Here is a 288,358-nt window from a genome sequence, read left to right on the forward strand (position 1 = left end):
TGCCACCACGCCCAGTTAATTTTGTGTTTTTAGTAGAGACAGGGTTTCTCCATGTTGGTTAGGCTGGTCTCAAACTCCCAACCTCAGGTGATCCACCTGCCTCGGCTTCCCAAAGTGCTGGGATTACAGGTGTGAGCCACTGAGCCCAGCCTAAATCTCCAGCTTTAAATACTTCATGCTAAATCCCCTCTCTGGCCCCTACATAACTCAGGGGGTGTTAAGCTTTCCCACCTTTTGGTATATGATTCTGCTGAAGTTTCCACGGTTTTACTTCTCTGTGGGCGACAGGTCACCCAGTGCCGCAGAGCAGAGGCAGCAGACTCCAATCTGTCTGAGCCCCTGGCTTATTTCCCACAGCCTGCTGGAGGTTTTCTGCAATTGTTAGTGCAGATCAGTATTAGTGTTTTACATATGTCAAGAAGGGAGTTTTCGACAAGTTGCAAATTTTGCAAGCTACGTAGGGGTACCTATGCCTTAACACTCAAGAGATGACCCTCAAGGAGACAGGGTCAGAATTATTGCCTTCCCAGCGACAGGCTGTGGAGTGGTCGTGGAGGGGAGCAAGCCTCTGTCAGAGTCGCAGCAATGGGTTCATTCAGAAAACATTTCTGGGGAGCAGGCAGGTGTGAGACCCCGCAGCCCCCTTGATGGAGCAGGACCACCGCACAGAGCGGTGCCTGTGGACCGCCACACCTCAGTGCCTCACCCGAGCATTTCCCACAGCAACCACCCCAAAGGTCCAGGATCAGGGAAGCCGAGGCTGAGAAATTCTCAATCTGCCATTGTCAAAATCAACAGGACTCACTTTGAAAAGAGCCCTCACTATAGCTTTCAGTTGAGATCAAGAAAATACTTGCAACGCTGTTCAAACCGAGTAAGATTTTTGCCATTTGATAGAAGAGACGCCAGGTATGAGCATTGCAACCAGCCTTTAGCTGGGCTTAAAAGGCAGCATGACCCTCTATATATTCAAACTACAGGGAGATTTAATGAAGAAGATCCATGAATTGGCGTTAAACTGACTTTAGCTGAGGAACTGTGGCAGTTTCATCACAGCTACTTGGGCTTACTTTTATTAGTTTCCTATTGCTATAAAAAGTTACCACAAATTTAGTGGCTTAAAACAAACTTACCTCAGCATTCTGGAGGTCAGAGGTTCAGAATTAGTCTCACCGGGCTAAAGTCAAGGTGTTGAAGGGCTGGTTCCTCACGGAGGCTCCAGGGGAGAATTCGTTTCCTTACCTTTTCCGACTCCCAAGGTCTGCAAGCCTTGGCCTGTGGCCAAGCCCTCCATCTTCAAAGCCAGCAGCGTGACCCCCTCAACCGTCTCTCTCCGTCCTCACAGCACCTTCTCACGCCCACTGTCCTGCCTCTTTTATAAGAACGCTGTGATTACATTGAGCCCAGCTGGCCAATCCAAGGTACTCTCCCCATCTGAAGACCCTTAACTTAATCACATCAGTTAAAGTCCTTTTTTTCCAGGGAAGGTGGCGTATCACAGGCTTTGAAAACTAGGATATGGACATCTTTGAGGACCATTATTCTATCACAGGTCTGAAGCCACAAGACATTTTAAAGACAAATAGTCTTTTTGAGAATACAGTCATGACCCTGTCCAGACATCATTGGTAGCCCTAGAGCAGTGGTCAGCAAACCCGTTCTTTAAAGGGCCAGATAGTAAATATTTTAGGCTTTGTGGGCCAATTCCTCAACTCTGTATTGCAACATGAAAGCAGGCATAGATGACAAAGAACCAAAGGAGCATGGCTGTGTTCCAATAAAACTTTATTTGCAAAAACAGGTAGCAGGCCAAATTTGGCCCTAGAGCCATACCCCTATTCTAGGTCCAACTAAAATAAAAGAATTCTGTTCAACCATTAACATTGGAGTCAAGTATGCAGAGAATTAGACTGTTAGGTAAAGGAGAATGAAAAGCTGGCCAGAGAGTAATTAGTTTACAGATTGGACCTAGTAATTGTGTCAACCAGGCAAATATTTATTAGACCACAAGGTGCCTTTATGATACCAGAATGCAGACCCTGACAAACCAGACCACAAGTTACCTGCAGATGAGCACTCAAAAAGAAGCCAGTCAGGCAAAGCTTTGTTTAGCACCAGGTATAATGAGCAATACCTGCGACCAGAGCTAATAGTACAACCGGTGAACAACTCCACAATCTCTTGACAACCAAGTTGTTTCCCAAAGAAGCATGAGTGTCTGTAGCAGGTTTGTCCAACTTATGGCCTGTGGGCTGCATGTGGCTCATGGCTTTGAATGTGGCTCAACACAAATTTGGAAAATTTCTTAAAACATTTTCAGATTTTTTTTGCAATTTTATTTATTTTTATTTTTATTTTTTAGCTCATCAGCTATCATTAGTGTTAGTGTGTTTTGTGTGGCCCAAGACAATTCTTCCAAGGGAAGAAGAATTTTGGCTTCTTCCCAGGGAAGCCCCCCTGGTCTACAGGCTTGAGCAGGAAGTAGTTGTCCCAAAGATGGCTGACTAGGAACAGGGCAGATGGATCTGAAATCCGTGATAGTGTTTGTCAGGCATAATTGCCAAATGGATATCATGAGAGAACCAAGAGGATTGATCAAGAGATTACCAATGTGGTGACCAAGGCCTTGATTGTTTGTTAGAATTGAAGAAGGAGCTCTATTCTAGTCCATTTTCAAAATTCAGTAAGAGTCAAACTAGCCTGGTTTTTCTTTTCTTCCTAAAACTCTATTTTTATGTTCATTTACGTTAAAGAAACACTGCCATACATATATTCCCAGTCTGCTCTCAAACTCCTGAGCTCAAACGATCCTCCTGCCTAGGCCTCCCAAAGTGTTGGGGTTACAGATGTGAGCCACTGCACCCAGCCATTTTCTTTTTTCTACGTTTTCCATGAATAGTTGCTTTTTATATTGTAACAGTTAAATTCTACAGCATAACCAACTACTTGCATATGAAATTAAAAGGAAGGCTATGACAATGGGTACTTTTTACAGCCAATTGCTTTATGCACTTTTACAATCTTTTACTTATGATATTTTCTTTTCTTTTTTGGAGACAGAGTCCCGCTCTGTCGCCCAGGCTGGAATGGAGTGGTGTGATCTCAGCTCACTGCAGCTTTGACCTCCTGGGCTGAAGCAATCCTTGCACCTCAGCCTCCTGAATAGCTGGGACTACAGGCACACACCACTACACCTGGCTAACTTTCTGTATATTTTTGGAGAGAGGGGTCTTGCCTTGTTGCTCAGGCTGGTCTTGAACTCTGGGGCTCAAGCGATCCCAGGCCTCCCAAAGTGCTGGGATTACAGGTGTGAGTCACTGTGCTTGGCCTACTTATGGTATTTTCAAACAATATGAAATAGGAAACCTTCTGAACAATATGAAACCTTTCAAAAAACCAGTCTAGTGTCCATGTGGAAGACTAAACTCAGAGTAGAATATAGTCTTTGCCAATTAAATCTAAGTTGCAGTTTAGAGATTTAAATATCAATGTTTGTACTGTTTGCTAATTCTAAAATAAATTCATGATCAGTATGCGCTTGTGGTTAAATGTATTCTCATTCTATTATATAAACAAAACAAATTAATTCTGAGGCTGTTTCCAAAATTTTTGGCAAAAATTATTCTGCCAAAAATGTAGGCCTGATGGTTTATTCTTATAGGTTTATTCTTTATATTCTTATAGACTTATTCTTCCTGTTGTGCCAGTGTATCGGTGTAAAATTAGTTTGTTTTCTTTCACTCTGTTTATTGCTTCTGCAAAAGGGGACGCTGCTCAGCTGGTGTTGGTGGTGGGTTTGATGACACTTGTTCTGTGACTGTTGAAAAACCGCAAACTGAAATAAATGTGGCTACTTGTGAGAACTGCTGCTGCAGAGAAACTGTCAGAGTGATGCCAATAGCAACAGAGCCAATAGAAAGCACGTTTTCTTCCTCATCCCGCCAGTGTCCAGTGTCCCTCCAGCGCCTCCTATTGTCAGAACTTAATAGGAATAGTTGGCAAAGCAGAAATGAGATGTTTAAGTCCCACCCCAGCATCACGGAGCAAAATCTAAAAGGGTAAATTTGAAACTGAGTGACAGTAGCTTAACAATGGGCATAGGCTCCTTTACTGCTGAAATGCTATGATTCCATGCACCCAGAAGAACTGGGAAGGGCACGGAAAGTGCCCAAAAGATTGGTGAAAACAGTGAAGCCGTGGTGGAATTTGGGAATGTATAGTTTTAGGTAGTTATCTAAAATTGTCTCTGATATTGGTTAAGTGAAATAAAGCTTATGAAAGGGATATTAATTAGGCCACAATGGAAAGCCATCTTTATTTAGTTTATATTAGCTTTTTTTTGAGATGGAGTCTTGCTCTGTCACTTAGGCAGGAGTGTGGTACTATCTCGGCTCACTGCAACTTCCGCCTCCCAGGTTCAAGTGATTCTCCTGCCCTCAGCCTCCTATCTGTGATTACAGGTGTGCATGCTTGGCTAATTTTTGTATTTTTAGTAGAGATGGGGTTTCACCATGTTGGCCAGGCTGGTCTTGAACTCCTGACCTCATGTGATCCCTCCACTTTGGCCTCCCAAAGTGCCAGGATTACAGGTGTGAGCCACCCCCCCGCCCCCGACCTAGATGGCTTTTCAAAAATTTTTGGCACAGTGTCAGACATTTACTGGAAGCTAAATAAATAAGTGATGGTTGTTTATCTTCAAAGTTCTCTGGTAATAAGTATACCAACATCAGCCTGGACCATTTTGTTTGAGAAACAAATTGAGAAAGTATTGTCCAGGTGTGGTGGCTCAGGCCTGTAATCCAAGCACTTTGGAGGCCAAGGTGGGCAGATCACCTGAGGTCGGGAGTTCAAGACCAGCCTGACCAACGTGGTGAAACCCCATCTTTAAAAAAAAAAAAAGAGAGAGAGAGAAAGTATCAGGCTTCTCCTTCAGTTTCACTTTTATCCTGGTGCTTTACCTAGCTTGCATTTCTCTGGCTTCTGCAGTCAAACAGTTCCTTTGTTTTCAAAGTTCCTCCTGCTCCTCCAAATGCTATATGTCTAAACACTCGTTTAAGAAGCAAACTGGAAAGTTTACATGTATGGAATATGTTTTCAAAGTAAACACCTTAAAGCCATTTAAAAAAGGAAAAAAAGCACTGTTTTTTGAAATTCTAATGATCAGAAAGAATAGATGGTGAAAACGTGGTTAGCTACCTGGCAGTGAAATAGCTGAGAAGAAGAGATAAGGGAAGTGATGATGATGATGATGATACTGGATTAAAAGAGCAACAGAGACTGGAAAATCAGGAAAAAAGAACAAAGATCAATAGCAGAGATAAAGGACATGACTTAGCTCTTACAGAGATTTACAGGTATTGTATTAATCTTAACATGCTATTTTTTTCCCACAAATAGGATGCATTTTACCAACAATGCATGCCAGAGTTTAACTGGCAGTATCCTTTCTTCGTGGTATAGAAAATAATAGGTATTTTACAATTGATGGCATCTTAGATTAATATACGCTAATCTGCAATTTACAGGAGCTGTATTTCATGTGCATAAGCAGGTATAGATCCGAAAATCTAGCTGTAAAAATTAGCCAACAATTATAGAATATTCACAATGTACTAGACCTAGTTTGCAGAATTAGGGAGGGGATTCTCCATGAATAGCAACCCCCCAACCAGCCAACACTTCAATATTTATACAACTTTGTTGACCACCATCCATGCTGTGATTCAAAATCTAATTCACAGGGCTATGTGTGGGAGGCACATAAGTTTATCATACAAATGAGCCAATTTGTGTGTGAAGGGGGAAACTATTATTATTTTGGGAAACAGATACAACCCATAACTATTCAGGGCAAGCCAGAGGTATGCGTGCAATAGCTATATGCCCTTCCTTTCGGAAGTTTAATGCTGAGCACCTCACTAAACAGAGAGGAAAATGCTGAATAAATAAAAACCTTTATCATTACATCACTGAAATGGAGGTAAAGTACATGAAGGACCCAAAATAACATGACACAAAAGGCCCTAGGAGGTAAGGAAGGCCCAAAGCTTAGGCTGGCTTCTGAAAGCTCCTGCCCAGGAGATCTTAAACTTTGACTTTGTTGATAATGTAGGATGCTAAGGCAAGAGATAAAGCCAAGGTCTGCCACAGTGCAGACTAAAACCCTCTGATGAACCTGTGTCATGAAAGGGTTATACCTGCAATGTACAAGTAAAGAGGACTAGATCCTGCCATGCAGAATGCAGAGGGAGTCCACAACAACAAGAGCCCCTCGCCTGTCTTCAACCTATCACTCTCCCTTGAGAATGTGTAAATCACAAGCTGGCTCTTGTACAGGATTGTGGCCTGAAGTTGCACTGTGTGGTTTAAAACCCCTTAGTGAAGAATTTCATTCAAAGAGGTTCTGGGTAATGCTCCAGGCAACAGGCTAAAGCTTTCTCAATTCCCTTAGGAGGAACTCATGGTCAATTTAGGCCTTAAAGAATATCCACAGATAAAGTTTTAAGGAGAATGAGCTTGTAATAAAAATGCACAAGACATACAAGGAAATAAAATACCATGAATAAAACCAACAGAAACAACAGATAATGAATCCAGACATTGGAATTATCAGACATAATATTTAAAAGACGATTGGAAATGCAAATACCCCAAAAACATGAAAATATATTCATCCTCAATAGATACCAGGGAAATACAAATGAAATTCTCTATGATACATCAATTCATATTCATCAGATTGACAGCAATGTTTTCAGTTGGCATTACCAGTTTGGCATCAGTTAGTTTTAGTGCATGTAAACATGTGCACACCCTCCATTCATAGATTATACTCTAGAGAAACTCTTACATATGTGCCAGGAGATGTAGACCAGAATGTCCATAGTAGTATTGTTTATAATTTTTAAAATCCTGAGAATGCTAATGAGCTCAAATACTAAAACTGATCAATTGTAGTGTATTTATACAATGCCAGACTGCAGAGCAGTGAAAAAAAAATAACACACCTATTTGCATCACTATGGATGAATCTCAAATATAATATTGAACAAAAGAATCAAGTCATAGAAGTTGTGGATGAGTCAGTCCATTTACATAAGTAAAAAAGGGTACATGTTGTTTAAAGATACCTCCAAAGGTGATAAAACAGAAATGAAAGGAAAGGAAACAATTACGAAATTCAGGACAGTGGTTGTCCCTGGGAAGGCGGGTAGCAAGGAAGTATGACTGAGGTAGATAATCGAGGGGATTCTCAGGCACCTGGTGATATTTATTAATCTAGGTAGTAGGTTCATGGGTGTTCACTTATCCTTCTTCTTTAAAATGTACATTTTATATATACTTTTGTATGTATTCTGTATTTCACAAAAAATAAAATAAGAAATTATTCTCATAGTCCTTTTCTAACCCATGGGGCCTTCTGCTAAAATTTTGTGCTGTTCACATTCTCAATGCCAGCTTCCTTAGCCATCAAATAAAAGGGTCCAGGGGTTTGCAGCAGTTCTTCCGGGCTGCCGTACTCTACAATCTTCCCATTGTCTAGGACCATTATCCTGAAACAAGGAAGAAAGAAAGGAAAGTCTTAGAAAGTAGCATCTCAAGTCTGGGCATTTATAAGAATAACTAGGACTAAGTTGTGGTATAGTCAGACAAGGCTACAAAGCAGTGAAAATCAATGAGCCACAGCTATGCACATCAACATGGATGAATCCTGCAAATATTGAACAAAAGAAGTGATAGAAGAATAAAGGCAGTATGAGTCCATTTACATGAGTTTTTAAAAGTAGTACACATTGTTTAAGGATAGATTGGTTTACAAAGGGTGCCTATCACCTCCAAACAGCTTTCTGAGATCACTGACTTTTGAATGTAATATGATACAGCTGGAAGGAATAGAAAGTGTCTAGCTATTTTACAGAGCAGCAGCTGAGGCTCAGGACAGTTGGGAAGGTCTACAGTCAACATCTGCCACTCACGGCTTGAGCTTCCACCTCCCTATACCCAGTTAATTGTTGCAACACCCAGTTTCCTATTTTACCCTCAAGATATGAATAGTTCCCTTAATCCTATTTGCTTTCATTAACTTGATATAAAATTTTGTCCAGATTGCCTGACATCTCTAAGTCTCAGTTTTTATTTATTTATTTTTGAGATGGAGTTTTGCTCTTGTTGCCCAGGCTGGAGTGCAATGGCATGATCTCAGCTCACTACAACCTCCGGCTCCTGGGTTCAAGCACGTCTCCTGCCTCAGCCTCCTGAGTAACTAGGATTACAGGCATGTGCCACCATGCCTCGCTAATTTTGTATTTTTAGTAGAGATGGGGTTTCTCCATATTGGACAGGCTGGTCTCGAACTCCTGACCTCAGGTGGTCCACCTGCCTCAGTCTCCCAAAGTGTTGAAATTACAGGCATGAGCCACCACGCCCAGCCTCAGTTTCTTCATCAGTAATATGGTGATGGTTAAATCTTCTGCTGCCAGGTGTTTCCCAGCCGACACTGTTACTGTTGAGCGAGGGTTAAGCCGTAAGTGTCAAGCTCTGTCCCCCTCTACTTACCTGTCGCTGTCCATGATGGTGTGCAGCCTGTGGGCAATGGTGATCACTGTGCAGTGGGCGAACTCGTTTTGGATGGTCGTCTGAATGAGGTTATCTGTCTCTAGATCCACCGCAGCAGTGGCCTCATCCAGGACCAGGATCTTGGATTTCCGAAGCAGAGCCCTGCCCAGGCACAGCAGCTGCCTCTGGCCTATGCTGCAGCCAATAGAAGAAGCCATGTGTTAGCTCCCAAGGACCAAGGAAAGATGCAGGGCAGGGGGACCATTTTCATGTTCCAGATCAGACTTTCAAAACCCCCACTCCAAAATTCCCCTGGAACGTTTGGGCCTCTTCAACTAGCTGTTCATTGCTATTGTGGGCATCGTTTTTCAAACTTTTCCAATTGAAAACCAACCCCAAGTACTTAATTAAAAAGTCATATGTCGGCCAGGCGCAGTGGCTCAAGCCTGTAATCCCAGCACTTTGGGAGGCCAACGTAGGCGGATCACGAGGTCAAGAGATTGAGACCATCCTGGCCAACCTGGTCTCTATTAAAAACCTGTCTCTATTAAAAATAGAAAAATTAGCTGGGCGTGGTGGCACGTGCCTGTAGTCCCAGCTACTCAGGAGGCTGAGGCAGGAGAATTGCTTGAACCCAGGAGGCGGAGGTTGCAGTGAGCTGAGCTCCACCACTGCACTCCAGCCTGGCAACAGAGCAAGACTCTGCCTCAAAAAAAAAAAAGGTCATATTTCTGGGCCCCTGCTTACTCCATCAGAGTCAGGAGGAGCCTAGAAATGGGCCTTTTTCTTAAGCACTTCAGGCCATTTTTACATTTAAACAAGTTTGGAAAACACTGGCCCAGGTACAATGCTTCTTTACGTTTGGTTTCAGTGATATCAACATTTCCAAAACAACATGAATGTCACCAAGTTTACTTTAGCAGTATTTGACCTGAAACCATTAATATAGGGTGACACTACACCAGAATGCCCCAATGGCATTTCTTTGCGGCCTTAGCAAATCCATTTATTATTTTAATGTGTAATTCTAGTCTCAAGGCTAATTATTTGTTCAAGCCCTTCTGCCTTGATTAGAGATGAAGCTATCTAATGAACATGATGTCTTGGTGTGAGATGCAATGTATGTGGAATTCAAATATGCTTGTAAAATGCAAATAGCTTTAATTTGCTAAAAGCCTGTAATGAAGGCTGGACCTCTTACTTACATAAAGAAGCTTTGGGAAATGATGTGAAGGAAATATTCAGGAATTTGCTAATTGCTCTTTCCTGCTGTGGCCATTAGGGAACATATTAAACAGGGGGTGGCTAAAGTTCTGCAATTCTCTGTAAGAAAATTTCTGCAGGAGATGAGAAGTCACCCAAGATGAACTTCTAGCTTTCCCCTGTAATGTAAGACCAGAGACACTGAAAAACGATTTGCTTAGCTTGCACCAAACTCATGCCTGGCCCAAAGTGTAACGTATACTTTGGACTTTAACAGACTGTTACTGAGGCCCCCCCTTTGGCTTTCAGCTGCTCCCTTCAAGCTGAACTTATCCATCATTCAACAGAGAAACGTACGTTTTAGTCCCCTAGTCCAGGTTTAAAACTCAGATCTGAAAGGAGCTTGGTGAGGAGAAAGATGGCATGAATTTTTTTTTTCAGATGGAGTTTTGTTCTTGTTGCCCAGGCTGGAGTGCAATGGCATAATCTCGGCTCACTGTAACCTCCGTCTCCTGGGTTCAAGTGATTCTCCTGCTCACCCTCCTGAGTAGCTGGGATTATAGGCATGTACCACCATGTCCAGCTAATTTTGTATTTTTAGTAGAGATGGGGTTTCTCCATGTTACCCAGGCTGGTCTCGAACTCTTAACCTCAGGTGATCCGCCCGCCTCGGCTTCCCAAAGTGCTGGGATTACAGGCATAAACCACAGTGCCCAGCCTATGATTTTTGTTTTTACAAACCAGAAGTGTGAAGGCCTGCCATTGCACCCTACCGTAGTGTCCCACGTGTCCCCTCTGTAGCACAGACTGTGCTAGCATTTACTCACACAGGTCTGTCTTCATTATGCTGTGAGTGCTGGAAGTCAGGGTTATGTCTCTGTTTGCCTCTGTATTTTCAGTGCCTGGCACATAGTAGGTGTTGTTATATTTTTGCTGACTGAGTGTTTGAATGATCTTTTACACTGGCCTAAAGACCTACTTAAGTCCTGCTAGCTCCTAGATCTGTTGTGGAGGGAAAGTAAACTGATGATGTTCTCCACCAGGGCTTGCAAGTGTTCCCTGGGACTATACACTGAAATTACCTGGGTCCCTGAATCAATCGGTCTGGGCTACAGTTTAGGTACTGGGAGCTTTAAAGCTTCCTGGGTGATTTTAGCTTGCAGCCTAGTTAAATCACAACACTCTAGGCAGTGCTTCTCAAGTGTGATGTGCACACAAATCACCTGGGAATCTTGCTAAAAGGCAGATTCTGTTGAGTAGGTCTACCCCTGGAGATTCTGCATGTATAACAAGCTCCCAGGTGAAGCCAGAGTGACTGGTCCACAGTTACTGAGCCCTCCCCTCCTTCCTGAGCTTCAGCTTGCAAATAGCCTATTTCTGCCTACCACCACTGAGGCACCTGGGGCAGGAGCAAGACCTGTCCATGAGCAGTGGGCTTTGGCTGAGGGCAGAACTTCAGTGTATAGGAAGAAAAACAAAAACGTTACAGGAAAAATGCCAGATCAACTTATTTGGGGACAGGCAAACTGTCCAGAATTGAACTGCCAACTATATAAAAATGTTTTAGAAAGGTAAAAAGAGCTGTGAAAACCAAGAGAGTCTTTTGTTGATTTCAGGTGTTTCAACAGTGTCTAAGGACTCATCCGCATGCTCTTTCTCATGGTTCTCAAACTGGGATGCCCTTAACAGCCTCGTGGGGATCCTTTAAAACTCCCCATGTCGGCTGTGCGCGGTGGCTCACGCCTGTAATCCCAGCACTTTGGGAGGCCGAGTCAGGCGGATCATGAGATCAGGCTTTCGAGACCACGCTGGCCATGATGAAACCCCATCTCTGCTAAAATATACAAAAAATTAGCTGGGCGTGGTGGCACACCCCTATAGTCCCAGCCACTCAGGAGGCTGAGGCAGGGGAATCGCTTGAATCCGGGAGACGGAGGTTGCAGTGAGCTGAGATTGTGCCACTGCACTCCAGCCTGGCGAAAGAGCAAGACTCCATCTCAAAAAAACCAACAAAACACAACCAGCTCCCCATGTCTAGTGTAGCCTCATACAATCAAATTAGACTCTAGGGTTGGACCAGGAGTGAGACTATTTTCATACTGATTGTGCACAGCTGGGAGCCTCTGCTTTCGGTGGTTCTCCACAATCGTGGGATGTGTAAGCTCACATTGTGTAATGTCATATGAGAAGTACATTTAATAACAAAGGTTTTTGAGAGTTTTGTTTTTTTTTTTAGATAGAGTCTTGCTCTGTCGCCAGGCTAGAGTGCAGTGGCACAATCGCAGCTCACTGCAACCTCCACTTCTCGAATTTAAGCAATTCTCCTGCCTCAGCCTCCCAAGTAGCTGGGATTACAGGCGCCCACCACCATGCCTGGCTACTTTTTGTATTTTTAGTAGAGACAGGATTTCACCGTGTTGACCAGGCTGGTCTCAAACTCCTGACCAAAGGTGATCCACCTGCCTTAGCCTCCCAGAGTGCTGGGATTATGGGCGTGAGTCACTGTGCCCAGCCAGTTTTTAAGAGTTTTGAACCTCCCTCCCTCCTTCCCTCCTTCCTTGCTCTCACTCTGTCACCCTAGCTGGAGTGGTACAGTGGCGTGATCTTGGTTCACTGCAACCTCTGCCTCCCAGGTTCAAGCAATTCTCTTGCCTCAGTCTCTCAAGTAGCTGGGACTACAGGCACATGCCACCATGCCCAGCTAATTTTTTGTATCTTTTTTTTTTAGAAGAGATGGGGTTTCACCATGTTCCCCAGGCTGGTTGCGAACTCCTGAGCTCAGGCAATCCACACGCCTTGGCCTCCCAAAGTGCTGGGATTACAGGCATGAGTCACTGTGCCCGGCAAAGCACTTTCACATCTATTTTATCTTGTGAATTCTACAACAGGTTCATTTTACACATTGGGAATTAGACCTGGATGACATTCTATGCCAGGCATCACCTAACACAGGAACAGGAGGAGTGGCCCCTCACATACCCTCACTGCATGCAGGGGCAGCAGGCTATGGAGCATTACCTCAGGTTGCCACCAGCCTCTGTTACTTCATGGGATAACCCAAGTTGCAGGCCGGCCACGAAAGACTTGAGGTGAGCCAGCTCCAGGGCCTTCCAAATCTCCTCATCTGAGTAGTTGTTGAAAGGGTCGAGATTCATCCTCAGGGTTCCAGAGAACAGGATGGGGTCCTGCAAGTGAAGGGATGAGGGGGCTGTTGGGGCTCATGCCAGAAAAGGACCTTGGAGTTCCTCGGGACTGGAAGAAGGCGGATAGGACTGGCCTGAGGTGGATTCCTGAGGCAGGAAGCTGGTTTGTGGTTGAACTTCCACAAGGTTTTCCCTCTGAAAGCTCGGAGTGGCCACCAGCCAGGGGCTAGGCACAACGTTAAGAGAAATCCTTGGTTTGTTTTTTGTTTTTGAGACCGAGTCTTACTCTGTTGCCCAGCTGGAGTGCAGTGGCAAGAACACCACTCACTGCAGCCTCGACCTCCTTGGCTCAACTGATCCTCCCACTTCAGCCTCCCGAGTAGCTGGGATCACAGGCACACACCACCACACCCAGCTGATTTTTTGTCTTTTCGTTTTTTTGAGATGGAGTCTCATGCTTGTTGCCCAGGCTGGAGTGCAATGGCATGATCTCGGCTCACTGCAACCTCCACCTCCCATGTTCAAGCGATTCTCCTGCCTCAGCCTCCTGAGTAGCTGGGATTATAGGAATGCACCATCACACCCAGCTGATTTTTTTTCATTTTTTGTAGAGAGGGGTTCTTGCCATGTTGCCTAAGCTGATCTTGAACTTCTGAGCTCCAGTGATTCACCTGCCTCAGCCTCCCAAACCAAAACTCGTGGTTTCAAGGTAGAGGTATCCGAGGAGGGTAGAGGCAAGAACAGCACAGCTGCGTGAGAAGAAGATAACACGCTTTGAAGAGGCTGAGAAAAGACTGTATTGAACTGAGCAAATACCAGACAGACCAAAACTACCCACAGAGAAACTGGGCTGCAGTGGGTGGAGGAGGAAGGGTTCTGGCTGCCGGGGAGTGGAGAGGCCCCATGGCAATCTTTATCTGGTAGGATCCAGAGGAAGCCGAGGGGAAGTCTTTCTTGCTGATGCACGAAGCGTTCCGCTTGCTGGCAGAAACCTGCAGCAAATTCCCTCCTCTGTCTTTTAACCATAGCAAATGGGGAGTATAAAGCTTAATGGCTTCAAGCTTCAGCGGCAAAACTGCTAATGCTGATTGCAAAAGTCTTGCAAACTGTGATGGGCTATAGAAATGCTAAATAATCATCTGCTCTACTTGACTTCTGTTGTGTTGCTGCCACCTAGTGATCACACTCAGGCAGCCACAAATGCGTATTTCCAAACATTTCAAAAACTTCAGTTCTGTAAACGACATGTCCATCCTAGGGAACTAGCTCAGGTATCCTGAGTGGACTGCAGAAATGACAGTGCTGACTGCACATCAAGAATAAGCTGCCCACCGTGGCATGTGCCCGAGCAAGTTCTAGAGCTCACCTGGGGGATAATGGTCAGCTTCCCTCGAAGGTCGTGGAGCCCAATGGAAGCAATATCTACTCCATCAATGATGATCTGACCACCGGCAGCCTCTAAGATTCTGAAGAGGCAGTTTGTAAGGGATGACTTTCCAGCTCCCGTCCTGCCCACCACACCAATCTGTGAATACAGTTCGCTTACGCATTAGTTCCACACAGAATTCTTGGGGAAAAGTTATTTAGCCTGGGTATTCACAGTCACAGGTGGTAAGAGGCAGTGATTGGCTATTCCATCTCTAAGACATTAAACTGATTTTGGTTTGGGTGAGGAAAAAAGTACCCAGCTGTCAGAAAAAGTTGTCAAAAATCAGTTTACTGAGAACCGTAGTCAGTATTTGAAATGGACCTTCTCAGCAGCTGTTGTTATAATTATTATTGGAAATTATAGATTTTTTAAAAATCCTTATTCATGGCAGGCATGGTGGCTCATGCCTGTAATCCCAGCACTTTGGGAGGCCAAGGTGGGCAGATCACCTGAGGCCAGAAGTTCAAGACCAGCCTGGTCAACATGGCGAAATCCCATCTCTACTAAAAATACAAAAAATTAGCAAGGTGTGGTGGCACACACCTGTAGTCTCAGCTACTTGGGAGGCTGAGTCAGGAGAATCTCTTGAACCTGGGAAGTAGAGGTTGCAGTGAGCCGAGATTGTGCCACTGCACTCCAGCCTGGGTGACAGAGGGAGACTCCATTTCAAAAAAAAGAAAAAAAATCCTTGTTTAGAAGTGAAGAGAAGGGAAGGATCAGGTCTGCCACCAGCTGAGAGCCAGATTCTGATCTGGACCTCAGTGTCCTTGCTCATCAGACCCCAAGTCCTTAGAGAACAAGAGCACCTAAGAAGGGTGCCTGACTTTGAAGACTAGGAGGAGAACTAGGCCATTCTTCCTTCAGGGACAACCCTCCACCCTGCTATTCTCAACAGTTCCTTTGCCAGGCCTGGCATTCCCTCGTTTCCTTCCTGACTTCCTCTCTGCATACTGTGGACCTTACAGGAAAGGGGCCCTGGTCAGCTGGCTGGGAGGAGCTGAGCAGAAGACCCGGCAGCTGCAGTAAGTCTGTGTGATCCCTGGCTGCTATCCTTCCCTCTGGTACTGTGTCCCCATACTTCCCCAGGGCAGAGGAAGTGCCCTGACCCTCTCCCTCCATCCAAATGATGAAGGCTCAGGGCCCAGCTGCTCTCCACTCTGCATACAATTGTTGTCTGATCACAAGGCCACACATCCAGGCCTTCCTTCACTCTACCCACCTTCTCCATGCTACTGATGTCACAGGTGATCCCTTTGAGGACCAGATCCAGCTCAGGTCGGTACCGCACTTGGTAGTTGCTAAACTGGATGTTGCCTTTGCTCGGCCAATCTGGCGGAGGCCTTTTATCAGTAACCCAGGGTGCCTGGCAAGGAGACAAGGTGAGAAGTAAGCTTTATAAGGTGGCAACTCAGCTGAACGGTTCTCTTAGGACCCGCATCACAGAACAGGAAAAGGGTAGCAGTGGCCCAGCTACCTAATGGCCTCTGCATTTCATAGACTGAACTGGACTTGTACCTTTGGAAGATTCCTTCCTTATTCAGTTAAAGAAAAATTATCCCATGAGCTTGTGTTGTAGATCTCCTTGGTATGTTCTAAGACCTGACTTCGCCTAAACCATTTCCTATTCTAAGTTTGAAGAAATTAGGTCCTTTGAGTTACGGGAAAGGAAACTTTAGGAGACCCATTACTAGCCCATGTGAAATATGGAGACATTCTAAAGATGCACTCTTGAAGGAGTTGCATGTTTTTTTTGCCTTGTCCCTGGATTTTTCTAATTCCTCCTTACCTCATTTTCCACTTTTGTGTACTCAGTTATTCGCTCAACAGCCACAATGTTGGTCTCTATTTCTGATGTCATCCTCACTAGCCAGTTCAGGGTTTGTGTGATCTAGAGAAAAACCAGAAGACTGCAAGTCATCTTAGACACAGAAACCAACTCCACTACTCAAACCACAAGGACGATCCAGTGCCTACTTTGTAGCCAGCACTGTGCTGGGCTCTACAAGGGAGTAAAGAAAAGTGTAAGAAAGACAATCCTTGCCTCCTTGGGAAAGGAATTAAGAGCAGGGCATTGAATGGCTGCAGAACAATTAGGTGCTCACACAAAGGGCAATGTGAGTGTCTAGTGGTTTGGGGCTAAAGCTAGAATCGGAGAGTCTGGCAACAGGCGCTCAGGCCTCCTGCCTGTATGCCTAGTGCTCTTTGTGAATCAGAGAAAGGCATGATCCAGGCCAGGGAATCTGTAGATTGCTCAGATGCAAGCTTCTCTCAGGAAAAGACTCAGGAGTTTGCATATATGCACAGGGAGTTTTTGTTGAGCAAATGGTGGTTAGAGTAAGGGAGCCATAGACAACAGAGGATAGAATCATGGGGACCCAGAGTAACCACTTTGTGTAGATTGAAGCATATGTAGTTGCTGGTATTTGAGTCATTTTGCTTTGGTTCAATCTAATAGATTCTTTTTTTTTTTTATGACGGAGTTTCGCTCTTGTTACCCAGGCTGGAGTGCAATGGCATGATCTTGGCTCACTGCAACCTCTGCCTCCTGGGTTCAAGTGATTCTCCTGCCTTAGCCTACCCAGTAGCTGGGATTACAGGTGCCTGCCACTACACCTGGATAATTTTTTGTATTTTTAGTAGAGACTGGATTTTACCATATTGGCCAGGCTAGTCTCAAACTCCTGACTTCAGTTGATCCACCCGCCTTAGCCTCCCAAAGTTCTGGGATTACAGGCGTGAGCCACTGCGCCCCACCAGCCTTATTAACTTCTAATGAAAACAGCACTATTCTATGAAGCCCACATATAACTATACAAATCTCCAAAAATTTGTTCAAAAAGATGGTCAAATGACTCATTTATTGAACAAATATTGATTGAATAGTTACTGTAGTGCCAGCCACTGTCTTAGGTGCTAGAAAATAACCGTGCCTGCCATGTCTTCCCTAGTCATGCTGGGGATGCTGCAGTGAGACTCATTCTATAGTTTTATCAGACTCTATGTTCTTTATTAGAATTACCTCCAACTATTCTGTGATCTAAGAAAAATAAATGCAGGAGGAGTTTTTTGTCCTAAAAGGCTTTCTGATTACTGCTACATTCTAGAGAAGAAAGTTATTTATTCTTTCTTTTAACTAGAACCAAGCAAAGAGGCAGTCAGGGAACGATTAGATTGAAACACATGAAATTGCCTTCTTAAGTCCTAAGGTCAACATCTATGTCCAGTTTTCTAGAGGGCACTCATGTCTACTTAGGAAGAGTAAGGAACATGTCCATGGGTGAAAGATGGAGCCAGGGTTTGAACCCCAGTCTCCGTTAGTCCTTCTGGGGTTAAGAGGGAATCAAGAGCACAGACTCCAGAGTATACTTCAGGTTTAATTTAAGAATAAGCCCACTAGCATAACCAAACTCCCAACCTTCAAACTCACATTGAGTGCATTGGAGAGAACAAAGCCAACAGTGTCCCCGGTTAGGGTATCTCTATAAATAACCATCATCAAGGCTGAAAAGAAGACAATCAGGTTCCCAACCAGCTCCAGGCGAATTGCAAGCCACCTGTGGGGCAACAGAACCAGAGAGTGGGTGTCACTGATCACTTCCTCATCTTAACCGGCATCCTTGGTGTTCACAGAACATTCTCAGAGGGTTCCACTCAATTGGGCTGCACTCTTAGGCAAAGCCTCAATTTGACTTAGAAACACCATGTATTCCTAAAAGCCTATTGACTTTTTTTTTAAGAAAACAAATTGCGTTTTAAAGATCCTAGAGGAGTTTGCTAAATTAAGGGAATTCTACCATGCAATGTCTCCCAAACTCACCAAATCATAGGAATCACCTAGCGCAAGGGCAACTGTTAAAATACAATGTTAAAAATTCATGTGGAAAATTCCTGGATCCTTTTCTGATTCAGGGGGCCTAGGATGGGATTCAAGAATTTGCATTTTGTTTTTGTTTTTGTTTTATGAGACAGGGTCTTGCTCTGTCACCAAGGCGAGAGTGCAGTGGCATGATTATGATTCACTGCAGCCTTGACCTCCCGGGCTCAAGCCATCCTCCCACCTCAACCTCCCAAGCAGCTGGAACTATAGGTGCATGCCACCGCACCCAGCTAATTTGTGTGTGTGTGTGTGTGTGTGTGTGCGTGTGTGTGTGTGTTTTGGAGAGCCAGGATTTCATCATGTTGCCTAGGCTGGTCTTGAACTCCTGGGCTCATGTGATCTGCTTGCCTCAGTCTCCCAAAGTGCTGGGATTACAGGTGTCAGCCACTGCTCCTGGCCAAGAATCTGCATTTTGAATGAATGCTCCAAGTGACTTCTTTTGATCAGGCCGGGGAAGCAATGCCATACTGAATCCATGTATAAAATTAAAAAGTAAGCACCACAGGAAAGGTCAATGTGCCCTGTTTTATTTCAGTATTTTTAAAAGGGGAAGAAAAAGCTGAGGGTGAAAGAAAGTTAGGTATGAGTTGCCCACAGGGAGATACACTGGGGTTTTGCAGAGAACTGAAGATTATATATGTATAGACACAGTTTGTAAAAATGGACTTTCCCAAAGAAAATGTATTTAAGCTGGGCACAGTGGCTCATGCCTGTAATCCCAGCACTTTGGGAGGCTGAGGTGGGCAGATCACCAGGTCAGGAGTTTGAGACCAGTCTGACCAATTTGGTGAAACCATATCTCTACTAAAAACACAAAAAAAATTAGCTGGGTGTGGTGGCACACGCCTGTAATCTCAGCTACTTGGGAGGCTGATGTAGGAGAATTGCTTGAACCTGGGAGGTGGAGGTTGCAGTGAGCCAAGATTGTACTAGTGCACTCCAGCCTAGGTGACAGGGCGAGACTCCATCTCAAAAAAAAAAAATGTATTTAAAGTGTATGAATAAATATGATACGTACTTCACAGTGAAGGTCTAATAAGATTTACTTATATGCCTTTTCCTTCTTGGAAAGTCTCTAAGCAATAAAATATCTTTACAATCAAACTCCTGACCTGTCCAGATTCCAAATAATACTGAGCATCATTAGCACCTCAAGACACTTTGGAAGCCACTCAAGAATTTTTCTTCCTGAAAAAGACCTTCCTTTTTCCAGGACATACTGCTTGCCAGGCCAGGGCATAAGGATGCTGGAGAATAATGCTCACCCTATTCACAGGACGGGAGCTTCCCTTTCTGTCATCAACGATCTTATCATGACTATGGAGACGCTCACATCCACTCTCAGAAAAGGAAAGAGAGGATCTTCAGTTCACCCAGCACTTGTTTGGTACTGAGTTACAAAATGTTCACAAATGTTATTTGACTTCCACCATGAGACAGGTGGAACCCTGTGAGATAGGGCATGTTCTGGCCATTACAAAAACAAAGAAATGGAGATTTTCCTTAGAGAGTTCAAGGCAATTCACCCAGCTTGGTAAACGGCAGAGCTGGCATGGGGACCCACTCTCTGACTCCAACGCTCATCATGCTTTCTTCTCTCCACTTACATAGCCCAACAGTGTGTGTGGCCAGAGTGAATTTCACACCACTAGCCATGCTTGCCCTCCCACAGCTAATGTCAAACAGGCAGAACCCCAAAGCACACACACGGGTAAATACCCAGGGAAGCCTCACCTGTTGGAGATGATCCAGGAAAAGACACATTTCTGGTTGGTGTCAATCCTCATCTCATTGTGTTTCAGAAATCGCTGCTGGTGCTCAAAGGCACGGATAACTGGCAAACCTGACACGGTCTCGCTGAAGTGAGAGTAGATTGGGGACCTAGTGACAGAGTCCAGACGCCTCAGCTGGCGGGAGGTAGACACATAAAACATCTGGACACAAAAAGGAAAGAGTCAGCCAGTCCTGCAGTCATGACGCATCCGACATCTTCCTCCTTTCTGGCCACAACCCGGCATTCTTCCCCCTGATGGCCACAGCTTACATCTGAACAAGACAAAAGACTGCAGTGCCATGTCTGGGAGCAGAATGATGAGAGAGACTCTGAGGAGAAGACCAATGGGAAGACTGGGGTTGGTGGGGAACAGAGAGGGTGAAAGTGAGGAGATCATACCTCAGTCTCAGAGCTTTGAGTCTCCAAACCTCCTGAGTTCTGTCAGCCTAACCCACATCCCCCAGATCTCTGTGTATTGTCCATGTGACAGTTCCTGTACTCATTAGATATAAGGTCCCCAAAAGGATTTTGTAAAGGCAGCAGGGCCCGTGGGGTGTGTAAAGTGGGGATGGGCAGGAAATGGCCAGAAAAAGGCATCCCGAGGTTTGGATAAAAATGGAAGAATCTGGTCAGTTAAGTGACCAAAACTGTGCCTCAGTGGTGTGTGAAGGTACAGAGGATTCTGGAGGTATGCAGAGTGCTGAGGTGGTTAGAACTGGAACGGGGTGGAATCTGATGCAGGAAGAACCCCTGTGGCCTGAGGGCAAGAGGGAGTGGAATGATTCCGTTGTGCTACTAGATTCCGTGAGGGCTTGTTGAAACCTGGGAAAAGTGGGACATTGGAGAGTCGGGATGCAAAATGTTATACATGGACGTACAGATGTTTCTTCCAACAGTCCTGCTTCTTGTTTGTTCATTTGTTATTAACAGTTAAAAGGCTGCTATGGCGACAGTGTGCCTGGGAACTGCACACGGACACCGGGGGAGTCACCAATCACAGGCCACAAGGCCATGAGCCCCTGACCACAGTGTCTTCAGAATTGTTTCCCCAAGGTGAACAGTTCGCCACAAAAGCAGCTGGTGGGACAAGGGTTCCCCCACAGCCTTCCCCTCTCCCATTCATTTTATTGTGGGAATAGGGTTCCTTCCACTAGTTCCAGTTTTCCTGTTTTGCTTTCAAGCCGCTCATTCCCTCGAATACACTGGAATTGAGCCTAAAGTACCCATGGACACCCCAATGAAACTAGAACTTCAACGAAGTAAAAAGATAGACCCAACTGCTGCTAAGAGACATCTCCAAGCAGCTATGATTGTCCAAAGTCCACCAAGGAAGCACCATAGCATGGCTCTTCTGGAACCGACCTCATCATCATGTGGGTTCTATGGAGCTGCAAGACTGTGTCCAGAGCCAATCTCAAAGTAGTCTTGGATCCAAACATAAATCTATCCCACTTAAGCTTCCAGGGAGTTGGAGGTAGGCAGCAGTTAGGATGACATTGTCATGAATGGTACAAACATTGATGCTCTCACTTCAGCTTCAGACAGTGGCCTGTGGGTTCCTGGGTATGCCAATGAATGACTAAATGGGCAAAGATGCTGGGGGAAGGAATGAGTGACTAGCAATGAACCAAAGAGAAGATTCTCAGGAAAGAGGCTGGGCCTTTATAAATAGAGAGGAAGGATGACTTAGCCATTTCCAAACCCACCTGAACAGCTAAATAAATAATGCCAAGAGGAATGATGATGATGGTGAAGACAGGGGTGGCCATGCAGATCATGACAAGGGTGCTGATTATCCCCAGGAAGCATATAATCCAGGTGCGCAAGGACATAGGCAAGGTGTCATCCACCGTGGAAATATCCTAGGAAAATGATTAGGAGAGACACACCATAATCAAAGTCTTCCTAAGATAGTTTACATCTTCCTAGTTCTAGCATGGAATCTGTTGGATTCTGTGTGTTCTCTGTACTCCTTCATGTAATCATTTCATTGTATTCATTTGCAATAGGCTGCACTGCTCACCTCAGTAACCAATTTCATTTCCATAACTTCCTCATTTAGGCCAGGTGCAGTGGCTCACACCTGTAATCTTAGCACTTTGGGAGGCAGAGGAGGGTGGATCACCTGAGGTCGGGAGTTTGAGACCAGGCTGGCTAACAAGGTGAAACCCTGTCTCTACTAAAAATACAAAAATTAGCTGGCCATGGTGGCACATGCCTGTAATCCCAGCTACTCAAGAATCTGAGGCAGGAGAATCGCTTGAACCTGGGAAGCAGAGGTTGCAGTAAGCCGAGATTGTGCCACTGAACTCTAGCCTGGGTGGCAGAGTAAGACTCCATCTCAAAAAAAAAAAAATTCTTCATTTATGAAAATCCCTACAAACAGATAATGGCAGTCATCCTTTACCTTTATCAACAGATTTGGTAAAGGTTTTCATGCTTCTCAGTGAAATTCCCATTTGTCAGATTTACTAAACCATTCATAATCATTGTAAGCTAATACAGCCTTACAGGTAAATTCTTCTCCCATAACTAAGCCAATTCAATTATTCTAACTTTACACATATCCTAATTCCATTGAGTACCTAGAACACAGCCTGGCACATAACAGGCATTTGATAAACATTTGCTTGGAGGCTTTAGTCAACAAGGCTCTGTCAACAAGGCCCACTCTTGACTGATACCCAGGAAGTTGTTTCCTCTGCCAGGCATAGAGCACTGATGGGAAGGAAGCTGGGATTGAATGTGAGCCCTGCCTGGACAGTGTTCTAACCAAGGAACCCAGCGGGGACAGATGTGTCTGTTGCCTTTGTGTCATGAGAAATAAATGAACAAATGAGAAAATGAATGAATGGATGGATGGTTTGGAGAACACTCAAGAAGCTTGGTTATATTTTGGGTTGCCCTTGGCTAGATTTCTGAGGATTATATTGATTCTATGATTAATAATATGTGAGTACCAAAGTGAGTTTAAATTATCTCTGGAATTTCTCAAACTGGATCAGGGATAACCGTCTTCCAAGAAAGCTCTGAATCATGGATGACTCCTGAGTCTAACCTGCCTTTCCCAAAGTCATATAAGTATGCAAATAACTATATCCACAGTTGGCAGAGAAAAGAAATCTTTACCAGTTATCAATTCAATGCAAATTACTTTTGACCCTTACCTGGCATAGAGTCTCCATCTTTCCTTCCTTTACTCTATCTCTGCTTAAAGACTCAGCCATTAATTCCAGAGGCCCCTTGTTCAAACTCCCCTTAATAGGCCTGAGTCACCTCCCCAACAAAACTTACTATCTAATTAATGACAGTTTCCTTTTTCATGCAAAAGCAGTCTTCAGACTATGACTGTTGCCTAAGTAACTCACAGAAAACCTCTGTGTTCTCTTCCCCAGAAGATCATATATATTACAACATGGGGAAAACTGCGATCTTTGCAAAATTACTCTGAGAAATTTCTTACCCAAAATTGAGAGATCTTTAGGTTCTAGTTAAGAGCAGAAAGGCCATTGAAGTTGTCGCTAGTGACATCATGCCCACTGGTTCTGCCCCAGCGGAAGGTGACACAGGGAGACCACCTTTTGAAGTGGTCTTACTGGCCCGCTTTTGAAGCAGTTACTGTGTCCCCAGAACCTGGCTGTGGACTGTGACCTCTACTTTCTACATCTGCCCCAAGACCAACAAACAAGAGTTCAGAGCTTCTCCACAAGCAGAGGGCTAAAAATTGTGCCGGGGAGAGTTACTTATCATTCAGAATTGCCTGATCTCTGCCTCTGTTCCTGAATTCCCATCTCAGATGCATTAAAAAATCAACGTGTCGGGTCTGGCCCATGGAAGAGAGACATCTATCATCTTCACATTCATTGAGTGCCCCAGTGCCTAGTACAGTACTTGGCTCATAGAAAGTGTTCAATAAACGTTGTTGAATGAATGAGTGAATGAATGCCAAGGGTTCCAGGATCTGTAGTAGATGGAAACAATATCTGAGAACTTCTTAAAATCACTGATGGCTCTATTCCATAGTCCAGACCAAATTTACTCATTCTTAAAGCATTCAAGATAGAAGTTTCAGAAATGGAGGCAGAGGCCAAGCAAAGGGTTATCCTGCTATCCCTTGGATTTCCTGTCACAGGCGGTGACAATGCTTTTATTTATGTTTCTTCCTCTGCAGAATAATCCTTCTCTCCCTGCTCTACTGCCATCCCTGCCCCCAACCCTTGCCATCTCCCTGGCTTGCTTCTATGACTTAAGTCCCACCTTTTCTGACTTTTCCCACCTTTATCACCCAGGCTGGGCTAGAGCCTTTTTTCCTTTGTACTCCTAGACCACCTCTCTCCACACTGTTGTTTCTGGCTTTACTACATTCTATTATAATCCTTCACTTCCTTGGCTGTCTTCTTTACTAAATGCTGGGCTACCTGAAGGGTCAGAGATGTACATCCCTGAATCTCCAGGATCCTTGTGAGCTCACAGCAGGTACTCAAGACACACTTGCATGTTGAGTGAACAAAAGAACTGGAACTGGACAGTGTTGTTAGGGGGACATGATAATTCCTCCCTGTCAGAAAGATCCTCAGTATATAAACATACCACCTGACAGTCCTTGAGATACTTACGCCGGCAAACCTGTTCACAATCCGGCCTGTGGGTGTTGTGTCAAAAAATCTCATGGGTGCTCGAAGGATATTGTTCAGCAGTTGCTTGTGCAAGATATTTGATGCATGGATAAAACCATAGGTACTCCAGAAATATGCTATGAAAATACATATACCTAAAAATGGAAGCAGTTTTGTCAGCACCATGCACAGAAATCCCTGAAGACTTGTGCCCAGGACATAATAGCAAATGCATTCCTCAGTCCAGGAAAAGTACAGGGTCTAGACAGATTCTATAAGATGACATAGCCATCAGACATACCTTGGCTTAATCCCAGAGCTCCATAGACTCCAACTCTCAAGTCCCTCTGAGATGCTGGATAGTTGGTGCTATTGAAGGTTTTAGAGTCACTGGTCCAAGCACTGAGCCAGATGTTGGATCCAATAAAAGCCACAGAATTCATCACAAACATAAGGATGGAGAAGGATATCGAAAACAATCCTATTGCTCGTAGGTACCTCAGGTAGATGGAAAACTTCACCTGCAAAGTCCCCATCTCAGTATTAGTAGAATTCCCTAATGGCTTTTGATAAGGAATCATCTAGAATGCCAAGTACAAGGAGAAGTGGAGTCCCCTGGAAATGTGGGTAGCAGGTAGTAAAATTTGGTAGTCTGTGGTCACCATTTCTGCACCGTGCCAGGAAGGATAATAGAACAATGTTGAAATACAATGCAGGGTAAATAACCATCAGAGCTAAAGGCATTTAAGAGAAGATATAAAAACAGGTTGGGACAAGCCAGGCATGGTAGCATGCCCTGGTAGTCCAGCTACTCAGAAGGCTCGGGTGGGAGGATCTCTTGAGCCCCGGGTTTTAGTCCAGCCTGGGCAACATAATGAGACCCTGTTTCTAAAATAAACACACAAAAAATCAGAGTGGAGCAGATGATGGTGTTCTACTGCCAACCTTAAAATTTGTGGTTAAGTTTCATTAATTTGAATTATGTACTCTGGGTCTGAGCTTTCCTGTTCCTCCACATATCAGAATGGAATCAAACACTCATGAAGTGTGGGATGGGGATATTCATGGGAAACATGCCATTCTTTATGGAAATATGATTTGGTAGAAAGCCCACAGCCTCTGCTAACATGTTAGTAATGAATCTGAAGATTTGCAAAGGACAGAGGATATATTGCTTCTGTAAGTATGCGTTCAATTTTCATTTAACATTAAACATTTTTGGATTCTAAGCCTTATAATGCCTCAAATGCTACTTTTTTGTGTGGTATTCACCTTTCCAGTTTCCATGAATTCCTTCTTAATTAGTTTTTGTCCTTTCACTAGTTCTTCATCTTCCTTCAGGCTCTTCACATTCCGAGTTTTCAACGAGTTTTTCAGGGACTTCGGATGCCTTCCACTGGACCTAGAACTGAGAGAGGAAAGCTTCCCTGAGCATGCAGGTAAATCCCGAGGGGTCTTCTTGCAAGCAGATGTCACAGTCACTCAGCTGGCATCAAAGCACATTTCAGGGCAGATGACCATGGGAAACTGACACAACCTCAGTCTTTACCCCCACCCCCTGCTCATACAAGAAACAAAGGAAGAGCTGGGAGTGTCTATGGTGTTAACCCTCACAGGAAAAGCCCAGGAAGAAAAGGAGAAAGATCAATTGGAAATATGGAGCTGATGAGGGCTGCCAGCTGAATAGATGGCCAACCTGCGGCTAAGTGTTCGATGAAAGCTGTTCTCTCTTCTTATTATTATGGAGGCTGCATCTTCAGGGATCTCTTCCACACTGGATATCAGCCCATAGTCATCATCTTCTTCTTCACTGCCATCATGGACTAGGGAGACACACTAGAGGTTAGAAAAATAGCTGCAAAGAGCCCTGTCAGTCCTATGAACAAGGAGAGAGAAGCTGTCTCTGATCTTGCTGGTTACAGCAAGGGATCGCAGATGTACATACAGGATGGAATACTTCATTCCATAAATACTAGTTATTAGTACATCTTGTTATTAAGAAATATCAGGATAGGCCAGGCGCGGTGGCCAAACCTGTAATCCCAGCACTTTGGGAGGCCGAGGTGGGTGGATCACGAGGTCAAGAGATCGAGACCATCCTGGTCAACATGGTGAAACCCCATCTCTACTAAAAATACAAAAAATTAGCTGAGCATGGTGGCGCGTGCCTGTAATCCCAGCTACTCAGGAGGCTGAGGCAGGAGAATTGCCTGAATCCAGGAGGCAGAGGTTGCGGTGAGCCGAGATCGCGCCATTGCACTCCAGTCTGGGTAACAAGAGCGAAACTCCGTCTCAAAAAAAAAAAAAAAAAAAAAGAAATACCAGGATAAAAGAGAGATGAATTAATATTTCACTGGAAGAGAAAATGGTCAAAAAAGAGAAGAAAATTCCTAGAAATGCTCAGGTTTCTTTGGAGGAGGAAAGAGCTTTTAAGGATTATGGTAGACAAATAGAAGAGTCACATTCTCAGAATTGACTAAAGAGGTGATTGTAAATTGAAAATGCTCATCCACACGTGTAGCTCAGGTGATGGAACTGCAAAAAAAAATAAAAAAAGAAGAAAATGCTCACCTTGGCTGGGTGTGCTGGCTCACATCTGTAATCCCAGCCCTTTGGGAGGCCAAGGCAGGAGGATCACTTTAGCCCAAGAGTTTGAAACCATCCTGGGCAGCATAGGGAAACCCTATCTCTACAAAAAAATTTAAAAATTAGCAGGGTGTGGTGATGCACACCTGTGGTCCCAGCTACTTGGGAGGCTGAGGTGGGAGGATCACTTGAACACAGGAGGTTAAGAATGAGCCATGATTGTACCAGTGTTCTCCAGCCTGGGCAACAGAGTGAGACTCTTTCTCAAAAAAGAAAAGAAAATGCTCATCTTGAAATTCAAATAATTTAACAAACTTGTATTAATTTAAAACACTTAAAAGACATACCCTGAAAATAAAATAAAATAAAATAAAATAAAATAAAATAAAAGACATAGTGTGGGCATCAGTGGGAATGGTAGAATAGGGACCTCCAGAGATCTACTCCTCCATAAAAGCAATCAGAATAATGACCAAAAATTGTCAAAGTCAACTTTTTCAGAGCTCTGAAATTAACCAAAGGCTTGCAACTATCCCAGGAGCATTTGTTGTTTTTTTGTTTTGTTTTTTTGTTTTTTTTTAAAAAGCTGAAACTTAGTAAGAACAGTAAGCTTTGTGACAGTTTAACTTACTCTGTTTCTGTCCCCCTCTTCTTGGCTGCTATAGTCTAGAAGACCAACAGCCATACAATCATAGTAGTCATGAAAACCAGCAGCCTAGCAGCCTGCCCTGTCTTAGATTTTTCTTTCAAACTCTTGGGCTTCCCAGGGTGGTTTTAAACCATCACATGTCCTCATCTCACAGTCAGAACATGCTGTTATTTGTAGGCTGTGTAGCTACTCCCTTATCTGACTGATTCCTGGAATGCCCCTGCACCCTCCTGCCCTTGCTTTCTCAGACCTGAACTCCTGCTGGTGACAACCACTTGAGGGTGATAACCAGATCTATGTACAGGACTGCTGTTGGCAGGTCCTTGGGAAGGGTCACAGTAAACAGGGTTCCACTGCTGAGTAGGGCTAACTGGTGAACCCAATGGTGGTGATATTTGAGGCTGTTTCTATGGTATACTCTGAGACTATGCAACTGCCATAATTTTTTTCTGGTTCAAACACCCAGTGGTTTTGGTATATTAATCAAAATCCCTTTGTTAGGATTTATCAAGAATTTAGCAGTACACTAATGGTGCCAACCCATGAAGCTGTCCAGGAACTGGTTTTAATGGATTTGGGGTAGATAGGGTGACATGTGTGACTAGAGTCAATAGGAGCATGGCACCCCACAAGAGGGACCTTTGTGCCACTGGCGTTCCTTCCACAAGTGTTGTTACTCAGACTTTCAGTTGTACCCTTCTAAAGAGAGTCCTTTGATTGCATGTCAGACATCAGATGAGCAGGATAAGCCACCAGTTTGGCCCAGGCATAGAGTTTCAGTTTCTATGTTTCCTCACAGATACTCAGAACCCAGAAAGTGGAGTTTGAATCTCTGGGTAGTTCGCGTCCAAATCTAGTTCATTGGATACTGAACAGTTCAGGAAGTAGATATTGGGTTACCATTCCCACCATGGCCCAAATTCTATCTTGTCCCAATCCTCCTTACGTACCCGTGGCTTCCTCTTCAGGGCCTGTATGTTTCAGAAATGTTTTCAGATTCTTAGCAAACTCTCCTTTTTTGGCCAAGAGATCACTGTAGGATCCTTTCTCTACAATTGTGCCATTCCCCAGGACTATAATCTCATCCATGTGAGGAAGAAAGTGCATACTATGTGTAACCAAGAGTCGAGTCTATAAAAATAACAAGAAGTTGTGTTGATTACCATATGTCCACCATCTTCCCTGTCTTACTTGCCAGACATGTCCTCCCCTCTCCCTCCCACCCTACCTTTGTATCTTCATCATGTTAAATGATTTCTCACCTTGCCTTTCAACAGGCCATTGGGGCCCAAGACCTTATTAAAAATATGCTTTCCTACATGGGCATCCACAGCAGACAGGGGGTCATCTAGAAGATAGATGTCTAAATTTTGGTAGGTAGCTCTGGCCAGGCTGATCCGCTGCTTCTGACCCCCACTGAGATTTATACCCTGAAGAAGAAAATAATTTCTATTAAGCACTACTCCCTAGACCCACCTTCACAAAATCTAATAGGGAGGGGTAAAAGGAAGAAATTTGTCTCAATAAGATGTCAAGGACTTAAAAATCTTACGAATTCCTTTATACAAATAAAGACCTGTTTCAAATAAATAACTTTAGGTCAATAATTAAAGATTATGTCCAATTTACCATTTTCTATCAGATAATTTGCTTATTTAATAGTTTTGTTGCTTGTTACCCCATGAGAAGGTAGACCTATATCAGGGCAGAGGTTTTCTCTGTTTTGTTCATGGATGTAACCCCAGCACTTAAAACAATGTTTGGCACATAGTAGGTGCTCAATAAGTGTATGCTAATTAATGAACAAAATTACTCTAGAGCTGTACCTTCATTAATCTTCTAACATCTCAAGATTTTTGTTCCCAAAGATTGCTACATTTATTTCCAGTAATGGGGAGGGAAGATGAAAATATTCTAAATATGCAGGGTCTTTATTTAGAAATTTCAAAATAGGCCGGGTACGGTGGGTCACACCTGTAATCCCAGCACTTTGGGAGGCTGAGGCTGGCAGATCATAAGGTCAGGAGTTTGAGACCAGCCTGACCAACATGGTAAAACCTTGTCTCTACTAAAAATATTTTAAAAATTAGCTGGGAGTGGTGGCAGACTATTAAATAAGCAAAACTATTAAATAAGGAAATTATCTGATAGAAAATGGTAAGTTGGACATAATCTTTAATTATTGGCCTAAAGTTATTTATTTGAAACAGCTATAATCCCTACTACTCAGGAGGCTGAGGCAGGAGAATCACTTGAACCTGGGAGGTGGAGGTTGCAGTGCGCAGAGATCATGCCACTGCACTCCAGCCTGGGCAACAGAGCAAGACTCCGTCTCAAAAAAAAAAAAGAGAGATTTCAAAATAAATTATGCTAGATCTGTATAATTAATACAATATAGTCATTAAAAATCTATTTTTAAGAAAGGCCGTTAATAATATCAGAAGATAATTCACAATAAACATCTAAGTGTTCAAAGCAGATGAGTAGAATCTTTCTTTGGCCTCGCTGATACAGAAGTAGAATCAGGACACCTAGACTTTAGTCCCACTTCTGCCCTGCCACCTGTGAGATCAACCTTGGGCCAGTCACTATAAACTTCTCATGACCTTTGCCTCATCATCTTTGATTTAAATTACATAATTTTTATAACTGCTTCCAAGCAGAAAGTTTTAAAATTCTGAGTTACTTACATAGAATATTGTGGCCACTTAGTACAAACACATGATTTGTGGTGTTTATTCCAAATATGACTACCTAAATTGATCAACCACATTACCCCCATGTAGTTAGTTCTTCACCACCATCCTCACTTTTTCTCTTCTATATGCATTCACCCTTGAAGATCCCTTGTTATCCCAAATACCTTCTCTCCAATCTCAGCCAAATCTCCTCCAGGCAGTATTTCCAAGTCTGGGAGGAGAGCACAGGCCTCCAGTACTTGCTGGTACCTCTTTTCATCCAACTCTGCTCCAAAAAGGATGTTGTCCTTTATGGTGCCGTTCTGAATCCAGGACTGCTGTGGGACATAGGCAGTGGTGCCCTAGATGAAAAAGGATCAGACCATGTTACAGCTGCACTTCCAGAAATGCAGAGTTGAAGGACGGGGTGACAGGAGAAGGAGAGAAACAAATGGAGCTTAAATTTGAAGAACTGCAGGAGAGGATGACTGAGGATCTGATATTTATTCATGTGCTTATAGTTATTCCATTGACAGGACTCAATATCCTCTTCAGCATTAAAAGTCCCCCCTTGGGGCTGGGCGCAGTGGCTCACACCTGTAATCTCAGCACTTTGGGGGGCTGAGGCAGGCTGATCATGACAGGCCATGGACTGGTACCGGTCTGAGACCCAGGGGGTTGGGGACCCCTGGTATAAATGACATCTTAGGAAGCAAGATTATACCCAAAAAAAGAAGAAGGCAGGGCACGGTGGCTCACGCTTGTAGTCCCAGCACTTTGGGAGGCCAAGGCAGGCGGATCGCCTGAGGTCAGGAGTTCGTGACCAGCCTGGCCAACATGGCGAAACCCCATCTCTACTAAAAACACAAAAAGTAGCTGGGTGTGGTGGCGCAAGTCTGTAATCCCAGCTACTCGGGAGGCTGAGGAAGGAGAATTGCTTGAACCCAGAAGGCGGAGGCTGCAGTGAGCTGAGATTGGGCCACTGCACTCCAGCCTGGGAGACAGCAAGATTCCAACTTAAACAAACAAACAAACTAAAAACAGAGATGGAGACCAACAAATGCCTGTGTTTGAGGAAGAACCCAGTTATGAATTAGCAAGAAAAAAGCTTCCCAAAAGGAGTTAGAAGACAGACTTAAATCTGTAGTCTGCTCTGCTATAGTGCACATTTTTAAAAGTGCAAAGTAGTTCAATAGTGATTGGTAAATCCGGAAATGATGTCTGTATATTGTGGAAGAATATACATGGTGGCACACACCTGTAATCCCAGCTATTTGGGAGGCTGAGGCAGGAGAATCACTTGAACCCAAGAGGTGGAGGTTGCAGTAAGCTGAGATTGTGCCATCGCACTCCAGCCTGGGTGACAGAGAGAGACTCCCTCTCAAAAAAAAAAAAAAAATTGTAATTGATGAAGAAGACAATGCCTTATGCCAGATTTTCATTTTGGAAGCACATGCCATCCAAGATTTAGCTCTCAAGGGAGGAAGAGTGAGGCCCAAGAGTAATTGTAATGTTGGGTGCAAATGCCAGTGCTGATTTTACGATGCTCCTGTTTTCATTGCTCTAGATGTTATTGTTATGGTTGGTATTGTTTTTGTTGGTACTTTGGTTACAAAGTTATATATATTTTTAGTGATCTATTACAACTCTTTTCCCCTAGATCCTGTTATTTTTATTCTACAGTTTTGCAGAATACATAATTTTTCAGAAACAAATACATAAATACAGCAGAAATACCTATTTTTTTTTTTTTTTTTTTTTGAGACAGAGTCTTGCTCTGTTGCTCAGGCTGGAGTGCAGTGGCACAATCTTGGCTCACTGGAGCCACTGCCTCTTGGGCTCAAGTGATTCTCCTGCCTCAGCCTCCCAAGTAGCTAGGATTACAGGCATGTGCCACCATGCCCAGCTAGTTTTGTATTTTTAGTAGAGATGGGGTTTTACCATGTTGACCAGGCTGGCCTCAAACTCCTGACCTCAGGTGATCCACCTGCCTCGGCCTCTCAAAGTGCTGTGATTACAAACATGAGCCACCGGGCCCACCCAGCCAGAAATGCTTATACTTTGAAGGAAGACCTCTCTAGTCAATAGTTTTCACACTGTAGTATGCATATGAGAATCACCTTTAGAGTTTATTAAAAATGCAGATTCCCAAATCTTACCCTCAGCAACTGATCATACAAAGCTGAAATGGGACAGAGGATCACAGTCCACAAATCTACCAGATGTCTCCAAGGCCTCATCTACTAGTCCTCAGTGCCTTCTCTCCAATAAGGCGAAAGCTCAAAGTGGCCCACATTTGGGAGTCAGAAGTCTTCTTCATTGGCATTGCCTCTCACCTTGATGGTGATGTGCCCGTGGACATTTTCCATTTCTCCCAGCATGGCTGATATCAAGGAGGATTTCCCAGAGCCTACAGTGCCCACCACAGCCACAAGTCGGCCTGGCATAATGTCCAGGTTCACACTGAAAGAGAAGAATGTCTTTGAAGGAGATAGCAGGGGTCTGGTATTGAAGAGCAGTTCAAGTCACTTCTCTGAGTCTCCATGAAGTCTGATATTAGGAGATTCCCCTTCAAGATTGGAAAATTTGCCTTGGATAAATAAGACCCCAACGTGCTTCTTTTATATATATATATATATATATATTTTTTTTTTAGCTCTAAAAGGCTAGAGAATGAGCCCAATTTATCCAACTCATTTATAAGCTGTTTGTATCAAATGTGAATTTCCAATGATAAAATTCTCCTAGAACTAACATGCCTACCCATTGAATAAGACCCTAGTGGGGGCCTGGAGACCTGGCCTGGTTCAAATCCCAACTCTGACACTGCTGGGCTATGTTATCTTGGAAGGTCACTTCCTTTGGACTAAGGACCCCTCCTTTCTTACTAATGGGATTAGAGTAGATTAACATTTCCCAAATTTAGCTACTAAATGTGTCACCTGGAACATTTGCTGAAAGTAGATTCCCTGGCCCTTCTCCTGAATATCTGATTGTATCTGGCTGGGTTGGGGCCCACACTGGGATAGGTTCCCAGAAACTCTGTGTGCCAGCCCTGTTATTTGAGTTTCTAGAACATCAGGAACATTCGGAACTTGTTCACAGTCTTTCTGAACCTGCCTATTGAGATGAACTTATTCCAGACCTATAGCAGTAAAGTGGAGGCCCTGCCCAGTTTCTTCTCTGCAAAGGAAACCTGTTGGGTTAGGAGGGTCCGGAGAAGATGCTCCTGCCCCAACTCATCCTGGGGCTAGCTCTGTAGTCCATGTTAAAGGCTATAGGAACAAGACAGAGGAGTGGGAAGTCAGGGGTATAGTAAGGAGACGATAAGATGTGCTCAGCTGTGAGGAAAGAAAGATATGGCCTACTCAGGCTCCTAGTGTACTCCGTGTGCTGTGTTCAGTGGATGAATTGGGTGTGCTACTACATATGGTGTTTAAGAGACACACTATGTGCAACATCAGGGCTAGAGGAAGTTGGCTTAGGGCAGCATACCTGCACAGCAGAGGAGGTAGCCTACATGGTAGGGTATGGGAGTGGGTTATTTTGATGTGAAAGTCTAGATCTGAAATGGAATCTTATAGAGGTAGCTCCCAATGTCCAGTCTGGGGAAAGAAGCCAGATTCCAATGTTCCTGATTGCTATTCTTGAATGAATGAACTTACACTGAATTCAGGTTCTTGTGTGTATCTTCTACCACACCCAGAGAAACCGGCCACCTGCCAACCTTGCACTACCTCTGTCCACAATCTGCACAACAAATGTCTTCATGGGATCTCAGCTGAACACTCAAGGTCCCATAGTAGGAAAGCAGGGTGGCGAATGCAGTTATTGGGGCAAGAGGCTGAGAATCTTTGCCTTCAGTTCATCTCTCCAGGTGTTTATCCTGCACTAGTATCTAACTGAACACATGCACATAGCTCATTTCCCCATGTATTCTATTACATGGAATTTTCTGAGAACAGTTCAGGCAAAGAGAATGCTAAAGAATATTAGGATGGAAAAAAGGCAACTCACTCTCGGATTGTGGCTTCCAAATCACGCTCCCAGGTAAAGGTGGCCTCTGAAAACTGCACGGCTTTGTCTGTTGAGAAAAAGCTTCCTCTTTTAGTCAAATGTAGGTCCCCACGTGACTATCTGCTCTTTCTCAGCCCTCACGTGTCTCTCTCCACTTTCTTCATCAGCTCTCAGGATTGTTTCTGCTCAGTGCTGGCTCCTACGCTAACGGGAGGCAAATAATATCTCCTGGAATGAGACCAGAAGTGACCTGCATATGAACTCCTTTTTTTTTTTCCTTTGAGTCAGGGTCTCACTTTGTCACCCAGGCTGGAGTGCAGTGGTGCAATCTTGGCTGACGGCCACCTCAACTTTCTGGGCTCAAGAGATTCTCCTGCCTCAGACCCCCAGGTGGATGGGACTACAGGCACCCACCACAATGGCCCACTAATTTTTGTATTTTTAGCAGAGATAGGGTTTCGCCATGTTACCCAGGCTGGTCTCAAACTCCTAGACTCAAGCGATCTGCCCACCTCAGCCTCCCAAAGGGCTGGGATTATAGGTGTGAGCCACTGCGTCCAGCCTAAAGTTGTTTTTGATTCAGAACTCCCAAGCCTGTTGGTAGTCCAGATTCCTGACCTACAGATACTCTGAGTATACTCTCCAGCCCTCTGTTGCCCAGTCCCCTTATATGAATTCCCTCTCCTTATATAAATCCCCCTGCATCATGGATTCCAGTCCTACTGCCCACTCTGGCCATGGCTGGCCCCCAGTCTTTAAACCTTCAGAATCTGAGTATTCTTTCACTCCAGGCTACCTTCCCAATCCCATACATCTGGCTCCATCCTGACTTCTGCTTTCTGGATTCTTTGCAGGATTCCCTGCTTATCCTCAGATGAGCTGGCCCAGATTTACTTAGCAATCTAGTTATGCAATCTGCTCTAAGTGTAAACATAATTCAAGTAAGAACAGTATGTATCTTATGCAAACATAGGCTCAAAACAAATCTCTGAGCTTTCCCTTTCAGTTTGCTGCTGCTAAGCTCTTGCATTATCAAAATTCTGGCGCCAGCACTGTGAATAAGTTTGGGAAGCAACTTCCAAATTTATTTACCAGAATTGCAGTCATGTCGAATGGCAGATGTGTCCAAGTCATCCCCACCCAAGTACTTCTCCAGCCGCTCTGTGGAAACACTGGCCTAGGGAAGGACACAAAGGATCTCAAGAATTAAAGTTAGTGACAAGCACAAGCAGGGAGAAGATTTTGACTTTGTCATTAGCCCATGATTTTCTATTTGGCATAGCTGGCATCTCCTAATCTCCCCCGAACTCAGCCCTGGGAGCCATTCCATCACAGATAGATGAAAGTGGGTGTGCTATTTCAGTCCTTGAGCAACTCATGGAGTTCAGTTCTTCTGCTGTGTCTCTCCGGTCTTTGGTCCTAGTTCCAGAAACTACCTCCTACCTTCTAAGACAAAACCTTAACTTCTATCTGGTTCTGGTAACTAGGTCCCTGGCTTTCTCTTATTTAACTGAGTCTATGCCTGATGCCCATCCAGCATCCTAGCTAAGTCACTCCTGGGAGCCTCTGTAGAGGAACTGGCTATGGCATCAGGGGGACCTTGCACACTTCCACATAGGCCAGATAGCTAAAGCTTAAACTGCAGGTGACCTGAGTGTTGGCAGAATACCCTGCGGGCTCCCTGGAACTTGAGAACTTGGGAAGATTTTGAGGCACTTCTACAAGGATGTTTCTCACCTACTTCCCTCTCTTCCAAGGAGGCTGTCATGAGATGGCTTTTCATTGCCACCCAGGCTCTGATGAAGTCTTAGGCTTTCTGTCTGTTCCCTCCTTAGGGTACAGAAGCAGTCTATAAAACCACTTAGCTGCTGCATGGATCAGCTCCTCAAAAACAGAGTACCCCACTGCTCACCTTGCATCACCATCTGACCCTTTTGTTTTGTTTTGTGTTGAGATGGAGTCTCGCTCTGTCACCCAGGCTGGAGTGCAAGGGCGTGATCTTGGCTCACTGCAACCTCCACCTCCCAGGTTCAAGTGATTCTCGTGCCTCAACCTCTCTAGAAGCTGGGACTACAGGTGCATGCCACCACACCTGGATAAGTTTTGCATTTTTAGTAGAGATGGGGTTTCACCATGTTGGCCAGGCTGGTCTCAAACTCCTGACCTCAGGTGATCTGTCTGCCTCGGCCTCCCAAAGTACTGGGATTGCAGGCATGAGCCACTGCCCTTCACCATCATCTGACCCTTTTTTGATTCAGTGTCATGCTGAGGACCAGGAATGCAGGGAGCTGATACCTTTGCTGATCTTGCTTTTGCTATTTATGCAATAAATTGTATCTAAAAAGATCCTGTTGCTTCTTTACCTGCCAAATATGTCACCCTTTCTTTACACCCTCCAGGACAGGGAGGCCTTCTCTTTCACATGGTCTGAGCTCTCTGAAGCCAGCCACTTCTGGGATAAATGCAAGTCACTACGCTCCATCCCTGTCATTCAGGCCTTTTTATCAGTCTGCTGCCTGTCCTGTGATATTCTTCTGCAGATCTGATATGTGTCGCATATCAGTGACTATGCTCAGTTTTCAGAACCCGTATATTCCCTCTGGTCCATCCAAGGTTTCCTAAACTGCAAACTCATTTTCTGACAGTTTGAGGCTCCCAATTTGCATTTGGTTTGACCACCACATGGGTTTATGCAAAAGGAGGGTGTCTCTTCTCCCTCTGTGCCATATTTGCCTAATGCTATCTTAACACCTTAAGAGCCTTGGAAAAATATAGGAGAAACTGGGCTGGGAAATGTTCCCAGTACCAGGACTAAACATCGTAATCTCACTAAATGCATTCACAAGATTGTCTCCTTGTGAGGTAGATGAAATTGGTATGATTATCCTCATTTTATAGTCAGATAAACTGGGGCTCAGAAAACTCATGATATTATTAAGATCAAACCATTCGTCTCCAGAGACCAAACAGATCTGTCTCCCTGAAAGTTTACCAGCAAAAGTTAGATATGGGATGTGACGGCCAGTCATTCTGGACTCCAAGGCTTTTAACCAGAGACAGGCAGTTAGCAGTGAGAGTGCCAACCTACCTGGAGCATGGAGGAGATCATCATGGGAAGTGTGCTCAGGGGAAAGCGCAGGATATTGAAGAGGGTAATGGAGGTGAAGGCCTTTTGTGCATCCAAAACATTGCTGCTATCCACCAGGACGTAAACAGAAAATGTGATCACAGATACCTGGAAAGGACAAGGTCATGAGCAATTTATTCCTAAAAGGGACCAAGCTGCATTGTGCTAAGTTACAGGAATACCGTATATCAGAGTTGAAAGTACCTTAAGGATGATCCAGCCTCCTCAGGTTACAGATGAGAAAACTGAGCCCAGAAGAGGAGAAAATATCTTCCCCAAGGTCACAGAGTCTTTAATGGATTACTAGGACCAGAGCTCAGATCTCCTGGCTCCTATATCAGTGTTCCTTTCACTATAGACCTACATCGCCTCCCCAGAGAAGACAAGAAGGCCTCCTAAGCCAATCCTTCCTGGATACCACATTCTTGCTGTGCATCCTGAAAAGTTGCTCTGGGCGGCCAGACCACCGTATAGTACACTAGAGCTGGAGGTGTGATACAAAGGAGGAAAAGTAGCATGGGGCAGTGAGAAGGAGGGCAAGTCCCCTGGATCCTGCGGTCAGGCCTAGAGGTGCCATTTAGTCTATCAAAAGTAGAACTTCCTCTTCAGGAAGCTGATGCAGATCCAGATGAATACCCAGCCCATGGACCCCTCTGCTACTCACCAGGACTGGAGTTAAGTGTAAGATGAATACCACCACACACTGTATTAGACTAAAGGCCAGCAGGTTCTTAAGCTCTTTCTTCCGAAGGTTGTGAATGTGGTCTCTGAATGAAGGTTCCCAGGCAAAATATTTCAGGATCTAATAATTCAAAAAAGAATACGGCTCACATGATTGCCCCCAAAAGGGAACTAGGTGTATCTGATCCACCCATGTTTTAGGATATAGTCCCCAAAATATGGGGAATAGAAATCCAGGTTATAAAACATGATTAGAGAAAGGTAGCTTGTATTTGTTGACAACCTACTTTGTACAAAGCCTTTTGTTTACCTATTATTTATTTTCATTTTTTGAGACAGAGTCTTGCTCTGTCACCCAGGCTGGAGTGCAGTGGCGTGATCTTGGCTCGCTGCAAACTCCACCTCCCAGGTTTAAGCAATTCTCCTGCCTCAGCTTCCTGAGTAGCTGGGACTACAGCCATGTGCCACCATGCCCAGCTAATTTTTTGTAATTTTAGTAGAGACGGGGTTTCACCGTGTTAGCCAGGATGGTCTTGATCTCCTAACCTCAGGATCCGCCCACCTCAGCCTCCCAGAGTAGTGGGATTACAGCCATGAGCCACCATGCCCGGCTAGTACAAAGCATTTAAAATATATTATCTCACTTAATCTTTATAACAACCTTAGTATGACTAACTGTTCCAGCTTGCCTAGGACTAAAGGACTTCCCAGGACACAGGTCTTTCAGTGCTAAAACTTGGAAAGTTCTGGGCAAATCGAGGTGAGTTAGATACCTTAAATTTTTATAGTTATTATCTTCATTTAAACGATAAGGAAATAGCTGAGAGAGGCAAGGGAACTCGCCCAAAGTTATCAAGCTACCCAGTAGTAGTGCTGACATTCAAAACCTGCTCCCTGTTTTAATTTTGCCACATTCACAGAAGGATATATCAGAGCTTTGTGAGGAGAATGAACGAGGAGTTAAAAGGGATCTCTGTTTCATTTTTAAGAAGTTTAGGGTAATGTTAAAATCCATGAATTTAATATTTACTTAAAAACACTTATTGGTCACCTCTGGAGGATGAAATGCATTATTGTGAAAGCTGGTAAATAGAGGGAAAGAAGCAAGCATTTGTTCTGACTATTCCATACAGACTTCATTTTAAGGTAACAAACAAGTTGATGAGACATAATTCTTCTTCATAAAATTCCAGCTGATCAATGTCAAGGGAATAACAGAATTAAAAAATTTTACTCTTTCACGATTCCTAATGAAATAACAGATCTAGGCAATGATCATAAAATTCTTACAACAGTGGTTTTCACCTTGGTGGCACATTAGAATCACCCAGGGAACTTTAAAAAAATATACATGTCTGGGCTTCTCCCCCAGAGAGTCCAATTTAAATGGTTTGAAGTAGGGCCCCAGCCTCAGTGGTTTTACAAACTTCACGCTTCTCAGGTGATTCTAACATACTGCCAGCGTCACAAACCACTGCTCTAGTGGAAGACTAGCAGGAAATCTTGCAAGGGATGCATCAGGCTGACGCCGCCTGGACCCACTGAAATTATTATCGCTGCAGTTTGGAAGCACACAGCACCATTTGAAAACAACCTTGCACTCCCACCCCCAAATCAAATCTAAATAAATCAAGCCTTCAGATCTAACTATCAATATACAGGAAATACAGGAAACAAGACAAATAATCTAGTTTTTTTTGGAATGACCAACACACACACACACACACACACATACACACACACACACACACAGACTGTTGTGGATTAAAAGCACTATCAATTAAATGCCATGCATTTTTTGGTTTGTTATTCAAACTAACCAACAGCAAAACAAACAAACCAAAGGCACATATGAGGCAACTGGAGAACTCTGATGGTATCAAAGAATGTTGATTTTTTTTTTTAAGGTATGGTAAGTATTGTGGCTATATTTTAAAAATAAGTCCTTCTTGGCTTGGCACGGTGGCTCACGCCTGTAATCCCAGCACTTTGGGAGGCTGAGGGGGGCAGATCACGAGGTCAACAGATCAAGACCATTCTGGCCAACAAGGTAAAACCTCGTCTCTACTAAAAATACAAAAATTATCTGGGTGTGGTGGCGTATGCCTGTAGTTCCAGCTACTCGAGAGGCTGAGGCAGGAGAATCACTTGAACCCAGGAGGCGGAGGTTGCAGTGAGCCAAGATCGCACCACTGCACTACAGCCTGGTGACAGCAAGACTTCATCTCAAAATAAATTAAAAAAATAAAAATAAGTCCTTCTTTTAGAGACACATACACAGTATTTATGAATGAAATGACAAGATCTCTGAGATTTGCTTCAAAATAATCTAATAAGTGTGAGGGGAGTGGGATTATAGATGAAACTAGTTAGGTCATGCTGATAATTTCTGGAGCTGGGTGTAAAGTCCATAGGGGTTCATGATAGTCTGTATTTTTCTACATGTTTAAAAACTTCTACAGTAAATTGTCAAAACAAAACAAGCCATTTAGGGTGAATAAATAGAAATCGAGGTTCAACAGAGGACTTGGGAGGGGCAGGAGGACACGATGAAACAAAAGTCATGTGACACAACTGGCCCAGAAGCAGGAATCCATCACCTCTACCAGGGTTTGCGAAGGCCAAGAGAGAGCCGCTGCTTCTGTCCTTACCCCCAGAGAGCCACCTACGCTCAGATTCTCACCTTTATTCCACTGAGAATCTCATTCATGATCCTTAAACGTTTGTCTTTATTCTTCATATTTTTGACCTGCCAGGAAAAAAGCAAAAGGAAAACAAAACATGCTTCCATGAGAGAGGACTCAGGTTTGCTGCAGGCATCAAGCCTCACTGCTACTTTGTGGCTGTCACTTAGTAAGAACTTGAGGTGCCAGTGATGGGATTCACCTCCCTCCACTCTCCTCTTTGCCCACTCCACTCCTGCCACACCCATCTTCTTTCTGATCCTTAAATGTGCCAAGCTTGTTTCTGCCCCACAGCCCTTGCCTGACTGTACCCTCCTCCCAGGCTGTTCTTCCCCTGCCCTTCTCAAGGCTTTCTCCTCTACAGTCAGGCTTGTGTCATTCAGAGTTCAGCTTAAACATCCTCTCCCCAAGAGGCCTTCCTTGAATTCATTGAAAATAACCACCCACTCACTCGCTATCTCATCACCATGTTTAATTCTCTGAATAATACTTATCATGATCTGATATTTTTCTTTGTGTATTGCCTATCTCTCTACCACCCCACCAGGGAGAGTGTAAGATCCATGAGAGCAGGAGCCCTAATTCATGGCTGTGTTCTCAGAGAAGTAAATATGCAAGAAATATTTTAAAAACAATTATTTGTAACTTGAATGCAAAAACAAATGCTGAATAAATCACATACACTGTCAATTTCACCCACCCAACCTGTGACTTCTGGCAGGACTGAGGACACTGTCTACATGGAGCCCTCCCATCTGGTGATGGTAGGGTGATTGCCAGGGCTCAGGTTGACAGTTTGGATCGCTCATGCGACTGCTCTCTGTGGTTGGTTTATGATGGAGAAGCAGGGCCCAAAATCACTATTCTTAGGGCAGCCCAGCAGAACAAGATGGAAGAATTATGTGCAGCATCTCTAGGGCAGCCCTTCCTTCCCCAGTCAGGCTCTTCCCTCTAACATGAATGCAGAGGAGTGTATATAAACCCTAAGAGTTGTCAGAAGATGAAAAGGGAAGACAGAGAAAGCCAAGTACATTTGAGATGGTAGAAAATCTTCCACCAGCTTTGCCTTGCCCAAACTCCCATTAAGAATTAGAGTAAGAAAAAGGGTTTAGACTTTAAAGAAGGCATGTACCTTCTGGGTGACTCTTTCTTTACCTGAATGGCCTTACTCTTGGTGGACAGTATCGCATTAATTGGGATTACGAGCACCATCACCCCAACACCTGCTAACACTGAGGGTCCCAACTCTCTCCATAAGAAGAAGATGGATAAGACAATCTGTAGAACACTTGACCACAGCTGGTGGATGAAGTTGGTCACATCCATGAGCTTCTGAGCATCCACAGACATCAGGTTCACTGTTTCTCCAATGGTGTAATTTTTCCTGGCCAAGTTGGATAGGGTCAATGCCTAAAGATAAAGATTGAAATTGGGACCCATGGACAAAGCCAAGGATACTAGAGAGTAGAAGAGGAAGCTCAGCAAGTGAGAATACAATGGAAGGATATGCTCCATATGGACACAGCTTCTCCAAGGCACTGTGACTTCTTGCTTTCAAATCTTACACATGGTGCTGTCTCATTCTTGACCACTCTTTCCTCCTATTCCCACCTTCTTCCAACTCTATGCATCCACACACTTCTTTGCCAGAAAACTCCTATTTTTCCTTTGATGTCAGCTGAGATATAACTTCTTGTAAGAAAATCATCCTGACTCCCAAGTTGGGGTTAGATACTTGTCCTGTGTACTCTCATAATATCCTGAGCTTACTTTTGTCATTACATTCATCACAATGAACCATAATTATTATTTTTTTTTCTGTTTCTGATGAGGGGAACATCTGTCTATTTCACTACTATATTATGTGGCACATGGTAGATAATCAAATACTGAAGGATGGAAGAAAGGGAGGAATGGATGGATGGAAGGAGAGAGGGAGGAAGAGAGGGAAGAAAGGAGGGAGGAAACCAGCTTTTATTGATTTTGACCTCGGAGGCTCTTGGTGTGACAATGTTATTTGGAATCATACTCTTATGAAGAGGTTGCAAGCACTCCCAAGGACAGAGAATTCAGAATGAAGAGGAAAACTTCAGAGTTCATACTTGGAAGTAAAATGACTTTTGTAGACAGGACACGGTGGCTCACACCTGTAATCTGAGCACTTTGGGAGGCCTAGGCAGGCAGATCACCTGAGGTCAGGACTTCAAGACCAGCCTGGCCAACATGGAGAAACCTGGTCTCTACTAAAAATACAAAAATTAGATGGGTAGATGGACCTGGTGGTGCACACCTGTAGTCCCAGCTACTTGGGAAGCTGAGTCAGGTGAATTGCTTGAACCTGGGAGGCAGAGGTTGCAGTGAGCCGAGATCATGCCACTGCATTCCAGCCTGGGCAATAGAGCAAGACTCCATCTCAATAATAAATAAATAAAATAAAATTACCTTTGTTGTCAGGATTTTTCAGGCACTATCTAGATCTTGTAGTATGGGCTTCCTATACTCATGTTAGAGAGATCAGGTGGCTGTTACCCACAGGTCTATCACTTACAACAATGCCTTGTACAAATGTACCAGAGCACTGAAAACAACTTGTACTATGCCGCCAAGGCACCATCTGGAGCAGCCCACATCTTTCTAGAAGAAGGAGAGCCACTGGCTAGGTGCGGCGGCTCACACGTGTAATCCCAGCATTTTGGGAGGCTGAGGAGGGGGAACATGAGATCAGATTGTCTTCAATCTGATGGTCTTGATTAAGACCATCCTGGCTAACATGGTGAAACCCCGTCTCTACAAAAAATACAAAACAATTAGCCGGGTGTGGTGGCACACACCTGTAGTCCCAGTTACTCAGGAGGCTGATGCAGAAGAATCGCTTGAATGTGGGAGGGGGAGGTTGCAGTGAGCTGAGATCATGCCACTACACTCCAGCCTAGGCAAAAGAGTGAGACACCCTCTCAAAAAAAAAAAAAAAAGAAGAAGAAGAGCCACCTTCTAATTCCTACAAAGACAATGTGTGGGCTACAAGTGGCCGTAGATATCTACTTCCATTTCCTCCTAGAAGCACTACTGTCCTCTTAGTCCACCAATACATTCTTTGGAACATATCAGGATTCTTGGCTGTTCAGTAAAAGAAGGAAAATTTTCTAAAATGTTAGACCGCAAGGTTCTAGAGGAACCAGCCCACTGCTATGCCTTCCCTTTGGTATGGAAGAGGGAGAAAAAAACAAAAGCAAAAACCTAACAACATCTAATTGCCCTTCAAGGTAATCACTATACATTTCTATTTTCAATAAATTTAGTCCCAGTAGCCCTCGTCTGGGGACAACTCCTGGCTATGTGATTGTACACACTGAAATTATCTAAGCCTTATTTTTCTCTGTAAAATAGGGATAATGTACTTATTTCACAGGGCTATTAACCGATAGTGAATATAAAAAATGTTTCATAAGTAGTGAAGCACTGTCATATAAATTAGTAATTTTCTTCTACTCTTTTAATAGTGATATTTATTTGAATAAAAGTATTATTGAGGGTTCTATTTTATAAATCTCCTTATTGATTGTAACAGTTGCAAAACCTGGACTATTAAGAATCAAAATAGTGTGAATGAATAATCACAATTACAAAAAAATTATAGAAATGTACTTTACTAGCATTGGCTGAGACAGCCTGGTTAGTGACCTCATAACCTGTAAACCAGCAGAAACTCAGTATCTCCAGAAGGAATAAGGAGATTTTAAAAGTCAGCTGGGGGGCCAGGCACAGTGGCTCACACCTGTAATCCCAGCACTTTGGGAGGCTGAGGCAGGCAGATCACCTGAGGTCAGGAGTTTGAAACTAGCCTGACCAACATGGCAAAACCCTGTCTCTACTAAAAATACAAACATGAGCCAGGTGTGGTGGCAGGTGCCTGTAATCCCAGCTTCTCTGGAGGCTGAGGCAGGAGAATTGCTTGAATCCGGGAGGCAGAGGTTGCAGTGGGCCGAGATCATGCCATTGCACTCCAGCCTGGGTGACCGAGCAAGACTCCTTCTCAAAAAAAAAAAAAAAAAAAAAAAATCAACTGGGGGAAGACAAATTCCAGTGTAGGGGTATCTGCGAGTTAAGGACTTGACCAGACTTTTGATCTAAAGACACTTGGATTATCTGCCACTGTCTCTCAATGAGCCAACATCTACTCAGGGAAGACAAAGACACTGGTATTTCTAGAGAGGAAAGCAAAGGAGAAAAGTAGGAATTGTTACAGAGAAGTCGCTATGATGGAACTTTCTAGTGACGGAAGAAAAATAAGATGAAAATCAACTGGTATTCCAACCTATAAAAAGGTTGGAACCTATCTCCTCATGTATTAATTTTTTCCTCAAATCTGTAGTCACTGATCATAACTACTGTATTTTCATTTCTTAAGGAGCAAAATGGGACTTCATCTTGGTATGGAGGACATGAGGAACATACAGTTGCCTTGGGAAAGTTAACCCTTACAAACAATGTGTCAGAGGGAAGATGAGCAAAATCATCTTAAGAAATTGAAAAAGCTCCTGAGTCTGCAGAACTCAGTAATCAGCATGAATGTATTTACAAAATGTGTGTACCTATGCAACAATCCTGCAAGATCTGCACATGTACTCCAGAACTTAAAGTATAATAAAAAGAAAAAAGAAGTCAGGCAGAGGAGAGTTGGGTTAGCTGCTAAAGTTTAGAAAAATAAGTTGCTAGGTGAAATTTGGTCTGGGGAGATGGAGCTCTGGCAAGACTGCAATTTCAGATAGATACACCATGTCTCTGGGCTGAGTTTCATTAAATATTTGAGTTAAATGTTGGTGGTTTGAAGAGTTTGACCCTTCACCAGCTTCTTTTCTGACCTTATATTCTTTTCCAAAGCATGTCACCTTGTCAAGAGAGGCAGGAAGAGACGCATGGGTAACTAAGCCTTCAGGGCTGCAAGGTGGATCCTGAACACCAGAACAGCTTGCAAGCTGCTCCCCCAGAATCTTTTTCCTCACAGCCTCTACATCCATTGTCTGTGAACTTACTTCTCATAATTTAATTTCCAGAGAAACATCTAAAGGAGGCTGTATGGCCAGTCAAAATTAAGCATTGAGATTAGTTATTATTTCCATCACATTTTTCTCAATCTTGCAATCAATGCTCATATTTACTAAGGGGATTTTCTTTGGTGATACCTGACATATTCTGCTTACCTTCTTATATACAGAAGCCATGACAGTTGTCCGTACAGTCACACCCAGCTTGAAGCACAGTTGGAAATAACTCTGAAGGCAGAATGACTGAATAAGAGCCACAGCAAATAAGAGGATTGCACAGAGATATCCAATCCACAAATATGTGTCACGGTCATTTGCAAAGGATATCAGCCATCTGCCAGAGAAAAGTGAAGTTAGTTATACCCATCAAGCCTCCAAGGACGCCTCTCTCCTCATACACAGCCAGCTAGACCACCCTATCCTTATACTGTAGCTAACAAAAGTGACCAGAATTGTCCAAAGCCTTTGAAAGACCTAAGTTCCACAGTTTTGCCAGTGTCCTTTTTGTTTTGTTTTGTTTGTTTGTTGGGTTTCTGAGACAGAGTCTTGCTCTGTTGCCCAGGCTGTAGTGCAGTGGCGCGATCTCGGCTCACTGCAACCTCTGCCTCCCAGGTTCAAGCAATTCTCCTGCCTCAGCCTCCCAAGTAGCTGGGATTACAGGCCTGTGCTACCCTGCCCGGCTAATTTTTTGTATTTTTAGTAGAGATGGGGTTTCACCATGTTAGCCAGGTTGGTCTCAATCTCCTGACCTCGTGATCCATTCCTTGGCCTCACAAAGTGCTTGGATTACAGGTGTGAGCTACTGTGCCTGGGCTTTTATTTCATTTTGTTTTGCTTTTGATACAGGGTCTCGCTCTGTTGCCCAAGATGGAGTGCAGTGGCAGGATCATAGTTCATTAAGCCTTGAACTCCTGGGCTCAGGTGATCCTCCTACCTCAGCCTCCCAAGTAGGTGGGTCTATAGGTATGTGCTATTACATCTGGCTAATTGTTTTCTTCTGTAGAGATGGGGTCTCACTATGTTGACCAGCCTGGTTTCAAACTCCTAGCCTCAAACGATCCTCCTGCCTCAGTCTCCCAAAGTGCTGAGATTACAGTCATGAGCCACCATGCCTAGTCTGGTGTTCTTGCTTTTACTTCCAGGTGAGCAGCAAGAGGTTAGGGTTGATAACCCATGGCTGTGAGAATGGATAATGAAAGGAATCCTCCACATGGCTGCCACTGCAATGCTTTGGCCCTTTCTTTCCCTGCAGGTGGTTCATTCCACAGATCTCGGCAAATTGCGAAGTCTTGTCAAGTTTATCCTAAACCTTCCATGGAAGGCTGTGATGGAGAGATGTAGTCAGTCACTCTCCATGGGTAGGCTGACCACCACTTGGACCTGGCTCAGCCCTTAGCAGTTTAACAAGAAAGAGCCCCCAATGAAGGGAAGAGAGAGGCTAAAATACATATCATCATATATCTTGAAAACTGCCTGCAGTCTTCATGAACACAATGTTGTAAGGTTAAAGTGAAAGAAAATTATGAGCATTTTTAAAAAACAGGAATTTAAGAAAAGCTTCTGCTTACATACATAGGGGCAAAAGGGAGGATGGCAGAGGAGGCCCTGAAAGGACCATTCAAGGCCTGGGGACTCACTTCAGCAGCTGAGGATTCACAAATACGAAGATGTCATGGATTAGCTTCAGCAGGAATGATTTCAAGAGCACCATGTAGAAAGTTTTGAACAGGGCTTTGATCAACCAGGATTTTGGAACATCTTCTTTGGTCTCAGATTTCTTTTTTTTCTTTTTAACTTCTTCCTAGGTACAAAACCAAACAACAGTGTCCACAGAGTTGTGTTTGTTCCTGGCCTGAGCAGCTCCAGGATGGTCAGCCTGTCAGCCCTGTGGCCTTCTCTGTATAGGTTTTGATCATCTCTTCTGGCTAAGTTGCTTCCACCCTTCTAGCTGCCTTCACTGTTCCACTCTCCTCCTCCTATGATACTTGTAATGTATTTTGGATTAGAAAACCAGGCAACTAAGCTGGTAAGAGTCCCATGTAAAAACAGGGACCTGTCTGCATGGGGGCCTGAGGGGCAGTTCTGAGAGTGAAGGGCCTGGGCATGATGCTGAGAGGCCCTTTCTGTTCTTTTCATGCTTGTGGTTGCTGTGGGATGTTATGGGTTGAATGGTATCCCCACCCCCAAAAGCTATGTTGAAGCCCTAACCCCTAGTACCTTAAAATTGTGCCCTTATTAGGAAATAGGGTCTTTGCAGATGTAACCAAATTAAGATGAGGTCACTAGGGTCCTAATGAGGTGTAATTAGTATCTTTACAAGAAGAGAAGACACAGACACAGGGAGAAGATAGCCCTGTGATGGTGGAGGCAGAGGTCAGAGTGATGCATCCAGAAGTTAAGGAATGTCAAGAATTGCTGGCAAACACTAGAAGGTGGAAGAGAGGATTCTCCCCTCCAGGCTTCAGCAGAGCAAGTCTGATATATTGATTTTACCCTTCTGGCCTCCTGAACTGGGGACAGTACATTTCTGTTTTAAGCTATCCAATTGTGGTACTCTATCATGGCGGCCCTGGAAAACTAATACATGGGGCATTATGACTCAGTCACCAGCCTGTTTGTCTATGCTTTGACCTCCTCATTACATTCTTCTGAGTCTCATCTTGCCCCAAATTCCAGCTTCTCAGCCTACCAGTGACACTGTCTCACAATGTCTTTCACTAAGGTCCCATCTGATGAGTCTCCCTTGCCGGGACAACTGCCCTGGCGTCTCTTCTAGCTTCTACTCTTGCCCTACGATCCATCCTCTGCGGAGCTGTCAAGTAAGCTTTTCACAACATGAATCCAATCTCGTTACTCCTCTGCTCAAAACCTTCCACTGGCAATCGGATTCCTTATTGTGGCCCACAAGGGTCCACACAGCTTAGACCCTATCCACTTCCCTGCACCCATCTCACCCCACGTGCACCCTCTCCTGGATCTTCTTGCCATTACCGGAGCAAGCCAAACGTGTCCTCCTCTCGGTATCGCATGTCTGCTCCTTCTGACTGGAACACCTTCCCTCTGACTGTCCCTCAGAGGGACTCATCTCATCATTTGGGTGTCTGTTCAGACACCATCTCCTCTGAGAAGCTTCCCCTGTTACCCTGTCTAAAGTCGCACTTCACTCCAAATACACTATTGTTTTATTTGCTTAATAGCTATTGTGTTACTCTCAAAGAGTAACCTATGTATAGGCTTACTATCTATTTTTGAGTACTCTTTTAGTGCCCAGAATGGTCACTGACACACAGTTGTGCTCAACAAATATTTTCAAGTGATGAATCAACAAATTGGCTGCTCATGTTAATTTGTACCAAGGTGCAAAATCTAGAAATGCTAAGGTATTATTTTTTTAAAAAACCATAGTTCATTATGAAAAATTTCAAAAATACCCCAAAGGAGAGAGAACAGTACATTACATCCCATATATCCATCACTAAGATAGTATTAGTATTGTGAATACCATCAGTAATATAAAGGGCACTGAGAAGTATGAAGTGCTGTAAAAATGTAAGGACAGAATCGCCATGATGCTGATGTACTCTTGCCTGAAACACGCAGCACGCTCACACAGACACTCAAGAGAACGTTACCAGGACAAGGACATCTTGGCTTTGACTCTGATTCTTGTCCAAGCCAGGCAGCCTGGCTCCAGAGTTCTGCTGGGAGCGCTTCTGCTGCCGTCTCTGGAGTGCCCGCCTGGCTTTCTGCAGCTCGCTCTTCATGTGCGTTTCAAACTTGCTCACTAGTGTCTTGGTTTTAATCTCTTCATTAACTTCCCACACATCTTCGAGCGTCAGAGGGTGCTTGTAGCCTTTCAGAACTATGCTGAAACAAGAGTGACCCACAGGCTGAGACCCTCCAGGCTGAGTCAGAGGCTGTCTCCACCACCTCTATCAGAACCTACCTCCAGGTTCTGGGATAGAGGGACATATGGATGGGACTATCCCCATCTCCTGGCCCTTTGAACTTGACAGAGGAATAGGGAGAGCAGAAAAAGGAACAAGCAGGGGCAACAGAATGTGTTAGAAGACAAGAGAAGGGGAAGGGGAGGGGCACTACTGAATTAAGGGCTAAAAGAGCATCACCTTGCCCTGCTCTTGCTCCTTCCTCCTCAAACACAGGCTGCCTCTCTGCCACTCTGGCATTTCCTTGGGGGCCTCCTTGATGCCTTCAGAAATAAGCAGCCCCTGTGGCATCTCTGGTTCTTTCTCTCTCTCTCTCTCTCTTTCTCTCTGTGTGTGTGTGTGTGTGTGTGTGTGTGTGTGTGTGTGTGTGTGTGTGTGTGTGTTTGAGGTGGAATCTCACTCTGTTGACCAGGCTGGAGTGCAGTAGCGCAATCTCAGTTCACTGTAACCTCTGCCTTCTGGGTTAAAAGTGATTCTCCTGCCTTAGCCTCTTGAGTAGCTGGGACTACAGGTGTGCACCACTCCACCCGGCTTTTTTTTTTCTGCTGAAACAGAGTTCGCTGTAGTCACCAAGCTGGAGTGCAAGGCGTGAACTCGGCTCATTGCAAGCTCTGCCTCCCAGGTTCAAGCAATTCTCCCACCTCAGCCTCCCAAGTAGCTGGAACTGCAGACATGCCCACCACACCTGGCTAATTTTGTATTTTTAGTTGAAACAGGTTTTCACCATTTCACCATGTTGGCCAGACTGGTCTCGAACTCCTGTCCTCAGATGATCCATCTGCCTCTGCCTCCCAAAGTGTTGGGATTACAGGTGTGAATCATCTGTAATTACAGATGTGAATCACCTGGCCCCTGGCTAAGTTTTGTATTTTTAGTAGAGACAGGGATTTCACCATGTTAGCCAGGCTGTTCTCAAACTCCTGACCTCAAGTGATCTGCCCATCTCAGCCTCCCAAGGTGCTGGGATTATAGGTATGAGCCACTATGCCCAACCACTGTGCCATCTCTCTTGATCAGGGCTCTTAACCAGGGGTTTGAGAACATAGATGAAAAATAAATTATATATATGTTTAGAGACACGGCTTTTCTCTGCCCAGGCTGGAGTGCACTGACACAATCATAGCTGATTACAGCCTCAAACTCCTGAGATCAAGAGATCTTCCTACCTTGGCTTCTCAAAGTGCTAGGATTACAGTTGTAAGTCACCACACCTGGCCTAATTTTTATTATTTATAATAGCATCTAACTGAAATCTAGCCTTTAGAAATCCCATATTTTCTTATTTGTGTGTGTTTTTTGTTTTTTGAGATGGAATTTCGCTATTGTCACCCAGACTGGAGTGCAATGGCACAATCTCAGCTCACAGCAACCTCCACTTCCCAGGTTCAAGTGATTCTCCTGCCTTAGCCTCCTGAGGAGCTGGGATTACAGATGTGTGCCATCACACCTGGCTAGTTTTTATATTTTTAGTAGAGATGGGTTTTCACCATGTTGGCCAGGCTGGTCTCAAACTCGTGACCTCAGGTGACCCACCACCTCAGCCTCCCAAAGTGCTGGGATTACAGGAGTGAGCCATGGTGCCCAGCTGAGAAATCCCACATGTTCTCATAGCTCACTATGCTCGTCACTACTTTGAAATTATGGTCATTATTAGACTCATCACTAGATTTTGTTATTTAATGCATTAATAAAGAAGTGCATGCATTACTAAATCACACATTTGTTTTTAAAATATTTTGGTAACTGTATTTCAATATATTTGGCTTTCTTTAGAATCCAGTGTCTTTCATTTTATTTTATGCATTTAAAACACTACCTGAGAAGGGATTCAGAGGGTTCACCAGCCTGCCAAATGGGTCCCTGCAACTATAAAGGCCAAGGGTGCCTGCTCCACATCCTCTGGTAGTCCAGGCCAGCTATTGCACCCCTTACCCTCCAAACCTGCCTCCAAATTTTGCCTTTCCAGTCCTATTGCATCTTTACTCTTCTCCTGTGGGACCCCCAAGCTGCTAAAAAAAAAATCCCCCTCCATCTTCTCCTCAGCATCCCAATCTGCCCAACAGAGGGCTTGGATTAAGTTGGCCTGTGAGTTTTAACACTGATTCTAAGTAGAAGAGAAATGGAGGTCACAGGAGGTATTTTTTAAAAAATTAATCTTTTGGCTGGGCACAGTGGCTCATGCCTGTAATCCCAGCACTTTGAGAGGCTGAGGCAGGTGGATCACAAGCTCAGGAGTTTGAGACCAGCCTGGCTAACATGGTGAAACCCCGTCTCTACTAAAAATACAAAAATTAGCTGGACATGGTGGTGCACACCTGTAATTCCAGCTACTCGGGAGGCTGAGGCAGGTTAATAGCTTGAACCCAGGATGTTGCAATGAGCCAAGATTGTACTACTGTACTCCAGCCTGGGTGATAAGAGCAAAACTTCGTCTCAAAAAAAAAAAAAAATCAATCTTTCTGTCACTTTCAGAGGAGTGAGAGAGTAAGGATATAGACAACCCATACTCCAGGCTTTCCTACCTGTCATACCAACTGTAGGTAATGCTACTCAGGAATGAAGCTGTGGATGATGGATTCTGAAAGACACAAAAAATCAGAAAATAAACCAATTGGAGACAGGAACTGCATGGAACTCTAAAATCAGAAACTGATTTTTTTTTTGAGATGGAGTTTTGCTCTTGTTGCCCAGGCTAGAGTGCAATGGCGCAATCTTGGCTCACCACAATCTCTGCCCCCTGGGTTCAAGCGATTCTCCTGCCTCAGCCTCCCAAGTTGCTGAGATTACAGGCATGTACCACCACGCCTGGCTAATTTTGTATTTTTAGTAGAGACAGAGTTTCTGCATGTTAGTCAGGCTGGTTTCGAACTCCCGACCTCAAGTGATCCACCCGCCTTGGCCTCCCAAAGTGCTGGGATTACAGGTGTGAGTCACCACGCCCAGCCAGAAACTGATTTTTTAATAATATAATGTTGTGCTAGAAACTAGATATGATGTTAAATTCAGTTTATCAACATGGTTTATTTCAAGACCCTAAAGCCACTAGTAAAATGATAATCAGATTTTCTGGCATAGATATATGAATTAATTAACTATGCTGACAATTGGTAGGTGAAAGTAAAAGTCAGCATTTTAATACTCTAATCACTGTTTCCTTGTCATAAAATGGTCTGTACTACCTTATTCTGGGCTTGTGAGACCTCCATGAGATCCAGACAAAGTTATATTCATTAAGGTAACATATTCAATTAAGGAACATATGAGATGGGCAAATTTAAAATCTCACATTTGATGACTCATTATTTTCTGAAAATGCTGAAAAGATCAGGATCAGGATCTGGAACCCATAGGAGATGAAGAACAGGCAGGAGTAGGCCAGATTAGAATTGTCACCCTATGGAGAAAAAAACAAAGAGGAAAAATGAGCCTTTTGTCCAAATTAAGTCTACATGACCCATACATATCAATGCTTGTGATTAAAGCCTATTATCAAATCCCTCCAATACAATTCTACCCTGGAGCTCAACTAACTTGATGCCATTTACTCTGACTTAGAAGTTGCCCTGCGGTAGCTCCTCATGTCACCCACTCTTTTGTCCTTACCTTTAAGAGTGTCCGGATTAGAGTCTGAAATTGGAAAGTACCACAGAGTATGGAGAGAATCCAGAATAGGGACAGGAACCAGGAGTTCTTCTGTACACACCATTGTCTGCTGTGTTGGATCAGCAAAACCAGGAGCTGGAGAGAAATTCACACGATGTTCTGCCACTGACCAAGGACTGAGGGGAGAAGGATGTCAGAGAACATGGGAAGAAAGGAGGGCTGAGGGAGGAGACTGCTGTGAGTGATATTGCCAGGCAGAGAGCACATGGATGCCAGATTGAACATTTCCTCCTTCTGCCACCCAGCTTTCTCTTTCAGCACATCATCTCCATGAACCACCCTTGAGTGGGAAGTCAGCCAAAAGTAGAAGGTCACTATCTGCATTTTAGTGGAGTTACTTTGGGAGCTAGAAAAACCTTGTCAAGACCGAGGAAAATTAATTTCAGACATTACAGAAGTAAGGTTGGAAGGCAGATTCTAATGAATGAGGTGCAAGGTGTCTGTATCTTGATTTTCTAATATAAGATTCAGCAATTGATTAAAAAAAACTTGCCTTATATCATCTCACTTAGATATAAATAAATTAAATGTTGATTTCCTAGACCTAGTGCTGTGGTCCTAAAACAGCATTCTGGTGGGGAAAGAGCCATGATTTGTAACATTTGCCCAGGGAGGATTGTGCCGAGCGCATCTACTGCCCAGGGAGGATTGTGCCCAGTCGCTGCTACTGAGGCCCAGCTGACATTGCCCTGCCTGAACATAGGTTTGCAATTGTCAGACATTCTGATTTTTCAATAAAGTTTGAAAGTTCAAATAATTATGTGTCATTAGTTCCCACTGAATTGACGGCAATTAATTCAATTGTTTTTTAAACACTGTCTAGGCCCCACCCCCCAAAAATGCCTGAGACATTAGTTTTTTTGACATCAAGTTTATATAAACTCTAAGCTCACTAATCCATTGTTTAGAGTCATCAATCAATTTAAAAATAATATTTACAGTATTTAAATTATTCTTTAAATCAAGAAACTTAGCTCTCCTCTGTGACCCTTAGATGGCAAGATATGTGGACATAAGATATACATCTTAGTCATGAAAGCTAATACTTAACCTAGGGAGAAGGCTCTATCCATTAATGCTCAAATGAAGATGAAAAGCTAAAATTTGTTTCATCCCATTCCCAAGCTTTGCCTAACTATGGATCCCATGAAAAAGACAGATGATCTTGGAATTAATTTTACCCTCAAAGAGTACATTTCAGCTAGATACCTACGGGTGATGAAAAGGGAAGAAGGGTAGAAGTGGTGGTAGGTCTTACCCATGTGCCTAGGTAGAGGCCTGGATTGGTATATCGAACAGCAGGGACTGTGGCTTGTCCAGAGTCTTCTGAGACTACAAGGGCCAGCTCTATAGCTGCTAGAATAAGAAGAAAACCAACGAATACCTGAGAAGGGAAAAAGACCACTGTTAGGAGAATATCATTCTTTACAAGGCTCTTAGAATGGGTTTCAGTGATGGATAAGAAGAATGGTATATAGTAATTCAGATAACACAATAAATATTTCTGGAATGAATGGATGCATGCTGGGAATACTCTGAACCCCTCTGTGGTGACTGAGCAACCCCAAGCTTCTGGAAGAATTGGCAAAACCCAAGCCATCTGAAATAACAAGAAGAAATTGTTGTTGATTTTAAACCTATAAATTCTCTTAGAATTTAGTTTCCCTGAAATGAGTTATTTGCTTTGTGATGTTTGTTACTTGCTGCATCAATTATGTTTAACTTGATAATCATCACTGAAACTTTGTGTAATCTTGCTCCCCCCCCCTTACGGAAAGAGCACAATAAAAAACTGAGGTTTTCAGGGGAATGTCAGACATCCACGGAGTGGCTTTATGTGGTGTCTCCCCTGGGCCCAGCTTTTTTTTTTTTTTGAGACAGAGTTTCGCTCGTTACCCAGGCTGGAGTGCAATGGCGCGATCTCGGCTCACCGCAACCTCCGCCTCCTGGGTTCAGGCAATTCTCCTGCCTCAGCCTCCTGAGTAGCTGGGATTACAGGCACGTGCCACCATGCCCAGCTAATTTTTTGTATTTTTAGTAGAGACGGGGTTTCACCATGTTGACCAGGATGGTCTCAATCTCTTGACCTCGTGATCCACCCGCCTCGGCCTCCCAAAGTGCTGGGATTACAGGCGTGAGCCACTGCGCCCGGCCCAAGTACTAGGTTTAAAAGGCACTATTCCCTTTCTTAGGCCATAGGTTTTTTGTTTCTGTTTTTGTTTTGAGACAGAGTCTTGTTCTGTCGCCCAGGCTGGAGTGCAGAGGCACGATCTCGACTCACTACAACCTCCACCTCCTGGGTTCAAGCAATTCTCCTGCCTCAGCCTCCCAAGTAGCTGGGATTACAAGAATGCGACACCATGCCTGGCTAATTTTTGGATTTTTAAGTAAAGATGGGATTGTACCACATTGGCCAGGCTGGTCTCAAACTCCTGACCTCAGGTGATCTGCTTGCCTCGGCCTCCCAAAGCACTGGGATTACAAGCATAAGCCACCACACCCAGCCCCAGTCTTGATCCCAGATAATGCCAATCAATATTTGTCCTATGAGCTCAGAAGACATGATACACATTACACTGATTTAAAGGCCCACATCTGCACCTATCAGGAGGGAAAATTACTGCCTCCACTAAAGAAATATACCAGCATCTTAGCCACCAAAATGAAGATATTTATGTGGCACCATCGCCCCTCCCCTCATCCTTTTATACTCCTATCCATTTACCCTTTCTCATTCTTTTAAGTCTCATTTATCCAGAATGGCTCAGGCAGAGATAATGGGCCCTTTGTAATGAAAACCAGCCAAAGAAGGAGATGAATTTACCTTTACTTTAACTAATAGGATCAGTGCCATTATTTAGTAAGGAGTAGAGTCAAAGACATGTTAGTAACTGGAATGTATTTTTTTTCAAGTATATAATACACTATAGGGTGTTTTCCTCATAAGAGACTATGAGGTTTTGGGTAAACAAATAGCTTTATAGGTAGTAAGTTCCGGTTGCCTTTAGCTCAATTAGCAGGTAAAACAGAGCAAGCTAAAGCTAAGGCACCTGGCCTTGGAGATGACTAGAGGACACTAACCAGCAGCCTACTACCCAGGCCAGGGAAAAGGAGGGGGCCTTGCCACAGGCTCATATATATTAAATACATACAATGGATTTGAAATACACTGAGAAATTCATATCAAAAAAGACCAGTTAACTTTATAAAGAACTTCTACAAAGTAATTTTTAAAAATACCCTAATAATGCAGAAAATGAGTATATAATATAAATGGATTTAAAAAAACACAAAAGGCTTTTACACATATAAGAATATGCTTAACCTCATTAATATGAGAATACAATTTGAAAGTATAATGACATACCATTTTTGCCTAACCAATTAGCAAACATCAAAAAATGTGATACAAAGTTGTTGAGACTGAGGAAAGCCTCTTTGGAGGGCAGTTTGCACTGTCTATAAAAATTCTGAATTCATATACCTTTAACTCAGTCATTTCATTTTTTGGAATTTATCCTATGGACACACTTGTATATACACATATATACAAAGCTGTGTATTGCAGCATTGCTCATGATGCAAAATACTAGAAACCAATGAAATTCATATCATATAGGGCACATAAATTATGGTACATTCAAATAACAGCTTCTCAAAGAATCATTACGAAGAAAAAAACAGACCTTTTGTGGGACTGAGATGGTTGTCTCTTGTTACTGTGGAGGGGACTGAGTTCATCCTGGCTTTTTGATACTTTTACATTTGAATAAATTTTACATATTTCTCTAAGATCTTCCACCTAGATACTTACATCTTTTTTTTTTCTTTTTTTTTTTGAGATGGAGTTTCGCTCTTGAGATACTTACATCTTAAAGCCTTAGCCATTTTTACAGTCCATCACTTTAATTTCCCCTCCACCTTTTCTTTCTTTCATTTTTTTTAAAATTGTACTTTAAGTTCTGGGGTACATGTATAGATCTTGCTGGATTGTTGCATAGGTACATACATGCCATGGTGGTTTGCTGTCTCCATCCCCCTGTCACCTACATCAGGTATTTCTCCCAATGTTATCCCTCCACAACCTTCCCACCCCCCGCTGTCCCTCCCCTAGTCCCCCACACCGCAACAGACCGCAGTGTGTGATGTTCCTCTCCCTGTGCCCATGTGTTCTCATGTTCAACACCCACCTATGAGTGAGAACATGCCATGTTTAGTTTTCTGTTCTTGTGTCAGTTTGCTGAGAATGATGGTTTCCAAACTCATTCATGTCCTTACAAAGGACATGAACTCATCCTTTTTTATGGCTACATAGTATTCCATGGTATATACGTGCCACATTTTCTTTGTCCAGTCTATCATTGACGGGCATTTGGGTTTGTTCCAGGTCTTTGCTATTGTAAACAGTGCTGCATTGAACATACGTGTGCATGTGTCTTTATAACAGAATGATTTATAATCCTTTGGGTATATACCCAGCAATGGGATCAGTGGGTCAAATGGAATTTCTATTTCTAGATCCTTGAGGAATCCTCACACTGTCTTCCACAATGATTGAACTAATTTACACTCCCACCAACAGTGTATAAGTGTTCCTATTTCTCCACATCCTCTGTAGTATCTGTTGTCTCCAGATTTTTTAATGATTGCCATTCTAACTGGCATAAGATGGTATCTCAATGTGGTTTTGATTTGCATTTCTCTAATGACCAGTGATGATGTGCATTTTTTCATATATTTGTTGGTCTCATAAATGTCCTCTTTTGAAAAGTTTCTGTTCACATCTTTCGCCCACTTTTGAATGGGTTTTTTTTTTCTTGTAAATCTCTTCCTACCAACAGGGATATCTAGGGAACACATCTGGAAGCCTTTCAACGTGGATCAACCATTCCCAGAAAAGTCAGACCTGGCACACAGAAGCCTAGAACAACCAGTCCCGAATGACCAGTTTCATCAGTGTGGTATAGAATCTTGGTAGTCCTGCATGCAGCTCCAGCAAAATTCTCCTGTCAGTTTTTGGAGGCTGTCTTAGAAACTGCTGGGATAAGCTATGATATAATACAGTAAACCACTAAGTATTTTAGTGCTTCACAAATCATAGATTTATTCCTAAATTACTCCATGAACATGTAGCCTGAAAATGTGTGGAGATGAATATATTACTCAAGTTCAGTCTGGGTAGTGGCTGAATCCTTCTTTTTTCCTTCCTTCCCTCCTAGGATTTTTCTTGTTTTACAGCTACGTATTCTGCCTTGATATCCTGGTTCTCGTTGCACCTATTGGGTCAGTTTGCGGGGTGGGATATGACTGAAGTCTAATCAAAGAGGTTTCAGTAAACTTGGCTTCTTTAGACAACATAATGGATGTCTCTGGCTATAGATAAGTAGATATAATCTAGTTTGTGTATCTTTAGGATTTAGAATCTAACCTCGAGAAGAGGAAGTAAAAAAGTATAAAGATGTGTGATGAACACTGGTCATTAGAGAAATGCAAATCAAAACTACATTGAGATACCATCTCACGCCAGTTAGAATGGCAATCATTAAAAAATCGGGAGACAACAGATGCTGGAGAGGATGTGGAGAAATAGGAACGCTTTTACACTGTTGGTGGGAGTGTAAATTAGTTCGACCATTGTGGAAGACAGTGTGGCGATTCCTCAAGGACCTAGAAATAGAAATTCCATTTGACCCAGCAATCCCATTACTGGGTATATATACAAAGGATTATAAATTGTTCTACTATAAGGACACATGCACATGAATGTTCATTGCAGCACAGTTTACAATAGCCAAGACCTGGAACCAACCCAAATGCCCATTGATGATAGACTGGACAGGGAAAATGTGGCACATATACACCATGAAATACTATGCAGCCATAAAAAAACATGAGTTCATGTCCTTTGTAGGGACATGGATGAACCTGGAAACCATCATTCTCAGCAAACTGATGCAAGAACAGAAAATCAAACACCGCATGTTCTCACTCATAGGTGGGAGTTGAACAATGAGAACACATGGACACAGGGAGGGGAGCATCACACACTGGGGTCTGTTGGGGGGGAAATAGGGGAGGGACAGCGGGGGGTGGGGAGTTGGGGAGAGAGAGCATGGGGAGAAATGCCAGATATAGGTGATGGGGAGGAAGGCAGCAAATCACACTGCCATGTGTGTACCTATGCAACAATATTGCATGCTCTTCACATGTACCCCAAAACCTAAAATGCAATTAAAAAAAAAAGATATGTGATGAAGGATTATCCCTATTTTCTAAGATTGGGGGGGCTTTACTTATTTTAAAAACTCAATTGTTCAGGTGAAGGGTTGCACTGTAATGCACTCCACTGATTTCCTCAGCCCCTTTTGGCTGTGTTTTACCATGACCCCCTAATTTGTTCATTACTCCAACATTAATGGAATGATGTTTTATATTTTGTTGCATCGTGGTGGTATCAGTACGAGTTTGGCTGCTTAGGTACAAATGAATAAAATATCCATAAAAAAGAGAGACATGTAGATTTTTATGTGCTAAAATGGAAGGAGCTGTAAGAAACAGAAGAGCACATATGGGACACTAGCATTTATGTGAAAAAATATATGTACATAGCTGTTTGTAAAAGCACAGGTTATTTCTAAAAAGAGATACAGGGAACTGGTATCAATGGTTGCCAACTAACACAGGAAAGAGTGACTAGAGTACTGTGTACCCTTTTGTACTTGTTTTTTTTTTGAGACAGGATCTAGCTCTGTTGCCCAGGCTGAAGTGCAGTGGTGTGAACATGGCTCACTGCAGTCTTGACATCCTTGAACTTCCCACCTCAGCCTCCCGAGTAGCTGGGACCACAGGCAAATGCCACCATGCCTGGCTAATTTTATTTTTTGTAGAGATGGGTCTCATCATGTTGGCCAGGCAGGTCTCAAACTCCTGGGCTCAAGCAATTCTCCCACTTCAGCTTCCCGAAGTCTTGGGATTACAGGCATGAGCTACTACACCCAGCCCCTTTTGTAGTTTTTGAATTTTGTAACCCTCTGAGAATTATCTGTTCAAAAAATAAGTTAAATACATTCATATCCCCATTAAAAAAATAAGGACATGATACGAACAGACAATTCACAAGTGAAATATACTTAACAAATTTTAAAAATCAATTGCGTTAGTATTCATAAAAATGCAAAGTAACTCAATGAGATGTCATGTTTGCACATACAAGTTGAAAATAACTCAAGTTGTCAATGGTGCAGGGACATGTAACTTTAACACACTGTAGGTGAGAATCTAAGTTGGCAGCCTGCCTGGGCTACAGAGCAAGAATCCATCTCAAAAAAAAGGATTCAAATATCGATATCAATATATGGTGCAGCAATGGTACAGAACAGATAAACCTCGAAAACACTGTGCTAAGTGAAAAAAGCCAATCAAAAAAAGAGCACATATTGTATAATTCCATTCATATGAAATGTCTAGAACAGGGAAATCTTTCAGGAAAGAGATTTAGCAGTTAGTTAGGGATAAGGGGAATGAGGAGACAGGGGTTAAAGAGGATGAAATGTTCTAAAATTGTGGTGATGATAGCACTTATGTGTTAATATACTGAAAACTGAATTGTATTTTTTTTTTTGAGACAGAGTCTGAAGCCAGAGTGCAGTGGCGTGATCTCGGCTCACTGCGACCTCTGCCTCCTGGGTTCAAGTGATCCTCACGTCTCAGCCATCTGAGTAGCTGGGGTTTCAGGCATGCACCACCACACCCAGCTATTTTTTTTTTGTATTTTTAGTAGAGATAGATTTCACCATGTTGGCCAGACTGATCTCAAACTTCTGACCTCAAGTAATCCACCACCTCGGTTTCCCACAGTGTTGGGATTACAGGTGTGAGTCACTGTGTCCGACCTGAATTGTATTTAAATGGGAGAACTGTATGGTATGTAAATTATATCTCAATAAAGTATTTTGTAAAAGTTAACTAATAGCTTTTATTAGGATGGGATATTGGTTTGCTCATTAACCAGCTTCTTCTTGGAAGCTCCAGAAAGTGGAGAAAGCTTCCCAACTTGATTGCTTCTAACTTCAAACAATGCCTCAATTGTCAAAAGTACTGAGAATGCTAGTAAATGTCCATTAAATGTTCAGGGTTGTTTAATGTTCAGAATGTTCTAAGTCTAACATACTACTTTCCTTTTTTTTTAAGAGATGGGGACTCGCTATGTTGCCAGGCTGGCCTCAACTGACCCTACCACTTCCAGCCTCCAGAGGAGCTGGGATTACAGGTGTGCACCACTGCGTCCAGCTCTAACATACTCTTGAATCAACCACTATTCCTAGGATGCATTCAACACCAACATTAAACAAATGTTGAATTCCACCTGAGTGTCTGAAAACATGCTAGGTTCTGCACTGGGCACTCAGGTCAACAAGGGAGACAGTGACCCTGCCCCAAGCTCTGAGACTGTTCTTTTTCTAATCAGAATCTAACAAAACTCACTACCCACCCCGACCTCAAAGTGTCAAGGTGAATTCCACTTCCTTTGGCCAAGCTCTTTCCTCCTTTTTAAGGTTCCAGGTAACCCAAGTCATTGTTAGGTATGCTTGTAGAGCAACAGAAGCTAGTTTGCCTTTCTAAAAACCTGTTTAAAGATAAGGACAGATAGAGGCTGGGTGCGGTGTCTCATGCTTGTAATTCCAGCACTTTTGGAGGCTGAGGCATGTGGTATCACTTGAGGTCAGGAGTTTGAGACCAACCTGGCTAACATGGTGAAACTCTGTCCCTACTAAAAATACAAAAATTAGCTGGGCATGGTGGCATGCACCTATAATCCCAGCTACTTGGGAGGGGCTGAGGCATGAGAATCACTTGAACGCAGGAGGCAGAAGTTGCAGTGAGCCGAGATCAGGCCACTGCACTCCAGCCTGGGCAACAGAGTGAGACTCCATTTAAAATAGTAGTAATAATAATAATGATGATGATGACAGAAAAAAAACTAGTGAAAAGAAGCAGATGGAAAATTTTATGAAGTAACTTTATAACCTTAAATGAGGGTCTTGGGTTCCCACAAGACCCCTCCCTGAGTGAGTTGGCACAGCTGGCTGAGGGCTCCTCCCTCCTGGCCCCTCCTGGGCCTCTCCTGCAGACCTGTCCTTTCCATGATTTCCCTACTCATGCTTGTCACTGTGCACACTCACCCTTCCTCCCTCTACTGTGAGTGATCATCCTGACTCATGGAATACACAGGCAAAATGGAAACCCTATTTTGGATCCAAGTTTTTGAAGATGAGTGATAGTTGGATTATCTCGGTGGGGCAGGAGATCCATTATCTAGCTCATTTTCATGAGGTAGATACCAACTGAATTGCAGTCCACCAATTTATTAGAATTGTTTAAAGATAGGTGATCCAGTGTTCATTTCTCAAATGATGAAAAGATAATTTGATTGATATATATCCTTTGTGTTTAGGGATTACAATATCCACAAGAATTAAGAGTCACCATTCTTATGCAAAAATCAGAGCTACTTTGATTTAAAAAATGTGGCAAAGGACCGGAGAGAATTAGAGTAGATGGAGAGAGGGAAACCTAGAGCCAGGCTCTACCTGAGACAATGGCACCTGTGACCACTGGTTAAAGACAAGGAAGAGGACACTAACCACCAATAAAATGTCTCTGTTATGCACCAAGGAATTAGAGTTCAAAAACGGTGGTGTTTTACCTGCTTAGCAAGGTAGAGTTTGGTGGTAGAAGATCTCTTGGTCCTGGATTTATACACATGGAGAAGCTGCCAGGGGGCCAGGAGCCATAGGAAGCCCAAGGGAATCCACACCAGAACAGTTTGCTCAAAACAAAGTGGCAGGTCTGCCTCCGGACTGTCCAGGAATGAGGAATTCTGGAGACCAAAGGGGAAGGATTGTTGCATACATGCATTGTGAAGACAGAAAACCATCCTGCAGCACATCCCATTGCTTCCAGACAATTTTAACTCAACTTCATATCCATATCCAGCCTTACCCTTTAACTATCTGTATTATTCTATATATCCCCATTGATACAAATTCACCACTTAATGACAAATTTAGTTACTTTCTGGCCAATCTATTCTCTAAAAACCTATCTTCCTCTGATTCTAAGTGAATTTCTGTACCAGCTATTCTGAGTAAACCTCATCACTGCATTTGTCAAATTACAGGATGAAGAAGGACTGTTCCCAAGTCCAAAGGAGAGAATATGTCCCTGGGATATAGAAAATTATTCAAGTTTCTAACACTAGCTGAACTCACTGACAGATGTTCAAACATTCAGGCACCATTCAGGAAGAATGCTTAGTCATACTGTCTCATTTAGCCTCTGATGGCCCAGAGCGCTTATATTAAAAACCTGGCCAGTGTTAACACAGCAGTGATAACAGCATTGCTGAACAGAAGGCTTACTACAAGCAAGTTTTGTGCAGTCTTTGCATTCTGCAATAAATGGAAGTGTTTTATTAAGTGGAAGTTGGTGGAGGTGGGCGGGCACCAAATTCTTGTATCTGAGTCACATGAGTACAAATTTTTCTCTTCCTATAAATAGTTAAAAATTGTTTTATATGGTTATCTTTAAAGAAATGGTTGAAATGCCCTCACCAAGAAAATTTGTCAGATAGTTCTCAGAATTCTCAAGAGATGGCCTGTCTAGATACTGCAGCCCATGAAGCCCCACCTTGCCATGGTATACAATCCTGGCCTTGAGAGCCTTGGGGCCCAGGTTCTTTCTAACACACAAGGTGCTGCCCAGGTGCTCTGCTATCTCATCCCTGCCCCTGTCACCTCTGCATAAGGTTATCAAATGTTAGAATTCAGAGGAATCACTTAAGATACTTAAACCATGTTAATTGCCCCAGGTGATTCTGATGCTGAGGCTAGGCGTTTGCAGATGACACGCTCACTAAACACTTACTGAAATCACTAAATCCTAGGTCCTTTTTTGTTTTCTATTCCACTAAACCTTTGATACTGTTGATTGTCCTCTGTCATGAAATTCTTTGCTATCTATTACTCCTTGATGTTACACTATTCTTGTTCACCCTCTCAGTGGTGTCTCTTCTTTTCCTTAAAAACAGTATTACTCAACTCTAGTTGTTCAAAAATTATTTCAGTGCTCATGATGCCCAAAGTGGCATTGCTAGACTCAACTTCTAGTTCATATCATTAGTTGCCAGTTCTAGAACTTATCATTTCAACATCAGCGTATCTTAGCAAGACTCAATCACAGATCTTCTCTTCCTTCTACCAGCAAAGTATGCAACAATTCTCCTTCCTCACACTGATAAAATTGGAAGGTTTTTACCTATTTCTCCTTAGAGAAGACAATTTTGCAACTAGCTAGTACAAGAAAAAAAGAGTCTGAGATAAAATAAAAATATGATAGAGAATAAATTGCATTACCTTTCCCAGATCATATATCCCTTATGTCCCCTGGAGATATTATGAATTACCCTTTCTAAAAAAGCCTGAGCTTTAGACCAATTGCACATCTAACATTTATGGTTCTTGTTGGTGGCCGCCCGTTAACTAACTGCCACTTGTTTTGAGTCTGAGAAGGGTCAATACGAAGATAAATGTAATTTCTCACCCAAAAAGTAGAGTTGCAGAACTTCTCCAGCATGATTCCTGGAGTGTGTCTGGAATGAAGACTCTTCTATTAATATGACTGTGTTGTTTCTTCTTTACTTGTTTCCGCAAAGAAGGTGGAAAACAAATTATCTACCATTCTGATATTCTGAGTAAAGGATGACCTTTCATCCCAACAATTTAATTGTTAACTTGCCTAGATGCGTGTGTTATATTGCAACAGTGGATGGACATGTGACTAAAAAGCGCTAGGGACACGGAGACTCACCAGTTGCCAAAGTACAAGAAGCCTCATAGGAGTGACCATACATTAAAGGGACCACTGAAAGAGGTCAACAGAGCTGGCCAACAAATCAGGAGTGCATAGTCTTTCATTTTCCTAAGGACATTTGAGTCACAAAGGCCAGCATCAGTGGAGGGGCAGGAACCCCTAAATGTGCAGTTTCACTTCTGTTGTAAGATCTTAGAGTTTACAGAAATTGAGTTTAAAGAAATGTGAAATATCCTTCTCCCTTATATTTTTAATTAAAAATAGAACCTAAAACATGGTTTAAACATGATGTAAACTTTGTTTGAAGAAGTCAGGTTATAAAATAGCTTATCCAGGCAGAGCCCACCACAGCTCAGCAAAGCCACTATAGCCAGACTGCCTCTCTAGATTCCTCCTCTCTGGGCAGGGCATCTCTGAAAGAAAGGCAGCAGCCCCAGTCAGGGGCTTATAGATAAAACTCCCATCTCCCATGGACAGAGCACCTGGGGGAAGGGGTGGCTGTGGGTGCAGCTTCAACAGACTTAAACAGTCCTTCCTGCTGACTCTGAAGACAGCAGCAGATCTCCCATCACAGCAATTGAGTTCTGCTAAGGGACAGACTGCCTCCTCAAGTGGGTCCCTGACCCCCATGCCTCCTGACTGGGAGACATCTCCCAGCCAGGGTCGACAGACACCTCATATAGGAGAGTTCCAGCTGGCATCTTGCGGGTGCCCCTCCAGGATGAAGCTTCCAGAGGAAGGAACAGGTAGCGATCTTTAATGTTCTGCACCTCTGCTGGTGATATCCAGGCAAACAGGGTCTGGAGTAGACCTCCAGCAAACTCCAACAGACCTGCAGCAGAGGGTCCTGACAGTTAGAAGGAAAATTAACAAACAGAAAGTAAAAGTATCACCATCAACAAAAAGGATGTCCATATAGAAACTGCATCTGAAGGTCACCAACATCAAAGACCAAAGATAGGTAAATCAACAAAGATGAGGAAAAACCAGCACAAAAAGGCTGAAAATTCCAAAAACCAGAATGCCTTTTCTCCTCCAAAGGATTACAACTCACCAGCAAGGGAACAAAGCTGGATGGAGAAAAAGTGTGATGAATTGATAGAAGTAGGCTTCAGAAGGTAGGTAATAACTAACTCCTCCAGCTAAGGGAGCATGTTCTAACCCAATGCAAGGAAGCTAAGAACCTTGAAAAAAAGTTAAAGGAAGTGATAACTAGAATAACCAGTTTAGAGAAAAACATAAATGACCTGATGGAGGTGAAAAATACAGCAAGAGAACTTTGTGAAGTACACACGAGTATCAATAGTTGAATCGATCAAGTGGAAGAAAGGATATCAGAGATTGAAGATCAGCTTAATGAAATAAAGCATGAAGACAAAATTAGAGAAAAAAGAATGAAAAGAAATGAACAAAGCCTCCAAAAAATATGGCACTATGTGAAAAGACCAAACCTATTGATTGATTGGTGTACCTGAAAATGATGCGGAGAATGGAACCAAGTTGTGAAACACACTTCAGCATATTATCCAGGAGAACTTCCCCAACCTACCTACAAAGGGAAGCCCATCAGACTAACAGTGGAGCTCTCTGTAGAAACCCTATAAGCCAGAAGAGAGTGAGGGCCAATATTCCACATTCTTTTTTTTTTTTCTTGAGATGAAGTTTCACTCTTCTTGCCCAGGCTGGAGTGCAATGGCGTGATCTTGGCTAACTGCAACCTTCGTTTCCCAGGCTTAAGTGATTCTCCTGCCTCAGCCTCCCAAGTAGCTGGGATTATAGGCATGTGACACCACACCTGGCTAATTTTGTATTTTTAGTGGAGACGGGGTTCCTCCATGTTGGTCAAAAACTCCTGACCTCAGGTGATCCGCCCACCTCAGCCTCCCAAAGTGCTGGTATTACAGGTATGAGCCACCATGCCTGGCCTCAACATTCTTAAAGAAAAGGATTTTCAACCCAGAATTTCATATCCAGCCAAACTAAGCTTCATAATGAAGGAGAAATAAAACCCTTTACAGACAAGCAAATGCTGAGAGATTTTGTCACCACCAGGCTTGCCTTACAAAAGCTCCTGAAGGAAGCACTGAACATGGAAAGGAAAAACCAGTACCAGCCACTGCAAAAACATACCAAATTGTAAAGACCATCAGCACTATGAAGAAACTTCATCAACTAACAGGCAAAATAACCAGCTAACATCATAATGACAGGATCGAATTCACACATAACAATATTAACCTTAAATGTAAATGGGCTAAATGCCCCAATTAAAAGACACAGACTGGCAAATTGGATAAAGAGTCAATACCCACCAGTGTGCTGCATTCAGGAGACCCATCTCATGTGCAAAGACATACATAGGCTCAAAATAAAGAGATGGAGAAATATTTACCAAGCTACTGGAAAGCAAAAATAAATAAATAAATAAATAAAGTAGGGGTTGCAATCCAAGTCTCTGATAAAACAGACTTTAAACCAGAAAAAAGACAAAGAAGGGCATTACATAATGGTACAGGGATCAATGGAACAAGAAGAGTTTCTTGTTAATATGTAAATAACTATTTCTAATATAACCATATTTCATATTGGTTATAAGCACTTGGAATTGTACTAGGTTTTCTGTAAATTTTAGAAATGAGCTACGTAAGTACTTTGATATTGCTCATGCTGACTTAAAACTCTAGCAATAAAATGCTGTAAACTGTGTCTAACATTAATTTAAATTGAGTGATCATTACTTTTATTAATGATCTTTCTTAAATATTCTCTATTTTAATGGATCTACCAAAATTAGCACTTCGTACAGTACAAAATAAAGTCTACATTTGTTTATATTTTAAAACATTGAAACTTTAGCTGACGTGTTTATCAAATGATAACTGGAAGCTGAGGAGAATATAGGTCAAAAAGAGTACCTCCTTAGATACTTCAGACTCTGGTTACAGCTTGTCTTGATCTCTTGGATCTCCTCACATCGTTGGTTTTTGCTTTAATTTAGTAAATGTATTTTCCATACTGAGATTTTTAAAAATGTATTAATTTGTACCTTAAGCATTTCCCCCCATTTGTGTAAAAACAATAAAACTCAAATAGGATGATATAGAATAAAGAACACGTTGAGTACCAGAAAAAAAAAGAATTTCTTATAGTGCAGTCTACTGGAGATACATTCTTTTACGTTTTGTCTGCATGAGAATATCTTTTTTTTTTTTTTAACAGTGAAACCCCATCTTAAAAAAAAAACAAGATAGACCACCCTTTAATAGATGGTCTTGGGAAAAGTGAATCTTCAAGTTGAAAAATATGAAATTGAACTCTATCTTACACCATACACAAAAAAACTTACTCTAAATTGATCCTAAGACTTAAATGTAAGACCTGAAACTATGAAACCCCTGGAAGAAAACATGGGGAAAAAACTCTTTGATATTGGTCTTGGTAATGAAATTTTGTATATGACCACCAAAACACAGGTAACAAAAGCAAAAATAAACATGTGGGACTATATCATACAAAAAAGATGCACATCAAAGGAAACAATCAACATAGTGAAAAGGAAACTTGTAGAATGGGAAAAATATCTGCAAGCTCTATATCTGATAAGGAGTAGATACCCAAAATATATAAGGAACTCATAAATTCCAATACCAAAAAACAACAAATAACACAATCAAAAAATTGGCAAATAACCTACATAGACATTCTTGCAAAGAAGACATATGAATGGAGAACAGTTATATGAAAAGTTACTCAGTATCACTAGTCATTAAGGAAATGCAAATCAAAACCACAATAGTATCACCTCACTTCTGTTAGGATGATATTCAAGAGAATATCTTTATTTCATTCTTATTTTTGAAGGGTATTTTCACTGGATATAAAATTATAGTTTGAGAGTTTTTTTTATTGTTATTTACTTTAACACTTTTTTCATTTTGTGAATATGTAATGTTTTCTGAGCATCTACCTCAGAAGGAAATTAATAAATTAAAATCTTTATTAGAAATTTAAATCATTTACTATAACCCTTAAACATATACAAATAAGAAATTAAAATCATTTTAAAACAAGCAAGATTTTTATTTTTTGTGCTTAAAACATTCTTTTTATTTTTCTGTATATGTATTTATTTATTTTGAGACAGAATCTCTCTCTCTGTTGCCCAGGCAGGATGGAATGCAGTGGCGTGATCACAGCTCACTATAGCCTCATACTCCTGGGCTCAAGGGAATCCTCCCATTTCAGCCTCCTGAGTATCTGGGACTACAGGCACACACCACCATGCCCACCTAATTTTCTTTTTTTAATTTTTTGGAGCCTGGGCTGGTCTGAAACTCCTAGGCTCAAGCGATCCATTCACCTTGGCCTCCCAAAGTGCTGGGATTACAGGCGTAAGCCACCTTGCCCGGCCACTAATGCTGGTAATTTATAGGAGCCTAAAGGATGCAGGAGAAGGGAATTAACTCCAGTCTCCTCTAGCCTTCCACGTGAAAACGGAAAATCCCAACTGCAGCCCACTGTAGCCATCATGTCCAGCCTAATGGGGATCGGGGGCAGATAGAAGGAATTGAGAAGCACTTGTGAAATTCAGTCTAGAGACACAGGTTTACTAAAAGACTGAGACTTCTTCATAGAACTATTGAACTCTTCCTCGCCCCCCTCCCCCACTGTATACCACGTTACTAAAGGTCTAGTTACAGCACTTCCTTTTACCCCATATATCCTGTCCAGCTATAAAGAAAACATTGCCAGGCATACTAAATGGCAAATAAAAAGAAAAAAAAAGAAAAGCTCTGAAGAGACAGTTATCAGATCAGAAATTTAAAACAACTATGATCAAAATGCCAAGGGCTCTAATGGATAAAGTAGACAGCATACAAGAACAGATGGGTCAATGTAAGCAAAGAGGTAAAACTCTAAGAATGAACTAAAAAGAAATAAATGCTAGAGATTAAAAACACTGTAATAGAAATAAAGAATGCCTTTCATGGGCTTTTTGGTAGATGGAACAAGCCTGAAGACAGAGTCTCTGAGCTTGGAAATAACTGCCAAAACTGCAAAAATAAGTAAGACTATCTAAACAGAATCTCCAAGAACTTCGGGACAGCTACAAAGGGTACATGCAACATATGTGTAATGGAAATAGCATGAAGATAATAACCGGAGAAAGGAACAGAATAAATATTTGAAGTAGCAATGAAAGAAAATTTCCATCATATTAATGTCAAACACCAAATCACAGATCCAGGAAGTTGAGAGAACACCAAGTATAACAAATGCCAAACAAACAAAAGCCCTACAACCAGGCGTACATATATAAGTTGTAGAAAATCAAAGATAAAAAATTCTGAATGAAGACAGGGGGAAAAAGACCTTACTTATAGAGGAGAAAAGATGAAAATTATATCCAGCTTCTCCTCAGAAAGCATGCAAGCAAGAAGAGAATAGAGTGAAATATTTACAGTAGTGAGAGAAAAAAAGCTACCAGTAGAATTCTGCACCCTGCAAAATTATACTTCAAAAGTAAAGAGAAGTAAGGCACAGTGGTGTGTGCCCATAGTCCCAGCTAATCAGGAGGCTGAGGTGGAGGAATTGAGCCCAGGAGTTTGAGTCCAGCCTGGGCAGCACAGTGAGACACTCTCTCTACATATGTATAGGATTTCTTCACATGGACATTCAAAACGGTAGGCACTCAGTCTATCTCCAGGAGTATAATTTTTTTCCAATTATAAATTTGGACAGTGATATACAAATATTCTCCCCTATACAAATATTCTCCCCTATTTGTATTGCTATTGCTCTAGATTCTTGGGGGGATTGCTCCACCAATTAGTATACTCATTAAAACTTTTGTAACTATTTCCAGTTGTCCTCCAGAAAAGCTGAACTAATTGGCACTCACAGTGTGGGTCTTCCCCTCCTCCTCCCATCTAAACCAACCCTTGATCAGTGGAGAATTTACAGATTCAAATTCTTATAGGGATTTCTCTAAGGTGGAAGTCAGTTCATTATGAGAGTTGTTATCCTTACATAATATATTTAAAATGGAGAAATAAAGACTTACTCAGACAAATAAAGATTGAGGGAATTTGTTGCCAGTAGACCTGCCTTGCAAGAAATGTTAAAAGAATTTCTGGCCGGTTCAGTGGCTCATACCTGTAATCCCAGCACTTTGGGAGGCCAAGGTGGGTGGATCACGAGGTCAAGAGATTGAGACCATCCTGGCTAACAGGATGAAACCCTCTCTCTACTAAAAATACAAAAAATTAGCCGGGCATGGTGGCACACACCCGTAGTACCAGCTACTCAGGTGGCTGAGGCAGGAGAATTGCTTCAACCCAGAAGGCAGAGGTTGTAATGAGGCAAGACTGCGTCACTGCACTGCAGCCTGGGCTGGAGTGAGACTCTGTCTCAAAAAAAAAAAAAAAAAAAAAAAAAAAAAAAAATTCCTTTAGAGTAACAGTTCCCAACCTTTTTGACACCAGAGACTAATTTTGTGGGGAATGATTTCAGGATGAAACTGTTCCACCTCAGATCATCAGGCATTAGATCTCATAAGGAGTACCAACCTAGATCCCTCACATGCACACTTCACAATAGGGCTCATATTCCTGTGAGAATCAAATGCCTCTGCTGATCTGACAGGAGGCGAAACTCAGAAGCTGGCTGCTCACCACCTGCCGTGCAGCCCTAACAGGCCATGTACCAGTACCGGTTTGCGGTCTCGGGGCTGGGGACCCCTGCATAAGAGAGAAGGAAAATGATACAGGTCAGAAATTTGGATTTACACGAAGAAAAGAAGAGCACTGGAGAAGAAATAAGTAAGGTAAAATACATTTTTTTTTTGATACTGAGTTTTGCTCTTGTTGCCCAGGCTGAAGTGCAATGGCACAATCTCGGCTCACCACAACCTCTGCCTCCTCAGTTCAAGCAATTCTCCAGTCTCAGCCTCCCGAGTAGCTGGGATTACAGGCATGCGCCACCACAACCAGCTAATTTTATATTTTTAATAGAGACGGGGTTTCTCTATGTTGCTCAGACTGGTCTCAAACTCCTGACCTCAGGTGATCCGCCTGCCTTGACCTCCCAAAGTGCTGGGATTGCAGGCATGAGTCACTGTGCCTGGCCTACATTTTTAAATTCTTAATTGACCTAAAAAATAGCAGTTCACTTAAAATAATAGCAACAATGTATTCAATCATGCATACTTCTGTGTATATTTTAAATGCTTATGTATAACAGAAATGAATGACAGCAAAGACACAAAGGATGGGAGGGAGAATTAGAATTCTTTTGTTATTAAAAGGTACTCTCACTACCTGTAAAGCAGTATAGTGTTCTTTGAAAGTGGACTTGGATACATTGTAAATGTATATTAAAAACTCTAAGGCAGTCACTAAAAATGTAAAAAAGAAAAAAAAAGAAGTATAACTGATATGCTAAGAAAGAAGAGAAAATATAATCATATAAAATAGTCAACTAAACCACAAAAGGGAAAAATGAGTGGAAGAAAAAACAGTAATAGAGAACAAAGACAACAAAGAGAAATAGTTATCACAAACGTGGTAGATACTAATCCAACTGTATCAATCGTCGTATTAAACTTCAGTGGTCGTAACATACCAGAAAATGGAATATTATTCAGTGCTAAAAAGAAATGAACTATTGAGCCCTGAAAAGATATGTAGGAAACTTACATGCATATTACTAAGTGGAAGAAGTCAACCTGAAAAGGCTACATACTACATGATTCCAACTAGATGACATTCTGGAAAAGTCAAAACTAGGGAGAAAGTAAAAAGATCAGCGGTTGCCAGGGGTTAGCAGGGAGGGAAGAATGAACAGGTAGAGCACAGAGCATTTTTAGGCAGTGAAATTGTTCTGTATGATACTATAATGGTGAAGAGATATCATTATAAATTTGTCCAAACTCAGAGAATATATAAAATCAATAGTGAACCCTAGTGTAAACTATAGGCTTTGGGTGATAGTGTTATGTCAATGTAGGTTCATCAATTGACACAAATGTACCACTCTTGTGGGGGCTGCTGATAAACTGATGATGAGGGAGGCTAGATATAATGGGGGTAGGGCATTATGTGAAGTCTCTATACTTTCTGTTCAATTTTGCTGTGAACCTAAAACTGCTCTAAAAAATAGAATCTATTTTTAAAAAGCAAGTGGTAGAATAGTGATTCCATTTTGATAAAAAAATTATATATTTACACTTAACAGATTCAAACAATATAAATGTTGATTCAAATGAACTGTTAATAGTGGTTATTCTTGGGGTGGGGGAAAGTAGGGGCTTCTGAACGTTTCATTTTTTACATTAATGAATGTGAGAAAATGAAATGAATGAATATGAAAGTTCCTACAGGCCAAAATGGGTTCTAGAAGAACTTACAGAAGCATTGCAGAACCATGATCTGTAATCTTCTGGAATCACTGAGAATAATAAAACTACCAAAAGACTGGATCGGACAAATGCCTTGATATTTTTAATAGACATAGGAAGGCTGCAAAATGAAACACTGCAAAACATAAATAAAGGAGTCAAGAAACCTGAATTCTAACCTTAGCTCTGCTGGTCCTATGTAAAATGATGTATCCCAAATCTCCTCTTAGTGGTCTCAAAACATCTTTTCTTAATGACTCAATGTGGGTGTGCCTCAAGGTAAATCATTCATTACACAGAGATAATTTAACAGAAAAGAATGTCTCATCAATTGACTCTGGAGAAAATATGCTGTATCATTTCTACTCAGCAAACAAATACTAAGTGTTGCACTTAAATAACTTTGAAAAATCTACAAAAGTTCAATGTTCAAGATAAGCACAGAGCTGTACACTTGGTTAATCATTAGAGTTCAATTTAATGAGTGTTTTCATTCTTGTGTAATATCTTATAATACATATCCAAATTTAAGTGGGAACAGTAAAAACATTGTTTTCCCTTCAAATTTTTTAAATTGAGCCCAGTAATTCATGTTCCTATAAAAAAATTAAAAACTGTAACTATGAAATAAAATAATTACTCCCAAATTTTCCCCCCAAGAATAATATTAATATTTTTATACTTCTAAAACAAACAAAAATCTTTTTAGGATATTCAGGGACCAAAAAAGACATACAGATAATTAAATTAACATGAGTTCTAAACACCATTTTCTTTTATTGTAAAACTATTATTCCTGTAATTATTAAAATTTGAAATACAGTGAAATTCTTCTGAATAAATTGCAAAGAATATATTAAATAATGAACACATTGAATTAGACTTAAATTCTATAAAAAAGAGTTAACTACTAAAAGTTTTAGATAATTTTAAAAAAGAGTACATACTTTTAAAAATAATGAAAGTTATCAATGGTACAGAATAATGTTTCTTGTATATTCAAAGGATAAACTTTTAACTTGTGACAAACTACAGCAAATGGGCTGAATTGTTCAATATTTTTTGGGCAGCAGGAGGATATCAACATAGAAAATAAATGATTGGCCGAGCTCAGTGGCTCACGCCTATAAACCCAGCACTTTGGGAGGTCAAGGTGGGTGGATCACTTGAGGTCAGGCATTCCAGACCAGCCTGGACAACATGGCAAAACCCATCTCTACTAAAAAATACAAATATTAGCTGGACATGGTGGCGTGCTCCTGTAATCCCAGCTACTCAGGACGCTGAGGCAGGCGAATAGCTTGAACCTGGGAGGCAGAGGTTATAGTGAGCTGAGATTGTGCCACTGCACTCCAGCCTGAGTGACAGAGAAAAACTCTGCCTCAAAAAAAAAAAAAAAGAAAGAAAGAAAGAAAGAAAAAAGGAAAATAAATGATTATTTTAGGTCTTTACTTCACATCATCCCATAAAGTATATCCTTGATAGTTCATAAAACACCAGAAAAAAATGAACTAACACAAAAAGATGCACTAAATGAAAAAATGCTCTTCTGGGTCCTGGAAAAAAAAGAAGGATGGTATTATAAAAGAGAAATATGTATATATAATTATTAAAGAGAATGTTATAAAACAAATATTAATATTGAAAGCAGCCAAACGGAAAATATATCTGATATAAATAACATGAGGGACGATATAAACAGTAAATTATCACATGGAAAAACATATAGCTTTACAAGCAATTAGATACAAGTAAATTATCAAACATTTCTGAAAGCAACTGTTAATAGTGGTTAATTGCAGGAGAGCTAGAAGACTGAAGAAAATAAGCTAAAAAACACACATATAAGAGCTGGATGCAGTGTCTCACGCTTACGTAGAAGCCAAAGCAGGAGGATCACTTGAGACTAGCCTTGGCAATATAGCTAGACCCCAACTCTACAAAAAAAAAAAAAAAAAAAAAATTAGCCAGGTGTGCTGATGTATTCCTGTAGTTTCAGCTACTCGGTAGGCTGAAGCAGGAGGATTGCTTGAGCCCAGGTGTTTGAAGCTGTAGTGAGCTGATTGTGCCACTGCACTGCAGCCTGGGTGACAGAGCAAGATCCTGTCTTTTTTTTTTTCTTTTCAGAAAGCCCAAACCTTACAAGACACCTTCTTTCTCTCTCTCAAAAAGAAAGACAGAAAGACAGACAGAGAGAAAGAAAAAAAGAGAAAAAAAGAAAGAAAGAAGGAAAGAAAGAAAGAAAGAAAGAAAGAGAAAGAAAGGATGCTGAATGTTGTAGGATATTTGCATATTAGTTCCCTGAAAGCATCACCAAGACAACCTGTTGATCAAAACAATCTGTTGATAACACAAAGCTGTGTTTATTTTTATCATGGTAAGGAAAAACACTAACTTGACATAAATTGGTCTTTTTACTGTGAACTTGTTTAAATGCACAATAACAAATTCATTCTTATAATTTACAGTTGGACCATTACTATAGACAGTTTTGTGAATTGAGAACATGAGAATGGTCAAATTAGTGGGCCCAAGAAAATTTGCTGAACTAATATCTTTAAGCCTACTGCCAAGACTGTAAAATATGTATTTCTCTGTGTGTTTATATATGTTCAGACATATAAGTAGAAATTTTGAGAGTGCTTTTATTAGCACGTAGCTTTTTAGATAGTTTTTTTTTTTTTTTTTGAATCAGAGTTTCACTCTTGATGCCCAGGCTGGAGTGCAATGGCTTGATCTCGGCTCACTGCAACCTCCACCTCCCAGGTTCAAGTGATTCTCCTGCCTCAGCCTTCCAAGTAGCCGGGATTACAGGCATGTGCCACCAGATCTGGCTAATTTTGTATTTTTAGTAGAGATGGGATTTCTCCATGTTGATCAGGCTGGTCTTGAACTCCTGACCTCAGGTGGTCCACCCGCCTTGGCCTCCCAAACTGCTGAGATTACAGGTGTGAGCCACCCTGCCCGGCCTTAGCTAGTTTTTTCTTAACTTGTTGTTTTGGAACATATTTGCGAGAGATTACCTAGTGGTAATCTGCAAAAGGAGTTTGCAGTAAGAGGCCTATATCTTATTTAAAGGATATCTTAATTTGAGTTAAAATTATTTTACCATCTAGGTTGCATCCACAGAGCATCAAGTACAGTGCTGGCTAAATAAAGTGTGCCAGTCTCATAATCGTGACTTCCGACATAAGAGACAACTGTGTTGTATCATTTATCCAGGAGAAGGAGATTCTATTCCTTTTGACCTATAAAGAAGGGAAGGGCCATTACTTCGGTATCTTATAAGTGGACCTTTGTGAAGGTGCTGAAAGAGCTCCAAATAGGATCACTTATTTATGGGTGCCTTATCTTCATAGGAACTATAACTGACTTCTGAACAATTTCAAGGTACAAAGTACTTTATGAAGTTGCCAAGTGACTTAACTAGTAAGATAGTTATTCTAATAAGATAGTTTTTCTAAAGATAGGATATCTCTTGCAAATGACTGTCATACTGTAACAGAGCTTTGGAAGGTTCTTAACCCTACTAACAAAGGCTGCTAGTAACTGCCAGAAGAAAAATGAACTCATTCTCAAATTATATTAAAATTCTTCTAAAGGGTATACTCAACTCTGGCCGGGCACGGTGGCTCACACCTGTAATCCTAGCCCTTTGGGAGGCCGAGATGGGCAGATCACTTGAGGTAAGGAGTTTGAGACCAGCCTGGCCAACATGGTGAAACTCCAACTCTACTAAAAAAAAAAAAAAAAAAAAAAAATTAGCTGAGCATGGTGGCATGTGCCTGTAATCCCAGCTACCCGAGGCAGGCAGAAGAACCACTTGAACCCAGGAGATGGAGGCTGCAGTGAGCTGAGGTCATGCCACTGTACTCCAGCCTGGGTGACAGAGGCTTTGTCTCGAAAAATAAAAAATAAAAAAAGGGTATACTCAACTCAAAGTGGCTTGAATGAAAATACTTATTGGTTCAAATAGCCAGAAGCCACAGATAGAGCAGTTCTCAGGCTTGACCTACTCCAGTGGCTCTGTTCCATCTACTTCTCATTCTTTGTTATGTTCTTGTTCACCATCAGCTCAAATAGGTGGATGAAATGGCTGCAACAGTTTCAGGACTCACGTCCACGCACTGTAACATATAGTAAAAGAGGGAAAGGGTCATTTTCAGAAGGTCTTCCAGAAGTAGAATCCACCAGCAAACTTCTCCTGGCATCTCAGTAAATTCCTGAATCAATTCCTTACAAGGATGAAGTTACTCTTGGATCTCTAGGACTATCAGGCCCATCCTGAAGCTGTGGGTGAGGTCAGCCTTCCCTAAAGAACATGGGCTACATGAAAGAAGAGTGATTTCTAGGACAAAATCAGGGTTGGAGAAGAAGGGAGAGATGAAGTTTGGATAGGGAACCTTAGTTTTATTCTAGTCCAGACTCAGGACAATATGGGAAACAATCTCTACTATTTACTGTCATATCGTAAAAAGGATTTGTAGTGGCTTACAAAAATATGTAAACTATAACAAGATAAAATGTGAGTGAAGAAAAACAGAATAGAAAAAAAGAAGATAAAATGAGGGACAAGCCCATTTTACAAAATTCATTCAATATGATCCTGTCCACTTGCTACATGTGGGCTGCAAATTTGACTTTGCGCTTCCTTCCTATCTATCAATAAAAGGAAGGAAACTTAATCAGAAACTGTATCAGTCAGTCTTCTTTTGGTTGGAAGGGGCAGAGATCCAAATCAAACTGGTACAAACAAAAGATGAAAAAGAAAATGTATTGGCTAATTTAATAGAAAAGTCTATGAATGGATCCAGCTTTAGGCGCAGATGGGTACAGAGTCTCAAATAACATCCTTAGGACATTTGCAACTGTGTTGGTTTCGTTCTTAAGTAGGCTTTTCCCACTTGGTGGTAAAAATGGCCACAAAAGCTCTAGACTTACATGGTCCTTATGACCAGTAATCTAGCCAAAAGAGTGTTTCTTTTCTGACAGTTTCAAGAAAAGTCTTTGGTAGGATTCTGAACAGCCCTGTTAGTTGTGTTCCCAGCTCTGGACCACTGAATAGAGACAAAGGAATTAGGCATTCTGATTGGCTAACCTGGGTCTTGTGCCCTTTTCCATGGGCAGGAGAATTAAAGCTATGTGATTATCAATCGCACCAGGAAAGCACCATTATTCAGGGGGCAGCTTCAGAAAGGAAAAGAGCTACGCAGACAAAATAATAATAATAATGTCTTTATAATGATATAATTCTGTATACAAATCAATTGTTCAGAAGCCCAGCTACTCCTCAGACTAACACTTAAGAAAAACATTCTCCTCTAGGGCTCCAATGACACACCTATATAAATATTTTTTACAGCTCTTTTCTAATTTTTTTTTTTGACACAGTCTTGTTTTGTTGTCCAGGCTGGAGTACAGTGGTGTGATCTCGGCTCACTGCAACCTTCACCTCCTGGGCTTAAGGGATTCTCCCCTTAGCCTCCCCAGTAGCTAGGACTACAAGTGTGCACCATCACGCCCACCTAATTTTTGTATTTTTTGTAGAGATGGGGTTTTACCATGTTGCCCAGGCTTGTCGCAAACTCCTGAGCTCAAGTGATCTGCCTACCTCAGCTGTACTAAGTTTTTGTGAGGACATATGTTTTCAATTATCTCGGAGTATATACCTAGGAGTGGAATTGGGGAGTCATATGGCAACTCTGTGTTTAACATTTTGAGTAATTCCCAGATTGTTTTACCAAGCAGTGGCACCATTTTACATTCCCATCAGTGCCATATGAAGGTTGTGGTTCTTTCGTGTTCTATCCAACACTTGATATGGTCAGACTTTTGGATTACAGTAATCCTAGTGGATATGAAGTAGTATCTCACTGTGGTTTTGATTTGCATTTCCCTAATGACTAATGATGTGCATTTTTTTCATGTGCTTGTTGGTCAATTGTATACCTTCTTTGGAGAAATGGTTATCTTTTATTGTTGAGTTGTAAGTGTTCTTTATATATATGCTAGATACAAGACTCCTATTGTATATACAATTAGCAGATTTTCTTCTATTCTGAGGGTTGTCTTTTCACTTTATCATGCCACTTTGAAGCATAAGTTTCCAACTTTGATAAAGTCCAATTTTTTCTTTTGTCAGTCATGCTTTTGATGTTATGTTTAAGAAGGCTTTGCTTAACCCAAAGGTCACAAAGATTTATTTCTGTATTCTTCTAAAAGGTTTTCTAGTTCTTAAATTTAGGTTATGATCCTTTAATTTTTGCCTTTGGTGTAAGGGTCCAACTTTGTTCTTTTGAATGTGGCTATCCAGTTGTCCTAGTACCATTAAAAAGACCATTCTTTCCCCACTGAATTGTCTTGGAATCCTAGTCAAAAATCAATGGAGTATAATGTAAGTGCTTACTTCTGGACTCTCAATTGTATTCCATTGAGCTAAATAACTTATCTTTATGCCAGTACTGCATTGCCTTGATTTCCATAGCTTTGGAGTAAGTTTTGAAATCAGGAAGTTTGTCTTCCAACTTTGTTCTTCTTTTTCAAGATTGTGTAGCTATCCTGGGGCATTTGCATTTCCAGATGGATTTTATGATCAATTTGTCACCTTTTACACAAAAAGGCAGTTGGAATTATGCTAGCAATTACATTGACTCTGTACATTAATTGAAGAGTGTTGGAATCTTAAAAGTAGTAAGTTTTCCAATCTATGAACATGGGATGTTTGTTTTTCCATTTATTTCTTCATTGCTAAGTCTTTTAAAATTTCTTTCAACAATGCTTTGTAGTTTTCAGTATACAGTACACTCTCTTACATCTTTTTTTTTTTTTTGAGACTGAGCCTTGCTCCATTGCCCAGGCTGGAGTGCAATGGAGTGCAGTGGTGTGATTTTGGCTAACTCCAACCTCTGCCTCCCAGGTTCAAGTGATTCTCCTGTCTTAGCCTCCTGAGTAGCTGGGATTACAGGTGTCCACAACCACACCTGGCTAATTTTTGTTTTTTTTTAATAGACAGGGTTTCACCATGTTGGCCAGGCTGGTCTCAAACTCCTGACCTCAGATGATCCACTGCCTTGGCCTCCCAAAGTACTGGGGTTACAGGTTTGAGTCACTACATCTGGGCTGTCTTACACTTCTTTGATTAAATTTATTCCTAAGCATTTTATCCTTTTTGATGCTATTATAAATTGAATTTTTATTAATTGCATTTTAAGATTGTTTGTTGCTAGTATAAAGCAATACAATTGATTTTATATACTGATCTTTCCATGAGTTGGAGAACTCAAACTCAAAGTGTTTTTTCTATTCTCACAACAATCAACACAGAAGACTTTTATGACCAAATGTGGGGAGTGAGGAGTCTCCCACACACACACCAAGCAAGCAATCACTTCTGCAGCAGACACCAGATTGGTGTACTATAATTCAATCTCAACATTATCTACCTGAAGATAGCATCAGATCCCACAGGTTGACAGTTCAGTCCCCAAGACTATCCCCCCACTTCCCACTCCCCCCACCAGCCAGCTTCTAACATATATTGCAAGCCCCAGATTATTTTGCCTGTACTCCTCACCGACCAACTATAAATCTGGGTTCCTACAACCCCCTCCTCGGGTTTGATCGATTTGTTGGAGTGGCTCACAGAACTCAGGGAAACATGTTTACCAGTTTAACACAGGGGTTTTTTCTTTTCTTTTCTTTTCTTTTTGAGACAGAGTCACTCCATCACCCAGGCTGAGTGCAGTGGTGCAATCTTGGCTCACTGCAACCTCCACCTCCCAGGTTCAAGCATTTCTCCTGCCTCAGCCTCCTGAATGGCTGGGATTACAGGCATGTGCCACACCACACTTGGCTAATTTTTGTGGATTTTTTTTGTTTGTTTTACTAGAGATGGGCTTTTGCCATGTTGGCCAGGCTGATCTTGAACTCCTGACCTCAAGTGATCCACCCACCTTGGCCTCCCAAAGTGCTGAGATTGCAGGCATGAGCCACCATGTCAAGCCTACAAGAGCTTTTTTTTTTTTCAACTTTTATTTTAGAATCGGGATACATGTGCAGGTTTGTTACAAAGATATATTGCAAGATGCTGAGGTCTGGGTTATGACTACACCCATTACGCAGGTAGTTAGCACAGTACCCAACAGGTAGTTTTTCAGCCCTTCCCTCCTTCCTTCTCTCCCACTCTAGTATCCCTCATTGTCTATTGTCTATCTTTATGTTCATGTGTACCCAATGTTTTGCTCCCACTTACAAGAACATGTAGTATTTGGTTTTCTGTCTGCATCAGTTTGTACCCCCCCAAAAAAAAGCCACAAAACACATTTCTCAGTAAAGAAGAAATGCCACAAAACACATTTACTAGTAAGGAAGAGAACTGAGCATCAAGATTTAAGGCAGAAAGGGAGAAGCTAACTCTACTGTTTTGTGCAAGTCAGGTTTATTATCAGGATAGATCTTATCTATATAGCAGCTACCCCTGAGCCTTGAAGGGAAAAGATAAACACCAGCTGCCAGTCTTTTGACTGCACAAGAGGGCCTGGACAGTCAGAACCCTTTTTCTGGATTGGTGCAATCAATGATGTTGTGATTAAGATATACTGGCACCAGCTTTCTTGCACAGCCTGCAGAAATGTGAGCCAAATAAAATTTTGGGTTACCCAGCCTCAGGCATTCCTAGCAACACGAATGAACTAAGAAAGACAATTGGTACCAAGGAGAGGGTGGTTGCTATAAAGATACTTGAAAATGTGGAAGTGGCTTTGGAACTGGATAATGGGCAAAAGTTGGAAGAGTTTAGAAGGCTCAGAAGAAAACAGGAAAATAAGGGAAAGTTTGGGATTTATTACAGACTGTGTGAGTGGTTGTGGCCAAAGTGCTGACAGAAATATAGACAGTAAAGGCCTTTCTAAGCAGCAAAATGTTCAATAAGTGGCAAGACCAGGCATGGTGGCTCATGCCTGTAATCCCAGCACTTTGGGAGGCTGAGGCAGGAGGATCACTTGAGTCCAGGAGTTTGAGACCAGCTTAGGCAACACAGTGAGACCTCCAACTCTACATTTTTAAAAAAAATTAGCTGGGTGTGGTGGTATGTGACTGTAGTCCCAGCTATTGGGAGGCTGAGGTGGGAGAATCACTTGAGTCCAGGAGATCAAGGCTGCAGTGAGTCATAATCCTGCCACTGCACTCCAGCCTGGGTGACAGAGCAAGACCCTGTCTCAAAAAAAAAAAAGGTGTGGCTGCTTCAGCTGCTTCTAACAACCTGCAATCAAATATGGGAACAAAGGAATGACCTAAAGTTGGAACTTAAAAGGAAAACAGAGAATAAAAACTTAGATAATTTAAAGCTTGGAGAGGAATCCAAGAATATGGTCAAGAAGAACAATAACTTGCTAGAGAGATTAGCAACAATAAAAAGGAGCCTGGTGTTGGAACAATTGGGGAAAAGGTTGCGAAGGCATTTCAGAAATCTTCAAGGCTACTCCTCTTATCCCAGAGGCCTAGGAGGATGGAATAGTTTGAAGGGACAAGCCTAGGCTCTGCTGTTGTGTGTTGCTCTTGCCTCAGGATGCTGCTCCCAGCAACCCAGCTGCTCTGGCTCCAGCCTCTCTGGAAGATGTTAAGTTGTAAGCCTTGGTGAATTCCGTATTAAGTCTGCAGGCACACAGAATGCAAGAGTCATGGCTTGCCAGCTTCCCCTTAGATTTCAGGAGTACTAGAAAGCTGGAGTGCCCAGGCAAAAGCCTGCCACAGGGGTAGTCCCCAGAGAGACTCTACTAAGGCATTGCAAAGCAGAAATGTGGGGTTGGAACCCCTCCAGAGTCCCCACTGGGGAACTTCCTAATGGAGTTGTGGGAACATGGCCACTGCCCTCCAGACCTTGAATGGTAGAACCATCAGCAGCATGCATCCTCAGCCTGGAAAAGTCACAGGCATTCAACTCCAACCCATGAGGGCAGCTCACTTGAGCCGTGTCCAGAAAAGCTGTGGGGACAGAACTGCGCAAGGCTTTGGAAGCCCACTCCTTACACCAGCGCACTCAGGTTGTAGGATGTGGAGTCAATGGAGATTTTAGAACTTTAAGGTTTAATGTCTGTCCTGCTGGGGTTCAGATTTACATGGGGCCTATTACCCATTTTCTTTGATTTCCCCCTTTTGGAATGGGAATGTTTACTCAGCACCTGTACCATCACTGTGTCTTGGAAGTAAATAATATGTTTGATTCCATAGGCTCACAGCTCTAAGAAACTTACCTGGAATCTCAGATGAGGCTCTGGACTTTTGAATTGATGCTAGAACAAGTGAAGACTTTGGGGATGGGATGATTATATTTTGCAATGTGAGAAGGACATGAGACTGGGGGTCCTGGTGCAGAATACTATAGTTTGGATATGGTTTGTTTGACCCCCACCAAGCCTCATGTTGAAATCTGATCCCCAGTGTTAGTGCTGGGAGCCTAAGATGTTTGGGTCAAAGCAGCAGATTCTTCATGAATATCTTGGTGCTTTCCTTGCTACTAAGTTCTCACCCTATTAGTTTCCCTAGAACTGATTGCTAAAGAGCCTAGCACCTCCTCCCCCTTCTCTTGCTTTTGTTCATGCCATGCAATCTATATACTCTGGCTCCTCTTTGCTTTCTGCCATGAATGGAAGCTTCCTGAGGCCATCATCAGCAGATGCTGGTGCCATGCTCCTTGTAAAGTGTGGGGACAGAAGTGACTTTATTTTAAATGCTAATCCACCTGGCTAACCCTGAGTCCAAGAATACCTCCAAAATGTTTAGTTGATTTATTATTCTTTATGTAGGAAGACCTATTCATTGCAAGTTTCCTCCAAAACAATCCTTGTGTTGCAGAAATCATATGCTATGATTCCTATAGGCACCTATACATTCTTACCAGAGCACCCATGCTTTTTCCAAAGATATAATCCCTGGGTCTGGGAGGTTATGGGGCAGAGATCTACCTATCTTGTAGCCACCCAAAACCATGCTTCTGTCTGTAAGTTCCCTCAATAAATCACACAATACTGACAAATTGGATTTGTCTGCCTTGTTTTCTTGACTCCTTCAGCATTTGGGGGTGGGTTTGAATATATGGCCCTTTCATGGAACATGTAGCTTGCAGAATCGAGAGCCAAATAAAACCTCTTTTCTTTATAAATTACCACAGGTATTCCATTATAGCAACACAAATGGACTAAGACACTTTGTCCCTTAAGTCAGAAGGACCTTGCCAATAAAAGACTGTCTTTTAAAGTTCTTCTGATATTGAACAATGCCCTGGCCATGTAGAACTCCAAGAGTTCAACATTGAAGGCATCAAAGTGGTCTACATGCTCCCAAACACAATGTCTCTAATTTAGCCTCAAGATCAAGAGGTCTTAAGAACCTTTAAGGATCATTACACATGGTCCTCTCAGCACTATGGAAGAGAACCCTGATAGAACATCATGAAAATCTGAAGGTATTACATCACTGAAGATGTCACTATTGTTAACAAAAAAACTCATGAAAGCCATCAAGCTCAAAACAAATTCCTGCTAAAGAAAACTGTCCAGATGTTGTGCATGACTTCACAGGATTTAACAAGTTTTGGGGGAGTCAAGGTTGTACATAAGTTTTAGACTGGATAATGGGGGTCAACACTCCTAATGCCTTCATTGTTCAGAGATTAGCTGTACTTACCAGTGCTAAGTTGTAATCTTAACTGGTATTTCTCCAAAAACAGAAGAGTATATTTCCTGTTAGTTGTTGTAATAGATATAATTATCCAGGGACAGATTAATTGATTTTTGATTTACCAAGATTAAACAAAAAAGATGGTGAATGCATGCAAATTAGGATTTAAGGCTGATAAATGAGGATACTTTGTAGTTTCCTGGAAGAAGAATGGAATGACAAATAGTAGAGGAGAACAGTTGGCTAGCAAAATATAAGATCAAGAATAATGTTCTGCTTAAACTGTCAGCAGGGGTATTTAGAAAAAATAATTTGCAAAGTAACAAGCCCATGTTACATGGGCTTTTTCTACTATTTGGGGGAAAAACAGCTGATCTAAGAAATAGAAAATGAAAACATTAATTTAGAAAAAAATCTTTAGCTCTGTTTAGAGATCTCTGCAATGTTCTTTTAATTTCTATCTTATTGCTCTTATATAATGGTATATTCATGTTTACTTTTCAACAGTCACACTCCAAAATTTTTGCAAATATTATAAATTTTTTATTTAAGTATTTTTAAGAGATGGCAAATAGGTAATTATAACATCTGATAATGTCAACCAAAACCAAACCTTCCTTAAAACTTCCTTGCCATTCTCTCCAAAGTTCTCATATCATTGAATCTCCTTTCTTTTTCCTAAAAGATCTCAGCCCATTTGAGCTCATGTGTGATTACTTCCCCACCCCTATTGCTCCTAGGTCTCTTCTCTTCTTCCCAAGGTAGCTCTATGCCCTTTTCAAATAAATCAAGTAGCCTCTCTAGACTTCTTACAATTTTCCACTCTCCAGCCACTGTCCTCATTATACCAAAAAACACCCAAAGATATATATTTAATATAAATAATTCTTTATAAGGCAGGAAAAGATGTGAATACCATCCTATTTCAATATTTGGATTTCTTAAAACACCTGTATTATGTTTGTACTTCTGGATAATGTTCATACAATGATGTATTCCTTAATACTACACATTTTAAGCAAAATAAGTGCACATTAAATCCATTTTATATCACATGTTTACTTCTTTAGCTTTAACTATGACTGTTCCTTTAACCATGACTTTCTCTGGTCTCAGTACCTTATCCTAGGTGCAGTGTTTCTTGACCATTATGTCTCAGGAGATCTTTTCCACCACTGCTTTCCCCTAAACCCTCTTCCCTACTGAAATTTTAATACCCTGGATATACTGTGTATTTGTTACGGACTGCATATCTATCTGTGCTTTAGAGGGGTTTGGATCATAATCCCCAAAGACACAATCCTGAATGCCATAATCCTGAATGTTGAAATCCTGAAAGATCCAAGTCCCTAAAATCTAGGCTAGGCATGGTGGTTCAAGCCTGTAATCTCAGCACATTGGGAGGCCGAGACAAGTAGATCACATGATACCGGATTTCCAGACCAGCGTGGCCAACATGGCAAAACCCTGTCTCCAGTAAAAATACAAAAAATTAGCAGGGTGTGGCGGCACACGCCTATAATCCCAGCTACTCAGGAGGCTAAGGCAGGAGAATCACTTGAACCCAGGAGGCGGAGGGTGCAGTGAGCCAAGACTGCACCACTGCACTCCAGCTGGGATGACAGAGTGAGACGCTGTCTCAAAATAAATAAATAAATAAATAAATGAAGGCAAGACTCTTCATATAAACATTCAGAAATAAATAAATAAATAAATAAATAAAGGCAAGACTCTTCATATAAACATTCATTAGTACACAATCTGTGCATGTTATTCAGAGGCTTCCTGACCAAGGGAAAGCTCTTTATGCTTCAGTTACTCTCCTAGGATAGAAACAACAGTTCTATTACCAGTGTGTTCTTTGTGTAAAATGAGATTATAAATATGAAAGTGACAGGTACAGGTAGTGATGAATTTTAACATTTGGGACCTGCTCATGGGAAAAAAAATCCATCTTTCCCATCTGTGACTTCAGTTGAAAAAAAAACTGCTACTTTGATAACTTTCCTAACCCCCTCCATTTTTACTATAGGTCTTTGTAAATTGTCAGATGGATCTTAAGAGTTAAGCCATTTCTTTCCGATTACAGAAGAAGTAACCTAAGGAATGCCAGAGATCACTTCTGTCTTTATAAGTCTAGGAACTTTGATATCCTGCTTCCCAAGTCTGGGAATTTTCACACTGCACCATTTTACTCTTGCCCTTATTATCTTGCCCAAAGCAGCATATCCAACGAACACATAATAAAAAGAGAAAGTGAAGAAAAAACTAAGACAGCATTTTTCCTTTCATACTTATAGGCTACAGACTGTATTCAGTGCAAGAATAAGAGACTATACTATAAGAGTGGAAATTTTTATTTTACAAATGAAAAAGCAAAATACTGATACTGAATTGACCCTTAAGTCACACTCTGAGTTCATACCATGCAGTTGAATTTTCCCAGTTCATCAATTAATTCCACTGAAAGCAGACAGAGCTTCTATCTGTAGAAGTACAGACCAGCTTTAACCATGATGACAATTGCTGGTAAGACTAAATTAAGGAAGTGACTCTATCTCTGTTTCAAATTCTTTTTCTTCTTGGGCACATTCTCCATGGCCATGTGAAACTTAAAACAAAGATTGTGACTGTCCTGGCCAGAGAAGAAGGTTAAAGCTGTGTCATAGAGAATTGCAGATTATACTTCTACCTTCATCCTGTGATATCCATGTCTCTCAGAGACGTCTGGCTAAACCAGGATATTCTTCGCAATAGCATTCAAAGTCCTTACTTTGGTCACATCTGTTACCTTTAGGGAATATTCCGAGCAAGAAAGTGAGACTCCCATGGCAACAGATAAATTTCTGTAATAGAAATAATAAAGAAATAATCAATCATATGTTATTAAATGAGTCCTCCTACTGCCACTTCATTTTATAGACTATTCCATTATACAAGGGTAGGTCAATTATGCTAGACTACTATATTCTGTAATTTTCATTAATTAATTAATTACTTGAAATATCTAGTAGCTGAATCTACCAAACAGTATACTTGATTTTATATCTGGAATTGTAAATTCCAAGGCTCTTGCTTTTTTTTTTTTTAATTTAAATTACAGGTGTGCATCACCACACACAGCTAATTTTTTTGTTTTTTTAGTAGAGATGGCATTTTGCCATATTGGCCAGGCTGCTCTCAAATTCCTGACCTCAAGTGATCCACCAGCCTTGGCCTCCCAAAGTGCTGGGATTATAGGCTTGAGCCACCTCACTCAGCCATCTTGCTTCTTTTACATTGTATTTTTCCCAATTTACAAACAGAAACATTCAACTACTATTAAATTATAAGAATCCTCTTAAGTATTTAAAAAATCCCAATAATAGTTACAATTTCTTAAGGTAATATAAAAATAACTAAAAACAGAGAACAAATATGAGGGAAGACTAAGTATTAAAGGTAGGAGGGAGAAAAATAACTATGTCTCTTCCATCCTTACACCATAGTTATTAACGTTGCTACAGGAAATCATACGCAAATGGGCACATGTGCATAGCTGACTCATTTGAAGCTAAACTGTGGAATTTGTTTATTATAACTGGTCTAAGTTCAGCAATGCCTTTACAATGCAAGGTTCAACTATGTTCAAAAGAGCCTGTTTCTTTAAGACAGGACAAGAATCATATCAGAAATGTTTTTCAACTACAAAAACAACTACAGTACTTATGTAGTAGTCACAACATTCCGTTAATAATGTCACCATCTTTTCCTATTTCGGAGAAGGTAAAAATTAATCTCATTCTTCTTATTGGAATCATAGAATACATTTTTACCGAAACTTCATTCCTGAGTCTCTAGCAGACCGAGCAGAACAGTGGAATTCTGTAGCACCTGAACCCTCAAGGATCCTTTGCAGATTCTTATCTGTTATACCACCTCCTGTTGGAAAGAATAAGTAACACATTAAGTAAAACAGAATTTTGCGTAACATTTAATGAATAATGATTGCTTGCTTTACTTGGAATCCCCAAACTGAATTTCTCATTGATTCGAAAATTAGTCTCTCCCTATCAAGCTAGAATGAGATTAGAAAAGTGATAAAAGAGATATAGACTCTGGGGAAGTACCATTAAGGTTATAGAACATGTATGATAGAATCTTGCCTGGATATTGGCTAACATAACAATGCTATCCCTGCTCGCCCCTGAATTAAAGCAAAATCAAATTAAAATGAAAGGTAAGTACAGGTTTGAGGAAAAAAATCTACAAAAGCACAACCTCAGAGATGTGCCTGAAAGAGAACCTCTAAGGTTCTGTCTCTAGCCCAGGATTTAAAGAGTACACTGACTTCATTGGAAACGGAAAAATGCAAGGTATTATACAGGTTATGAGTTATAATATCAGCTTCATATTTTATTTCACACAAGAATCTGATTCTACTTTATTAAAACTGTACCACCAAATATTTTATGATGACATTTGTTTTGATGAACAATCTTTTAAATATTTATATATAAAGAATCATATTCTGAATTGGTGCCAGATTATAAATACGAAATTAGTTTACTCATCTTTATAACCTTATCTCACTATAGGATGTATTCAATATTTTAAATATATGTACTTTGCATCTCAAGCTTTAAAGGTGCTGAAATAACCTATCTTTACACACTCTTTGAGACTCATTAACTTGTCTTTTTTTCCTTAGTGGTACAGTAATATCACTCAGTCTTAAGAAATAGAAAAAAGGCTGGGTGTAGTGGCTCACACCTGTAATCCCAACACTTTGGGAGGTGAAGTGGGAGGATCACTTGAGCTCAAGAGTTCGACACCAGCCTGGGCAACATGGTGAAACCCCATCTCTATAAAAACATACAAAAATTAGCTGAATGTGGTGGTGGGCGCTTGTAGACCCAGCAACTCAAGAGGCTAAGGCAGGAAGATCACTTGAGCCTGGGAGACAGAGGTTGTAGTAAGCTGAGATGGCACCACTGCACTGTAGCCTGAGTGACAGAATGAGATCCTGTCTCCAAAAATAGAAAAAAAAAAAAGAAAGAAAGAAATAGAAAACACAAAAGCTGAGTAGATTTAGACTGAAATCCTGACTTTATCAATGTAGCTCTTCACAGCTATGTGATCTCAGATAAACTACTTAAATCCATTGACCTCAACATTTCCGCCAATAAAAGAGGGGTAATACTGCCTACCTCATAAGCTTATTGTAAGGATTAAGAGATAAATATATTATTTCCTTCTATTCCTTCTAACAAATAACAAAACATCTGGCCACTGAAACACATGTTGCTCAGTAGCAACTTAAGTACATAGGTAATACATTTTTCCAGACACAGACTAACACAGCTTTATGATTAAAAAGAACCCCACAGAACTAGTTTAATATTCTTCTCTTTATAGATGAAGAAACCAGAGCTTAAGTATGTTGTAGGCTTCATTACGGAAGTTCCTAGAGGGTAACTACCTCTTTATATTTCCCAGTGATTAATACTTATTAGGCATTCAGAATGACTTACCTAGGAGTTTTTACTTGCTGGTACTTATTCACATGAAATTCTAATAAATTTGTTTATAAGTCTATTCTGTGAGGTCCCCAGGTAGGACTGATTATTTAATTTCTGTTTTCATATCTGTTACACAATTAGTATATAATATACATAACTGTCATATAATTAACATTTGATTGGTAAGGTTTGTTAAAGAAATTAATCACAAATATTTTTGTATGTAACATCTTCTGACCTGAGTCAGCTTCTTGAGAAAGTAGTTTCTTGTGTAGCTTTGCATCCCAGGTAATGCCTTGCACACAGCACGTAACAATTGCATATTAAACAAAGGTACTCTTAATGTCAACAATTGTCTAAGTATTATTTGCCAAGACTATATATATTTCGTACTAAATGGAAAAGTATCAACACTCAGAAAGTCTCTTTAACACTCCTTGATAAACCAAAAAGGACCTCAATTTGACAAATAATATATACTTTCTATCTGTTCCTGTTTTAAGGACTTGCTACAGGTCAAAGGCTTCCTCAATATCTGACAATACTCCTTTACATGGCCTTTTTTTTTTTTCTGACACAGGCGCTTGCTCTGTCGCCCAGGCTGGAGTATAGTGGTATGATCATAGCTCACTACAGCCTTGACTTCAGGGCTCAAGCTATCCTCCCACCTCAGCCAACACAGTAGCTGGGACTACAGGAGCACACTACCATGCGCAACTTATTTTTTTACTTTTTGATAAAGATGGTGTCTCACTATATTGCCCAGGTTCATGGCCTCTTTTTAAAAGTTACTCTTTATCTAGGTATCACTATTTTGAACCCTGGTCAGTCTTGGCATCATTAGTAGTGAGATGATTAGAGACTGAATACTTTCTGATGTGATGTCATGTAAGTATGCAGAATCACCCATAAGGTATTCTTATCAAAAATGTTTAAGCTATGATTTAACTTATTCAAACCTTATGATTTAACTATTAGTTTATAGGATACACAGAGGCACGAGGAACAAGTTAAACAATATCAAGAGGAAACAATCTGACAAACCCAGAAAGTAGGACATTTTACAGGGTAAGTAGTCCAAACTTTTCATTTTATTTTATTCTGAGATGGAGTCTTGCTCTATCGCCCAGGCTAGAGTGTAACGGTGCAATCTCGGCTTACTGCAACATCCACCTCCATGGTTCAAGCAATCCTCATGCCTCAGCCTCCCAAGTAGTTGGGATTACAGGCACACGTCACCATGCCTGGCTAATTTTTGTATTTTTAGTAGAGACAGGGTTTCACCATGTTGGCCAGGCTGGTCTTGAACTCTTGACCTCAGGTGATCTGCCTGCCTTGGGCTCCCAAATTGCTGGTGTGAGCCACCAGGCCCAGCCCAAACTTTGTATATGCAACTTTTTTAAAAGCAAGAAAAATAAAAGGAAAAACATCTATATTAAAGATATTTTAAAATACAATAGAGCTGGGCATGGCAGTGTGCAACTAGTCCTAGCTATTTGGGAGGCTGAGGTGGAAGGATCGCTTGAGGCTAAGAGTTCAAGTTCGGCCTGGCCAACATAGTAAGACCTCATCTCTAAAAACAAACAAACAAAAGATAACCAAAAATGTAATGCTTGTTCCTTGACTGGATCCTAGTTTGAACATATCAGCTATAAAAACCATTGTGGGGATAACTGGAGAAAGTTGAGTATTAAATGTTTATTTTGATAGGTGTGACAATGGACTTGTGGTTATTGCAAAATCCCACCCTTTTTAGAGATGTATAAAGATAAAATGTCATGATGCTTTCAATTTAAATTTCATAAAATACCTCAGGATAGAAAAAGATGGGACAAATTTGGCAAAATGTTAAATCTAGGGAACAAGCATATGAGTATTCATAATGCTATTTTCTACTTTTTTATATGTTTGAGAAACTTAATAAAAAAGAAAAATTAAGATCGTCTTTATATTTGCCTCACTCTTCTAGGTTGTATTGTTTAATTCTAATTCTTTAGAAACTGCTCCAACTGTTCATTTCTAGTTAGCCATTATGAACTTAACTAATCTTACGGTTATCATCAGGATCATATTCAATTCTGGTTACAAGAAATAATTTGGCAATCAGAGATTTTCAGGAACTGAGAGAGTATCATATTTTACCTAAGAATGTTGCCTAAACTTTTGCTTAAACCTGTTCATTAGGACATTTGTCTCAAACACAGTATAGCAGCATCAAATTTGATGTGCCTCACCAGAGACAAACATCTAAATTCATAAAATTCTATGTAATGGGAGAGCAAATATGGAGAAACCTCAATCTCTATCTACTTCCTTATTTGCTCCTCTTTGAGCTAATCCCTATTAGAACATTTTCCTTCTTATCTAAATTTTTAAATTCAAGCACAGACCTCCCAGTCTTGGGTATTTTAATCAGACTACATATTCTCTCTGAAGATCATGTACTAATATGTAATGTAATACTCTCTCTCACATTTTCCTGCCTCGTTTGCTCTTCTTCCACTACAGTTCAGTGTTATGCTAGTGAATTGATAGATAAATAAATACCTGGCATTACCACAATCCTGCCTTTTGCCTGAAAAAAGAAAAAAAAAGTAAATTTTAATATCTTTCTCTTGAATGGGATAATAAGGCAGTGAGAATAGAAACATGAGTCAGAATATATTAAATTTTAAAAATTACTATAAATGCTTAATTTTCACTAGATCTTCTCTATTCCTTTGGGATCTTGGACAAGTAAAATGTCCAGCATAATAAATTTGTCTCTAGAAAGTTATCTTTTCAAAAAGTCATTTCCCCCCCGTAAGTGCCATTTTCTCCCTTCCCTTCTTCACCTATTAAAATTGTATATAAGCCCCCAATTCTAAATCATATTTCTTTGTGAACTTCTGTATGTACTGATACATATATGTACTTATGTATGTGATAAAATCTGTTTTTGCTCCTGCTAATCTGTCTTCAATCAGTTTAATTTGCAGACCCCAAATAACAAACCCTGAGGATAGAAGAAAAGTTTTTCCTCCCTAACATGGTGAATAAGAGAAAGTTCCTACTCACATGGAGCTTACACATTCAAGGTAGACGAGACAATACACAGGTATACTTATACAATAAAATTCCAGGTAGCAATAAGTATAACAAAGAAAAAAATAAAGCAAGGTAATGAAAGTGAGTGAAAGAGGGGAGTGGCGATTTCATAGAATTTAATAATTGTTAGAGAAATAAATGGAACAAGGATGCTTCATATTCTCAAATGGTATGAACAAAGCATCCATAAAACAAAACACTGACTACCTAAAAAGCTGAAATCACTTCAGAATGAAAAAAAGTCACATTTGCCTGTTTCTTCCAAATCAAGGCTTTCCAAAACATAGAGAAATAATATTTTTAAAGAAATAACTTCTGGCCAGGCGCAGTGGCTCACACCTGTAATCCCAGCACTTTGGGAGGCCGAGGTGGGTGGATCACGAGGTCAAGAGATCGAGACCATCCTGGCCAACATGGTGAAACCCGTCTCTACTAAAAAAAAAAAAAATACAAAAAATAGCCGGGCGTGGTGGCACGTGCCTGTGGTCCCAGCTACTCAGGAGGCTGAGGCGGAAGAATTGCTTGAACCCAGGAGGCGGAGGTTGCAGTGAGTCCAGATTGTGCCACTGCACTCCATCCAGCCTGGCGACAGAGCAAGACTCTGTACAAAAAAAAAAAAAAAAAAAAAGAAAGAAATTCTATCACTTCTTTTTGCCTTCCACACAAGATTATTTAGAAGTATATGCTTACCTAAGACTATCAAAGTGATTTAATAACATACAGCAATTACTATCAGATTTAATAATATAGAACAATTACTAAGTGCTATAACCTGAAGAAATTCCTCCTAGTTATTCCAGGAGGTAGGTGCCATTATTATCCTAACTTTGCAGAAGAGTAAGTTGAACTTTAAGATGGTCAGGTAATATATCCATGGTCACTACTACTAAATGTCAAAGCCAGGGCTTAAACAGACTGTCTAATCACAAAACCTATGTTTTAACTAGTATGTTACACTGCCAGGTAGTTACTTCAGTAAAGTTAATGTATGAGAATATTTGAGTAGCTCTTCCTACTAACCAATGATTAACATACAAAAACACTCACACACACACACACACAGTGAACTATGGCAATTATATCTTATTCTTTACTCCTTAGTGAGTAACCTAATAAAACTGGAAAACTAATTCATCAACTCTTCTAAAACACTTTAGGCCTGCCAGCTGCACCAGGAAAATAAATACTTTAATAAGGTTTTCAAGGCTCTGGATATCATTATCTCCACATTCAATATTCCGTCCATTCCTCAGTATTTTAAGTTATGCTTGTTTTGTTTATAGCCTTTGCTTATACTATTTCTTCTGTATGAAACAATTCCACCAACACTTCACCCTCACTCCCCACTGCCCCAACTTTTACACAGATAACTCTCAATCATCCTTCAAATGAGTATAACACTGCAGTCTGAATATCTTTTCTTCTGGGAAGCTTCCTCTAATTATTGCCAACCTTCATTTCCCTAAATTTGGGGTTAATTCCTCTCCAATGTACTCCTATAGTACCTTTTAAAAATAGAGCTCTCTTAAAATTGCCTGCTCCATTAGAAGTTCCTGTTCTGCACTAAATGGTAAGGGCGGTGACTATACACAGAAACGTGCCCCTTGGTTACTACCACAGTACAAATGTCCTGCATCTAATATATATTTAATAAATGTTTGTCAAGCCATTATAACCCAGAATAGCAAAGTCACATTGGCTCTTCAGGAGAAATTTCTTAAAATTATTTTCGTGGCTATAGAAAAGTGAAAATAACAAGAAGTCTTCACAGGAACATTAATACTATTATTAATAATAGCAGCAATACAATGAAATAGTATACAGCAATGAAGATGAATGAAATATAGTCACATTCAACAGCATGGATAATTCCCACTGGTTTGCTATTAAGCCAAGGAAGCTAGACATAAATACTACATATGATTTTATTTAAATTAAATAAAATTCAAAAACTGGTAAGTCTAATCTATGATAGTATTAATCAGGAAAGTGGTTATTTTGGGGGACTAGGGAGGCATAGTTTTGCAAGATGGAAGAGGCAGGCCTTCAGACGTGCCAGTAATGTTTTCTTTCTTGACCTTCATGGGAAAGAATAATTAAAAGGTATACTTGCTTCCTGATAATCCAAAAAAAAAAAAAAAAAAGCAGCAATAATAGAACCTAACATTATTAAGACCTACTATATACCAACCACTGTGCTAAGCCTCTTACATATCTCATCTCTAGCAATCTTCTGAGAAACTCTACAAAAGAAGTATTAAACTCATCTCAGTTTCACACAGGGGAAACAGAGGCTTAAAGATTAACCTACTCAATATCACATAGCAAGTATCAAACCTGAGTCTCAAACACATGACTCTCTTATCTCAAAGTCTATATTCACTAATTTATAATGCCTCTGGACTGATGTCAGAAAAACACAGATATACTATAATTACAAAGTCACCCTCTGAGTGCTCTACAAATGATGCCAGCTCACCAGGAGAACTCATAAAAGAGAAACATATATTTCCTTCTATATTGAGAGATAGAAAGAAATAAGATTATAATTTTAGTTTTGGAATTTATCTCCAGATGATAATTTCATATGGGATCCCCTGAATATACATGGGCTGTATAATGAAATATTGAAATCCCCTAATATACATGGGCTGTGCAATGAAAAGATGTGGCTTAAAACTGCAATGCTGGCTGGGTGCAGTGGCTCATGCCTGTAATCTCAGCACTTTGGGAGGCTGAGATTGGCAGATGGCTTGAGCCCAAGAGTTCAAGACCAGCCTGGGCAACATAGCAAGACTTTGTATCTAAACTAAGAAATGAAACTGTAATGCCAATGGGAGAGGAAAGGTAAAATCTGCTCTGCTTATCCAAGTTAGATCAGATCTCTAGGCACTATTGATGTGTAATTTGATATTAAAAGCCTTGATTATTAAAAAGGCTCATGTGAAAAAAGTAAGAATGATATACATTATTGCCTGCTTGCTCTTTCCTACAGAGTAACCACAAAGTCAGTAATATATAGTTTCACAAATTAGTTAAACAGAATGTCAGGAGTAACCACAATAGAGTCTTAGGGGAAAAAAAAGAGAAATTCCATGTACCTGCTCTATGAGTCGCTTTATTAGGGGTAGCCCTTCTAATGCTGAACTGTCACATCCACTGGTCAACACTCGTTCAAATCCCAAGGTTAAGAGGGTCTCCAGAGCTGCCATTGGATCATGAACCATGTCAAAGGCTGAAATAAAGAAAATTGATGTGAATTCTGAACAGATATCCTTTAATGCACTGCTTCCCAAAATGTAGCATACATGCAGTGGCAGGCTGGACCTAGCTTGTGTGGCTTACAAAGGCCAATTATTAAACACTCAATAATTCTGTAAGTCAGACTGTTAATCCACTGGCAGCCTGAAATTAGTGAAGGTAGGGCCAGGTGTGGTGGCTCATGCCTATAATCCTGGCACTTTGGGAGGTGGGCAAATCACTTGAGCCCAGGAGTTTGAGACCAGCCTGGGCAACATGGCAAGACCCCATATCTACAACAGAAAAATCAGCCAGGCATGGTGGTGTGCACCTATAGTCCCAGCTACTTGAGAGGCTGAGATGGGAGGATCACTCAAGCCTAGGGATTTGAGGTTGCAGTGAGCTGAGATTGCACCATCGCACCCAAGCCTGGATGACAGAGCAAGACCCTGTCTCAAAATAAAAATAAAAATTTAATTAATTTTAAAAAATTAGTGAAGGTAGAGTATTTAAATCACAGAAATTTAAAAATGCTACAAATCAGGGCTCTTTTTTCTAAGAGCTGGTTTATCAGCACACCACAGTCTGCATACCACCACTGTGCATGATCATTTTAATAATGGTACACATTTAAAGAGGCATATTTACTTAAATGCAGATAAGAAATGAAAAGTTTTCAATTTACAGTAGTTATAAAAGTTTCTATTGAAAATAACTTTACTTAAGTTTCTTTTCACATTTTTTTAAGCTCAGGGGTACAAGTGCAGATTTGTTATACAGGTAAACCCATGTCTTGAGAGTTTGTTGTACAGATTATTTCATCACCCAGGTATTAAGCCTAGTACCCATTAGTTATTTTTCCTGATCCTCTCTGTCCACCCACCCTCCACCCTCCGAAAGGCCCTAGTGTGTGTTGTCCCCTTCTATGTGTCCATGTGTTCTCACCATTTAGCTCCCACTTATAAGTCAGAACATGTGGTATTTGGTTTTCTGTTCTTCTGTTCGTTTACTAAGAATAATGGTCTCCAGCTCCATCTATGCCTCTGCAAAGGACATGATCTTGTTCTTTTTTATGGGTGCATACTTAAGATTTTATTTAAAGAAAATCATTAAATAAATGTGCACAGGTAGCACTCATATATGGTAAAATTTTAAATGTGATAGGCAGGTGAGTCAAATTTAAGAAATTGTTCTAAGGCTTCAGAAAAACTGGACTAGGTAGAATGAAACACTGTACTCAGCAGTTCTAGAAAAAGCCTTGGCTCACATTCTCATTACTGACTAATACTTTGGACTAATCTATTAACCCCACATACTCAAGGTTCACAGCATAAGGATAGTTGTTTTCAACAAACTATATGAAGTTTCAATTCCATCCTACTTTCTAAGAGACTTCTACCCTCCTCAGAGCCCTCAAAGAGTAAAGTGGTACCAGGAAACTGAAAACAGAAAACCTACTTCTGCTTTGGTTCTCACACTGCTACATAATATAGAAGTTCTAACCTGTGGTGGATTAGGTGGTAGTGGTCCTCTGGGATAGACCCCTTCATTTCACCCTTTAGTGTATGTAGGCAACTAAATCTACCACAGGGGATCTACCTGTTTTGGTGGCAGCACCTTCTCACCACTATAACACTATTGTGCTATCTCATTAAATACATTAATGAAAAAAATGTGGAACCCAAAAATTGTACAAATTTTGAAAATAGGAAAATATTTTTGCTAAACCTATTGGAATAAAGAAAAGAATAGAAATTTGAAGCAAAAAAATTTTTTTTGACTGTAGATTTCTTTTCATGTGCAATGGCAATGCTCTCTGAAGGCAAAATAGACACTTGTTCTTCCATTTAACCAAGATGTAGCCAAAGAGCATAGAAATTATAACTACCTGATTTTTTGGCTGGGTGCGATGGCTCACACTTGTAATCCCAGCACTTTGGGAGGCCAAAGCAGGTGGATCATGAGGTTAGGAGTTCAAGACCAGCCTGGCCAAGGTGGTGAAACTCTGTGTCTACTAAAAATACAAAAATTAGCCAGGCATAGTGGCAGGCACCTGTAATTTCAGTTATTAGGGAGGCTGAGGCAGAGAACTGCTTGAACCCAGGAGGCGGAGATTGCAGTAAGCCAAGATTGTGCCACTGCACTACAGCCTGGGCAAGAGATCAAGATTGCATCTCAAAAAAAAAAAAAAAAAAAAGAAAGAAAAGAAATTATAACTAACTGATTTTTTATAGGAATTATTTCTTTGTAAGAAACTGTCACATTAAAAAATCATTGTGATGCAGATAAGCTATAATGAAAAACAATTTGTATACCACAGTGGACATCTGTTCATTGACTAGATAGTCAATATTAGATAGCGTCTGTTTCTCCTTTCTCCCTTCCTAATAATATCCAATTTTTCTCCAGATCCCCAACTTTCTCTTCCCTTAGGAAGTTTATATCTATGAAACTTCACCTCACTGCTAACCCCAGGGATAGTTTTGCCTGGCTTAAGATAGGCAGTACATTTCATTTCACCAGCGACAACGATTTATTCTTCTGGGGTTGCACATGACCTAATACAATCTTAGTTAAAATGAATCTCAGGATTCTTGCTTGGAATGTTGTGATAGGTACATGCACTTGAAGGCAATACTTATTCCATCCCTCTCTCTATTACATCCCACCACCGCCAACATCCACTTTTAACAACTTTTCATAACCAAGGCTTCAAATTTTCTAGAAATTGCACATCTCTACTTTTATAACTTCTAGTCCCAGAATCTAAAAAACCAGTTGGTAACCTTGGAACACTACAGAATTGTGTTCCATAAAAAGGCTGTGGCAGTTGTTGAAATTAGAAAACTAACACTGTTCAAGAACTTCTAAAATGAAAATGACTCACCTCGGTGGAAAGTGACTGGCAGAGGACGGCCAATAGCTATAAAAAGAAAGTCACATAACAACATGAATGAAGATGTCATCGCTGATTACTACATACAGAATTCTCCATGTTAGCTGAAACTTTTTAATACCTTCTCCTAATGAGACAGTAAACTAACAATAATAAAATGGCAGCCTTAAAAATTCAAATGTCTTATCTTTCCACAAATCTCTGATTTTTACATAAAAAATGGTTAGGCCTTAGCACCAAATGAAAATCATTTAAACTGACAACCATAAGGACAGCACTACATCTATTACTTGCCCCTCTGAGGACATTTAAGAAATACTTTGGCCTAGTAATATAGATAGTTTGCTCTGTCCTCTTCACATCTTCCAACTTGGTGGTCCATCCTCATCAGCTATAACAGCTTTTGAAGTTCTTGGTGCAGTAATTAAAAGAACCATGGTAAATTTCCCTTAAATTTCTACTCTATGAGAACAGTAGCAGAACCTAATCAATAGCAATTAATGTGAGTTAAGAAGGCTTTGCCATACATACACCCCACCCCAAACCTCTAAATAACTACTATTTGAAATACTTAGGTTAGTATAAGTGCCTGTAGCTGTGACTGCAAAGTCAGTTTTGTGATGATGTTTTTCTATATTGGGAGCATAAATACAATTATCATTAGAGGCTTTTAGGTCGTAGATACAAATTCTTACCCATAAGGGACATACACAGCTCTTTGTCAATGTGTCCATCTTCAGTTAATGCCCCAAATACCAAACCATCAGCACCATAAAGCTTGGCAAGACGAATGTCAGCCTTCATCACCTCAATTTCACGATCTGAATACAAAAAATCACCTCCACGTGGCCGAATCATCACAAAAACTGGGATCTGAACACTCTGCTTCACTACTTGAAGGACACCTACAAGAAAAGAAAGCAGACTAAAATTATGTGAGCTAAAAGCTCAAGAAAGCCAAAGATATATTATTGGTTATTATTGGTAATTTATATTTGCTCTTGTATAGTACCTCCAAAAGAAAAAGGTGGAGTTGACTAAGGAAACCAGAGAAAGAGGGCTCTAAAAGGAAGGAGGACACTGAGAAGAAAAATGTATATATGGTAGAAGGTAAGTAATAGCAAAGGGTTAAACAGAACAATTTCGAATACAGAAGATACTACAGTTTAAAAGCACTTGTCAGTTGACTCAACAAAAATCCTTATGACTCAGAACCCTTTTATTGGTATGTGACATTTGAAAGTGCAATAACTACCAGGCTCAATGTTCTGCCAGTACATTATTCCCCAAGATTCAATTTCTTCTTTCTAATTCATTACAGCTCTATTAAAAACCTACTAGAGAGATGGTTAAATAGCTTCAAAGTTCATATTCCTTTAATGGACAAAGAGATTTAGCAAAACCTTTTTTTTTTTTTTTGAACAAGACACGTGAAAAGAAGCAAAGTTCTACTTGTGATTTTATGCAGAGATCTATGCATAAAAGCACCTAACCATGCCATAATATGTTACTAGCTCATAAACCATCAATAGTATAGGGCTGTGACAAGCTCCATCAGTTGTTTACCCAGTATGAATTTCCTTTTTTCTTGCTAAAAGAACCCCAATTTTGCATAGAATAGCAGTTGTCCAATACCAAGCAATGAATTATAGTTGGTGTTACAAAAACAGACTGTACTCAAATTTACAGACATGCTCTAGGGATTTTAGAATGGCCAGGAATGCCCTCTTTTAGTGGGAAGATTCCAAAGGGCTGTTGCAGACACAAACCTTTTACATTAAATTATGCTATTATCTACCTCAGAATAGCATAACTTAGGAGACCAAAATTCATATAGGGACTTCTGCTTTTGGCCAAGACAGATTAACAGTGACTGATTTACCTTCCCACCTATAATAATAATAATTAAAATTTTAAAAAGACAAAATATATGAAACAGTGGTTTGCAACACTGGACAGTGAAGGGCAATGATCCTTGGAAGTGGTAAACAATGAAGTCAATAGGTCAATTCTGACTGACCCAATTTACTGCCTTGAGAATTTCTAAGCCAAAGCACAGGGATGGGGGACCTACATGGAACCAAAAGAATTCCCTGAGTTAAGGAGACAAAGCTGAGAGTTCAGGAAGACTGAAGTAGCAAGAGTTTGTAGGAGAGGGTACAGGGATGACAGAAAGACAACACTGGAGTAGCAAAGACTATCTAAATGGTTTAAAAAAGGGATTTTTAAAAAAAAAGCTAGGCTTGGTATGGTGGCTTATGCCTGTAATCCCAGTGCTTTGGAAGGCTGAGACAGGTGGATTGCCCGAGCCAAGGAGTTCAAAATCAGTCTGGGTAACACGGTGGGACCCCATCTCTACCAAAACAAACAAATCAAAAGATTTAGCTGGACATGGTGGCACATGCCTATAATCCTACCTACTTGGGAGGTTAAGGGAGGATAACTGCTTGAGCTCAGGAGTTTAAGAACTGTACACATAGCTGTAGTGAGCTATGGTCACGCCACTTCAGTCAAACCTGGACAACAGGGTGAGACCCTGTCAAAAGAAAAGAGAAGAAAAGAGAAGAGAGGAAGAAAGGAAGGAAAAAGAAAGAAATAAAGAAAAGAGAGAGAGGGAAAGGAGAAAAAGGAAAAGAAGTAAGAAATAGAAGAAAGGAAGGAAGATAACTCTGGAGGTCTGCAGAGAACCTCCTTTAATATTCAGCTGAGTACTGACTGGTGCATGCATGCAAAGAAACTATGCAAGACCTGAGACAGAACCACTAAAAAGGATTAGCAATAATGTGCCTGTCATTCATACCAAGCTGGGAATAATGCCTGTTTCACCAGCCAGACAGGAAAATTTCAAGATTCTTGGGCACCGGGTAGAGTACACAGAAGAATCCTGAGTCAGTAATAAGGAATAATTAGTTCTGTATTAACCACTGCCCCAGACTTGCCCAACAAATCTTAAAAGCAAGACCCAAAAAGATGAAATTGTTTTGGAACATTTGTAGGAATTCAAGAATGTCTAGTAACCAATAAAGTAAAATTTATAATGTCTTGCATCCAATAAAAAATTACCAGGCAGGAAAATAAGATATATTATTAGGTGATAAATCAAATGAAACAAACCCAGAACTGATGCAGATGTTAGAATTAGCAGACAAGGTCATTAAAACAGCTATTGTAACTTTATTCCATATGTTCAAAAAAGTTAAGAGACATCAGAGATATAAAAAAACTCAAATTTCTAGAGATGAAAACTACAAGGTATGAGATGAAAAAATACTAGGTGAGACTAACAGCAGATTAGATAGTGCAGAAGAAATAGTCAGTAACCTCAAGAATGAAACAATAGGAACTATGCAAAATGAAATACAGAAAGGAGATTTTTTAAAATAGAGAAGTTCACCAGTGACTTTTGGGACAATTTCAAGCAGTCTAATTTTAAATATAACTGAAGTCTCTGAAGGAGGGAGTAGAGAACACTGCATGCTAAAAATTGTCCAAATGTGATGCAAAGTATAAATGCACAGGTCCAAGAAACAAGAAAAAAACTATACTCAGGTACAGCATTAGAAAATTGTTTAAAACCAGCAGTAAAGATAAAATCTTAAAAGTAGGCAGAAAAATGAGACATATTACATAGAGAAAAATAAAGATATGGATGATAGTAGATCTTTTTGTCAGAAAGAAAACAAGCAAGAAGACAATGGAAAAACATTTTCAAAGAAAAAAAAACCTGTCAACCTAGAATTCTATACCCAGCAAAAATACCTTTCAAAAATAAAGGAGAAAGCTACTTTAGACATACACAAGCTGAAAGAATACATCACTAGTATACTTGTTAACAACAAAAAGTTAAAGGAACTACTTCAGGCAGAATGAAAATGAAACCACATAGAAATAAGGGATCTACACAAGGAATGAAGAACACCAGAAACATGGGTGCATATGGGTAAATACATGATTGTTTTCTTATTATTTAAATCTTATTTAATAAAAGATAACTGACACTTCAAACAAAAATAACAATATAGCATGGGGTTTTTGATATATGTATAAGTAAAATGTATGACAACAATAGCACAAAGACCAGGAGGGGATTTCAATATACTGAGGATGCCAGCACGGAGACATTTTTTAAAAGCCTAATCCTTGATGTTACTGCAGAGCAGCTGAACCAGTATTAACAATTACCTACCTACCTTTCAATTTTTTGATGTGAGAAAGAAATATGTTTGATCACATCTTTGATTTTGTTTTTTACAACCATAAACATTTCTGATACAACATCCATAACATAGTTAACATGGCATTAGTAAAGGACCCCAATGAAACTGATTATCAGTTGCTTCCAGGCTCTATGAACTCGAATCAGAAAATCTGTGAAAAATGGACACTTACCCATGCTGGGTGTAGTTCCTCCCTCTGATAAACCAGAACATAATTCAATCCGATCAGCACCTGTAATATAAAAGCATTGCTCAACACATTTTTTAAAAATAAGCTCTTATTAAACAGCAACCTGTTTATACATATATTTTCCAAATATAGAACAGTCTTAGAAATAATCTCAGAGAAATCAAATTATAAAACTAGAGTAAAACTGTTTTTAACTCAGTTATACTCTGCAGCCCACATTGTGTTACTGATACTCAAATTTAAGAGTTAATTAAAGTTAAGCTAGTTCTCTTAAAATTTTATATTATAGGGTTGCCTCTTTATGTACAGGAAAATAACAAAAAATAAAAACATTTCTTAAAACTGACTACAACAGTGAAATACTGAGTCTTTGGTGATAAGAAAATAACATAATCTTTTCCAAAATGGTCTTTAGTATTCTAAGCTTTAAAAAACACAATGCTACTTTTGAGTAGCTAAACCAAGATAATTTCAAGAATAAGAAAATGCTGAAAGCAAAAGAATTATTGGGCTACCAAGGTCACATCAAAAGATCTCAGGAACCAGTCTGAAGAAGTTCTCACTAGCCAAAGATACAACATTTTTCCCATCAATAAGCAGAATAACTATAATGGATTAAAATACATTATTCTAAAAATGATTATAACAAATAAGAGAAAAGAAGCAAGCATTTATTCTGCCTTTCTTGTACAAACTGAACTTCTCCATAACTAAACGGATGATGAGGGAAAGTTCTTTACAGAAGTATTCTAGTTCTTAAGTGAAAAATAAATGTCACCATTTTGCAACTCCTATTAAAATATGGATTGCTAAATTTATTAGGTGAAAAGCTGACAGAAAATCTTAAGGACAGATTAGGCTGGCAATACCTGAACAACTCCCTCATCAATCTTAATATCACAAAAACAGAAAAAACCCAAAATGTTATGGCCTGATGTGATGCAACAGGAAGTACATAATGTTACCTATAAAGAAATTTTGTCAAAACTGAAATCTGAATCTGATTAGGCCTCTGGGCTAACTATCTTTACAGGAAATACAGTGGTCAGAGGACTATGTTAAATGATACCACACATATAATTAGCAAAATTGAGACTATGGGATACTCTAAAAGATGAATATCACAGTTGGTTTAACAAATCATAAGAAAGTAAACAAAGAAAACAGCAGGAGAAACAAAGATTTAAAGAGACTTAAGAGGCATATAAAACAAATGAAATATTTGGGTCTTGATTCAAAGAACTGTACACATACACACACACACACACACAAAAACACACGCACACACGCACGCACACATTCACCCCTGTATGAGTCAACTGGAAAAATCTGAAAACTGACTGGGTTATTTGATGATATTAAGAAATGATTTTTTTTAAAGGTGTGTTAGTGATAACTGTGGTGCTTTTATTTAAAAGGGACCTTATCTTAAACAATATACATTCATAGGTTGAGCACGGTGGCTCACACCTGTAATCCCAGCACTTCAGGAGGCCAAGGCAGGCGGATCACAAGGTCAGGAGTTCAAGATCAGCCTGGGCAACAAGGTGAAACCCTGTCTCTACTATAATACAAAAAAAATTAGCTGGACGTGGTGGCAGGTGGCTGTAATCCCAGCTACTCGGGAGGCTGAGGTGGGAGAATCACTTGAACCCAGAAGGCAGAGGTTGCAGAGATTATGCTACTGCGCTCCAGTTTGGGCAACAAAGCGAGACTCTGTCTCCAAAATATATATATATATGTGTGTGTGTGTGTGTGTATACACATATATATGTACACACACATTAATAATTCCATATTATTTATGGATTTCTTATATATGTATACATACTAGGCCTCTGAAAACAATAAAGAACTGAAACAATGAAAAAAGACTCCTTATTTTTAGAGATACACATTGAAATATTTAAAATGGAATAACGTGAAGTCTGGGATTTGCTTCAAAGTAATCTGAGGATAGAAGAGGAAGATAGAGGATAGATAGATCGGGGGTCAGCAAACTATGAACTGCAGGCCACAGGCACATACCTTGTTTTTGCTATGGCCTGTAAACTAAGAATGTTTTTGTATTCTTTTTGAAAAACAACAGATTTATTGACATAAAATTCACATCATGCAACTCATTCATTTAAAGTGTACAATTTAGTACCCTTTAGTATTTAGTATATATACAGTTTTGCAACCATCTCCACAAGTAATTTTAGAATATTTTCATCACCCCCAAAACAATCCTACACCCTTTATCAGTTACCTACCCTTCTCATGCCTCTCAGCCCTAAGAAACTATTAAACTACTTTCTGTCTACATAAACTTGCCTATTTTAGATACTTCACATAAACAGAAACATGTTTTATTTTCTTTCACTGGATTTTTGGTAAAGGAAGGATTTTTACTTTTTTTTTTTTTTTTTTAGACAAGATCTGGCTCTGTCGCCTACATTAGAATGCAGTGGCGTGACTGGCTCACCTCAACCTCTGCCTCCTGGGCTCAAGTGATCCTCCCACCTTAGCCTCCCGAGTAGCTGGGACTACAGGTGCTCACCATGCCTGGCTAATGTTTGTATTTTTTTTTTGGAGAAGCAGGGTTTGACCCTGTTGCCCAGGCTGGTCTCAAACTGCTGGGCTCAAGCAATTCACCCACCCCAGCCTTCCCAAGTGCTGGGATTATAGGCGTAAGCCATAGGACCGAGCCAAGTTTTACATTTTCAAAAGATTTAAAAATAAAGTGACAAAGACCAAATGTGTCCAGCAGAGCTGAAAATATGTATACTATGTGGCTCTTCACAGAAAAAGTTTGTTGCCCCCTGAAATAAATGAAAAATTGGCCATGTGATGAAAATGGGTGAAGATGAGAGATGCATACATGGGGTTTACCTTATTTGCTCTACTTTTGTATATGTTTATAATAAAATTTTAAAAAAAATTTTCTGAACCTGAGATGATGGAAATGTCTGTGCTTCCTATTAAAACGAGTTCAGAGTACAACAGAAACTTTGAGGTAAAAATAAATAATGTTCAAAAGTAAAAAAGATAATAAAATTCCTCATGATGAAGTCTCTGAAGTCATCTTTAAGTCAATGGTTTAAAAAAATTAAAATTTTGCCAAGTTCAATTAAAAAATGAAGTCAATGAGTAAGCACTATTGTCCACACTTGACTTAAAATGTGACCCACTTCGGAAGAGGAAGGGAGGGACATAATTTTCCAGTAGGATTTCTAATTGGTTGTTTCTGAAAGCATTATGAGGATCCTTAGAGATCACAAGGTCTTCTGAGATAAGTTCCCAGGATTAATTTTCAGACTTTTAAAAATGTAGCCAACTGTCATTCATTCTCTAATTTCTCTTACCTCCTCTTTCTGCATTCACAGCTGACTCCACTGAATCAACACAGACTTCCATTAGAAATCCATTTGCAGCTCCTAAAATACATGGAGAACAAAGAGAGTTCATAAAGGTTCTATCCATCCAGATCAATTTACCACAAATAGTTTACATTTTGCTGCCAAAATGCAAGTGTTCAGTAATAGGTAAATAGATAAGTACACTAGCGCCCATGAATGCAATAAAATACCACATTAATTATTGAATTGATGCCTCTAGACTCAAATAGGTACACACACATATATGTAAGAAATTACACTGGGAAAACGGACATCGAATGCCAAATTAATCTTCCTAAAACATAAACCTCATCATCACATTCCAGCTAAGATTCTTACAATGCATCTCAATGCCTGCAGAATATATTTAAACTTCTTTATAAGGAATATATGTTTAAAAGTAGGACAGACTTCAACTCCATGTCTCACCAACTATTTATTGTGTGATCCTAGATTAGTTTTCTATAAAACAAGGTAGATTTTAGTATCTACCTCAGAGTAGTGAGGATTAAATGGGATAATTCATGTAAAGTGTATAGTCTCAAGAAACAAAAAATATTAGCTATCTGGCTGGGCATGGTGGCTCATGGCTGTAATCCCAGCACTTTGGGAGGCTGAGGCAAGTGGATCACATGAGGCAGGAACTGGAGACCAGCCTGGCCAACATGGTAAAACCCCATCTCTACTAAAAATACAAAAATTAACAAGGCATGGTGGTGTGTGGCTGTAATCCCAGTTACTCCAGAGGCTGAGGCAGGACAATCACTTGAACCTGGGAGGCAGAGGTTGCAATCAGCTGAAATTGGGTCACTGCACTCCAGCCTGGGTGACAGAGCAAGACTTGGTGTCATTCCTTCTTACGCCTCCAGATCTCCCCAGTCCCTCCTCAATGCCTTCTCCTCCACCCAGAGTTCCTTGTGGCTTCATCTTTGAATAAAATTTCCCAAGGAACATTTCCATGATTTTTATTCTCTCCCAAAGTAGAATATTTTATGTCCTTCTTTTGAACTCATTTAACTCTTCATGAGTTATAAAACCCCAATTGTTCCTCCTTAAAACATGAATTACTTTCTACCTTTTATTATTTATGCAGATAAATGTCTGATCACTTTTACTTGACTTAGAGTGCCTTAGTTTCTGTTTTGTTTTGTTTTTTAATAGAGTCTTGCTCTGTCACCCAGGCTGGAGTGCAGTGGCATGATCTCAGCTCACTGCAACCTCCACCTCCTGAGCTCAAGCAATTCTTGTGCTTCAGCTTCCTCAGTAGGTGGGACTACAGGTATATGCCACAAGACCTGATTAATTTTTATATTTTATGTAGAGATGGGGTTTTGCCATGTTGCCCAGGCTGGTCTCAAACTCTTGGACTCAAGCAATCCACCAGCCTCAGCCTCCCAAAGTGCTGGGATGACAGGTGTGAGCCACCACGCCTGGTCTCCTAAGTAAGGTATTCATGTGAGAAATCTTTATCATCACCCACACCAAACACAGTATTTACCATGGTACACAATAATCAAATATTTACTAAAGTCTGAATAATTACAACTTCATAAATATTAATGTATTTCTATTACAAAATGTGATGTAAACAGAGTTTGAGTTTTTTCTGTAAGCACAAAATTTAAAAAAAAATTAACAAAACAATGCACACTTCATGCAATGAGACCTAATAGAATGTTTCTCAAATACTGCTAATGGTCAATCCCGGTAGGGTGTGATTTGAAATTATTTTCATTTTCTTCTTTTTACTTTTCTTTATTGCTTTTTTTCTACCTAATATTGCTTTTATAATTTAAAAAAGCAATTTTTACTTTGAAAAACAAACAAAACAAAAACCTATCATCTGCTAACATCAAACTGCAACTGCCCATTTAAGACTATCAGTCCCAAACTGTGAAAGAGTTAAGCGTCAATCTATGCTCTTAACCAACAGCACTGCATTGTTACATGAGTTTCCTGATAGCTACCAGACCAGCTGTCAGATCAGTGGCACTGGCCCATGCTGCAGGTGAACTATTTGCTTCACACAAGAAAGAACCCCAGCCAGAAGATGGAGAGATGTACAAAAACGGCTATGACAGAAGGCAGAATAGGCAGTTGTCCCAAGGAGCAAAGTCATAGAGACCAAAGGAGAAGCAGCAGCAGTTCTCAAAGTGTAGCAGTCCAGGTAGCTTTGGGGGCCTCTGAAACTCTTTCAGAATCTGTAGGGTAACAACCATTTTCATAATAATACTAAGACTTTATTTGCCTTTTTCACTCCGATCTCTCACAAGAGGCGTTTTTTTATTTTATTTTTTATTTCTTTTGAGACAGTCTCACTCTGCGTTTTCAAGAGGCTACTTGACACGTCAGACTGAATGAAGCAACGGGTATGAGAATCCAGCTGTCTTTCATTAAAACATATTGAAGAAACTTGCAAAAATATAAAATTTGCCATTCTTTTGCTATTTTATTGTTTAGGAACATTTCTTTTTCATAAAAAATGTTATGTCAACATGTAATGTGTTTACTATAGTTATTTTCTAATCAATCAATATTTTAAAATTTTATTTAGTTTTTTGAGACGGAGTCTCGCTCTGTCATCCAGTCTGGAGTGCAGTGGTGCGATCTCGGCTCACTGCAATCTCTGCCGCCTGGGTTCAAGTGATTGTCCTGCCTCAGCCTCCCGAGTAGCTGGGATTACAGGCATGCGCTACCACGCCCCGTTAATTTTTACACGTTTAGTAGAGACAGGGTTTCACCATGTTGGCCAGGCTGGTCTCGAACTCCTGAGTTCAGGTGATATGCCCACCTTAGCCTCCCAAAGAAAAATTTGTTTTAATTTATAATACAGTTAAAATCGATACATGTAATCCATATAAAGAAAAGATCTGTGAGGATCTCGATAACTTTTAGGAAGGTAAAGGAGTCCTGAGATTAAAGTTTGGAGGAACCAAGAGTTCACGGAGGAAGAGGAGGGACTTGCCAAATTCTCTGGCACCTGCCATGCCATCCTACTCCGGCACGCAGGAAGAATTTGGGACTTGGAGCAGCCACAAGCTCGGCCACTTGGTAGCTGCGTGGCTTTGGGGATAAGCCCCGTCTCCGCCGTGGCAACTACAGGCAACTGTAGGTTAGGAACTAGGCTCCGCGCTCGACAATTAACTATCCCAGCGGGGTTCCGGCTGCTGGTGCCAGGTGATGGGGCGGATACTGGCATCCTCGAGTGGTGACAGAAAAAACGTGAAGCTGAAGCTAACCAACTCGCACAAGGTTGCACGGCCGAAGTGGGAACCCTGGGACTCGAAACTTGGCTTCACAGCCGAACCATTCTCGCTACCTGCACCTCGTCACGCCCTCGGTTTCCACACCTTTAAAGCCTCAAAGATAGAAGATGCTGCCCATGGGGCTGGAAGGAGCTGCGGAAACGACTCCAGGACAAATCACCACTGACCACCACTCCCTCCAGCCCGTCCCGGGGAGCCGAGTCGGCCGACCGTCCCCTCCCCCGCCACCATCCGCACCGGCCTTCCCGGACGGTATCCGCGCCCGTTTCCGCTCAGAGGAGGCTCCCTGCCTCTTCATACTCCACGCGTTTCTCCCTCGTGCGCCCGCAGTTTGCACTAGGAGTTTGGGCTCCGGAGCGCAGGAGTAAAGCAGAGCGTCAACGGCTGCGCGCGGCCCCGACGCCTACGCCCCAGCAGCCCCCGCGAAAGCCGAGTCGCAGAGCGCAGGCGCAGTTACTGATTGCTCCAGTCCCCAGAGAAGGCAGGGCTCCCGCTGTCCGACCCGGAAGTGCTTCTCTTCTCCGTGGTGGAGAAAGGAGACCGCGGATCCCTGGGTTGCGGAAGAGGTGGCCGTGCACTGTCGTCAGTATGCAACGATTGCTCTTTCCGCCCTTGAAAGCCTTGATGGGGAGGCAGTATCTGCGGCTCCTGGCTCGTAGGGCGGCGCCTAGAGCACAGGTATCGCACTACAGCAGACTCCGAGTCGCGGGAGCGGGGATGGAGTGAAAGGGCCAGGATAAAGATAATGGAAAGCCCCCAAATCACGTTTCCGGAGCTCTTTACAGTGCACTCACAACGCATTTCCTTGTGTTCAGAGCCCCTAGGTTCAGATCTGAACCATTGACCTGCTGTGTGGTATTGGCCAAGTGATTTAAACTTTGTTCTTCAATTTCCTTATCTGTAAAATGGGGATAACAATACTACTTTAAGGTTTGTTATGGGGATTACATTCTTTGCCTTTAGCACATGGTAAAAGCTGAGTAATTTTCACCCGTATAGTTGATTTTTGCTTAAAAAGTTCCAAGTAGTCAGGTGAGGAAGTATAACTGCATTCTATAGAGAAGGAAATTGAGGCTTAAAGTTAACTTCTCTAAAGGTGACTCATTTAATCAGAACTAGGGAACTGAGCATGGATCTTTGGACTTGCAGGGGTATAGATAGAAGAGGGCATGTATCTTGCTTAACAAGTAATTATTGAGTGGTTATTATATATTAGGAACTGGAAAAAGAAAGATAAATATTACAAGACTCCTGCCCTGGAGGAAGTCACAGTTTATTCAGTTATGAAATCCTTATCATGGTCTCTTTATATAAAGAAACGATGTAAGAAACAAAGGTAGCAGGAGAGAGAGAGCAAGACTGACAAGACACTGCCATCCCAAAGCTCATAGTTTAGTGGGAGATACAAACAGATGTGCTGCAAAGTCATGTGCTGCATAATAACATTTTGATCAACAACAGCCACAGATATAGTGGTTGTCCCATAAGATTATAATGGAGCTGCCCTTCCAAGTGTACCTTTTTTAAAAAAAAAATCTTTTTCTCTAAATTTCTTTTTTAGAGACATGGTTTTACTTTGTCACCCAGGCTGGAGTGCAGTGGCATGATCATAACTCACTGCAGCCTCCAACTTGAAACTCCTGGGCTCAAGCCATCCTCTTGCCTCAGTCTCTTAAATAGCTAAGACTACAAGTGTGTGCCACTGTGCGTAATTTTTTTTTTTTTTTTTTGAGACAGAGTCTCACTGTGTCACCCAGGTTGGAGTGCAGTGGCACAATCTTGGCTCACTGCAACTTCCGCCTCCCTGGTTCAAGCAGTTCTCTGCCTCAGCCTCCCAAGTAGCTGGGATTACCCAGAGCTATATGGTATGGCTTATTGCTTTTAGGCTACAAATCTGTATGGTGTGTTATTGTGCTGAATACTGTAACATAATGGTAAGTATTTATCTAAACATAGAAAAGTTGACAGTAAAAATATGGTATAAAAGATTTTTAAATGTGGCCAGGTGCGATGGCTCATGCCTGTAATCCCAAGGCTTTGGGAGGCCAAGGTGAGAGGATCACTTGAGGCCAGGAGTCTGAGACCAGCCTGGGTAACATAGCGAGACTCCATCTCTATTTTTAAAAAAATTAGGCACTGGGCCAGGCATGGTGGCTCACACCTGTAATCCTAGAACTTTGGGAGGCTGACACGGGCGGTCAGAAGGTCAGGAGTTCAAGACCAGACTGGTCAAGATGGTGAAACCCCATCTCTGCTAAAAATATAAAAATTAGCTAGGCTTGGTGGCAGGTGCCTGTAATCCCAGCTACTTGGGAGGCTGAGGCAGAGAATAGATAAACAAATACTTACCATTGTGTTACAGTATTCAGCACAATAACACACCATACAGATTTGTAGCCTAAAAGCAATAAGCCATACCATATAGCTCTGGGGTATAGTAGGCTATACAATCTAGATTTCTATAAGTACTCTTTTTTCAAGCGATAGAGTTACGCTTTGTCATCTAGGCTGGAGTGCAATGGTGCGATGGCTCACTGCAACCTCTGCCTCCCAGGTTCAAGTGATCATCCCACCTCAGCCTCTCAAGTAGCTGGGATTACAAATGTACACCACCATGTCCAGCTAATTTTTGTATTTTTAGTAGAGATAGGGTTTCACCATGTTGGCCAGCCTGGTCTTGAACTCCTGACCCAAGTGATCTGCCCACCTCGGCCTCCCAAAGTGCTGGGATTACAGGTGTGAGCCACCACACCCAGCCTTTAGATTTGTGTAAGTCTCTGAGGTTCACACAGTGATGCAAGTGCTTAAGAATGCATTTCACAGAACACATGTCCCTGTTGTTAAGCGATGCTTGACTGTACGTTACAGTGTATTAAGGGCCATCCAGTGTACTGTGGGAATGACCTATTGCAGACCTTGAAAAGCCTGGGAACACATTCCAGAGGAGGTGACATGTAAGCAGAGATCTGCAGTAGGTATTATCAATCAGGGGACAGGAAGTGTATCAGTCAGAGAGAAATGTTTAATGACCTAGATGTGAAAGAAAATAATTCATATCTGTAAGCAGAGTGAAGTCTGAGGGAAGTATGCAGAGATGAGAAGATTGATGTAGTTTGGGATAGGCTTGAGTGAGGCAAGACTTGAAAACCGATTGGAAAACCAGTTGAAAGGTTGATGCAGTAATAAGGGATCATGACTTACCAAGGCGTAGCCGTGGGGATGCAGCTGTACAGGGTACTTCACCATAATCAGAATGGGGTTGAGTTGGGTAGCAGCCATTCCATTTCTCCAGTTGTAATTTGTCTATCTTGATCCTTAGTGTGATTGCATCAGACGCCCTTTGAGGCCAGGGCAATACAGCACCATCTCTGAAGTAGCTTTGCAATCTGGAAGGGGTACAGTGTCCCTTCCCTCAAAGGCTGCTGAGCGGGTGGTGGGCCGATGGCTCCTGGTCTGCAGTGGAACAGTGGCTGGAGCAGTTATTCTTGGTGGAGTAACTAGGTGAGTAATTTGCTCATAGTGAGTTAGGTATTTGGATCATTAGTAGAAACACAGGATGACTGAGGAGAAAGCCTTTTTTTTTTTTTTTTTTTTGAGACAGAGTCTTGCTCTCTCATCCAGGCTGGAATACAGTGATGCTATCTTGGTTTACTGTGACCTCCGCCCTAGTTCAAGTGATTCTTCTGCCTCAGCCTCCCGAGTAGCTGGGACTACAAGTGCCCGCCATCATGCGCAGCTAATTTTTGTATTTTTAGTAGAGACGGGTTTTCACCATGTTGACCAGGCTGGTCTCAAACTCCTGAACCCAGGTGATCTGCCCACTTCAGCCTCCCAAAGTGCTGGGATTACAGGCATGAGCCACCGCGCCCAGCTAGCTAAAGGAATTTTACAGAGCATCTAGTCTAGCTCCCTCATCGTACAGATGGAGAAACCGAGGCCTTAAAGAAGGAACATATCTGATGGCTTGCCCTGCCATAGAAAAGTTGAGTGTTTTATTAGTAGGAGCCTTCTAGAAACACTGGTTTACATCTTAACTAGTACCTGTGCATTGTTTATGTATCTTTTCTCTTATAATCAGGGTTCAAGTTTGTCTCAAAACTTTTTTTTACAGTTTGTTTGAATTAAACCCAAAGAAGTTCCATCTTTGGGTTTAATTCACATTTAACATCACAATTGGTTCATGTTTCTTAGGTTTATTTAAATGTATGAGGAGACTATAGATTTAGATACTCCTCCCTTCCCCCTCTTTTAGTTGCTGAGGAAACGCAAGTCATTTGTTCTATGATTTTGCACAGTCTAGATTTTGCTGATTGCATAACTGTTGATGTTTAACATGTCCCTTTGTCCCCTCTCTTTCCTGTGACTGGATGGTTGCTTGATCAGATTCAAATTGGGGATGAGGGAGCAAAATACTTCAATAGGTGAATAGAACATTCGTGAATATCTAGTGTCTATTATAGATGTTAACAGCCATTGATTACTATTGCCTAGATCCATTATTTCATTAGCGTAGCAAAATTATGTTTTATTAGCTCAACTCTAAAAAGCTTTCCCTCATCAACAATTTGGATGTCCCAAGGTATAGTTTATATAGGAAAGGCAGGATAAATACTTGATTCTTCTTTCCCTTTATTTACCATTTTTCAAAATAATAATTTGGTCCCCCAAATCCTCCAAAGGCAACAAATAAAGCATTTGAGTTTTTAAGACTCATTATGAGCTCATAGGTTCAAACACATTTGATATGTTTCAGTCCATTGTGATGATGGTGTTAATGATTTGCTCAAATTGTCCCATCTTTAGTCAGTGGGCATCTCCTGAAATTGGCTCTAGTGACTTTTTGGCAGGGCCCTAATTACCTTTGAGAGCTTCCTTACTTTCTAATATGACAAGATGTTCCAAGCTCACCTTGTACATTTCTTGCCTCAGGCCTAAAATCAGCCTTTTACTTTAGGAATCCTAACTCCTTTTGGTGAAAAATTTTCTGATTTTAATCAAATGTATCTTCCTCAGATTCTCTTCACATTCCACGTCCCTTATTTCAAAATACCTTATGTGTTATATAAGTTATGAGCAAGTGCAGCAAATTTGAATTTTATTGTCTATAAATTTACCCAAGAATCTAAACCTGTGTACATATAAACAGATCTCTTTTCCCTGGGTAAAGAATGTTGGTTATGCACTTAGAACACATTTCTTTGGCTGTAGGGATTGATTTTGCCTGTCAGGGAATGCTAGTGAAAGAATTGGGTTAAAAAAAAAAAAGAATTGGGGAGACTTGAATAAAAGGATTGAGTGAATGTAAGGGTAAATAAATTTTCACCTGATGGTAGCTGTTTCTAACAAACTCTAAGCAGTGAGAAAGAAATGTCTCAAAAGAGGAAACAAGGAAACAATGTGTTTACCTTGAACGACGTTAAGTTCAGATCCACTTATTGCTGTAAACCTTTTGTGAGTAATCCAGCTTCACGCACACACCCCCAAATTTTTTTCTATCCTAAGGTTGACAGAGTCTGGCCTCTCAATGGTAGATTGGCATTTAATAAAGGAGATGAAGCCACCTACAAGCCAAGAGGAATGGGAAGCAGAATTCCAAAGATACCAGCAATTTCCAGAATTTAAAATGTAAGTGTTAGAGAAAATTAAGTAAACATCCCAGTAGGCCTATTTGATCTTTTTGCACTTAAACCCTTCAGAATGGTTAGGTTATTTCATGATCTTCGGTTCAGTTATGTTTAGTGAGCTCCTATTCTAAGCCTCTAAATCCAAAGTCATTCTGAGGCCGTCGATGAGGAAGAGGGCAGACCTACCAAGTTGCAGGACTGAGAAAGTTTTTGCATTCCATAAAAAAATAAAAATCAGAAGGATGTTTCCTTTCTTCTTTTTTGACTTCCCATTTCACCCAGCTTGAATCATGATATGACACTGGCAGAATTCAAGTTCATCTGGTACATGGAGTATTCACACCGAATGTGGGGTCGCCTTGTAGGCCTTGCATACATCCTGCCTGCTGCCTACTTTTGGAGAAAGGGCTGGCTCAGCCGTGGCATGAAAGGACGTGTTCTTGCCCTCTGTGGCCTAGTCTGCTTCCAGGTAAGATTTATTCAAGGCTGAGAAACCAGAAATGCTCCCAGGAGCTTCCTAGTTGACATTGTTTTTAAGGAAATAATCTCTGAGGCACTTTAATAGAGTAGGTAAGAGAATGCATTTTAGTGTCACAGGCCTTGCTTCAAGGCCCAGCTCTGCCACTTAGTAGGAATTACCTAATCTCTGAAAGCTATGATTTCTTTGCCTGTAAATGGGGATAATAGCGCTCAGCATGTACAGTTGTGTAAATATTAAATGAGATAATCCATATTTGAAGTACTTAGTTTAGTGCCTGGAATCAGTAAGCACTCAGTAGTATATTTTCATGTGCTGCAAGAAGTAGAGTTTGTTTCCCATCATGGGTGTCTCCCTAAGTTCTTGTCTCTTCCCTTTTTCTAACTTGCCTGCTGTAGGAAAGTGGGATCCCTGTGCTAGAATGCTACAGAAGCATACAGGAAGATTCCAAAAGAGAAACATTTTGTGGGATGAAGGACTGTAGAATACAGATGTAGCTGAGAGATAGTCAGATATAAATGGCAATTAAAATCACGTAAGTTGAGCTCCTCTTAAGGAAATACTCCCACAGTTAACAGGTTAGTACTGCTAGGATGATGCAAAAAAAAAAAAAAAAGAAAAGAAAAAGTTGGGTGAAACTGAGAGCCAGGAATTAAGGGAGAAGACACATAGGAGTATTTGGGTCAAGGTATAGAGATCCTGAAGGAGATTATCAAAGCATCAAAGAAACATCATCAAAATTTGACTAGGAAGAAGCTAATTGGTTAATTTAAGTCAGAAGTGGTAAGAAAATGAGCTAATTAGAAGGGATTAAGGCCAGGCAAGGTGGCTTATGCCTGTAATCCCAGCACTTTGGGAGGCAAAGGTGGGCATATCACTTGAGGTCAGGAGTTCCAGATCAGCCTGGCCAGCATGGTGAAACCCCGTCTCTACTAAAAATACAAATATTAGCCAGGCATGCTGGCATGGGCCTGTAGTCCCAGCTACTTGGGAGGCTGAGGCAGGAGAATTGCTTGAACCTGGGAGGCGGAGGTTGCAGTAAGCTGAGATCATGCTACTGCACTCTGGCCTGAGTGACAGAGCAAGACTCCATCTCAAAAAAAAAAAAAAAAAAAAGAGTGAAGGAATTAAGGAGGGAGATGAGAGAGAAGAAATAGAGGCAGCAGAAACAGGTAATCATTAGACATTAATCAAAGTCTAATAGTAACCAACCAGAGAAAGGCAGGTAGAACAAAATGAAAGTTAACATTTTCGAATTAGAAAAACTAACACTGAAAACAGACTATTTGGAGGCAGAAATTGAAGATGTCAGATAAGGTATGGGAGAAGAAAGTGGGCTAGTGAATCACACTGTGTACGTCTTCATCTTTCAGCGTCTCACACAGATGAAATCAAGGTAATTAGAATATGCAGGGTAATCTTGAAAAGGGAGAGAAATGCCCAAAAAGATTTCCTGAAGAGTATATATTGAGAAGTGGCAGAATCCACCTCTTTGGCCTGATTCTACTGAGTTGGGCAGGTGGGGGTGAAAGGGCTATGTCTTATCTCAGATGATTGGAACTGATAATTGTTTGGTTAATTGAAAAAACCAGTTAAAGCAGAGAATCATAGAATATGATACATACCATAAACTTTTAAACTTAAATCTGTACTTTCATTACCAACTTTAAAAAAATCAAGGGCTAAGGCCTTTTCTTTGACTATGCATCCCCAGATTAGCATTCAACTGCAGGTTTCTTATATCCCCATAAACTATGATTTTGCTTAAAGAGGAGTGGGAAGAGATATTTGCAAAGCGATCTGCATGCAAAACCTTACTGATTTTTATGATTTCCCCCTGAAACTTTTATAATTGTCTTACTCCAACCTAACTTGATGGTAGTTATTTTTAAGCATTTACCTTTATTAAGTTTCTCCAAAGTATTCAGTCTAGTTTTATGAGATATATGCATGGCCTTTTTTTTTTTTAAGCTCATCAGCTATCATTAATGTATTTTATGTGTGACCCAAGACAATTCTTCTTTCAGTTTGGCCCAGGGAAGCCAAAAGATTGGATACTTCTTATCTAAATAGTAGTTAAGTATTAATGGTGATATGTGAAGAATTGTGAATAAGTCATGAATCTTGGGACAGTGCATATTGGGGAGGGTATGAAAAGAGAAGGAGTGGGATAGAGAGTACTCCTGATAGCGCACTTCCTCAGTAAAGTTGAACAGATCATTTTAACTTGTTTTGTTTGCTTTGTCACTTGGGGGTTCTAGGGTCTGTTGGGATGGTATATGGTGAAAAGCGGACTAGAAGAAAAACCAGACGCCCATGACATCCCTCGGGTCAGTCAGTACCGCCTCGCTGCTCACCTGGGATCAGCCCTGGTTCTTTATTGTGCCAGCTTATGGACCTCGCTCTCACTGCTGCTCCCTCCACACAAGGTGAGTTGTGTGGAAATATCTCTTCAAGACCCTGCTTTCAAATTCTTTTGGATATGTATCTAGAAGTAGAATTACTGGATCATATGGGAGCTGAATATTTTGCCAACATTTTCTATTGGGAAAGGTGAAACACAAATTGAAAAATAGAGTGGGAGGGAATACCAACAACAAGAGATATCCCTGTCACTTTACCTTTGACTCCCAGAAGGGATGGTGGATGGCAAGGTGAGGAAGATCAGAACAGAGGTGTTTCTGAACTTCTGGTGTGTATAAGAGCCATATTGTATTGTTCATTAAACAGGGACCTACCAGCTAAGTCTAATAATATAGGAAACCTTAGTGATTTTGTCTGAAGTATTTTTCTGTATGCTGATTAAAGGAAAATGCTAGTTTTTCATTTTATGCTTTGATTTAAAAGCAAGGTATAACATTTTTTTGAGGCCTTCATTAATAATAGAGGTCTCAAGACACTGCACCCTTATAGGACATTTTTTTTCCCCGAGAATTGTTTTTAACAATGAGTCTTGGCTGGGTACAATGGCCCATGCCTGTAATCCCAGCACTTTGGGAGGCCGAGGCAGGCAGATCACCTGAGGTCGGGAGTTCAAGACCAGTCTAACCAACATGGAGAAACCTCATCTCTACTAAAAATACAAAACTAGTTGGTCATGCTGGCGCATACCTGTAATCCCAGCTACTTGGGAGGCTGAGGCAAGAGAATCACTTGAACCCGGGAGGTGGAGGTTGTGAGCTGGATTGCACCATTGCACCCCAGCCTGGGGAACAAGAGTGAAATTCTGTCTCAAAAAAAAAAAAGAGTCTTATATTAGGTATTGAAATTATGGGTTGACCTGAGTAAGCTGTTCCTGGAGAAAAGTTTGAGATGACAGCAGGACTTTTGAGTTGAATCATCTGTTAGGTACTTGGAACTAGCAGCTCAATCCCAATAAGGACTGAAAATGTCTGGGCAGTCATTCCCACAGAGAAGCCAATTGGGTTGAAATATTGTTGTACTAGACAACCACATCTGAATAATTCCTGTTCTCCTGACTTTCAAAGCCAGACTTCTTTTGTTTTTGTTGTTTGTTTGTTTTGAGATGGAGTCTCACTCTGTTGTCCGGGCTGGAATGCAGTGATGCAATCTCGGCTCACTGCTACCTCCGCCTCCCGGGTTCAAGCACTTCTCCTGCCTCAGCCTCCCAAGTAGCTGGGACTACAGGCATGAGCCATCATGCCCAGATAATTTTTTTGTATTTTTAGTAGAGACGGGGTTTCGCCATGTTGGCCAGGCTGCTCCTGACCTCGGGTGATCCACCTGCCTCTGCCTCCCCAAAGTGCTGGGATTACAGGTGTGAGCCACCACACCAGTCAAAGCCAAACTTCTAAAATGAATTGCCTGCATATATAGCTGCTACCTCCTGACAACCTATTCCTTCTTTTCAATCCCTGTTATTATCTTCCCCACCCAGCCCAGTACATACACACTCACACATTTACCCACACTCACACATAAACCCACATACTCTCACTGCTGAAATTGTACTCTTAAAGGTTACTGATAACTTTATCAATTGTTTTTCTCTGTATATTTAGATTCACCTAATTACAAAAAGGATTTGAGATGCTAGCCAATGAGCCATATAGTGCAATGCTGTCCAACACATTAGCTACTAGCTACATACGGCTATTTAAATTTTAATTAATTAAGGCTGGGCACGGTGGCTCATGCCTGTAATCCCAGCATTTTAGGAGGCTGAGGTGGATGGATCATTTGAGGTCAGGAGTTTGAGATCAGCCTGGCCAACATGGTGAAACCCTATCTCTACTAAAAATTAAATAATTAGCCAGGCAATAGTGGCACACACCTGTAAACCTAGCCACTTGGGAGACTGAGGCAGGAGAATCACTTGAGCCTGGGAGTTGGAGGTTGCAGTGAGCCAAGATCACACCACTGCATTTCAGTCTGGGTGACAGAGTGAGGAAGAAAAAATAATTTTTTAATTAATTAAATAAAATTAACTTTATTTAAATAAGCTTTTGGTTTACTTAAACTTTAAATTAAATTAATTTTTAATTTAATTTTCATTCATACTAGCCAGGTTTCAAGCTCTCCTCAGGTAGATGATAGTACTTTTCCATCATCACAGAAAGTTCTATTGGACAGTGCCGATATACTGTCCTATGATATGTTAGTAATGATACCTAACTTTTCATATAGTAGATTGTAAGCTATTTGAGGATAGCATTCTGACATAACTCCTTTGTATCTTTATAGTCACCTTTTTATAACGTTCTTAATCAATATTTGACGATTCATTGATTAGTATTAGAAGTTGGCTGTAGTAAGAATAAGAACAAATTTTGATTTTATCAAAAACACTAAACACAGAAATCTCTAAGCATTTTATGCAATTTTGATTCTGACTATATTTGCTAAACACTAATATCACACACATGAAAATCCAGTCCTGATCTTAAGCTATATCCTTTTAGCTGGATGAAACATTTTTTCCTGAATAATGTAAATCATTCAGTTTTTGAACAGATACGTAATGAGTACCTATGCGCCAATCACTAGGCTAAGATTGCTGTCGTAAGAAAGATGGCAGTTCCTGCCTTCACAAAACTTAAGGGGGTATCAGGGAAAACAGATAGTAACATATAATTATAATAAAATACAGCGCACGTTGGAACAGAATATCTGCTGGGAGTACTTAACCTAGTCTAGGGGTCAGAGAAGATCTGATCCTAATTTGTCACTTGGGTTTGGCATTGGAGATCTTTGCTGCCTCTCATTGTTCCTGCAACACAGTTTAACTGAATGATTTTTTTTCCTATTTAGTTGCCTGAAACCCGTCAACTCCTACGGTTGAGACGATTTGCTCATGGAACAGCAGGTCTGGTGTTCCTTACAGCTCTCTCAGGTAGGACTCAGCTCATCAGAGATGACCTGTTAGCATTGCATTCTAAGGTGGGACCTCTTGCCTAATGCTTTGCCCCTTTCTTCTGCATCTTTATATTTCCTTTTCACATCTGCTTCTCTCATTTCCACTATCTTCACCCTCTGCTTCCTGTTCCTTTCTCTCTTCCAAAAATTCTACTTTCCTGTCAATTGAACAAAAATATTGAATATGTACCTAGATCCAGACTGCCTAGCTTCAAATCCTAGCTTCACCACCTATGAACTGTATGACCTTTGCAAGCTCTGTAACCTCTCTTGGGACTTAGAGACCTTATCTGTAAAATGGAGATTATGACAACAGTATGAGTAGTAAATGTGAAATGTGTAGAACGGTACTTGGTATGTAGCAAAGGCTATATAAGTGTTAGCTGTTACTATTATATAAACATTATTGTTATTATCACATTACATCAAGATGGTTCAGACAAAAGACTTGCCCTCAGAGATGGTTACAGGTGGAGAGTTCATTGGCATAGAGAGACCAACATAGGATTTTTTTCATTCATTCTTTTTTTTTTTTTTGGAGACCAAGTCTCACTCTGTTGCTCAGACTGTAGTGCAGTGGCATGATCTCAGCTCACTGCAACCTCTGCCTCCTGGGTCCAAGCGATTCTCATGCCTCAGCCTCCCAAGTAGCTGGGACTACAGATGCATGACACCACGCTCAGCTAATTTTTGTATTTTTAGTAGAGACGGGGTTTCACCACGTTGGCCAGGCTGTTCTGAAACTCCTGACCTCAAGTGATCCTCCCACCTCGGCCTCCCAAAGTGCTGGGATTGTAGGCATGAGCCACAAACCCAGCCTTTTTCATTCTTTAAACCACAGCACCTCTGCTGCTCTCATTCTAGAACTGCACTATCTAGTGGAGGAATCTGTAGCCTTGTATGGATATTTAAACTTATTAATTTAAGGTTAAATAAAATTTAAAATTTAGTTCTTCAGTCACACTGGCCACATTTCAGATGCTCCATAGGCACATGTGGCTAGTAGCTAGTATATTGGATGACACAAATACAGAATACTTCCACTCTCACAGAAAGTTCTATTGACAGCACTGCTCTGGAATAAAAAATAATGTTGATTCAAACCAATGAGCTACTCAACACTTTTATTTTTGGCATAAGAGCATGAATTTTTACTTCATAAGAGGTATTTAAAAAAAATAAATATGGAGTGCATTGGGTATGGTGACTTACATCTGTAATTCCAGCACTTTGGGATGCTGAGGCAGGTGGATTGCTTGAGCCAGGGAGTTCAAGACCAGCCTGAGCAAAATGGTGAAACCTCATCTCTACAAAAAATACAAAAATTAGCCAGGTGTGATGTTGTGCACCTGTAGTCCTGGCGACTCAGGGGGCTCAGGCGGGAAGATTGCTTGAGCCCAGGAGGTCAAGGCTGCAGTGAGCTAAGATTATGCCGCTGCACTCCAGCCTGGGTGACAGAGCAAGACTCTGACTCAAAAACAGGAAAAAAAAAAAGGGAGGGTGACCCAAACATTTCTGGATTTTCTTTGATAATAAATAATGGATCAGTCATCCATTCATTCATGAATACCCTCTTTATTTGTTTATCCAGGATTTCATTTATAAGTTTTGGGATTTTTCTCACTTCTGTGTTCAGTCAAAAAACATTTATTGAGCATTTGGGGAAGACAGATAATGCACAATAGAAACATAATGTGTTAGATGGTATTTAACGCCACGAAGAAAAATAAATTAGGGTCAGGAGACAGAAAATGGGCTAGGGGAGTGCTGTTTTACATGGGATCATCAAGTGAAATCTCTTTGATAAGGACATCTGAGTGGAAGCTGAGGAAGTAAGGGAGTCACTCATGCAGACATCTGTGGGAGAGCATTTCTAAAATAAATCAGTAGCACTCAGTAGGGGGTGAGGAGGGCATCAAAATCACTAAGGGAATTTTTCTAAGCTAATAAGCCTCTCCTCCTCCCCCTACACCAGAGCCTCTACTCCACTTCTCTAGAGGAAGCAGAATCTTGGGGTGGGAGCAGGTAAGGATGCAGAGATTTGAAGTTTCCATGGTGATTGTTATGGATCTTCCCTCTTGGAGAACTCCTGTTGTAGATCTTTCTATTATTCTCTGACTATTCCCTTAGTTTAACTCTGGGATAACAGACTTTTTCTATGTCAGAACTAATATCTGGTCTCTTCTTCCTCTCATTTTAATAAATACCACTTACCTTGGAATACAGGGGCTTTTGTGGCAGGGCTAGATGCTGGACTTGTTTACAACTCCTTTCCCAAAATGGGAGACTCCTGGATCCCGGAGGACCTCTTTACCTTCTCCCCCATCCTGAGGAATGTTTTTGAGAATCCCACCATGGTGCAGTTTGATCACCGGATTCTGGTAAGTGTAGCTGGTGGTTACCTGCCAGAGAGCACAGGAGCCTATCATAGGCTTTGGAGTGTCATCGGTGAAGCACTGATGGCAACAGGGTAGAGCAGGAACTATATTTCTTGCTCTCTTTGGAAGAAATTTTAGGACTAGTTCTCTCATCTAATGTCTTTGTCCTCATTACTCACCCCTGTCCCTCACCACCCATCCCAGCCAAATTCTAGCTTTCAGGGCATTACCAGCTTCTTAAAGTTCAAATATGCCTTTTACTACTTGGCAAGTGATAACCTCCTTCAATCCTGCACATACCTAGAAAGTCATTTCAGCAGAAATGAGGTTGAGTAGAGAGGAGAATGCAGAGACCATAGTTGCTGAGCACATAGCTATTGCAGCTAAACCAGAACCTCAAGGAGCCAGGAGCCAGGAGCTTCACCAGTACTTTTTATTCTATTTAAGCTAATATGTAGTGAGGGTCTGCTATGGGCCATGTAAAGATTGGCGTGGAGGCCTGGGTGTGATGAATTGGAGTGGGGAAAGATCAGCAGTAAGGAGACTGTGAGAAGCATAGTGCCACTGCAGTGCTGGGGAGGGTGAGGGGGATGGGGGCTACATGGTAGGAATGGAACTTGAGAAGAATGATGCATCTGAGAGAGAATTTAAAGGAACACAGAGGCTGGGCACAGTGGCTCACACCTGTAATACCAGCACTTTTGGAGGCTGAAGTGAAAAGATTGCTTGAGTCCAGGAGCTTGAGGCTGCAGTGAGCTGTGATCACATTACTGTACTGTAAGCCTGGGAGACAGAGTGAGAGCCTGTCTCTTAAAAAGTTAAATTTAGCCGAGGCGGGTGGATCACGAGGTCAAGAGATCGAGACCATCCTGGTCAACATGGTGAAACCCCGTCTCTACTAATACAAAAAATTAGCTGGGCACGGTGGCGCGTGCCTGTAATCCCAGCTACTCGGGAGGCTGAGGCAGGAGAATTGCCTGAACCCAGGAGGCGGAGATTGCGGTGAGCCGAGATCGCGCCATTGCACTCCAGCCTGGGTATCAAGAGCGAAACTCCGTCTCAAAAAAAAAAAAAAAAAAAAAAAAAAAAAAAAAAGTTAAATTTAAAAATAAGAAGACTGGACACAGTGGCTCATGCCTGTAATCCCAGCACTTTGGAAGGGTAAGACAAGAGGATCGCTTGAGCCCAAGAGTTCAAGATTAGCCTGGGCAACACAGGGAGACCTGATCTCTGCAAGAAAGAGAGAGAGAGAGAGAGAGAGAGAGAGAGAGAGAGAGGAGGGAGGGAGGGAGTGAGTTAATAGATTGGCTGTCAGGAATAAAGGTGAAGACAGATCAAGTGAAATCCCAAAGTTTCTTCTGCAGCATGCTTAAAACATGACCAACAGGAATGGGACCATCGAAATGAGTGTGAAGCTAGAGGTGGGAGGGTGTCATCAGATGGAGGCATGTTGAGTGTGAGATGAAAGACAGCACATACAGAGAGAGAGGGCCAGAGGATTCAGCTGTCCAACGGGGAGTGGGCGGAGGTACCATTACCTGCTGTGGACTGAGTCCCCACCTGCACACAGTATTTTGGCATAAGTAAAGCCTGATTGAAATTGTCATTGTGGAAAGCTCTGAAAAGGAAACAAAGTGAAATAAATGTGGAAATATGATAGAAAACATTCTCCCTGATATCGTGGGAGAGGAAGGGGACCTTATTGCCAGCCCTGGACCTTGGTTCTGAAGGGATAGGAATGAAAATGAGATATTAGGTCTTTTTTAGCACCAGCAGGTGGCACCACCACTTTCTCCACTCATACCCCAGGAAGATAACCCTCATCTGCTGGGGTCAGCCCTGCTTTAAGAATATAGGATTAGAGATACAGTTAGGGATAAGGATGCAAAGAATGACTTAAAAATGAGGGGAACACCCACATTGGAAGGTGGATGAGATCACTGGGAGTGAGGGTATATAAAGTGGTACATACAGAAACTTAGGTGGAGCCCTGGGTCACACCAACGTTTAAGTGGCAAGCAGAAGAGGACGGTGGAAGAGACAGTCTGCAGAGGAGGAATCAGGGTGGAACTGCGGGGATCTTCTCTGTGACTGGTACAGGAGGGTACTTGGTTGCTGAGTGGTTTCTACAGGAGATACATGTAAGGTGAGTAGAAACCTGGCACTTCTTTCTAATGTGTTAGAATCTTTCTTTCCTGCAGGGAATCACTTCAGTCACTGCCATTACAGTGCTATACTTCTTTTCCCGGAGAATTACCCTTCCTAGAAGGACCAAGATGGCAGCAATGACTCTGCTGGCTTTGGCATATACACAGGTATAAACCACTTCTTTTTGGTCTGACAGTATCCCCAGTACAAAGTTAAAAAGAGGCTGGGCACAATGGCTCATACCTGTAATCCCAGCACTTTGGGAGGCTTAGGTGGGCAGATCACTTGAGCCAGGAATTTGAGACCAGCCTGGGCAATATGACAAAACCCCGTCTCTACCAAAAATACAAAAATTAGATGGGCATGTGGGTGTGTGCCTGTAGTCCAAACTACTTGGGAGGCTGAGGTGGGAAGATCACCTAGGCCAGGGAGGTTGAGGCTACAGTGAGCCAAGATCACACCACTGCACCCCAGCCTGGGCAACAGAGTGAGATCCTGTCTGTTGGAAAAAAAAAAAAAAAGGAAAGGTGACAGACTAGGAGAAAATATTTTCCATACTTAACAATAAATTAAAAGATTAGGCCAGGTGCGGTGGCTCACATCTATAATCCCACCACTTTGGGAGGCCCAGGTGGGTAGATCACAAGGCCAGGAATTCGAGACCAGCCTGTCCAATATGGTGAAACCCCGTCTCTACTAAAAATACAAAAATTAGCTGGGCATGGTGGTGTGCGCCTGTAGTCCTGCTACTCAGGAGGCTGAGGCAGAAGAATTGCTTGAACCCGAGAGGCGGAGGTTGCAGTGAGTCAAGATTGTGCCACTGCACTCCAGCCTGGGCAACAGACTGAGACTCTGTCTAAAAAAACAAAAAAGATTAATAACCAGAAAATAAGTAAAGGACATCAGTACACAATTACCACAAAAAGAATGATGAGTTTCACTGATAATCAGAGAGGAGCACATTTTAAAAATGAGTACCATTTTGTTCCTATCAAATTGGAAAAAAAATGAAAAAATGAGAATTAGGTATTGCCATGGGCATTGGAAAATGGATACCTTCAAATATTCTTGGTGACAGCATGTGTTGGTACAGTTTTTTTCAGAGAGGAATTTGGCAATATCTTTTAAAAGTTAAATGGATAATCCTTTGGCCTAGCAAAAGGACTTATTAGTGTCTGTCCTAGAAACAGTCTAATTCACAAAGATCTTTTATATGAGGAAATTCATCATAGAATTGTGATAGTGAAAAATTGGAAACAACTTAAATAGTTAAACAACTATGGTATATCCATACTGTGGAATATACTGTACAGCAGTTTAAATAATAAGATCTCTAGTTCTTGGAACAAAAAAACCAAAGAACAAAAAAAGGAAAAGAAAAGATCTCAAAACATACTGTATATTGTTAAGTGGGAAAAAAGCAAGTGACACAGAACAATGTGTTTTTTCAAAAGCACAAAACTATTTCTCTATAAACATACTAAAGTATAAGTACAAAACTCGTAACTGACTATTTTGGGGAATTGGGATGGAATGAAGGATAATTAAGGGGAATTTTAGGTTTATCAATTTTGTTCAAATTTGTTTCGTAGCATATTTGCTTGTGAAATGAAAAATGTGTGTATTTTCACTGCCCTGATGGGAGGATGTGGAGATTGATGTGTGGTTATCGGTGCCTGGTGATTTTCAGTGTGAACTTTTGGCTACTGCCTTTCCTATTGCCTTCTTTCCTTTGTGACAGGTGGGCTTGGGCATTAGCACACTGCTGATGTACGTCCCAACTCCTCTGGCTGCCACTCACCAGTCAGGATCCTTGGCTTTGCTCACTGCTGCTCTTTGGCTGATGAATGAACTCCGAAGAGTCCCAAAATGATTCTCAGAGGACCAGCTTCCTGGGACTGTAACCGTGCTTTTGAGAGCTCATCAGAGAGCATAAGAACTGGGGCTTTTGTATGAGATGACCTTGACATACCAAGTGGTTTCCAAATGGTCAACTTATTTAAAAATCTTTTCCTGTTTTGAGATAGTCACTGGATCAAGAATGCATTAAGTATGGTTACCCTAAAGGTTCCTTTTTAAATCTGTTTTTCATGTTGAAAATCAGTTTTAATGTAGAGAGAGAAATGTACTGCCATTTGCTGCTTAACAGGTTTTGTGTCAGGTTTTTCAGTGTTGGCAAGCTCTTGGTTCTACATGTATGATTTCTATCTCCTTGTTCTCCTGAGTCCTTAATTCTGCCTAAATAGAATTTCTTTATGATCTTAACTTCACTTAGGTGAAGTTTGAAAGGATAGGATTAGCATACCCCAAAGTAGCCGGCTGATCTTCAGCAAAAAAAATAGGTAATGTCTTCTAATATCCTGATTTTCAGAAATGGAGAAGTTACAGACTTTGACAAGCTTAATGTATATATGTAGCAAAATGGTTTGTAAGTACTTGGAAAAGGAGGTAATCACCAAAACCCACTTGGATTTCTCAAGCACTAACCTAGTTCCTCTTTTTTTTTTGAGATGGAGTGTTGCACTGTTGCCTGGGCTGGAGTGCAGTGGCGCAATCTTGGCTCACTGCAACCTCTGCCTCCAGGGTTCAAGCAATTCTCCAGCATTAGCCTCCCAAGTAGCTGGGATTACAGGCACCCACCACCAAGCCCAGCTAGTTTTTTGTATTTTTAGTAGAGACAGGGTTTCACTATATTGGCCAGGCTAGTCTCAAACTCCTGACCTCGTGATCTGCCCTCGGCCTCCCAAAGTGCTGGCTGGGATTACAGGTATGAGCCTCCACGCCCAGCCTAGGTCCTCTTTTTTTTTTTTTTGAGACAGAGTTTTGTTCTTGTTGCCCAGCCTGGAGTGTGGTGACTTGATCTCAGCTCACTGCAACTTCTGCCTCCCAGGTTCAAGTGATTCTCATGCCTCAGCCTCCCAAGTAGTTGGGACCACAGGCACAAACCAAGCCTAGCTAATTTTATATTTTTAGTAGAGAAGGGGTTTCACCATGTTGGCCAGGCTGGTCTCGAACTCCTGACCTCAAGTGATCCACCTGCCTCAGCCACCTCAGCCTGCTAAAGTGCTGAGATTACAGGTGTGAGCCACTGCGCCTGGCTAGTTCCTCTTTTGATAAGGCTGTTAACATTACTAAGTCAGGCCGGGCGTGGTGGCTCACGCCTGTAATCCAAGCACTTTGGAGGCCAAGGCAGGCGGATCACCTGAGGTCGGGAGTTCAAGACCAACCTGACCAACATGGTGAAACCCCATCTTATAAAAGAAAAAGACAAAAAAACAACAACAAACAAACAGTGTAAGTCAGAGGAACGGAATCAGTATAAATTGGTTCCTGAGAGGGTTTCCTAACAGCCTTGTAATAAGAAAGAGATGGCCTTGATGGTGTAGTACGTGGACATCTATCCAGATATTTAAACAAATTGTTGACCACTGAATTAGTGTGATTTTGGTCTCTATTGATATTTTATAAGGCTCTGTCTTATTCAACTTTATTTTTTAAATCAGTGATTTGGATGAAGGCATTGGAAACATGTGATTTGAGGGTGGAGCAACCCAATGTTGCTAATATAATAGATGACAGTGGCAACTGAAAACAGTCCCAGAGTGACCCCATCAAAATGAAATTAAACAGATTAGAAATGTAACATATTCATTTAAATTAAATAAGTTGTATAAGTTTGGGCTGAAGAAACCTGGCTTTATATCATTTCGTATAAGAAAGACTTGGGGATTTCAGTTGGTTTCAGATTCAAAATGAACCAACTAGTATTCGTGTTATTATTATATGGTAACAGAAAAATTAGTGGTACTTCAGGTTTTCTCAGTAGACGTGTCACAGCCATAGCCAGAATACCCCTAACATGTTGCATTTCACTGTGATGGTCACTAAGTGTGTATCCAGAAGAAGACACCAGGATGGTGAGGAGTCCAGAACCCCTATCACACAGGGAATAGTTGAAGGAACTAGGGATATTTAACTGGAGAAGAGAACATTTGGGGAGAGAGCAAGATTCCTTTCCTTAGAAGTTGAAGCCCTCTCATGCAGAAGAGGGAATGAGCTTCCATTGTGCTGCAGAGCTGGGAGCAATGGGTGAAAGTTGCAGGAAGTTAGTTTTAGTTCTGTAGAAGGCAAGAGTAGGGTAGACCAAATCAAATGACCTCTGGGGTCAGGCTGGTGGAGACCGTAACACTGGCGAGCAGGTGTGTCAGCTCGGGCTAACCTACTGCTGAGTTCTGGTCTGTTGCTGCTGCTCTACAGGTCCAGAGTTGTTAGATCTTCTGGGTTTTTGTTTCGCTTTTTGAAATAAGGAAAATAAGTTTATCTTTAGTTTTCCTTGGATATACTTAGATTTCATACAGTAACAATACAAATACAAAGGGAAAACAAACATCTGGATTTCATCCTTGACCTCATTTACAAAGCAAAAAGAGATGCTGGATTCAGATATAAATGTTTAATTTTACAGTGTTTAAGTCACCAAATCTTCTGGCTTTTTAAAAGAAGCCACAAGTCTAGATTTTTATGTGAAACCTCTCAATTAAGTATTGGAAACTAATTTCAAGATTTTTTAAAATGTTATGCAGGTTCAACATGTCTGGGAGCCATAAATGATCTATGACCTAACGTTTCCCATTTTTAATCTCCGAACAAGGTGATCTCAGTTTTTTCAACTCCAGTACTCCATAAGTTTGTGTGACCTGTAGTGTGCCATTCTCAGGTGGTGATATGGTTTGGATGTTTTCTCCCCTCCAAATCTCATGTTCAAAATGTGACATTCAGTGTTAGAGGTGGACCTAGTGGGAGGTATTTGAGTCCTGGGGGTGGATCCCTTTTGCATGACTTTGTGCCATCCCCATAGTAATGAGTGAGTTCTCACTCTGGTAGTTTATGCAAGAGCTGGTTGTTTAAAAGAACTTGGAACTGGGCCAGGCGCAGTGGCTCACGCCTGTAATCCCAGCACTTTGGGAGGCTAAGGCAGGCAGATCATGAGATCAGGAGATTGAGACCATCCTGGCTAACATGGTGAAACCCTATCTCTACTAAAAATACAAAAAATTAGCTGGGCATGGTGGTGCATGCCTGTAGTCCCAGCTACTTGGGAGGCTGAAGCAGGAGAATCACTTGAACCCAGGAGGTGGAGGTTGCAGGGAGCCAAGATCGCATCACTGCACTCCAGCCTGGGCAATAGAGCAAGACTTTGTCTCAAAACAAAAAAAGCCTAGAACTTCCTCCTCTCTCTTGCTCTCTCACCATGTGACACACTGGCTCCCCTTCACCTTCCACCATGATTGTAAACTTCCTGAGGCCCTCACCAGAAGCAGATGGCAGTGCCATGCCACCTGTACAGTTCTATGCAGAACTGTGAGCCAAATAAACCTCTTTACTTTATAAAAATTCTCAGGTATTTCTTTATAGCAATGCAAGCAGACTAACACAGGTGATTCTTAGCAAAACAGTTTGTCAATTTTTCATAAATCCTAGACCCTGATGGGTTTATGCTATTGCCTAGAAGAGATTCCCGACTTCTCTCTTATTTGAATGTCAGAAAAATCCCAAAACCCAAGCCTCATCTAAGACCAATGAACTCACAATCTCTGGACATAATAAAAGGCATATTTTAAAAGTTCCCCCAGGTATCCAATGTGCAGACAAGTCTAGGGACCACTGGCTTAGGTCCTAATAGACTAGTTACCTTAGAAAGTTCTGACTAGCTTATTCCCATTCCCTCTAATTTCCACCCCACCCTATCATTTGATCTGCTATATTGATCCTGTTAGTATGTTAGTAGGATATGATCTCTTCTGGATAGAATCCTTCAAAGAAAGGGGACTTTAGTTCCTGAGGCAGGTTCCCACACCATCCTCTCCTGATCCTCAAACCCAGGTTGTCCTTAGTTAATAAGTGAGTCAGCAGAGGGCAGTGTGACCCAACCCAAAGAACCATATATTAATGCTTCTACAGTTCCCTCCAAGGAAGTAGCAACTGGTGAATAAAGTTTCAGATGTTTTACTTCGTTTTTCTTTATTACAGATGATGAATACATTTGGAAAAACAACTGGTTGCATTTAGTTATATAACTGTATTATGCCACCTATGAGCTCCCAGTGAATGATTATCTTATTTTTTATATTTGTTATTCCCAGCACTGCCAGACACATATCAAATATTGAATGAGTTAATGCATGAATGGAAAATGGACAATTACAGTTTGATGTCCCAAATATCTTTTTCCCAAAAAGTCATCGTATACCTATAGGATTAAATAAATTTCCCTTAGTATTTTCAAAAGTTTCTCTGCACTTCTGTCCGTTGTTTTTAAAACATGAAGGAAATTAAAACACATGGCTTTCTTAATCTGTCAACTTAGAATATTTTGTCTGTAACTTAGACTGACAAATACTATCTATTGTAGCAGGGGTAATGGTTAGCAACTCCCTAAAGCAATGTCGGTTGCAGAGATCAACACTGATGATCATAATTTTAGGATAACCAGTTTATCTATAGCTACACTTGTGGTCCTGGGATAAATAGTGGGTTATATATCAGCATATGTAACACATATACCCATGTCCCTGCATAAGGGAGAATGCATCACCTCTCTAACATGCATTGCACATTTTCCTCAACACTGACTTAAAATGTTTGTCAGTGAGAATGTTAAGAATTCAAAATCCAGCAAAAGTATTGTTTAATGTGAAGCAGTAAAAAAACATCGTCTTAACAGCTCTCCAAAGCAATGTAATAAAGGCAGCCTTTGGTTTTTTAAAGTGTGGTGTGTCTAGTTGTGGATCATAATCAAAAGATGTCTTTCACCACACTCCACAGAGGCCTTCGATCAAGGTAGAAATAATGGGGGAGACATGGCATGTACTTCAGGGCTTCAAATAAAAGGGAATTGTAGAATGAGAACTTCAAATAAAACACAGTAACAGAACTACTAGAAACCAAAGTCTGTGTCTGGGATTCCTGCTTGTAGAAAGACACTTATGAAGCTAATAAGGGGCAGTCTTCACCAGCAGCAGCCAAATGCTGGCAAGTCCTCTGTAGGAGGGGCCACTTAGGAAAGTACCAGAGCTTCCTTGGAGTGGAGGAGGAGGAGTGGGCCACCAGAGGATATACAAGTGGCTGCCCTACTTTAGAAGGAGAGGCTCAGGAGCAGACATATCTTTATGCTAACCTGAAGTCATGTATGTGTGGCTATACATAGCCTGTGATTCAGAAAATTTTTCAACTTTGGTTTTCATAAAAATGGCAAGCAATGATGGATTACATCTCAAAAGTGAAAGCCCTTGTAGTATTAGTAATGATTTGGTTTTATTAAAAGGATCTCCTATTGCTCAGATTTCCAGAGAAAATGGTCAACTAGTGTGTTATTCCTTTCCTGTCCCTCTAATAACGGTACCGACAAACTGGGAAATAATGAAATATTAGAGCAAAAGAGAAATGTATAATAACACAAGAGAAGTCTATTAGGATATAAGTAAGTAGACGGAGCAGGCTTAAAATGAAGCTTGAACAAGCCATCTGCAGAAACAGAAAACAGGATAGATGGGACACCCAAACAAGGTGCCACAGCTTTTCAACTTAGATCCATGTTATGAGAGAGAGCGGGCCAAGAACACAACCTAATAAGTGTTCGATTTGAGGTATAGTCACTGTTTGCTATTTTATAGTATTAAATCAAAATATTATTGACTAACAATCCTATTATTATTAAAACTTTTGGTCTTGAGTCTTATTTTTTAACAGTAGTATTTTTTGTAACACCAAAAAAATCCTCACAAGTTTGACAGAGCATATTGCCTCAGGGGCTGGACTCTGGAGCTAGCATTCCTAAGAGACTAAAATGGAAGAATTTGAAACATCTGCTGTTTCTACCATAATTCCTATTCCCAGTCAACATTTATACCACATACCACAGCAAAAAGGACAACTAGATACTAGTTTTGAATTAATTTGAAAAGTTTAAAGACAACAAAAAGAAACAGCTCTCTGTTTCTGTAACAGAGTCTGGAAACTGTCCAAGAATTAACCACGAAGTTCTTTAATGAGGTAGATGTAATAGGCATTTATACCTTCATCTAGGCTGTAGTCATCTAATGAATTGCTTGGATGCTGTGGTAAAGGAAATTGTGTAAAATTAATTGTTTCAAAAAGATGTATAAAATTTAAAAGTACTAAAAGAAATACAGAAACTAGAATAGATGTAGTGAAAACTTGGCACTATTTCAAACAAAGTATTTTTTTCAAAGTTTATTCCTAAATGTGAGCAAAGCAGTCATAAATGAATGTCAGAAGCAGTTATAAAGATTGGGCATGGTTAGTTGTGGCCAGCTGTCTTATAAAGAATAGATTCTGTTTATACTTGCAGAAAGATTCTGTCAATGAGCATTCACTGTAGCTGACAAAGTAGTTGGGGTGTCTGTGTTACAGAGAAACCTGGGGCCTAGGAGGCCAGTCACTGTGACTTTACACATATTACTACTGCTCTGGGCCTCAGTTTCATCACCCATACAAATCAAGGGGGTTGGCCAGAAGACCTTTAAAATCCCAGCTTTAAAACTCTTCTGAAATTTATCATGATTGGTATTAGAAACTCCATTTCTACCAACCTTATCATCAGGGGTTATGGATAAAATAGGAGGCTCTTTTGGGCAGCCTGGTCTTCTAAACCAAAAGACAAAATGCTCTTCCCAAAGCCTTATGACTTTTCTACCTTGTCTTCTGCTTTTAGTTTCTAATCTTGTCTAGCCACCTTGTTGTATAGATGAGAACCAAACCAGAGATGGTAAGTGACTTGCATGGGGTACCAGAGCTAGTAAATGACAAAGCCAGAACTAGAATCCAGGTCTGCCGTTCGTTAAGCCTACTTACTGTTCTTTCTCTTAAGTGATACCACTCACTTGTCTTCCATCCCTGACAAAAAGCAAAACACAAAACTGTGAGAAGCATCTGTGTAGATGATACCAGTGAGAAGTGTACATTATTTTATTTCAAAAATGTAAATATGGATGTGATAATAAATGTTAATGCCTAAAAAGACTAGTTTAGCAAGTGCATGGCAGGCATTCAGTCAGCCACATTTCAGCAATCACTGGCCAAGGTCTTGAAGTTAAAGGAATCTCTTAGGATGAGGAGGGGGTGGGGCAGGATACTTTGGAAGATATTTGGAGAATAAATAGAAGATGGGTGGAAAGTGATGAAAATTTCCCAGACCAGAAGAGACACTGGACTACTAGAGCAGGGAGGGGGAGAGGAGAGCACGGGTTGAAAAACTATCTATTAGGTACTATGCTCACCACCTGGTGATGGGATCTGTACCCCAAACCTCAGCATCACTCAATATACTCATGTAACAAACCTGCACTTATACCCCCTGAATCTAAAATAAGTTGAAATTATTTATAAAAAACAAAAAGAAAAATCTCAGCAAAAATTTCCCACACCAAGGAAATTCAAGGAACTAAAGTACTGAGAAGAAAAAATGGTATAATTTGGCTTAGAGTTAACTGCAACTTAAGTGAATGAAATGCCACATAAATGGATATTTTACATATTTTCATTATGTTCTAGTAACAAGAATTTGGGGAAAGTGATGGATTGTGCTATCACAAGACTAAAAAGCATCACTACAAGCCACTGACTCCTGCTTTGACATCTGTGACCTGTCTCAGTAATAACAAGCCTACTAAAATAGTTCAGGTTCACTGCTTCTGTTAACAAGAGTGGTTGGTAAGATTCAAAGGACCAGTGGAATGTGAATTTTATGACACCATAATTATCTTCACGGGAGAATCACCAAAGTGCAAAAATGCAAATAGAAAAGAAATCTTTAAAAACCAAAGGGTAAGGCAAGATAGATTTCTGCTCCTATAAGCTATTTTATTATAAGGAAGCAATTATATTTAAGTAATTGGCCTTTAGCAAGGAATAAGTGGCTTTTGTTTCTAGCTAATGAGATTTCATTTAAAATCTATTAATAGGGAGAACAGAAGCAGCACAGGAGCCAATACCAACAGTAAATATTCAGTTCTTCTGAGGGATGATAAAATTTTCCTTCAGTATTGTGGAACTCCTGGAAGCCTTGCTCACGGTAATAAAGAAAAGCCTAGATCCCATAATATTAAAGTAATGAACAGGATATAACACATTAAACACTGCAAAACAAAAGAAGAAATACATATATATTGAAAAAGTGATAAATGTAGATATCCTGAGATTCTCAACTATAAAAAGAACAGAGTAATATCAATTTGAAAGGTTGTTGTAATGACTAAATAATACACATAAAATCCTTAACAGTGTCTGGTACATAACAAAGTCTTAACAAAGAATGGTTATTACTATAGCCAGGATGAAGAATACTAATACGAGCTTTCAAATTGGGCCAGTCCCTTACTTCCCTGTTTCAACTTCATTTTTAGCACATGCATATGATCACTGTTAGCCAGTCAAGTAGTTTCCGACTAGATCATTGATTAGCTCTAACAAGAAAACCAAAGATAGTATTTGGAAACCAAGATGAGGGCAAAAGGAAATGTTAACTGGATAGGCAATAGCTAGCTAAAACATATTTTGACCTTATTTTTTGTTGTTGTTGTGGAGTCTCACTCTGTCACCCAGGCTGGAGTGCAGTGGCATGATCTCAGCTCACTGCAACCTCCGCCTCCTGGGTTCAGGCGATTCTTCTGCCTCAGCCTCCTAAGTAGCTGGGATTACAGGCGCGTGCTACCTCGCCCAGCTAATTTTTAAATATTTTTAGTAGAGACGGGGTTTCACCATCTTGGCCAGGCTGGTCTCGAACCCCTGACCTCGTGATCCACCTGCCTTGGCCTCCCAAAGTGCTGAGATTACAGGCACAAGCCACCATGGCTGGCCTTGACATTATTTTTAAGCAGCATTCATAAGGTTCATGGAGCACTGGTACTAAAAGAAAAAGCAGTGTAGAAGTCCTAAAAACCAAAGGAAATTGCTATGAAAGAAGCCCTAATAAAAGGTAATATATTTCCAAAGAAACAGAGGCCAGGTGCAGTAGCTCATTCCTATAATCCCAGCACTTTGGGGGCCAAGGTGGGAGGATGGCTTGAGCCCAGGTGTTTGAGACCAGCCTGGACAACATAGTGAGGCTCCATCTCTAAAAAAATAAAAGATTACCTGAGTGTGGTGGTGCATACCTGTAGTCCAAGCTACTTTGGAGTCTGAGGTGGGAGGATTGCTTGAGCCCAGGAGGTTGAGGCTACAGTGAGCCATGATATTGCTCCACTGCACTCCAGCCTGGGCGACAGCATGAGGCCCTGCCTCCAAGAAAAAAAAAAAAAAAGGAACAGAGTCTGCATGTTTAGTCCATGCTTATCTCATTTTAAAACAATACAATACAAGACTGGTCATCTTTTTATCTACCAACCAAGGGTCAGTATACTTATTTTTATCTTAGTTTATTTCTAGGAAGATCTTCTTTTTCTGTTTTATAAAGCATTTGATTCCTTTCTGTTCCCAGTATAAAATTTATGTTTGAAGAGTCTACTTTTTTTTTTCTTTAAAGCCAGGGACTTTTCCCCCTATTAATCTAATCTCAGAAATCAAAGGTGACGAAAAGAAAATGCTCCTAGCCCTGGGAGCAAATTCGTGGACAGGACATTCAAGGCTGCATGTAGGAAAGGGTAAAATATAAGACAAGACACCACACAGAGCTGATGAAGAGAAATCCTTATGCAATATAATGGCTAAATGTAGAGGAGAAGCAAAGCTCCTGAAGGGTAGCGGGTGAAAATGTAATTATTATGGCTTTTCCTCTCACTTCATTAATGGAAGTGCTGCTTATGACTGAGCAGTCTCTTAATAGAGGTTCTGAAACTTGCCAGGTGGCTTATGAACAGATTGATCTATTCCAAAGTTTAGAATTTGCTCCCTTTCCGACATTCCGAGAGTCAGAAATTGAGAAAACTTCCATTTCTTAAAACAATAAGAACTTTGATTTTATTGCCTTTGCCCACTCTCCTGATTCTGTTCTCCTTCTCTTTTAAAAACAACCCAAACACATTCCCCAAACTACATATTAATCTTGCAGTGAAATGAAAAAACTGTCTTTGAATCTTCCTGTCTCAAGGCTCATAAAAACAGGCCTAGGGGGCAGTAACCTAAAATCAGACAAATCCAGGTTCCCAGTCCCCATCACAGCTTCTCCATCCTACTAACACACTTAAGGCTCAAAAAGCAAAATTAATGCCCAGACAGCCTGTGAGGCACATAGACATGGAAAAATGTTCTATCCTGGTCATACCAGGCATCAGATAAGATACTAAAATCTTCCACAGATCATTCATTTAGAAGGGGTTCTAACCTTTAAAATCATGTACTAACATCAACACTATGACAGGGATCTTGGATCACACCCATGATGGCTTCTTTGTCAAGTAAGCAAGGAAGTTATATCATTTTGGTGCCTGGAAATTCCTATGTGGTCCATTGAACTGCAAAGATCTTGGATCCTTATTAAAGGCTGTGGATCTCCACATAAATGATATCTCTGTTACAGAGAAGGAAGGTGCTGCTGCACTTTCTAGAATGTCTCTGGCTTTGTATCAGTCAGATGCTACAAGTTTTATTTCAACCAGGCTTCCAGTGTGCCCAGTGCCAAACTTCATGCTTCAGCAAGGGAAGAAAAGATGAGATCCCAGGAATATACCAGACCTCTCAGAAGGAGAAGTTGAAGCCTGCTTCAATTGGACAAAGCTTGGTCCCCCATATTAGCACCAATCTCCTGTCATTTAGTTCCTCACAGATTAAATTATAGCTTCTCTCAGAGAAGACCTGGGTACTTAGAAGGAATCATGGTAGAAAGTAAAGTAGAAATTCCAAGGGCAGATATCCACAAGGTCAGGCATCACAGCATCTGAGGCCAAAGAAGAAAGTGGAGGAATTGAATGAGCAGCAACTTGGGGGTGCTCAAGCTTCTCTAGTCCTGGCCCGGCCTCACGGCCCCACCTGTACTCCCATCATGGGCACCACCTCTTCAAGCCACAGCAAGTCCAATGGAGCTGAGGTTCGCGTTTGTCGGTGGTGAATTCGGCGTAGCCGTAGAAGGTATAGGATGATAGCCAGTAGCACCACCAGGATACAGGCAAAGAAGAGATAGTGGTTGTATACAAATGAGAGACGGAACCAGCTACCATGAGCTTGTCGGACACCTTCCTGCCGAAGATCCCTAGGGAAGAATTAAGAATTTGTAGGTGGAAAAAAACTGTAGTTTCAGAGGGAGACATTTACTCTGATTTTGAAAGGCCCTGTAGTTTTATTCCATCCACATAAACATTTTATGACACCAGCTCCACAGAGCAGGCAAAGTGGAAGAAGATCCCCAGCCCCAGAGCTGCCACAAGATCCCTCCTGTGTCTTCCTTCCCACGGCCTCCAGAAGGGACCTCCAGGCTTATATCCTCCAGAATCTAAGGCAAAATGGGAAGGCCTTTGAAACTGAAGCTCAAAAAATGAACAAAGGCTAGATTGGCCCTCTGTAACATATATCTTAAAATATGGTTTATAAATATAGTACGAATGAGAATATGGTATCCCCTAAATCCAATAGAGAAATCAGAGTGTGTCTAAATCCTTTTGTTAAAGTTGCTATGCATCCGAGCACAGTGGCACATGCCTGTAATCGAAGCACTTGGGGAGGCCAAGCCAGGAGGCTTACTTGATGCCAGGAGTTCAAAACCAGCCTGGTCAACATAATAAAACCCCATCTCTCCAGAAGAAAAAGTTAAAAATTAGCTGGGCATGGTGGTAAGCACCTGTATTTCCAGCTACTCAGAAGGCTGAGGCAGGAGAGTCACTTGAGCCCAGGAGTTCAAGGTTGCAGTGAGCTATGAACACGGCACTGCACCACACTCAGCCTGGGCAACAGAGCAAGACCCTGTCTCAAAAAAATAATAATAAAGTTACTATGTTTTCTTAGGATCTAGGATATATCTAAATAAAGCTGTTACCTGATCAACTATATTATAGTCTGAAAAAAATAAAGATAAGATATAAAAACCAAGTGCAATGGTCCACCTAGCTAGAACAGAAGCCACTCTTCAGTGGTCCGGATCCCAGATCTAGTTTTGTCTTGTTTGACCTGCAGTGTTCTTTTATAATGTGAATCTCTAAACTGAAAGACTTGATAAAAAAATATGGATCTCTGACTTTTCTGGACTGTTAAGAACTGGCAATGCTGGGACAGCACTTGTGCGTAACAGTAACCAGCCCATTAATTGGGGTATACTCTCCAGTTGTGGGCAACCCTCACCTAGCCCACTTCCCTCACTTCTATCACCTGCTTGGCTCCTGACAGCATTGAGTTTAGAGGAACAGACATCAAAGATGAAAAATTCATCTGAGTTTATCTGAAACAGTCCAGGGTACAGAGTACCTAAAAATTGTCCCAAATATCTCACAGTACATAAAAGTAAGGCATCAGGCTACCAGAGTTTGATGAAAGTAGCCCTACTAAAAACATCTCACATCCTTTATTCTAATTCTGACCCACCAAAAAAGCCTTCAAAGTCAATGACACAATTTCTGGAGTGCCTCTCTCCATTACAAAAGATTGCTCTAGACATCCTACCCCTGTTCTTTAGTCAGATATGTTTTCCAGGGTTACCCAAGAATGACATTTTAGCTTGTCAGCATCTTGGAAGTGATTAGTAAGAGCTCAGTCCGAAAGCTGGGTAAACAAATAAAGCTGGATTTCTGAGGTAGCAAAGCTGAGTAACAAACTCCAAACCAGTAACGCTCAACCTTCTTTGAGTATGCCTGACAATAATAGTGGCTCACATGGAAGTAATAGGAGTTTGTTTTTGTGAGGGGGTAGGGAGGAAGGTCACTTAAGACCTATTCTAAGCCAGTTTTTAAAAAAAACAAAACCTGTTCTGAGACATCAACTGATACCCTGAGCTCAAGATTCCAGATTGGTCAGTCTTACTTTACCTGAGTGGTAAGAATCGTGTTTTATATAGAATGGCTCCCAGCGTCCACTGAACCTCTCGGTCATACACCAGCTGGGCTGTCCGCAGGTTTGGGTAGTCATAGGGAAAGTGGAATCCTTCATGTAAGACTTGATACATCCAAGCTGATTTAAAACACTGATATCTGTGTAACAAAAATAATTGAATTTTTAAGAAAGAAAAAAGAATTATAATACTTTCCTTTGCAATAAGCCATTCCGTATTCCTGCCAGTTATTAAAAAACCTACCTCCTGCTTCACCTTCCTCACCTCTAAGTGGGTTACTTCTAAGTGAGCCTACTTATCTTGTGTTTACCACAAAGGCAATAATGATACTGAGGCTGTGTTTTTCTTTTTCTTTTTTTAAGAGTTGTTATCTTCAGAGATCATATTGAAATATCTACAAATGTAATTATATGATGTTTGGGATTTACTTCAAAATAACCTAGTTGTAGCAAGAAGGGGATTGTGGGTGGGAAAACAGATAAAAACAAGATGGGCCAGGATCCGATAACTGATAGTAGGAAAGCAGGGTGACAGGTACACTGGAGTTCATTACACTATTCTAGTTTTGTTTATGTTAAACAGTTTTTAACTAAAACATTTAAAAAAATGAAAGGACCAATGAACCAAACTGGCAAAATGTTATTTGTTGAAGCTGTGTGATAGTTACATGAGGGTTTATGTTGCTATTCTCTCTACTTTTCTGTTATGTTTGATATTTTCTATAATACAAAGTTTAAAAATAATCATCACTTTTGGCCAGGCACAGTGGCTCGTGCCTGTAATCCTAGCACTCTGGGAGAGTAAGGCAGGCAGACCACTTGAGCTCAGAAGTTCAAGACCAGCCTGGCAACATGGTGAAACCCCATCTCTACAAAAAAAATACAAAAATTAGCCAGGCGTAGTAGCACGTGCCTGTAGTCCCAGCTACTTGGGGGGTTAAGGCAGGAGAATCACTTGAACCTGGGAGGTGGAGGTTGCAGTGAGCTAAGATTGTGCCACTGCATTCCAACCTGGGCAACAAAATGAGACCCTGCCTCAAAAAATAAAAAAATTTAAAAATTTAAAAATCACTTTTGTTGTCAAATCACTTGATGAGAACTCTCTTTGGTAACCACTGATTTCCTCTGGCTTTGCTAAAATAGGGTTACTACTTTGGCCCCTACTCCTCAGAAAACCAAATCTGAAATGATCAAATGCCTCCTCCTCAACATGAAACCTAATCTGCACTATTGCTCACTCTCCCTCCTGCATAATAATATAATCTGCCATCTAGATTTTAAGGCCACATCTAAGGAGGAAAGGAAAGTGACTTACTTGAGTCGATGCTCATCTGCATGTGATGAAAAGAGGCCATTCTTGAATCTCTGAGTTAGTACCGACCAAGCCATGCCACAGTAATCCTGGATCAACCACAGAGAAAATAGTGCAACATGAATTTGGAGGCAAACTCTCTACCTTCCCCACAGTCACAGCTGTTCCATTTCTAAAGTTACTTGTGGGCTACCAGCTGACAAAGGAAAACAGAAACGGCATATTCATAAACACTGCGCCATACCCCGGTTTATTCTTGTCACCTCGGGCCGGTCTAGTACCAAGCAAGCCTGATGTGGCTTCTGAGCCTCTTAGGCTTCAGAGGGGCTGAGGTTAGGACTAAGGAATAGCAATGCCAAAAGCCAAAGAGACAGCTTCATTCTACTCCACATAGGACTGACATGAGCAGGGAGAGCAGATAAAGAGGATGGTTGTAAACCTGTCATTGGCCTCCCTCGGTGTTGTAATTCTCACAAAAAGAATCATTCCTTTTGGTTTGTTCAATGAGCTAACATTTACTGAATGTCTGCTATGTGCCAGGTGCTGTTCTAGATGCCAGGGAATCATGCAGTCAATAAAACAGACAAAAATTCCTGTCTTCAAGGAAGCTTACATTCTAGTGGTAGGAGACAGACAACCCCCCACCCCTGCACCACACACACACTATGCTGAATGACATAAATGCTCGGGGAAAAATAAAGCAGGAAAGGGCAACAGGTAATATGGAGAGTGTTGTCATTTTGGAGAGAGTGGTCCCAGAAGGTGGCTCTGGGAAGATAATGTTTGAGTCAAAGTTAAAAAGGTAAAAGAACAAAATCATCTCTTTTACCTGGAAAAGATAACACATTAAGCCACTAGCAATGCTGGCAAGCAATAACTTGAGCCTTTTGGTATTCAAGGGAATAGAATTTGAAGAAGTTCTGAGATAATAGAAAGACTCAGACCATGGACAGTTAGGGAGCTCTGGCTCCAGAAAAAAGGGAGCGTGAAGGTCTTCCTGGAGGCTGGAGAGAAAGGAGTAAATACAAACCAGGTGTTCCACAATATTTCTTAAGGACTGCTTTTTGGGAACAGAATAGTACAGATACTGCAGATATTATTCAATTGGAAGTCTTACACCAAGAGAACTCTAGAAAATTTTAAGAAAGAAAGAATAAGAAATATGAGGATAGGCCAGGCATGGTGACTCACACCTGTAATCTCAGCACTTTGGGAGGCTAAAGCGGGTGGATCACCTGAGGTCAGGAGTTCAAGACCAGCCTGGCCAACATGGCGAAACCCTGTCTCTACTAAAAATACAAATATTAGTCAGGCATCGTGGCGGGCATCTGTAATCCCAGCTACTCGGGAAGCTGAGGCAGGAGAATCGCTTGAACCCAGGAGGTGGAGGTTGCAGTGAGCCGAGATCTTGCCACTGCACTCCAGCCTGGGCTACAGAGCAAGACTCTCTCAAAAAAAAAAAAGAAAAAAGAAAAATGAGGACAGATTCTTCCATTAATTTCTCTAGGAAAAAGACAGATTAGAGAGATACACAACAATTCAAAGAGATGGCCCTAAATTAAGCAGAGAATGATAGAAAGCTGGCTAAACTTTTACCTGTCCAAGTAACCAATGATTTAAGCCTACATGATGCTTAAGTCTATATGCTCACAGTGAAATTTTACTCTTCCAAAAGCCCATTACAAAAGAGAATAGCCAGCAAGGGGAAAAATACTGGAGGTGACATTTCTTGGCCATAAGCATTAAACAAGACTATCGGAAAGCTGGAAGAAAAACCATTAGCCAATTCAAAAATTTTACACCTGGGTAACAATTTGGGTGATATGACATCCATGGAAACTAAACTTAGATAATTAGAAGGCAGTACAGCATAGCTAGATCCTTAAGTTCTGTGAGTCCACTTCCTCATCTGTAAAATGAGGGTTCAAAGAAGGCTCCTGCAAAGAACAAGTGGGATTCTGTATGCAAAGCCCTTTGTACAGCGCCTGGCACAGAGTGAGGCATTCAATAAATGGCTGCTGCCAGCATAAGCCATGTTTATCATTAATAATTTACCTGCGCAGCCTTGGCAAATGTTGGCCCATGGTAGCGGCCACCAATGCGCAACACATCCTCTGTACAGTAAAAAAACTCAGAGAAGCCGTAGAACTCGCTGTTGTTGAAGTCAATTGGTGATTGATAGATGCCATTGAGTGAGGCCTGGCTGGTGTTGGAGCGAGCCAGCAGGGGGCTCAGCATTGCCCCACAAGACACCCAGTCTCCTCTTCCTCGGACATGCAACACTTGGCTGTTCCTCTCCACCACATCTGTGAGTCCCACAGGCAGGCAGGGATCCAGAAATGGATTGTCGGGACTCAGACCTGTCTTCTGACCCAGCAATCTGCCACAATGACAAAAACAAAGAAAATATTCATGCCTGTACTCAACCTAGTCTAAGAAACACAATGTGCTTCATAAATATCTTGCTACTGGTTTTCATGATATTCCTAGAAACGAGGATGGAGTGGAGTATTACCATGGAAATTCACCACATACACATTTAACTTAAGCAAATTAAATTTAGGGAAAAAAAGAGGAATATGGTGATCAGTTCTGTTCTACCTTTTAGTCAACATGTGTATTTCATTTCCTAGGGTGTAGTGAAATTGGAGATGTGAATCTGCTGTTCTCCATCTGGTCTTCATTCCCACATACCTCTTAAAAATGCAAGGACCTTATCATGCAGAGAGTGGTTCTAATGTTTAAAAATACAGCTTTCACAACAATGTTCTTCAAACATCATAGCAGGAGACATCTGAGCACTTCAACCCAAGCAATATTTGTATAGACTTAGGAGTACTTTCAGAGTACAAACACACCACTTGATTTTAATGCATTTGTCAATCATCCAGGGCACCAGGATTCTCCCAAAGCACCTTGAACTCCTAGAGACTAAGACTTACAAAAACAAAAAAGACTTTTGGGACAATATTTTCTTCAACATGCTGTAAATATAAGACAATTGATTGCTGTGGATAAATTATTAGAAATGGGATATACCAATACCTCTTCAAGCTAGTATTTCTAGCTAAATGTTTAAGTGTACATAGGTAAGTCTGATGTTTGCTTTATGGTAGGGGGTGAGGTGGGAAGGGCTGTGGGGAGAGATTCCTGAAGAGTGGACCATGGCAGTGGCGCATATGCAATGGCTGGCAATGGTGATGGAGCCCATGCCTGCCTCTGAATGAGCAGTGCTGGAACAGAACAGGCAAGCACCAGCTCCAGGAAGCCACCTGGAGCCTCTACGCAGGGAGAAGAGCAGAAAGCTTTAATTCCCACCATGGCCATAACACAGTTCTAGTTATTTCGAGTTTATACTTGCCTAGCAACCATATTCTCATTTCTCAAAAAGATTACTATGAAGATCTGGCCAAGGACAGAAATTAAGTTGGGCTCCAAATAACTTTGCCAATTGCAGTTAATTATCAGTTCCTAAACAGATATTGAAGAGTGGACTTCTCCGAATGAGGATGCACCCACAACTGTAAAGACTGAAGGCGAGTACAGTAGAACACCTTAGAACAAATGGAACCAAGTATTTGAAGGATGCGACACCAACTGCAAGGAAAACTCAGAAAACAGTTATTGAGAAGAGAGAATCATCGTTTTACCATCCCAGGAAACAGGTTTCTTTAGTAGACTGGCAACTACACAAGATATGCCTTTTATTTATCAATCACGTGAAGTAGGTAACTTTGCTACTTGGCAAGAAAATACCAATGCATGGGAAGAAGAAGATGCAGTCTGGCAAGAAGTAGTTCGGGGGCAGAAGAAAACACAGAAAAAAGAGCAGCAGAACAACAAAAGAAGAAAATAGAAAAGAAGCACAGCAGCTAATGAAGAAGGAAAACCAAAACTGGTGTGAAACTTTCACAACAAATGTTCTTCAAACATCACAGTGGCTGCAGGAGACATCTGAGCACCTCAACCCAAGCAATGTTTGTATAGATTAAGGAGTACTTTCAGAGTACAAACACTTCACTTGATTTTAATGCATATGTCAATCATCCAGGGCACCAGGATTCTCCCAAAGCACCTTGAACTCCTAGAGACTAAGACTTACAAAAACAAAAAAGACTTATGGGACAATATTTTCTTCAACATGCTGTAAATATAAGATAACTGATTGCTGTGGATAAATTATTACAAATGGGATATACCAGTATCTCTTCAAGCTAGTGTTTCTAGCTAAATGGTTAAGTGTACATAGGTAAATTGGTGTTTGCTTAATATCAGCCCTGCCCTTTCCCCTGTGGTCCTTCTCTCAGTGATTGGGTTCCTCACCCTTCTGGTTATCTAGGCTAGACTCTCAGCACTGCTGGCCATCCTCCCTTCCCTACCTATACTACCACAATCTATCACCCAATTACACTGTTTTTTCACTCCAAAATTCTGTGTAAATTTTGTGGTGGAAAAGAACTCTGCTTTCTCTTATGCTTTCCTTTAATGTGCATAATGATAAAATAAATAATTTTATATACTTCAAAAAAAAAAAAAAGAAAGAAGAAACCCTACAACTGTTTGTATATTATGGTCTTAACTACTTTACTTCATCTGGTACTCAAATAAAGAATCTGTGATCTGTCCAATCCTAAAGGAAAAACGGACTGTTCTGAATTTGACAAGAGACCATTTTAAAAGTTAATTTTAACTACAGATGCTTTTTATCTTTTAGACATACTACAGAACTGAACTCCCACAAAAGATGCAACTGCACTGTAATTCAACAAACACGTCATGAACACTTCCATGCAGAAGGAACTGTTAGCAGCTACACTATATATTGTACATTTTAAATTGGCAATTTAATTCATCTCCCTTATCCTGTGATGCCAGGTCTGACTATGGGAAACAGCAAGAGATCACAATAAGCTGCCGTTCTTTATGAGTCCTAATAAAGCTCAGAATGTACCCTCACCCAGACCAGGTGAGGTCTTTAAGAGATGCTACCCCATTGGCAGGGGTGGTCAGAAAGGAGGAGGAAGCAAGGACTTATCTTAGGAGGATGTGAATATTTCTTTCTAATATCTGCAGGTGGACACTGTATTTCAGAAACTCAGATTCCATGTCAAATGTACCTGTTTTTGTTAAGAGTTTCATTCAGCACAAGGTCTTCATAGCGCTGCCGGGCAAAGTTGCCTCCGAAACCCAAAAAAGTTGTGACGTAAACCCTGTACACGTGTTCAGTGTGCTGCACATCACAGCCCAGGTTGAACTCAGCCAGCAGGATCTTGGCAGCTTCTTCCTGTAATACGACACCAAGAGAAAAAAGAGAATTTTAGTTTTGGTTGCTTTCTAGAAAGCTATGACATTGCTAATATACCAGGCTTCATTTCTATGACTGCTCTTTAAAATACCTTAAGCATTCATTCATCCTTATGGCATTATTTTAAACAAAGACACAAAATGACAAGACTGCACCAAAAGGTACAAATTATACACTAAATTAAAAACTAAATATAAAATTAGAGACCAAAACACTATCTGTAGTTATATAGGAGGTAGAATTACTACAGATATCATTTCCTCACATGTATTCTTCTGTATTTTCCAATTCCCCACAATGGGGATTTATTTTAATAAATAGGAAAAAAAATCCTTCAATAAAAATAAATAAGGAATTCTGTGGATCATTATCAGATCTATTCTATGGCCTTTTCTTTTCTTTTTGAGACAGTGTTTCACTCTGTTGCCAGTCTGGAGTGCAGTGGTGTGATCTTAGGTCACTGCAACCTCTGCCTCCTGGATTCAAGCAATTCTCTTGCCTCAGCCTCCTGAATAGCTAGGACTACAGGCACATACCACCACACTCAGCTAATTTTTGTATTTTTAGTAGAGATGGGGTTTCATCATGTTGGTTAGGATGGTCTGAATCTCTCAACTTTGTGATCCGCCCACCTCGGCCTCCCAAAGTGCCAGGATTACAGATGTGAAGCATCACACCCAGTTCTGTGGTCTTTTCTAAAATTATCCAAGAAGCCCTAAGGTTCCTTGTGACAGGTTTGGGGATTGGGAAAGTTCCACTTTATTGTACCTCCAATGAAAATGTGTTATATCTTTTTCTTGAACCCCAAGGGCAGAGGCTGAATTAATTATATTCCTCAGCTTATGCTACATTTATCATGGCAAAGGCTCTCTTTTGCTTTATTTATTCCCTTTTATCATCATACTTATTCTCATTCCCACTCTCTGCCATAGGCAATCATTGTAATGTGTTTATGTATAATTATTGTATATATGTATCGTTATAAAATGAAGATTCTTTTGAATTTATTTTTAATTTGTGAAAATGTCATTGTGCCCTGCAATTTCACTCCAAAGTATATAACAAGAGATCCAAAAACTGGGCCAGGCATGGTGGCTTACACCTGTAATCCCAGCACTTTGGGAGGCCAAGGCGGGAGGATCACTTGAGGTCAGGAGTTTGGGAACAGCCTGGCCAACATGACAAAACCCCATCTCTACTAAAAATACAAAAATTAGCTAGGCATGGTGGTGGGTGCCTGTAATCCCAGATGCTCAGGAGGCTGAGGCAGGAGAATCGCTTGAACCTAGGAGGCAGAGGTTGCGGTGAGCCAAAATCACCCCACGGCACTCCAGACTGGGTGACAAGAGGGAAACTCCATCTCAAAAAAAAAAAAAACCTTATGTGCACACAAAAATGTGTACATGAATGTTCACAGCAGTATTGTGCATTATAGCCAAAAAGGGAAACCACTCAAATGTTCATCAGCTGATAAATGGATAAACAAAATATGGCATGGTTGGTCATACAATGGAAGGTTATTCAGCCATAAAAAGGAATGAAATACTCATACCACGAGATGGATGAACCTTGAAAACATTTTGCTAAATAAAACAAGCCAGATGTAAAACACCACATATTGTATGATTTCATTTATACACAATGTCCGGAATAGGCAAATCCACTGGAGAGAGAAAGTAGATTAATAGTTGTCAGGGGTTGGGAGAAGAGAGAATGATGAGTGACTGCTAATGGTAAGTGAGTGGGGAGTGAATATAGGGTTTCTTTTGGGGGTGATGAAAATGTTCTGGAATTCAATAGTGATAGTTGCACAACTTTGTGAATGTAAATAACTTTGTGAGTTGTACAAAAAAAGATATTAGGCATTTAGGATTATTTAAAATTTTAAAAATGCTACCACATTATCTCACAGTTTCATTCACTTTTACCAAGCACTAAGATTCATCCTGAAGAGCCATTATATTGCTACATGTAATTTTTTTTTTTGAGACGGGGTCTTACTCTGTCACCCAGGCTGGAATGCAGCGATGTGATCTCGGTTCACTGCAACCTCTACCTCTCAGATTCAAGCAATTCTCCTGCCTCAGCCTCCTGAATAGCTGGGATTATAGGCACATGACACCACACCTGGCTAATTTTTGTATTTTTAGTAGAGACGGGGTTTCGCCATGTTGGCCAGCCTGGTCTTAACTCCCGACCTCGAGTGATCCACCTGCCTCGGCCTCCCAAAGTGCTGGGATTATAGGCGTGAGCCACCATGCCCGGCCTGCTCTATGTAAATCTAATTTGTTGCTGGCAAGTATGCATCCTATACCAGTGTTGCTTTCCATAACAAAGTCGCTTTCTAAATCTGCACACATGAAGAAGTCATTTAAGACTTGAACCCCCAGTGCCACTTGTCACCTATTTCTTAGTATCAGAACCACGCCTTTGTTTTACCTGTTGAATACATACTAACATATATAGACTAAAAAGTCTCACAACCTAGTTAGTCCCCCAAATTTCCAACCCCAGAATGAAATTCTCTGCTGATTGCTAAACTCACATTTCCAATAGTCCTGTGGATATTCTGACACATATGTTCCTTGGATATCTACATACCCAAAACTGAAGTCATTAGTTTTACAACTTCTGAACTAGAAGACCAGATAAACGCTCTCATCCAGATCTCTCAGGACAATACTGCTTGCTTAATACCACCACTGCCCTTTCCTCCCCTTGTGGTTCTTCTCTCAGTGACTGGATTCTTCACTCTTCTGGTTATCTAGGATAGATCCTCAGCACTGCTGGCCATCCTCCCACCCTACTCACACTACCACAATCAATCGCTCAATTATATTGGTTTTTCACTCCAAACTATCCCCTGAAATTTGTCTCCTCCCTTTCATTTCCACTTACTTTGTCTAATTTAGCCCTTTATTACTTCTCACTCAAGGTTCCCTGACTTATTATATTCTTTCTCCTACTGACACAAAAATTCTTTCCCTACTAAAAACAGATCAGATAAGTCACACAATTAACATCATCATGAAATTCAGAGCTGGGGAGGACCTTCACAGTTTAATTATTTTATAAATGATGAAACTGAGGCCCATGTGACTGCCTTACTCAAGAACCTTTGCTAGTTCTCCACTATCTATGGAAATAAAAGCCAGTCCCCCTATGATAGCACACAATACTGCTCATGATTTAGCTCCATCTTATCTTCCCAGCCTTATCTAGCATACCTGAAAATCCTGGACTGCAACAGGCTATTTGTCATTCCCTGGGCATTCTGGCCTCTCTGCTGCTTTTTCTGTGCCTTTGTGTTCCCTCCATACAGGTGGCATTCCCTCAGCCTCCACTGTGCAAAAGCCTACTCTTATCCAAGGCCCAGGTAAATACTTTACCTTCCATGAAGCCACAATGGCTCCCATTCAACTTTGCAAACTGAGTTGGCTCTGCCAGTCCCCACACTGCCCAAGCACTATTTAAAACAGATGGTCTCAATTATGGGCAATTTCCACCCTGCCTCACACATCTGGCAATGTCTGGAGACACTTTTTATTGTCACAACTGGAAGGGGGAGGGTTGTTACTGACATCTGGTAGAGACAAGAGATATCATATGATACATGGAATAACCCCTGACAACAAAGAATTATCTGACCCAAAATGTCAATAGTGCCAAGGATGAGAAGCCCTGGTTTAGATCAAGTTGAGCACCGCTACGGTCTGCCTGATATCACAAGCTGTCTCCACTGACACATAAATTATAACTTTTTAGGGACAGTGTAACTAACATGTTTATTCCTTTACATAATATTCTCTATTCCTTGCACATAATAGGTGTACATAATAGGTGTACATAGTAGGTGTACAAAAAGTGTCTATCTAGGATGAAACTTCTTCCTCAAAATACATTCTTTACATTCTAGTGAGGTAAAGATTATTAGAAGCCCTAGAATGGAATCATCAGTAAGGGGAAAGAATCACATTTATTGAACAATAAATATGTATCAAATATTGTGCTCCAGAATTTAAATGCATTATTATGTTTATCCTTAGGCAATGGCAGGAGATACCTAGTATAATTGTAACTGTTAAAATGTATCAAACACTTATTGTATGCTGGGCAGTTTGCTAAATGCTTTACAAACATGGTATTATTTCATCCTCACAACTTTATGAAGTAGATACTATTATCTCTTTTTCATGCAAGGAAGCTGAGACTCAGAGAGGTAACCTACTCAAGATAACTAGCAAGTATCTGAACAAATATTTAGAGCCAGGCAAGTTGCTCTAAGTCCAAAGACAGTGTCCTTCCTTCTCAAATACTAGCATTCCTAGCTATTATTTCCCTAAAAGGTAAAATACCTGATTTGCAGGAAGGGCAGAGGTTGAGGTAGGAACTTCATAAGCAATTTGGAGAGAGGCTCCTCCCATATCCAATATCCCTACTGTCCTTCTCCGTCCTGCTGCCAATTCCTGGGTAGCCTCCGCATCTGATTCTGAAATAAATAAGGGAACAAAAAGGCTCTAGTAATTAAAAAAAAAAAAAATTAAGTCAAACCCCCAAAACAGCAATCCCTTAAAAAATTGAAAGCAGGCAGGATTACAGCTCACACCTGTAATCCCAGCACTTTGGGAGGCCAAGGTGGGAGGACTGCATGAGAACAGGAGTTCAAGACCAGCCTGGGCAACATAGTGAGACACTCCCATACATTTTTTTCAAAAAATTAGCTGGGCATGGTGGTGCACACCTGTGGTCCCAGCTACTTAGGAGGCTGAGGCCAGAGGATCATTTGAACCCAGGAGTTTGAGGCTGCAATGAGCTATTATTATGCCACTAAACTCTAGCCTTGGTGACAGAGAACCTGTCTCAAGATTAAAAAAAAGAAAGCAAACAAATATACTAACTGAATCAACTGTATATTGCACAAAGAATAATTCTTGCAAATTACTTAAACATGACATTTTTTACTACATATTCCTAGTGGGATACAGCCTAAGGACAAAAGAAACAAATATCTTAAGCTACATTCCAGTAGTCTTATTTGTTAACAATATTGTTGGTTTTATTATCATTATTATTACTACTACTATATTTTGAGACAAAGTCTTGCTGTCTCCAGGCTGGAGTGCAGTGGCGTGATCTCCGCTCAGTGCAACCACCGCTTCCTGGGTTCAAGCGATTCTCCTGCCTCAGCCTCTCAAATAGCTGGGATTACAGGCACGTGCCACCACACCCAGCTAAGTTTTATATTTTTAGTAGGGACGGGGTTTCACCATGTTGGCCAAGACGGTCTCAAACTACTGACCTCGCGATCAAACTGCTTTGGCCTCCCAAAGTGCTGGGATTACAGGTATAAGCCACTACACCTGGCCTAGTTTTATTATTTTAAAATTATGAAATATATTGTGGAATCAAACAAATAAATGTTTCTGTCAATATTTTTAGGAATAAAGATTCAGCATAACAGAAAAAAAAGGATATAGGTATAAAAATCAAATAAATTAAGTAACAACCCTATAATCTTAAACGTAAGTCGGAAATACGACTATGAACTCATGATTTATTTTTCTCTTGCTAAAAAATACGTATTTCCGAGCTCTGTTCACTGAAAGGCCTAGAAGCAATGATATCCCAGGAGTAATGAGCACCAGTGGTATCTGGACCAATGATCTTTAAATACCATCTTCTACTAAAAGAAACCAAGTCCGGGCGAGGTGGCTCACACATGTAATCCCAGCACTTTGGGAGGCTTAGGTGGGTGGATCATCTGAGGTCACGAGTTCAAGACCAGCCTGGCCAACATGGTGAAACCCCATCTCTACTAAAAATACCAAAAATTAGCTGGGCATAGTGGCAGGTGCCCGTAATCCCAGCTACTCAGGAGGCTGAGACAGAAGAATCGCTTGAACATGGGAGACAGAGGTTGCAGTGAGCTGAGACTGTGCCATTGCACTCCAGCCTGGGTGACAGGGTGAGACTCTGTCTCAAAAAAAAAAAAACAAAAAAAAAAAACAGGATACAGGAGCCAACCTAAAGATGCTCCTAGTAATGATGTGATGGGCCTTTAATCCATCTAATATGTTAAAATCCATGAGTTCATAGAAATAATTAAAACTTTTTTTCCTGGGTACAGTGTCTCACAACTGTAATCCTAGCACTTTGGGAGGCTAAGGTGGGCGGATCACGAGGTCAGAAGTTTGAGACCAGCTTGACCAACATGGTGAAACCTTGTCTCTACTAAAAAATACAAAAATTAGCCAGGGGGGTAGAGGGCACCTGTAATCCCAGCTACTCAGGAGGTTGAGGCAGGAGAATCACTTGAACCCAGGAGTCGGAGGTTGCAGTGAGCCGAGATCGCACAGTTGAGATTGTGCCACTGCACTCCAGTCTGGGCAACAGAGCAAGACTCTGTCTAAAAAAAAACAAAACAAAACAACAACAACAACAACAAAAAACCACACACACAAACACATACACAAAACAAAAAACATTTTTCCCACTGGTTACCTTTGGAAGTTACTCAGTCACCAACTCATTATTCAGAAATGTGATACATAAAGAAAAAGAATCAAGGATTTATTCTGTCTTTCCCATAAGAACTACACGTCAATATATCCAAAGAGTTGATCAAGAAAAGTTCATTATATAAAAAGTCTAGCTGTTAAATGCATAAGGAATGACAGAATTAGAAATATCACCATTTTGCAATCTCTAATGAAAAAATATATCTAAGCAATGATCACAGTTGGTTATTACAACCATTCTGTGAAAGGCAGATAAGGAATTTTAATACTAAATTAGATCAGGCTGATAATACCTGAACCCTCAATACCTGATCAGTCTGAGCATAACAAAAAGTGAGTCAACCAGCCATTACAAAACTCCTGATGTGAGTAGCGGGAAACACACAGCACTTTCTATAATTTAGTCTTGCAGATGGAATTGAATCTGAGTCTAATATCTGACCTCCAGTTTAAAGGATATATGAGGGGATAAGAAACATGTTTAAAAAAACATGTGAACACACAAAGATGCAGTCAATCAAATCCAGCATGTGGCAAATTCTTTCTACCATGTGATCCAATTTTTTCTTGCTTCAAAAGGCAAGGGAGTAAGGTGGTAAGATTAACCATCATATATTAAAAGAGACTAAAGAGACATATTAACCAATGCAATGCATGACCCTTGTTCCAATTCTGATTTGAACAAGCCCACCACAAATAAACATTCTTCAGAAAATCAAGAAAATCTCTACCTGGGTTGGGTATTAGGATGGGTATTGTATAATATTAGAAATGGTTAATTCTGTTAAGTTTAAAAATGGCATTATGGATGTATTTTTTGTTTTGAAACTGCTCATCTGTTGTAGATATATGACATGCATGAAAATAAAAATTACATGTCTGGGGTTTGCTTTTTAAAATATCCAATGAGAAAAAAAGAAAAAATCAACCCTCTTGAACCCATTACCCAGACTCAATATTTACTAACATTTTGTCATTTCTCCCCCATCTCCCTCGATGTATCAAAGGTTTTTTAAAATTATTTATTCTACTTTTAAGAATGTTTAAACTTTCCATATAAAAAGAAATAAAAGAAAGCAAATTTGGATGGAAAATGAAGCATCTTATGTTTGAAAAAAGAAAAACAAGTCAAAAATTGCATTTACATGCTACTGATAAGTTATGACTTAAACCTTCAGCCGGTAAATTGTCATAAGAAGACAATATCACTCACCATCCTCATGGTCGAATCTTCCCAAAACAAAGTTGATTCCAATCCATGCATAAACCCCTAAGTAAGAAATATAAAAGTTCTCACTTAGTTCTCTACTGCTATGCCATGTATACACCTCTCCCTAGGGCTTCTCTTTCCCTTTTTTTTTGGGAAAAAAGTAATCATAGTATTTTATTCTATACTTTCAATGTATGAATTTCAAATCTTTCATCTTGTGATTTTTTCCCTTTTAAAATTATTTGCATCTAAATTTCCTCAATGAATAGAAATTAATTATATAACAAATGTTTTAAAAAATGCAAATCATCTGAATGTCATGAAGATCAAAAAAAAAAAAAAGAAAGAAAAAAATGTCAATCTTGGAGTTCTAGTTCTGGGCAATCTTGTCTCCCCACTGCATACAAATATAGACTCTAGATAGAATGCATGGAGCAGCTTCCTAGAAACTTTGAAAGTAAATGATAATGAGCACACCAGGAGAGACCAGGATTTAAACTACCACAGGCCAGTAGTGAGTGTCCCATTTTTCCCCCTCAGAGATTACCTGGTCTAGACTCAAGAGCAGCTTGAAACATGAAAGTACACACCAGGTGTGAACAGAAGAACTTCAACTCACTTTCTGGTCCAAAGAACAGAAAAAGGAAAGTCAAACATTCAGAGAAAATAGGAGGAATCTAACCTCTAACCTCCGGCAACAGAGGTAGAAGTTGGGCAGGTACCTAAAACTCTGAGGGCTGTGAATTCTTTTCTCTGACCAGAGAAGCTGTAGTTTCAAGAGTGTGAGGCAAATCTCTACTGCTTATTTTGTCTCTCTGTGTCCTCCCAACACTTGGCCCTAAAAACAGATGCAATCATGAGAAGTGCATGGCAGAGAGTAGGCAAATTAAAGCCCTGGTATTCTGACAGAGAACCATGAAAGGGAGCTCCAAGGAACCAGAAAGTGTCAGGGGGATCACAGACAGTAGGGAACAAAGTTGTGTATGAAGCCCTGGGCTCACTTCCATGCTACACATACATAGATCTGACCCTAAACAATATATAAACAGCTCTGAGAACTGAACTACAGGCTAGGCCACTGCCCAGGTTCCAGATTAGCCACTGGCTGACACACAAGACAAATCCAAATAGCAGTGGCCAAGGCTTTGAAAAATGAGCTAATAGAATAACGGGCTGGGTGCAGTGGCTCATGCCTATAATCCCAGCATTTTGGGAGGCTGAGGTGGGTGAATCCCCCAAGTTCGAGACCAGGCTGACCAACATGGTGAAATCCCATCTCTACTAAAAACACAAAATTAGCTGGGCGTGGTGGCGCATCCCTGTAATCCCAGCTACTTGGGAGACTGACACAGGGGAATTGCTTGAACCCAGGAGGCAGAGGTTGCAGTGAGCCAAGATCGTGTCATAGCACTCCAGCCTGGGCAACAAGAGTGAAACTCTGTCTCAAAAAAAAAAAAGAATCACAGTCCACAGAAGGTAGGTCAGAATTTGAGATCAGGTGCCTCCTAAAACACAAATATCAATGTTCTCTTTGATTAAAACAGGACCCAGAGTCTCATAATATAATATTCAAAATGTCCAAGATAGAATACAAAAATACTTAGCATGCAAAGAACCAGAAGAATCTCAACTCATAAGAGAAAAGACAATCAAAAGATGCCAACTCTGAGATGACACACATAATTAGAATTATCAAAGATATTAGAGCAGCCATATAACCAAGAAATTTGAGCAGTCTTACAATGAATGGAAAGACAGAAGGTCTCAGCAAAGAAACACAAAAGAAAAGAAACAGAAAATTAAGATTGAAATAGAAATTTTAAGACTGAAAATGCAATACTGAAATTTTAAAAGGTAAATCTTTTCTCAGGTATATGTCTGCAACTAGAAGACATATAAGATCTTCTCTTTTTAAGAAATGGAAATATAATTTATCAAACTGGCCACATTTGGCACATGAGAACACATAGTCACTCTAAAACTACAAACCCAATAGTGTGAGATTTCAGGGAATTATCAGTACTGCATAGTAATTGTAATAAAGGCAGAGACCATAACAAAAGAAAAGTAACTCATTCTGATCATCTCCTGAAATTAAAGTTTCTCCTTACTTTAATAATTTACCTTACATGTGACTTTGACAAAAACTCAATACAACTTCTAGAACTGTATATGTTTTCAAAAGTGTAGTTAACCAAATATCCAACTGAAATCATTAAATGCTAATACATTCTTACAAACATAGTGCTTAGCACTAAGTTCAAAAGAGATATACATTTTTGACTTCCAGAAGCAAATTTCTAAAACAGATACTCGTGCAAAATATGCAAATAATCAAAACAACTATGTGGCAGAATCAAGAAAATTATTGGCAGAAAAATTAAAATCAGATATATAGAGTAATTCTAAACACCCGTTAGAGAGGCTATGCCATGGTTGGCTTAGGGGTGAACCAACTGCACCCGTCAAGGCCCAGTACCTTCCTGCTTCCCAGAGATCACTTCTGCCTGAGACTGTGAAAAGAGGAAGTCAAACTCCAGTGGTAAATCTTTCACAAGATCAGCCAAGATAGCCAACTGCTTTCTGCAAGAAAGAACAGAAAATTCCAAAGTTAGTCACTAACCTCTCTTTTCATAAACTGCCTCAACTTGCCCTTCTCCTTAGCCTTGTCATGACCTCACTCTTCACCTACCTCATCTACTTGTCCAGCCCTGCTTCTTTTTGGTACTGCCTTTGATTTTAAGTTTAAACTGCCTGCAGGTATAGCCTCCTACCTAAAAGGCAAGATGGTAATAGTAATGCTTTCTCCTTATATGATGTTATTATTCAAAGAGTGTTAAAAGATGAGACTATGGTTTATGACTCTCACTGGCTTAGTACAAATAAGCCACAGGAAACTGCAGCAAAGTTTCATAACTAGAAAATTGATGTAATTACATTATTCCTCACTATTGTAAAACAAAGATGTTAAATTAAGGAACACAATTTGATCCTCAAATCTTACACAACACAGAAACAATGCTTCACATTACCACACAAGATGCACTGTTGGTTCCACAAGTTTTAATATAATCCTTACATAAGCTAACAATTAACTTATTTTTTTTTTTGAGATGGAGTTTGGTTCTTGTTGCACAGGCTGGAGTGCAATGACATGATCTCAGCTCAATGCAACCTCTGCCTCCAGGGTTCAAGCGATTCTTCTGCTTCAGCCTCCCAAGTAGTTGGAATTACAGGTGTGCACCACCACGCATGCCCGGCTAATTTTGTATTTTTAGTAGAGACAGGATTTCACCATGTTGGTCAGGCTGGTCTCGAATGCCTGACCTCAGGTGATCCACCCGCCTCAGCCTCCCAAAGTGCTGGGATTACAGACGTGAGCCACTGCACCCAGCCACAATTAACTTTTTAATCTCCTTTTCCATATTTCAAGGGTTGATTTTTTTCATTGTAAAAATCTTACCATTTGAAAAACTCAGGTCAGGATCAAAATCCAGAGGACATAACATTTCTCATTTGGGGAAAACATATGAAACTTCACATCTATAGGGTTATCCTTCCTCTAACATTTTAAGTATGTAATCAATATTATGAAGCAAAGGAAAGCAAAGAAACACAGCTAGAAGTAATAATATGAATCTAGAGAAAATGTTAGTTAAAATAAAACAAACTATCTTGGATTTAAAAAATTATTCATTACAAAAATATTCTACTGGCTCACACAGTTGTCAGTATGACTTGGTAAAGAATGTTGTTAGCAATTCAAAGTGAAGATCTATATTTGAAGTAATAATCTTCCAACATAATGTCAAGAATAGTTTCTTAAAAAGTTCACTGTTACATATATTAAATTCTTGCAATAAGAATTTCACATGGGGACCAAGAGGGGGTATTCTTCTCTCCCTATTGGATATGCTTCTAAACTCCTCAAAGAGAGGGCTTGCTGGTTTTGGCAATGATATGGAAGAATGGGCACCAACATACGTTGATGTTATTTATGTAAATTACTAGTACAGGCCGGGTGCAGTGGCTCACGCCTGTAATCCCAGCACTTTGGGAGGCCAAGGCAGGTGGATCACCTGAGGTCAGGAGTTTGAGACTAGCCTGGTCAACATGGTGAAACCCCGTCTCTACCAAAAATAAAAAAATTAGACAGGCGTGGTGGTGGGTGCCTGTAATCCCAGTTACTTAGAAGGCTGAGGCAGAATCGCTTGAACCCAGAAAGCGGAGGTTGCAGTAAGTCGAGATCATGCCACTGCACTCCAGCCTGGGTGATAGAGGGAGACTCCATCTCCAACAAACAAATAAATAAACTGCTAGTACAACATTTCTAAAGAACAATCCAGGACTGTGTTTCAAAATATTTCAATGTATTGACCTTTGATCCAGCTGTTATACTTTTAGAAATTAATTCCAAGAAAATCAGACAAGAAAATAAAGAAGAGAAATACTGCAGCATTATTTGTAACAATAAAAATTATTTATAACAATAAAAAACTGGAAATACCATACCATAGGGATTGATTGAATAACTTAAGGCACAGCCATGCAATGTAATACTATACAGATGTTAAAGGAAACGAAGTTAATTTATATCTACATATATAGACATGAAAAGATAAAAGATGTCTAATATATTTTACAAAACAGTGTAATGTGATTCCATTTATGTTAAAAAAAAAACAACCTCAAATCATTCACGTATACATAGGGACAGGATACAACTTTCATTTTCTAAAATTCAATATAGTTTCTTTATTTAAAATGCTTTTATAATGGCAAAATGTTGATAATTGTTAAAGCTGGGTGGTGGGTAAATGGGGATTCACTGCACTGTTCTCTTTACTTTTATACACGTGCAATTTCCTAAAATAAAAATTATTATTTTATTAAACACCACCTTCTATTATGCTGTAATTTTTCAAGGGATTTTTTTTTAACTACAAAATAAAAGGGAAGTAGAAAAAAGTCTGTTAGTCCAGGCCTTTGGCAAAGAAATAAAACCAAATGCTAATAAATTCAAAATATAGTCTAAGTGATTCAACCCTATTTTGAATCTGCTTACAAATGCTAATAAATTAGCAATGCATTAATCATACAAAACAGGTTCTTGTACTGATAGTCACATTTATGCCAACAACTAGCTTGGACTTGAGGCAGCAATGATTTTATAAGCCCAGAACAGATATATGCATTATTTAGAGAGATGACCAGAAAACAAGTTGAAAGAGAGAGAGAAAAAAAGGCAAATTTCTTTAAAAATTCTTAAAATGCAATAAATACTAATATTCAGAGTTTCCACAATGACAACATCTTAGACAAATAAGGTGGAGCTTCACAGTGGGTTTTGTTTGGATGGAAACTTCTTTTTTTTTTTTTTTTTTTTTTTTTTTAGAGAATGGGGAGGAGGAAAAAGGAAGAGAAAGAAAGAGAGCGAATGGGGAGGAGGAAAAAGGAAAAGAAAGAGGGAGAGAGAATGGGAGTATTGCTTTCTTGCCCAGGCTGGAATGCAATTTAGTAATGGGTATTGAAAATCTCTTTTATACTGATAATTATACTTAATGATGTAGTCAGGAAGGAATAAGGGAAGAAGATAACAAACAAACAGCCAACCAATATTTCATTTAAACCTATGAAATGCTATGCGATTACTGAGGAGTGATTTACTTCCAATTATATAGTCACTTTTGGAATAGGTGTGAGGTGGTAATGTATGTTTTGTGTATTTGAAGTGGAGAGTTCTATAAATGTTTATTAAGTTTACTTGTTCCGGGTCTGAGTTCAAATCCTGAATATCCTTGTTAATTTTCTATCTCGTTGATCTATAGAATCTTTAGCTATTCTTGTTACATTGATCCTTTTACCATTATGCAATGTTGGATGGAAACTTCTTTGACAGGGGTAATGCTGAACAGTGCCAGGAGGTGAGGCAACAGTCTCTTTTGCTCAAAACACACTAACGGTAGCCAAACTACCAAGCAGGTCCCTCTGCCCAGCTCAGTTGGTCAATTCTGCCTTTTTAACCTCCAAGTCAGCTTTTTTCTCTGGCCTCCCTCCCCTTTCCTTGGCCTTTCATAGGCTTTATGATGTGGCACCTGCTCTTGTGCCATCTATACTCTTCCCACGGTTTCTAAAATTTTTGAACAATATCACCTATGTCAAATAAAAATTCTTAATTGCATGCCCAGTATGATTTCAACTTTGTGAACATTACATATATGTGAACAGAGAGAAGGAAATACAACAACATGAAACAGTTTTGATGGGGTGGCAGGGTTGTAAGTCATATTGTTTGGTTTTGTTCATTTTTAAAATTTCCTTTAATGAGGTAAGGTTGCAGTTACAATATTTAAAGTTTGGTTTTAAAAATAAGTAAAAACAAAATGAAAATTTTTTTAAAGACCAAAATATACGGGGTAATAAGGAACTAAAAAACCTCTCATGTTAGCTGGGTGCAGTGGCTCACACTTGTAATCCCTGCACTTTGAGAGACCGAGGCAGGTGGATCACTTGAGGTCAGAAGTTCTGAACCAGCCTGGCCAACATGATGAAACTCCATCTCTAGTAATACAAAAAATTAGCCAGGCACTGTGGCAGGCACCTGTAATCCCAGCTACTTGGGAGGCTGAGGCAGGAGAACTGCTTGAGTCCAAGAGGTGGAGGTTGCAGTGAGCTGAGATCACACCACTGCACTTCAGCCTGGGTGACAGAGTGACACTCTGGCTCAAAAAAAAAAAAAAAAGCCTCTTGTGTTGATAAATGGCTATAAAAATAGTCTTATTCTTGACAGTAAACCAGTAACTAAAAAAAAAGTCCACTGAAAGAAGCATTGCTGTTACATGTTATGTTGTCTGCATGTCTGATGTAAGCAGTGAAGCCCTACATATATGCTGTTTTAAGGAAAGAAAGCCAACTATAAAATTTAAACCTTGTAGAAAAAGAACTGCTATTGACCAAGGGAAAGCATTTAAGCTAATAAGGAAATACCTGATGCCTATGAGACTATGAACATTCCAGGAGGATGAATTCTAAAGTTAAGGTTGGCAGTGGTCTCATTGATATGAAACCAAAAGCACAGGCAACAAAAAATAAACAAGACTGTATCAAACCAAAAAGTTCTGTACAGTAAAGGAAACAACAGAGTGAAAAGGCAAGCTACAGAATGGGATAAAATATTTGTGAACTATATATTGGTAAGGGGTTCATCTGCAAAACATTTAAGAAACTCCTACAACTCAACAGTAAAAACATTAATAACCAGGCAGGCACGGTGGCTGATGCCTGTAATCCCAGCACTTTGGGAGGCCGACGTGGGCGGATCATGAGGTCAAGAGATCGAGACCATCCTGGCGAACATGGTGAAACCTCGTCTCTACTAAAAATACAAAAGTTAGTTGGGCGTGGTGGCATGCGCCTGTTGTCCCAGCTACTCGGGAGGCTGAGGCAGGAGAATTGCTTGTACTCGGGAGGCAGAGGTTGCAGTGAGCTGAGATCGCACCATTGCACTCCAGCCTGGCACCTGGTGACAGAGTGAGACTGTCTCAAAAACAAACAAACAAAAAAACACTAATAACAATGTAAAAATGTCTAAAGACTTGAATAGACATTTCTCTATTCATAGAAATGGCCAACGGAGTATGAAAAGTTGCTTAACATCTCTAGTCATCAGGAAAATACAAATCAAAACCACAATGACATATCACCTCACACCTGTTGGGATGGCTGTTATCCAAAAGACAAAAGACAACAGGTGTTGGCAGGGCTGTGGAGAAATGGGAAGGAGTGTAAAATGGCACAGCAGCTCTGCAAAACAGTATGGGGGTTCCTCAAAAAATTAAAAATAGAGGCCAGGTGCAGTGACTCATACCTGTAATTCAGCATTTTCGGAGGCTAAGATGCGCAGACTGCTTGAGCCCAGGACTTCGAAAAGAGCTTGGGCAACATGGCAAGACCCCTCTCTCTACAAAAAATACAAAAAATTAGCCAGGCATGGTGGCACATGCCTGTGGTTCCAGCTACTTAGGAGGCTGAGGTGGGAGAATCATTTGAGCCTGGGAGGTGGAAGTTGCAGTGAGCCTAGATTATGCCACTGCACTCCAGCCTGGGCAACAGAGTAAGACCCTGTCTCAAAAAAATTAATAAAAATTAAACTATCATATGTCCTAGCAATCCTATTTCTGGCTATTATCCCAAAGATTTGAAATCAAGATCTCAAAAAGATGTGAGCACTCCCATGTTCACTGAAGCATTATTTACAATAGCCAAGATGTGGAAACAACCTAAATGTTCACTGACAGATGAATATGTAAAGAAAACATGGTATATACACACAGTGGAACACTATTTATACTTTAAATAAAAAAGAGCATTTTACAATATGTGACAATGTGGATGAACACTAAGGACAATATGCTAAGGGAAATAAATGGGCACAAAATTTTATTTGAGCAAGATGAATAAGCACTGAAGATCCACTGTACAATACTGTACACACAGTCAACAATAATGTGTTGTAGACTTAAAAATTTGTTGGGCTGAGCGTGGTGGCTGATGTTTCTAATTCCAGCATATTGGGAGGCTGAGGCAAGCGGATCACTTAAGCCCAGGAGTTCGAGACCAGCCTGGGCAACATGGTGAAACCCTGGCTCCTCAAAAATTAGCTGGGTGTGATGGTGCACACCTGTAGTCCCAGCTACTTAGGAAGCTGGGCTGGGAGGACTTCTTGAGCCTGGGAGGCAGAAGTTGCAGTGAGCCGTGATTGCACCACTGCCCTCCAGCCTGGGCAACAGAGCAGACCCTGTCTCCAAAAAAAAAAAAAAAAAAAATCTAGTTAAAGGGCAAATCTCATGTCAAATGTTCTTACCACAAAAAAATAAAAATCATTTTTAAAAAAGTTCAGAGAGCTCACTTTAAAAAAAAATTTAGTTAAAGGGTAGATCTCATGTCAAATGTTCTTACCACAATAAAATAAAAATCATTTTAAAAAAAAGTTCAGGAAGCTCACTTTTTACCCCAGGCCTATATAAGTATTGATGGATCAAGGTGGTACCAAGGGAGAGAAATCACTAACAAGAAGGGGTCTGGCCTAAATACAGCTTTCTGTTCCTCTTCCTTTAATGCAGGAAGAGGGATCAGGTGGCAAGATGTCAAGCTGAATTGCCAAGGTCAAGTGGAAAATGTGACTCACTGGGGCTGAGAAAACTGGCCTAAGGCAATGGAGACTGAGCTTTGCAGCAGCAGCAAGAAGAGGAACTCCCTAGTTATTGCCAGGGTTCCAGGCAGAGGTACAGAGAAGGTAGTGTTCCTACCAGAGCTCTCCAACTAGTCCCTAGGTATCCAGGTCATCAGGTGACCCTCATCCTAATTCATTCTGTAATTATGTTCTCTATGTGCCTGATGATCCAAATCTATTACCATCACCACTACTCCCAACCCTTAATCCAAACTAAGAATCACTATAGTCACCCCAGATAGATACTGATCCCAAAGCAGCAAAAGACATGAAGTTGGGAATGACTGATTGTGTCATAATTGGGTATAGGGGTATAGACCAGGGAACCACAGAGGACAGTGCAGGAAACTGGCCTTTCATCTCTTGTGCCACCGTTTTCCTGTGTTCCCTGCACCCTGCATCTCACCTCTCAGGAAGAAGCCTCATGCCTGCTGTGCAGAGGATGTAAAGGGGGGTCTCCTTGTGCTTCTTCACAGGCACATGAGCAGCAGCAAAGCTCAGCAGAGGACGAAGGTAATCACTGGCATGTTCTGGAGTGTCTGCCATTGCAGAGATTCCTTGAGTTTAAGCAAAAACAAAAACAAAAAGACAACTTTCTTTAAAAAGCAGATCACATAAGACTCAGGAAACTGATACCCTATTAGGGTCTCCTTAAGGTCCTAAACATTTATTTATTTGAGAGGTAGGGGGTGACAATGAATGAAATATCCCTCCCATTACCTAGACTCTCAAGAAAAAAAGGGTAGCTTGCTTTCTCCTTTTTCTCTTTCATGTCTTAAAAGAGATTGACAACAAAATATATTCTAATTAGTACCTGGCTTGATTTTTTTAACCACTGGTTGGCTGTTGCGGTCTCTCATCTGTTTGATGTCCAGCAAGTCATGGGGGTTCCCGTTATGTCTTGGCCAGAAATAAACAAAAATCCGGGAACCACTGCTGCCACAGTCAACAACAAGTCCATAATTCAGATTTGGGTCTTCGGTGTCAGTAGCTTCAAGCTCCCCTACTCGAGCCAAATACCTAAATCAGGCAAAAAGAGAAATCAGTGCTAAGCAGTCAGGTCCACGAAAGGCACCCTCACTTACTTCATCTGTTCATGAATCTTCATTAAGTGCCTACATGTGCCAAGCACATGAGACTACCAGTCCTAACTAATGAATGAAGTAATCCTGACATATTTACTGATGTGCCTGAAACAGCCGGTTTGCTTGCCTAGAGGCCACTGAAATTAGATGACTGAAAGATGTCCCCAAGTGTGGGGGCAGCTCTGAAACTGGCTGAGGTAGCAATCTTTTTTCAAGCATTAGAGCTTGTAGGCCTGAATAAATAACTGGTTTTTGTTATATGCCACAAAGTTTTGGGGTAGCTTCTTATGCCCACTAGATAACTAAGACAATCTTATCACTTCTTTTCTATCTTTCCTTTCTGTATAGCTGCATCAAGAATATTGTGGAATGATAGAATGATTTCTCACTGAATGTGTTTTCTGGGTGGTGATTTTTTTTTTTTTTTTTTTTTTTTTGAGACAGAGTCTTACTCTGTTACCCAGGCTGGAACACAGTGGTGCGATCTCAGCTCACTGCAACCTCTGCCACCCAAATTCAAGTGATTCTCCTGCCTCAGTCTCCCAAAGTGCTGGGATTACAGGCGTGAGCCACTGCTCCTGGCCTGGGTGGTGATATTTTTGATTGGGCTTTTTGGTTTTGCTTTTCTGCTTTTTATTTTGTATCTATATTGCCAGAATTACATTAACTAAAAATGTACTTCATAAAAACAATAATTATTCTTTTCTATAATCTTTTAAAATATTTTATAAATATAAAAAGAATGTTCATAAAATATGTATAGGGTATAAAGAATAACAATAAAACAAATGCCTGTGTACCTACCATCAAGTTTAAAAAATAAACTACACTTTAAAAAAAAATGCTTCTTGGTCCTAGGACATTAGTATTTCATGTTGGGATTTTTTCAGATTCTCATTTCCAAGATATCTGGCTGGCTGACATCAGGAAGATAAAACAAGTAAAGGTGTTCCATCAAACACACATCAAGGTTTGAATCTCAGCTCTATTGCTTTCTATGCTGTGTGACCTTAGGCAAGTTAATAAACTTCTCTCAGACTGTTTCCTCATTTGTAAAATAAGGAGGGTGAAGGGTATCTACCTTCACAGAGATCATACATGTAGCAGAACTGTGCTGCTGCTGCTGCTGCTGTTAACAGAATAATTATTGGGAAAGCAAATAATAGAAGATTCTCTGAGGAAAAAGGCTTAAAAGTTCAGAAAATGAAAAAGACTAAGAGCTGATTAAAATACTTCTGAGCACTTGACTATGTGCAGTGGCTCATGCCCGTAATCCCAGCACTTTGGGAGGCCAAGGCAGGCAGATTATCTGAGGTCAAGAGTTTGAGACCAGCCTGGGTAACATGGTGAAACACCATCTCTACTAAAAATACAAAAATTAGCCTGGCATGGTGGCGGGCACCTGTAATCCCAGCTCCTTGGGAGTAAGAAGCAGGAGAATCACTTGAACCTAGGAGGTGGAGGCTGCAGTGAGCTAAGATCGTGCCATAGCACTCTAGCCTGGGTGACAGAGCAAGACTCCATCCCTCCATCTCAAAAAAAAAAAAAACCTTCTGAGCACTGAGGCTTTAATATTAAAATTCCCTCATAATCAAGGGTCTGAAAAATAAAAACATTACTGTATTCTCTTCACAGGCTTCACTTGAAGCAGAGCCCGATAAGAAGGACTTTTAGTTTATTATCCAGAAAAGAAAAGCTCTTTATTGGGGCTAAGAATACATACTGCACGGGAGGCATTAACATCTTGTCTACTAAATTCTTTAAAATTTTGTGGTTACTATAGACTGAGTTAATCATTATCTAAATAAATCCCCTGAGAGTAAAGCTGTGATCTTTTCAAGCACTATAGCTGAATTCCCTTCTTCAAAAGATATCTGCCCCACACATCCAACATTGTTTTTAAAGCCAACTCCTAGATCTCCAAGGCTCTTACTCAGAACCCCTCAGAACCAGTTTTTGTGATGTCTGAAGCTAAGAGAATTTGGAAAGCCTTCTTTTAAAAACAAGATTCAGCATTACAAATAGAAAAAAAAAAAGCCCATTTAAGTGAGGGGCTTTAAGGTATAGGTATCATTAGCTTCACAGTAAACCCACCTCCAATCAGAACAATAAACCACACATTACACTCCTGAAACCAATTTAGCCAGTGTTTACTGGTGATTTCACATTTTTATACAGACAACACAGTTCCTTATCTGGGCAAAAAAGCAAACTTGATGAAAAGAACATGTAGAAATAATTCTGAAATCAAAAAGTAGAGTACCTTTCCTATACTACAATGCAAAATGCATTTTTTTTTTAAAAAAAGAGGAGAACATGGAATTGAGCTTCAATATAATGTTGTAAATTATTACTGAGAGTAAGGGTAGGTAGAACTTTTTTTTCTGGATCTGAAATGGTAGTCAGTTGAGGGAAATGAAGCAGATGGTAAAAATCTGTTACACAACAGAAAGTTTCTGACGCTAAAGATTCCATTTCATCACATACCTTCCCATTCTAATCAAATCACTGGGCTGAACTGGGCTAGACTCCACCAATCAACTAGTAACAGCTCATTTATATCACCTGAGAGCTGGGCAAAAGTCTGGGTTCAAGTCAGAGAACTCTTGCAAATACTGACCTCACAAGAGGCCACAGATAAAAAAGAAACAGGCAGGATAATCCACCCCCATTCCAAAGTGACTTTTCATTTCCTATCATAGCAATCTTTCTATTTCATATGCTTCACAAAATCTTCCTGCTTTCCTTCTCTGAAAACCACCCACTCTGCTTGTCTCTTAAAAGATTCTGGATCCCATCCCCTTCTGCATAATAAATAACTTTTCTCTAGTGCACTTGTTGTCAAATTTGGGGACCTTAAGACTCCTTTATAAACTTAAAACTTATTGAGCCCCAGAGAGCTTTCGTAGACATAGGTTATATCTATCTATATTTACTATATTAGAAAATAAAACATAAAAATGTTAAATATTTATCATTGCATTTAAAGAAAATAAATTCATTACATATTAATATATTTTTATGAAAATACACATATCTTGTAAAACAAAAAAATAGAAGAGTGGCATTGTTTTATAATTTTGCAAATATCTTCAGTAGCCAAACTAAAAGAAGACCCTAGATTCTTGCATTTACTTCTGTATCCAATCTGTTACAATATGTTGTTTTGGTTGAAGCATTTGTATGAAAATTCAGCCTCACACAGACATACTATTGGAAACAGGATTATTAAACAGCCCTTTCAGATTATGAATATTCTTCTTTGATAGTATACTAAAACTCAACAAGTAGGGTTTCTTAAAAATTAGTTGCAATTGGAATCTAAAACCCTATCTAAACACCTTTCATACTCTGTTATATTAAAATCCATAGGTTTACCATGCACTTTGAATGGCTTTTATCCAAGCATGATTTCATAACATCATATATTGGAAAATATTGGTTCACTAAGTTATGCAAATATTCCTAACATTGACACATTTCATTCTACAATACTTAAAAAAAAACCACACACACATTCATTAATATCACCGCCAATCTTACTCAAAAAGTCTTTTAAGTATTGGGAAGCTATCCAATTCACAGTGGCAGATACAGTTTTCCAAAATACTAATTTTCACTTGGAAGTTCAAATTTTAACATTGGCAATAAATATTGAAAACTATTTTTCATGAAGTAACAGATTTACTTCATTCATATTCAAGGAAATGTCTATAAAATACCCAAGTCTGAAACCATAGCTTTTCTGGCAGTCATTCTTTTAAGTAAAATAGTGTTCCATGATAAAAGCAGCTGGGTTTACCTCATAATTCAAAAAACTGCCCAAGTGCTTTTACTCTAGACAACTTCAGTATACAGCAGACGTGCTTAATGCCTATTTCCCCTTTCATCACTTAGAATATTAAAAAAGATATTGGTAAGTAGAACTGAATATTTTCTTCCAATGCAATTGTGTGGCAATGAAGAATATAGTAACTACTAGTACAATGTGATGTCTCTATCTTGATTTGTGCTGAAGCATTATTAGCAGTTTTACCTGCCATTGCTTTTGCACCATCAAAGCAAATATCAATCAACTCAGTGAAAAAGGCAAATAACATGACAACAGTCAAGAGATGGAAGCAACCCAAATGTCCATCAACAGATGAATGGATCCACAATGTGGTATATACATACAATGAAATATTATTCCACCTTAAAAAGGAGGAAATCCTGTCACATGTTACAACACAGATGAATCTTCAGGATATGATGCTAAGTAAATAAGCCAGGCACAAAAAGACAAGTACTGTATATGATTCCATCTATATGAGGTATCTCAAGTAGAAAGAGAAAATTTAATAGTAGTTACCAGCAGCAGGCTCGAAAGAGAGAAAAGGAGAGTTGGTTAATGGGTAGAGTTATGATCTGCAAGACAAAAAAATTCTGGAGATTTATTTTCCAACAATGTAAATATACTTAATACTAATGACCGTACACTTAAAAATGGTAAATTTTATATGTTTTGAACCATAGTTTTAAAAGTCAAAATAACATCTTAATATTTTAAAAATAGTTTCACCCTCCCAGACTCCTGAAAGGATCTCAGAGACCCTCCAAGGGTTACTAAACACTCTGAGAGCCGCTGCTCTAATACAACCTTCCTTTCCTCTTTAACATCCACCTGCTTCTCTGCCTACTCCTTCCCCTCTCCCGTCTCCTTGGACATGGCTTCTCAGTTCTTCAGAAGACTCTACTCAACATTGCTGACTCCGGTAGTATCCACAATGATTTGAAAAGGCCTCTTCCTTCTGTTCTAAAACGTGGATGTCAATATTCCCTTTAAGCAGTTTGTTTATATTTCAGTATGAGCCCCTAAGATTTCTTTCATATTTCCTTGCTCTACCTCTCCGTTGAGACTATAAGTTTCTTAAGAACAGGTATCTTTTCTGTAGTACCTTGATACTGTCACAGTGCTTCTCATATTTCTCTGCCCAAAACATGTATCAAACAATATTGACTGATTTGATCCTAGAGCTCACAAAATGGAGCTGTTGGTCTGTTAACTCCTCCATGTCTTTGTACAGCTGTACTCAAAATCACCTGGTCTCTTTCTTACAAAGTTTTAATTGCTTTCCAAACAAAATATCTTGTTGTCCTCTCTGATTCCTGCCAAAATAAGCAACTTTACAGCTCCAGTTTTGGTACAACTCATCTTTGGAAGTCTTCATGCTTTGAAAGATGGCTAAAATGTCAGCTGATGTTAGATCACTAGAGAGGAAGATAAGCCTAAATAGCATTTGTGCAGTGTAAAGTCTCCATATTTCTTATTTTGCATACAAACAAATAATTGAAGAACAGTTTTCCCCTCTGGGCAGTAACCATATTACCTTTTTCTGGAACTCTGACCTCTTATGACCTAATCAGGCTTCTTACACTTTCAACCACCTAGAGCCTTCCTCTATCTAGGCTCCTAACATGAATGGATCATCAGACCTTCTCTGCATTTTTTTCACATATAGTTTCTTTTTTGTCATATATAATTTGTAGTCCTGACTTTAGCCATCATAGTCAATTACTTGCATTGCTGGACCATCCTGTTTTGCTGATGCCACACTAGCCAATCTCTAAAGAGGACCAAAAGCCCAAGAGAAAAGTCTCAAAAGCTTTGGGAAAGAGGTTTGATTCACTATCACACATACTCACCCCAATATCATACCCACACACACACCCCCTCTGTTTGAGAAACATGATTTCCTTCTAGTCACTGCTGAGTCAATGAAAAGAAAGTTACCCACAAATACATCACCCAAGGTAGAACTGGAAGACAATGGCTTTTCACTGCCATTATCCTAAAAGCATTAACACCATTAGAGCTGTAACTGAGAAAACCATTACCTAGCTTACAAAATCAAAACTAATTATACCACTTTAGAGTTCAAACAGAGCTCAGCGATGGGACAAAAGTCAATCAAAGTAGCCCCCATAAGTATGGGGCTATTAATTCTTGTTGAGTGTCATCATACTCTTCAACTCTGTTCAAAGCTTAGAACCAAATATAATGACATTACAGTTAAAGTAGCTGTGCATGACTGATGATAGTAGAACATTCCTAGAAAAGCATTTTGTAAGGTTACTGCTTATCTCCTAACAAGATTAGTCAGAGCAGTCAGGAACATCTATAATTTAAAGTCCTGCTCAAAACACTTCAAATACCATTAAGACCAAATAAATGGGCTGCGTGTGGTGGCTCACACCTGTGAGCCAGCACTTTGGGAGGCCAAGGTGGGTGGCTTGCTTGAACTCAGGAATTCAAGACCTGCCTGAGCAACATGGCAAAACCTCATCTTTACAAAGAATATAAAAATTAATTGGGTGTGGTGGCGTGTGCCTTTGATTTTAGCTGCTTGGGGGACTGAGGTGAGAGGATTGCTTAAGCCTGGGAGGTTGAGGCTATAGTGAGCTATGATCACACCACTGCACTCCAACTGGATTACAAAGTGAGACCCCGTTTCCAAAAAAAAAAAAGATCAAGTAACTGAATAAATGTGGGACAGACACAGTGGCTCACGCCTGTAATCCCAGCACTTTGGTAGACCAAGGTGGAAGGACTGCTTGAGGTCAGGTATTCAAGGCCAGCCTGGGCAACCTAGTGAGACCCCTGTCTCTAAAACTAATAATAAGAAAAAATTTAGCCAGGCACAGTGGCATGCACCTGTAATCCCTGATACTAGGAAGGCTGAGGCAGGAGGTTGGCTTGAGCCCAGGAGTCCAAGGCTGCAGTGACATGATCACACCACTATGCTCCAGCCTGGAAAATAGAGTGAGACCCTGTCTAAAAAATAAAAATAAAATAAATGTGAATAAATGCTTTCAATTTCACCATCAAAAATCTCTGTTCTATTACACATAAGAACCAAATAACTTCATCTGTATATGCTAAAGAGCATTCTAACTAAAAGTAATGCCTCTCTTTGACTTGCTTTATTTAAACAGAATTGAAACACCTATGGAAGGCCAGTACCAAGCCAATTGCCGACATAGAAACTCTCATTCAATTATTTCCAGATGGTAGAGGAACATGAAGGCACCACCTTTCAATAGCTACAAAAGACATTCTTCAGACAATAGTTCAACCAAACAAAATTTTACCCACTAATGAAGATAATAGTGAGGTTACCAAAAAGTGAACAATATTAAACATGAATGTGAAAAAGGAAAGGTATTAAATAGAACATTAAAGAACAGTTTACCGTAGTATCTTGCACAATACATATACATGCCAGAAGTTCCTCTTACACAGTCATGCACTACATAATAATGTTTCAGTCAGCAGCAAACCACATGCACAACAGTGGTCACATAAGATTATAAGATAATATTCCTATACAAACAGATGGAGAAACATTCCATGCTCATAGTTAGGAAAAATCAGAATCGTGAAAATGGCCATACTGCCCAAAGAAATTTATAGATTCAACGCTATTCCCATCAAGCTACCAATGACCTTCTTCACAGATCTGGAAAAAACCACCTTAAACTTCATATGGAACAAAAAGAGAGTCCGCATAGTCAAGTCAATTATAACCAAAAAGAACAAAGCTGGAAGCATCACGCTACCTGACTTCAAACAATACTACAAGGCTACAGTAATCAAAACAGCATGTTATTGGTACCAAAACAGAGATATAGACCAATGGAACAGAACAGAGACCTCGGAGGCAACGCCACACATCTACAGACATCTGATCTTTGACAAACCTCAGAAAAACAAGCAGTGGGGAAAGGATTCCCTGTTTAATAAATGGTGTTGGGAAAACTGGCTAGCCATGTGCAGAAAGCAGAAACCGGACCCCTTCCTGACACCTTACACTAAAATTAACCCCAGATGGGTTAAAGACTTAAACATAAGACCTAACACTATAAAAACCCTAGAAGAAAACCTAGGCAAAACCATTCAGGACACAGGCATAGGCAAAGACTTCATGACTAAAACACCAAAAGCATTGGCAACAAAAACCAAAATAGACAAATGGGATCTAATCAAACTCCACAGCTTCTGCACGGCAAAAGAAACAATCATTGGTGTGAACTGGCAACCAACAGAATGGGAAAAAATTTTTGCAATCTACCCATCTGACAAAGGGCTAATATCCAGAATCTAGAAAGTACTAAAACATATTTACAAGAAAAAAAACTCATTCAAAAGTGGGTGAAGGACATGAACAGACACTTTTCAAAAGAAGACATATAAGAGGCCAAACATGAAAAAAGGCTCATCATCACTGGTCATTAGAGAAATGCAAATTAAAACTACATTGAGATACCATCTCATGCCAGTTAGAATGGTGATCATTAAAAAATCCAGAGACAACAGATGCTAGAGAGGATGTGGAGAAATAGGAACACTTTTACACCGTTGGTGGGAGTGTAAATTAGTTCAGCCATTGTAGAAAACAGTGTGGCAATTCCTCAAGGACCTAGAAATAGAATTCCATTTAACCCAGCAATCCCATTACTGGGTATATATCCAAAGGATTATAAATCGTTCTATTATAAGGACACATGCACACAAATGTTCATTGCAGCACTGTTTACAATAGCAAAGACTTGGAACCAACCCAAATGCTCATCAATGATAGACTGGACATGGAAAATGTGGCACATATACACCATGGAATACTGTGCAGCCATAAAAAACAATGGGTTTGTGTCCTTTGTAGGGACATGGATGAACCTGGAAACCATCATTCTCAGCAAACTAACACAAGAACAGAAAATCAAACACCACATGTTCTCAATCACAGGCAGGTGTTGAACAATGAGAACACAAGGACACAGGGAGGGGAGCATCACACTGGGGTCTGTTGGGGGAAATAGGGGAGGGACAGCGGCGGGTAGGGAGGTTGGGAAGGGATAACATGGGGAGAAATGCCAGATGTAGGTGATGAGGGGATGGAGGCAGCAAACCACATTGCCTTGTGTGTACCTATGCAACAATCCTTCATGTTTTGCACATGTACCCCAGAACCTAAAGTGCAATAAAAAAAAAAAAATATATATATATATATATGGAAAAAAGCATATAGAATAAGAATACAACGGAAATATTTTCCTACAGCTGTACAATTTGTTTGTATTTTAAGTTGTGTAGTCCAAAACAGTCAAAAAGCTTTTAAAAACTTAAAAGCTTAGAAAGTGGAAAAGTTACAGTAAGTTAAGGTTAATTTTTATTGAAGAAAAAAAAATTTTAATAATTTTTTAATAAATTTAGTGTAGCCTAAACGTACAGTGTTTATAAAGTCTACGGTAACGGCCTAGGCCTTCACACTCACCACTCACTCTGAAAAACTTCCAGTTCTATGAGCTCCATTCATGGTAAGTGCCGTATACAGGTGTACAATTTTTCTTTTTTTTTTGAGACAGAGTCTTGCTCTGTTGCCCAGGCTGGAGTACAACAGAGCAATCATGGCTCACTGTAGCCTTGACCTCCTGGGCTCAAGTGATCCTCCCGACTCCACCACCCAAGTAGCTGGGGCTATAGGCATGCACCACCACACCCAGCTCATTTTAAAATTTTCTGTAGCCATGAGGTTTCACCATGTTACCTAGGCTGGTCTGGAACTACTGGGCTCAAGAGATCTGCCCACTCTGGCCTCCCAAAATACTGGGATTGTAGGCTTGAGCCACCATACCAGGCCCAATTTATCTTTTATACCATATTTATTGTACCTTTTCTATGTTCAGATATACAAACACTTACCATTGTGTTACAGCCGCCTACAGTATTCAGTACAGCAACATGTGTACAGGTTTGTAGGCTAGAAACATATACATCATACAACCTAGGTGTGTAATAGGTGGACCATCTAGGTTTGTGTAAGTACTCTACGATGTTTACACAATGATGAAATCACCTAATGATGCATTTATCAGAACATATCTCCATCGTTATATAACACATGACTGTACGAAAAATTAATAAATTTTAACAATTACCCAGTATCCACAGCAGAACCTCAAACATGATACACTTAGCACTGTCAATAGAACTTTGTGAAATGATAAAAATACTTTATCTGCACTGTCCCATATATCCACATGTGGCCACTGAGCATTTGAAACGTGCCCAGTGCAAGTGAGGAACTTAATTTTGGTTCATTTAATCTTAACTAATTTAAATTTAATTAACCACTTGTGGGTAGTGACTACCCTATTTGACACTATAGTGTAGACATTCAGTATTTGTTAAGTAAGTGAACAGATGAATGAATAAATGGATGTAAGATATATATTAAATCTGAAGAAAATATTGGAGCATGTCTTATGTGACACATGCCAGAAAAATAGTGGATAAAAACACACATCTAACACAAGAATTATTCTCAAAAACAGCTCTGCTGTGTGTGTGTAGAGATATGTGGAAAATCTCTGCACCTACAGCTGAAATGAACTGTAAAACTAAAATGCCTCTAAAAAAAGTTTATTAAAATAAAAAACCACAGCTTTGGATTCTATCCTTACTGACACCCCATCTCTCTAAATTTACCTTTTTTGTATCAAATAAATTCTAGTTCTGATGCAAACCTCCTACTTTCTCTTTCCAGAAACAATATGGATACGTGTTGAAAATAAAAAAAATGTAAGTCTTTAGTTCTGGAACTGAGAGAAAACCCCCTGACAGACTTCTAAAGTCCTGTTTAAAATCCCCTGAGAAGTGATATGTTAAATTCTACCAATGACTAGAAAAAAATTCAAATTGAAATATCTGTTTTCAATGCAAAAGTAATTAAAATATTTTTAAACATTAACTGCCTTCATACATACTAAAATACAAAGATGCAATGTACAAGAGAGACTATCATTTCTAACTAAAGCAATGCCTTATTTATCAAGACCATAAAAAAATGAATGGAGCTGGGTGCAGTGGCTCACACCTATAATCCCAATACTTTGGGAGGCCCAGGCAGGTAGATCATGAGGTCAGGAGTTCAAGACTAGCCTAGCCAATATGGTGAAACCCCGTCTCTATTAAAAATACAAAATATTAGCTGGGTGTGGTGCTGCACGCCTGTAGTCCCAGCTAGTTGGGAGGCTACAGCAGAAGAATTGCTTGAACCTGGGAGGCAGGGGTTGCAGTGAGCCAAGATCACACCACTGCCAAGCCTGGGCAACAGAGCAAGACTTAATCTCAAAAAATAAATAAATAAATAAATAAATAAAAAGAATGAATGGGCCTGGCACAGTGGCTTACACCTGTAATCCCAGCATTTTGAGAGGCCGAGGTGGGTTGATTGCTTGAGCCCAGGAGTTCACGATCAGCCTGGGCAACAGAGGGAGACCGTGTCTCTATCAAAAAAAAAAAAAAAAAAGTTATATAAAATAAAATAAAGAATAAATGTAGTGTTCCTCTAGTGTTCCTCTAGGCACATTTTCCTGATCAAAGGTTTCCAAATTTGTTCCCATGAAGACACATGTAAGTGGGTTCCTGGAAGCCAGCACACTCTCAGGGGGACACCACAAAACACTGATATAATTTCACTGTGTGAATTGGGAACATTTTAATAGAAAAAATATGTCTATATATGAATATAATAGAATAAATCACAACTACAAATACTTGTCTTAAAATTTTTTAAGCTGTTAAACTAAGTGGTAATTGTTTCTACCGATTCCTAGTTACTTGTTTAATCATTAGGTAGTGCTCATCAGCACTTAAGCAGTAGCAGCTGCTACAAAAACAAAATGAAAGCAAAATTTCAAATAGAGATTATAATGTGAATTATCTTCAGTGTGTATTTTCAGGGCAGAGAAGAGAATTGGAAAACAGAAAAATCAAGATTATTTCAAATAATAATAAACTGACATTTGATTAGTCAATCAATGTACCTGACATTCCTAGATGCTCTACTCTTCTTACATCACTACAAGACAGCTATTTTTACTCACTTTATATATAAATAAAATGAAATTCCAGGATATTAAAAAACCTGCCCAAGATTACCCAATTAGCAAATAATGGGCTGATTAACTCTAAAATTAATACTCTCTTACAACACAATATCTTAAGTAAATGTAACTGAATCTTAGAGCAGTTTTTCTTAAGCCAGGTGGCCTATCAGATTCACCTGAAGAAGAGTTCCAATTATTTGCATTTTTTTAAAGGTCCCCAAGTGATTGAGATACACAAAGGTTGAAAACCTCTGATTTAAAATTATCATTAATGGCCAGGCGTGGTGGCTCACACCTGCAATCCCAGCACTTTGGGAGGCTGAGGTGGGTGGATCACATGAGGCCAGGAGTTCGAGACCAGCTTGGCAAACATGGTGAAATCCTGTTTCTACTAAAAATACAAAAATTAGCCAGGCATGGTGGTGCGCATCTATAATCCCAGCTACTCAGGAGGCTAAGGCTTGATAATCGCTTGAACCTGAAGGTGGAGGTTGAAGTGAGCTGAGATCATGCCACTGCACTCCAACCTGGGCAACAGAGTGAGACTCTGTCTCAAAAAAAAAAAAAAAATCTTTAACATAAATTTTTAAACTATATAATAAAACAGTTTTAACAACATATGTAGAACTGTTTACTACTATAAAAATGTAGAAATTTTGACTTGAGTCTATTTTTATTAAATTTCCTCTCTCCTGCTTCACTGTCAAGATGCCAGATATAACTGATTATTGTCATAATATGCCCATATCTCACAACACACCCCACCCATCATTCCAATTTGCTGTTATCTACTGTGTTCTGAGACAAGAGAGAACCATGCAAATTGGAACAGTGTGTAAAATAAAAGCTAACAGGCTTTATGTGAGAGTCTATCTTATCAGTAAAGTACAGGCACTTTTAGCACATGAACTTAGTGATACCAAATTTGGTTGCTCAAGAACTTCTTTCTAATTTCTGATTTTTAACTTTGTTCCTAATTCTTAACCTTGTACATAATTCCTTATCCTTCACTCCTGATTCTATACAACTGTACATAAACTATTATCTCACTGGGAGATAATTTTTCCTTTATGTCTGCCTCTCTACCTAGATCATGAACTCCTTGAGTTCAGGGCCTATGTTTAGTCATCTTTGTACTCCAGTGCTATCATGTCATGGACACAGCAAATCCTCAACAAATGTTTGCCTCCTAAATGACTCACGGAGGCTGCCCTGAGTGAAGTTTAATGACAAATGGTCATTTGTGACAATATATACAGAACCTTTCATGGAGTAACAGTGAGCTCTGAGCCATTACATTACAAAGCCATAGATCCAATAGTCAACAAATCACAAGCACAAGAATCATGCAAGCTGGGCTCGGTGTCTCATGCCTGTAATCCCAACACTTTGGGAGGCCAAGGCGGGAGGACAGGTTGAGCCCAGCAGTTTAAGATCAGCCTGAGCAACACAGTGAGACCTCACCTCTACTAAAAATAAAAAAAATTAGCCAGGTATGATGGCATACGCCTGTAGTCTCATTTACTCAGGAGGCTGAGGCAGGACGATAGCTTGAGCCCAGGAGATTGAGGCTGCAGTGGGCTATGATTGCACTCCAGCCTGGGAGATGAGAGAGACAGTATGGGGGAAAAAAAAAATCATGTAGAAAACATCAAAGTACATCACAGTCAAATTGCTTAAAACCAGTGATAAACAGAAAATTCTAAAAGTATTCAGAGGAGAGGGCTGGGCGTGGTGGCTCACACCTGTAACTCCAGCACTTTGGGAGGCTGAGGCAGGTGGATCATGAGGTCAGGAGGTCGAGACCAGCCTGGCCAATATGGTGAAACCTCGTCTTCACTAAAAATACAAAAATTAGCCGGGTGTGGAGTTACTTGGGAGGCTGAGGCAGGAGAATCACTTGAACCTGGGAGGCGGAGGTTGCAGTGAGCCAAGATTGTGCCATTGTACTCCAGCCAGGGCAACAAGAGTGGAACTCCATCTCAAAAAAAAAGAAGTATTCAGAGGGAAAAGATACAACATTCTTTTTTTTTTTTTTTTGAGATGGAGTTCCACTCTTGTTGCCCTGGCTGGAGTACAATGGCACGATCTTGGCTCACTGCAACCTCCGCCTCCCAGGTTCAAGTGATTCTCCTGCCTCCGCCTCCCAAGTAGCTGGGATTACAAGCATACGCCACCACACCTGGCTAATTTTGTATTTTTAGTATAGACAGGGTTTCTCCATATTGGTCAGACTAGTCTTGAACTCCCAACCTCAGGTGATCCGCCCACATCGGCCTCCCAAAGTGCTGGGATTACAGGCGTGAGCCACTGCACCCAGCTGAAAAAGATACATTCTAAACAAAAAGAACAAAGATTAAAAAGACAGGAGACATCTCAAAGAATACAAGCCAAAAGACAGTGAAGCATCATCTTTAAAGTAATAAAAGGAAAAAATGATCAACCTAGAGTTCTATACCCAATGAACATTTCTTTCAAAAGGAAAGCAAAATAAGGACTTTTTCAGTCATACAAAAGTTGAAAGAATTCATCACCCACATACTTGCTCTACTAGAAATGCTAAAGAATGTTCTTGAAGTAAAAAAAAATATGGAAATATGGACCCAGATGGAGATATGTATCTACAAAAAGGAATGAAGCAGCCCAGAAATGGTAAATATAGACAAAAGTGACTCCATCTTGGATGCTAACCCACCACGTTGACTTCTGACTAGCCCCAGTCTCATGAATGCCTCGATTCTTGCTTTATTTACTACTGTAAGAACATGTCAAACTTGGTGTTGGCACACAAATGATAGAGTATGGCACATGCAGCATTCTTGCCTGTTCTGGAGAGCTGTCTTTAATTGTCTTGCACAGGGCACATACCCCATCTCCCTGGGGTATATAAGTAGTATATAAGCCCTGGGTCTAGGGAGTAACAGTGTGGACTAACGCCTGTCTCCACAGGTGTTGGGAATAACAGTGTGAAGTAACACCTGTTTTGCAGCTACCCACCTGTCTGCTAACACCTGTCTGCAAGTTCCCTCAATAAATCAATCAATACCAATGAACAATTTGCCTGCCGCCTCTGGTTTCTCGGTCCCTTCAGCATTGAAGGGTCACTTTACTTATATCACCCTTTCATGCAACAATATGGTTAAATATATAAGCTTTTTTCCTTATTTTGAAAACCTCTTCAAAAGATAATTGACTATCTAATGCAAAAATAACAATATATTGTGGAACTTAAAACATGTAGAAATAAAATATATGACAATAGCACAAAGACCCAGGGGAAGGGAGGAATGAAAGTATACTGTTTTTAGGTTCTTGTTCTAGATATGAAGAGGAGTAATATTACTTGAGGGAAGAGTGTGACAATTAAAGACGATACTATAAACCCTAAAGTAACCACTAAAAAAAGAGAAAAAGTTGTATCTAATAACCCAGCGTGAAAGATAAAATGGAACCATAAAAATTGTACTCAATTGAAAAGAGGGGAAAAGAGGAAAAAGAAGAACAAATGTGACAAACAAAAAACAAACAGCAAGATTAAAACTAAACATACTCAATAATTAGATTAAATGTAAATGGCCTGAACACTCCAATTAACCACAGAGATAGTCAGATTGGATAAAAAACAAGACTCGACCAAACATTGCCTATAAGAAGCCCACTTATATAAAGACACAAATAGGCTAAAACTAAAAGTATAGAAAAAATCTCTATCATGCTAATGTTAATCAAAAGAAAGCTGGAGTATCTATATTAATACCAGACTAGATTTCAGAGCAAAGTATATAATCAAGGATAAAAAGAATCGTTTAATAATGATAAAGGGGTCAATTCATAAAGGTATAGTACAGTCCTAAACATTTATATACACATCAAGTCTCAGCACACCAAAACAACAGAAAGATGCCTTTCATGGTTAAAATGCAGTATCAGTATTCCTGTACCAAAACTGAACATTGCCAAAATGGGGCTTAAGATCTTCTTTATGTAATCAATGGCATGTAATTTTACTAATAAAAGTACAATATTCCCCAAAAGGGTCAAAGTTAGTAGTATGTTAAACAGTTTATGAAAATATTTATGACTTCAGTACCAAAGCTGATCAAAGTGATCTAAAGCTGACTCACCTTTCATATTGCCTATCTCGTGGTAATGAAGCACTCCAATGTCGAAAGTCTATGATTAACAGAAGTAAAAGGAGACAGGATATGAAGAAGAGTCCCAGGAATGCCACCCGCTGACGGAGAAATGGACTCACTGTGGGCACAGTGAAGTACCAGGAGGCTGGGCAGAGGTAGGAAAAACTGATCCTGAAATTAGACAAACATTAGCAAGTCTGAAACACGTCTACAATTGAGTGCTTAAAAATCATTTTTAAATTGGACAAAAGGCCCCCTAATAAAGGCAAAAATCCATGCCAACAAAAGTCTAAATGTTCTTTTAGTCTTTAATTTTAGAAGAAGTTCATGGTGCTTCTACTATGTAAATCAGAAAAGCCTTATCTGCCCTTTTTCCAAACTGCAGTTTTGAGTGCAATTTAAAGACTTAATCTCATGTTAATGAAAAGATCACAGTTTCCCTGGGCAACCTCATAACACTGAAGAATCAGAGCAACTACAATATTCCCAAGAAAGAATGCTGTAAGAAATGGAATGGTTAAAAAATTTATTTAACTGATTTTTAAAATGTTTTACCAGATTATACATGTGCATAGTAAAAGACAATCAAACAGTTTAATAGGATATATTGTACAGTGAAAAGTGACTCTTGCCCTGACCCTATAATCTCTCTCAGAGGCAACCACTGCTACCCAGTTGCTGTGTGTTTTTGGTTTGGTTTTGTGTTTTGTTTTTTTGAGACGGAGTCTTGCTCTGTTGCCCAGGCTGGAGTGCAGTGGTGTGATCTTGGCTCACTGCAACCTCTGCCTCCTGCATTCAAGTGATTCTCTTCCCTCAGCCTTCCGAGTAGCTGGGATTATAGGTGCCTGCCACCACGCCCGGCTAATTTTTGTTATTTTTAGTAGAGACGGGGTTTCACCATGTTGGCCAGGCTGGTCTCGAACTCCTGACCTCAGGTGATCCACTCGCCTCAGCCTCCTAAAGTGCTGGGACTACAGGCGTGAGCCACAGCGCCGGGCCGTTGCTGTGTATTTTTCCCAAGATATTCTACGGATACACAAGCATACATATACGCCAATAAATTTACAGTTATCTCTCTCTCTCTCTCTCTTCTGTGTGTGTGTGTGTGTGTGTGTGTGTGTGTGTCCATTCCCTTGGTTTTACACAAATGGTAGTCCACCATACCTACTGTTCTGCATCTTTCCCCCACTTTATTTGATAATTGTCCCTTATTGGTACATGTAGATCCACATTAATCTTTTTTAAAAGCTTCAGGGTATTCTAATATATGCATAAGTGTATTCATCTGTGAAGTTCACTTTCTATATTGATTCAAAAGGACCTCGGTCTGTCTGCTTTTAAAGTTCATTGCAAACAAAAAACAAAAAACCTCTTTGTTTAACCTTCTCAAGTGGCACCTCGCCTCGCTCAGATGCAAATCTTAAAGAAAGTTACAACCTTGCACTTCACAGAGCTGAGCAAGCGGACTCACTCCACCACCCCTGGACTATGGGCTGGAAACTATTATTTTATCAGCCCTCACAAGAATACAACTTTGATCGTCTCTGCATCCAACTAACCAGGGTACAAAGTCCAAGTACAGCTCCAGGGCAAACCTCACTTGTGAAAGCCTCCCAGGGTCCCCCAACCTGCCTGCCATCCCTCGCTGTGCTACCAACCAGAGAGAAAGTGTGCAGTCTTACCTAGCCATGGGTTCCCTTCAGTGGTCTCAACGCCTGTCACCTTCTTTTTCTTTTGCCCTGAGAAGGTGGCCTCCTTGTTCCACGCATCTCCTACGTCTGCAGCCTAGAAAGATTTGACTTCAGGCTTCCGTCCGACTGAGCCCACGAGACGAGACCACCACGGGAATTCCACGGCTCCCACCTCCTCCCCAGGCTCCCACTCGGTCTGCTCTGGTTCCTCAGGCCCAGGGGACCCTACCCGGGCATCCTGGGAGCGGGGCGTTCTCGTGGGCCAGCTCTGTCCTCTAGGAACCAGTCGTCCCCAGATGGCGGGGTGTGGGTCCCGCTTGCTCTCCCCGTCCCTCGGGGTCCCACAGCCCTCTCGCGCCCACACTCACGGGATCAAGCGGCTCGCCGGTTCCTTCGATACCGCTCGGCTCAATCCCGAGCTACTCCCCGCGGCCCCTAGCCCAGCCGGAAGGAGAGCCCAGGCCGGCGGCGGCGCCACGTCCCCAAGGAAACCGCAGGGAGCCAATGACTGACAGAGTACCCACGAAGAGGGGCCGGCCCGCCACGAGCCGAGCCGGGGGCGAACCAGCTCCGTCAGCAGCACGTCCGTCCGCCAGGGTGGCCAATCCCTCAGAGCGCTCGGCCTCTAATGCCCGCCCCGGGATTTCATGCCGCGCCCAATCGGAAAGGCGTCGTACGGAGGCTCCGCCTGCAGGGCCCGCGGTGAGCGCACAGGTGAGTGGCGCTGGGCGGTCCTGCGCCCGCTACTCTCTCGGGAGCGCGAACTCTCGGCTGGTTACTTTCTCTGCGGCCGTTCCCGGGACAGAGTAGCTCCGGTGGGCTGGTCTCCGGGTGTTCGCGACCAAAGCGCATCCCTTGCCCATAACCTATTGGAGGTTTCGTGCCCAATAACCCTCCCCACCAGAATGGCAGTTCTCCCACCTTAAACCTTTCCTATCACCTCCCAACCGATGCCCAGAACTCCTTGTCTTGCCCCGTTTGAAAAACATAAATTGAAGACAATAACGTTTACACCAAAGTGCTTATGTTCATTCATTCATTCACTGAATGTCTACTTATGCCAATCATGAGTTTCTGTGTGGCTGCCCTCCTGGACCCTACAGTAATACAAAGGCAACGGCGCGCGCGTGTGTGTGTGTTTCTTGCTTAAACCAGCCGTTATCTCATTTCCAGGAGGACGGCATAAAGTCCAAGGTCTTTCCAACGTGGCACATCCATTTCAGTCCACGATCCGCCCTGCTGCATCTTCTCCCGCTACTCGACTTCCTTACCACGATCCAGCAACGCACCCTGTGGTTTCTGGCCTCAGGCTTTTCTCATTCTGCCCCTCCACCTGCCCTGAATAACCGACCCCGCCTCTTAGCCAAATCACCTGCTACTCATCCTTAGCACACATCTTTAAGGGTCACCTTCCCCTAAAAGCCCTACTTGATCTATTACACCTTCCTTATAAATGCCTATTGTTTCACTTAGCACATGGAATTACAATTATACGTATGTATTTGTCTGTCCCACGAGACAGAATACCATTGAAGGCAGGGACAATCTGCTTCCAATATTCCCAATACTGGCCACTGTCTGGCAGATAAAACACAACTAATATATAATTAATAAATAAATGAATGTAGGGGGAAGAAGACCACCCAAATGCTTTTATTCAAAGCTTGCTATGACAAGGGAGTCAGTCACCATCACTTACATTTGGCCGACTCGAAGCCTGTCAGGACAGCAGGAAAACTATTTACTTACTTACTTACTTATGTACAGGGTCTCACTCTGTTGTCATCCAGGCTGGAGTGCAGTAGTGTGATCATGGCTCACTGCGGCCTCGACCTCCTGGGAAAGTGATCCTCCCACCTGGGCTCTACAGCCACATGCCACCATGCCCGGCTAATTTTTAAAAAAATTTTTTTTATTCTTTGTAGAGATGGAGTCCCACTATGTTATCCAGGCTGGTCTTGAACTCCTGGGCTCAAGCAGTCCTCCCATCTCAGCCTCCCAAAGGGCTAGGATTATGGACATGAGCAGCTGGCCAGGAAAGCTTAGTAGTGAACAAAAAGGGAAGGTTTCATGTATGCTCTGACTTAGGGTATTAGCATGGGAAAGCTGGAGGTGGACTAACAAAAGCAGAGTCCCTTATGTGATTGATTTGGGGTAGCATATCTGGCTGTCTTTAGTGGGTCCTGAGTTGAAGAAAGGAGGGTGCAAAAAAAAACCAGGGAAACTGACAGTCATTGACCAAGTCCTGATTATTCTGGGCTGGTTGCTGTAGAGGTTGTGGGTCAGAGTTCTAGTTGTCATATAAGATCTGGCCATTGTCCAGTTTCTATATTCAGTTCTCATGACTACTGTTTTTTGTTTTTGTTTTTTTGCTCCACTACTCTCCTAACCTCGTTGAATTTCCTAATTCACCTTTCTTCTTTAATTATCAGTTCTGTTTTTTTTTTCTCTGTCCCTCAATCCCCACTCTGCTTCAAGTGTTATATTTTATCTGGACCCCCAGAAACCACATTGAGTAGAATAGTTGCATAAAGTTGGGATTAACCACAAAATTATACAGATGCCAGTTATTTTTATTATTTCAGAACCCAGTTCAGTTCCTAGAACAAAATAGACATGGAAAGAACTAGAAAAATGTTTTGGAGTAATTTATTTAAATTTCTTGCAGTTGCTTTCTGTGAGTTCTAAGTCTAATCTAATTTCCAACTTTAGTGTTCCATAAAATAGGTGTTTTTGAGTGGAAGTATAATTCCTATTTTTTTAAGTAGTAATTAATTCATGGTTTATGAACTATATTAACTTATAATTCAAAAGTTCTTTGAAACATCCTCTAATTTACATTTTATAACTACATCATAAAACAGAAAAGACCTACATTTTAATCTCAACATTTTTTCATGGTATTTTCTTTGTAAAACTTTCTTTGTCAGTCTGGTTTGGATGATACTTCCTTCAATAAATCCATATGCTCTCAAGCATTTGTCAAACATGATTCTTTACAAAAACCAGCAATGCTTATCTGGTTAACAGCTCATAGGGCTGAGTTCTGCGGTTTCCAGTCAGCAGGGCAAATTAAAAAGCACTGAGACTGTTTCTCTATTTCATTTGCTATAACTCAACGTGTTGAAACAAATTATATAAACCTATGTTTCAAAACAGGGTTTTAACTGCTCTTTAAAGGCTTGCCTTACAATTACATTTGCAATTTTCTCCAGGTGTGCTTGATACCCAGCCCAGAGCAAAATCAGCCCAACAGGTCCCATATTAAGTGCCAGTTGTTAGCTTTGCTTCATTTCCCATTGTGGATTTTCTTCCCTCCACACTCCATCCTACCCTATCCTCTAAAGGAATCTGGAGGAGTGTCATGTGGTCTATACTCTCCCTTCCAAGTTTACCCATCTCTCTTCACCTCCCTTTCAGGCACCCCATTGTCCCAAGTAAACTCATTACCTCTCTACTCTCATCGTATCAACCCAAACCTCCTCCGTCCATATATTCTCCATTTTGACAAAATACCCTGTGATTCACCAGAGCAGGAACCTGTATGGGAGTCATTCTATAATATCTTTCTTCTAATTTTCTTTCTCCTTTTCCTTCCAATGAGTCACTGGAGGTGCTTAATTCAAGTGCCTAAAATCCTCTCCAAGATCTTCTGATGAATATTTCCAACTGGGGCCCCTGCCTCCAGACCTATAACCCTCCTGAGTGCCCCTTGATTCTGTTACCATTGGGAAATCTCATCATCCTACTTCCTGGTTTAAAATACTTCAGTAGTTCCTTTTTTTTTTTTTTTTTTTTTTTTGCCCATCCTATGGTCCCATAGTAGTGTCTTATTCCAACAAGGTAGAGTCCAAATTCCTTAGCATGATGTGGCAGATCCCACTGATAGCCTACTCCAGAAGCCAGTACTGTCTCTTTTACCTTGTTAACTTGACAAGTAACCACACTGCTTGTCCATGTGCTTGAAGGGTGCTAGGCTCCAACCTCAGTCCCAGGAGGTAAACTGTGATAAGTTTACCTTATCGACTTAAATAAGTCGATCATGGTGGGTCAATACCTTCACAAAATATTGGTTTAAATGGGCATATGATATAATTTTAGCTAACAATATAGAAGGGAAGTCAGCTGTTGAGAGGAATGGTCAGGGAGGAGGAAAGACATTTCTAGGCAAAGTTTTCTTCATCTTAAAAAATGATACATTCAGCCGGGTGTGGTGGCTTATGCCTGTAATCCCAGCACTTTGGGAGGCCGAGGCAGGTGGATCATGAGGTCAAGAGATCAAGACCATCCTTGCCAACATGGTGAAGCCCTGTCTCTACTAAAAATACAAAAATTAGCCGGCCATAGTGGCAGGTGCCTGTAATCTCAGCTACTCAGGAGGTTGAGGCAGGAGAATCACTTGAACCTGGGAGGCAGAGGTTGCAGTGAGCAGAGATTGTGCCACTGCACTCTAGCCTGGGTGACAGAGCGAGACTCCATCTCAAAAAAAAAAAAAAAAGATACATTCATATCAAAGTTATTGAAAGAAAAAAATCATACAGGTATAAGTCAATGAAAACTTTACATAATGGGGCTGGGTGTGGTGGCATGCAGATGTTATCCCAGCTACTTAGAAAGCTGAGGTAGGAAGATCTCTTGAAGCCAGGAGTTCAAGGTGTTTTTGAGTTGAAGTATAATTCCTATTTTTTCAATAGTACTTAATTTATATGATTTATAAAATATATTAACTTATAATTCAAAAGTTTATTGAAATATCCTCTAATTTGCATTTTATAACTACATCTAAAAACAGAAAAAAAAATCTACATTTTTTGGTTTTTTTTTTTTTGAGAAGGGGTCTCGCTCTGTTCCTAAGGCTGGAGTGCAGTGGTGTAATCTCGGTTCACTGCAACCTCCACCTCTCAGGTTCAAGTAATTCTCCTGCCTCCACCTCCCGAGTAGCTGGGATTACAGGCATCTCAACATTTTAAAATTATATTTTCTTTGTAAAATTTTGTCAGACTTGTTTTGACAATACTTCCTACAATAAATTCATATGCCCTCAAGCATTTGTCAAGCATGAATCTTTGCAAAAACCTACAGTGCTTATCTGATTATCAGCTCATAAGGCCAAGTTCTGAGGTTTCCAGTCAGCAGGGCAAATTAAAAAGTATTGAGACTATTTCCCTATTTCATTTGCTGTAACTCAACATGTTGAAACAAATTATAGAAACCTGTATTTCAAAACAAGTTTTTAACTGCTCTTTAAAGGCTTGCCTTATAATTACATTTGTAGTTTTCTCCAGATGTGTACTATGATCGTGCCTATGAATAGCCACTGGACTCCAGCCTGTGCAATATAGCAAGATCCCATTGCCTTTTAAAAAAGTTACATAATGAGAGAGAAAGAAGAAAAGACCCCCTTTCCACTTCTGGGTGTGATCTTTTTGTTGTTGTTGTTATTGAGATGATGGGGTCTCACTCTGTTACCTAGGCTGGAGTACAGTGGTGCAATCTTGGCTCACTGCAATATCTGCCTCCTGGGCTCAAGTGATCCTCTCGCCTCCCAAGTAACTGGGACTACAGGCACACGCCACCACACCTGGCTAATTTTTTGTGTTTTTGGTAGAGATGGGGTTTTACCATGTTGCTCAGGCTAGCCAGTTGTAATCTTAAAGACGTGATCCCTGGAGCTGCTGTAATCATCTTATAATCATGAGGAGACAAGCCTGGGGATAACAGAATAGAAATACAGAAGAAAACTGGGTTCTTAATAACATCATTAAGCTGCTAAATTAAGACATTGGAGCCATCTTACCTTGGGCTTATTATTTGAAATACTGAATTCCTTATTATTCTTATTTTTAAGTCAGTCGAATCAGGGATTTCTGTTACCTGTAGTCTCCTGATACATGTGGCTTTCAATGCCTGATATAATCTAGCCCCCAACAGCTTCCAAGCTCACCAATAGATATTGTCATCTAACACCCTGACATATTTAAAGTTCTCAGGATTGATTCTACCTTTTCTCATCTCTGAGCCTTTTTATTTGCTGTTACCTCTGCATAACTAACTTTCATTCACTTCTCTACCAAATGAACTCCTACATATCCTTAAAAACTCAGCTCAAATATTACCTCCTCCATGAGCCCCCCCCGTCAACTTACATGCTTCTTATTCTTTGCACTTCTAGTATTTTGCCCATATATACTTCTATTAGGGCAAGCTGGCAGCTGTCTGATTAGACCTGATATCAGTGGGCCTGGTAGGAAGACAGAATATCTCTTTTGGACCTTAACAGGTATGTTTGGTCGGAAAAGATGGGATTCCTTGGGCTTAATCTAGATGGGAGAAGTTTAGACCAAGAAGACTTAAATTACTCTGCAAAGTAAAATACAGTAATTTTGAGCATTCCCTCTAGAGACTGGGTTTGGGGAGCCCTGGGAAGGAAAAAAAAAGGAGATGAAAGAGGAAGGATCAAGGCAAGATGGCAGACAAGACTGAAGAGAACAGCCCATGAGAAGCTCTCTGTATTACTTATCTTTTGCTGCATAGCAAATTACTCCAAAACTTCGTGGCTTAAAATAATAACAATAGGCATTGTTATCTCTCACGGTTTCTGTGGGTCGGGAGTTTAGTTGCCCCTCAACTCAAGATCTTCTCATCAGGTTGCAATCAAAATGTCAGCTGGGGTTATAGTCTGCTAAAGTCTTAGCTGGAACTAGAGGATATCTTTCCAAGATGGCATGCATGGCTGGAAAGTTGATGCTGACTATTGGTGGGAGGCCCCAGTTCCTTATCACATGGTTCTCTCCCAGGGCTGCTTGAGTATCTTCAAGACATGGTAGCTGGCTTCTCCCAGGGTAGTCCCAAAGAGAGTGAGCAAGGTGGAAGCTTTATCCTTTGTATGACCTAGCCTCAGAAGTCAAATATCTTCACTTTTGCCACAGATTATTTGTTAAAAGTGAGTCACTAATTCCTAGCACACATTCAAGGGGAGGGGAATTAGGCTCCACCTTTTGAAGAAAGAAGTATCAACTAATTTGTAGACATACTTTTTTTTTTTTTTTAAACGGAGCTTCGCTCTTGTTACGCAGGCTGGAGTACAATGGCGTGATCTCGGCTCACCGCAACCTCCGCCTCCTGGGTTCAAGCAATTCTCCTGCCTCAGCCTCCCGAGTAGCTGGGACTACAGGCGCGCGCCACCATGCCCAGCTAATTTTTGTATTTTTAGTAGAGACGGGGTTTCACCTTGTTGACCAGGATGGTCTCGATCTGTTGATCTCGTGATCCACCCGCCTCGGCCTCCCAAAGTGCTGGGATTATAGGCGTGAGCCACCGCGCCCGGCCTGTAGACATACTTTTAAATTACTATAGTCCTTAAAGTGAGTTTGGTCAGGGAACTTTTGGATAATGATAATGACCTCATCAATATTCAATTTTAAGTTCTGTACTATGTTATAATCCTCTTCATGACCCCAAACCTTCAGTAAAAGTATGATAACACCACAGCTTTGTGTTGGGGTGCTGTGAGAAATGAAGACATAGCAGTGCAGGAGATGACAGCATCTACAGAAAGTAAATTAACAAGTATGATGATGGAAAATTTGAAAAAATGCATAAAATCAATACCACAGGTCATTCAGAGAAGTAAAAGGCCCCTCCTCAGAGAGACTAGGGTGAAGGAGGCTGGGGTTGGGGTATAGTATGGCAAACTGTAAAAGCCCATAGTGCTTGAACAGAGGCATTGTGAGAAGAAAACATAACCCCTTCTCTTGGTATCCATCCCAATTTTACTTGAGTGTGGATACCCTCCTCATGTGTAGCATGTCATTTGAGGATTCTGACTACACTCCTGGCCCTAAGAATGGCACATGCAAGCCAGGCCTAAGGTAATGGGCAAAATCTTATCCCTTGGTCATAGCTACTGTTTCAGGAGTGGGCACACGGCCCAATTCTAGATAAAGAGACATGTTTTCTGGGACAACATGCTTTTCTTAAAGAGCTTATGAGAGAACATTTCTCAACCACCTTCTGTGTTCTCAGGCCCCCCTGCTTTGTCTCACCAGGACCCCTACCTTGTTCCCTTCTACCTCTCTAGTCAGTCCCTGAAGACCTCTTATCTGGGTAAGAGGTCTTCCCTTGAGCTCCAGCAGGTGGAACCCAATGTTTACATTCTCTTCTGTCTCTGCCCCAACCCCATGCAGCACTTTGAGGAATCAAAAAAGAACCTGCTGTTGTACCTGGGGGGGAAAAAAAAGGGAAGCTGTTGATGTACACATACAATAAGATTGCAGAGAAATATTCATAAGTAAAAACTGACAGTGACAAAAATTCTAACATCACATATAAAAACTAACTTGAAATAGATCATAGTTCTGGTTGTAAGAGCTAAAATGATAAAACTTGTAAAAGAAAATATAGGAGAAAATCTTGGTAGCCTTGGGTTTAGCAATGATTTCATAGATTCAACAGCAAAAGCAAGATACATACACACATGAAAAATAACTTAATAAATTGTTCTTCATTAAAACTAAGATCTAGACTGGGGTTAGTGGTTCATGCCTGTAATCTCAGGTCTTTGGGAGGCTGAAGTGAGAGGACTGCTTGAGGCCAGGAGCTCAAGACCAGCCTGAGCAACACAGTCAGACTCCATCTCTAAAAACAATTTAAAAATAAAAATATATGCCATGCATGGTGGCATGCACCTCTCATCCTAGCACTCAGGAGGCTGAGGTGAGAGGATCATGTGAGCTGAGGAGTTTGAGGCTGCAGTGAGCTATGACTGTGCCACTGCACTCCAGCCTGGGTGACAGAGTGAGACTCTATCTAAAAAAAAAAAAAAAAAAAAAAAAAAGTCAACTAAGATTTACTCCTTTTCAAAACACACTACTAAGAGAATAAAAAGATAAGCCACACAGTGGCTTATCTTATCCACTTAGAGTTTCCTCTAACCAGAATAATACAAGGATGCCCATTTTCACCACTCTTATTCAACACAGTACTGGAAGTCTTCACCAGACCAATCAGGCAAGAAAAAAAACAAAATAAAAGGCATCCAAATTGGAGAAGAGGAAGTCAAATTATTCCTGTTTGCTGATGATATGATATGATCCCACACAGTGGGTTATCCTTCTGTGGGAGAAAATATTTGCAAATCACATATCTGATAAAGGACTTGTATCTAGAATATGAAAAGAATTTTCAAAATTAAATAATAAGAATGCAAACAACCCAGGTGTGGATAGACAAAATATTTAGGTACTTCACCAAAAAATATATACAGATGGCAAATAGGCCATCTGTTCAAAAGATGTTCAAAATCATTAGTCACTAGAGAAATGCAAATTAAAATTACAGTGAAAAGATGGCTGACTAGACACAGGTAGTGTGTGTCTCTTTCATGGAGAGGAACCAGAAGAGTAAGTAGATATATTTTAAAGAGATTGTATAGTAGAGAATACTAGGACTCACCAGGGAAGTGATGGGAAGCACCAGAAGTAAGTAAGGAGAGGGTTTGGGGACCAACTGAGAGCCTGGAGAAGCTCCTGGATGCAGGGAAAAAATAAGAGAGAAATCCCTAGGGCTCCACACTCCAAAAAGAGCTTTTATGATCTTGGCTATGTGAGAAAACCCCAACCAACTTAGGACCTCAGGCCTGACATATGGAGCATAGAGATGTTGCTCCAGGAAAGAAATCCACGTGGAATTCTACAGGCATTTGAGACTAGAGCTGCCTCAGTCAGGCATCATTTTGCTAGTCTAGATACCAGGGATCTACAGACATGGCTACGGCTATTGCACTGCTCCAAAATGGGAGAGGGGAGACCAAGGGCTCTCATGCATCCCTGGGAAAGTCCCTACTACCCTTCTTTGGGCTACTGTTGAGACTGAGACAGGAACCCAGCCAAGGAGGGTCAGGAAAACCAGGCTCTCCTGTGTATATCTAAGACAGTACCACTGTCCTGCAATGGGCTGCTGTGTGACTGATATGTGAACAGATTGCATTTCCCCACAGCTTCTTGCCCACACTGCTTTCCTGGAACGTGCCCCACCCTCTGTGGTCCCAGGCCCAAGGCACCATTTTGAGAGTTTAATGTTGGGCTACATCCTGCCCTCAGGCTGAGTTCAGACTGATGCAGCTGCAGCTGCTGCCCAGCCAAAAACAGACAAGAAAACCAGGCTCTCCTACACATACCTAGGACAGTACCCACTGCCCTGTGGGAGTTCAAAACCAGCCTGGACAACATAGTAAGACCCCATTTCTACAGAAAAATTTTAAAAATTTGATGGGCATCGTGATGTGCACCTATAATCTCCGTTACCCGGGAGGCTGAGGCAGAAGGATTGCTTGAGCCCAGGAGGTTGAGGCTGTGGTGATCTGTGATTACACCACTGTACTCCAGCCTGGGTGACAGAGTGAAACCCTGTCTGAAAAGAAAGAAATTAAGATGGAAATATTTTTTAAAAATTTGAAATGAATGAAAATGAAAGCACAACATACCAAAACCTGTGGGTTACAACAAAAGCAATCCTAAGTGGGAAGTTTATTGCATTAAATATCTATATCAAAGAAGTAGAAAGATTACAAATTAACAACATAATGTCCCATCTCAAGGAACTAGAACAAGAACAAACCAAACCCAAATTTAGCAGAAGAAAATATATTATAAAGATTAGATCATAACTAAATTAGAGACCCCCCAAAAAAATCAATGAATGAAAAGTTGCTTCTTTGAATATGTAAACAAGATTGATAAACCACTAGCTAGACCAAGAAAGAATAGAGGAGATCCAAATAAACAATTAGATATGAAAAATGAAAAATTACAAATGATACCACAGGACTACAAAACATCATCAGAGACTATTATGAACAACTATACGCTCACAAACTAGAATACCTACAGGAAATGGGCAAATGTTTGGAAATACACAATCTCCTGAGACTCAACCAGGAAGAAACAGAACTGAACAGAAGAACAATACCGAGTAGTGAGATTGAATCAGTAATAAAAAAAATGTCAACAATAACAAAAAAGTCCAGAACCATATGGATTCCCAGCGAAATTCTACCAAACAAACAAAGAAAAACTATTACCAATTCTGAAGCTATTTTAAAAAACACAGGAAGAGGGAAGTCTCCCTAACTCATTCTACAAGGCCAGTATCATTCTGATACCAAAACAAGACAAGGACATGACAAAAATAGAAAACTATAGACCAATATCCCTGATGAATATTGATGCAAAAATCCTTAACAAAATATTAGCAAATCAAATCCAACAGCACATCAAAAAGATAATACACCATGACTAGGTAGGATTTATCCCAGGAATGCAAGGATGGTTCAATGTATGAAAATCAATAAATGTGATACATCATATAAACAGTATTAAGGACAATAACCTATATGATCATTTTATGAGATACAGAAAAAAAATTTGATAAAATTCAACATCTCTTCATGATAAAAATCCTCAACAAACTAGGCATAGAAGAAACATACCTTAACATAAATAAAGGTCATATATGGCAAACCCACAGCCAACATCACAGTTAGTGAAGAAAAACTGAAAACATTTTCTCCACATCACAGTTAGTGGAGAAAAACTGAAAACATTCCTTCTAACTGGAACAAATACAAGGATGCCCACTTTCACCACTCTTATTCAATATAGTACTGGAAGTCTTCACCAGGCCAATCAGGCAAGAGAAAAAAATAAAAGGCATTCAAATTGGAAAAGAGGAAGCAAATTATTCCTGTTTGCTGATGATATGATCTTATATCTAGAAAACCCCAGTCTTCTCCAAAAAAAACTTTTAGATTTGATAAATGAATGTAGTAGTTTCAGGATACAAAATTAATGTACAGAAATCAGTAGTGTTTCTATACAACGACAGTCTATCTGAGGACCAAATCAAGAAGGCAATCCCATTTACAATAGCTACCAAAAAAAAATCTACGAATATATTTAACCAAGGAAGTGAAAGATCTTTATAAGGAGAACTACAAAACATTGATGAAAGAAATTGTAGATAACACAAACAAATGGAAAAACATCCCATAGTCATGGATTGGAAGAATCAATATCGTTAAAATGACCACAGTGCCCAAAGTAATCTATAGATTAAATGCAATCCCTATCAAATTACTAATGTGATTCTTCACAGAATTATAAAAAACAATTCTAAAATTCATATGTAACCAAAAAAGGGACTGAATAGACAGAGCAATCCTAGGCAAACGTAACAAAGCTGGAGGCATCATATTACTGACTTTGAATTATACTATAAGGCTATATCCACCAAAGTAGTGTGGTACTGGTATAAATATATACACATAAATCAATGGAATATGCTGGGCACAGTGGCACACACCTGTAATCCCAGCACTTTGGGAGGCAGAGGGTGGATCACTTGAGACCAGGAGTTGGAGACCAGCCTGGCCAACATGGTGAAAATTCATCTCTACTATAAATGAAAAAAAAAAAAAAAATCAGCTGGGCATGGTGGTGCACACTTGTAATCTCAGCTATTTGGGAGGCTGAGGCATGAGAATTGCTTGAGCCTGGGATGCCAGGGCTACAGTGAGCTGACATCACTCCACTGCACTCCAGGCTGGGTGACAAAGCAAGACTCTGCCTCACAAAAAAAAAAAAAAAAAAAAAAAAAAAAATCAATGGAATGGAATAAAAAACTCAGAAATAAAGCCACATACCTATAACAGACTGCACTTTGACAAGCTCAACAAAAATAAACACTGGGAAAAGGACACCCTATTCAACAAATGGTGCTGGGAAAATTGGATAGCCATATGCAAAAGAATGAAACTAGACCCATACCTCTCACCATAAACAAAAATTAAATCAAGATGGATTAAAGACCTAAATGTAATGCCTGAAACTATAAAGATCCTCAAAGAAAATCTGGGAAAAATTCTTCTGGACATTGGCCTAGGCAAATAATTTATAACCAAGTCCTCAAAAGCAAACATAGCAAAAACAAAATGGGACTTGATTAAACAAAAAAGCTTCTGCAAAGCAAAAGAAACAATCAACAGAGTAAACAGACAACTTACAGAATGGGAGAAATTATGCATACAACAAAGGACTTATAGCCATAATCTGCAAGGAACTCAAACAACTCAACAAGAAAATAACAAATAATCCCATTAAAAAGTAGGCAAAGGACACAAACAGTCATTTTTCAAAAGAAGACGAACAAGTGGCCAAAGAATATATGAAAAAATGTTCAACATCACTAATCTTCAGAGAAATGCAACTGAAAACCACAATGAGATACCATCTTACACCAGTTAGAATGGCTATTATTAAAAAGTCAGAAACAACAATGTTGGCAACGACGTAGAAAAAAGGGAACAAGTATACGTTGTTGGTAGGAATGTAAATTAGTACAACCTTTATGGAAAACAGTATGGAGATTTCTCAAATAACTAAAGATAGAAGTACCATTCAATCCAATAATCCCCCCACTGGGTATATATCTAAATGGAAAGAAATTATTATATCAAAAAGATATCTGCACTATGTCTTTATTGCATACTACTATTCACAATAACAAAGATAGGAAATCATCTGTGTCCATCAACAGAAGGTTGGATAAAGAAAATGTATTTTATATATACCATGGAATACTACTCAGCCATAAAAAGAATAAAATCATGTATTTTCCAGCGACATTGGTGGAACTTGAAGCCGCTATCCTAAGTGAAATAACTCAGAAAGTCAAATACTGCAAGTTCTCACTTATAAGTGGGAGCTAAACAAAGGTTACCTATGGATATACAGAGTGGACTATTAGACACTGGAGACTACAGAAGGTGGGAGGGTAGGAAGGGGGTGAAGGCTGAAAAATTACCTGTTGGGTACAATGTTCACTATTTGGGTGATGGGTACACTAAAAGCCCAGCCTTTACCACTATGCAATATATGCATGTAAGAAAGTTGCACTTGTATCCCCTAAATATATAAACATTAAAACAAATTTTTAAGAGTAAAAAATAAAACCACAATTAGATATGACTACGTATTCTCTAGAATGGATATAATCAAAAGACATAAAATAATTTGGGAGCTCTAGTGTTAGGTGCATGTATGTTTAGGATTGTGATATTTTCCTGATGGACAAGGCCTTTTACCATTATATAATGTTCCTCTTTGTCTCTTTTAACTGCTGTTGTTTTAAAGTTTCTTTTGTCTGATATGAGAATAGCTACCCCTGCTTGTTTTGGGTGTTCATTTGTATGAAATGCCTTTTTCTACCCCTTTACTTTAAGTATATGTGAGTCCTTATGTGTTAGGTGAGTCTCCTGAAGGCAGCAGACGGTTGGTGAGTTCTTATACATTCTGCAGTTCTGTATCTTTTCAGTGGATACATTCGATGTCAGTATGGACATGTGAGATACTTCATTGTGCTATTTGTGGCCTGTGTACCTTGGTTTTTTTGTTTTTTCTTTTTAACTTGTATTTTTGTTTCATAGGTCCCATGTGATTTATGCTTTAAAGAGGTTCTGTTTTGATGTGTTTCCAGGATTTGCTTCAGGATTTACAGCTCCTCTTAGCAGTTCTTATAATGGTGGCTTCGTAGTGGCAAACTCTCTTAGCATTTGTCTGTCTGAAAAAGGTTGTATCTTTCCTTCATATATGATGTTTAGTTTTGCTGGATACAAAATTCTTGGCTGATAATTGTTTTATTTGAGGAGGTTGATGATAGGGCCCCAAACCCTTCTGACTTGTAGGGTTTCTGCTGAGACATCTGCTGTTAATCTGATGAGTTTTCGTTTATAGGTTCCTCTGTCTTAACTTTAGATAACCTGATGACAGTGTTGCCTAGGAAATGCTCTTTTTGTGAGGAATCTCCCAGGTGTTCTTTGTGCTTCTTGTATTTGGATGTCTAGATCTCTAGCAAATCCAGGAAAGTTTTCATCAATTATTTCCCCAAATGTGTTTTCCAAACTTTTAGATTTCTCATCTTCCTCAGGAATACCGATTATTCTTAGGTTTTGTCATTTAACATAATCTCAGACTTCCTGAAGGCTTTGTTCATATTTTCTTACTCTTTTTTCTCTGTCTGTGTTTGATTGGGTTCATTCAAAGACCTTGTCTTTGAGTTCTGAATTTCTTTCTTCTACTTGTTCAATTCTATTGCTGAGATTTTCTAGAGCATTTTACGTTTCTATAAGTGTGTTCAATATTTCCTGAAGTTTTGATTGTTTTTCTTTATGCTATCTATTTCCTTGACTAGTTCTCCTTTCACTTCTTGTATCATTTTTTGGATTTCCTTGCATTGGGCATCACTTTTCTCTGGTGCCTCCCTGATTAGCTTAATAACTAATCTCCTGAATTCTTTTCCAGGTAAATCAGGAATTTCTTCTTGGTTTGGATCCACTGCTGGTGAGCTAGTGTGATTTTTTTGAGGGTATAAAAGAGCCTCGTTTTGTCATACTACCAGGCTTGGCTTTCTGGTTCCTTCTCATTTGGTTAGGCCCTGTCAGAGGGAAGGTCTAGGGCTGAAGGCTGTTGTTCATCTTTTGTCATGCAGGGGACATTCCCTTGATGTAGTACTCTCCCTCTTTTCCTATGGATGTGGCTTCCTGTGAGCCAAGCTGCAGTGATTGTTATCGCTCTTCTGAGTCTAGCCACACAGCAAGTCTACCTGGCTCCAGGCTGGTAGTAGGAGTTTGTGATCATAGAGTCCTAAGATGTGAACTGTCTATTGGTTTCTCAGCCGTGGATACCAGCACCTGTTCCAGTGGAGGTGGCAGGGGGGTGAAATGGACTCTGTGACAGTTCTTAGCTTTGGTGGTTTAGTGCTCTATTTTTGTGCTGGTTGGCCTCCTGCCAGGTAGTGGTACCTTCCAGAAAGCATCAGCTATGGCAGTATGGAGAGGAACTTGCAGAGAGCAGGGCCCTAGAACTCCCAGGCCCTAGAAGCTACCAAGGTGGATAGGGAAGGCCCATAGATCTGCCTAGGCTTTTCTTTTCTTTTCTTTTCTTTTTCTTTCTTTTCTTTCTTTTTTTTTTTTAAGAGAGGGTCTCGCTATGTTGCCCAGGCTGGAGTGCAGTGGCTATTGACAGGCGCAGTCCCACTACTGATCAGCACGGGAGTTTTGACCTGCTCCGTGTCTGACCTGGGCCGGTTCACCCCTCCTTAGGCAATCTGGTGGTCCCCCACTCCCAGGAGGTCACCATATTGATGCCGAACTTAGTGCGGACATCCGATCGGCATAGCACACTATAGCCCAGAACTCCTGGGCTCAAGTGATCCTCCCACCTCAGCCTCCCGAGTAGCTGGGACTACAGGCATGTGCCACCACACCTGTTTTTTTTTTTTTTTTTTTTTTTTTTCTGAAGAAGGGACGGAGTCTCCCTGTCACCCAGACTGGAGTGCAATGACATGCGGTCTCAGTTCACTGCAACGTCCTGGGTCTCCTGGGTTCAAGCCATTCTCCTGCCTCAGCTTCCCAAGTGACTGGCATTACAGGTGCGTACCACTACACCTGGCTAATTTTTTTGTATTTTTAATAGAGATGGGGTTTCCCCATGTTGGCCAGGCTGGTCTTGAACCCCTGACCTCAGGTGATCCATCTGCCTCAGTCTCCTAAAATGCTGGAATGTGAGCCGTCTAGGCTTTTATATGCTATTTTGTAATAAGTTGTGAAGGCAAGAAAGGCTAAGTAATAAAGAGAAAAGAGTTGATTGATTAAAAGGAGGCAATGAAGAAATTAGCATTGGATAAGGCAGAAGACCAGGTATGAGTGTTGAGGATGTGCCTGTAATAAAAATATAGTAAAAATTTGGAATAGGACCTGGAGAATATCCAGGAAAATCACGCACACAGATAACTTGGGGATTCAAGGTTTATGGGTTTGAGGCCAAGTTTCTCTTTTTTTTTTTTTTTTTTTTTTTTTTTTTTTAGTAAAAATGTTTTTTCAATGTTTGCTGCCTCCATAACTGGCTAGTTGCTTTGATAATGCATTCCATATGTATAAAGGATTCAATACCACAGAGCACTAAAAATATATCACATCTACTTCCATAAACAACTCCAAATTTATCCCATGCTGATAGCATATCGTTTTTGTATGTCAAGGATGACAGACCATTATGTTATTTGATAACAATTCAAGGAAAGCTTTGTAATTCTAGCCATTTCACTTAAGAATTTAGTCTACTGTTTATGATATGAAGTTCATGCAATAACTAAGGTCACATATGACATAGGCCAGAAGTAAGGATGCTATTGTTAGAAGAAAAGGAGGCTAATTTGTGAGAAACCCAAAATTTGGTGCTGTAGTTTAGCAACAAGCTGATTGTCTAAACAAGCAAAACTTCCTTGCTCACAGTTGGTTTGAAAAAAAGAAGAAAAAAAAAAAGCAAAAGACAGTAACTGTGATAGTTTTGGTTTCTTGCTTGAGAGTTAGGTGATGTGATGCCATTGATTTCTGTGATGGTGGATGGACAGATATAAAGGAAAAAATCAGTAATCTTTTCTTTTTTTTTTGAGACGAAGTTTTGCTCGCCTCCTAGGTTCAAGCAATTCTCCTGCCTCAGCCTCCCAAGTAGCTGGGATTATAGGCATGCACCACCGTGCCCGGCTAATGTTTTTGTATTTTTTAGTAGAGACGGGGTTTCGCCATGTTGGCCAAGCTGGTCTTGAACTCCTGACCTCAGGTGATCCACCCGCCTCGGCCTCTCAAAGTGCTGGGATTATAGGTATGAGCCACTGCGCCCAGCCATAATCATTATAATAATAGTAGTAATCCACATTTGTTGAGTTCTAACTATAGTATATAGTGTGCCTAATAGTATACTAAGCATTTAGCATTCTTTTTCTAATTTAATCCTCAAACAATCCAGTGAAGTACAGTTGTCCCTCAGTATCCATGGGGGACTGGTTCCAGGACACACACCCCCACCTCTACAGATACCAAAATCTGCAGATGCTCAAATCTATAATGTAATGTGGCACAGTATTTGCAAATAACCTACACACATCCTCTCATCTACTTTAAATAATCTCTAGATTACTTATAATACCTAACACAGTGTAAATGCTATGTAAATAGTCATTATACTGTATTGTTTAAAAAATAACATACTGAGCATGTTAGGTGCAGATGCACTTTTTCCCATTATTTTCTGTCCCAGTTGGTTGAATTCATGAATGCAGAACCCATGGATACAGAGGGCATTCTATGCTTGCTATTAGAGTATTATTACTGCTTGATAGATGAAGAAAGTGAAGCTTAGGTCAAATAAGGGAACTTCAGCTACCCTAGGATACCCTTTCCATTCTCACTTTCTGATGGGGATTCATGGCCAAAGCAAAGATGGGATGAGTCAGAGATGAGGTTTTCTGTTTATAATTTTTAAAAAATCATTTTTACTAACTCTGTTTTGTTAGTTTGTTACCTTGATCTGGAGAGGCAGCAGACTGTGTATTTAAGAGTTTACACTCTGAAGTCAGGCAGATCAGAACAAGGATTTCTGAGAAAGAAAAATAAATAAAATATAAAAATAAGATACAATATAAAATAAAATAAATGAAGTCAGGAGACCAGTGTTTGAAATCTGGCTTCACCGTTTACCATCTGCGTTACCTTGAGGAAGTTATGTTTCTTACAGCTCATTTCCTTATCTAAGAAATATGAATTAGTAGCCCAGCTTTTAGGGTTGCTACCCTCAATCTTTTTTTCACAGAAACTAGTGACCTTTTCAAAATGCAAAATTGACCATGTTATCCAACTTCAACTTAAAATTCCACAATGGAATCCCATTGTTCTTAAAATATAAAACAATCCCTTTAACATGACTTGCAAAGCCTCTCAAGAACTGCTCCTACTTACTTGCCAGGACTCAGACATGCTTCACCTGGCTCCACAAACACTCTCCTTGTCCTATCACCACAGGACTTCTGCTATTATGTTCTCTTTGTCCAGAAGGTTCTGCCTCCCTTACTCCTTCCACCACCCCTCCCTCTGTTGCAACCTAATTAACTCTTCTCATCTTTAAAATCTTACTTCAAATGTCATTTTCCTTCTGTGACATAACCCCTAGACTAAGTCAAGTCCCTTTAACATATGCTGTTAGTATATCATGTGCCTTTCCTTTATCCCACACATCCCAGTTGTAATTTTACATTTGTGAATCTTTGGTCTATGCCTGTCTTCCCCAGAAGACTTTAAGCTCCACTAGAGAAGATACCATGTGTGGATTTATTCATCTTGTATCCCTGGCACTTTGTTTAAGCACTGGCACATATTATTTGAGAGAATAAATGAATTGGCTACCACTATTAAGCTTTGCTGCCCCCTGCTGAGTCATGGCCTTCAGCCTATTAAACTAGCACCAATTGGACGTTCGCAACTAGTATGATGATATCATAGCAGTATTTTTCAAAGTGTGGTCCTGGGACCATCTGTGTCAGAATGATCTTCTTATAAAATGCATATTCTCATACCTCACTCTAAAAGATGATTTTTAGGCCTATGTTAGGGTTGAAAAGTTTGCATGGGTTGGGCGTGGTGGCTCACACCTGTAATTCCAGCACTTTGGAAGGCTGAGACAGGTGGATCACTTGAGGTCAGGAATTTGAGACCAGCCTGGCCAACATAGTGAATCCCTGTGTCTACCACAAATATGTTTTAAAAATTTGCCAGGCATGGTGGTACGTGCCTGTGATCCCAGCTACTTAGGAAGCTGAGGCAGGAGAATCGCTTGAACCCAGGAGGCGGAAGTTGCAGTGAGCCAAGATCCAGCCAGGGTGACAGACAAAAAAAGAAAAAATTTGCGTATCTAACAAGCTCCCCTGGATGATTTGAGAGCCACTGGTACAAACGGAAGGAAAGAAAGGAAAGAAAAGGAAGAAACCGATTTACAATCTCACTACCCTTTTCTTCCCTTTTCTTTTTTGAGATGAGGGTCTTCCTATGGTGCCCAGGTTGGTCTTGAACTCCTGGGCTCAAGAAATCCATCCACCTCAGTCTTCCAAAGGGCTGGGATTACAGGTGTAAACCACTGTACCTGGCCAAATTAACCATTTTAAAGTGGACAATTTGGTGGCATTTAGCACATTCACAATGTTGTACAACCACTACTTCTACCTAGTTCTGACTCATTTCCTACCTAGGAAACCCCATCCTCATTAAGAAGTTACTGTTATTCTCCTCTGCCTGGTGCATCTGGTAACCACCAATCTGTGTTCTGTCTCTATACAGCTATCTATTCTGGATATTTCATATAAATGGAATAGTATGTGACCTTTTGCATTTGGCTTCTTTCAAGATTCATTCACATTATAGCATGTATCAGTTCTTTGTTTCTTTCTATGCTTCAATTATACTCATTGTATGTATACACAATTTGTTTATCCATTATTTGGCGGATGGACATTTAGACTGTTTCTACCTATTGCCTTGTGTGAAAAGTGCTGCTATGACCATGCATGTACTTGCTTGAGAACCTATTTTCAATTCTTTTGGATATTGTCTTAGTCTATTTTGTGTTGCTATAAAGGAATACCTGAGGTGGGTAATTCATAAAGAAAAGAAGTTTATTTGGCTCACGGTTGTGAGGGTTGTACAAGAAGCAGGGAACCAGCATCTGCCCAGCTTCTGGGGAGGGCCTCAGGCTGCTTCTGCAGAGATCACATGACAAGAGATGAGGCAAGGGGCATGGGGTGGGGGGTGGTGCCAGGTTCTAACAACCAACTCTCACTGAAACTAATAGAATGAGAATTCACTCACACCTTTCCCCCAAGGAGGGCATTAATCTATTCATGAGGGATCTATTCCCATGACTCAAATACCTCCCAGTAGGCCCACCTGGAACATTGGAGATCATATTTCATCATGAGATTTGGAGGGGACAAGCACCTAAACTATAGCAGACATATACCTAGGGGTGGGATTGTTGGGTCATATGGTAATTCTATATTTAACTTTTTGAGAAACTGCTAAACTGTTTCCCATCATGGCTGAATGATTTTACATTCTCACCAGCAATGAGGGTTCCAATTTCCTCAATGGTTATTTTCTTGCCAATGGTTGTTATTTTCAACAATGATTTTTTTTTTATTATAGCCATCCTCATAGGTATGAAGTGGCATAGCCAATAATCTTTTGACAAAGGAAAATGAAAATGTTTTTATTGCAAGCCTGAATAATATTTAAGAAAATATAAAAGACAAATTTGCTTTTGACATATTTTCCTTTTACTTGATGGCATAATGTTGATCTGTGAAAACATGTGAATATCTACTTTCCCCATACTTCTAGAAATAATGCAAAATATAAAATTGAAACTCAAGTTGAGCATGAGTAAATGAGGACTATTACTCAGCTTTTTCTTGTTTCTGACCAGAGAGGGATCATTGCCCTTTATTACTTCTCAGCATAAAAATAAAAATTATAAATCTTGAATATCGTAGTCCCAAGAGAGATAATCCACAAACCATGCCATGAATGTGCCTCCTTGGTTCAAGCCATTCTCATGCCTCAGCCTCCTAAGTAGCTGGGATTACAGGCATGTACACCTTGCCTGGCTAATTTTTGTATTTTTAGTACAGATGGGGTTTCACCATGTTGGCCAGGCTGGTCTTGAACTCCTGGCCCTAAGTGATCTGCCCACTGTGGCCTCCCAAAGTGCTGGGAGGTGTGAGCCACCATATCTGGCCATAAAATTAAATTTTAAAAAAAGTTCAAAGGGCCAGGTGCGGTGGCTCAAGCCTGTAATCCCAGCACTTTGGGAGGCCAAGGCGGGCGGATCATGAGGTCAAGAGATCGAGACCATCCTGGCCAACATGGTGAAACCCCGTCTCTACTAAAAATACCAAAATTAGCTGGGCGTGGTGGTGTGCGCCTATAGTCCCAGCTACTTGGGAGGCTGAGGCAGGAGAATTGCTTGAATCCAGGAGGCAGAGGTTGCAGTGAGCCGAGATTGTGCCACTGCACTCCAGCTTGGCTCCTGGCGACAGAGTGAGACTCTGTCTCAAAAAAAAAAAAAAAAAAAAAAAAGTTCAAAGAACAGGATTAAAGAATGAAAGTGACTCATCAGACAGATAAAAGAGGAATAAGAAATCTGGGGAAGAAGGACTAACGTTGGCATAGAAAACTGCCCTCTACTTGTATTTTCCTCAATAAATGATAATTACAAATTAAAAAAATACACCGCTCCACTGTACAATATTTACGTACACAGAATATCCCACATGGGCTGACATACCATTCTTAAAGCCATGTTTTGCCCTTAACTGGAATATACATGAGTCAGGGAAAGACATAAAGTCTACTGTTGTATCAAAATTGAAGCCCTTGCTAGCACAAGGATTGTTTGACAACCTGGATGTTTTTATGCACTCAGGGAATAAACGATAATAAGATGAAAAGTGAGCCAGGTCACACTTTTCTTTTGTAAGATGAAAGGACAGATTGAGAATGGGGAGGAAGGAAAGAAGAATTGTCTCAATGGCTTTTTCTGGAAGATTAATTTTAGGAAAGAATTCATCCAGATGAGGAATAGCAAATTGATTCCCTCGAAACAATGTTTCCTAAATACCCCTTGGAAAGTCTTCCTGTGCACATTCTCCAGTTTGAAAACTGCTAAAATAAATAACGGTATCTCCTCATCCTTTCAGTCTTCATTGATTACCCCATCTCTGAATTCCTGCAGCTCTTATGTTCTATTTCTTCACCATTTAAGAATCAGTTTCTCTTTAAGTGACTGTAAGGTAAGCAGTCTTATTTTCATGTGTGGCTGCTGGAGTCAATCTCATTTTATACTACACTTATACCTCACATCAGGTATAATGGCAGTTCAGGGAAGGAGGGTAGTACAAGCTGGAGGGATATGTTTTGAACCTTCAATAATGAGAATTTTTATAAGAACAAAGGGAAAAATGCATTCTAGGGAAGAGCAGTGTCTGCTAAGATATAAATTCAGCTGCTGTAACAAAGATTCTGATTAACAGCAATTGCTTAACAAGCTCTCTCATGCCTGAGCACAAGTGGTCTGAGGTGATAGGATGCCCCGTGGTGTTAAGGACACAGGTTTCTTCTAACTTCTGCCACCTGTTAAGGAATAGGCCTTGTCCTCATGGCCAAAAATAGTTATCTTCCAGGTCTGTGTTCTGACAAGAAGGGAGAAAATGAGCAAGAGGAGAACATACCTTTTTCTTCTAAAGGCACAACCCAGGTGTTTCAAACATCACTTTTACTCACATCCCTCTAGCTAGAACTTAGTCACATAGCCAATGTTAGTTGCCAGGGAAGCTGGGGAAAATATATGGGTTTTAGCTGGGAAGGCACATGCCCATACTGAAACTTGAGATTTCTATTACTTAATAAAAAAAAAAAGAGAGAGAGAGAGAGACTTGATGTTAAGAAAACTAGTGGTCTCATAGAGAGATGTAGAAAATGATGAGATAGAAGAGAAAATGTGAAAAACAATTGTACTGGGAATACAAGAAAATATGACTGACTACAGTATCTGAGCAGTTGCAGGTGCAGGAAACTTTTGAGGGTTTGTGAAGAATATAACCAAGAAAGTACTTTGCCTACTATTTTTTTTTTTCTTTGAGACAGAGTCACATTCTATCAAGCAGGCTGGAGTGCAGTGTTGCAATCTCGGCTCACTGAAACCTCCGCATCCCAGATTCAAGTGATTCTCCCATCTCAGCCTCTGAGTAGCTGGGACTATAGGCACATGTTACCATGCCTAGCTAATTTTTGATTTTTAGTAGAGACAGGGTTTCACCATGTTGGCCAGGCTGATCTCAAACTCCTGATCTCAAGTGATCCACCAGCCTCGACCTCTCAAAGTGCTGGGATTACAAGCATGAGCCACCACACCTGGTCTGCTTACTATTAAATTTTTTTAGAAAGATTTAGTGCTGATGAGATGTATGATACTGTGTATGGGTGTGTGTGTAGATGTGTTGAGATAGTCAGAATGGGTTAGGTGCTTACTATTCAAAATGTGGTCCAAGGTTAGCAGCATCAGCATCATTTAGGAGCTTGTCAAAAATGCAGAATCTAGGTAGGCATGGTGGCTCACAACTGTCATCCCAGCACTTTGGGAGGCTGAGACAAGAGGATTGCTTGAACCCAGGAGGTCTAAGGCCATTCTGGGCAACATAGTAAGACCCTGTCTCTACAAAAAAAAAAAAAAAGAGAGAAAGAAAAAGAAAGAGAAAGAAAAGAGAGAAAGAAAAAGAGGAAAGGAAGGAAGGAGAGGGAAAAAGGAAAGGAAGGAAGAGAGAGAGACAGAGGAAGAGAGAGAAAGAAATGTGGAATCTTAGGCCCCACCAAGACCTACAGAACTGCAATCTGCATTTTAACAAATTCTTCAGGTAATATCATTTACCATCATATTAAAGTCTCAGAAGTACTGGGCTAGTTTATGCTATGGTGTGGAATAATCCTGAAAGCTCTGTGTCTTAAAACAACTAAGATTTATTTCTTATTGATGCTGAAAGTCTGCCTGGGAGCAAGTAGGTAGGCCAGTAGGGAACTCTGCTTCATATCATCCTCACCAGGGCCCCAGGCTGATGGAGCCTCCACCATCTGAACAAATAATCACTAGTCCTGTGGCAGAGGAGGAAATGTGTGACTGTTTTGCTTCCCTTGTATTTCACTGGCCAAAAGCAAATCCCATGGCCATGCCTATCTTCAAGGAGTTGGGAAAAACATCTTACTATGTACCTGGAAGGAGGCGAATCAAAATACTGCTGAAACTAGGGGATCCTTGAAGCAGGCAGGCCTTTCAAGGGGTTATGACAATACAGATGTAATCAGATTCAGGGTAAGTATATCAATACGAAGGAAAAGGGGAGCGTAAACAGAAGAAACAGTTCAGAATAATGATTCTGAATGGGCAGTCAAGGAAGACTCCAGCTTTAGAGTCTCATTGGGCAAATAGTGAAGACTTTCATGGAAAATGAAAAGTTTGGAGGAATGGGTTGGGGTGGGGAGTGGAAAGGCTGTTTGGAATGGTAATGCTGAGTCAGAAATTAAGGTGGATATTCACCCCTTATCTTTCCAACCTCATGTTGTATCCCCTTCCCCCTCACTCACCATGCTCCAGCCACACTGGCCTTCTTTCCGTTCCTCATGCACCAACCTTGTTCTCATCTTAGGATTGTTGTACCTACTGTTTCTTCTGCTGGCATGCCCTTCACCAAGTCTGTCAATGACTGGCTCCTGCCTGTCATTCAGAACTCACCATACATGTCAACCTCCTCAGAAAGGCCTTCCGTGGCCATACCAATGTAGCCACCCAGTCACACTATATCATACCACCCTATTTCAAAGATCAGTATAGCAACCAGAGCTATTTGACATTTTTTGTGTTTTTCTCTGTCCCACCTCCCCATCCCCATGATGAGAACACGGACTCTGTCTGTCCTGTATCCCCAGCTTCAAGTTCGTACTCAAACATTACTGAAAGTTAAAAGTATGCAATAATGGAAATATAGGGTTCCAATGAGGACAACTGGTTTGGAATGGCAAAGTTCTCCAAGGTATTAAAGATGACTAAGAAGCACTAAACTTTTAGGAATGTTCCACTTCAATGGCTAGAGAAGTGTAAGCGACCGAGAAGTCTTAAAGGTAGAACAGAGTGGTTTCTGAAGCTAGGAAAAAAGTTTCAATGAGGGGGTGGGTCAATGGGGAGCTCAGTGGGGTTGGGGGCAAGTGTTATCTCTGTTAAGAAAAATGAGAATAGGAAAAAAACTGTTGGATTTGGAAAGGTATTTACGACCAATGAATAAAGGAGTAAAAAATGTAAAGAGCTTAAGGAGAGAAAGGACCTAGAGGTGGATAGGTCATTACTGGAGCAATCTGCCAGTAAAGGGAATTAGTACTCTAGCAGGATTGAATGGGTTTTTGTGACACCTATTCATTTCTCAAGCTAAATATGCTAGAGGAGAGACTGAACATGCTGTGGAGGAGTTCTTTTCAAAAAAACTTTTTGAGACAGTCTTGCTTTGTCACTCAGGCTGGAGTGTAGGGGCGTGAACATGCTCACTGCAGCCTCGAACTCCCTGGCACAAGCAATCCTCCCCCAAGTAGCTGAGACTACAGGTGCACGCCACTATACCCAGCTAATTTTTGAATTTTTGTACTTTTTTGTGTTTATTATTATTTTGTGGAGATGGGAGTTTTGCCATGTTGTCCAGGTTGGTCTCGAACTCCTGAGCTCAAGCAATTGGCCCACCTCAGCCTCCCAAAGTGCTGGGGTTACAGGCGTGAGCCACTGCACCGGGCAGAGAGGTTAAGCTAGGTTAATGGACTCCCTAGGGTATCCACACAGCACCTTCAGGGACTCTGAAACACAGAAATGATATGCAAATTTTTGTGTGCACACAGGGAATGGGAGGTGGAAACAGAAGAGAATTTGTAGCTTTATTATTTTCCAAATGGTCGCGACCCAAAGGTTAATAACTACTGCTGAAAAGAGTACAAAAAGTTTTTAAAAAGGAAGCCCAGACAAGGGCTAAGCTTTAGGGAAAAAAGAGGAAAACCTCTTTCCTATGTAAGGAAAAGCTATAAACAGATGGGGAAGTCCATCGTTGCATCATCTGGGAAAAACAGAGAAGACAGAGCTGGAAACCGCGGGCGGCTTGTGCCAACACGCTCAGGGGAGACGGAAGAAGGCGCCCGTGCTCCCTAGCGCAGGAGGTTCTGAAGCCCAGTAATCGCTGGCCTTGCCTCACAGGACCCGGGCTGACCCGAGGGTAGGAGAGGGCTTCATCACCAGGCGGGGGACCCATCAGCGCGCCGGTTCAGGGACAGGATGCTGATACTTCAGGCTTGACCAGGCCGTGCCTCCGAGCTTCCACAGAGCCGCTGCACCTCCCTCCTGCCTTTGGGACGCGGCCTCCAGCCCCCGCCTGAACATCGGCCATCATCTCTGAATCATCCCGCCCATTTCGACGTCTTCCCTCCCCGTCTCGTCTCCGGCTCTCGGCCTGGCGCAGAGCCCAGTGACAGCCGGGACCCGGGGGACCTCATTCATTCAACTTGCTGGGTTTACTGTGCGACTGTGGATGCGAGGCTGTGCCGGGCGCTGGGACCTGAGGAGCACTGGGTCCGGCCCGAGGGCCCAACACTCCAAACCCGACCAGAGTCTAACGGGCCATCGCGGTACCCCCGGACGGTGAGGCAGTTCCCCGCCCGCATGTCGCAACGGCTTCCCGGACAGGCTGCGGGTCGCGCCAGGTGATGACCGGCCCAAGCCAGCTCTGCCTCACGCCCGTGACGAGATCCCGCGGGAACACGGCTCTCTCGGGGCCAGGGCCGTCAGCTCTCCAGCCATGCGTCTCAGAATTTGGGGCGCGCACTCAAGCGCGGGTCGTAACGGCAATCGTCAGCGGTTTGACGTGGAAGGCCTGCCACCGCCCCGCCCCCAACGCGACCCAGCACCCGGGAACACAGCTCTGCAGTCTCCAGTGAGGGGCCCAAAATCGGCCCCTAGAGTCCCTGGGCGCTTCGTTCTTTCTGTAGCCAATCGGGGACCGACGTGGTGCTGGCCAATGGCTGCGGTCAAAGTACCGAGAGTGGTTGAGCCTATCAAAGTTCAGCCTTAAGTTTCTCCCGCCCTTCTAAAAAGTCAGAGGCGGGTTGATCGCACATGTCGGCCAATCAGTGACCAATAAACAAGAAGCTTCCAAGATCAAAGGGGAAGGGGTGGGATCTAGGCTCTAGCAACGCCTCAGGGAGGAGGAATGACAGGCGACTTTGCTAATAGTACCGGCTGACTTTTCTTACGTAGGGAAAGGGGTGGGCCTAACTTAGCGTCTGCACCAATGGTTGGTTGAGAGGCGTGTCCGCGGGGCCAAGCGGGAGCCGGAGGCCCCGGGCTCTCTGGGCCGCGCCTGAGGCAGACACTACGGGGCTGGGGGGCGGCGGCAGCAGTGGTGGCAGTGGCGGCGGGGGTGGGCGCCGCAGCTGGCCCGGGTGGATGGAGTTGGAGGGGCGGGGTGCTGGTGGTGTGGCGGGGGGGCCGGCGGCAGGGCCCGGGCGGAGCCCCGGGGAGTCGGCGCTGCTGGACGGGTGGCTGCAGCGGGGCGTGGGCCGGGGGGCCGGCGGCGGGGAGGCCGGGGCCTGCAGGCCCCCGGTACGACAAGATCCGGACTCCGGCCCGGACTACGAGGCGCTGCCGGCTGGAGCCACTGTCACCACGCACATGGTGGCGGGCGCCGTAGCAGGGATCCTGGAGCACTGCGTGATGTACCCCATCGACTGCGTCAAGGTGAGACCTGCACTGGGCTTCGAACCCGACCTGGGGCTGACCCGACCCCTGGGTCTTGTCCGGAGCCAGGATCCCGGCTGAGAGCCTGAGCCGACATGGGTTCTTTTCTGGCTCCTGCCACTACCACACGATTCGAACCGACGCTCCATTCAAGCAAGGTCCCAGCTGGGAGTTGATCCCAGTCAGGAACCGGGACCTATTTCTAACCGTCAGTGAAATCTGAATCGGGACTCAGGATCGAAAATCTGTCAGCCAAAGCTCTGGACCCCACCTGGGACCTAACAGGAATAGGGTGGGATAGGGTGTCCCGAAGCTCAGGTAAGTGCTACTAACTCGATTAAGGTGAAGCCAGCTGGCGTGAACCAGACCCTGAATTGGATCTAATGACTTGAGATGTTTTTTGGGCTAGTGCTTTTACAAACTCCTTACTTTATCTTCCCTTACTGACGGGGCAGGAACCCGAATCTGGGATCTCTCAGCTAGATAAAGGACTTACATGTTAAATCTTAACACATGAGTGATTGGAAATCATTGTGCAGTGAGAATGCAGAGTTCCAGACTGGAAGTAATATGGGAAAGATCGTATTCAGGAAAAGGTTTCAGTTTCTCTGTGAAGCAAGCATGATACCCCACCTATTTCCTGAACATGAAAATTGAGCTGTGATTAGGACTGTATGTGCAGGGAGCACATCAGCCTCCAAACAAGAGAGATGAAACTGATAGCGTATTTCTTTGGCCACCTGAAGTTGACAAAAAGGGAGAAATTGCCTAGCAAGAAGTGACAGTTTTAGAAAGTAGATGTAAGTATGAAGAAAATGGAATGAGATCAACAAGAGGACACGATCCATGTGAAAGTAAAACTAATGGCATTAACAACCAAGCAGGATGATTAATATGTACAGAAGTCATCAGGTCCTTCTGAAGAAAACTGGGTGAAGAAAGAAACAGATGATTGTTCTTTACAGTCTTATTCTTATACGTTAGTAAAGGTGCCAGCCACCAAAGGTGAGGACTGAATTGAGGGAGAAGTAAAGTAGAGGGGACTGTTGGAATAAATATGACAGAGACCAATGCCTCCTTTACATGTTAACGGTTAATAGTCAAACAGTAACCTGGCAGCTTCTTGTTGTATGTTTTCTCTTCTAATCAGGAAAGTGTTATGTATTCAAAAGGAGGAGAGAGTCAACTTGGGAAATGCAAAGTAGATCTCTTTTACTTCCTTCTGGTTTCAGTACCATTTCATGTTTTCATTAGTAATGTGGAAAGTGCTCATTAAGCTTTGTGAATGATATCAAATTGGCAGGAGTATTTTAGCACAAGGTAACTCCTAACAAGGGCCATATCCACTGAAAATGGGGTAAATGCACTTGACTAAAATGGACGTTAGAATGTTAAATGCGCTTGTCACTTGGTAGAAATAGAAATAAACAGTAAAATCCATGAGAAAGAAGTAACAACACTGAAATGTAAAACGAGTAAGTACAAATAAAAAGATGCAGACATTATATGTATAGACTCTAGGTTGAATGACTTGTGAATTAATAATGCCACATACCTAAAAGTTAATAAAATCTAGCTGCAGAGTAACCTCCTTAGACTTAGACTTTGAGTAGAGTGCAGGTTTTAGGATGCTGTTTTTCTGGATGAGTATTGAATGAAAAATAGATCAGAGAAAGCAGTGAAAATTATTGTGGCTTGAAAAATAGAGTAATAGTTTGTCTTAGAAATATTACTGCAACTTATCCATTTAACCACTGTTTCATTATTACATAATGGGAGGTTATCTCCTTACTCCATATAATTTACATAGTGCTATTGTTGCTATAAACATTTTATAAATTCCTGTTAAAAATGCTTCTAGAATATTTGGGTGCATATCCTTAATGGAGGCAAATCTTTGCCCTGTGACAAGATGGAATTGATTTTGCAGGAACAGAGACTATTCAGAGTCAAATATGGTGAAAAAAGTGGGCAGTCAAAATGGGTAATACTGCTTGGTGTCAAAATAATGTGGGACTGGAAAGCAAGGAGACTGCTTTACTCCTGAGGCCTATAAACCTATTGAGGAAACACTTCTGAAAGAGAAGTTCCAGATATGTTTTGCATAACCACAGCATTGCTGGAATAAGTCAATTGTAGCCTTCCAAGGTAACTATTTTGAAGAACAGTTCTTACTCATTTATATAAGCTTTAGAATTTTTGGTTTTTAAAAATTCGTCATACAACATTGCAGTTATGCCAGGAAGCCCTACATTAAGGAAATAATGTTTTGAGAAAAAAATACTGAGGAATCGTCAACAATACAAAAGCTTATTTTAGAAGACTCATATTCATTTGCACTTAATACTGGGATTTAAATGACTTAAAGGGAAGAACTAGGTGAGACCAGTATGATTTGTGTCAGTGAGTATGTTAAATGCTTTTGTGCAGGCATGAAAGTAAAGTTCAAATCCCTTCCTTCAGAAAGGGCTTCCCAGTTTGCTTATCCCTGGCAGCAATCCTTCCTTTAATAAGTGGATGATGGGGAGAAAAAGCAGCCCAGTCTTTAAGACTGGAGGCAGGTGTCCATGTAGTTGGAGCCTAAAGGGCAACCACAATGTTTGGAAATGAAAGCTAACATTGCCTCTTGGCATGCAAGCCTGTCCATCCCCAGCAACTTATCAGGGTCAAGTTGACTTTAAATATCCTTGAGAGGGACCATGAGAAGTCAGCATAGCCTTGTTGGGCTATGGTTATTCAACCAGCTATTTTCATGGTCATAATGGAGAGGCTTGGGAACCCAGATAAATCCCAGTTTCCTTTTCGGGGCCTCAGAGGCAAGCGCCAGACTTTATCTGTGGGGACTGATTTCTGCAACCCAAAACAGCTGGAACCCTTCTCAAAATCATCTAGCTAAGTACCCACCTATCATCAAGCTGCTGTTGTTGGTTCTGAAGTGGTGAAGCAAATATCCACTTATATATGTAATAAAAAGGGGAAGAGCAGAGGGAGATATATCTCCAGTTTCCAGATGTAAATGGTATCTATACATATTCACCTGTGAAAAGTTAGGAAATGAGGACATTAGCTTATTTGATTTTCTTGCATCTAATAAGTATTCAGTGATCTTGTGTGCCAAGCACTGTCTGAAGTGCCTTACATATATGTATTCATTTACTCTGTGAAGCAACTTCATGAAGTAGAAACCATTTTCATTATTTTACAGTTGAAAGGAGGCTTAGAGAACAGTTATATAACTTGTCCAAGGTCACAGAGTTTAAGTGGCACAGTTATGATTTGAACTCAGTGTAACAGACTCTCAGGCCTTCCATACAGCTTCCCAAAAGCAGATTACAAGAACCGGGCAAGGCACAAAATTTCACAGTAAAGGTTATCCCTGAACATATGACCTTCAGATTAATAGTGGGACATGTAAATTATTATAGCCACAGAGAAACTTTAAAAGAAAAACAAAAAATACAAAATTAACCCGATTTATTAGTGGCTAAGGACAGTTAGTTGCCCATGTATATTTGTGAAATGACTTATACTGGAGGCAATGCTACCATGATCTGTAAATTCTTAGATACGGACAAATATGTCTTAGAATCATTTTGAATACAATACAAATCTTTGTAGCACCTTATACATTACCAGTAGCTTTTACATGCCTTATCTCTTTTAATCCCCACAACAGCCCTATGAGCTAGCCATTCTTGGCCTCATGTTATAGATGACAATTTTGAAGTTTAGAGAAGTTGAGTGACATAACCAAGATCACACAACTAGCAAAGCTGAGGCTCGGACTCAGGCTTTTTGACTCAAATGTGACTTGTCTTTTATCAAACCACTTACCTCTCTACTGGGTTGTTTGGCTTTTTGCCAAAGCTAAGTAGAGGTTTTGCATATTGAGGTTTTTCAGAAATTCTTATTTAGATATTTCATCTTTCTGTAAAAGGCAGATTTATTGGCCCACAAATTCATTTTTATATTTGGCATAGCTTATGCCCAGGTCCTCTCCATAAGGGTATGTTTTCATTGAGTTAGAATTGTTGAGTTAGATTTAGATATGTGTATAGAATGTTCAAAGTAGCTTATCCAGAATCCAGTTTTCTCTTGGGGATGAAGAGTTCCAGGCCTCCAAAGCCAAACCTTTCAGAATTGGTGGCCAAATACACCATTGACTGCAGCAGAGCAATGTAATTTCTGAACATTCCCCTATACATAGTTTTGAATAAATGTATGGAAACACATTAAGCCAAAAGGCTCAGTTTAACTTTGCTTATTAGTAGCTATAGCCAGCATTTGACCTGTAGTCTCTATGAGTAACTCATCTGATGGATTTTATATGCCTCGTGTGATACGAAAGATCAGTAAACAAATCCTTTATTGGAAATACATGAGGTTTGGGAGTGGGCGTGGGGGGGAAGTAGGAAAGAACGTATCAAACTGTGATAAGTAATACTGTATACATCCAGTAACTAACCTTTTAAGCTTCCGGTTTTTTATTGGTAGCAGGCAAGAGAAAATAACCAGAGGAATGTGGATTTCTTGCAGCTAACCAAGACCTGTTCATCTGGTTAGTTTCTTTTCTCCCATGCTCTTGAGAAAAGGTATTACTCTTGGATTCCAGCTGGCCAGGAAGAAGGTTCAAGCTTTTTTTTCTCTCTTTTTTTCCTTGAGACAGAGTTTCACTCTTGTTGTCCAGGCTGCAGTGCAGTGGCGTGATCTTGGCTCACTGCAACCTCCGACTTGCAGGTTCAAGTGATTTTCCTGCCTCTCGAGTAGCTGGGGTTACAGGTGCACACTACCATGCCTGGCTAATTTTTCTGTATTTTTAGTAGAGACAGGGTTTCACCATATTGGCCAGGCTGGTCTCCAACTCCTGACCTCAGGTGATCCGCCCACCTCAGCCTACCAAAGTGCTGGAATTACAGGCGTGAACCACTGTGCCCGGCCAGAGGTTCAAGCTTTTAAGTCCAAATAGAATCCAGTGATTAGATTGAAGCAGAAATTTAAACTATACTTGGGCATCACTTGCCCTTATTGGCTCACCAGTGATTGTAACTGATACAGTTATGTGACAAAAGATTCATTCATTAATTCAGCAAACAAATCATAAGTGCTTATTGTGTGTCAGGTGCCAGATATTGATTTTATATTAACCATTAGTTTCCATGTTACTTTACCTTGAAATGGGTCAGTAGATGAGAAACTTTGCTGAGGATACACACTCTTCAGAAAAGGTCTAACTTGGGGAGGTGTTTCAAATAAGATTAATTTCCCAAATTTCAACAAAACTGTCCAGGAACATCATACAAAGTATCTACCCTACACTTTTATTCCAATCATTGAATCCTTTAGAGAGAGTCCAAGGATTATGTTTCACTGAGACTAATTTTATTTGTTAATGCCAATTTTGGGATTCAATAAATATAGATTAGAAATCTGGAAGGGCACTTCAGGATTGGAGACTAGATTGGTTTCTAGCTAGACAGTCCCACCTTTGCAGTTTCAGGGTAAACTTTCTTTCCCAAGAAATAAAAGCAGTGTCTATTAAGAATGCCAAGACTTGGTGTAGACCCAGCTGCCATTGCCAGATAGTCTGAGAAAATATCAAAAAATTAGCTGCCCCTTAGTGTGTGGTCACAAAGCAGGGCTAGGGGCAGTCTTTAGGTATAAAGTATAAAGTATGTCATAGACAGTTAATACTTGAATTTAGAATCCATTTGTAAAGAAAGCAACTTCTGAAACACAGGCTTGATATTTGTTGCTGAGGCTCTGAATCATTTTGGAGTACCAAGACACTTAGCAAGTGGTGGCATTATTTTTTCAGGGAAAATAATGGTGTTCCACTCTTAGGGGCAGAGATGACTAAAAAAAGAAAGTTCCAAGGCTGAGAAGAAAGATCAGCTATAGATTTGGACATAAGCTGAATATCCCTCTCACAGATTGGCACAGCTCCATGTAGAAGGACTGCCCAGTGCCCAAAGCCTATGTGTTGAGGTGGGGCAAGAAGTTGACTTTGCTGACATTGCGCTTCTCCTTGCTGTAATTTCAGACCCGGATGCAGAGTCTACAGCCTGACCCAGCTGCCCGCTATCGCAATGTGTTGGAGGCCCTCTGGAGGATTATAAGAACGGAGGGCCTATGGAGGCCCATGCGGGGGCTGAACGTCACAGCAACAGGCGCAGGGCCTGCCCACGCCCTTTATTTTGCCTGCTACGAAAAGTTAAAAAAGACATTGAGTGATGTAATCCACCCTGGGGGCAATAGCCATATTGCCAATGGTATTGAGCCTTCCTGTGCTGGTTCCCCCACTTTCCCAACTCTTTGGGCTTTGCTGCTGTCAGTGCTTTCCAGTCTCAGCATGGTTTGGAGCTGAAGCTTTGGGCTGGGATAGGCCAGATTATAAGGGAGGGACTTCCAAACCTGATGTTCTCAGACAACGGGCCGCTTCAACCCCACTTTTTCCTTTGGGGCACCTCAACAAAGGGTTACAGTATCATCTTCCCTTACCTACCAGCTTGACTTGTTCCTCTCATCTTCTCCCTGGCATCAACTTCCAATGCCCTGGTAATGTGGAGACACACTGAACTACCCCCAGTGTATGTCTGATAGGTGGGTGGTGTCCTGCTCCTTGGGGCAGGATTGGAGGTAACCCAGCCAGCCACCCAAGGAAGATACTAATGAAGCCCCTGCTCTTTGCCTCACCTTTTCAGGATCCCAACTCACCAGAGGCAGTTTGTGTTGTTGAGAACATGACAAAGCCTCATGACAAAGTGGGTTGGGGTGGGACCAAGGAACGACATGAAAAAATCAGAAGGTTGTGTGGAAGTAAAAGGAAGGATAGCAGCCTAGGGCTTCAGGACTGCCTGGAAACCAAGTTGAGTGTGGAGAGGGTGAGGGGTAGAGTGGTTTAGGACCTGAACGAAAGATCTTTCTAGACAAATGTTAGGATCTGCAAACAGGTCTGGCAGCAGGACAGAGATGGGATTCTGTGGTGAGATTCCATGAGATCTGACTACCTGGCCCCCATATTCTCCCTCCATTGGTGGCAGGTGATGTGCTAGAATCCTTATGCAGCAGTGTATCTGCTTCCTATCTGGGCCGTGAGCTGCATTTATTCCCAGAAAGATGTTTATTGATAAGATCTGAGCTGCTCTTTCTGGCCTTCCTGTCATAGATGTGGAATACATTGGTGACCTTGCAAAGTTGGTGGGAACAGGTGTCTTCCTTTCTTAAACAGGAGTTTAGAAGCAGTGGGTCCCCATCTCTTGGACTAGCTCTTAATGTTCCCTTTCTCCACTGTGATGTAGCATAGCCACTCCCCTTCACTGGAAGACCTCAATGAGTTGGTCACGCTCTCTTGGCCTTACATGTGGCAGTTATTTTTTTTTGTTTGCAGGTGCAGCCGGGTGTGTGGCAACATTACTTCATGATGCAGCCATGAACCCTGCGGAAGGTAATGATTTCTCAGCATATCCCTGTGTGGGCAGCTGCATCTGTAGTTCCAGTTTGCAGAAGAAAGCACATCAGTTTTGGTGGGAAATCCTGTTTTCCTGTTTTACCACTAGAGGGTGCTCCCTCCATGTTTTCAGTACTTAGGAGGCACCCCCCCCCCTCCGCCCCCCACCGCCCTCAGTGATCTGAAGCAGATTCACTGGGATTTCATTAATCCTTAGGGCTTCCCTGAAAAAAGATATGGCTCCCTGTGGCCTGTTCTTGGGTTTTCCTGGTAGAAGTCTCCTTTGCAGTAGATTTGATCTGTCCTGAAAGTTTAGCAGATTGATTTTTCTTCAAAGAGGTGAAGATGGATTCTTTTTTTTTCCTCCCCCCTATGATTTGCCAGAATTGACAAATATATTGCCTTTATTGGCCAGGTGCGGTGGCTCACGCCTGTAATCCCAGCACTTTGGGAGGCCAAGGTGGGTGGAGCAGGAAGTCAAGAGATCAAGACCATCCTGGCAACATGATGAAACCCCGTCTCTACTAAAAATACAAAAATTAGCCGGGTGTGGTGACACATGCCTGTGGTCCCACCTGCTCGGGAGGCTGAGGCGGAAGAATCGCTTGAACCCAGGAGGCAGAGGTTGCAGTGAGCCGAGATTGCACCACTGCCTTCCAGCCTGGAGACAGAGCAAGACTCCGTCTCACACACACACACAAAATTCCTTTCTTATTGAAATTAAGCTAGTTGAGATAGGAATGAAAGGTTATATTGTAGAACTGAGTCCCTGCATTTCTGCTGGGATCTTAGCTTTTCAGTTGTAGGAAAATTCTCCAAAAACATTCTCCTTGTGAGGATGAACAAATATGAGGGGATGACATTGTTGCCACGTTCATTTGCTGTCTGGGCAAGGCCGTGGTGTGGAAGGGGCCAAAGCTAAGCTGAAGCTCCACAGAGCGCACACCATGTTATCTGCTTGAGGGAATGGGAGGTGTTTGCAAAACTAAAGCCAACTCTTTTTGTCTAAGAATCTTTTCTTTGGTAGCACTTCTCTCTCCTCCCCTCTAGGAGGATCACCATCTCACATCAAGAGTTAGGTGCTTTTTGTTCCTGAAGATTGGGATTGTTAGGGGCCTGTGTTCATGATGATGTTCACTGTCATGGAGTCATTTCTTGTTGGGAATTGTAAGAGGGTAAGATCAGAGAGAGGTACTTAGTTTAAGAAGACTCTCTGGAGCTCCCAAACCATAGATATGTCCTATATGTGAATTGGCTGGCTTTACAGAAGTCCTGATGAAAGTGGGTTTATTGTTTTTTGACTGGTTACCAACCCTCTGCCTACTCCCTCCCCTCAAAAAACGGAAACTGACTTTTCAGGTTAGCCAGCAGCTCACTCATACTGTTTTCTCTCTCTATTCCATTGGCTGATTTGCTGCCTTGGGACTCTGAATCTGGACACTCTCCGACACTCTCCATCACTGGTTGGCTGCTGTCACCATTTCCTTCCTCTCTGATGGCACTACCAGTGGTCAAGCAGAGGATGCAGATGTACAACTCACCATACCACCGGGTGACAGACTGTGTACGGGCAGTGTGGCAAAATGAAGGGGCCGGGGCCTTTTACCGCAGCTACACCACCCAGCTGACCATGAACGTTCCCTTCCAAGCCATTCACTTCATGACCTATGAATTCCTGCAGGAGCACTTTAACCCCCAGAGACGGTACAACCCAAGCTCCCACGTCCTCTCTGGAGCTTGCGCAGGAGCTGTAGCTGCCGCAGCCACAACCCCACTGGACGTTTGCAAAACACTGCTCAACACCCAGGAGTCCTTGGCTTTGAACTCACACATTACAGGACATATCACAGGCATGGCTAGTGCCTTCAGGACGGTATATCAAGTAGGTGGGGTGACCGCCTACTTCCGAGGGGTGCAGGCTAGAGTAATTTACCAGATCCCCTCCACAGCCATTGCGTGGTCTGTGTATGAGTTCTTCAAATACCTAATCACTAAACGGCAAGAAGAGTGGAGGGCCAGCAAATGAAGTAGCACTGAACGAAGCCAGGGGTTCGGATGACACTGCTGCGTCCTGCTCACGTTCTGTCTCCTGGCATGTTCTAGCCTCAAGTGGAGTTAGAAGGAAAGTAGAGGGGCTCTCCCCCAGGATTTTGGTGTTTTGGCTAACACCAGTTCCTGCCAGCCTCCGTTGCCACCACCTTTCCTTCCAGGCCCTAAGCAAGTGCAGCAAAGCACACCACAGCACCTTTGATAACCTCTCTCCATCCTGGGCCTGACAGCCTGCTCTAGACTGTTATAGAGGGATAAGCAGCTCATTCCCCTGGTTCCTAATAAAAAGCCTTTAAATGGTTTCACTGGGTTTGTCTTGCTAAAGGGGAAGTGAAATGCTGTTAACTGTTCTTGACTTTCCTTGAAGCTTAAATCAATGGACCCAAAAGGAAGGTTTATTATGTCTGTAGTTTTTATTTTCTGCTAATTTTCATGAGGATTTAAGACATTAGTAGTAGGCCCCAAGGAGTCTCCCTGATGTCTAGAACAACAAGCCTTTGACAGATCCCAACCAACCAGACGCTCTTGAACCCCACTATCTTCCCTAGGGCAGTAGCTCAGTGCAGAAGAGGCAGATCTCTGCTCTAATTCGCAGCTCTGCCTGCAGCAGTGTTTACATGTGGCACTTCATTTTCCATTTTAGTTGTGAAACAAATTATTCAGTGAGGCTGCAAGTCCTGAAGATTACATGGTAAATAATATGTTTCATTTTATTTTAAGGCTTTCACAGAGTACTTAAGCATGTGTGATCTCATTTGAACCTCACAAAATCTCTGAAGTAGGCAGTGCAGGTGTCATTTATATTTCACAAGCAAGAAAGCTCAGAGGCTGTGGCTGGCCCAAGGCCTTAGTCAGTGCAGAACTGGGACCCCAGCCCAAGTCTTCTGACCTCACAAATGAATCTAAGGGTGGCTTCCTATGGATAGGAAATGAGTGGAAGGGATGTTCTCCAACCTGCCATCTACTGAGGAAGCTCCCTGCCTGATAAGCACTTGGGCTCTGCTTGGAGACTTTCAGAGATGGGACTTTCCCTATGCTTGGTAGGTCAATGTGTTCCTTTTTCTTTTTTTTTTTTGTTAAATATTGTCAGTTATTAGCAAGTTCTTTAGTACATGGAAATGTACCCCTCTGAATCTTCCACCTATCCTTGTTCTGTCATCTGTCATTTCTTCATTAACTATTGAGTGTCTCTGTGGCAAGCACTGGTGCTGGATATACAATGATACATAAAACAATCCTAGTCCTAAGGAGCTAAGTGTCTGGAGAAGAAGATACATGGAAACAGGCAATTAAAAGATGAAATGACAGGAGAGAAGATAAAGATAAACCTAGAATACTCAGAAGACAGAAGGATACCCAGTGTAGCCTTGGGTGACCAGGGTAGACTTTTGAAGGAAGTGACATCTGAGGTAACACCTGGAAGGCAAATGAGCTAACTTGGCGAAGAGGGGAGGGGATATGTTCTAGGCAAAGACCTGGAGGTAAGATAATTAAAAAGTATTTGGGATTTGGTGTGCAAGTCGTTTGGTAGGACTGAAACAATCTGGGCAAGGCATGCAGCTGGAGAGCAAAGCAGAGGCTGAGTCTTAAAAGTAATGCTATGGAGTTTAGATTTATCCTGAAGGTCCACGCAAAAGCATTATGGAGTTTTAAGCAGAGGTGTTCTGTGATCTAAATAGAACACTTAGGCTCTCTGGAGAAAAGATTAGAGGAGCAAGACTGGACAGTCAGGCCAACTGGTTAGGAGGCTGCTGTGGTAATCCAGGCAAGTGCATGGTGGTCTGGAGCAGGCTGGTGGCATGGAGCTGGGAGCCATGTTCGGATTGTAGAAGCAATAGGATTCGGTCACAGACTAGATCTTGTCCTCCTCCCACCTGACAGCCCTTCAATATCTATGGAGAATCATGTCTGAATGCACTTGAAAAAAACCTGTCAAGAAACCAGCAGGGTCTCCTGTTCTAAGCTTTATTTAAGTAGGCTATGCTGCCCCTTTGATTTAGCATGGAGAAGAGAGATTTTAATAGTGCTAAGCGGTGGTTGCTGAGTAAAAAGAGTGTGATGATATCATTACAGAGGTCATTTCAGAGGGTTTGCTAGTAAAAATGTAATTGAGTAGCTGCCTCCCAGTATGGACTGAGTAAAAGAGCAAAGGGATGGCTATCAGGACCTAGTCCCTACAGCCACCTTTACAGAGCTGTCTGGCACACAGTAGGGCAATAACACTCATTTTTCAAGAATAGAATGTGGGGTAATTTCTTAAAGATTGGTAGCTGCTAGAGACCACCTCAGCTCTAATGCTGTTCACAAATAATGAGAAAAGAATACAAAAGTGCCAGGCATGGTGCTTCATGCCTGTAATCCCAGTACTTTGAGAGGCTGAGGCAGGTGGATCACCTGAGGTCAGGCGTTTGAGACCAACCTGACTAACATGGAGAAACCTTGTCTCTACTAAAAATACAAAATTAGCCGGGCATAGTGGTGGGTGCCTGTAATCCCAGCTACTCAGGAGGCTGAGGCAGGAGAATTGCTTGAACCTGGGAGGTAGAGGTTGTGGTGAGCCAAGATCGCGCCATTGCATTTCAGCCAGGGCAACAAAAACAAAACTCCGTCTCAAAAAAAAAAAAAATACAAAAGTGATCTTCCAGCCTCCGATTGTGCCCTAGCTACTGGAGGACATTTAGTTTGTAATTTGGACAGACCATTAGGTTCTGCAGGTCTCTTGGCCCAGTAGCTAGAGGTCAAAGAGGAGATAGAGGCAGAATAATGTGAGAGGTTGATCACTAGCAATGTCAGTGACTGGATACCTGGGTCATCTCCATGGAGCTCAGCAGGCCCAGGAGAACTGTGGGTGTTTGGGGGCATCCCCAGGTCTAGAGCCTCTGTGGAAAGCCAAGTAGTTCATGTGACACCTGAAGGATCCAGTACCAAGCCATCATCAGGTGGCCAATTCCTGCTATGTGTCAGGGAAAATGAGAAAATAAGTCACAATTTGGCCAGAGGAAAATTTTCTTCATAGGCAAGCCAAGACCAACATGAGTGAAACAAACTTGTAATAACACCAGACAGTATATAGACATGTACTGGATTATACAGAATCAACAATGAGATTTAGAGACAGGAAAGATAAGTGTAGGTCAGAGTAAACAGAGAAGGAGGTGGCTTTGATGAATTAAAAAATACTTTCGTAAAGCCAATAAAAGTTGAATCATGCTAATTTTGTAAAATTTAGAAAGTATAGATAAAAAGAAAATACTTCGAATCCCATTACCCAGAGAACTTGACCTTCTAACAGACAGAGCTTTGCAGCAATGACACAGACAGCCTTGCACAGCAGCGAGCTCTCAAATACAGGAGCTGGGGCTGGTCAGGCCTGCCAGGGATGCTGTACAGTGAAGTCGAGCTCCTGGAGGGATGCAGAGCAAGATGACCTCTAAGAAGCCTCCTAGCTCTAGATGTTCTCAGGGCCAGCCTCAGCTCCACTATCCTCTAACCTGCATCCTGGTCTCCAGGCCAGATCTCTTCAGTGCCTGTCAGGAGGTGGTGTCAGACTGTCTCACAACTCGGAACTTTCTCTCCATACCAACCTATCTACTCTCCTTTTGGTCATTCAGATTCTACCTACACAGAGCAATGTTTCTGATAATAAATTATTATAAAGGTGCCACAGGGGGCCAGGCATGGTGGCTCAAGCCTGTAATCCCAGCACTTCGAGAGGCCGAGGCAGGCAGATCACTTGAGCCCAGGAGTTTGAGACCAGCATGGCCAACATAGTGAAACCCATCTCTACTAAAAATATAAAAATTAGTTGAGGGTGGTGGCATGCACCTGTAGTCCTAGCTACTTAGGAGGCTGAGGCACAAGAATCACTTGAACCTGAGAGGCAGAGGTTACAGTGAGCCAAGATGCTGCCACTACACTCCAGCCTGGGTGACAGATCAAGACTCTGCCTCAAAAAAAAAAAAAAAAAGTGCCACAGGGGACTTATTGAATAAGCTATTGATATTATCAAACATTCATACAATGAAATGTTGCATGGCCATTTACACTGCAGTGATAGAAGAAAATTTAATGTGGAAAGATAGACATTGTATGTCAAAGAAATTGATTACAGTGAAATCTCATTTTTGAAAATTACAAAAAAATTATACATAGAAAAAATAATGATGTATACATCAAAATACTGGATGTGCAGTATTTTGTTACTTTCTGCAACCTTAGACTCACGGTGAGTGGAACACAAGTTCTGTTGGAGTCACACACAATATTCAATGCATTGTCACCACTGCCACCATCACCTCTGCCACCCACATTCATACACTAAGTAGAAAGGAAAATGTTTACACTTCGAGGCTCTTAAATCTTTCTGTAATTTCCACCTATGATAGTACCTTCTGCTTGCTGGGGCAGCACAAAATCAGACTAATCCTTCTCTCTGACAGCCCTTCAAAAATATTAAGACAGCTGTCATGTCACCCTGGGAGGGGTCAGAGCAAGGAGATCCTGAAAGCTAGGCAAAGAAGTTTAGACTTGACTTGGCAGCTAACAAGGAGCTCTTGTGGTTCTTGAAGCAGGGAGGGAGATGACTAAAGTAATACCTGAGGATGATTCAATCAGTAGCCCAGTTACAGGAGACCCTGGAGCAGGGAGAGCCTGAGATGTAGACGGGGACTCCAGCAGAGGGGCTATTGTCATCATCTAAACAAAGATGAACCTGAGAAAAATTGTTGCAAGAAGATGAAAAGCACCTGATAATAGTTTAGACATTCATGTGGGAACTTAACCTGTAGGTTGTCTTGCACTCATCTGATTGTGTTTTCTCTCGCTAGTTAGATTAGAACCCAGAATCATGTCTTTCAGGAGTCACCCTCTGTCTGCTCTGCAGTACTGATAATGGATGCATGATAACTACTTGTTTCCCATGGTCAAACACCAAGACTTGTCTGGAACATGATGGTACTGGGGTTAGAAATAAGCTATTTCATTTCACAGACATAGATTGAGCAGGTGGGGGCACTGGAGTAGATCCTAGACCTATGTGATGGTCAGTTTTACGTCTCAGCATGGCAAAGCTGCAGTCCTCAGTTATTCAAACACGAATTTAGGTGTTGCTGTCACCCAGGTGATGATGCAACTCAAGCAGAAATTACAGTGCCTAAACAAAGGCCGTGACGGTAAGGAGAGGAAGAGACAAAGTGGAGGGATCAGATTGTACTTGGGGTTACAGAGAAGGAGGACTCTTGGGTGGCTTGCAAATTCTAAGAAAACAAGTTTTTTGGATAGGAATAAGAAATATAGTTATGAACACGTATTTGAGGCCTGAGCAGAGTTTCCGGATCTGTAATATGGATGTAGAAATCTACTGTACAGAGATTACAGCTTAGCCATAGAGGGTATGGAGAAGGTGAGTGTTTAGAATAAGAACTCTTTTTTTAACCTCTTTAAAAAACATCCATAAAATGCACAGCTGGATGAAATTTGACGTATATTTTCTCCTTCATAACTACCATGCTGACACACACTTCCAAAACCCCAGAAGACTCCTTTGTGTTCCCTCATGTGTTAATATCATCCCTCAAAGGTAACCAATATTCTGATTTCTGTCATAATAGATTAGTCTTGCTTGTTCCTGAACTTTGTAAAACTTAATTCATATAGTATATATTCTTTTGTTTTATGAGTCAGACATAATGTTGTGTCTGACTCAACATTCTCTCTGCAAGATTCATCTATGTCTGTGCATATAGCCATTTGTTCTTTTCCATTGCTGTGTAGTTTGAATATTTATGCATTTAATGTATCAATTCTCTCACTGACTAACACACAAACCAAACATATTTGGGTTGTATATTAGTCACAGTTCTCCAGAGAAACAGAACCAATTATATATGTTATATATATAATTATATGTAACCAATTATATGTGTATGAGAGAGACAGAGGAGGGATTTTTTTTTTTTTTTAAAGAAATTGACTCACATGGTTGTGGGGGCTGGCAAGTCCAAAAGTCCTTCTCCTCTGTGGAGCAGCAGGCTGGAAACTCAGGCAGCGTTTCTATGTTACGGTCTTAAGGCAGAATTCCTTCTTCTCTGGGAAACCTCAGTTTTTGCTTTTAAGGCCTTCAACAGATTGGATGAGGCCCACCTACCTAAAGTTAGTTGATTGTAAATATTGATCACATCTATAAAATATTTCACAACAACATCCAGACTAATATTTGACCAAACAACTAGGCACCATTGCCTAGCCAAGTCAACACAAAATTAACCTCACAGGTTGCTTCCAGTGTTTCACTATTTCCAGTTTTTACTACTATAAACATTCTTGTACCTGCCCTTTTTTCATTGGTTAAATATGAAAGCAAACTTGCTGGGTGATAGGGATATATGTGTATAGCCTTAGAAGACACTACCAAAGTTCCAAAGAGGTCATATCAATGTGTATTCCCTCCAGCAATGTATAAGAGTTCCAGTTTTGCTGGGCTCAGTGGTATTATGCCTGTAATCCCAGCACTTTGTAAGGCTGAGGTGGGCGGATCACCTGAGGTCAGGAGTTTGAGACCAGCCTGGCCAACATACTGAAATCTCATCTCCACTAAAACACAAAAATTAGCCAGGCGCAGTGGCACATACCTATAGTCCCAGCTACTCAGGAGGCTGAGGCATGAGAATCACTTGAACCTGGTAGGCGGAGGTTGTAGTGAGCCAAGGTCGCACCACTGCACTCCAGCGTGCATGACAGAGTGAGACTCTGTTTCCAAAAAAAAAAAAAAAAAAGTTCCAGCTTAGAGCAAATAAATATTCTTTTTGTCAACTTTTAAAATTTTATATAATTTTACACTTTTAAAGTTGCAAAAACAGTATATTCTTTATGCAGATTCACTAATTGCTAACATTTTGCCCCATTTGATTTATTGTTCTGCTTTGTTTTTGTTTTTTTGAGACAGAGGCTTGCACTGTCACTGGGGCTGGAGTGCAGTGGCACCATCTCAGCTCACTGCACCTCTGTCTCCTGGGTTCAAGCAATTCTCCTACCTTAGCCTCCCAGGTAGCTGGGATAACAGGCACTTGCTACCACGCCCAGCTAATTTTTTTGTAGTTTTAGTAGACATGGGGTTTCACCATGTTGGCCAGGCTGGTCTGGAACTCCTGACCTCATGATCTGCCCACTTCAGCCTCCCAAAGTGCTGGGAATACAGGTGTGAGCCACCGTGCCCGGCTGATCTATCATTTTTCTACCTATCCATATAGATATGCATATGCATGTTTTTTCTTGAACTATTTATGCCCCCTTTATCCATAAATATGTCAGTGTGTATTTCCTAAGAATTTTCTCTTACATAATCCCAACACATTTATCGAAATCAGGGAATTTGTAACATTGATACAAAATTCTTATCTGATCTATAGTTTATATTTAAATTTCACCATTTGCTCCAATAATGTCCTTCACTGGAGCTGTTTTTTTCTGATCCAGCATCCAATTCAAGATCACACATTGCATTTACTGTTCATATCTCTTTAATCTTCTTTCATCTAGATCAGGTTCTCAGCCTTCCCTTATCTTTCATGAAGTTGACTTTTTTTTTTTTTTTTTTGAGATTACAGGCCGGTTGTTACATAGAATGCCCTTCAGTTTGTTTTGTTTGATGCTGCCTCAAAATTAGATGCAGGTTATATAGTTTTGGCAGGTGTACCATTGAAATGATTTGGAGTCCTTTTCAAGGCATGTGAGGTCAGTGCATCTCTTTACTGGTATTGTTAACTGTGATTAAATGGCTATGGTTGTGTTCACCAGATTAACTCACCATGGAGTTACTAATTTTCCCTTTGTAATCAATAAGTTATTTGCTTGGAGGTGCTCTGAATCTACGTACATATCCTCTTTTTTTTTTTTCACTGTATAGAAAAGTCTTCTGCCAGACATATCCTCTTCTTTATCAAACTTCTACCACTAGTTTTAGCATCCATTGATAATTCTTGTCTACATCATGGTTGTACAATGATGATGTTCTGACTCCATCATTTCTTCTATATTTATTAGTTGATATTCTACTATAAGACACAGCTATCCCTTCTCCCTTATTTATTTATATTAGTATGAACTCATAGATTATTTTATTCTATGACTATTTTATAGTGATATTACAATTGTAATATTGTGGTATAATACCACTGTAATGGTAATAAAGAATTACCATTATTTATTCTGATTTTCAAATAGTCCCAGATTTGGCCAATGGGGGCCCCTTCTGATTCCTGTGTTCTTTTCTCATATCTCCATTTTTTAAAAGGCACTTCCTTGCTCTCTGGCACAACACGATATTCTAAGCTTATCTTGTACTTTCCCTCTCTCAGCCCGAGAATTAGCCATTTCTCCAAGGAGCCCTAGTTTATTTTTCAGTACAAAATGGTATTTAGAAACCAAGATCTGAGTGCCAGATGTTCTCAATGCTACTGTAGTGTGTCTACTTTCTAAACCCTTTGGCAGACAGAGTTAAGAAATATAGATATTTTATCTTAATTTATTTCTACATCTGTACACACACAAACACACACATATAAATTCATGAATTCATATAGATGCCTCCAGTTCCAACTCGACACCACAAAATTCATTTTAGTCCTCCCTTTCTCCATATTTATAATTCTCCTCTCCAACAGCAAGGACTAGCTTCCAATATGCTCAGTACATATACTCATTTGCTCAACTCTACAGCACACAAAAGGTATTTCAGAATTGCTAACCCATAACACTACAGAAAAAAACTCCTTCTAACTAGAATTAAATATTTGCTGAACTTGTCTGTTTGGTTTTATCCTCCCTTTGGTGTAGTAATATTATTTATTTTAAATAGAGTTAGGTTTAGTTGTTTCTTTCTTTTTTCTTTTTCATATCAGACAGGTAATGTGCTGATGTCTTAAGGTTTATGGGAGGCACATCTCACATGTGTGTGAAAACCCAATCATCACATTCATAAGCCATAAAAGGATGCATTTGTTTCGATTTGTATTTCATTTTAAGTTTCTTCCCCCTTCTCATCCTTACTGACTTTTTCTTTTTTAATGGAGCCTGTGGGTTTCGTGGATGGGCTTCATCAGGTCTATAAACCCCCTGGAGTTTTATGCAAAGTATTGAATATGTCTGCATTTGGGGCAAGGAGAGAGAATCCATAACTTTCATAAGATTCTTAAAGTGGTCTTTAACCTCAAAATTTGGAGAGCAAGAGAGAAGAGCAGGAGTCCGGGGTCCTTTAAGAGGTTTCCCACTAGTAGGGTAGGAAGTTCCACCAGACTGTGAGACTCTCAGAACAGACAGGATCTTCCTTCTTTATCTTATATCTCCACTGCTGAGCACACACATAAATGCAGAGGGAACAGAAACCAAAGGAAAATAAAAGAGAAACATGGGAGCAAATCTGTACCTTGAAGCAAATTCAGGATTGCCCTTTCTTTCTAAGCATTTCCCCACCAGTGACATCACCAGCATGGTGTGGTTCTGGGCATCTGTCTATAGGTGTGCATAGAAAAATAAACTAGAAGAAAAACCCCAGTTCACTGCAGAGATACTGACCCAAACTGACTTACTCCCTGCACATGTTTTTTGGCTGTAAGGCCCCTGCCAAATTGAAGAACAAGAGCACTTATACCTGAATAGAAAAGCCAAGCATCCTGAAGAATTAGTCTCCTGCAGGCACTAGCTGAAAGATTTCCCTGGGTATGGTGGGAGGTAGGGACCCCCGCTACATCTAAAATAAGATGTTTCATTGAAGGGAACACTGCTCTTTGGGGAGCTTCTGCTGCTAGACAAGGGCCTAGGAAGGCAAACAATAAGGTGAGGGACTCTTGGTCAAGGGATAGTCTCCCCAGATTGCCTCCTTTAAACAGCATGTTCCATTAAGCACAGGCGAAGACAGAAGATCCAGTCCCTGCCACAGGGCTGAAAGAATGTTTAGAAAATCACATGTGAGCAAAAGTCAAATCATACGACACAAACTGAGCCCACACGAGTTGAGTGATCTGTAGGGTGGGGTAAATCAGAGGAAGCTCCCAGAGGAAGGAGCAGTATGAATTTTGAAGGTTTGAGCCTGAAAAAAGAAGAGAGGTGAGACAGGGGCATTCCATCTGGCAGCGATGGCTCAAGGAAGAAGTGGAGGTATGGAGTGGAGGTGGTTTGACCCTGAGAGCAGAAAAGAGAGTTTGCTTCAAAGACCAAATTGGAGGGGGCTGGAGTCCTATGCCTGTAAGAGGTGGTGTTCTTCAGGAGGAACAATGTGGTAAAAATGGCGTTTGAAAAAGAAACCATGGCCAGGCATGGTGGCTCACGCCTCTCATCCCAGCACTTTGGGAGGCTAAGGTGGGCAGATCATGAGGTCAGGAGTTCAAGATCAGTCTGGCCAATATGGTGAAACCTCGTTTTTATTAAAAATACAAAAATTAGCCAGGCGTGTTGGTGCATGCCTCTAGTCTCAGATACTCAGTGTAAGGCCGGTCACCTCACCGGGAGCTCGGACACGCCCCCCATCCCTCTGGGAGCTCGGACACGCCCATCCCTCTATGCGTCTAGAAACTACGTTATCACCCCATGCTCACTTCTGCACTCAGCACTAGGCTTTGCACTCAATACCTAGCCAGCCATTGGAAAACCCTGCCAAAATGCAAAAGAAGCCTTGTAAATCTGCCCAATAGCATTGTGCATCCTGCTTACCTGCCAATGGCAGCTTGCCCCGCCCACGTCCTGCTCTCCCACAGCCAATCAGAATGCCTCCACTCCCTATAAAACCTCACGTCTGAGAGGAGTCCGTGCGACTTCTCCAGTCCCTCTTGTCGGACCGCAGAACCTCATCCAGGAGCTGAATAAATTCGCATTGGATCTCCTTGTGCTGGTCTTAGTTTCCTCATTTTAAACTCAGCAATAACCCTTACAAGTGGTGCCAAAACCCGGGGGGAGTTGTAAGACTCCTCCTGGGGGAAACTGACTCCTCCACTCAAAGCTGGACTGGGGAGCCGTTCAGCCGTTCCACCACAAGGTAAGACTTCTGTTGCCCACAACCCCTCCTGCTGTTTGCCTCATGGACTCCCTGCTCATAACCACTGCAGCGTCGGGGACTCTTTCTCGTCCACTGTGAGTCCGGGACTCCGGCTTCTCGAGGACCTGCGTGTAGAGGAGACGTCCCTACACTCTTGTCTTCTCCCCGTGAGGGGTTTCTCAGGGTCAGGATTTTGAGGGAGACGTCCCCACTTTCCTGAACCCTCTATTCTCCGGTGTTTGGTAGTGCAGCCTGGGACGCTGAGCCACTCTTCTGACCACCTCTGCAGCAGGGACTGAGGTGTGGGTAATCAGAAGCCCCATTAAACCCAAGCCCTGCCTCATGGCAGAGCCAACCCCCCCCGGCTTATGCCACCAAAACCTTTATTTCAAACCAGCCAGTTGGCATAAAGGCTCCTGTTAATTAAGTAACTGTACTTTCAGTTTCTCTAACACTCTCTCTCTCTCTTAAGATGGCAACCGTTTCTCTCAAGATGGCAGCCGTTTCCCACTCTTAACTCTCTCTCTCTCTCTTTCTCAAGATGGCGGCTGTTTCCCGCTTCTAACTCTCCATCTTTCTCTCTCTCTCTCTCTCTCTCTCTCTCTCTCTCTCTCTCTCTCTCTCTCTAGATAACGGCCATTTTCCGCTTTATTGAGTAACTGTACCTTCAGTCTCTCTTCCTAATCTCAATGCTAGTGAGTGAGTGAGTGAGTTTATGTGTAGTCCCACGGCCTAACAGCTATGGGTCTCGTGTGGGCCTCAACCCGTGGTTCCATGGGGATGTCATAAGGCATAACGGTGATTCACCTCTGGACTGAAAGTTCTGAGGTGACCAGGCCCGGGGGTTATACGGGTACACCTTAGCCAAGACGCCCTGAAACATCCCTTCAGGGACCTGGCCGGAAAGGCATCAGACTGGTCTCCCATCTGGGGTGCACCCACCCTTTGCCTGTCAATCTTACATGTGGTTCTGTCTTTATTGTAGATTCGCCAGTTTTGTTAAACTCCTGTTAGCTGATGTACAGTGGTTTAGACCTGCTTCCTTTAAAGTAGCAGATATTCTACAGTGGGTAACAGACCACTGGCTGCAGGGAACCTTTGCTGAATTCGTGCCCCTAGAAATAACTCTGTTCTCCTTTTTCCTTCTATTCCTCTTCTGTCATTGAGGTCTCTCTTCCTCAAATTCTCCCATGTGGCAGATAGCCCTAGCTCTGTCTCTTTTTATTTTCTTCCTTATTATAATCATTGCAGCCTGTAAGTTCTCTCAGCCACCTCCTCCGGGAATGGAACACTTCTGCCCGTGTTGGGTGTAATACCTGTTCCTATCCCTTCCTCGCCCCCGACTGCCCCATAAAAGCCAACTATGGGGAATCAGAAGTCCCACTTAGACCCCAAGTCGCCCTTAGGATGTCTAATCCAAAATTTACCCAAACTAGGGCGTTCTATAAAAAAGAAAAAGCTGCTCTTCCTTTCCACCATAGCCTGGCCACAGTATTCTCTAGACAACCAGTCTAAGTGGCCTCCGGAGGGCACATTTGACTTCAATGTCCTGACAGACTTAGATAACTTATATGAAAAGAACAGCAAATGGACAGAGATCCCCTATGTGCAGGCTTTCTGGTATCTTTGTTCCCGCCCCACCCTCTGCTCCTCTTGTACCACTGCCCAGGTGCTCCTAGCCAAAGAAACCTCCTCTTCGCCCTCAGCCCCTCCACCTTCCTCTTCCTTTTCTGACCTCAACGCACCTGAGGAACTCTCCTTTCCGCCTGTCCGACCCAATAATCCGCCACCCTATGACAGACCTCAACCCCCCTCAGCTCCTCCCCTTCCTGATCCCAACCTGGCCTCTCCTGTTAGTGCTCACACCTGCTCGTGCTGTGCTACCAATGATGATACCTCCCTCCTTTGCCCCCTCCATGAGGTGGCTGGAGTAGAGGGCATTGTCCGAGTGCACGTTCCCTTCTCCCTCTCCGATCTTTCAGACACGTATGTAATCCTATCCTCCACCCTCACCCCAGATGAGCAGGACCAGATCTTTACAGCAGCCCGAGCTCTTATAGCAGCCCTGAGGCTGACAGTCCACCGAACATCTGGTGGAGGGGGTCCATCGAAACCCTTCCGAAATGCTTCAAGGGCCCCACCCAGACCCTGTTTCAGATGTGGTCAAGAGGGACATTTGGCCCGGCAGCACCCCTGTCGTCGGCCACCTCCTGGACCCTGCCCAAGCTGCAAACAGGCTGGGCACTGGAAGGTTGACTGTCTGTCCTGGACTACGGGCTTACCCCCCACACCTCTATGTGAGGGGAAGGCCGGTCCGCAGGAAGTAATCCCTTTGCCTGAACTTCTCGGCCTTCTGGATGACTGACGCAGCCCGGACTCGAGGACCCCCATCACGCTTGCCGAGCCCAGGGTAACGCTGCAGGTAGCGGGTAAGTCCACTTCCTTCTTAGTGGATATGGGAGCTACCTATTCTGTATTGCCTTCCTACTCAGGGCCTAGTATACCTTCCTAGGTTTCAGTTATGGGAATTAATGGAAAGCCTTCCTGCCCTAATCAAACTCATTCTTTAGCCTGTGTCCCTGAAGGACACCCCTTTTCTCACTCTTTTCTAATCATACCCTCATGCCCAGTTCCCCTGTTAGGATGAGATATTCTCCAGACTGTGGGGGCCACTCTCCAACTTACTGGCCCCCCATACTCAAACTCATCACCCACTCACCTCCTACTGCCCCTCCTAACCAACCCTACACCCAGTCTCATCCACTCTTTATTGAAAATCCTTCAGTCAGCCTTCATCCCACTTCTCCACTCAACCCGGCTACTTTGTTTCCCCTTCCATCCCATTTTCCCTCCCCAGACCATTCCTGTCCTGAACTAATAGATACATTTGTTACACCTTGGGAGGGCCTGTCTAACCTTCCTCTCTCTAGCCCAGACCTTTCCTTTTATGTAGATGGGAGTTCAATAGTGACAGCCGAGGGGCGACGAAAAGCGGCCTATGCAGTAGCCACAGATTCAGCCACCCTCGAGGCACGTCGCCTCCCCAATGGAACCACATCATAAAAAGCAGAGCTCATTGTCTTAACCCGAGCTCTCATGCTAGCACAGGGAAGCGAGCAAATATCTATACTGACTCAAAGTATGCTTTTCTTATTACCCACTGCCACTCTGCCCTTTGGAAAGAGCAGGGATTCTTTACCACAGAGGGGTCCCCCATAGTCAATGCTACCCAAATCTCAAATCTCCTGCAGGCCCTGTCACTGCCCAAAGAAGTTGCTTTAATCCACTGCTGGGGGCACCAGGCCCAGCAGGATGCTGTTTCTAGGGGCAATGCAAGGGCAAATGCGGCAGCAAAATCCTTAACCAGTACCAGGCTAGCCCCCACTCCGGTCCTGTTCCTCACCATGACCACGCCGCCGGTTTACTCGCCATCGGAAAACCAGGCCCTCATATTAAGAGGGGAAACAGAGTCTAATCAGGGCTGGATCTTCCTAAACAACAGGATCGCCCTTCCACGGGAACAGGCCCCCTTGAGATGAAGGTGACTGTTGATGATGGTGGTGGTAATGAAGGCAATTAGGTAATGGTGATGATGGTGATGATGAAGGTGATGATGAAGGTAGTAATAAAGGTAATGAAACTGATGATGGTGAAAGTGACAGTAATGGTGATGATGGAGGCGATGGTGATGATGGTGAAAGTGGTGATGATCATAATGAAGGTTATGGTAATGGTGATGATGCTGAAGGTGGTGATGATAAAGGTTTTGGTAATGACAGTGATGATAATAAAGGGTGATAATGAAGGTGCAACAACCCCCAACCTTTCTCTTGGTTAACGCTAGCCGAATCCATAAACTTCACTAATTGCTTTTTATGTGCCTCCCTTAACAAACCCCCCTTAGCCGCAGTTCCCCTCCAGACCGGGTTCAACCTGTCACGATCATCTATGGGGGCTGACACCACCCTAACGGGTATCCCACTGTTCAAGGTACACTCCCAAAAGCTCTTTCTCTGCTATGGAACGGCCAACAGCTCCAGCTGCAACACAACTGTAAAAGTAAAATCCACCCTTTATGCGCCTCCAGGAGGATACTTTTAGTGTAATGGAACCCTAACCAAAGTTATAAATGCCTCCCTCCCGTCCCCCTGTGTGCCCGTTACTCTAGTCCCGCAGTTGAAGGTATACTGGCAAGCTGAGCTCCTATCTCTCCTTACGTCTCCCTCTGCTCGCCGAAACAAACGAACTGTCTTCCTCCCAATAGTAGTCGGCCTCTCCTTAGCATCCTCTTTAGCGGCTGCTGGAATAGGAGGCAGAGCGATGGGCTACAGTGTCACTTCAGCCGCTACAAGCTCTGTGTAGCCATTGAAGTGTCAGCCGCCTCCCTGGCCTCCCTCCAGCGACAAATCACGTCATTGGCCTAGGTAACTCTCCAAAACCAATGGGCCCTTGACCTACTAACGGCAGAAAAAGGAGGTACCTGTCTGTTTCTCCAGGAACAGTGCTGCTATTACATCAATGAATCAGGCCTAGTAGAGGAAAATGTCAACACTCTCCACCGCCTCCAGGAAGACCTCTGTAAAAAACAAAATACATCGGTCTCGCCTCTCATCTGGTGGCAATCTCCCATGTTTGCCTGGTTGATCCCTATCATCACTCCCATCATCATAATCTGCTTACTACTACTAATAGCCCCTTTCCTTCTGAGGTTCCTGCAAGCTCGTATGCGAGAAATTGGATGAGTGGCTGTTAACCAAATGCTGCTTTGCCCCTATATCCGACTCCCCAACTGAGGCACCAGCCAACTGACCCGTTTCCCTCACTCCGCCCCTATTCAGCAGGAAGTAGCCAGAAAGAGCAGCATCCTATAGCATCAAAAAGGTCAGAATGTAAGGCCGGTCACCTCGCCGGGAGCTCGAACACACCCCCCCCACCTCCGGGAGCTTGGACATGCCCATCCCTCTCTGCGCCTAGAAACTAAGTCATCACCCCGCGCCCACTTCTGTACTTGGCACTAGGCTTTGCACTCAGCACCTAGCCAGCCATTGGAAAACCACACCAAAATGCAAAAGAAGCCTTGTAAATCTGCCCAATAGCATTGTGCATCCCACTTACATGCCAATGGCAGCTTGCCCCACCCATGTCCTGCTCTCCTACAGCCAATCGGAACACCTCCACTCTCTATAAAACCCCACGTCTGAGAGGAGTCCTTGCGACTTCTCCGGCCCCTCCTGTCGGACCACAGAACCTCGCCCGGGAGCTGAATAAATTCGCATTGGATCTTCTTCTGCTGGTCTCAGTTTCCTCATTTTAAACTCGGCAATAACCAGTACACTCAGGAGGCGGAGGCAGAAGAACTGCTTGAACCTGGGAGACGGAGTTGCAGTGAGCCAAGATCACACCACTGCACTCCAGCCTGGATGACAGAGTGAGACTCCAACTCAAAAAAAAAAAAAAAAGAAAAAGAGGCCATGTGTGTGGCTGACTTGAGGAGTAAGGAGGATGGCAAGGAGTTACTAAGGTCCCCTGGGACCAGGAATGGAAAAATTTACCAGGCTAGACAGGCGACTGCGGGGACTGTGTATTAAGCCTATCTGCTAGCAGATGAATAAAAGATGAAAATAAGAATTTACACTTTATAATATTCTGTGTACTTATATTGCATTTTCAGATGTAGCATTTTTATAAGCAACAACTGGCTAATAATTCTCACACATCTATTATGTTCTCATCATTGTGGGCAGCTGCTCGGGTGAGCCTCACAACCACTCTCTGCGGGAAATGTAAAGGAAGCCATATACTATCCCTTGATATCATGTGCTCTAAATTTGCTCAAATGTGAGTCTCATGAGAACCCTGTGAGTCCGATGTGGCAGGAATTATTATTCGTGTTTTGTAGATGAGAAAAGTGATGCTGAGAAAGGTGAAGGCACTTGCTCACAGTCATACAGCCAAAGACTGTCAGCCCGCCCTTTTTGACTCATGCTACGATCTGAATAGCTTACTTCCACTTTGACTTTATAGGCACAGTGTTAACAGAGACCTCATGTTTTTGTAACACCATTCTGGCCTAGGGCTGCTGCCCACTTGAGCTAAACACTGTCAATTCCTGGCACTGATTTACCAAAGGTTAGTAATTCAGCTTGTTGAGGGTCCCAAGGTCACCATTATTTCTTCATGCCAAGGCTGGGTCTCAGGAAAGCACACAAAATGCTAATGGTCACTTGGAATCTGAGCAAGCAAGGAGGTGATCCCAGGGGAGACACCTTCCTCAGCCTCATCTGCCACATACTCCTGCCAGCCGCTGGGAATCCGCTTCCACTGCCCAGCCACCTCCACCCATCAGCCTACTGTCAGAATCTAAGCACCAACGGCTTCTTTCCCTTTTCCTTAAACCTCCCTTATCCAGGATGATGAGCTTCTGCTTTCCATTTTTCCAACCCAGACAATTACATGGCCAAGATGGTTTTTGCAGGTCTCACCCCCAGAACATGAGAACTCAAGGCTAAATCCTGGGATTCCTGCTTTATCTTCTGCTTGGCTCACCTTATTCTAAGACTGCTTTCCACAAATCTCAGCAGTGGCTACAGCACAGTGTCAGGGATGGGTGGGGTGAGTGCAAGGCCCATACACAGCTCCAGAGGAGGCTAGTGGGAGCCAGAAGGCAGCCAAGGATATGCGAGGAGTGAAGCTGCTTCTTAGCTTTTAGCGAAGATCAGACACTGTATCTGTTCATATCACATTAATGGCTTGACAAGGTTTCTATCTAAGAACAGGACATCAGAACAGGCTCTGGAGCAAGGGATCAGATCAGGGACTTAGGTCAATGTCATGTCTCACAGGTGTTATCAGACAGATGGCTATACCCTTCCCTGGGCACATGCAGGGTAAGCACATCCCTCAAAATAGCAGCAGCTCTAAACATGAAATTCTTCCTGGAGGATTTTATTACTCTAGAGCTCTGTCCTACCAAATTTTTTGAGCACTTACTGTCTGTCTAGCATTCAGAATGTGAGCAATGACAACAAGTAACCCACACTTTTGCACTTACGATATGCTGGACCCAGTTGATTCTCAAAACAGCCCTGGGAGTTAGCTATAAAAATGCCCCCATCTGGTCGGGTGTGGTGGCTCATGCCTGTAATCCGAGCACTTTGGGAGGCCAAGGCAGACAGATCACGAGGTCAAGAGATGGAGACCATCCTGGCCAACAGGTGAAATCTTGTCTTTACTAAAAATACAAAAATTAGCTGATCTTGGTGGCACACACCCATAGTCCCAGCTACTCGGGAGGCTGAGGCAGGAGAATCGCTTGAAGCTGGGAGGCAGAGGTTGCCGTGAGCTGAGATTGTGCCACTGAACTCCAGCCTGAGCGACAGAGCAAGACCCCATCTCAAAAAAAAAAAAAAAATGCCCTTATCTTTCAGATGAGGAAGCTGAGGCTCAGAAAGGCAAAAAACATGCCTGAACTCAGGCAAGAACATGACAGAACCAGCATTACAACCCAGAATTCCAAAGGCAGTGTGGTTTGCCAGTGCCCCGCAGGGTCCCTGAGAAGTGAGAAGCAATCCTGCCTGCAGGAGCCCGCATCCCAGGGGTGAGACTGACTTGTAAAGGGATCATGAGATGTAAATGCTCTAATAGAGGCATGAGGAAAGTTGTTTCCATTCTCTTTCTGCCTGTTCCTGGAGTGGTGCTCGTGGGAGGGAACTCAGGACCTTTGGAAATGTAACATCTAATACTTAGGTTTCTGTGACTGGTCACTTCTTTGCCAGCTGTCAGAGACTCAGGTGGCCAGTGAGGAGTGGCCAGCTTGGAGGGTCCTTGTGTTTACATGACAGGCCAGGGTTGTCCTGTCCATTGTCTCATGTGATCACACCCTGCTGCACGTGCTACTCCCTCTGCGACAAATGCCATTTCCCCGATACCATCTGGCTCACTCTCTCTTTACCTTTTACTTATTTTAATTTTAGATAGATAGATATTTTTGAGACAGGGTCTTGCTCTGTTGCCCAGGCTGAAGTGCAATGGCACAATCTTGGCTTACTGCAACATCCACCTCCTGGGTTCAAGCGATTCTCATGCTTCAGCCTCCCAAGCAGCTGGGACTACAGGTGTGCGCCACCATGTCCCACTCATTTTTGCATTTTTTTGTAGAGACAGGGTTTCACCGTGTTGGGCAGGCTGATCGTGAACTCCTGACCTCAAGTGATCCACCTGCCTCAGCCTCCCAAAGTGCTAAGATTGCAGGAGTGAGCCACTGCGCCTGACCTATTTATACACGTTTTTTGAGACGAGATGTTGCTCTGTCACCTAGACTGGAGTGCAGTGGTGCAATCACAGCTCATTGAGCCTCAACTGCCCTGGCTCAAGCAATCCTCCTACCTCAGCCTCCCAAGTCACTGGGACTACAGGTGCAAACATCATGCCCAGCTAATTTTTTTAAAAATGTGTAGAAATGGGGTCTCCCTATGTTGCTCAGGCTGGTCTCAAACTCCTGGACTTAAGTGATCCTCCTGCCTCGTTCTCCCAAAGTACTAGAATTACAGGCGTGAGCTACTGCACTCGGCCTGGCTCACTCTCTCACTTTTTCCTGGTCTTGGTTTCAGTCTCACCTCCTCAGAGAGATCTTCCCCAGATTCCTTATTTAAAATAGCCTCCCCTACCCCTCTATCCTTTTCACTTGGCTTTATTTCTCTTACTGCACTTAGCACTGTCCAAAGTTTTATTACATGTTTATTTGTTTATCTTCAGTCTCTCCCAAATGAGGACGGGGACTTTTTCTGTCTTGGTCACTGCTTTATCCCCAGCTCGGAGAACAAGTTCTGGAACACAATAGGTACTTACTAAGTAATTTGTTTAGCAAGTAAATCAATTTAAGTCTTAAAACAATGCTGCAAGGTAGGTGTCATTAAATTGTGAACCTCATTGCCATTTGGTAAGGAAGGAAGCAGGTCTAGAGACGTTATGTGGCAGGTCCACGTCCCACAGTGCACACCCATCAGCCCGAGTACATGCCTGGATCCCCCTCTTTCCCACCACTCTCTTTGCCCAACACTGTATTCCTCTCCTCCCATGACTCAAATACTCCATAGTTCTGTGGTCGAGAGACTGTTAGTTCATTGTAGAAAGGAAAGAAACCCAACAATACCCGGGAGAGCCATTTATAATCCCTGGGCAGGGCAGGGTCGTGTCCTCTGAGGAGCACGACACAGCGTCAGTGTCACCGACACAGCGTCAGTGTCACCAGCTCTTCGAGGACCTCCCTGCCAGTTGCTTCCTGGTGTCCAGTTGCAGGGAGGTGGGCTGAGCCTAGATCACATTCCAGGTGGCAAGAGCAGCTCAACCTCAGGCTTTGCAAGGGATACCTCCTTGCCCGCATCCCTCCAGGCCTTTCATGGGGATTTCTGGAACAGCATACCAGCACACCTTCTCATAGGCCAATGTCGAGTGAAAGGAAACATCTTACCTGTGTGCAGATATACACCCGGCAGGGGCAGCAGGCTGCTCCCAGCACTGTAAAGACTGAGTACTAGGTAAAGACCCCCTCCTGGGTTCCTTCCCACATAAGTGTCCAGGGTTGTGCTTGGCAGAGGCCACATAAAGGAAACAGCAAGGAAGGAGACATGAGTATGGGACTGTAGGGGTGTGTGAGTGCGTTGAGAGAAGGCTCAGAGCTCACTCACTCAAGCAAACACAGGGTCTCAGAATGGAAAGAGATATCAAAGCAGTTGGGATATGTGGGCTTGTGTCAAAGTCCACCTCTTGTAAAAGGTGTGGTGTGATTTAGGAAAGTTACTTCCTTTGTTAAATGGGGATAATAAAATAACACCTACTCAGAGTGCTTCTTATGGTTTAAGAACCAAATCCAGGCTGGGTGTGGTGGCTCACACCTATAATCCCAGCACTTGGGGATGCTGAGGCGGGTGAATCACTTGAGGCCAGGGGTTTGAGACCAGCCTGGCCAACACGGTGAAACCCTCTCTCTACTAAAAATAAAAAAATTAGCCAGGAGTAGTGGCGCAAGCCTGTAGTCCCAGCTACTCAGGAGACTGAGGCAGGAGAATCGCTTGAACCTGGGAACCGGAGGTTGCAGTGAGCCGCAGTTGTGCCTCTGTACTCCAGATTCCAGCCTGGGTGACAGAGCAAGGCTCTGTCTCAAAAAAAAAAAAAAAGAATAATGATGTATAGAAATTATAATGAATATAATCAATATGTAAAAAGCCAAAGAAGAAAAAAATAATTCCACTAGTCATAATCACTGTTATTATTTGGTATATCCTCTTTCATCTTTTATCCAAAGCACATGTATGCAAATATATATTATATATTCATATGCCCCTCACCATAAGGCTAGATTACATGGACTGTACCTCTAGGACTTCTAATAATTTTTATCTTTAATATCATTAGAATAGTAACCTCAGCCTACACTGGAACTTTATCATTGTTCTGGAAAAGTAAAATGTTTTAGAAACTTATTGTTAATAAATCCTCTGTCCTTTAGTTTAAGAAATATGTAGTTATCTGCAACATGGCATACTGGGAAAAAGCAGATCAGAGCTCCTTTCCTGTGTGTGCCAATAAAGAGCAGCAAATACTCCAGCAAGAAGCTTCTACATCTCAGTTTCCCCATCTGTGAAATGAGGTAATAGCCCACACCTTGAGGCTTAGATGAGATCATACATGGGAACGCGTCTAGAAAAAGCACCAGTCACCCACAGATAGGAAATACTGTTGTATCCATCTCTATATAGGTAGGTACCGCCAGGGAGTCATCCCATCCCATTTAGCAAGTTCTAACAACCTAAGGCAAAGGCTACCTTGAGAGAGTCTGCTAGTTTCTAAGATGCTAATGTACACTTCCCTTTGCCTCCAGCACTTAATCATGAGTCACTCCCATCTAAACCAGAGCTAAAGTGGCCCCCAAAGTGGTTTACTGTTATTTCAAGAGTTGAAGGAAATGGTATAACTCCCAGATCAAAAGTCTGATCCCTGAGGAGTCAGAGCCACAGCCTCTGTGGGCCATCTGTTCCTGTTTTCTCAAAGTGAGCTCTGGCATCTTCTGCAGCTAGGTCAAGAAGCAGCTTGTTGGCTGGGCACAGTGGCACATGCCTGTAATCTCAGTACTTTGGGAGGCCGAGGCAAGTTCATCACTTAAGCTCAGTAGTTCAGGACTAGCCTGGGCAACATAAAACACAAAAAATACATAAAAATCGCCAGGGGTAGTCCCAACTACTCAGGAGGCTGAGGTGGGAGGATCACTTGGGCCCCAGAGTATGAGACTACAGTGAGCTGTGATCATGCGTGCCACTGCACTCCAGCTTGCGCTACAGGGCAAGACCCTGTCTCAAAAAAAAAAAAAAAAAAAAGAGCCTTGGTAAACATAAAGAGTCCGAGGACCCCAGCACAGGGTCAAAGTCCAAAAGGGGTGGGGTTCAGGAATTCAGGAATGTCCCCAGTTAGTAGCTTCCCACCCGAGGGATTCTGATGCACTCAGAAAGCCTGAGAACTTGTGATCCCATCCAGCCTTTCATTTACCATGTGGAAAGTGAGGCTCAAGGTTACAAAGCCATGACTGGCTAAGTCAGAGACACAGAACCAGAGCTCAGTTTCTTTCTCAAACTCTCTCCTTTTTTTCTCTATCCTTCTTTCTCCTCACCTGCCTTTTCTCCTTCCTCCATCCCTCCCTTCCTTTCTTTTTCTCTTTATTTTCAGAACATTCTTTCTCCTCACCTGCCTTTTCTCCTTCCTCCATCCCTCCCTTCCTTTCTTTCTCTCTTTATTTTCAGAACATAACCTTTTTTTTTCTTACCACAGTACAGTTCAGCACAGAGGTTCAAGTTTGTTGGACAGTTCTGCTCCACATGGTTAAAATTCAGATTTCTTGTTTATATTTAAATATATTCTAGTTTTTTTCTTTTACAGTCAAACTATTAAAAATCAGCAATGAAGAAAGATGGTTTGAAGTATAACAATGAGAAACCATAATTTTTTTATATACCAGCTGAAGCTAAGGCATGTCAAGAGAGAAACAAGCCCGGTGCAGTGGCTCACACCTGTAATCCCAGCCCTCTGTGAGGCTGAGGTGGGTGGATCACCTGAGGTCAGGAGTTCAAGACCAGCCTGGCCAACATGGCAAAACCCCTTCTCTACTAAAAATACAAAAATTAGCTGGGCATGGTGGTGCACACCTGTAATCCCAGTTTCTCGGGAGGCTGAGGCAGGAGAATTGCTCCAACCCAGGAGGCAGAGATTGCCGTGAGCCAAGATTGTGCCACTGCACTCCAGCTTGGGCAACAGAATGAGACTCCATCTCAAAAAAAAAAGAGAAAGAGAAACATGTTAGAGTGCAGGGTTCGTTGAAAGGGATTTTATTTATTTTATTATATAAAAATAATTTATTATATAAAATAATAAAAAATATATAAAAATGATAAAATAAAAATATATAAAAATAACATCTCTAAATAAATAAATATATATAATTTTATTATAAATTATATATATTATATTGTATATGCTAATTATATATAATATATAAATTATACATATATTATATATATATATAAAATATATATATAAAATTTTCAGAGACAGGGTCTTTCTTTGTCACCAAAGCTGGAGTGTAGTGGCGCGATCTCAGCTCACTGCAACCTTTGCCTCCTGAGTTCAAGTGATTCTTGTGCCTCAGCCTCCTGAGTAGTTGGGACTACAGGCATGCACTACCATGCCCGGTTATTCTTTTGTATTTTTTGTAGAGATGGGGTTCCACCATGTTGGCCAGGCTGTTCTTGAACTCCTAACCTCAAGTGATCCCCCTGTCTCAGCCTCCCAAAGTGCTGGGATTAGAGGCATGAGCCACCGCATCCAGCTGGAAAGGAATTTTATTCATTTGTTTATGCATGCAGGCATTCATTTATTCATTAAACGACCACCAAACATCTAGCAGCTGTGGTGCTGTGAATACAACAGCACTTACGCCAGGGCTCTACCTTTGACTGAAGTCACAGCACTACTCTGGCTGAGAAAAGTGAAACCATGAGTTTAGTAAGGAAATGCTGGGGCCAAAGGGGCTGGCAGCAGCCCCAGAGGAAAGAGAACATGGCCCAGCCACACCATGTTAGCCCATCTGAAGGTCACCCTGAGTCTCATCTTCCCTGACATTTGGATCTGTGGTCTATTTCCAGACTGCACATTTCCTTGCTTCAAGAGTAAAATTCAGGGTGGGGAAGGAAGGAGACTCTTTCTCCCTCCCAGAGTCTCATTCCCCAGCATGCTGGGAATACCAGGGAGTTGATACAAGGTATCCCTCAACAGACTGCAGGCTGAGCAGGCCATGCAGAACCAATAAACGTCATCTCTCTGGTCTTTAACAAGGTTTTCAATGGGTTCCCACTTGAGTAGTCCTTGAGAAACTTGAAAAATCCGGCTGAATGTGAAAGTTTTATTGAGCAGGATGTTGTGAACATTGGTAGTGCCACTTAGCACATGCCAAAATCATTCTTGGCATTGATTTGCTTTGCTCTAGGGGGTCTTCTAGCTATTCTCATCTCTTTTCTCATCTCAATGACCCTTTAGAATCATATACTGTCCTTTAAAGAGACCCATACAGCTTTGAGCAGGGTTGTAAACTGGGACTTGCATAAAAACTGGGGTCAAGGGAGGTAAAACAAAATGATTAACAAAAACAAAGGTCACTTTATGTTCAAACTTAAACGTCTAAACCATAAAACCATCCTTAAATACATGTTAGTTGAGTATATGGAGAATAAAACTTCCTTTTGAAAACAAACTTGATCTTCTGTGCTCAGTTCATTTGTATACCATAGCCAAGGTGTGGTCTTGGCAAAGGGAACTGCACTGCTAGGGCAGATCAAGCAGCAGGAATTACCCGGTGGGTTCACAGTGGGGAAAAGTCTCAGTGGCTGCAGCATATGGCATGAGATGGCTGAAGCCTAGGATACCGCTTAGGGTTCTGTCTCTGTCCTCAGACAGTCAGCTCTACAAGCTCACAGCTATCCACTGCAAGAGGCAGAAAACAGAATTGAGAAAATAATAGCTATCTATATTTACAGTCACTGTTTGCTGTGTGTCTCTTAAGTGCAGAACACTATGGTAAGAGATTTTCATCATTCTCTTACTTGATCTCCCTCAAATTATGCAAGGGATGCATGATCATTCCCTGCTTCAGAGATGATCTTGCCATGATCATCCAGCTAAGGTGGGATTAAAGTTAGCTCTCTCCCAACAAGCTCCAAAGCCTACCTCTTTTTCTTTTAAACCATATCATAGAGAAGATAAATAGTAAGTACCTGTGCTGGTGATGACATGAGCATTCATCATGGCTTCCTGAATTTATTAGTATTTTTGTTTTAGATAGGGTTTTGCTCTGTTGCCCAGGCTGGAGTGCAGTGGTGCAATCGTGGCTCACTACAGCCTCGGCCTCCCAGGCTTAGTCCATCCTCCTGCCTCAGCCTCCTGAGTAGCTGGGACTATAGGCATATGCCACCACACCTGGCTATTTTTTAAATTTTTTTGTAGAGATGGGATTTTGTCGTGTTGCCCAGGTTGGTCTTAAACTCCTTGGCCCCAGCAATCTTCTCACCTTGGCTTCCCAAAGTGCTGGGATTACAAGTGTGAGCCACTGTGCCTGGCCTCATCGGTATATTTTATCTTTGAAAAATTATTTATTTTTAAAAATATACAAGTAGTACATATTTAATACATTTTTATAAATGTAAAATAACTCAGAGTGAATAGAATGAAAAGTAAGAATTCTCCTTGACATTCCCCATAATTACAAGTATACATATAATGAAAGTATAGTGGAGAAAAAATTTTTTTTTTTTTTTTTTTTTTTTTTTTTTTGAGGCGGAGTTTCTCTCTTGATACCCAGGCTGGAGTGCAATGGCGCGATCTCGGCTCACCGCAACCTCCGCCTCCTGGGTTCAGGCAATTCTCCTGCCTCAGCCTCCTGAGTAGCTGGGATTACAGGCACGCGCCACCGTGCCCAGCTAATTTTTTGTATTAGTAGAGACGGGGTTTCACCATGTTGACCAGGATGGTCTCGATCTCTTGACCTCGTGATCCACCCGCCTCGGCCTCCCAAAGTGCTGGGATTACAGGCTTGAGCCACCGCGCCCGGCCACAATTTTTTTTTTTTTAGACAGAGTCTCATTCTGTTGCCCAGGCTGCAGAGCAGTGGCGGGATCTCGGATCACTGCAACCTCCATCTCCTGGGCTCAAGCGATCCTCCTGCCTCAGCCTCCTAAGTAGCCGGGAGTACAAGCATGTGCCACCATGCCCAACTAATTTTTTTGTATTTTGGGTAGAGATGGGGTTTCACCATATTGCCCAGGCTGGTCTTGAACTCCTGATCTCAAGCAATCTGTTGCCTGGAGGAAATTTTTTTTTTTTTTTGAGACAGAGTCTCACTCTTTCTCCCAGGCTGGAGTGAAGTGATGCAATCACAGCTCACTATAGCCTCGAACTCCCAACCTCAAGTGATCCTCACATCTCAGCCTCCCAAGTAGCTGAGACTACAGATGTGTGTCACTAGGCCCAGCTAATTTTGTATTTTTTTCTAGAGTCAGGGTTTCTCCATGTTGCCCAGGCTAGTCTCAAACTCCTGAGCTCAAGCAATCCTACTCACCTCAGCCTCCTAAAGTGCTGGGATTATAGGCATGAGCCACCGTGCCTGGTCTAACAAAATAATTTTTAAAAGGAGAAAAATCCCTCCAGTCTACTGAAATGATGGGGAGTAATTTAGAATATCACTTTTTGGTCTTGTTCCTGCACCTCAGGTATTTGTTGTGTGATAATACACCAGATGCATTTTGTACCCTGCTTTCTTCCAGTTATGTTGTGAGGCTTTTTCACATCTTCTGCCTGTCTTCTTGCCTCCCTGAGTTAATGGCTGGGTAATGGAGTTAATCGAGATGCAGAGTTTGCTTAATAATCCTTCCCCTTTTGCTGAACATTTTTTTTTTTTAAATTTTTCATTCTTCTTTTTTTTGAGACAGAGTCTTGCTTTGTCACCCAGGCTGCAGTGTAGTGGTGCAAACTTGGCTCACTGCAACCTCCATCTGCTGAGTTCAAGTGATTCTCCTGCCTCAGCTCCCCCAAGTAGCTGGGACCACAGGTGCACACCACCATGCCTGGCTAATTTTTTAATTTTTAGCAGAGAGGGGGTTTCACCATGTTGGCCAGTCTGGTGTTGAACTACTGACTTCAGGTGATCCACCCACCTAGGCCTCCCAAAGTGCTGGAATTACAGGCGTGAGCCACCATGCCCTCTTTTTGCTGAACATTTAGATTGTTTCTAGTTATTTGCTATCATAAAGTCTGTTGTTATTGAGTTCTCCATGCATTTTATTTCCTTTTCCTGGTTTGGACTATTTCCCTAGCATTCCCACAAGTAGGATTACTGGGTCGAAGGATGTGAACATTCTTAAGACTCTAGATCCATAGTTGTCAGACTGTTTTATGAAAAGATTGAACCAATTTTCATTATTTGGAAGCTTGCTACTTTCATGTGAAAAGTTCAGGGGAAAGACTTTGTTTAAGGCTTTTCTGCAGCTGCTGCTTAGTTGAAATCATTGCTTTAATTTTGTCATTTCACAAGGCCTCTTTCAAAGTCTGTTGACAATGTCTGACCATCTGATTACTGGGTGGAAGATTTATACTGGTCTCCCTGTCTCCAGGCTCTTCCTGCCTTCAGTCTGTTTTGCACCCAGCAGCCAGATGAATTCCTTTGAAAACATCACTTGCCTCATGTCACTGCCCTGCTCAGAAGCTCACAGTGGCTCTCTATTTCTTCCAGAATCAAGTCCAAACTCCTCTACTAGGCCTTGAAGACCCTCCATAATAGGCTCACCCACTTTCCAATTCAATCCCATCTCCTGCTGCCCTCAAAAGAAACCCTCAGCCACTCCCCTCTTAGTGCCCACATTATGCCCCATCTGTGTTCTCTTTTGCTTATTTTTTTCATCCACCTGGAAAGCTCCTGCTTCCTTTCTACTTAGGCCAAATTTTCTGCTTTCAGGGTGGTTCTGTCCCACCCAGTTAGTGTGAGAATTCTGCAAACAATAGCCAAGGAAAGCCGAAAAAGACTTGGAATGGGAAATGCAGAGAGGAAGAAACAAAGGAGAGAACGCAGAGGGGGATGGCATGCATGTCACCGGGGCCAGGAGGAACACGGCTGCACCAGAGTAAGGGCATGGATGGACTGGCAACAGAGATCAGAACCAAGGCATGGTTCTTTGTTGTCAATGACATTTAGGCTGCTTCTAATGGTGAAAAGAGGGGATCTATGAGACAGTAGGATTGTGGGCCAGGGCTAACAAAATAATGAGGAAAATAATAATTATAGTATATTAGTTGTGATTAGCTTCACTTTGAGAAACTAAGACCTGAAAAATAATGGCTTAAATACGAGAAAAAAATTATATTTTATGAAAAGAAATCCTCAGGAAATTCAGGGCTGGAATGGCAGCTCCCTGCTTATCAAGGACCAAGCTCTTTAGCTGTCTGCAATGCCATCCGCAGGCTGTGGTCCCCTTCCTCATGCTCCAAAAGAGCAGCTGGGGCACCAGCCATCACTTCCAGCATCCAGATCAATAACAGGCAAAGGATGATAGAGTGTCTTTTACATTTAGGGAGACTTTCTGGAAGTCCCATGCAATACTTTCACTCAGAACTCAATGGCCTCATCACACAGCTGCGCCTAGCTGCAAGGAATTTCTACAACCAAAGTAAGAATCAGTGTTCTCTAACGTAAAGAAAAAAAAAGAATGGATTTGGGAGTATGTGTCTACCAGCCTGCTATCATTTTTGAGGTTCTGTGGTAATCAATTTATATCTATTATCTCTTTTCATTTTTATACCAGTTCTACTAGCTGGTACACATAGGAGAGAGCTGGACTCTTTTATTTTTCTTTTTACATTTCATGAAAAATTATTTTTCATGATACAAAACACAAAATAATTGATAAATGTCTCTTTTTTTGTTGACAGCATGCATACACACACACACACACACACACACACAGTTCACTTTTCTGAGACTCTTACACTTAAGATATTGCACCATGTGAAACTCACTCAGGTCCCTCTAATATATGTTCAGTTAAATATTTTGCTATACTGTTGGTCTTATCTGTGAGGAATATATTTGACTTTCTCTATAGGTTGTAAAACAGAAGTAGTTCTCAATAAATAATATTGAAGTGAGGGTCTAAAGGGAAAAAAATAGCAATTTATTTTTAATGAGAGTATCTAAGGTCAAATAGTTTTCACAAGTGAAAGGTTAACTAAGAGTTGTGAATATGAAAGAGGGTGAGAAAGATGAAGTTCTTCATTCCTCAATTTGTGCTTTGTATAGTTACTCCAGTTTTTCCATAAAACAAATGAATAAAAAATTGCCACATTCAGGTTAGGTGTGGTGGCTCATGCCTGTAATCACAGTGCTTTGGGAGGCTGAAGCAGGAGGATCGTTTGAGGCCAGGAGTTTGAGACCAGCCTGGGCAACACAGTGAGACTCCATTTCTACTGAAAATTGAAAAAAGAAATTAGCCAGACGTGGTGGTGCACACCTGCACTTCTAGCTGCTTGGGAAGCAGAGGCAGGAGCATCGCTTGAGCCCAGGAGCTCGAGGCTGCAGTGAGCTATGATTGTGCCACTGCCCTCCTGCTTGTGTGATAGAATGAGACCCTGTCTCTTAATTTTAAAAAAATTGCCCCATAGAGAGGTTGGGTAGGTTTGGTAATGCTTATTGTAACTGGTATCTAATGCTAAGAAGTATGCACTCTTGGTGGAGCTGGACAAGTATCATAACCACAGTCAGAGAGGCAGGGTGAGGGTGAGGCAGGATGATGGGAGCAGAGGGCATATTTGGTTTAAAAAGGAGAGCTGTTTAGAAAGGGGGTTTTGGACTAATGTGGATTGCAGACAGTGAAGGAAATCTAGGGCAGAGACTAGTTTAGAAAATACAGTGGGCATGGAAAAGGAATGTGGGTGCCAATTGGAGTGGAAGGATTTGCAGATAAAGCAGTTTCAGCTTTGAACCACTGGGTACCATCAGTAACTCCCAAGGCCAAATTTTACCCAAGGATAGCTGCTAAAAAATGATCAGGCCGGGCATGGTGGCTCACACCTGTAATCCCAGCACTTTGGGAGGCCAAGGCGGGTGGATCACGTGAGGTCAGGAGTTCGAGACCAGCCTGACCAATATGGAGAAACCCAGTCTCTACTAAAATTACAAAATTGGCCGGGCGTAGTGGTGCATTCCTGTAATCCCAACTACTTGGGAGGCTGAGGCAGGAGAATCGCTTGAACCCAGGAGGTGGAGGTTGTGGTGAGCCGAGATCGCACCATTGCACTCCAGCCTGGGCAAAAAGAGTGAAACTCCATCTCAAAAAAAAAAAAAAAAAAAAGAACAGAAAAGAAAAAGAATGATCAGGACACAGTAACTTCCAACATCTTGCCATGTGACCCACCTTCTGTGACTGTGTATGCGTGAGCCTGAGCCATCAGCATGCTGCAGGGAAGGGGTTTCTGTACTCTGGAAGAATGAACAAGGTTGGGTGTTGCAGAGGGAGGGAATCAGGAGAAAACCATAGTGAAAGACTAGTTCCTAGAATGTGAGCATCCAAGGGCAAGCCAGGTTAGTTTTGGAAGAAAGGAAGGAATGGAAAAAGGAAGGAGAGAGGGAGGGAGGAAGGAAGGAAGGAAGGATGGAAGGAAGGATGGAGGGACTGTGGCCTCTAAGGTCACAAACTGAGAAGTATTCATCAGCACCTTCCTGCTGGCCCTTTAAGATAACCAGTTGAGAATGTCAGGAAACATTGCATGGGCAGCAACCCCAGCCCATTCTCTGCATATTTCATAAGGGCAACAGGGTAAAAGCCAGGGACTGGTTATGGAAGCATGGTGAGTCCCTGGTGTTGGATCTTAATGGCAAAGACAAAAAAGTCTTAAATGGCCAAGACAAAGAAGTCATAGGGATTGGCTAAAGGGAGGACTTTGTCCTTTCTGTGTCTCGCTCTCTTTTTTTTTTTCAGACGAAGTTTCACTCTTATTGCATAGGCTGGAGTGCAATGGCGTGATCTCAGCTCACTGCAACCTCTGCCTCCTGGGTTCAAGCAATTCTCCTGCCTCAGCCTCCCAAGTAGGTGGGATCACAGGCATGTACCATCATGTCTGGCTAATTTTGTATTTTTAGTAGAGTTGGGGTTTCTCCATGTTGGTCAGGCTGGTCTTGAACTCCTGACCTCAGGTGATTCGCTTGCCTCAGCCTCCCAAAGTGCTGGGATTACAGGTGTGAGCCACTGCGTCCAGCCCTTCTGTGTCTCTTTTTGCCCTCTTCTCACCATTTGGGAAGCTCTCACTATGTCCCAGGGCTTGTCCTGAAGTGCTGCACATGCACTGTTGCATTAACCTCCAGTAGGCCATTATCATTCCCATTTTCCAGATGAAGAAACTGGAACTGAAAGAGGTTAAGGGGCCAGGTGCAGTGGCTCATGCCTGTAATCCCAGCACTTTGAGAGGCAGAAGATGAGTGGATCTCTTGTGGTCAGGAGTTCGAGACTAGTCTGGCCAACATGGCAAAACCCCATCTCTACTAAACACACACACACATACACAGTTAGCTGGGCGTGGTGGTGGGCGCCTATAATCCCAGCTACTCAGGAGGCTGAGGCAGGAGAATCGCTTGAACCTGGGAGGTGGAGGTTGCAGTAAGCCGAGATTGCACCATTGCACTCCAGCCTGGGTGACAGAGCGAGGCTCCATCTCAAAAAAAAAAAAAAAAAAAAAAGAAGAAGAAGAAGAAGAAAGAAAGAGGTTAAGGAACCTCCCAAGGTGTGACAGCTCTGCAGTGGGAAAGCAGGATGTCAGGTCAGCTGTCCCAACCCTAACTACTCCACTCCCACCTCTGTCTGCTCTAAGTTGTACCTCCTATTCTCACTCACTCACTCACCTGGTCACAAAACATGTTTTTTCTATCTACCTAATATTTTATTTTGAAATAATTTCAGATGAACAGAAATTGTGTAAAAATAATATGAAAAATTCCCATATACTCCTCATCCACATTCCCCACATGTTGGCATTTTACTGCTGGGAGTAAATATTTGATTACATTTTCTGACTACATTTTTATATTCTTTTGGACTTACATTTTCATTTGTTTTTCACTGACCACAGAGATTTGCTGAGGGTGAGAAGTGATGTGGCCCTGGCTGGTGGGCCGCAGGCTCCATTCGCCATGGGGGAACCCCGAGCTACTGACACAGCTGTGCCAACTGCCGGCATTCCCCCAAAGGACAACATGGTCATCCACTGACTTGCCTCATGGGGAGGCTTCTGAGGAACTTCCCGGACACCCAGCCTTGTGAGATTCACTAGCTACAAACGATGTCCGAACGAGGGAAACATTAGCCACGGCCGACCCTCAGAAGAACTCCACCTCTTCCTCTCTTGTGCTGTCAACTCAGGGCAGAAAGACTCACTGTGACCCTACTATGTGTCAGGTGCTGGAGCAAGTGGTAATATTATCAATGATGCTGCCTCTATCAGAAAAACATGGGGGCTGACTAGAAAAGGTAAGAGTGTTGGTAGGAATTTCCCCACCAATAGTCAATCAGGGACCCTTATGTGGGGAAAGCACCTCACAAGTATTTTGGAAACAAAAGTTGGGAGAGGGAGGGAGGGAGGAGAGAGAGAGAGAGGCAGGAGAAGATGAGACAAGTTCTTGCATGAAAACAAGGCAATTCAGTTGTGTTTCCTGCCTCGTGCTGGTGGTCTTTGGAAGGGGTGGGGTAGAGCTCCGGGGGAAGGAGGCCCTGTTAGGTGTGGCCCGGAAAGCAAGGGGCAGAACACTGCAGTGCTGAGGGCAAAACCCAACCGCAACACAGGTAGAGCCCAATTCAACCCCCAAGCAAATCTACAGACTGCAGAGAAAAAGCAGGGATTTGACTAATGCTTTGGAAACAATATTTGCACTCACAGCAGAGTAGAGAGCCGAGGGAGGTTGAGGAAGAGGCTTTGCACCTCCAGGATCAGTCACTGTGCCTCAAAGTCTTCCAGGTCCTTTTCCCTTGCAATGTTGTCTGTGCCTCGCTCTTGCCCAATTTCATCCTATAGACTTTCACCTAAAAAGCCCCCGTGGAGACCTGCGGAGGCTCTCAAGTTGGACAGATCTGGATTCAGGTCCACAACTCTGCTGCTAACTAGCCAGGCTACCGCTTAGCCTCTCCTAGCTTCAGTTCCTCATCACTTTCATGAGTTTGCGGCAATGATTCAAGGGAGTTATGCATGGAAAGTGCCCTGCATGGCTCCAGGCAGGTGGTCCTCCTCTTGACTTCTCAGGCCGTGTTTCCCTCGCACCTGCCTGCCCGGGAGCTCTGATACACTGGTACCCAGCGTGCTGCTCTCTCCTTCCCCATCTTTTCCAGGTGATGGTGAAGACAGCTCTAGACCAAGGAGTCGAAGATCTGGGCTTGACTCCTTGTTCTGCCACTAAAGAACATTGTGACATTGGACAAGTCACTTACCCTCTCTGAGCTCCAGGTCCCCTACTTGCAAAATGGAAATTATACCTACCTTGAATGAGAAACAGTAGGAAAGCGCTTTGTGTTAAAGCACTTTATGAGAGTCAGCTGATGTTTTGCAACCCTTCCCGCTCCTCCACCCATTCATCTCCTTCACCTGTCTCCCACCAAACCCAACTAAGGTAGGGAGTGTGCTGGCAGGGAGTCAGGAGCTCTGAGTTTGGTCCTAGCCCCTTCATGAATTCTGGGTCCTTAGGCAAATTGTAATCCTCCCAGAGCCTCAGTTTCCTCGTGCATAAACTAAAGTGTTTAAACAGAGTATCTTTCGTGGCCTTTTCCACTGTGAGGTTCCACACAGTCATTGTTGAAGGGGTCAGAAGTTTATTTTCCAACAGGAATACGGTTGAGCCTTGAAGACGTCACTGCCTCTGTTCTCAGATACACTCTTGCTGCATTCTATTAATATGGCTGGGATCATGCACTTCTCAGTCACAGAGCCTGTGGGTGTCTCCAATACTCAGTTTAGGGTAATTAGTCTTTTTGACCCTTAGCAGGGGAAACGTCTCCAGTTGGGGGGAAATGAAGTTGTCAAACATAGTCCTTAAGGAGAGGAAGATTTATAGGGGATCACATACAAAAACGCAGGAATTAAACAAACAAACAGGGAAAGAGCACTTAAAAGCTCAGACCAAACAATATATATCGCACGCTATGTTCAGCAGGTCAACCAGTGGTCCTCGGTCTCCCCAAGCACCACCCAGGCCTAACAAGCCTGGACAATTGTTCATCTTCCAAGAAGCCCTTCCCAGAAACCATAGGGTTGCAGGAAGGTAAAGCCCATGATTTCATCAAGGGGAAGAAACAGCAGCGGTCAGTCCAGTCCCTTGGAGACTATTTTATTTTTCAAACTTGTTTTTCTGTAGTCCAAGATGTGGGCCCCTGCTCTCTCTTTTACGCTCACAGCACTCCTGCTTCCTGACTATCCCAGGGACACTGCTCCTCATGTCCCTCCAGCCACTCCCCCACTTAGTCCTTTTGCAGGGTCCCAATAAAATATAGGACAATCAGTTACATTTTTTTTTTTTTTTTGGAGACAGGGTCTCAGGGTCTCAATCTGGTACCCAGGCTGGAGTGCAGAGGCACGATCACAGCTCACTGCAACCTCAACCTCCTGGGCTCAAACAATTCTCCGACTTCCTCAAGTAGCTGGGACTAAAGGCTCACTACTGCTCTCAGCTAATTTTTTTAGTATTGTTTTGTAGAGACAGGGTTTCACTGTGTTTACCCAGGTTGATCAGTTAAATTTGAATGTCAACTAAATCACAAATCTTTTTTAGTGTAAATATATTCCATGCAATATCTGGGATATGCTTGCACTAACAAATATTGATGGTTTAGCTGACACTTAAATATAACCGAGCATTCTGCATTTTTACTTGCTAAACCAGCAACCTTGTTTCAGGGCATTTTTACTTGCTGCTACTCCTGCCAGAAAATACCACCCCCACTTCCTTCCTTGGCCAGCTCCTTGTCACTCAGACTCTACTCAGCATCTCCTCTTCAGAGAGACAGTCAATCGCCACCACTTCCCAGCTTAAAGTAGCTGTCCCTCCACGTAGTGCCTCTCTAGCACATTCCCTTGTCTTACCTTTTTACTCTGAAATGAGTTTGCTGTCTTGCTTACTGTCTGTTTCCTGAAGCCAGAATGACTGTGCTGTTTTTCCCTGATCACTCTCCATCACCTGTGTATACCCGGCACACACCAGTTATTTAATAAATAATTGATTGAATGAATTGAATGTATGTTTTAGAGCAGTGCTTCACAAACTGTAATGAAAGCCCTAGAGATTTTGTTCAATTTTATTAAAATTCAGATTCTGATTCTGTGGGTTGGGCTTAAGCCTGAGATTTGCATTTCTGACCAGCTCCCAGTGCTACTGATGCTACTGGTCCATGGACCGTACTTTAAGAGGCAATAGAATTCTCCGTGATGATGGAAATGTTCCACACCTGCATTGTTATTGTTCAGTATAGCAACCACTAGTCATCTGCAGCTATTGAGCACTTGAAGTGTAGCTAGTGTGGCTGAGGAAGTGAATTTTAAATTTTAGTTGATTTTAATTAATCTAAGTTTAAATAGGCACTTGTGGCTAGTGGCTGCCATATGGGACAGCACAGCCCTAGAGCAGGGGTTCCCAGCCTTGGCAGCATGTTACAATCACCAGAAGCACACTTAAAAATACAGATGCCAGGCTGGGCATGGTGTCTCATGCCTGTAAACCCAGCACTTTGGGAGGCTGAGGCAGGTGGATCACTTGAGGTCAGGAGTTCAAGAATAGCCTGACCAACATGGTGAAACCCCGTCTCTACTAAAAATACAAAATTAGCTGGGCATGGTGGCGCATGCCTATAATCCCAGTTACTTGGGAGACTGAGGCAGGAGAATCGCTTGAATCCGGGAGGCAGAGGTTGCAGTGAGCTGAGATAGTGCCAGCACACTCTGGCCTGGGCAACAAGAGCAAAACCCCATATCGAAACAAAACAAACAAGCAAACAAAAAACAAAACAAAACAAAAAAATGCCCAGGACTCACTCTTGGCCTCAAATTAAATCAGAATCTCTGGATTTGGGTCTTCTTAGAGCATTGGTTGTTGTTGTGTTGCTGTTTTAAGCTCTCCTGGCTTATCCCAAAGTACCTCCAGAATTGAGGATCCTGCCTTAGAGTTTTCAGAGCAGCAATACTTTCTTTTGTTCATTCAATCCTTACCACAACCTGGACAGCAGATAAGACAAGTATGACTAAATAGCATCAATCCCATTTTGCTGAGGGTAAGCGAGGTTCATGAAGGTAAAAGAATTTGCCCCAGGTTATACAGATAGTAACTGAAGGAGCCAGGATCCCACACAGACCTTACATTTCCCCATCCATCCAGTGCCTCAAGTCCTTTGTGAAAAGAGGCAGATCTGTCCTCTACTCAGTCGGGCAAGGCCATTCTCTCTCCACAGCTGCCTCCAGCTTCCATCTGCCTCTGATGCCCCCTTTCCCAAGCTCCTGTCTGGCCTCATCACTCCCTAGGAAGGAGAACTGAGTAGAATTCTCACCCCGTTTTCCACACTGATCAATTAAAAAAACAGGCCTCCCTCTAGCAGACAGGAAGGAAATCCAAGTGTGAGTACAAGAAGGTAGCTCGCCATGGAACTCAGCACTACGGCAGGGGGCCTCCTTGTGGAACGGGCCAGCTCTTTGCAGCCACCCTTGCCCTCAGGGTGCAGACTGAGGGGTATTAGTGAGAGAAGGCAACGATGACAAGACGGTGACCTGGGAGAGCCTCCACAAGCATGGACAGGGCTTGCCAGGGCTTCCCAGGGAGTGGTCTGGATACCACTGGTGATTTGGGGGAAATTTTTAAATGTTTTATATATATGTATTTATTTTAATGTGTCTTAAGAAACACCCAGCTGGGCACGGTGGCTAGTGCCTGCAATCTCAGTACTTTGGGAGGCCGAGGCAGGCATATCACCTGAGGTCAGGGGTTCGAGATCAGCCTGACAACATTGAGAAACCCCATCTCTACTAAAATTACAAAATTAGCTGGGCATGATGTTATGCACCTATAATCCCAGCTACTTGGGAGGCAGGACAGTCACTTGAACCCAGGAGGCAGAGGTTGCAGTGAGCCAAGATTGTGCCATTGCACTCCAGCCTGGGTGACAAGAGTGAAACTCCGTCTCAAAAAAGAAAGAAAAAACAAAAGAAACACGTAGGTCATTAAATTTGTAATTCCATGGATATTACTGATATAATGTTTCTGTCAAAATTAACTGACCGAAAGAAAAAGAGAGAGAAAGAAAGAAAAAGAAAAAGAAAGAAAGAAAGAAAGAAAAGGGACACCATTTAAAGCAAAATATTAAGGAAATAACAGTACATGCAGGACTCTGATATGGCAAACATGGTGAGGATGGCCTGGGTGTGCCCTTGAGGGCGTGATGGGAGTGGGTGGACAGTGTGCTTTGTACAAAAGGTCGGGGTGAAAGGGAAGGCTTATGTGAGACTATTTTTGTCCGAAGCACCTCTTTAAATAAGAATGACTGACTGCTGCTGTAAGAAATTCGTTGTCTTGGAATAATGGCCAGGAATGAAGCAGCACAGCCTTATCCTCCCCAGACCTACAGTAAGGTCCAGCTGAGGGAAGAGACTAGCAGCTTCTCCAACCCTTTCAAGCCCAACAAGTCGGAGCCTCAGCTACTGTTACAAACTTTCCCCAGGTCTCAGGGCAGGTCCTAGAGGAGGCCAAAGAGCCTGGCTCCAGCTGTCCAGGGACAGGATGTCCTCAGCCTCACCGGCCCCTGCTCCTGCCCAGAGCACAGGGGGACTTCACTCAGAGTGGTAACTGCCTAAAAGGGCATATGGGTATCTATGGGCAAACCCCACATACACTCACTTTACACCTTTATTTGTCATTTAAGACTCAGAACTCCCTGGGGAATGGATGATCTGAGAACCTGGGATTGGGGAAAGATGTGTGGACAGTATAATGGGCTGGCAGTCACTCTCAGAGAATGAAATGGGGTTGCGTCGAGTTGTCAGTTATGAGAGTTGCTATCTCTAAAGTGTCCCAAGAGAACACTCCTGATCCATTCAAGGTGACCTGGGGATACCAGGGGGAGGGGAGGAGTTGGTACTTCACTTCAGGGAGACCTGAGTTGATTGTAAATGTAACTGAGGAAGCTTAAACTCATTATATTTTATGGGGCTCTATTGAAAGAAAGTGCTTAGAACTGGGATAGTGCATGTGAGGCAGCCATGAAGGCGTAGAGAGCGGTTTGCCATTGCATCTTCAGCGTGACGTAGGGACAAAGTGCCCATGTTACTGGTGAAGGGTGTCCAGGTTTAGTGTCTTAAACAAAGAATTGGGCCTGGCACGGTGGCTCACTCCTGTAATCTCAGCACTTTGGGAGGCAGAGGTACCCTGAGGTTAGGCGTTCGAGACCAGCCTGGCCTACATGGTGAAACCCCGTCTTTACTAAAAATAAAGAATTGGATAAAACGCACAAACAAAGCAAGGAAGGAATTAAGGGGTTTACTGAAAATGGAAGTACACTCCACAGAGTGGGAGTGGCCCAAGCTTGGGGGCTCAAGGGCCCCGTTACAGAATTTTTGGGAGCTTAAATACCCTCTAGAGGATTCCATCCGTTACTTAAATACCCTCTAGAGGATTCCATCATATGCCCTATGTATATGAAGAGGAAGTAAAGTTACAAAGTCATTTACTCAGCATATGCCCTATGGAGAGGATAGAGGATATTTCCTGTCATTGCTGAAGTGTGAATGGGTCTCATGTTCCCTGCCTCCAGACCCTATTTTCCTGTCTCAACCAGACCTACAATTTGGAGATGAGCTTTGGAGGCAGTAACAACCACAGCCACAATCATGACATCAGTGACTAACAGTAATTGAATACTGAGTGCCAGGTACCATTTTAAAAGCATTTAATCCTGGCCGGCATGGTAGTTCGTACTTGTAATCCCAGCACTTTGGAAGGCTAAGGTGAGAGGATCTCTTGAACCCAGGAGTTCGAGAACAGTCTGGGCAACATAGTGAGACCTTGCCTTTACTAAAAATAAAAGATTAGCCGGGTACAGTGGTGCACACCTGTGGTCTCAGTTACCTGGGAGACTGAGGCAGGACAATCGCTTACGCCCAGGAGTTCGAGGTTACAGTGAGCCACGATAGCACCACTGCATTCTAGCCTGGGTGACAGAGCAAGACCTTGTCTAAAAAAAAAAAAAAAAAAAAAAGCATTTAATCCTTAAAACAACCCTAAGAGGTAGGCACTAATATCACCCTCATTTTACAGATGAGGAAATGGAGGCAGGGAGAGGATAAGTGACCAACCCAAAGCCGCGTTTGGACAGGGGACATGGAGTTATCTGGGATTCACGGCTGCATGAACTGCCATGAAGACCATTCAAATGATAGCAGCTTAAGTTCATGGTCATCAAGCTGTCCCCAAAGGCAATGCTGGTTATGAATCAGCCAAGTAGGGTTCAGATCTTGGCTCTGTCTCAATTAAGGTTCTTAACTGCTTTATGCCCCAGTCCCTCATCTTTACAATGAGGATAATAACACCTGCCCTGCCTAAGTATGAAGATGAAATGAGCGGATGTGCTCAAAGCAGGAAGCAGAGAGTGTGACACCAGGAAGCCTCAAGTTTACTCATGGCTACTCATCAGTTAGTCTCCACTGCAGGTAAGTCTTCGGAAGCCTGAAAACAACAGTGGCCCCTACCCTGTTTCCCCAGGGCTTCCCAAGGGCTGTGCAGCTTTGAGCCCATCCTTTCATTTGTAAGGCAGGCAGTATTATCATCCTAATTCAAAACACTTGAATCATGGTTTATGCATTTGTTTCTTGTGAGTTTAACCATATTTCCCCAGAGGCAAATCTTTTCCAGGTTTAGAAACCAAATAGCACCTCTAACCCTGCAAAGCTGAAGCCCAGCTCCCCAGGGATCCATCCCAGCAGGCTCCCTGAGACACCAACCACCGGCCACATGAAGTCACCTCTATAGGCTGCCACAGGATATACCTGGGACACCCTGAAGCTGCTAATCCTAATGTCAACACTGTGCTTTTCCCTGAAGGATTTCCTTTCCTTTAACTAAATTGGTATTGAATAATAGTAACTAACACATAATCACAAACTATTAAAACACTGATGTCTGTTTCACGTGTGGCCTTTTAGGTATTTTCACATGTATATAGTGCTTTTTTAAAAGCAAAATGGGATTCTATTTTATGTACTGTTCTTGCTTGCTTGCTTTTTTTCTTTTATTTTCTTTCTTTATTTTATTTATTTAGAGAAAGGGTCTTGCTCTGTCGCCTAGGCTGGAGTGCAATGGCGCAATCATGGCTCACTGCAGCCTTGATCTCCTCCCTCAAGCAATCCTTCTGCTTCATCTTCCCAAGTATCTGGGATACAGGTGCACACCACCACATGCAGCAATTATTTTTTTCAAGATGGAGTATTGCTCTGTCACCCAGGCTGGAGTGCAGTGGCATGACCTCAGCTCACTGCAACCTCTGCCTCCTGGGTTCAAGCAATTCTCGGGTCTCAGCCTCCCTAGTAGCTGGGATTACAGGCACCCACCACCACACCCGGCTAGCTTTCGTATTTTTAGTAGAGATGGGGTTTCACCATATTGGCCAGGCTGATCTTGAATTCCTGAACTTGTGATCCACCTGCCTTGGCCTCCCAAAGTGCTGGGATTACAGGCGTGAGCCACTGCACCCGGCCACAATTTTTATTTGAATGATTTTTAGAGATGGGCTCTCTCTATGTTGCCCAGGCTGGTCTTGAACTTCTGGGCTCAAGCAATTCTCCCACCTCAGCCTCCTAAAGTGCTGGGATTACAGGCATGATGTTCTTACTTTCTCACTTAACAGATAATAGAACTCTTTCCATGTCAGAATACATGGCTTTACATCATTTTTTAAAAGCCTGCATAGAATGCAGAATGATCTTTTTCTTAACTGGTAATGGAAGATTGACTATTTTTCCTTTTTACTCACTTGTACTTTGTAATTCCTCACAATAGAGATATATTAGTCTGGGCATGGTAACTCTTGCCTGTAATCCTAGTACTTTGGGAGGCTGAGGTGGGACAATCACTTGAGCCCAGGAGGTTGAGGTTGCAGTGAGCCGTGATTGTGCCACTGCACTCCAGTCTGGAAGACAGAGCAAGACCCTGTCTCAAAAAAAAAAAAAAAGAAAAGAAAAATTAAAGAAAGAAAGAAAGGAAAAAGTAGAAAAAAGATATATTACCTATATAAAAAAGAGATCATAGGCCGGGCGCGGTGGCTCAAGCCTGTAATCCCAGCACTTTGGGAGGCCGAGGCGGGTGGATCACGAGGTCAAGAGATCGAGACCATCCCGGTCAACATGGTGAAAACCCGTCTCTACTAAAAATACAAAAAATTAGCTGGGCATGGTGGCGCATGCCTGTAATCCCAGTTACTCAGGAGGCTGAGGCAGGAGAATTGCCTGAACCCAGGAGGCGGAGGTTGCAGTGAGCCGAGATCACGCCATTGCACTCCAGCCTGGGTAACAAGAGTGAAACTCTGTCTCAAAAAAAAAACAACAAAAAAAAAAACTGTGCTAACTGAAGGAAATGCTATATATTTCATTTGCAGTTAGTGAAGACAGCATTTTTGTCTCTACCCAAGTTCATATACCTACTGAATTCTATGTGGGTCGGTGGGTTCTAGGTCAACAGAGTCCCAGAGAATTTCTATGTGTATTATCCTGGGAAAGGTGAAGGCAGCAAATTATCTCCAAATCTCCTTTCTCCCTTTCACCTAAACCACTAGCTTCTCCTTCAGCTTCCATGACTATGGGATCATTCAGAATTAATTTTGGGATTTCTCCCAACTCTAGCCATTTTCCCAGCCCCCAGTCACTTCCACCACCTGGTTATTCTCTGCACATACATAGAAAGAAGTCCATTTTGCCAACTTCCAACTCAGCATGCTTCATATTTGCACTAGATTTAACATGCACACCCCTCCTTCCTTCCTGATTGTTATGAAGTCGTTGAACAAGTCCAGTCAGTTCTGAACAAAGGAAACTGGATAATCCGCCTACTTATTGGAGGCTGCCTAATCCAAATAGATGTTTTTCATCAGCGAAGGTATTTTCCAGGACTCTGCAAATCCAGAGGATCAGTCTCCTTCCTTCACACAAGCATCGGCCCTGGATTCATTTCTGAAATCACCGGCACCAATCAGGCTCTGGTTCTTGGCCCAGGCTTCAGAAATCTGAAATCGTACTCTTTTCCTTCCACCAATAATTATAAGCACATTGCATTTGTGTGGCACCTTATGCTTTTCAGAAGTAATGTTCACATGCAAAATACAGTTATCCCAGAGCCAGGATGTGGATACAGAGCTCTGGATTCCTAACCCAACGTGTGTTTCATGATGCCACAAATAAATTTTTTACTACTTCCATTACAAAACAGGATTCCTTAAATGTAGCAAATTTACGTTCCCTTTAGCTAAACATAAAAATCTCATGCTCTCCTTTAATATTGTTTGAATATTTATAATACTTAAAATATTGTGGCTAAAACCAAATTGGATCAATGGGGATTTAAAGAAAACTCTTCATTTGATTTTTAATAATGACATTATTATTAAATGTCATTTTATAATGACACAGTGGCACACGCTTGTAATCCCAACACTTTGGGAGGCCAAGGTGGGCAGATCACCTGAGGTTGGAAGTTCGAGACCAGCCTGACCAACATAGAGAAACCCTGTCTCGGGCCGGGCACGGTGGCTCACGCCTATAATCCCAGCACTTTGGAAGGCCGAGGTGGGTGGATCACGAGGTCAAGAGATCGAGACCAGCCTGGTCAACAAGGTGAAACCCCATCTCTACTAAAAATACAAAAAGTAGTTGGGCATGATGGCACACGCCTGTAGTCCCAGCTACTCGGGAGGCTGAGGCAGGAGAATTGCTTGAACCCAGGAGGCAGAGGTTGCAGTGAGCCGAGATTGTGCCATTGCACTCCAGCCTGGGTAACAAGAGCAAAACTCTGTCTCAAAAAAAAAAAAGAGAAACCCTGTCTCTACTAAAAATACAAAATTAGCAGGGCATGGTGGCGCATGCCTGTAATCCCAGCTACTTAGGAGGCTGAAGCAGGAGAATCACTTGAACCTGGGAGTCGGAGGTTGCGGTGAGCCAAGATCACACCATTGCACTCCAGCCTGGGCAACAAGAGCAGAACTCTGTTTCAAAAATAATAACAATAATAATGACATATATTTAACTTCAATCATACAATATCCTGTAGTGATCAAGTTGTGTCAATTTGCCTGGGACAGTCCCCATTTTAAAACTTAAAATCCTGCATTCCACAAACTCCTCAGTCCCAGGAATCTGTCAGTCTTGGGCAAACCCTCCATCTGGGGTAAAGGGGGATGGTTGGACATACTAGATGTCCACATGGGCTTCCAGTTGGATTCATTGACACAATTTTTAAAAATCCTGCTGAGGGTCAAAGACAGAACACAACATTTTGTGTTGATTTCTTTGCCACATCTGTCCTGCCCCCCAGAGATTTGGATCCTCCCGTCAGTGCTTTACTAAATGGTCACATTCAGCCAGACACCATAATAAAATCAAATACTATTTCTCTAAATGATTTTAAAAATTAAATCAGACATTGAATGTATTTTTCTTTTTTGAGGTAGCTTGGGGACCTAACCATTATTTACAATAGAATTACTATGAAAAAATATGTTAAAGTGCTAAAAATTTAGGCTTCATTGGTTGTAAGCAATATAAACCAACTCACTCTAACTTAAGCAAAAATGGAATTTATCAGAAAAATATGGAGTAGCTCACAGAATCCAAGGAAAATTTGAAGAAGCAGGCTTTGAAATAGATAGGAACCAAGAGAGCTCCTGAGACCTAAGTAACAGGAATTAACTTTTTCTATAAAGGTCCAGATAGTAAATATTGTAGATTTTATATGACAGACAATCTCTCTCATAACTACTCAATTTTGTCATTGTAGCACAAAAGCAGCCATAGACTATACATAAACAAATGATGTGACTGTGTTCTGATAAAACTTTATTTACAAGGCTAGGTACAGTGGTTTACACCTGTAATCCCAGCACTTTGGGAGGCCAAGTTGGGTGGATCATGAGGTCAGGAGCTTGAGACCAGCCTGACCAACATGGTGAAACCCTGTCTCTACTGAAAATACAAAAATTAGCTGGGTGTGGTGGCATACGCTTGTAATCCCAGCTACTCAGGAGGCTGAGGTGGGAGAATCACTTGAACCTGAGAGGTGGAGGTTGCAGTGAGCCGAGATCATGCCACTGCACTCCAGCCTGCGCAACAGAGCAAGACTTCATCTCAAAACGACAAACAAACAAACAAACAAACAAACAAAAACACCTTTATTTACAAAAAAGAACCAGAGGGCCAGAGTTCATCCACAACTATAGTTAGACAACTTCACTTTAGGGTATTTCTTTTGGCATGGATTTGCTCTATTTTCTTTCTCTTTTTTTTGCGATTTTTAAAAAATTTATTAATTTTTGCTCTATTTTCAATCCTCACTTGGCTCAATTCAAATTCAAGGGAGAGAGCCTTTGGTTTTTTGGGTTTGTGTGCGTGTGCATGCGTGTGTGTGTTTGTATGTGTGTGTGTGTCTGTGTTTTGAGACAGAGTCTCACTCTGTTGCCCAGGCTGGAGTGCAATGGCATGATCTCGGCTCACTACAACCTCTGCGTCCCGGGTTCAAGTGATTCTCCTTCCTCAGCCTCCTGAGTAGCTGAGATTGCAGGTGCCCACCACCGTGCCCAGCTAATTTTTGTATTTTTAGTAGAGATGGGGTTTCACCAGGTTGGCCAGGCTGGTCTCAAACTCCTGACCTCAAGTGATCCACCCACCTTGGCCTCACAAAGTGTTGGGATTACAGGCGTGAGCTACCCCTCTGAGCCGAAATTTTTGTTTTTTTAATATCTTAAAATTTTAAAAAAGATTCTGTGGGTACATAGTAGGTATATATATATATGGGATACATGTTTTGTTTGTTTGTTTGTTTTTGAGACAGAGTCAAGGTCTATTGCCCAGGCTGGAGTGCAATGGTGTGATCTCGGCTCACTGAAACCTCCACCTCCAGGTTGAAGCAATCTTACCACCTCAGCCTACTGAGTAGCTGGGATTACAGGCACCTGCCACCATACACAGCTAATTTTTGTATTTTTAGTAGAGACAGGGTTTCACCATGTTGGCCAGGCTGGTCTCGAACTCCTGACCTCAGGTGATCTGCCTGTCTTGGCCTCCCAAAGTGCTGGAATTACAGGTGTGAGCCACCGTGCCCAGCCACATGTGATATTTTGGTACAGGCATCCAATGCATAAAAATCACATCATAAAAAATTGAGTATCCATCCCCTCAAGCATTTATTCTTTGTGTTATAAATAATCCAATTATATCCTTTTAGTTACCTTAAAATGTACCATTAATTTATTATTGACTATAGTCACCCTGCTGTGCTATCAAATAATAGGCCTCATTCATTCTTTCTTACTATTTTTTGTACCCATTAACCATCCCCTCCCCCTAGCACTCCATTACCCTTCCCTGCCTCTGGTAACCTTCCTTCTACTCTCTATCTCCATGGGTTCAATTGTTTAGATTTTTAGATTTTACAGATAAGTGAGACTATGTGATGTTTGTCTTTTTGTGCCTGGTTTATTTCACTTAACATAATAATTTCTGGCAGGGCATGATGGCTATGCCTGTAATCCCAGCACTTTGGGAGGCTGAGGCAGGCAGATCACCTGAGGCCAAGAGTTTGAGACCAGCCTGTCAATGTGGTGAAACCCTGTCTCTACTAAAAATACAAAAATGAGCTGGATGTGTAGCGTGTGCCTGTAATCCCAGCTACTCAGGAGGATGAGGGTGGAGAATCGCTTGAACCTGGGAAGTGGAGGTTGCAGTGAGCTGAGATTGGGTCACTGCACTCCAGCCTGGGCGATGGAGCAAGACTCTGTCTCAAAAATAAAAACAAAACCAAAAACAAACAAACACACACACAGACACACATAAACATAATAATTTCCAGTTCTATCCATGTTGTTGCAAATGACTGAACCTTATTTTTTTATGACTGAGTAGTACTCCGTTGTGTGTAAGTACCACATATTCCTTATCCGTTCATCTGTTGATGAACACTTAGGTTGTTTCCAAATCTTAGCTATTATAAACAGTGCTGCAACAAACATGGGAGTGCAGATACACCGATTTCCTTTGTTTTTCGTATATACCCAGCAGTGGGATTGCTGGATCATATGGCAGCTCTATTTTTAATTGTTTGAGGAACCTCCAAACTGTTCTGCATAGTGACTGCGTTAATTTACATGCCCACCATCAAGGGAGAGAGCATCTGATTGGCAGAAAGAACTTGGGGTGCTCAATTATTCTTTGGCCAGGGGAGGGTGGGATCCATTGACTGGCCAGATCTTCTCTAATCTAGGATTTGCTTTCCAAAACCAAAATCAACGACAGTCACCAGAAGAGGGAATGGATGTAGGTGAAGCCGAAATACTGATGTTTACATCATCTTCTGACTTCCTCATATTGTTAGTTTCTGTCTACTACTTTATTCTCTAGGGAAGAAGTCAAAGAAAGCCAGCTGGTACTAGCATCAGAACACAGTGCTTTTTCGACTGATACTAAGTGAGCCTTGTATGCTATTACCTGATTTCTCTTGGTTTGGTGACTATTGACCCGTAAAGAATGTTATCCAAACGATAAAGACTATCATCAAATTTAGTCTTTCATTTTACAGAGGAGAAGAAATGGAGGTCTGGAGACAATATGGGTTCCCTATATTGCTACCTGCAAGAGGGCAAGTGGTTAGGATTTGGGGCTGTCACTGCTATAGCCTGGTCCTGGTCAGGGAAAACTTTCTTCTTTGGCTCTGCCTACCAATCTGCCCTGCGCCTTCACACCCTCCCTTTTGGCCACAGGCTCTCTTGCTTCTCCAATGCCCCAGCCACAACCCCCCAGCAGCCTCCATGTCTCTGTGAGTGACATGTACTCCCTGAAGTTATGCAGGAAGGCCCTGGGAGAAATGGCTGACTTGGGGTTACAGAGTTAGTTCTTGAAAGGAATGGGATGAGAACTTTGTCTTCTAACTTTCAGACCAGGCCTCTTTCCGTTGCATCATTAAATTAAATCTAATTAAAGCCCAAGGGCTTGACTTCTCCAACAAATAATTCTCCCTCCTCTCTCCTCCAACCAGCCAGGACCTGGTATTTTTGTCCTTGTGGATTCAGAGTCTGCGACATACCTGGGCAGAGTAGGCACTGCTTTGGGGGTAGGATTTGAGACTTGCATGAGGCACTACCTCCCCAATGATATGTCCTCAGGCTATTACACTGCCTAAAGTTAGAATGATCCATGAGTGAGCAAATGAGTCCTGGGGAGACTACTGTGTGTGTGTGTGTGTGTGTGTGTGTGTGTGTGTGTGTGGTTTAATTCTAGAAGCAAAGTATTTCAGTCTCCAATGTCATGGAGACACTCTGCCACTCTGCCTGTTTTTTTGTCTAGCCCTACTTTGACTCCCACCCCCACTCCTCCTCTCCTAACATCCCCTCCCCCCACACTTCTTGGGGATGGGGCGCTTTGATCTTGGCTCAGGTGGAAACCAGAGGAAATCCTAGATTAGGCTCTGATGGCCAAAGAACGACTCCCATTCCCGGGGAGGGGCACACAATTGGAAGGAGATAAGAGCATGTATTTTAAGTTTAGGAAAAAACTTACATTTTGTGATATTTCTGTAAAACTTGAGTGAGTCGATGTAAGAACTGAGTAGTATGATTTTGATAAAGGATAGAAGAAAACAAACACAGATTATTTTGTTTTCCCAGAGTTTCACTCTTGTTGCCCAGGCTAGAGTGCAATGTGCGATCTCGGCTCACCGCAACCTCTGCCTCCCAGGTTCAAGTAATTCTCCTGCTTCAGCCTCCCGAGTAGCTGAAATTACAGGCATGCACCACCACGCCTGGCTATTTTTGTATTTTTAGTAGAGATGGAGTTTCTCCATGTTGGTCAGGCTGGTCTTGAACTCCCGATCTCAGGTGATCTGCCCCCCTCGGCCTCCCAAAGTGCTGCAATTACAGGCCTGAACCACTGAACCTGGCCACAAACACAGATTCCTAATCATTGCACATGACAATAGGGTTTAGGGTGACTAAACATCTTGATTTGCTCAGGACTTGGGACTTTCAGTGATAAAATGGGGAAAGTTTGGGAAAATGGAGATCAGATGGTCACGCTAGGGGTACATCATAAAAACAACAATCATAATTTACTATGTGTTAGGCACTGTTCTAAGCGTTTTACATTCATTTACTTCCTGACCAACTCAATGAGGGAGGTTCTAGTTTTATTTCTGTTTTATAAATGAGGAACCTGAGAATCATTAAGACAGTTAACCCACCCAGGGTCACACAGTCCTGAAGAGTGGAGGTGAGATTGCAGCCCAGGTCAGTCTGACACCCCAATCCATGTTCTTAAACATCATAATCTTTTTCCTTGAAATATATATAAAGTAAACATATATTGAGACTGGCCTCTCAAGGATTCTTGTCTTGAATTGGGCGACTCTGGACAAGCCATATTTATGACCACTCCCCAAACTGGAAAGAGGTTTAGAAAATTCTTCATTATTTTTTGTTGACATATCATGCATAATCACTCTTATAAATGAAGCAGAATGTTCAGAAATAGACACAAATACAAGTAGGAATTTTGTTATTTGATAAAGACAGAATTTCAGATAAGTGGGGGAAAGGTGAATTATTTGATAGATGTTGTTGGAACATTTAGGTAGTCAGCTGGAAAAAAATATAACTGGATCCCTAGTCACACTTTACACTAAAATAAATTCCAAATGGAGCAAAGGTTTATTTCTGAGAATTTAACTAGAAATGGTTAATACTAGAAGAAAGCATGGGAGTGAAGAAGATCTTTCTGAGAACGATACAAAATTCAGAAGCCATTAAAAAACTGATGAATTCAAGTACATTAAAAAAATAATCTGCATGGCAAAACCAACAAAGTTAAAAAGATAAAACAAACTGGGGGCAGTATTTTCAAAGCTCACAAACCAAGAACTTATTTCCTTAATAGCTTAAGCATTTATACAAATCATGAGAAAAAGACTAATAAAAAGTCTAATAACACAACAAAGAAATAACAGTCTTTGTAAACAGTCAATTCACAGAAGAGATTGTTAGCCATTTGAAAAGATGTTAAGCTCCACTGATAACAAGAGAAATGAAAATTAAAACTATAAGGCTGGGTGTGGTGCCTCACACCTGTAATCCTAGCACTTTTTGGGAGGATGAGATGGGAGGATTGCTTGAGCCAAGGATTTCGGGACCAGCCTGGCAACAGTGAGACCTTGTCTCTACAAAAAAATAAAACAACTAGCCAGGCATGGTGGTGTGCGCCTGTAGTCCCAGCTACTTGGGTGGCTGAGGCAGAAGGATCACTTGAGCCTGGGAGATCAAGGCTACAATGAGCCATGATCATGCCATTTCACTCCACGCTGGGTGACAGAGTGAGACCCCATCAAAAGAAAAGAAAAGAAGAGAAACTAAGACTACAATAGATGAGTGTCACACCCATTAGATTGGCAAAGATAAAAAAAGTTGATAACGCTTTATTGGTATGGATGTAAATTGGTACAATTTCTTTAGAGAGTAATTGACAATATCTATCACAATTTAAAACAAATGATAATCTTTGACTTGACAATTCCACAGGAACACTCAGGCACATAGAAAAATGATCTGCAGTAACTTTTGTTGCAGCATTTTTGGTAATTAGAAGCCATCTACACATCCAGCAAAGGGGACTGGTTAAATAAATTGTGTTATGTCTATACAGCAGAGTAGAATATTATGCAGCCATGAGAAAGAATGAGGAGACATTGTCTGCAGGGATAAGGAATTATCTCCAAGATACATTGTTAAGAAAACAAAATATAAAACAATGTGTAATGTATGATAGCATTTGTATATGTGTGTCCTGAAGGAAGGTAATCTGGAGGCTGAGGTGGGAGGATCACTTGAGTCTGAGAGGTTGAAGCTACAGTGAACCATGATTGTGCCTTTGCACTCCAGCCTGGGTGATACAGCAATTCCCTGTCTCAAAAAAAAGAAAAAAAATACATCAACTAGTAACAGCGGTACCTGTAGGGAAAAGAGCTAGAGATTATTTTTGTATCTTTAAAATTTGTAATGTGTTAATGCCCTACTCCAATCAAACAATTGATAAACAAACAAATAGAAAATTTAAATGTAAGAGAGGCCTAGGACTCGCATGGTGGCATAGTGGATGTGAGACCCATAGACTTGCAAAGGGCCCTGCTCTGGGCTTCTTTTTTTTTTTTTTTTGAGACAGAGTCTCCTTCTGTCCCCCAGGCTGGGGTGCAGTGCTGTGATCTTGGCTCACTGCAACCTCTGCCTCCCAGGTTCAAGCGATTCATTTCCTGCCTCAGCCTCCTGAGTAGCTGGGACTACAGGCGCATACCACCATGCCCGGCTAATTTTTTGTATTTTTAGTAAAGACGGGGTTTCATCGTGTTAGCCAGGATGGTCTCGATCTCCTGAACTCGTGATCTGCCCGCCTCAGCCTCCCAAAGTGCTGGGATTATAGGCGTGAGCCACTGTGCCGGGCCTGAAATTCTTAATAACTTTTGAACAAAGTGTTTTTCACTTTCATCTTGCATTGGATCCTGTAAATTATTTAGTCAGGGCAGGGCGTGGTGGCTCACGTCTGTAATCCAAGCACTTTGGAGGCCAAGGCGGGCGGATCACCTGAGGTCGGGAGTTCAAGACCAGCCTGAACAACATGGTGAAATCCCGTCTTTATTAAAAAAAAAAAAAAAAAAAAAAAATATTTAGCCAGTTCTGGAGAGACCCTTGGTTTACAAGTGCCTTCCTGATTTAAAAGGATATACTTGTGGAGCTCAAACACATTTTCATTTTCTTGTGTCCATTAATGACTACAATTAAAAAAGAAATATATAAGTAAATATCTGCAATTGCAGTGTGAGCAGGCAAAATCATCTCTATTTGCCTCATCAGTAAAAGCCACACATTTGCTGGCAGGAATATCAAATGATGAGTTGTACCCTGCCCACACTGTAACAGCTACTTATAACTCTCCAAAAACTACCTGACATTTCAGCTTTCTGTGAATGGAAGCTCTGCACAATAAAGATCTCATGTGGTGGCCGGGTGCAGTGGCTCAAGCCTATAATCTCAGTGCTTTGGGAGGCCAATGTGGGCAGATCATTTGAGGTCAGGAGTTCAAGACCAGCCTGGCCAACATGGTGAAACCCCATCTCCACTTAAAAAAATAAAAAATTAGCCAGATGTGGTGGTGTGCACCTATAATCCCAGCTATTCAGGTTGCTGAGGCACAAGAATGGCTTAAACCTGGGAGGCAGAGGTTGCAGTGATTGGAGATTATGTCACTGCACTCTAGCCTGGGCAACGGAGAGACTCTGTCTCCAAAAAAAAAAAACTTATGTGGTTTCCACCTGCCTGCTAATTAGACGAAACAAAATCACATTCCCATTAAAAGATATGCATGAGATATTTTGCTTTTTGGAACTTTGTTATGATAACTTTGGGAGGCAAACACACACAGCAGCCCTAACTCCTTCCTACCTGGTCAAGGTTACCTTGGTCTGCCCATCTCAAATCCAAATAGTTCTTTCAATCTGGGAAGTTGCAGCTAATGATGCTTAACCTCAACTGAATAGATCACAAATATATTTTATTATATAGCTAAAATAAGTGCTCAAAATACCACAGCAGAGTGAACCAAAGTCAACCTTCAAAGGATAAGAAGGTAAGAAAGATACGGCTCTCTTACACAACAGTGATGCACATTTCTTATGCATTTCTCAGCTGTAAAAGTGTAAAACAGTTCCTGCTTCACAAAACCATGCCATGGATTAAGTGAGATAATTGCTGTGAGCGTGCTTTGTACATTATTAATTTCTAAGGTGGCATCATCTGTATTATTATGTGAGGATATTAATTTAAATGGGTATTTGTGTTTATACTGCTGGTGCTATCCTGAATGGGTGAAGACAGTCACATTTAGAAAAAACAAACAAACACCTTTTTTTCTAAGTTACAAAAGTAATATAGGGCGTCACATTGTAAAATAAACAAACAGCCCAGAAGGACACAGGGTGAAAAATGAAAGTCCCCTTTCACCTGCTACAAATCCTAATCCTCTATTAACATAGTGTGAATTCTTCCAGAGGTTTTTTAAGAAAACAAACAAACAAACAAACAAACAAAAAGAAACATATAGATAATTTAAAGTAAAACCATTAGAACACTATGAGATACATCACAACCCCCTGCACTGGCTCCCCCTATAAACCTTAAGGAATGTCATTTGTGTCTCATGGGATAAGATCCTTACCACTAAACCCTTTGCAGAAGCAGAGATGCCTCTAACTCCTAATCCTGCTTCATTAAATTACCCAATGCAATCTGCTTACCAGCCATTGAGAATATTAACAAACAGTCATTTTAATTGATATTTTTAAAGACAGGGTCTTGCTCTGTCACCTAGGCTGGAGTATGATGGCATGACCATGGCTCACTGCAGCCTTAAATTCCTGGGCTCAAGTGATCCTCCTGCCTCAGCCTCCAAAGTAGCTATGATATGGTTTGACTGTGCCCCCTCACAAAATCTCATCTTGAATGGTAATCCCCATAATCCCTATGTGTCAAGGGAGAGCCAAGTGGAAGTAATTGAATCATGGGGATGGTTTCCCCCATGCTGTTTTCATGATAGTGAGTTCTCAGGAGATTGATGGTTTTATAAGGGGCTCTTTCCCCACCTTTGCTCAGCACATCTTCCTGGTGCTTTGTGAAAAAGGTGTCTTACTTCTTCTTTGCATTCTGCCATGATTGTAAGGTTCCTGAGGCCTCCCCAGACATGCTGAAATGCATGTCAATTAAACCTCTTTCCTTTATAAATTACCCAGTCTTGGGCAGTTCTTTATAACAGTATGAAAATGGACTAATACACTGGGATTACAGACATAAACCACTGTGCCCAGCTAATTTTAATTTTTTTATAATGATGAGGTCTTACTATATTACCCAGGCTATAAGCAGCCATTTTAAAAAACAGGCTTTGTGTTTGGCATGATGGCTCACGCCTGTAATCCCAGCATTTTGGGAGGCTGAGGCAGGAGGATTGCTTGAGTGCAGGAGTTTGAGACAAGCCTGGGCATCATAGTGAAACCTTGTCTTTATAAAAAAAAAATTAGCTGGGCATGGTGGCATATGCCTGTAGTCCCAGCTACTTGGGAGGCTGAGGTGGGAGATCCCTTGAGCATGGGAAGTTGAGGCTACAGTGAGCTGTGATTGTGCCACTGCACTCCAGCCTGGGTGAGACAGCAGGACCCTGTCTCAAAAAAAAAAAAAAAAAAAAAAAAAAAAAAAAAGATACTGCAGTTAGTATAATCCTGGATGGATTACTGGTTATATTGTTAAAGAATAAAGTCTCAGGGAGCAGCAGACAGTATATAACCCTAATTACTAAAGGAAGGCGTAATCTTGAGTCACCTGCTATAATAATTATATTTTTAAAAAGCACTTTACATATATCACTTCTTCAATTTTCACAAAGACCCTACTAGGTAGGTAACTATCAGTCCTACTTCAGAGATGAAGGATCAGAAGTGCAGAGAGTCTAGTGGCTTGTCACACACTGGAAGTGGCAGTCAGTCCTTTAAAGCCTATATGGTAGATGCTCCCCAAGCAGAGTTTGTGGAAAGTATAAACAGCTCCCATCACAGAAGGCTGATGTTTCTCCAAGACCACCTGCATCAAATCCCCCAGGGACTTAAAACTGCAGATTCCTGGGCCTTATCACAAACCTATGGAATCTGTAGGGTGGGATCCAGGCACCTACACTTGAATTTTTTTTTTTTTTTTACTTTTTACATTGTGGTAAAATACAAGAAACATAAAAATTTACCATTTTAATTATTTCTTGGGTGCAATTCAGTGGCATTAAGTATATTCACAGTGCTGCAAAGACATTATCACCATCTATTGCTGGAATGTTTTCATCTTCCCAGACTGAAACTCTGCACCCATTAAGCAGTAACTCCTCATTACCCTGTCTCCCAGCCCTTGGTAATCATTATTCTACTTTCCTTCTTTATGAATTTGGCTCAAGTTCATAGGTACTTCAAAAAGTAGAATCATGGGCCTGGCACAGTGGCTCATGCCTGCAATCCCAACTCTTGGAGAGCTGAGGTGGGAGGATTGTTTTAGGCCAGGAGTTTAAGACCAACCTAGGCAACATAGCAAGACCCCCTATCCTACCAAAACAAAAATTATCTGGGCATAGTGGTGTGTGTCTATAATCCTAGCTACTTGGGAGGCTGAGGCAGGAGGATCATTGAGCCCAGGAGTTAGAGACTGCAGTAAGCCACCATCATGCTCTACACTCCAGCTTGAATGACAGAGCAAGACCTTATCTCTAAAAATAAAAATAAAAACAAAAACAAAAATTTAGAAATAAAAAAGTAGAATCATACAATATTTGTCCTTTTGAGTCTGGCTTACCTCACCTAGCATAATATTTTCAAGGTTCATTCATGTTGTAGCACATATTGGAATTCCATTCCTTTTTAAGGCTTAATAATATTCTATTGTTTGCATATACCACATTCTGCTTATCTGTCCAGCTGTTGGTAGACATTGGGTTGCTTCCGCCTTTTGGCTATTGTAAATAATGCTGCTATGAATACAGATATACAAATATCTGTTCAAGTCCTTCCTTCCTGCCTTCCTGCCTTCCCGCCTTCCTGTTTTCCTTCCTCTCTCTCTTTTTCCTTCTCTCTCCTTCTTTCTTGGAGTCTCACTCTGTTGCCCAGGATGGAGTGCAGTAATGCAGTGGCATGATCTTGGCTCACTGCAACCTCCACCTTCCAGGTTTTGAAGCAGTTCTCCTGCCTCAGCCTCCCCAGTACCTGGCACTACAGGTGCGTGCCACCATGCCTGGATAATTTCTTGTATTTTTTTTTTTTTTTTTTTTTTTGAGACGGAGTTTCGCTCTTGTTACCCAGGCTGGAGTGCAATGGCGCAATCTCGGCTCACCGCAACCTCCGCCTCCTGGGTTCAGGCAATTCTCCTGCCTCAGTCTCCCGAGTAGCTGGGATTACAGGCACGCGCCACCATGCCCAGCTCATTTTGTATTTTTAGTAGAGACAGGGTTTCACCATGTTGACCAGGATGGTCTTACTCTCTTGACCTCGTGATCCACCTGCCTCAGCCTCCCAAAGTGCTGGGATTACAAGTGTGAGCCACCATGCCTGGCCTCAAGTCCCTCCTTTCAATCCTTTTGGGTATATACCTAGAAGTGGAATTGCTAGATCATATGGTAATTATGTTTAATTGTTTGAGGAACCACCATACTGCTTTCCTCAGTGGCTGCATCATTTTACATTCCCATCAGCAATGCACAAGAGTTCAATTTCTCTATATCCTAACCAATACTTGTTATTTGCTGTGTTTCTTCTTTTTTTAAATATGTAATAGCCATCCTGATGGGTATGAAGTGGCAGAATCTGCTCTTTTGATGTAAACTCCCACATTATTCTTATTTATACTAAAATTTGAGAATTGTTACTCTTTAGAAGTCTTATCAGCAGGAAGAGAAGGAGTGAAGAGCCTTCTCAGTCTGAGAAGCAAAGCAAGGATTTGGCTACAAGTATCATCCATAGAGGACTGAGAAAGTTCGACATATACCCCACACCCCCAGATGAAAAGCTTTTAAAAAACGAATGGTCTTAAAGCACCAAAGTCAATGGTCTTAAGTCTACCAACTAGGAAGCTGGTAGATTGAGAAAGAGAAACAAGGAGATTGTTTCTGATCTTGGGAGCCACTTGGAGTTGGGTCAAAGCAAGGAAAACGGTCCTTCTAACCAAAGAGTTCTCCAGCAGCCTGGTCAATAGTTTGAAACAACCAACACCATTTATCCACACAGTCCACAAAGGAAAAAAAGAAGTTATTTTCTGGAAATGTCTGGCTAAGTTTAGTGAAGCTCTGCTACCACAAGAGAGGTGAACTCATGCCAGTTAAGACAGAGAGAAGGGAAGGAGGCAAGTGAGAGGAGGTCCATAAAAGGGTGGAACTGTGAGCCTGTGACCGTGGGCGTCTCTCCACCTGCAAGCTTCCCTAACACTTAGGTTTGCTGGGAAAATGTACTGGTAAGAAACTGGGGAGATGGTACTTAGGCATTCAAGTGATGAAAGTGTGCCCCCTAGTGGCTGTTCTCTACAATGTTCAAGTCATTAAGGATTCCCAGAAAAAGTGAGGCGGAGGGGTCAGTGCTTAGCTCTTACTAATTCATGACATTTGGCTGGAATGCAGAGAATTTTGAAAATATTCCCATCAACCCTATTTCTCCTGGTAATCTGGATGTTGGCAGTACTTTCCTTCATGAAGAATGAGAGCTGCACTTCTTGAACGCTTACGTATCATACTGTGTTCCTCCATACAACACTGACAGTTAGGTTTTATTATCAGTGTTATTATTACTATTCTCATTTAATGGGTGAAGGAATAGGGGCTCAGAGAGATTTCCAAGGCCATGGGCTCTTAAACCACAGTTCCTCTCAATATGTAAGCATATAATGACATAATGGAAAAGAAATAGTAAGATTATTGGAAAGAAAATCCACACGCTCTTACTTGAGTTCTCTGCAGCAAGCGGGAAGCTGAGATATATATTAAAAAATAAATAACTGCGGGGCTGGAATGGTGGCTCACACCTGTAATCCCTCTACTTTGGGAGGCTATGGTAGGAGGATCCCTTGAGGCCAGGAGTACAGGACCAGCCTGGGCAACATAGTGAGACTCTGACTGTACAAAAATTAAAAATAAAACAATTAGCTAGGCATAGTGGAGCACATCTGTAATGCTCCCAGCTACTCGGGAGGGTGAGGTGAGAGGATCACTGGTGCCCAGGAATTCAAGACTGCTGTGAGCCATGATCCGGCCACTACTGCACTTTAGCTTTGATGAAAGACTGAGATCCTGTCTCAAAAACAACAACAACAACAACAAAAAGTAGATTCATGGTTGCCAGGAGGCTAGGGAAGGTGTGAATGGGGAGTAACTGTTAATGAATATGGGGTTTCTTTTTGGAGTTATGGAAATGTTCTGGGCTGGGCGCAGTAGCTCATGCCTGTAATCCCAACACTTTGAAAGCCCAAAGTAGGCAGATTGCTTGAGCTCAGGAGTTCAAGACCAGCCTGGCCAAAAGAATTTTTTGTAATTCTCTACAAAAAATTAGCTGGGTGTGGTGGTTCGTGCCTGTGGTCTCTGCTACTCAAGAGGCTGAGTTGGGAGGATCACCTAAGTGTGGGAGACAGAGGTTGCAGTAAGCTGAGATCGCACCACTGCATTCAGCCTGGGTGACAGAGTGAGACCTTGTCTTAAAAACAAAAGTTAAAAAAGGAAATATTCTGGAATTATGTAGTAGTAATGGTTGCACAACTCTATAAATATACTAAAAATCACTGAATTACACAATTTAAAAGAGTGAATTTTATGGTATGTAAACTGTATCTTGAAGATGTTTAAAGACAAAAAAAAGAGCTTTATAAATAATTCTATTTAAGTTACACTTCAATAAAGATAATAATAAAAGGGCAGAAGGCTTCACCAGCTTCCTCCTTGACTCTGGAAACCTAGTCAGGAAACACCTGTTTGCTTGGAGGATGGGACAAATTCCTACAAAGCCAGAGACTCAGCTTCCAAAGCTGCCAGCACAGAGACCTGTAGGGACTGGGAGAGCCCATGTGACATCTCACGGCACCGGACACCCTAGGTCCTTCCTAAGGGAGCACAAATAGGGACACATGAATCCATGTTAACACACCTGGAGGGCTGTCGTGGGACAGAGGGACTGGGCTTCTGAGTGACCCCAGTGGGTAGAAGTAGGCCCTGCGGAGGAAGTGACAAGACAATGCAGTCTGGTCAATAAGAAGATAAGAGTCCTGAGGGACTGGAGCCATCCAGATATGGTGTGGGTCACCCCCTGTGTGAGTGTCCAACCTGGGCTGCGCTCAAACCACGCCTGAGACCTTGTATGTTGATGCAGTCTCCTGGCAGGGGACTGGACGTTCCAACTCAGAGATCCTCAGAGACAACATGAAGGATGAAGGAGGAAACAAGGAAGAAGAAACTGATGAGAAGGGAGAGTCCAGAGGGACCATTGGCAGAATCCGTGAGTGAGACATCTCCGTGGGCTTCCTCTCAGTGTGAAGATGGCTGTTTCTTAGCAGATGAGCTTTGAGATAGTGAAGGCATAGCTGTTAGTAGAGCTAGACTATAGACAAACCCCGAGGAGAAACATTACTCAAATTTATGTTTATATTTATTTTAGACAGAGTCTTGGTCTGTCACCCAGGCTGGAGTGCAAGGGCGTGATCTTGGCTCACAGCAACCTCCACCTCCCAGGTTCAAGTGATTCTTGTGCCTCAGCCTCCTGAGTAGCTGGGATTACAGGTGCCCGCCATCATGCCTGGCTAATTTTTGTATTATTAGCAGAGCTGGAGTTTCACCATGTTGGCCAGACTGGCCTTGAACTCCTGACCTCAGGTGTTCTGCCTGCCTCGGCCTCCCAAGTGCTGGGATTCTAGGAGTGAGCCACTGCGCCCAGCCTCAAATTTAAACCCTCAAATGCTCTCAGGCATTTGTAGTAGGTAGTGATTAAGCTAAAGGATCTGGGGTTTTGCCAGTCCTGGGTTCAAATGCTGACCCACTACTTAGAGGCTGTGTGACGCTTTATGATTTCTGAGCCACCTTTTCCCTGGTTCAAAAAAAAAAAAAAGGAGGCTGGGTGTGGTGGCTAACAGCTGTAATCCCAGCACTTCAGGAAGCCAAGGCGGGCAGATCACTTGAGGTCAGGAGTTTGAGACCAGCCTGGCCAACATAGTGGAACCCCATTTTTAGTAAAAGTACAAAAATTAGCTGGCGCCTGTAGTCCCAGCTATTTGGGAGGCTGAGGCAAGAGAACTGCTTGAACCTGGGAGGCAGAGGTTGCAGTGAGCTGAGATTGTGCCACTGCACTCCAGCCTAGGCACTCCAGTCCACATTAAAAAAAATGAAGAATAATAAAAGGACTTACCTGACAGATTTGTTCCGAGGATTAAATCAAATAATGTAAATAAAGCATTTAGCCTATCACATATTGATGGTAGTTGTTTCCAATTGACCTAAACACATTTAATTATGTCTACACCATTAGGTTAGTTTTGGTAGATACAGGTAGCCTGCAAACATTGGGGACTGTTGAAAGCTAGCTACTCCTCCTACAACTTCACATCACACAAGTTTTGAGTCAAATCCTGCCACATCTTGGACATAAAAGACCCATTTTATCAGCCAATTTACACAAAAATAATGTTTTGAAAGCTGATTACAGCTCTGTCCTTCCAGGTGCTCTAAACTGCCCTGCATGAAAGGTTGGCTTGAGGGGGACTCGACAATCTAGAGGCAGGATTAGGTTAACCTAAGGCTTTGGGCAACTTGACTCCCTTGACATCATGGCTGGACATAGAACCATTTCAGAATCTAGCCTCAGGTACTGCCCAGAAAGGTGAAATGGATACAGTGCAGCAGATTCTTTTTACTTATCATGCAAGAACAGACAGTGACTGCAAACTATTCCAGCCAACCTGCATATCTTGGGTACCACTGAGTTGTGGGGCTTTTTTTTTTTTTAGATGGAGTCTCACTCTGTCACCCAGGCTGGAGTGCAGTGATGCAATCTTGGCTCACTGCAACCTCTGCTTCCAGGTTCAAGCAATTCTGCCTCAGCCTCCTGAGTAGCTGGGACTACAGGCAGGTGCCACCATGCCCAGCTAAGTTTTTGTATTTTTAGTAGAGATGGGGTTTCACCTTGTTAGCCAAGATGGTCTTGATCTCCTGACTTCATGATCCACCCGCCTTGGCCTCCCAAAGTGCTAGGGTTACAGGCATGAGCCACTGCGCCCAGCCTGTTTGTTTTTGAGACAGGGCCTCACTCTGTCACCCAGGCTGAAGTGCAGTGACAAGACCACATCTCACTGCAGCCCCGACTTCCTGGGCTTATGTGATTCTTCCACTCTAGCCTCCCGAGGAGCTGGGACCACAAGTGTACACCACCATGCCCAGCTAATTTTTAAATATTTTGTAGAATCAGGGTCTCATTATGTTGCCCAGGCTGGTCTCAAAATTCTGGGCTCAAGCAATCCTCTCACCTTGGCTTTCCAAAGTGCTGGGATTACAAGTGCGAGCTACCATGCCCTGTCTGGATACCACTGATTTTAACAATGAGCACTCATTTCTAACTGGGCTTATTAACAAGCCACAACTTTTGCCCAGTGAATCCCTATTCAATATATTTAGTATGCTCATTACAATGCTCTGGTGCTAATGAGAGACAATAAAAGCCCACATAGTAGCAGTGAATGTTTGATTAAATGCCAGCTGATCACTTCTGTATTATATACAATCTTAGATTACAGGGCTGACCTCCTCTAGAGCACAGTTTAAATGAATGCATATTTGCTATTATACTGTAGACCACAGACATCTGAGAGCTGACTGCATTTCTCCAGTGCCTCATACTTCTGAAATAGAAACTTGCTTTTAGTCGGAGCAAAACACCTAGATTCAGAGTCCATTAACATTACAGAAGGCCTCCTATGAACCAGGCAATTTTTTAAATCCTTCAGCTCATTTACGTCTCACCACAGCCCTTTGAGGTACAGAGTATGACTCACTTTATCAATGAGGAAACTTAGAGGTTAAGTTACTTGTCCAAAGCTGTAGGATATTAGGCAGAAGACAAGGGAAAAAAAAGATTAAGAATCTCTCTATAAAAGCAGTATCTCACTAGGTGAGAATCGAAAAGGAGACTAAGTGTGGCCACCAAACCTGCCTCCCATTTCCTGCAGAGAGCCTGCCCTTAGTAAGGAATGCATTTGTCCCCTGATGTCATTTCAGTGCATCTAATTTACCTCCATTTGGGCATTAATTTCATGCTTTCGATTGACTGCAGAGAGGTACTCTTTTCGCTCGGTCCGGCTGAGGATCTCTAGGCCTGTTCATGCTTCCTGGGCCATGCCCAGTCCCAGGCCACCCCCATCTAGAGTTACAGTGAGCCGAGGGCTAGGGTTACTGCACTTAACACTGAAAGGCACCCTCATTTCAGCCTTTTAGAGCCAGGGGCTCATCACTCATCACTTGCCAGTTGGCTGTTGTATTTGGGGCTTGCTTTGTTTCTGCCAGAGCTGAAAACAAGCACTGGGTAAGGGGTCACTGAGAATGGAACAGGCTGAGCAGGGCTGCAGGATGTGAGTGACAGGGGAATTAGGAGAGATGACATTCCCAGGGTGTTGAGCTCGTGGACACATGCAAGGATTTCCACGGTCGACACTGTGCTCGTGACGAAGGACCTGCAGGCACCATTCCCAAATGGGATGACTGAGGGCTTACTATGTGCAAAGCATTTTTAAATGGGAACTTCAACACAGACCCTGTCTTTGAGGGGAGGCTTATAGTAAGAGGATAGGGCAGGTATCCGCCAAATTTACCCCCAACACACACAAGCCATCTGTTCCTCCTCCTCTCCCCTTCACATATCTCCAGTCTCCATTTAAGACAATTGCCTAAAGCTGTAGGGTATTTGGCAGAAAGGTGAAGAAAAAAGAATGAGAATCTCTCTGTAAATGTGGCATTTCATTTTAGGTGAGGAACAAGAATGAGAACAAGTGTGGCCACTAAGCCTGCCTCCCATCTGCAGAGAGCCTGCCCTTAGTAAGAAGATTTATTTATCCTCTCATGTCACTTACCTTCTCACCTAGTCCAGGAATCAGAGCGTCATCCTAGTCTCCCCTCTCCTGCACCTCTTACGTCTGATCAACTATCACATCCTCCAAATGTTATTTCCGTTTCTTTCCCATTTCCATGACCCTGGTTCAGTATTTCCTTGTCTCTTGCTTAGACTATTGCAATAGCTCCTCACTAGTTTCCCTGATCCAGGATCAGCCCCTTAGCCTGCCCCCTCTCCACTGCAGCCAGAGTGATCTCTCTAAAGTGCATAGTTGCGGGGCGTGGTGGCTGATGCCTCTAATCCTAGCACTTTGGGAGGCTGAGGGGGCGGATCACCTGAGATCAGGAGTTGGAGACCAGCCTGGCCAACATGGTGAAACCTTGTCTTTAAAAATAAAAAAATAAAAAATAAATTAAAAAAAAATAAAGTGCACAGCTAATCACAGTGGAAATTCACCCGTAGTTTTCCCATCACCTACAGCATAAAGCCCAAGCTCCTCATTCATTCCGTCTCTCTTTCAGTAAGTATTTGATGAACACATTATCTGTCCTAGGATCAAGTATACTCTGCCAGGATCCAGAATACAGGAGTGAAGGAAATGGACATAGTCTTTGTCCTCAGGAAGTTTTCAGTCTACCGAGGGAGACAAAACAAGTAAACAAGGAAACATAATATCAAGTTGTGACACAAGCTGCCAAGTAAAGGAACTGGGGGCTAGGATAGAGAATAACTGTGGATATTGGAATCCCAGATAGCTATGGGTGGGGTGGGGAGAGAGACAGAGAGACAGAGAGACAGAGAGACAGAGAGAGAGAGAGAGAGAAGGAGGAGGAGGAGGAAGAAGAAGTAGAAGAAAAACAAGAAGAAGAAAAGAGGAGAGAAGAGAATGAATAATAGTGGGCACCTACTTATGACCAGATACTCGGGGGCATCTCTGAGAACTGAAGAATGAGTAGGAGGTGGCTAGAGGAAGAATGGGAATAGCACAAAGGAGTTTGATGCATCTGAGAAGCAGAAGGCAGTCGAGTGGCTGCACAGTGCTGAGCAGGGGGGAGGCACGGAGAGTGTGGAGGAGGGTAGATCGGGTTGGACAGTGCCTTGTAGGCCACAGTGAAGAGTCTGGATTTCATTGTAAGGACACGGGGAAGTCACTGAAGGCTTTTAAGCAGGTAAGTCACTCAATCTGACTTCCAGTCTTAGCACATCACTTTGGTGACTGCCTGAAGATTGACTCAGAGGGACACAAGAGTAGAAAGAAGTCACATTATGTGCTGAATTGAGTCCCCCAAAATTCACGTGTTAAAGTCCAAATGCCCAAAACCTTAGAATGTGACTGTATTTGAAGACAGTCTTTAAAAAGGCAATTAGGTCAAAGTGAGGTCATTAGGGTGGGCCCTGATTCAATAGGACTGGTGTCCTTATAAGAAGAGGTAATCAGGACACAGACACACACAGAGGGAAGACCATGGGAAGACACAGGGAGAAGACGGCTGTCTACAAAGTAAGGAGAGAGGCTTCGGAAGAAAGCAACCTGGCTGACAATTTGACCTTAGACATCTGGTCTCCAGATTGGTGAGAAAATCGATTTCTGTTGTTTAAGCCCTCCAGACTGTGGCACTCTGTTAACGGCAGCTCTGGCAAATGAACACCAGAGGGCCATCCAGTTAAGAGCCCACTGAAGGGGCTGGGCTGGGGGAAAGATGAGGGTGGCCCTTTCTGGAGGAGAGGAAATGGAGATGAACTCCAGCAAGAGCATAGAGTCCAATCTACAGCACTCGGCGATGGGCTAAGGTGAAGAGGATGGAAGGACTGAGGGAGATCCCCAGGTTTCTAACCTGTGCGAAGAGGTGATGGTGGGGCCCTTCCGTGATGTGGGAGAGACTAGGGAGAAATAGGGGTGGGAAGGGAAGGGAGACACCTGATCACGACCTCCATGGATTTCCATGTTTTCTATGACAACTGAGAAAACTTCGGCTGTGCCCTAAAATAAATAAATTAACCCAACCTAAGGTTTTTTTTGTTTTTAATTAACAGACTTTATTTTGGGAAACATTTTTAGATTTATCAAAAATTTAAGTAGAAAGTATGAGAATTCTCTTTTTTCAATCTTATATGTTTTTTTTTATTTTTGAGACAGGGTCTCAGCTCTGTCACCCAGGCTGGAATGCCATGGCACAATCACAGCTCACTGCAGCCTCAACCTCTCTGACTCAAGTGATCCTTCCCCCTCAGTCTCCTGAGTTCCTGGACTACAGGGGTGTGCCACCACATCTGGCTAATTTTGTAATTTTTGTAGAGACAGGGGTCCCGCTATGATGCCCACGTTGGTCTCCAATTCCTGGGCTCAAGCAGTCCGCCCACATCAGCTTCCCAAAGTGCTGGGATTACAGATGTGAGCCACTGCACTCAACTGAGAATTCTTATATGCTCCTCTCCTGGGCATGATTTCCCTTATTATTCCAACATAAATTCTTTAAAATTATTTTTTAATTGGCAAATAAAAATTGTGCATATTTATGGTGTACAACATGATGTTTTAATGTGTGTACACATTGTGCTAAATCAAACTAATTAACAATCTGTTACTTCCCATACTTATCATTTATTTGTAGTAAGAACACTTAAAAGCTATCCTCTCAGCAATTTTTAAGTGTATAATATATTGTTATTAACTATCATCATCATGTTGTATAACAGGTCTCTTGAATTTATTCCTCATTTAACTGAAATTTTGTAGCCTTGTCTGTCCCCCCAACCCCCAACCGCTGGTAACCACCGTTGAACTCTCAGCTTCTGAATTCAGCCTTTTTAGATTTCACATATAAGTGAGATCATACAGTAGTTGTGTTTCTGTCCAACACAACTTTTTTTTTTTTTTTTTTTTTTTAGAGAGATGGAGTTTCACCAGTGTTGGCCAGGCTGGTCTCAAACTCCTGACCTCGTGGTCCTCCCACCTCAGCCTCCCAAAGTCCTGGTATTACAGGCTTGAGCCACCACACTTGGCCTCATCCAACACAAGTTTTTTTTTTTTTTTTTGAGACGGAGTTTCGCTCTTGTTACCCAGGCTGGAGTGCAATGGCGCGATCTCGGCTCACCGCAACTTCCGCCTCCTGGGTTCACGCAATTCTCCTGCCTCAGCCTCCTGAGTAGCTGGGATTACAGGCACGCGCCACCGTGCCCAGCTAATTTTTTTGTATTTTTAGTAGAGACGGGGTTTCACCATGTTGACCAGGACGGTCTCGATCTCTTGACCTCGTGATCCGCCCGTCTCGGCCTCCCAAAGTGCTGGGATTACACCAACACAAGTTTTAAAGCCAAAGGAAATTGTTGTTAGAGTCAAAACAAAACATATGCATTTCTACCTGTTTCTCCTCAACATAGACAGATGATGTCTATGTGGGAAGCTTGGTAGCGATGCAGCAAGTGAGGACAATTGCCCCCTACTTCCCCCTTCAAACCCCTCTCCTCTAACTTTCCACCTTCCCTTTTACAGAACTAGTTTTACTTTCCTTCACTCTACCTGGCAAACGCCTATTTATGCCTCAAGGCTTGGCTCAAGTGTCATCTCCCTGACATCTGTCCTGACCCCTCCTATTGGACCAATAATACCCTGTGCAACCCCCAGGTTATCACTTCTTGTTGCAGAGGGAGGGAGATGTTCTTTATGAGTCTGTTCTCTCTCCTACCCCACCATGACACTTAACTCACGGGAGGGTGGGGAGCCTGGCTTATTCCTAGTGCTC

The 288,358-nt window shown here is 41.8% G+C and overlaps 5 protein-coding genes, 1 non-coding gene and 1 pseudogene across 17 annotated transcripts; 3 read left to right on the forward strand and 4 right to left on the reverse strand.

Annotated features, from left to right (window-relative positions):
• Positions 1–6,549: 6,549 nt before the first annotated feature.
• ABCC2 (ATP binding cassette subfamily C member 2) lies at positions 6,550–66,556 on the reverse strand. Of its 2 annotated transcripts, XM_021672944.2 has the most exons (33): positions 66,221–66,556; positions 65,277–65,373; positions 63,382–63,555; positions 54,934–55,059; positions 53,616–53,750; positions 53,299–53,406; positions 52,535–52,590; positions 49,698–49,932; positions 47,703–47,866; positions 46,222–46,399; positions 42,176–42,430; positions 41,020–41,085; positions 38,320–38,457; positions 37,617–37,763; positions 35,621–35,705; positions 34,529–34,595; positions 32,848–32,974; positions 30,697–30,873; positions 29,096–29,263; positions 28,784–28,964; positions 26,295–26,421; positions 25,871–26,006; positions 24,900–25,119; positions 24,599–24,753; positions 21,689–21,844; positions 19,943–20,142; positions 17,759–17,885; positions 16,118–16,219; positions 15,551–15,694; positions 14,269–14,427; positions 12,778–12,944; positions 8,557–8,751; positions 6,550–7,553 (listed from the first exon to the last, which is right to left on the reverse strand). In XM_021672944.2, exons 2-33 carry the CDS (start codon positions 65,307–65,309, stop codon positions 7,424–7,426), a joined length of 4,638 nt encoding a protein of 1,545 aa, XP_021528619.2. In that variant the 5' UTR covers positions 65,310–65,373; positions 66,221–66,556; the 3' UTR covers positions 6,550–7,423. The 2 variants fall into 2 exon arrangements, with proteins under 2 accessions (XP_021528619.2, XP_012294861.2); XM_012439438.3 differs by lacking the exon at positions 66,221–66,556 and having other exon boundaries at positions 65,277–65,917.
• A 5,559-nt stretch (positions 66,557–72,115) lies between these two features.
• Positions 72,116–114,949, reverse strand: CUTC (cutC copper transporter). Of its 6 annotated transcripts, none has more exons than XM_064373979.1 (10): positions 111,635–111,806; positions 108,099–108,170; positions 104,734–104,793; positions 101,040–101,249; positions 100,336–100,371; positions 97,310–97,443; positions 93,669–93,696; positions 89,436–89,541; positions 88,313–88,466; positions 72,116–72,286 (listed from the first exon to the last, which is right to left on the reverse strand). In XM_064373979.1, exons 1-9 carry the CDS (start codon positions 111,693–111,695, stop codon positions 88,352–88,354), a joined length of 822 nt encoding a protein of 273 aa, XP_064230049.1. In that variant the 5' UTR covers positions 111,696–111,806; the 3' UTR covers positions 72,116–72,286; positions 88,313–88,351. The 6 variants fall into 6 exon arrangements, with proteins under 6 accessions (XP_064230049.1, XP_012294869.1, XP_064230050.1 ...); XM_012439446.3 differs by lacking the exon at positions 72,116–72,286 and adding an exon at positions 77,759–78,071; XM_064373980.1 differs by lacking the exons at positions 72,116–72,286; positions 111,635–111,806 and adding an exon at positions 114,599–114,949 and having other exon boundaries at positions 87,960–88,466.
• Positions 111,897–150,620, forward strand: LOC105708193 (heme A synthase COX15). 2 transcript variants are annotated; one of them, XM_021672945.2, is made up of 9 exons: positions 111,897–112,075; positions 114,717–114,898; positions 116,900–117,022; positions 117,304–117,490; positions 119,761–119,928; positions 122,771–122,852; positions 125,102–125,256; positions 127,455–127,568; positions 148,416–150,620. In XM_021672945.2, the coding sequence occupies exons 1-9, from the start codon at positions 111,986–111,988 to the stop codon at positions 148,479–148,481; spliced, it is 1,167 nt and encodes a 388-aa protein (XP_021528620.1). In that variant the 5' UTR covers positions 111,897–111,985; the 3' UTR covers positions 148,482–150,620. The 2 variants fall into 2 exon arrangements, with proteins under 2 accessions (XP_021528620.1, XP_012294866.1); XM_012439443.3 differs by lacking the exon at positions 148,416–150,620 and adding an exon at positions 129,143–129,880 and having other exon boundaries at positions 111,899–112,075.
• ENTPD7 (ectonucleoside triphosphate diphosphohydrolase 7) lies at positions 124,474–185,273 on the reverse strand. Of its 3 annotated transcripts, none has more exons than XM_012439441.2 (13): positions 185,178–185,273; positions 184,801–184,903; positions 183,107–183,289; positions 166,781–166,986; positions 166,373–166,523; positions 159,214–159,317; positions 156,738–156,794; positions 153,362–153,495; positions 148,819–148,985; positions 145,757–146,081; positions 143,705–143,790; positions 142,368–142,529; positions 124,474–125,277 (listed from the first exon to the last, which is right to left on the reverse strand). In XM_012439441.2, exons 2-13 carry the CDS (start codon positions 184,806–184,808, stop codon positions 125,274–125,276), a joined length of 1,587 nt encoding a protein of 528 aa, XP_012294864.1. In that variant the 5' UTR covers positions 184,809–184,903; positions 185,178–185,273; the 3' UTR covers positions 124,474–125,273. The 3 variants fall into 3 exon arrangements, with proteins under 3 accessions (XP_012294864.1, XP_012294862.1, XP_012294863.1); XM_012439439.2 differs by lacking the exon at positions 124,474–125,277 and adding an exon at positions 132,523–140,605; XM_012439440.2 differs by lacking the exons at positions 124,474–125,277; positions 185,178–185,273 and adding exons at positions 132,523–140,605; positions 185,039–185,167.
• LOC105708195 (receptor-binding cancer antigen expressed on SiSo cells-like) lies at positions 147,021–147,858 on the forward strand (annotated as a pseudogene).
• A 27,393-nt stretch (positions 185,274–212,666) lies between the features above and the next one.
• On the forward strand, positions 212,667–222,860 carry SLC25A28 (solute carrier family 25 member 28). 3 transcript variants are annotated; one of them, XM_012439601.3, is made up of 4 exons: positions 212,667–213,062; positions 219,103–219,331; positions 220,450–220,506; positions 222,018–222,860. In XM_012439601.3, the coding sequence occupies exons 1-4, from the start codon at positions 212,772–212,774 to the stop codon at positions 222,533–222,535; spliced, it is 1,095 nt and encodes a 364-aa protein (XP_012295024.2). In that variant the 5' UTR covers positions 212,667–212,771; the 3' UTR covers positions 222,536–222,860. The 3 variants fall into 3 exon arrangements, with proteins under 3 accessions (XP_012295024.2, XP_021528617.1, XP_021528618.1); XM_021672942.2 differs by lacking the exon at positions 212,667–213,062 and adding an exon at positions 213,387–215,210; XM_021672943.2 differs by lacking the exon at positions 212,667–213,062 and adding an exon at positions 213,387–214,067.
• An 8,589-nt stretch (positions 222,861–231,449) lies between these two features.
• Positions 231,450–231,548, reverse strand: LOC135274093 (small nucleolar RNA U13). The gene has a single exon (XR_010341904.1). It is a non-coding gene; the product is annotated as a small nucleolar RNA U13 (small nucleolar RNA).
• Positions 231,549–288,358: the final 56,810 nt, after the last annotated feature.

Source organism: Aotus nancymaae, unplaced genomic scaffold (genome assembly GCF_030222135.1).
Source record: "Aotus nancymaae isolate 86718 unplaced genomic scaffold, 86718_ANA_hifiasm-v0.15.2.pri h1tg000010l, whole genome shotgun sequence".
Taxonomy (NCBI): domain Eukaryota; kingdom Metazoa; phylum Chordata; class Mammalia; order Primates; family Aotidae; genus Aotus; species Aotus nancymaae.

Excerpts from the sequence above, each read along its gene's own strand:
- ABCC2 (XM_021672944.2), bottom strand. The coding sequence starts at position 65,309 with ATGCTGGAGAAGTTCTGCAACTCTACTTTTTGG. Across the intron at positions 49,933-52,534 it reads ACCTACAGTTGGTATGACAG|CATAGTTCTGAAAGGCTACA; the intron begins GTAGGAAAGCCT and ends CTCTTGTTTCAG. Across the intron at positions 41,086-42,175 it reads CCAAGAGTAAGGCCATTCAG|GTCAAAAATATGAAGAATAA; the intron begins GTAAAGAAAGAG and ends TTTTCCTGGCAG.
- CUTC (XM_064373979.1), bottom strand. The coding sequence starts at position 111,695 with ATGAAGAGGCAGGGAGCCTCCTCTGAGCGGAAACGGGCGCGGATACCG. Across the intron at positions 101,250-104,733 it reads AGGAACTACACCCAGCATGG|GTGTCCTTCAAGTAGTGAAG; the intron begins GTAAGTGTCCAT and ends CTTTTCTTGTAG. Across the intron at positions 88,467-89,435 it reads GACTCAGGAATGAAGTTTCG|AAATTTATCTGTTGCCATGG; the intron begins GTAAAAATGTAT and ends TTTCTATTACAG.
- LOC105708193 (XM_012439443.3), top strand. The coding sequence starts at position 111,986 with ATGCAACGATTGCTCTTTCCGCCCTTGAAAGCCTTGATGGGGAGGCAG. Across the intron at positions 119,929-122,770 it reads TGCTGCTCCCTCCACACAAG|TTGCCTGAAACCCGTCAACT; the intron begins GTGAGTTGTGTG and ends TTTCCTATTTAG. Across the intron at positions 122,853-125,101 it reads GTTCCTTACAGCTCTCTCAG|GGGCTTTTGTGGCAGGGCTA; the intron begins GTAGGACTCAGC and ends CTTGGAATACAG.
- ENTPD7 (XM_012439439.2), bottom strand. Across the intron at positions 166,524-166,780 it reads GGTTAAAAAAATCAAGCCAG|GAATCTCTGCAATGGCAGAC; the intron begins GTACTAATTAGA and ends CTTAAACTCAAG. Across the intron at positions 156,795-159,213 it reads GATCTCTGGGAAGCAGGAAG|GGGTTTATGCATGGATTGGA; the intron begins GTACTGGGCCTT and ends TTTCTTACTTAG.
- SLC25A28 (XM_012439601.3), top strand. The coding sequence starts at position 212,772 with ATGGAGTTGGAGGGGCGGGGTGCTGGTGGTGTGGCGGGGGGGCCGGCG. Across the intron at positions 219,332-220,449 it reads CAATAGCCATATTGCCAATG|GTGCAGCCGGGTGTGTGGCA; the intron begins GTATTGAGCCTT and ends TTTTGTTTGCAG. Across the intron at positions 220,507-222,017 it reads AGCCATGAACCCTGCGGAAG|TGGTCAAGCAGAGGATGCAG; the intron begins GTAATGATTTCT and ends TGGCACTACCAG.